The sequence below is a fragment of the Hemitrygon akajei genome, chromosome 11 (assembly GCF_048418815.1).
Source record: "Hemitrygon akajei chromosome 11, sHemAka1.3, whole genome shotgun sequence".
NCBI lineage: Eukaryota > Metazoa > Chordata > Chondrichthyes > Myliobatiformes > Dasyatidae > Hemitrygon > Hemitrygon akajei.
This window is the reverse complement of record NC_133134.1, coordinates 93177733-93466090: the sequence shown is the minus strand read 5'-3', so window position 1 is coordinate 93466090 and position 288358 is coordinate 93177733.

Sequence of the window (288358 nt, the reverse complement as noted above, 5' to 3'; positions counted from 1 at the left end):
GATATTTACTGTTCCACTCTAAATGTTATGAGGTAGCTTCCTGAATTCACCTTGCATTTGAGTATTCCATGGCTCTGAGTAGGATACATGCAATATTTATACCGTTCCACCTCACCCTGAGTAGTTACGTACACATCCATAACTCAAAATGCATAGAATAGAAAGTAATGCATTCAGTTCAATAGAGTGTAGAAATGAATTTTGCTGAAAACTACGATGTGATAACTTGATGTAAACATAATTATTTTACTTACCACATCACTTAGAGCAGAATGCAACCGATTTTATGTGTGTGCTACCAATGTTGGAGAAGTTACTTTTAGTAACTTCAACTTTTTTACACAATGGAACATTACCGTTTACAGAAGTAAACAAAGATATTTACTGTTCCACTCTAAATGTTATGAGGTAGCTTCCTGAATTCACCTTGCATTTGAGTATTCCATGGCTCTGAGTAGGATACATGCAATATTTATACCGTTCCACCTCACCCTGAGTAGTTATGTACACATCCATAACTCAAAATGCATAGAATAGAAAGTAATGCATTCAGTTCAATAGAGTGTAGAAATGAATTTTGCTGAAAACTACGATGTGATAACTTGATGTAAACATAATTATTTTACTTACCACATCACTTAGAGCAGTATGCAACCGATTTTATGTGTGTGCTACCAATGTTGGAGAAGTTACTTTTAGTAACTTCAACTTTTTTACACAATGGAACATTACCGTTTACAGAAGTAAACAAAGATATTTACTGTTCCACTCTAAATGTTATGAGGTAGCTTCCTGAATTCACCTTGCATTTGAGTATTCCATGGCTCTGAGTAGGATACATGCAATATTTATACCGTTCCACCTCACCCTGAGTAGTTATGTACACATCCATAACTCAAAATGCATAGAATAGAAAGTAATGCATTCAGCTCAATAGAGTGCAGAGATGAATTTTGCGGGAAACTACTATGTGATAACTTGATGTAAACCTTATTATTTTGCTTACCATATGATTTAGAGTAGTATGCAACCAATTTTATGAGGGTGCTACCAATGTTGGAGAAGTTACTTTTAGTAACTTCAACTTTTTTACACAATGGAACATTACCGTTTACAGAATTAAACAAAGATATTTACTGTTCCACTCTAAATGTTATGAGGTAGCTTCCTGAATTCACCTTGCATTTGAGTATTCCATGGCTCTGAGTAGGATACATGCAATATTTATACCGTTCCACCTCACCCTGAGTAGTTATGTACACATCCATAACTCAAAATGCATAGAATAGAAAGTAATGCATTCAGTTCAATAGAGTGTAGAAATTAATTTTGCTGAAAACTACGATGTGATAACTTGATGTAAACATAATTATTTTACTTACCACATCACTTAGAGCAGTATACAACCGATTTTATGTGTGTGCTACCAATGTTGGAGAAGTTACATTTAGTAACTTCAACTTTTTTACACAATGGAACATTACCGTTTACAGAAGTAAACAAAGATATTTACTGTTCCACTCTAAATGTTATGAGGTAGCTTCCTGAATTCACCTTGCATTTGAGTATTCCATGGCTCTGAGTACGATACATGCAATATTTATACCGTTCCACCTCACCCTGAGTAGTTATGTACACATCCATAACTCAAAATGCATAGAATAGAAAGTAATGCATTCAGTTCAATAGAGTGTAGAAATGAATTTTGCTGAAAACTACGATGTGATAACTTGATGTAAAAATAATTATTTTACTTACCACATCACTTAGAGCAGTATACAACCGATTTTATGTGTGTGCTACCAATGTTGGAGAAGTTACTTTTAGTAACTTCAACTTTTTTACACAATGGAACATTACCGTTTACAGAAGTAAACAAAGATATTTACTGTTCCACTCTAAATGTTATGAGGTAGCTTCCTGAATTCACCTTGCATTTGAGTATTCCATGGCTCTGAGTAGGATACATGCAATATTTATACCGTTCCACCTCACCCTGAGTAGTTATGTACACATCCATAACTCAAAATGCATAGAATAGAAAGTAATGCATTCAGCTCAATAGAGTGCAGAGATGAATTTTGCGGGAAACTACTATGTGATAACTTGATGTAAACCTTATTATTTTGCTTACCATATGATTTAGAGTAGTATGCAACCAATTTTATGAGGGTGCTACCAATGTTGGAGAAGTTACTTTTAGTAACTTCAACTTTTTTACACAATGGAACATTACCGTTTACAGAATTAAACAAAGATATTTACTGTTCCACTCTAAATGTTATGAGGTAGCTTCCTGAATTCACCTTGCATTTGAGTATTCCATGGCTCTGAGTAGGATACATGCAATATTTATACCGTTCCACCTCACCCTGAGTAGTTATGTACACATCCATAACTCAAAATGCATAGAATAGAAAGTAATGCATTCAGTTCAATAGAGTGTAGAAATGAATTTTGCTGAAAACTACGATGTGATAACTTGATGTAAACATAATTATTTTACTTACCACATCACTTAGAGCAGTATACAACCGATTTTATGTGTGTGCTACCAATGTTGGAGAAGTTACATTTAGTAACTTCAACTTTTTTACACAATGGAACATTACCGTTTACAGAAGTAAACAAAGATATTTACTGTTCCACTCTAAATGTTATGAGGTAGCTTCCTGAATTCACCTTGCATTTGAGTATTCCATGGCTCTGAGTAGGATACATGCAATATTTATACCGTTCCACCTCACCCTGAGTAGTTATGTACACATCCATAACTCAAAATGCATAGAATAGAAAGTAATGCATTCAGCTCAATAGAGTGCAGAGATGAATTTTGCGGGAAACTACTATGTGATAACTTGATGTAAACCTTATTATTTTGCTTACCATATGATTTAGAGTAGTATGCAACCAATTTTATGAGGGTGCTACCAATGTTGGAGAAGTTACTTTTAGTAACTTCAACTTTTTTACACAATGGAACATTACCGTTTACAGAATTAAACAAAGATATTTACTGTTCCACTCTAAATGTTATGAGGTAGCTTCCTGAATTCACCTTGCATTTGAGTATTCCATGGCTCTGAGTAGGATACATGCAATATTTATACCGTTCCACCTCACCCTGAGTAGTTATGTACACATCCATAACTCAAAATGCATAGAATAGAAAGTAATGCATTCAGTTCAATAGAGTGTAGAAATGAATTTTGCTGAAAACTACGATGTGATAACTTGATGTAAACATAATTATTTTACTTACCACATCACTTAGAGCAGTATACAACCGATTTTATGTGTGTGCTACCAATGTTGGAGAAGTTACATTTAGTAACTTCAACTTTTTTACACAATGGAACATTACCGTTTACAGAAGTAAACAAAGATATTTACTGTTCCACTCTAAATGTTATGAGGTAGCTTCCTGAATTCACCTTGCATTTGAGTATTCCATGGCTCTGAGTACGATACATGCAATATTTATACCGTTCCACCTCACCCTGAGTAGTTATGTACACATCCATAACTCAAAATGCATAGAATAGAAAGTAATGCATTCAGTTCAATAGAGTGTAGAAATTAATTTTGCTGAAAACTACGATGTGATAACTTGATGTAAACATAATTATTTTACTTACCACATCACTTAGAGCAGTATGCAACCGATTTTATGTGTGTGCTACCAATGTTGGAGAAGTTACTTTTAGTAACTTCAACTTTTTTACACAATGGAACATTACCGTTTACAGAAGTAAACAAAGATATTTACTGTTCCACTCTAAATGTTATGAGGTAGCTTCCTGAATTCACCTTGCATTTGAGTATTCCATGGCTCTGAGTAGGATACATGCAATATTTATACCGTTCCACCTCACCCTGAGTAGTTATGTACACATCCATAACTCAAAATGCATAGAATAGAAAGTAATGCATTCAGTTCAATAGAGTGTAGAAATGAATTTTGCTGAAAACTACGATGTGATAACTTGATGTAAAAATAATTATTTTACTTACCACATCACTTAGAGCAGTATACAACCGATTTTATGTGTGTGCTACCAATGTTGGAGAAGTTACTTTTAGTAACTTCAACTTTTTTACACAATGGAACATTACCGTTTACAGAAGTAAACAAAGATATTTACTGTTCCACTCTAAATGTTATGAGGTAGCTTCCTGAATTCACCTTGCATTTGAGTATTCCATGGCTCTGAGTAGGATACATGCAATATTTATACCGTTCCACCTCACCCTGAGTAGTTATGTACACATCCATAACTCAAAATGCATAGAATAGAAAGTAATGCATTCAGCTCAATAGAGTGCAGAGATGAATTTTGCGGGAAACTACTATGTGATAACTTGATGTAAACCTTATTATTTTGCTTACCATATGATTTAGAGTAGTATGCAACCAATTTTATGAGGGTGCTACCAATGTTGGAGAAGTTACTTTTAGTAACTTCAACTTTTTTACACAATGGAACATTACCGTTTACAGAATTAAACAAAGATATTTACTGTTCCACTCTAAATGTTATGAGGTAGCTTCCTGAATTCACCTTGCATTTGAGTATTCCATGGCTCTGAGTAGGATACATGCAATATTTATACCGTTCCACCTCACCCTGAGTAGTTATGTACACATCCATAACTCAAAATGCATAGAATAGAAAGTAATGCATTCAGTTCAATAGAGTGTAGAAATGAATTTTGCTGAAAACTACGATGTGATAACTTGATGTAAACATAATTATTTTACTTACCACATCACTTAGAGCAGTATACAACCGATTTTATGTGTGTGCTATCAATGTTGGAGAAGTTACTTTTAGTAACTTCAACTTTTTTACACAATGGAACATTACCGTTTACAGAAGTAAACAAAGATATTTACTGTTCCACTCTAAATGTTATGAGGTAGCTTCCTGAATTCACCTTGCATTTGAGTATTCCATGGCTCTGAGTACGATACATGCAATATTTATACCGTTCCACCTCACCCTGAGTAGTTACGTACACATCCATAACTCAAAATGCATAGAATAGAAAGTAATGCATTCAGTTCAATAGAGTGTAGAAATGAATTTTGCTGAAAACTACGATGTGATAACTTGATGTAAACATAATTATTTTACTTACCACATCACTTAGAGCAGTATGCAACCGATTTTATGTGTGTGCTACCAATGTTGGAGAAGTTACTTTTAGTAACTTCAACTTTTTTACACAATGGAACATTACCGTTTACAGAAGTAAACAAAGATATTTACTGTTCCACTCTAAATGTTATGAGGTAGCTTCCTGAATTCACCTTGCATTTGAGTATTCCATGGCTCTGAGTAGGATACATGCAATATTTATACCGTTCCACCTCACCCTGAGTAGTTATGTACACATCCATAACTCAAAATGCATAGAATAGAAAGTAATGCATTCAGTTCAATAGAGTGTAGAAATGAATTTTGCTGAAAACTACGATGTGATAACTTGATGTAAAAATAATTATTTTACTTACCACATCACTTAGAGCAGTATACAACCGATTTTATGTGTGTGCTACCAATGTTGGAGAAGTTACTTTTAGTAACTTCAACTTTTTTACACAATGGAACATTACCGTTTACAGAAGTAAACAAAGATATTTACTGTTCCACTCTAAATGTTATGAGGTAGCTTCCTGAATTCACCTTGCATTTGAGTATTCCATGGCTCTGAGTAGGATACATGCAATATTTATACCGTTCCACCTCACCCTGAGTAGTTATGTACACATCCATAACTCAAAATGCATAGAATAGAAAGTAATGCATTCAGCTCAATAGAGTGCAGAGATGAATTTTGCGGGAAACTACTATGTGATAACTTGATGTAAACCTTATTATTTTGCTTACCATATGATTTAGAGTAGTATGCAACCAATTTTATGAGGGTGCTACCAATGTTGGAGAAGTTACTTTTAGTAACTTCAACTTTTTTACACAATGGAACATTACCGTTTACAGAATTAAACAAAGATATTTACTGTTCCACTCTAAATGTTATGAGGTAGCTTCCTGAATTCACCTTGCATTTGAGTATTCCATGGCTCTGAGTAGGATACATGCAATATTTATACCGTTCCACCTCACCCTGAGTAGTTATGTACACATCCATAACTCAAAATGCATAGAATAGAAAGTAATGCATTCAGTTCAATAGAGTGTAGAAATGAATTTTGCTGAAAACTACGATGTGATAACTTGATGTAAACATAATTATTTTACTTACCACATCACTTAGAGCAGTATACAACCGATTTTATGTGTGTGCTACCAATGTTGGAGAAGTTACATTTAGTAACTTCAACTTTTTTACACAATGGAACATTACCGTTTACAGAAGTAAACAAAGATATTTACTGTTCCACTCTAAATGTTATGAGGTAGCTTCCTGAATTCACCTTGCATTTGAGTATTCCATGGCTCTGAGTAGGATACATGCAATATTTATACCGTTCCACCTCACCCTGAGTAGTTATGTACACATCCATAACTCAAAATGCATAGAATAGAAAGTAATGCATTCAGCTCAATAGAGTGCAGAGATGAATTTTGCGGGAAACTACTATGTGATAACTTGATGTAAACCTTATTATTTTGCTTACCATATGATTTAGAGTAGTATGCAACCAATTTTATGAGGGTGCTACCAATGTTGGAGAAGTTACTTTTAGTAACTTCAACTTTTTTACACAATGGAACATTACCGTTTACAGAATTAAACAAAGATATTTACTGTTCCACTCTAAATGTTATGAGGTAGCTTCCTGAATTCACCTTGCATTTGAGTATTCCATGGCTCTGAGTAGGATACATGCAATATTTATACCGTTCCACCTCACCCTGAGTAGTTATGTACACATCCATAACTCAAAATGCATAGAATAGAAAGTAATGCATTCAGCTCAATAGAGTGCAGAGATGAATTTTGCGGGAAACTACTATGTGATAACTTGATGTAAACATAATTATTTTACTTACCACATCACTTAGAGCAGTATGCAAACGATTTTATGTGTGTGCTACCAATGTTGGAGAAGTTACTTTTAGTAACTTCAACTTTTTTACACAATGGAACATTACCGTTTACAGAAGTAAACAAAGATATTTACTGTTCCACTCTAAATGTTATGAGGTAGCTTCCTGAATTCACCTTGCATTTGAGTATTCCATGGCTCTGAGTAGGATACATGCAATATTTATACCGTTCCACCTCACCCTGAGTAGTTATGTACACATCCATAACTCAAAATGCATAGAATAGAAAGTAATGCATTCAGTTCAATAGAGTGTAGAAATGAATTTTGCTGAAAACTACGATGTGATAACTTGATGTAAACATAATTATTTTACTTACCACATCACTTAGAGCAGTATGCAACCGATTTTATGTGTGTGCTACCAATGTTGGAGAAGTTACTTTTAGTAACTTCAACTTTTTTACACAATGGAACATTACCGTTTACAGAAGTAAACAAAGATATTTACTGTTCCACTCTAAATGTTATGAGGTAGCTTCCTGAATTCACCTTGCATTTGAGTATTCCATGGCTCTGAGTAGGATACATGCAATATTTATACCGTTCCACCTCACCCTGAGTAGTTATGTACACATCCATAACTCAAAATGCATAGAATAGAAAGTAATGCATTCAGTTCAATAGAGTGTAGAAATGAATTTTGCTGAAAACTACGATGTGATAACTTGATGTAAAAATAATTATTTTACTTACCACATCACTTAGAGCAGTATACAACCGATTTTATGTGTGTGCTACCAATGTTGGAGAAGTTACTTTTAGTAACTTCAACTTTTTTACACAATGGAACATTACCGTTTACAGAAGTAAACAAAGATATTTACTGTTCCACTCTAAATGTTATGAGGTAGCTTCCTGAATTCACCTTGCATTTGAGTATTCCATGGCTCTGAGTAGGATACATGCAATATTTATACCGTTCCACCTCACCCTGAGTAGTTATGTACACATCCATAACTCAAAATGCATAGAATAGAAAGTAATGCATTCAGCTCAATAGAGTGCAGAGATGAATTTTGCGGGAAACTACTATGTGATAACTTGATGTAAACCTTATTATTTTGCTTACCATATGATTTAGAGTAGTATGCAACCAATTTTATGAGGGTGCTACCAATGTTGGAGAAGTTACTTTTAGTAACTTCAACTTTTTTACACAATGGAACATTACCGTTTACAGAATTAAACAAAGATATTTACTGTTCCACTCTAAATGTTATGAGGTAGCTTCCTGAATTCACCTTGCATTTGAGTATTCCATGGCTCTGAGTAGGATACATGCAATATTTATACCGTTCCACCTCACCCTGAGTAGTTATGTACACATCCATAACTCAAAATGCATAGAATAGAAAGTAATGCATTCAGTTCAATAGAGTGTAGAAATGAATTTTGCTGAAAACTACGATGTGATAACTTGATGTAAACATAATTATTTTACTTACCACATATAACCATATAACCATATAACAATCACAGCACGGAAACAGGCCATTCCGGCCCTCCTAGTCCGTGCCGAACTCTTAATCTCACCTAGTCCCACCTACCCGCACTCAGCCCATAACCCTCCACTCCTTTCCTATCCATATACCTATCCAATTTTACCTTAAATGACACAACTGATCTGGCCTCTACTACTTCTACAGGAAGCTCATTCCACACAGCTATCACTCTCTGAGTAAAGAAATACCCCCTCGTGTTTCCCTTAAACTTTTGCCCCCTAACTCTCAAATCATGTCCTCTCGTTTGAATCTCCCCTACTCTCAATGGAAACAGCCTATTCACGTCAACTCTATCTATCCCTCTCAACATTTTAAATACCTCGATCAAATCCCCCCTCAACCTTCTACGCTCCAATGAATAGAGACCTAACTTGTTCAACCTTTCTCTGTAACTTAAGTGCTGAAACCCTGGTAACATCCTAGTAAATCGTCTCTGCACTCTCTCTAATTTATTGATATCTTTCCTATAATTCGGTGACCAGAACTGTACACAATATTCCAAATTTGGCCTTACCAATGCCTTGTACAATTTTAACATTACATCCCAACTTCTGTACTCAATGCTCTGATTTATAAAGGCCAGCGTTCCAAAAGCCTTCTTCACCACCCTATCTACATGAGACTCCACCTTCAGGGAACTATGCACTGTTATTCCTAGATCTCTCTGTTCCACTGCATTCCTCAATGCCCTACCATTTACCCTGTATGTTCTATTTGGATTATTCCTGCCAAAATGTAGAACCTCACACTTCTCAGCATTAAACTCCATCTGCCAACGTTCAGCCCATTCTTCTAACCGGCATAAATCTCCCTGCAAGCTTTGAAAACCCACCTCATTATCCACAACACCTCCTACCTTAGTATCATCAGCATACTTACTAATCCAATTTACCACCCCATCATCCAGATCATTTATGTATATTACAAACAACATTGGGCCCAAAACAGATCCCTGAGGCACCCCGCTAGTCACCGGCCTCCATCCCGATAAACAATTATCCACCACTACTCTCTGGCATCTCCCATCTAGCCACTGTTGAATCCATTTTATTACTCCAGCACTAATACCTAACGACTGAACCTTCTTAACTAACCTTCCATGTGGAACTTTGTCAAAGGCCTTGCTGAAGTCCATATAGACTACATCCACTGCCTTACCCTCGTCAACATTCCTCGTAACTACTTCAAAAAATTCAATAAGGTTTGTCAAACATGACCTTCCACGCACAAATCCATGCTGGCTACTCCTAATCAGATCCTGTCTATCCAGATAATTATAAATACTATCTCTAAGAATACTTTCCATTAATTTACCCACCACTGATGTCAAACTGACAGGTCTATAATTGCCAGGCTTACTTCTAGAACCCTTTTTAAACAATGGAACCACATGAGCAATACGCCAATCCTCCGGCACAATCCCTGTTTCTAATGACATCTGAAAGATCTCCGTCAGAGCTCCTGCTATCTCTACACAAACTTCCCTCAAGGTCCTGGGGAATATCCGGTCAGGACCCGGAGATTTATCCACTTTTAAATTTCTTAAAAGCGCCAGTACTTCCACCTCTTTAATTGTCATAGGTTCCATAACTTCCTTACTTGTTTCCCACACCTTACACCATTCGATATCCTTCTCCTTAGTGAATACCGAAGAGAAGAAATTGTTCAAAATCTCTCCCATCTCCCTCGGCTCCACACATAGCTGACCACCCTGATTCTCTAAGGGACCAATTTTATCCCTCACTATCCTCTTGCTTTTAATATAACTGTAGAAGCCTTTCGGATTTACTTCCACCTTATTTGCCAAACCAAACTCGTAACTTCTTTTAGCTTTTCTAATCTCTTTCTTAAGTTTCCTTTTACATTCTTTATATTCCTCGAGCAATTCCTTTACTCCATGCTGCCTATATCTATTGTAGACATCCCTCTTTTTTCGAACCAAGTTTCTAATATCCCTTGAAAACCATGGCGCTTTCAAACCTTTAATCTTTCCTTTCAACCGAACAGGAACATAAAGATTCTGTACCCTCATAATTTCACCCTTAAATGACCTCCATTTCTCTATTACATCCTTCCCATAAAACAACTTGACCCATTCCACTCTCTCTAAATCCCTGCGCATCTCCTCAAAGTTAGCCTTTCTCCAATCAAAAATCTCAACTCTAGGTCCAGTCCTGTCCTTCTCCATAATTATATTGAAGCTAATGCTATTGTGATCACTGGACCCGAAGTGCTCCCCAACACATACATCTGTCAGCTGACCTATCGCATTCCCTAACAGGAGATCCAACACTGCCCCATCTCTAGTCGGTACTTCTATGTATTGTTGCAAAAAGCTATCCTGCACACATTTCACAAACTCTAAACCATCCAGCCCTTTTACAGAATGATCTTCCCAATCTATGTGTGGAAAATTAAAATCTCCCACAATCACCACCTTGTGTTTACTACAAATATCTGCTATCTCCTTACACATTTGCTCTTCCAACTCACGCTCCCCATTAGGTGGCCTATAATACACTCCTATCAGTGTTACTACACCTTTCCCATTCCTCAATTCCACCCAAATAGCCTCCCTAGAGGAGCTCTGTAATCTATCCTTCCAAAGCACCGCCATAAGATTTTCTCGGACAAGCAATGCAACACCTCCTCCTCTGGCCCCTCCTACTCTATCACACCTGAAGCAACTAAATCCAGGAATATTTAGTTGCCAATCACACCCTTCCTGCAACCATGTTTCACTAATAGCTACAACATCATAATTCCATGTATCAATCCACACTTTAAGCTCATCCACCTTTCTTACAATGCTCCTAGCATTAAAATAGATACATTTAAGATACTCTCCACCTCCTCCTCTCTTTTCATCCCTAGCAATGCATTCAAATTTATTATCCTTTTCTTTCTTCTCCCCTACAACTTCGGGCTGAGCGCATCCCTCCTCCATCACCTGCCTGTCCTCCCTCACACACGGTCTACTTACTTGCTCTACTGGTGAACTAACCTCCTCTCCCATAGTTTCCTCAAATTGATTTCCGCCCCCCCATCTTACTAGTTTAAAGTCTGCCCCGTAGCCCTAGCAAACCTCCCCGCTAGGATATTGGTCCCCCCAGGATTCAAGTGTAACCCGTCCTTCTTGAACAGGTCACGCCTGCCCCAGAAGAGGTCCCAATGATCCAGAAACTTGAATCCCTGCCCCCTGCTCCAATCCCTCAACCACGCATTCATCCTCCACCTAATTCCATTCCTACTCTCACTGTCGCGTGGTACAGGCAGTAATCCCGAGATTACTACCTTTGCGGTCCTTCTTCTTAACTGCCTTCCTAACTCCCTATACTCTCGTTTCAGGACCTCTTCCCCTTTCCTACCTATGTCATTGGTACCTACATGTACCACGACCTCTGGCTCCTCACCCTCCCACTTCAGGATATCTTGGACGCGATCAGAAACGTCCCGGACCCTGGCACCAGGGAGGCAAACTACCATCCGGGACTCCCGATCACCTCCACAGAACCGCCTGTCTGAACCCCTGACTATCGAGTCCCCTATTACTATGGTCCTCTTTCTTCTATCCCTACCCTTCTGAGCTACAGGGCCGTCCTCTGTGCCGGAGGCCTGGCCACTGTCACTTCCTCCAGGTAGGCTGTCCCCCCCAACAGTACTCAAACATGAGTACTTATTGTCAAGGGGTACAGCCACTGGGGTACTCTCTAGTACCTGCCCCTTCCCCTTCCTGACCGTGACCCACCTATCTGCCTCCCGTGGCCCCGGAGTGACCACCTGCCTGTAACTCCTCTCTATCACCTCCTCACTCTCCCTGACCAGGCGAAGGTCATCGAGCTGCAGCTCCAGTTCCCTAATTCGGTCCCTCAGGAGCTGCAGTTCGGCGCACCTGGCGCAGATGTGGACGTCCGGGAGGCTCGGAGACTCCAGAATCTCCCACATCCGACACCGAGAACAACAAGCTGCCCTCACACTCATACTTCCCGAATAACTGAAAATAACAAGAACTAAAAGATAAGCCTACTGTGCCCTCTTCCGCCTAAGCCCTCTGAGCCCAAGCCCTACACTCTGCTCCCGACTCACTCCGCTGCCCGCAAACGAAGCTGCCCGCTGCTTAAGGCTGCGTTCTTTTTATATCTTCCCTCCTTCCCACTTAGAGCAGTATACAACCGATTTTATGTGTGTGCTATCAATGTTGGAGAAGTTACTTTTAGTAACTTCAACTTTTTTACACAATGGAACATTACCGTTTACAGAAGTAAACAAAGATATTTACTGTTCCACTCTAAATGTTATGAGGTAGCTTCCTGAATTCACCTTGCATTTGAGTATTCCATGGCTCTGAGTACGATACATGCAATATTTATACCGTTCCACCTCACCCTGAGTAGTTACGTACACATCCATAACTCAAAATGCATAGAATAGAAAGTAATGCATTCAGTTCAATAGAGTGTAGAAATGAATTTTGCTGAAAACTACGATGTGATAACTTGATGTAAACATAATTATTTTACTTACCACATCACTTAGAGCAGTATGCAACCGATTTTATGTGTGTGCTACCAATGTTGGAGAAGTTACTTTTAGTAACTTCAACTTTTTTACACAATGGAACATTACCGTTTACAGAAGTAAACAAAGATATTTACTGTTCCACTCTAAATGTTATGAGGTAGCTTCCTGAATTCACCTTGCATTTGAGTATTCCATGGCTCTGAGTAGGATACATGCAATATTTATACCGTTCCACCTCACCCTGAGTAGTTATGTACACATCCATAACTCAAAATGCATAGAATAGAAAGTAATGCATTCAGTTCAATAGAGTGTAGAAATGAATTTTGCTGAAAACTACGATGTGATAACTTGATGTAAACATAATTATTTTACTTACCACATCACTTAGAGCAGTATGCAACCGATTTTATGTGTGTGCTACCAATGTTGGAGAAGTTACTTTTAGTAACTTCAACTTTTTTACACAATGGAACATTACCGTTTACAGAAGTAAACAAAGATATTTACTGTTCCACTCTAAATGTTATTGGGTAGCTTCCTGAATTCACCTTGCATTTGAGTATTCCATGGCTCTGAGTAGGATACATGCAATATTTATACCGTTCCACCTCACCCTGAGTAGTTATGTACACATCCATAACTCAAAATTCATGGAATAGAAAGTAATGCATTCAGTTCAATAGAGTGTAGAAATGAATTTTGCTGAAAACTACGATGTGATAACTTGATGTAAACCTTATTATTTTGCTTACCATATGATTTAGAGTAGTATGCAACCTATTTTATGAGGGTGCTACCAATGTTGGAGAAGTTACTTTTAGTAACTTCAACTTTTTTACACAATGGAACATTACCGTTTACAGAAGTAAACAAAGATATTTACTGTTCCACTCTAAATGTTATGAGGTAGCTTCCTGAATTCACCTTGCATTTGAGTATTCCATGGCTCTGAGTAGGATACATGCAATATTTATACCGTTCCACCTCACCCTGAGTAGTTATGTACACATCCATAACTCAAAATGCATAGAATAGAAAGTAATGCATTCAGCTCAATAGAGTGCAGAGATGAATTTTGCGGGAAACTACTATGTGATAACTTGATGTAAACATAATTATTTTACTTACCACATCACTTAGAGCAGTATGCAAACGATTTTATGTGTGTGCTACCAATGTTGGAGAAGTTACTTTTAGTAACTTCAACTTTTTTACACAATGGAACATTACCGTTTACAGAAGTAAACAAAGATATTTACTGTTCCACTCTAAATGTTATGAGGTAGCTTCCTGAATTCACCTTGCATTTGAGTATTCCATGGCTCTGAGTAGGATACATGCAATATTTATACCGTTCCACCTCACCCTGAGTAGTTATGTACACATCCATAACTCAAAATGCATAGAATAGAAAGTAATGCATTCAGTTCAATAGAGTGTAGAAATGAATTTTGCTGAAAACTACGATGTGATAACTTGATGTAAACATAATTATTTTACTTACCACATCACTTAGAGCAGTATGCAACCGATTTTATGTGTGTGCTACCAATGTTGGAGAAGTTACTTTTAGTAACTTCAACTTTTTTACACAATGGAACATTACCGTTTACAGAATTAAACAAAGATATTTACTTCCACTCTAAATGTTATGAGGTAGCTTCCTGAATTCACCTTGCATTTGAGTATTCCATGGCTCTGAGTAGGATACATGCAATATTTATACCGTTCCACCTCACCCTGAGTAGTTATGTACACATCCATAACTCAAAATGCATAGAATAGAAAGTAATGCATTCAGTTCAATAGAGTGTAGAAATGAATTTTGCTGAAAACTACGATGTGATAACTTGATGTAAACATAATTATTTTACTTACCACATCACTTAGAGCAGTATGCAACCGATTTTATGTGTGTGCTACCAATGTTGGAGAAGTTACTTTTAGTAACTTCAACTTTTTTACACAATGGAACATTACCGTTTACAGAAGTAAACAAAGATATTTACTGTTCCACTCTAAATGTTATTGGGTAGCTTCCTGAATTCACCTTGCATTTGAGTATTCCATGGCTCTGAGTAGGATACATGCAATATTTATACCGTTCCACCTCACCCTGAGTAGTTATGTACACATCCATAACTCAAAATTCATGGAATAGAAAGTAATGCATTCAGTTCAATAGAGTGTAGAAATGAATTTTGCTGAAAACTACGATGTGATAACTTGATGTAAACCTTATTATTTTGCTTACCATATGATTTAGAGTAGTATGCAACCTATTTTATGAGGGTGCTACCAATGTTGGAGAAGTTACTTTTAGTAACTTCAACTTTTTTACACAATGGAACATTACCGTTTACAGAAGTAAACAAAGATATTTACTGTTCCACTCTAAATGTTATGAGGTAGCTTCCTGAATTCACCTTGCATTTGAGTATTCCATGGCTCTGAGTAGGATACATGCAATATTTATACCGTTCCACCTCACCCTGAGTAGTTATGTACACATCCATAACTCAAAATGCATAGAATAGAAAGTAATGCATTCAGCTCAATAGAGTGCAGAGATGAATTTTGCGGGAAACTACTATGTGATAACTTGATGTAAACATAATTATTTTACTTACCACATCACTTAGAGCAGTATGCAAACGATTTTATGTGTGTGCTACCAATGTTGGAGAAGTTACTTTTAGTAACTTCAACTTTTTTACACAATGGAACATTACCGTTTACAGAAGTAAACAAAGATATTTACTGTTCCACTCTAAATGTTATGAGGTAGCTTCCTGAATTCACCTTGCATTTGAGTATTCCATGGCTCTGAGTAGGATACATGCAATATTTATACCGTTCCACCTCACCCTGAGTAGTTATGTACACATCCATAACTCAAAATGCATAGAATAGAAAGTAATGCATTCAGTTCAATAGAGTGTAGAAATGAATTTTGCTGAAAACTACGATGTGATAACTTGATGTAAACATAATTATTTTACTTACCACATCACTTAGAGCAGTATGCAACCGATTTTATGTGTGTGCTACCAATGTTGGAGAAGTTACTTTTAGTAACTTCAACTTTTTTACACAATGGAACATTACCGTTTACAGAATTAAACAAAGATATTTACTTCCACTCTAAATGTTATGAGGTAGCTTCCTGAATTCACCTTGCATTTGAGTATTCCATGGCTCTGAGTAGGATACATGCAATATTTATACCGTTCCACCTCACCCTGAGTAGTTATGTACACATCCATAACTCAAAATGCATAGAATAGAAAGTAATGCATTCAGTTCAATAGAGTGTAGAAATGAATTTTGCTGAAAACTACGATGTGATAACTTGATGTAAACATAATTATTTTACTTACCACATCACTTAGAGCAGTATACAACCGATTTTATGTGTGTGCTATCAATGTTGGAGAAGTTACTTTTAGTAACTTCAACTTTTTTACACAATGGATCATTACCGTTTACAGAAGTAAACAAAGATATTTACTGTTCCACTCTAAATGTTATGAGGTAGCTTCCTGAATTCACCTTGCATTTGAGTATTCCATGGCTCTGAGTACGATACATGCAATATTTATACCGTTCCACCTCACCCTGAGTAGTTATGTACACATCCATAACTCAAAATGCATAGAATAGAAAGTAATGCATTCAGTTCAATAGAGTGTAGAAATGAATTTTGCTGAAAACTACGATGTGATAACTTGATGTAAACATAATTATTTTACTTACCACATCACTTAGAGCAGTATGCAACCGATTTTATGTGTGTGCTACCAATGTTGGAGAAGTTACTTTTAGTAACTTCAACTTTTTTACACAATGGAACATTACCGTTTACAGAAGTAAACAAAGATATTTACTGTTCCACTCTAAATGTTATTGGGTAGCTTCCTGAATTCCCCTTGCATTTGAGTATTCCATGGCTCTGAGTAGGATACATGCAATATTTATACCGTTTCACCTCACCCTGAGTAGTTATGTACACATCCATAACTCAAAATTCATGGAATAGAAAGTAATGCATTCAGTTCAATAGAGTGTAGAAATGAATATTGCTGAAAACTACGATGTGATAACTTGATGTAAACCTTATTATTTTGCTTACCATATGATTTTGAGTAGTATGCAACCAATTTTATGAGGGTGCTACCAATGTTGGAGAAGTTACTTTTAGTAACTTCAACTTTTTTACACAATGGAACATTACCGTTTACAGAAGTAAACAAAGATATTTACTGTTCCACTCTAAATGTTATGAGGTAGCTTCCTGAATTCACCTTGCATTTGAGTATTCCATGGCTCTGAGTAGGATACATGCAATATTTATACCGTTCCACCTCACCCTGAGTAGTTATGTACACATCCATAACTCAAAATGCATAGAATAGAAAGTAATGCATTCAGCTCAATAGAGTGCAGAGATGAATTTTGCGGGAAACTACTATGTGATAACTTGATGTAAACCTTATTATTTTGCTTACCATATGATTTAGAGTAGTATGCAACCAATTTTATGAGGGTGCTACCAATGTTGGAGAAGTTACTTTTAGTAACTTCAACTTTTTTACACAATGGAACATTACCGTTTACAGAATTAAACAAAGATATTTACTGTTCCACTCTAAATGTTATGAGGTAGCTTCCTGAATTCACCTTGCATTTGAGTATTCCATGGCTCTGAGTAGGATACATGCAATATTTATACCGTTCCACCTCACCCTGAGTAGTTATGTACACATCCATAACTCAAAATGCATAGAATAGAAAGTAATGCATTCAGCTCAATAGAGTGCAGAGATGAATTTTGCGGGAAACTACTATGTGATAACTTGATGTAAACATAATTATTTTACTTACCACATCACTTAGAGCAGTATGCAAACGATTTTATGTGTGTGCTACCAATGTTGGAGAAGTTACTTTTAGTAACTTCAACTTTTTTACACAATGGAACATTACCGTTTACAGAAGTAAACAAAGATATTTACTGTTCCACTCTAAATGTTATGAGGTAGCTTCCTGAATTCACCTTGCATTTGAGTATTCCATGGCTCTGAGTAGGATACATGCAATATTTATACCGTTCCACCTCACCCTGAGTAGTTATGTACACATCCATAACTCAAAATGCATAGAATAGAAAGTAATGCATTCAGTTCAATAGAGTGTAGAAATGAATTTTGCTGAAAACTACGATGTGATAACTTGATGTAAACATAATTATTTTACTTACCACATCACTTAGAGCAGTATGCAACCGATTTTATGTGTGTGCTACCAATGTTGGAGAAGTTACTTTTAGTAACTTCAACTTTTTTACACAATGGAACATTACCGTTTACAGAATTAAACAAAGATATTTACTTCCACTCTAAATGTTATGAGGTAGCTTCCTGAATTCACCTTGCATTTGAGTATTCCATGGCTCTGAGTAGGATACATGCAATATTTATACCGTTCCACCTCACCCTGAGTAGTTATGTACACATCCATAACTCAAAATGCATAGAATAGAAAGTAATGCATTCAGTTCAATAGAGTGTAGAAATGAATTTTGCTGAAAACTACGATGTGATAACTTGATGTAAACATAATTATTTTACTTACCACATCACTTAGAGCAGTATACAACCGATTTTATGTGTGTGCTATCAATGTTGGAGAAGTTACTTTTAGTAACTTCAACTTTTTTACACAATGGATCATTACCGTTTACAGAAGTAAACAAAGATATTTACTGTTCCACTCTAAATGTTATGAGGTAGCTTCCTGAATTCACCTTGCATTTGAGTATTCCATGGCTCTGAGTACGATACATGCAATATTTATACCGTTCCACCTCACCCTGAGTAGTTATGTACACATCCATAACTCAAAATGCATAGAATAGAAAGTAATGCATTCAGTTCAATAGAGTGTAGAAATGAATTTTGCTGAAAACTACGATGTGATAACTTGATGTAAACATAATTATTTTACTTACCACATCACTTAGAGCAGTATGCAACCGATTTTATGTGTGTGCTACCAATGTTGGAGAAGTTACTTTTAGTAACTTCAACTTTTTTACACAATGGAACATTACCGTTTACAGAAGTAAACAAAGATATTTACTGTTCCACTCTAAATGTTATTGGGTAGCTTCCTGAATTCCCCTTGCATTTGAGTATTCCATGGCTCTGAGTAGGATACATGCAATATTTATACCGTTTCACCTCACCCTGAGTAGTTATGTACACATCCATAACTCAAAATTCATGGAATAGAAAGTAATGCATTCAGTTCAATAGAGTGTAGAAATGAATTTTGCTGAAAACTACGATGTGATAACTTGATGTAAACCTTATTATTTTGCTTACCATATGATTTAGAGTAGTATGCAACCAATTTTATGAGGGTGCTACCAATGTTGGAGAAGTTACTTTTAGTAACTTCAACTTTTTTACACAATGGAACATTACCGTTTACAGAAGTAAACAAAGATATTTACTGTTCCACTCTAAATGTTATGAGGTAGCTTCCTGAATTCACCTTGCATTTGAGTATTCCATGGCTCTGAGTAGGATACATGCAATATTTATACCGTTCCACCTCACCCTGAGTAGTTATGTACACATCCATAACTCAAAATGCATAGAATAGAAAGTAATGCATTCAGCTCAATAGAGTGCAGAGATGAATTTTGCGGGAAACTACTATGTGATAACTTGATGTAAACCTTATTATTTTGCTTACCATATGATTTAGAGTAGTATGCAACCAATTTTATGAGGGTGCTACCAATGTTGGAGAAGTTACTTTTAGTAACTTCAACTTTTTTACACAATGGAACATTACCGTTTACAGAATTAAACAAAGATATTTACTGTTCCACTCTAAATGTTATGAGGTAGCTTCCTGAATTCACCTTGCATTTGAGTATTCCATGGCTCTGAGTAGGATACATGCAATATTTATACCGTTCCACCTCACCCTGAGTAGTTATGTACACATCCATAACTCAAAATGCATAGAATAGAAAGTAATGCATTCAGTTCAATAGAGTGTAGAAATGAATTTTGCTGAAAACTACGATGTGATAACTTGATGTAAACATAATTATTTTACTTACCACATCACTTAGAGCAGTATACAACCGATTTTATGTGTGTGCTACCAATGTTGGAGAAGTTACATTTAGTAACTTCAACTTTTTTACACAATGGAACATTACCGTTTACAGAAGTAAACAAAGATATTTACTGTTCCACTCTAAATGTTATGAGGTAGCTTCCTGAATTCACCTTGCATTTGAGTATTCCATGGCTCTGAGTAGGATACATGCAATATTTATACCGTTCCACCTCACCCTGAGTAGTTACGTACACATCCATAACTCAAAATGCATAGAATAGAAAGTAATGCATTCAGTTCAATAGAGTGTAGAAATGAATTTTGCTGAAACCTACGATGTGATAACTTGATGTAAACATAATTATTTTACTTACCACATCACTTAGAGCAGAATGCAACCGATTTTATGTGTGTGCTACCAATGTTGGAGAAGTTACTTTTAGTAACTTCAACTTTTTTACACAATGGAACATTACCGTTTACAGAAGTAAACAAAGATATTTACTGTTCCACTCTAAATGTTATGAGGTAGCTTCCTGAATTCACCTTGCATTTGAGTATTCCATGGCTCTGAGTAGGATACATGCAATATTTATACCGTTCCACCTCACCCTGAGTAGTTATGTACACATCCATAACTCAAAATGCATAGAATAGAAAGTAATGCATTCAGCTCAATAGAGTGCAGAGATGAATTTTGCGGGAAACTACTATGTGATAACTTGATGTAAACCTTATTATTTTGCTTACCATATGATTTAGAGTAGTATGCAACCAATTTTATGAGGGTGCTACCAATGTTGGAGAAGTTACTTTTAGTAACTTCAACTTTTTTACACAATGGAACATTACCGTTTACAGAATTAAACAAAGATATTTACTGTTCCACTCTAAATGTTATGAGGTAGCTTCCTGAATTCACCTTGCATTTGAGTATTCCATGGCTCTGAGTAGGATACATGCAATATTTATACCGTTCCACCTCACCCTGAGTAGTTATGTACACATCCATAACTCAAAATGCATAGAATAGAAAGTAATGCATTCAGTTCAATAGAGTGTAGAAATGAATTTTGCTGAAAACTACGATGTGATAACTTGATGTAAACATAATTATTTTACTTACCACATCACTTAGAGCAGTATACAACCGATTTTATGTGTGTGCTACCAATGTTGGAGAAGTTACATTTAGTAACTTCAACTTTTTTACACAATGGAACATTACCGTTTACAGAAGTAAACAAAGATATTTACTGTTCCACTCTAAATGTTATGAGGTAGCTTCCTGAATTCACCTTGCATTTGAGTATTCCATGGCTCTGAGTAGGATACATGCAATATTTATACTGTTCCACCTCACCCTGAGTAGTTACGTACACATCCATAACTCAAAATGCATAGAATAGAAAGTAATGCATTCAGTTCAATAGAGTGTAGAAATGAATTTTGCTGAAAACTACGATGTGATAACTTGACGTAAACATAATTATTTTACTTACCACATCACTTAGAGCAGTATGCAACCGATTTTATGTGTGTGCTACCAATGTTGGAGAAGTTACTTTTAGTAACTTCAACTTTTTTACACAATGGAAGATTACCGTTTACAGAAGTAAACAAAGATATTTACTGTTCCACTCTAAATGTTATGAGGTAGCTTCCTGAATTCACCTTGCATTTGAGTATTCCATGGCTCTGAGTAGGATACATGCAATATTTATACCGTTCCACCTCACCCTGAGTAGTTATGTACACATCCATAACTCAAAATGCATAGAATAGAAAGTAATGCATTCAGCTCAATAGAGTGCAGAGATGAATTTTGCGGGAAACTACTATGTGATAACTTGATGTAAACCTTATTATTTTGCTTACCATATGATTTAGAGTAGTATGCAACCAATTTTATGAGGGTGCTACCAATGTTGGAGAAGTTACTTTTAGTAACTTCAACTTTTTTACACAATGGAACATTACCGTTTACAGAATTAAACAAAGATATTTACTGTTCCACTCTAAATGTTATGAGGTAGCTTCCTGAATTCACCTTGCATTTGAGTATTCCATGGCTCTGAGTAGGATACATGCAATATTTATACCGTTCCACCTCACCCTGAGTAGTTATGTACACATCCATAACTCAAAATGCATAGAATAGAAAGTAATGCATTCAGTTCAATAGTGTAGAAATGAATTTTGCTGAAACCTACGATGTGATAACTTGATGTAAACATAATTATTTTACTTACCACATCACTTAGAGCAGTATACAACCGATTTTATGTGTGTGCTATCAATGTTGGAGAAGTTACTTTTAGTAACTTCAACTTTTTTACACAATGGAACATTACCGTTTACAGAAGTAAACAAAGATATTTACTGTTCCACTCTAAATGTTATGAGGTAGCTTCCTGAATTCACCTTGCATTTGAGTATTCCATGGCTCTGAGTACGATACATGCAATATTTATACCGTTCCACCTCACCCTGAGTAGTTACGTACACATCCATAACTCAAAATGCATAGAATAGAAAGTAATGCATTCAGTTCAATAGAGTGTAGAAATGAATTTTGCTGAAAACTACGATGTGATAACTTGATGTAAACATAATTATTTTACTTACCACATCACTTAGAGCAGTATGCAACCGATTTTATGTGTGTGCTACCAATGTTGGAGAAGTTACTTTTAGTAACTTCAACTTTTTTACACAATGGAACATTACCGTTTACAGAAGTAAACAAAGATAATTACTGTTCCACTCTAAATGTTATGAGGTAGCTTCCTGAATTCACCTTGCATTTGAGTATTCCATGGCTCTGAGTAGGATACATGCAATATTTATACCGTTCCACCTCACCCTGAGTAGTTACGTACACATCCATAACTCAAAATGCATAGAATAGAAAGTAATGCATTCAGTTCAATAGAGTGTAGAAATGAATTTTGCTGAAAACTACGATGTGATAACTTGATGTAAACATAATTATTTTACTTACCACATCACTTAGAGCAGAATGCAACCGATTTTATGTGTGTGCTACCAATGTTGGAGAAGTTACTTTTAGTAACTTCAACTTTTTTACACAATGGAACATTACCGTTTACAGAAGTAAACAAAGATATTTACTGTTCCACTCTAAATGTTATGAGGTAGCTTCCTGAATTCACCTTGCATTTGAGTATTCCATGGCTCTGAGTAGGATACATGCAATATTTATACCGTTCCACCTCACCCTGAGTAGTTATGTACACATCCATAACTCAAAATGCATAGAATAGAAAGTAATGCATTCAGCTCAATAGAGTGCAGAGATGAATTTTGCGGGAAACTACTATGTGATAACTTGATGTAAACCTTATTATTTTGCTTACCATATGATTTAGAGTAGTATGCAACCAATTTTATGAGGGTGCTACCAATGTTGGAGAAGTTACTTTTAGTAACTTCAACTTTTTTACACAATGGAACATTACCGTTTACAGAATTAAACAAAGATATTTACTGTTCCACTCTAAATGTTATGAGGTAGCTTCCTGAATTCACCTTGCATTTGAGTATTCCATGGCTCTGAGTAGGATACATGCAATATTTATACCGTTCCACCTCACCCTGAGTAGTTATGTACACATCCATAACTCAAAATGCATAGAATAGAAAGTAATGCATTCAGTTCAATAGAGTGTAGAAATGAATTTTGCTGAAAACTACGATGTGATAACTTGATGTAAACATAATTATTTTACTTACCACATCACTTAGAGCAGTATACAACCGATTTTATGTGTGTGCTACCAATGTTGGAGAAGTTACATTTAGTAACTTCAACTTTTTTACACAATGGAACATTACCGTTTACAGAAGTAAACAAAGATATTTACTGTTCCACTCTAAATGTTATGAGGTAGCTTCCTGAATTCACCTTGCATTTGAGTATTCCATGGCTCTGAGTAGGATACATGCAATATTTATACCGTTCCACCTCACCCTGAGTAGTTACGTACACATCCATAACTCAAAATGCATAGAATAGAAAGTAATGCATTCAGTTCAATAGAGTGTAGAAATGAATTTTGCTGAAAACTACGATGTGATAACTTGATGTAAACATAATTATTTTACTTACCACATCACTTAGAGCAGTATGCAACCGATTTTATGTGTGTGCTACCAATGTTGGAGAAGTTACTTTTAGTAACTTCAACTTTTTTACACAATGGAACATTACCGTTTACAGAAGTAAACAAAGATATTTACTGTTCCACTCTAAATGTTATGAGGTAGCTTCCTGAATTCACCTTGCATTTGAGTATTCCATGGCTCTGAGTAGGATACATGCAATATTTATACCGTTCCACCTCACCCTGAGTAGTTATGTACACATCCATAACTCAAAATGCATAGAATAGAAAGTAATGCATTCAGCTCAATAGAGTGCAGAGATGAATTTTGCGGGAAACTACTATGTGATAACTTGATGTAAACCTTATTATTTTGCTTACCATATGATTTAGAGTAGTATGCAACCAATTTTATGAGGGTGCTACCAATGTTGGAGAAGTTACTTTTAGTAACTTCAACTTTTTTACACAATGGAACATTACCGTTTACAGAATTAAACAAAGATATTTACTGTTCCACTCTAAATGTTATGAGGTAGCTTCCTGAATTCACCTTGCATTTGAGTATTCCATGGCTCTGAGTAGGATACATGCAATATTTATACCGTTCCACCTCACCCTGAGTAGTTATGTACACATCCATAACTCAAAATGCATAGAATAGAAAGTAATGCATTCAGTTCAATAGAGTGTAGAAATGAATTTTGCTGAAACCTACGATGTGATAACTTGATGTAAACATAATTATTTTACTTACCACATCACTTAGAGCAGTATACAACCGATTTTATGTGTGTGCTATCAATGTTGGAGAAGTTACTTTTAGTAACTTCAACTTTTTTACACAATGGAACATTACCGTTTACAGAAGTAAACAAAGATATTTACTGTTCCACTCTAAATGTTATGAGGTAGCTTCCTGAATTCACCTTGCATTTGAGTATTCCATGGCTCTGAGTACGATACATGCAATATTTATACCGTTCCACCTCACCCTGAGTAGTTACGTACACATCCATAACTCAAAATGCATAGAATAGAAAGTAATGCATTCAGTTCAATAGAGTGTAGAAATGAATTTTGCTGAAAACTACGATGTGATAACTTGATGTAAACATAATTATTTTACTTACCACATCACTTAGAGCAGTATGCAACCGATTTTATGTGTGTGCTACCAATGTTGGAGAAGTTACTTTTAGTAACTTCAACTTTTTTACACAATGGAACATTACCGTTTACAGAAGTAAACAAAGATATTTACTGTTCCACTCTAAATGTTATGAGGTAGCTTCCTGAATTCACCTTGCATTTGAGTATTCCATGGCTCTGAGTAGGATACATGCAATATTTATACCGTTCCACCTCACCCTGAGTAGTTATGTACACATCCATAACTCAAAATGCATAGAATAGAAAGTAATGCATTCAGTTCAATAGAGTGTAGAAATGAATTTTGCTGAAAACTACGATGTGATAACTTGATGTAAACATAATTATTTTACTTACCACATCACTTAGAGCAGTATGCAACCGATTTTATGTGTGTGCTACCAATGTTGGAGAAGTTACTTTTAGTAACTTCAACTTTTTTACACAATGGAACATTACCGTTTACAGAAGTAAACAAAGATATTTACTGTTCCACTCTAAATGTTATTGGGTAGCTTCCTGAATTCACCTTGCATTTGAGTATTCCATGGCTCTGAGTAGGATACATGCAATATTTATACCGTTCCACCTCACCCTGAGTAGTTATGTACACATCCATAACTCAAACTGCATAGAATAGAAAGTAATGCATTCAGCTCAATAGAGTGCAGAGATGAATTTTGCGGGAAACTACTATGTGATAACTTGATGTAAACATAATTATTTTACTTACCACATCACTTAGAGCAGTATGCAAACGATTTTATGTGTGTGCTACCAATGTTGGAGAAGTTACTTTTAGTAACTTCAACTTTTTTACACAATGGAACATTACCGTTTACAGAAGTAAACAAAGATATTTACTGTTCCACTCTAAATGTTATGAGGTAGCTTCCTGAATTCACCTTGCATTTGAGTATTCCATGGCTCTGAGTAGGATACATGCAATATTTATACCGTTCCACCTCACCCTGAGTAGTTATGTACACATCCATAACTCAAAATGCATAGAATAGAAAGTAATGCATTCAGTTCAATAGAGTGTAGAAATGAATTTTGCTGAAAACTACGATGTGATAACTTGATGTAAACATAATTATTTTACTTACCACATCACTTAGAGCAGTATACAACCGATTTTATGTGTGTGCTATCAATGTTGGAGAAGTTACTTTTAGTAACTTCAACTTTTTTACACAATGGAACATTACCGTTTACAGAAGTAAACAAAGATATTTACTGTTCCACTCTAAATGTTATGAGGTAGCTTCCTGAATTCACCTTGCATTTGAGTATTCCATGGCTCTGAGTACGATACATGCAATATTTATACCGTTCCACCTCACCCTGAGTAGTTATGTACACATCCATAACTCAAAATGCATAGAATAGAAAGTAATGCATTCAGTTCAATAGAGTGTAGAAATGAATTTTGCTGAAAACTACGATGTGATAACTTGATGTAAACATAATTATTTTACTTACCACATCACTTAGAGCAGTATGCAACCGATTTTATGTGTGTGCTACCAATGTTGGAGAAGTTACTTTTAGTAACTTCAACTTTTTTACACAATGGAACATTACCGTTTACAGAAGTAAACAAAGATATTTACTGTTCCACTCTAAATGTTATGAGGTAGCTTCCTGAATTCACCTTGCATTTGAGTATTCCATGGCTCTGAGTAGGATACATGCAATATTTATACCGTTCCACCTCACCCTGAGTAGTTACGTACACATCCATAACTCAAAATGCATAGAATAGAAAGTAATGCATTCAGTTCAATAGAGTGTAGAAATGAATTTTGCTGAAAACTACGATGTGATAACTTGATGTAAACATAATTATTTTACTTACCACATCACTTAGAGCAGAATGCAACCGATTTTATGTGTGTGCTACCAATGTTGGAGAAGTTACTTTTAGTAACTTCAACTTTTTTACACAATGGAACATTACCGTTTACAGAAGTAAACAAAGATATTTACTGTTCCACTCTAAATGTTATGAGGTAGCTTCCTGAATTCACCTTGCATTTGAGTATTCCATGGCTCTGAGTAGGATACATGCAATATTTATACCGTTCCACCTCACCCTGAGTAGTTATGTACACATCCATAACTCAAAATGCATAGAATAGAAAGTAATGCATTCAGCTCAATAGAGTGCAGAGATGAATTTTGCGGGAAACTACTATGTGATAACTTGATGTAAACCTTATTATTTTGCTTACCATATGATTTAGAGTAGTATGCAACCAATTTTATGAGGGTGCTACCAATGTTGGAGAAGTTACTTTTAGTAACTTCAACTTTTTTACACAATGGAACATTACCGTTTACAGAATTAAACAAAGATATTTACTGTTCCACTCTAAATGTTATGAGGTAGCTTCCTGAATTCACCTTGCATTTGAGTATTCCATGGCTCTGAGTAGGATACATGCAATATTTATACCGTTCCACCTCACCCTGAGTAGTTATGTACACATCCATAACTCAAAATGCATAGAATAGAAAGTAATGCATTCAGTTCAATAGAGTGTAGAAATGAATTTTGCTGAAAACTACGATGTGATAACTTGATGTAAACATAATTATTTTACTTACCACATCACTTAGAGCAGTATACAACCGATTTTATGTGTGTGCTATCAATGTTGGAGAAGTTACTTTTAGTAACTTCAACTTTTTTACACAATGGAACATTACCGTTTACAGAAGTAAACAAAGATATTTACTGTTCCACTCTAAATGTTATTGGGTAGCTTCCTGAATTCACCTTGCATTTGAGTATTCCATGGCTCTGAGTAGGATACATGCAATATTTATACCGTTCCACCTCACCCTGAGTAGTTATGTACACATCCATAACTCAAAATTCATGGAATAGAAAGTAATGCATTCAGTTCAATAGAGTGTAGAAATGAATTTTGCTGAAAACTACGATGTGATAACTTGATGTAAACCTTATTATTTTGCTTACCATATGATTTAGAGTAGTATGCAACCTATTTTATGAGGGTGCTACCAATGTTGGAGAAGTTACATTTAGTAACTTCAACTTTTTTACACAATGGAACATTACCGTTTACAGAAGTAAACAAAGATATTTACTGTTCCACTCTAAATGTTATGAGGTAGCTTCCTGAATTCACCTTGCATTTGAGTATTCCATGGCTCTGAGTAGGATACATGCAATATTTATACCGTTCCACCTCACCCTGAGTAGTTATGTACACATCCATAACTCAAAATGCATAGAATAGAAAATAATGCATTCAGCTCAATAGAGTGCAGAGATGAATTTTGCGGGAAACTACTATGTGATAACTTGATGTAAACATAATTATTTTACTTACCACATCACTTAGAGCAGTATGCAAACGATTTTATGTGTGTGCTACCAATGTTGGAGAAGTTACTTTTAGTAACTTCAACTTTTTTACACAATGGAACATTACCGTTTACAGAAGTAAACAAAGATATTTACTGTTCCACTCTAAATGTTATGAGGTAGCTTCCTGAATTCACCTTGCATTTGAGTATTCCATGGCTCTGAGTAGGATACATGCAATATTTATACCGTTCCACCTCACCCTGAGTAGTTATGTACACATCCATAACTCAAAATGCATAGAATAGAAAGTAATGCATTCAGTTCAATAGAGTGTAGAAATGAATTTTGCTGAAAACTACGATGTGATAACTTGATGTAAACATAATTATTTTACTTACCACATCACTTAGAGCAGTATGCAACCGATTTTATGTGTGTGCTACCAATGTTGGAGAAGTTACTTTTAGTAACTTCAACTTTTTTACACAATGGAACATTACCGTTTACAGAATTAAACAAAGATATTTACTTCCACTCTAAATGTTATGAGGTAGCTTCCTGAATTCACCTTGCATTTGAGTATTCCATGGCTCTGAGTAGGATACATGCAATATTTATACCGTTCCACCTCACCCTGAGTAGTTATGTACACATCCATAACTCAAAATGCATAGAATAGAAAGTAATGCATTCAGTTCAATAGAGTGTAGAAATGAATTTTGCTGAAAACTACGATGTGATAACTTGATGTAAACATAATTATTTTACTTACCACATCACTTAGAGCAGTATACAACCGATTTTATGTGTGTGCTATCAATGTTGGAGAAGTTACTTTTAGTAACTTCAACTTTTTTACACAATGGAACATTACCGTTTACAGAAGTAAACAAAGATATTTACTGTTCCACTCTAAATGTTATGAGGTAGCTTCCTGAATTCACCTTGCATTTGAGTATTCCATGGCTCTGAGTACGATACATGCAATATTTATACCGTTCCACCTCACCCTGAGTAGTTATGTACACATCCATAACTCAAAATGCATAGAATAGAAAGTAATGCATTCAGTTCAATAGAGTGTAGAAATGAATTTTGCTGAAAACTACGATGTGATAACTTGATGTAAACATAATTATTTTACTTACCACATCACTTAGAGCAGTATGCAACCGATTTTATGTGTGTGCTACCAATGTTGGAGAAGTTACTTTTAGTAACTTCAACTTTTTTACACAATGGAACATTACCGTTTACAGAAGTAAACAAAGATATTTACTGTTCCACTCTAAATGTTATGAGGTAGCTTCCTGAATTCACCTTGCATTTGAGTATTCCATGGCTCTGAGTAGGATACATGCAATATTTATACCGTTCCACCTCACCCTGAGTAGTTATGTACACATCCATAACTCAAAATGCATAGAATAGAAAGTAATGCATTCAGTTCAATAGAGTGTAGAAATGAATTTTGCTGAAAACTACGATGTGATAACTTGATGTAAACATAATTATTTTACTTACCACATCACTTAGAGCAGTATACAACCGATTTTATGTGTGTGCTACCAATGTTGGAGAAGTTACATTTAGTAACTTCAACTTTTTTACACAATGGAACATTACCGTTGTTATGATACCAGCCCCCTCCTTTGTGAGAATTGCAAGAGCCCTAGAAAAGGGGGGTCAATGACCCAAAAGAGAGAGAGAGAGACAGGCTGAATGGACACAGGAAATGGAAGGACATTCCACTGGGACAAAAGCTGGTGACTGTGGCATTGTTCTCAGGAGACACCTGGGAGCTGCAGACGTGCCAACTCGCAGGGACATTGTAAAGCCCTCGGGCAAAGTGGGCTGGTTGAGAGAGAGAGAGGTTGCATCACCTGCAACCTGATTGACACCTGAGATCCCGTGAGGCAGTATAAAGAAGGGTCTGAAAGAGGACGACCCTCAGACGCACCAAGGAGACACCAAGAAGCATGATACCGCTTCCCGTGGGAACGGGAAGCCATTTTGAAATAAGCCACGTGCGTTAAATTCCGAATGCGGGGTTTGTGGCTGGAACCAACGGAAGATCGCTTTTATTTAACACCAGGGAAGCCAAATCCTCTGAGGCTGAGGATTTGATTCATCAAGACAACGGCAAGTGTCTCTTTTCCTAACAATCTCTCTTCTCTCTCTCCAACACGTGAAACCAAAAGAGAAAAGCCTGCAGACTTCAGAGTGACTCTTTATATTTCCAATTGGACTCAGTATTATACCCTAGACAACGAAAGAGCTTATTTCTGAGTGATTATTAATGTACCTGCGTTTTAGATTGAGTATTGACGCATGTTATCTGAATGTTTGTATTAACCTTAATTTTTGTGCCCCTTTATTAATAAAACTTTTGAAAATAGTAGCATCCGACTCAGCTGACACATCTATCTTTGCTGGTAAGTGAAACCGGTTACTGGTTTCGTAACACCGTTTACAGAAGTAAACAAAGATATTTACTGTTCCACTCTAAATGTTATGAGGTAGCTTCCTGAATTCACCTTGCATTTGAGTATTCCATGGCTCTGAGTAGGATACATGCAATATTTATACCGTTCCACCTCACCCTGAGTAGTTACGTACACATCCATAACTCAAAATGCATAGAATAGAAAGTAATGCATTCAGTTCAATAGAGTGTAGAAATGAATTTTGCTGAAAACTACGATGTGATAACTTGATGTAAACATAATTATTTTACTTACCACATCACTTAGAGCAGAATGCAACCGATTTTATGTGTGTGCTACCAATGTTGGAGAAGTTACTTTTAGTAACTTCAACTTTTTTACACAATGGAACATTACCGTTTACAGAAGTAAACAAAGATATTTACTGTTCCACTCTAAATGTTATGAGGTAGCTTCCTGAATTCACCTTGCATTTGAGTATTCCATGGCTCTGAGTAGGATACATGCAATATTTATACCGTTCCACCTCACCCTGAGTAGTTATGTACACATCCATAACTCAAAATGCATAGAATAGAAAGTAATGCATTCAGCTCAATAGAGTGCAGAGATGAATTTTGCGGGAAACTACTATGTGATAACTTGATGTAAACCTTATTATTTTGCTTACCATTTGATTTAGAGTAGTATGCAACCAATTTTATGAGGGTGCTACCAATGTTGGAGAAGTTACTTTTAGTAACTTCAACTTTTTTACACAATGGAACATTACCGTTTACAGAATTAAACAAAGATATTTACTGTTCCACTCTAAATGTTATGAGGTAGCTTCCTGAATTCACCTTGCATTTGAGTATTCCATGGCTCTGAGTACGATACATGCAATATTTATACCGTTCCACCTCACCCTGAGTAGTTATGTACACATCCATAACTCAAAATGCATAGAATAGAAAGTAATGCATTCAGTTCAATAGAGTGTAGAAATGAATTTTGCTGAAAACTACGATGTGATAACTTGATGTAAACATAATTATTTTACTTACCACATCACTTAGAGCAGTATACAACCGATTTTATGTGTGTGCTATCAATGTTGGAGAAGTTACTTTTAGTAACTTCAACTTTTTTACACAATGGAACATTACCGTTTACAGAAGTAAACAAAGATATTTACTGTTCCACTCTAAATGTTATGAGGTAGCTTCCTGAATTCACCTTGCATTTGAGTATTCCATGGCTCTGAGTACGATACATGCAATATTTATACCGTTCCACCTCACCCTGAGTAGTTACGTACACATCCATAACTCAAAATGCATAGAATAGAAAGTAATGCATTCAGTTCAATAGAGTGTAGAAATGAATTTTGCTGAAAACTACGATGTGATAACTTGATGTAAACATAATTATTTTACTTACCACATCACTTAGAGCAGTATGCAACCGATTTTATGTGTGTGCTACCAATGTTGGAGAAGTTACTTTTAGTAACTTCAACTTTTTTACACAATGGAACATTACCGTTTACAGAAGTAAACAAAGATATTTACTGTTCCACTCTAAATGTTATGAGGTAGCTTCCTGAATTCACCTTGCATTTGAGTATTCCATGGCTCTGAGTAGGATACATGCAATATTTATACCGTTCCACCTCACCCTGAGTAGTTATGTACACATCCATAACTCAAAATGCATAGAATAGAAAGTAATGCATTCAGTTCAATAGAGTGTAGAAATGAATTTTGCTGAAAACTACGATGTGATAACTTGATGTAAACATAATTATTTTACTTACCACATCACTTAGAGCAGTATGCAACCGATTTTATGTGTGTGCTACCAATGTTGGAGAAGTTACTTTTAGTAACTTCAACTTTTTTACACAATGGAACATTACCGTTTACAGAAGTAAACAAAGATATTTACTGTTCCACTCTAAATGTTATTGGGTAGCTTCCTGAATTCACCTTGCATTTGAGTATTCCATGGCTCTGAGTAGGATACATGCAATATTTATACCGTTCCACCTCACCCTGAGTAGTTATGTACACATCCATAACTCAAAATTCATGGAATAGAAAGTAATGCATTCAGTTCAATAGAGTGTAGAAATGAATTTTGCTGAAAACTACGATGTGATAACTTGATGTAAACCTTATTATTTTGCTTACCATATGATTTAGAGTAGTATGCAACCTATTTTATGAGGGTGCTACCAATGTTGGAGAAGTTACTTTTAGTAACTTCAACTTTTTTACACAATGGAACATTACCGTTTACAGAAGTAAACAAAGATATTTACTGTTCCACTCTAAATGTTATGAGGTAGCTTCCTGAATTCACCTTGCATTTGAGTATTCCATGGCTCTGAGTAGGATACATGCAATATTTATACCGTTCCACCTCACCCTGAGTAGTTATGTACACATCCATAACTCAAAATGCATAGAATAGAAAGTAATGCATTCAGCTCAATAGAGTGCAGAGATGAATTTTGCGGGAAACTACTATGTGATAACTTGATGTAAACCTTATTATTTTGCTTACCATATGATTTAGAGTAGTATGCAACCAATTTTATGAGGGTGCTACCAATGTTGGAGAAGTTACTTTTAGTAACTTCAACTTTTTTACACAATGGAACATTACCGTTTACAGAATTAAACAAAGATATTTACTGTTCCACTCTAAATGTTATGAGGTAGCTTCCTGAATTCACCTTGCATTTGAGTATTCCATGGCTCTGAGTACGATACATGCAATATTTATACCGTTCCACCTCACCCTGAGTAGTTATGTACACATCCATAACTCAAAATGCATAGAATAGAAAGTAATGCATTCAGTTCAATAGAGTGTAGAAATGAATTTTGCTGAAAACTACGATGTGATAACTTGATGTAAACATAATTATTTTACTTACCACATCACTTAGAGCAGTATGCAACCGATTTTATGTGTGTGCTACCAATGTTGGAGAAGTTACTTTTAGTAACTTCAACTTTTTTACACAATGGAACATTACCGTTTACAGAAGTAAACAAAGATATTTACTGTTCCACTCTAAATGTTATGAGGTAGCTTCCTGAATTCACCTTGCATTTGAGTATTCCATGGCTCTGAGTAGGATACATGCAATATTTATACCGTTCCACCTCACCCTGAGTAGTTATGTACACATCCATAACTCAAAATGCATAGAATAGAAAGTAATGCATTCAGTTCAATAGAGTGTAGAAATGAATTTTGCTGAAAACTACGATGTGATAACTTGATGTAAACATAATTATTTTACTTACCACATCACTTAGAGCAGTATGCAACCGATTTTATGTGTGTGCTACCAATGTTGGAGAAGTTACTTTTAGTAACTTCAACTTTTTTACACAATGGAACATTACCGTTTACAGAATTAAACAAAGATATTTACTGTTCCACTCTAAATGTTAAGAGGTAGCTTCCTGAATTCACCTTGCATTTGAGTATTCCATGGCTCTGAGTACGATACATGCAATATTTATACCGTTCCACCTCACCCTGAGTAGTTACGTACACATCCATAACTCAAAATGCATAGAATAGAAAGTAATGCATTCAGTTCAATAGAGTGTAGAAATGAATTTTGCTGAAAACTACGATGTGATAACTTGATGTAAACATAATTATTTTACTTACCACATCACTTAGAGCAGTATGCAACCGATTTTATGTGTGTGCTACCAATGTTGGAGAAGTTACTTTTAGTAACTTCAACTTTTTTACACAATGGAACATTACCGTTTACAGAAGTAAACAAAGATATTTACTGTTCCACTCTAAATGTTATGAGGTAGCTTCCTGAATTCACCTTGCATTTGAGTATTCCATGGCTCTGAGTAGGATACATGCAATATTTATACCGTTCCACCTCACCCTGAGTAGTTATGTACACATCCATAACTCAAAATGCATAGAATAGAAAGTAATGCATTCAGTTCAATAGAGTGTAGAAATGAATTTTGCTGAAAACTACGATGTGATAACTTGATGTAAACATAATTATTTTACTTACCACATCACTTAGAGCAGTATGCAACCGATTTTATGTGTGTGCTACCAATGTTGGAGAAGTTACTTTTAGTAACTTCAACTTTTTTACACAATGGAACATTACCGTTTACAGAAGTAAACAAAGATATTTACTGTTCCACTCTAAATGTTATTGGGTAGCTTCCTGAATTCACCTTGCATTTGAGTATTCCATGGCTCTGAGTAGGATACATGCAATATTTATACCGTTCCACCTCACCCTGAGTAGTTATGTACACATCCATAACTCAAAATTCATGGAATAGAAAGTAATGCATTCAGTTCAATAGAGTGTAGAAATGAATTTTGCTGAAAACTACGATGTGATAACTTGATGTAAACCTTATTATTTTGCTTACCATATGATTTAGAGTAGTATGCAACCAATTTTATGAGGGTGCTACCAATGTTGGAGAAGTTACTTTTAGTAACTTCAACTTTTTTACACAATGGAACATTACCGTTTACAGAAGTAAACAAAGATATTTACTGTTCCACTCTAAATGTTATGAGGTAGCTTCCTGAATTCACCTTGCATTTGAGTATTCCATGGCTCTGAGTAGGATACATGCAATATTTATACCGTTCCACCTCACCCTGAGTAGTTATGTACACATCCATAACTCAAAATGCATAGAATAGAAAGTAATGCATTCAGCTCAATAGAGTGCAGAGATGAATTTTGCGGGAAACTACTATGTGATAACTTGATGTAAACCTTATTATTTTGCTTACCATATGATTTAGAGTAGTATGCAACCAATTTTATGAGGGTGCTACCAATGTTGGAGAAGTTACTTTTAGTAACTTCAACTTTTTTACACAATGGAACATTACCGTTTACAGAATTAAACAAAGATATTTACTGTTCCACTCTAAATGTTATGAGGTAGCTTCCTGAATTCACCTTGCATTTGAGTATTCCATGGCTCTGAGTACGATACATGCAATATTTATACCGTTCCACCTCACCCTGAGTAGTTATGTACACATCCATAACTCAAAATGCATAGAATAGAAAGTAATGCATTCAGTTTAATAGAGTGTAGAAATGAATTTTGCTGAAAACTACGATGTGATAACTTGATGTAAACATAATTATTTTACTTACCACATCACTTAGAGCAGTATGCAACCGATTTTATGTGTGTGCTACCAATGTTGGAGAAGTTACTTTTAGTAACTTCAACTTTTTTACACAATGGAACATTACCGTTTACAGAAGTAAACAAAGATATTTACTGTTCCACTCTAAATGTTATGAGGTAGCTTCCTGAATTCACCTTGCATTTGAGTATTCCATGGCTCTGAGTAGGATACATGCAATATTTATACCGTTCCACCTCACCCTGAGTAGTTATGTACACATCCATAACTCAAAATGCATAGAATAGAAAGTAATGCATTCAGTTCAATAGAGTGTAGAAATGAATTTTGCTGAAAACTACGATGTGATAACTTGATGTAAACATAATTATTTTACTTACCACATCACTTAGAGCAGTATGCAACCGATTTTATGTGTGTGCTACCAATGTTGGAGAAGTTACTTTTAGTAACTTCAACTTTTTTACACAATGGAACATTACCGTTTACAGAATTAAACAAAGATATTTACTGTTCCACTCTAAATGTTAAGAGGTAGCTTCCTGAATTCACCTTGCATTTGAGTATTCCATGGCTCTGAGTACGATACATGCAATATTTATACCGTTCCACCTCACCCTGAGTAGTTACGTACACATCCATAACTCAAAATGCATAGAATAGAAAGTAATGCATTCAGTTCAATAGAGTGTAGAAATGAATTTTGCTGAAAACTACGATGTGATAACTTGATGTAAACATAATTATTTTACTTACCACATCACTTAGAGCAGTATGCAACCGATTTTATGTGTGTGCTACCAATGTTGGAGAAGTTACTTTTAGTAACTTCAACTTTTTTACACAATGGAACATTACCGTTTACAGAAGTAAACAAAGATATTTACTGTTCCACTCTAAATGTTATGAGGTAGCTTCCTGAATTCACCTTGCATTTGAGTATTCCATGGCTCTGAGTAGGATACATGCAATATTTATACCGTTCCACCTCACCCTGAGTAGTTATGTACACATCCATAACTCAAAATGCATAGAATAGAAAGTAATGCATTCAGTTCAATAGAGTGTAGAAATGAATTTTGCTGAAAACTACGATGTGATAACTTGATGTAAACATAATTATTTTACTTACCACATCACTTAGAGCAGTATGCAACCGATTTTATGTGTGTGCTACCAATGTTGGAGAAGTTACTTTTAGTAACTTCAACTTTTTTACACAATGGAACATTACCGTTTACAGAAGTAAACAAAGATATTTACTGTTCCACTCTAAATGTTATTGGGTAGCTCCCTGAATTCACCTTGCATTTGAGTATTCCATGGCTCTGAGTAGGATACATGCAATATTTATACCGTTCCACCTCACCCTGAGTAGTTATGTACACATCCATAACTCAAAATGCATAGAATAGAAAGTAATGCATTCAGCTCAATAGAGTGCAGAGATGAATTTTGCGGGAAACTACTATGTGATAACTTGATGTAAACATAATTATTTTACTTACCACATCACTTAGAGCAGTATGCAAACGATTTTATGTGTGTGCTACCAATGTTGGAGAAGTTACTTTTAGTAACTTCAACTTTTTTACACAATGGAACATTACCGTTTACAGAAGTAAACAAAGATATTTACTGTTCCACTCTAAATGTTATGAGGTAGCTTCCTGAATTCACCTTGCATTTGAGTATTCCATGGCTCTGAGTAGGATACATGCAATATTTATACCGTTCCACCTCACCCTGAGTAGTTATGTACACATCCATAACTCAAAATGCATAGAATAGAAAGTAATGCATTCAGTTCAATAGAGTGTAGAAATGAATTTTGCTGAAAACTACGATGTGATAACTTGATGTAAACATAATTATTTTACTTACCACATCACTTAGAGCAGTATACAACCGATTTTATGTGTGTGCTATCAATGTTGGAGAAGTTACTTTTAGTAACTTCAACTTTTTTACACAATGGAACATTACCGTTTACAGAAGTAAACAAAGATATTTACTGTTCCACTCTAAATGTTATGAGGTAGCTTCCTGAATTCACCTTGCATTTGAGTATTCCATGGCTCTGAGTACGATACATGCAATATTTATACCGTTCCACCTCACCCTGAGTAGTTATGTACACATCCATAACTCAAAATGCATAGAATAGAAAGTAATGCATTCAGTTCAATAGAGTGTAGAAATGAATTTTGCTGAAAACTACGATGTGATAACTTGATGTAAACATAATTATTTTACTTACCACATCACTTAGAGCAGTATGCAACCGATTTTATGTGTGTGCTACCAATGTTGGAGAAGTTACTTTTAGTAACTTCAACTTTTTTACACAATGGAACATTACCGTTTACAGAAGTAAACAAAGATATTTACTGTTCCACTCTAAATGTTATGAGGTAGCTTCCTGAATTCACCTTGCATTTGAGTATTCCATGGCTCTGAGTAGGATACATGCAATATTTATACCGTTCCACCTCACCCTGAGTAGTTATGTACACATCCATAACTCAAAATGCATAGAATAGAAAGTAATGCATTCAGTTCAATAGAGTGTAGAAATGAATTTTGCTGAAAACTACGATGTGATAACTTGATGTAAACATAATTATTTTACTTACCACATCACTTAGAGCAGTATGCAACCGATTTTATGTGTGTGCTACCAATGTTGGAGAAGTTACTTTTAGTAACTTCAACTTTTTTACACAATGGAACATTACCGTTTACAGAAGTAAACAAAGATATTTACTGTTCCACTCTAAATGTTATGAGGTAGCTTCCTGAATTCACCTTGCATTTGAGTATTCCATGGCTCTGAGTAGGATACATGCAATATTTATACCGTTCCACCTCACCCTGAGTAGTTATGTACACATCCATAACTCAAAATGCATAGAATAGAAAGTAATGCATTCAGTTCAATAGAGTGTAGAAATGAATTTTGCTGAAAACTACGATGTGATAACTTGATGTAAACATAATTATTTTACTTACCACATCACTTAGAGCAGTATGCAACCGATTTTATGTGTGTGCTACCAATGTTGGAGAAGTTACTTTTAGTAACTTCAACTTTTTTACACAATGGAACATTACCGTTTACAGAATTAAACAAAGATATTTACTGTTCCACTCTAAATGTTATGAGGTAGCTTCCTGAATTCACCTTGCATTTGAGTATTCCATGGCTCTGAGTACGATACATGCAATATTTATACCGTTCCACCTCACCCTGAGTAGTTATGTACACATCCATAACTCAAAATGCATAGAATAGAAAGTAATGCATTCAGTTCAATAGAGTGTAGAAATGAATTTTGCTGAAAACTACGATGTGATAACTTGATGTAAACATAATTATTTTACTTACCACATCACTTAGAGCAGTATGCAACCGATTTTATGTGTGTGCTACCAATGTTGGAGAAGTTACTTTTAGTAACTTCAACTTTTTTACACAATGGAACATTACCGTTTACAGAAGTAAACAAAGATATTTACTGTTCCACTCTAAATGTTATGAGGTAGCTTCCTGAATTCACCTTGCATTTGAGTATTCCATGGCTCTGAGTACGATACATGCAATATTTATACCGTTCCACCTCACCCTGAGTAGTTATGTACACATCCATAACTCAAAATGCATAGAATAGAAAGTAATGCATTCAGTTCAATAGAGTGTAGAAATGAATTTTGCTGAAAACTACGATGTGATAACTTGATGTAAACATAATTATTTTACTTACCACATCACTTAGAGCAGTATGCAACCGATTTTATGTGTGTGCTACCAATGTTGGAGAAGTTACTTTTAGTAACTTCAACTTTTTTACACAATGGAACATTACCGTTTACAGAAGTAAACAAAGATATTTACTGTTCCACTCTAAATGTTATGAGGTAGCTTCCTGAATTCACCTTGCATTTGAGTATTCCATGGCTCTGAGTAGGATACATGCAATATTTATACCGTTCCACCTCACCCTGAGTAGTTATGTACACATCCATAACTCAAAATGCATAGAATAGAAAGTAATGCATTCAGTTCAATAGAGTGTAGAAATGAATTTTGCTGAAAACTACGATGTGATAACTTGATGTAAACATAATTATTTTACTTACCACATCACTTAGAGCAGTATGCAACCGATTTTATGTGTGTGCTACCAATGTTGGAGAAGTTACTTTTAGTAACTTCAACTTTTTTACACAATGGAACATTACCGTTTACAGAAGTAAACAAAGATATTTACTGTTCCACTCTAAATGTTATGAGGTAGCTTCCTGAATTCACCTTGCATTTGAGTATTCCATGGCTCTGAGTAGGATACATGCAATATTTATACCGTTCCACCTCACCCTGAGTAGTTATGTACACATCCATAACTCAAAATGCATAGAATAGAAAGTAATGCATTCAGTTCAATAGAGTGTAGAAATGAATTTTGCTGAAAACTACGATGTGATAACTTGATGTAAACATAATTATTTTACTTACCACATCACTTAGAGCAGTATGCAACCGATTTTATGTGTGTGCTACCAATGTTGGAGAAGTTACTTTTAGTAACTTCAACTTTTTTACACAATGGAACATTACCGTTTACAGAAGTAAACAAAGATATTTACTGTTCCACTCTAAATGTTATTGGGTAGCTCCCTGAATTCACCTTGCATTTGAGTATTCCATGGCTCTGAGTAGGATACATGCAATATTTATACCGTTCCACCTCACCCTGAGTAGTTATGTACACATCCATAACTCAAAATGCATAGAATAGAAAGTAATGCATTCAGCTCAATAGAGTGCAGAGATGAATTTTGCGGGAAACTACTATGTGATAACTTGATGTAAACATAATTATTTTACTTACCACATCACTTAGAGCAGTATGCAAACGATTTTATGTGTGTGCTACCAATGTTGGAGAAGTTACTTTTAGTAACTTCAACTTTTTTACACAATGGAACATTACCGTTTACAGAAGTAAACAAAGATATTTACTGTTCCACTCTAAATGTTATGAGGTAGCTTCCTGAATTCACCTTGCATTTGAGTATTCCATGGCTCTGAGTAGGATACATGCAATATTTATACCGTTCCACCTCACCCTGAGTAGTTATGTACACATCCATAACTCAAAATGCATAGAATAGAAAGTAATGCATTCAGTTCAATAGAGTGTAGAAATGAATTTTGCTGAAAACTACGATGTGATAACTTGATGTAAACATAATTATTTTACTTACCACATCACTTAGAGCAGTATGCAACCGATTTTATGTGTGTGCTACCAATGTTGGAGAAGTTACTTTTAGTAACTTCAACTTTTTTACACAATGGAACATTACCGTTTACAGAATTAAACAAAGATATTTACTGTTCCACTCTAAATGTTATGAGGTAGCTTCCTGAATTCACCTTGCATTTGAGTATTCCATGGCTCTGAGTACGATACATGCAATATTTATACCGTTCCACCTCACCCTGAGTAGTTATGTACACATCCATAACTCAAAATGCATAGAATAGAAAGTAATGCATTCAGTTCAATAGAGTGTAGAAATGAATTTTGCTGAAAACTACGATGTGATAACTTGATGTAAACATAATTATTTTACTTACCACATCACTTAGAGCAGTATGCAACCGATTTTATGTGTGTGCTACCAATGTTGGAGAAGTTACTTTTAGTAACTTCAACTTTTTTACACAATGGAACATTACCGTTTACAGAAGTAAACAAAGATATTTACTGTTCCACTCTAAATGTTATGAGGTAGCTTCCTGAATTCACCTTGCATTTGAGTATTCCATGGCTCTGAGTACGATACATGCAATATTTATACCGTTCCACCTCACCCTGAGTAGTTATGTACACATCCATAACTCAAAATGCATAGAATAGAAAGTAATGCATTCAGTTCAATAGAGTGTAGAAATGAATTTTGCTGAAAACTACGATGTGATAACTTGATGTAAACATAATTATTTTACTTACCACATCACTTAGAGCAGTATGCAACCGATTTTATGTGTGTGCTACCAATGTTGGAGAAGTTACTTTTAGTAACTTCAACTTTTTTACACAATGGAACATTACCGTTTACAGAAGTAAACAAAGATATTTACTGTTCCACTCTAAATGTTATGAGGTAGCTTCCTGAATTCACCTTGCATTTGAGTATTCCATGGCTCTGAGTAGGATACATGCAATATTTATACCGTTCCACCTCACCCTGAGTAGTTATGTACACATCCATAACTCAAAATGCATAGAATAGAAAGTAATGCATTCAGTTCAATAGAGTGTAGAAATGAATTTTGCTGAAAACTACGATGTGATAACTTGATGTAAACATAATTATTTTACTTACCACATCACTTAGAGCAGTATGCAACCGATTTTATGTGTGTGCTACCAATGTTGGAGAAGTTACTTTTAGTAACTTCAACTTTTTTACACAATGGAACATTACCGTTTACAGAAGTAAACAAAGATATTTACTGTTCCACTCTAAATGTTATGAGGTAGCTTCCTGAATTCACCTTGCATTTGAGTATTCCATGGCTCTGAGTAGGATACATGCAATATTTATACCGTTCCACCTCACCCTGAGTAGTTATGTACACATCCATAACTCAAAATGCATAGAATAGAAAGTAATGCATTCAGTTCAATAGAGTGTAGAAATGAATTTTGCTGAAAACTACGATGTGATAACTTGATGTAAACATAATTATTTTACTTACCACATCACTTAGAGCAGTATGCAACCGATTTTATGTGTGTGCTACCAATGTTGGAGAAGTTACTTTTAGTAACTTCAACTTTTTTACACAATGGAACATTACCGTTTACAGAATTAAACAAAGATATTTACTGTTCCACTCTAAATGTTATGAGGTAGCTTCCTGAATTCACCTTGCATTTGAGTATTCCATGGCTCTGAGTACGATACATGCAATATTTATACCGTTCCACCTCACCCTGAGTAGTTATGTACACATCCATAACTCAAAATGCATAGAATAGAAAGTAATGCATTCAGTTCAATAGAGTGTAGAAATGAATTTTGCTGAAAACTACGATGTGATAACTTGATGTAAACATAATTATTTTACTTACCACATCACTTAGAGCAGTATGCAACCGATTTTATGTGTGTGCTACCAATGTTGGAGAAGTTACTTTTAGTAACTTCAACTTTTTTACACAATGGAACATTACCGTTTACAGAAGTAAACAAAGATATTTACTGTTCCACTCTAAATGTTATTGGGTAGCTTCCTGAATTCCCCTTGCATTTGAGTATTCCATGGCTCTGAGTAGGATACATGCAATATTTATACCGTTTCACCTCACCCTGAGTAGTTATGTACACATCCATAACTCAAAATTCATGGAATAGAAAGTAATGCATTCAGTTCAATAGAGTGTAGAAATGAATTTTGCTGAAAACTACGATGTGATAACTTGATGTAAACCTTATTATTTTGCTTACCATATGATTTAGAGTAGTATGCAACCAATTTTATGAGGGTGCTACCAATGTTGGAGAAGTTACTTTTAGTAACTTCAACTTTTTTACACAATGGAACATTACCGTTTACAGAAGTAAACAAAGATATTTACTGTTCCACTCTAAATGTTATGAGGTAGCTTCCTGAATTCACCTTGCATTTGAGTATTCCATGGCTCTGAGTAGGATACATGCAATATTTATACCGTTCCACCTCACCCTGAGTAGTTATGTACACATCCATAACTCAAAATGCATAGAATAGAAAGTAATGCATTCAGCTCAATAGAGTGCAGAGATGAATTTTGCGGGAAACTACTATGTGATAACTTGATGTAAACATAATTATTTTACTTACCACATCACTTAGAGCAGTATGCAACCGATTTTATGTGTGTGCTACCAATGTTGGAGAAGTTACTTTTAGTAACTTCAACTTTTTTACACAATGGAACATTACCGTTTACAGAAGTAAACAAAGATATTTACTGTTCCACTCTAAATGTTATGAGGTAGCTTCCTGAATTCACCTTGCATTTGAGTATTCCATGGCTCTGAGTAGGATACATGCAATATTTATACCGTTCCACCTCACCCTGAGTAGTTATGTACACATCCATAACTCAAAATGCATAGAATAGAAAGTAATGCATTCAGTTCAATAGAGTGTAGAAATGAATTTTGCTGAAAACTACGATGTGATAACTTGATGTAAACATAATTATTTTACTTACCACATCACTTAGAGCAGTATGCAACCGATTTTATGTGTGTGCTACCAATGTTGGAGAAGTTACTTTTAGTAACTTCAACTTTTTTACACAATGGAACATTACCGTTTACAGAAGTAAACAAAGATATTTACTGTTCCACTCTAAATGTTATTGGGTAGCTTCCTGAATTCACCTTGCATTTGAGTATTCCATGGCTCTGAGTAGGATACATGCAATATTTATACCGTTCCACCTCACCCTGAGTAGTTATGTACACATCCATAACTCAAAATGCATAGAATAGAAAGTAATGCATTCAGCTCAATAGAGTGCAGAGATGAATTTTGCGGGAAACTACTATGTGATAACTTGATGTAAACATAATTATTTTACTTACCACATCACTTAGAGCAGTATGCAAACGATTTTATGTGTGTGCTACCAATGTTTGAGAAGTTACTTTTAGTAACTTCAACTTTTTTACACAATGGAACATTACCGTTTACAGAAGTAAACAAAGATATTTACTGTTCCACTCTAAATGTTATGAGGTAGCTTCCTGAATTCACCTTGCATTTGAGTATTCCATGGCTCTGAGTAGGATACATGCAATATTTATACCGTTCCACCTCACCCTGAGTAGTTATGTACACATCCATAACTCAAAATGCATAGAATAGAAAGTAATGCATTCAGTTCAATAGAGTGTAGAAATGAATTTTGCTGAAAACTACGATGTGATAACTTGATGTAAACATAATTATTTTACTTACCACATCACTTAGAGCAGTATACAACCGATTTTATGTGTGTGCTATCAATGTTGGAGAAGTTACTTTTAGTAACTTCAACTTTTTTACACAATGGAACATTACCGTTTACAGAAGTAAACAAAGATATTTACTGTTCCACTCTAAATGTTATGAGGTAGCTTCCTGAATTCACCTTGCATTTGAGTATTCCATGGCTCTGAGTACGATACATGCAATATTTATACCGTTCCACCTCACCCTGAGTAGTTATGTACACATCCATAACTCAAAATGCATAGAATAGAAAGTAATGCATTCAGTTCAATAGAGTGTAGAAATGAATTTTGCTGAAAACTACGATGTGATAACTTGATGTAAACATAATTATTTTACTTACCACATCACTTAGAGCAGTATGCAACCGATTTTATGTGTGTGCTACCAATGTTGGAGAAGTTACTTTTAGTAACTTCAACTTTTTTACACAATGGAACATTACCGTTTACAGAAGTAAACAAAGATATTTACTGTTCCACTCTAAATGTTATGAGGTAGCTTCCTGAATTCACCTTGCATTTGAGTATTCCATGGCTCTGAGTAGGATACATGCAATATTTATACCGTTCCACCTCACCCTGAGTAGTTATGTACACATCCATAACTCAAAATGCATAGAATAGAAAGTAATGCATTCAGTTCAATAGAGTGTAGAAATGAATTTTGCTGAAAACTACGATGTGATAACTTGATGTAAACATAATTATTTTACTTACCACATCACTTAGAGCAGTATGCAACCGATTTTATGTGTGTGCTACCAATGTTGGAGAAGTTACTTTTAGTAACTTCAACTTTTTTACACAATGGAACATTACCGTTTACAGAATTAAACAAAGATATTTACTGTTCCACTCTAAATGTTATGAGGTAGCTTCCTGAATTCACCTTGCATTTGAGTATTCCATGGCTCTGAGTACGATACATGCAATATTTATACCGTTCCACCTCACCCTGAGTAGTTATGTACACATCCATAACTCAAAATGCATAGAATAGAAAGTAATGCATTCAGTTCAATAGAGTGTAGAAATGAATTTTGCTGAAAACTACGATGTGATAACTTGATGTAAACATAATTATTTTACTTACCACATCACTTAGAGCAGTATGCAACCGATTTTATGTGTGTGCTACCAATGTTGGAGAAGTTACTTTTAGTAACTTCAACTTTTTTACACAATGGAACATTACCGTTTACAGAAGTAAACAAAGATATTTACTGTTCCACTCTAAATGTTATGAGGTAGCTTCCTGAATTCACCTTGCATTTGAGTATTCCATGGCTCTGAGTACGATACATGCAATATTTATACCGTTCCACCTCACCCTGAGTAGTTATGTACACATCCATAACTCAAAATGCATAGAATAGAAAGTAATGCATTCAGTTCAATAGAGTGTAGAAATGAATTTTGCTGAAAACTACGATGTGATAACTTGATGTAAACATAATTATTTTACTTACCACATCACTTAGAGCAGTATGCAACCGATTTTATGTGTGTGCTACCAATGTTGGAGAAGTTACTTTTAGTAACTTCAACTTTTTTACACAATGGAACATTACCGTTTACAGAAGTAAACAAAGATATTTACTGTTCCACTCTAAATGTTATGAGGTAGCTTCCTGAATTCACCTTGCATTTGAGTATTCCATGGCTCTGAGTAGGATACATGCAATATTTATACCGTTCCACCTCACCCTGAGTAGTTATGTACACATCCATAACTCAAAATGCATAGAATAGAAAGTAATGCATTCAGTTCAATAGAGTGTAGAAATGAATTTTGCTGAAAACTACGATGTGATAACTTGATGTAAACATAATTATTTTACTTACCACATCACTTAGAGCAGTATGCAACCGATTTTATGTGTGTGCTACCAATGTTGGAGAAGTTACTTTTAGTAACTTCAACTTTTTTACACAATGGAACATTACCGTTTACAGAAGTAAACAAAGATATTTACTGTTCCACTCTAAATGTTATGAGGTAGCTTCCTGAATTCACCTTGCATTTGAGTATTCCATGGCTCTGAGTAGGATACATGCAATATTTATACCGTTCCACCTCACCCTGAGTAGTTATGTACACATCCATAACTCAAAATGCATAGAATAGAAAGTAATGCATTCAGTTCAATAGAGTGTAGAAATGAATTTTGCTGAAAACTACGATGTGATAACTTGATGTAAACATAATTATTTTACTTACCACATCACTTAGAGCAGTATGCAACCGATTTTATGTGTGTGCTACCAATGTTGGAGAAGTTACTTTTAGTAACTTCAACTTTTTTACACAATGGAACATTACCGTTTACAGAATTAAACAAAGATATTTACTGTTCCACTCTAAATGTTATGAGGTAGCTTCCTGAATTCACCTTGCATTTGAGTATTCCATGGCTCTGAGTACGATACATGCAATATTTATACCGTTCCACCTCACCCTGAGTAGTTATGTACACATCCATAACTCAAAATGCATAGAATAGAAAGTAATGCATTCAGTTCAATAGAGTGTAGAAATGAATTTTGCTGAAAACTACGATGTGATAACTTGATGTAAACATAATTATTTTACTTACCACATCACTTAGAGCAGTATGCAACCGATTTTATGTGTGTGCTACCAATGTTGGAGAAGTTACTTTTAGTAACTTCAACTTTTTTACACAATGGAACATTACCGTTTACAGAAGTAAACAAAGATATTTACTGTTCCACTCTAAATGTTATTGGGTAGCTTCCTGAATTCCCCTTGCATTTGAGTATTCCATGGCTCTGAGTAGGATACATGCAATATTTATACCGTTTCACCTCACCCTGAGTAGTTATGTACACATCCATAACTCAAAATTCATGGAATAGAAAGTAATGCATTCAGTTCAATAGAGTGTAGAAATGAATTTTGCTGAAAACTACGATGTGATAACTTGATGTAAACCTTATTATTTTGCTTACCATATGATTTAGAGTAGTATGCAACCAATTTTATGAGGGTGCTACCAATGTTGGAGAAGTTACTTTTAGTAACTTCAACTTTTTTACACAATGGAACATTACCGTTTACAGAAGTAAACAAAGATATTTACTGTTCCACTCTAAATGTTATGAGGTAGCTTCCTGAATTCACCTTGCATTTGAGTATTCCATGGCTCTGAGTAGGATACATGCAATATTTATACCGTTCCACCTCACCCTGAGTAGTTATGTACACATCCATAACTCAAAATGCATAGAATAGAAAGTAATGCATTCAGCTCAATAGAGTGCAGAGATGAATTTTGCGGGAAACTACTATGTGATAACTTGATGTAAACATAATTATTTTACTTACCACATCACTTAGAGCAGTATGCAACCGATTTTATGTGTGTGCTACCAATGTTGGAGAAGTTACTTTTAGTAACTTCAACTTTTTTACACAATGGAACATTACCGTTTACAGAAGTAAACAAAGATATTTACTGTTCCACTCTAAATGTTATGAGGTAGCTTCCTGAATTCACCTTGCATTTGAGTATTCCATGGCTCTGAGTAGGATACATGCAATATTTATACCGTTCCACCTCACCCTGAGTAGTTATGTACACATCCATAACTCAAAATGCATAGAATAGAAAGTAATGCATTCAGTTCAATAGAGTGTAGAAATGAATTTTGCTGAAAACTACGATGTGATAACTTGATGTAAACATAATTATTTTACTTACCACATCACTTAGAGCAGTATGCAACCGATTTTATGTGTGTGCTACCAATGTTGGAGAAGTTACTTTTAGTAACTTCAACTTTTTTACACAATGGAACATTACCGTTTACAGAAGTAAACAAAGATATTTACTGTTCCACTCTAAATGTTATTGGGTAGCTTCCTGAATTCACCTTGCATTTGAGTATTCCATGGCTCTGAGTAGGATACATGCAATATTTATACCGTTCCACCTCACCCTGAGTAGTTATGTACACATCCATAACTCAAAATTCATGGAATAGAAAGTAATGCATTCAGTTCAATAGAGTGTAGAAATGAATTTTGCTGAAAACTACGATGTGATAACTTGATGTAAACCTTATTATTTTGCTTACCATATGATTTAGAGTAGTATGCAACCTATTTTATGAGGGTGCTACCAATGTTGGAGAAGTTACTTTTAGTAACTTCAACTTTTTTACACAATGGAACATTACCGTTTACAGAAGTAAACAAAGATATTTACTGTTCCACTCTAAATGTTATGAGGTAGCTTCCTGAATTCACCTTGCATTTGAGTATTCCATGGCTCTGAGTACGATACATGCAATATTTATACCGTTCCACCTCACCCTGAGTAGTTACGTACACATCCATAACTCAAAATGCATAGAATAGAAAGTAATGCATTCAGTTCAATAGAGTGTAGAAATGAATTTTGCTGAAAACTACGATGTGATAACTTGATGTAAACATAATTATTTTACTTACCACATCACTTAGAGCAGTATGCAACCGATTTTATGTGTGTGCTACCAATGTTGGAGAAGTTACTTTTAGTAACTTCAACTTTTTTACACAATGGAACATTACCGTTTACAGAAGAAAACAAAGATATTTACTGTTCCACTCTAAATGTTATGAGGTAGCTTCCTGAATTCACCTTGCATTTGAGTATTCCATGGCTCTGAGTAGGATACATGCAATATTTATACCGTTCCACCTCACCCTGAGTAGTTATGTACACATCCATAACTCAAAATGCATAGAATAGAAAGTAATGCATTCAGTTCAATAGAGTGTAGAAATGAATTTTGCTGAAAACTACGATGTGATAACTTGATGTAAACATAATTATTTTACTTACCACATCACTTAGAGCAGTATGCAACCGATTTTATGTGTGTGCTACCAATGTTGGAGAAGTTACTTTTAGTAACTTCAACTTTTTTACACAATGGAACATTACCGTTTACAGAAGTAAACAAAGATATTTACTGTTCCACTCTAAATGTTATTGGGTAGCTTCCTGAATTCACCTTGCATTTGAGTATTCCATGGCTCTGAGTAGGATACATGCAATATTTATACCGTTCCACCTCACCCTGAGTAGTTATGTACACATCCATAACTCAAAATTCATGGAATAGAAAGTAATGCATTCAGTTCAATAGAGTGTAGAAATGAATTTTGCTGAAAACTACGATGTGATAACTTGATGTAAACCTTATTATTTTGCTTACCATATGCTTTAGAGTAGTATGCAACCTATTTTATGAGGGTGCTACCAATGTTGGAGAAGTTACTTTTAGTAACTTCAACTTTTTTACACAATGGAACATTACCGTTTACAGAAGTAAACAAAGATATTTACTGTTCCACTCTAAATGTTATGAGGTAGCTTCCTGAATTCACCTTGCATTTGAGTATTCCATGGCTCTGAGTAGGATACATGCAATATTTATACCGTTCCACCTCACCCTGAGTAGTTATGTACACATCCATAACTCAAAATGCATAGAATAGAAAGTAATGCATTCAGCTCAATAGAGTGCAGAGATGAATTTTGCGGGAAACTACTATGTGATAACTTGATGTAAACATAATTATTTTACTTACCACATCACTTAGAGCAGTATGCAAACGATTTTATGTGTGTGCTACCAATGTTGGAGAAGTTACTTTTAGTAACTTCAACTTTTTTACACAATGGAACATTACCGTTTACAGAAGTAAACAAAGATATTTACTGTTCCACTCTAAATGTTATGAGGTAGCTTCCTGAATTCACCTTGCATTTGAGTATTCCATGGCTCTGAGTAGGATACATGCAATATTTATACCGTTCCACCTCACCCTGAGTAGTTATGTACACATCCATAACTCAAAATGCATAGAATAGAAAGTAATGCATTCAGTTCAATAGAGTGTAGAAATGAATTTTGCTGAAAACTACGATGTGATAACTTGATGTAAACCTTATTATTTTGCTTACCATATGATTTAGAGTAGTATGCAACCGATTTTATGTGTGTGCTACCAATGTTGGAGAAGTTACTTTTAGTAACTTCAACTTTTTTACACAATGGAACATTACCGTTTACAGAATTAAACAAAGATATTTACTTCCACTCTAAATGTTATGAGGTAGCTTCCTGAATTCACCTTGCATTTGAGTATTCCATGGCTCTGAGTAGGATACATGCAATATTTATACCGTTCCACCTCACCCTGAGTAGTTATGTACACATCCATAACTCAAAATGCATAGAATAGAAAGTAATGCATTCAGTTCAATAGAGTGTAGAAATGAATTTTGCTGAAAACTACGATGTGATAACTTGATGTAAACATAATTATTTTACTTACCACATCACTTAGAGCAGTATACAACCGATTTTATGTGTGTGCTATCAATGTTGGAGAAGTTACTTTTAGTAACTTCAACTTTTTTACACAATGGAACATTACCGTTTACAGAAGTAAACAAAGATATTTACTGTTCCACTCTAAATGTTATGAGGTAGCTTCCTGAATTCACCTTGCATTTGAGTATTCCATGGCTCTGAGTACGATACATGCAATATTTATACCGTTCCACCTCACCCTGAGTAGTTATGTACACATCCATAACTCAAAATGCATAGAATAGAAAGTAATGCATTCAGTTCAATAGAGTGTAGAAATGAATTTTGCTGAAAACTACGATGTGATAACTTGATGTAAACATAATTATTTTACTTACCACATCACTTAGAGCAGTATGCAACCGATTTTATGTGTGTGCTACCAATGTTGGAGAAGTTACTTTTAGTAACTTCAACTTTTTTACACAATGGAACATTACCGTTTACAGAAGTAAACAAAGATATTTACTGTTCCACTCTAAATGTTATTGGGTAGCTTCCTGAATTCCCCTTGCATTTGAGTATTCCATGGCTCTGAGTAGGATACATGCAATATTTATACCGTTCCACCTCACCCTGAGTAGTTATGTACACATCCATAACTCAAAATTCATGGAATAGAAAGTAATGCATTCAGTTCAATAGAGTGTAGAAATGAATTTTGCTGAAAACTACGATGTGATAACTTGATGTAAACCTTATTATTTTGCTTACCATATGATTTAGAGTAGTATGCAACCAATTTTATGAGGGTGCTACCAATGTTGGAGAAGTTACTTTTAGTAACTTCAACTTTTTTACACAATGGAACATTACCGTTTACAGAAGTAAACAAAGATATTTACTGTTCCACTCTAAATGTTATGAGGTAGCTTCCTGAATTCACCTTGCATTTGAGTATTCCATGGCTCTGAGTACGATACATGCAATATTTATACCGTTCCACCTCACCCTGAGTAGTTACGTACACATCCATAACTCAAAATGCATAGAATAGAAAGTAATGCATTCAGTTCAATAGAGTGTAGAAATGAATTTTGCTGAAAACTACGATGTGATAACTTGATGTAAACATAATTATTTTACTTACCACATCACTTAGAGCAGTATGCAACCGATTTTATGTGTGTGCTACCAATGTTGGAGAAGTTACTTTTAGTAACTTCAACTTTTTTACACAATGGAACATTACCGTTTACAGAATTAAACAAAGATATTTACTTCCACTCTAAATGTTATGAGGTAGCTTCCTGAATTCACCTTGCATTTGAGTATTCCATGGCTCTGAGTAGGATACATGCAATATTTATACCGTTCCACCTCACCCTGAGTAGTTATGTACACATCCATAACTCAAAATGCATAGAATAGAAAGTAATGCATTCAGTTCAATAGAGTGTAGAAATGAATTTTGCTGAAAACTACGATGTGATAACTTGATGTAAACATAATTATTTTACTTACCACATCACTTAGAGCAGTATACAACCGATTTTATGTGTGTGCTATCAATGTTGGAGAAGTTACTTTTAGTAACTTCAACTTTTTTACACAATGGAACATTACCGTTTACAGAAGTAAACAAAGATATTTACTGTTCCACTCTAAATGTTATGAGGTAGCTTCCTGAATTCACCTTGCATTTGAGTATTCCATGGCTCTGAGTACGATACATGCAATATTTATACCGTTCCACCTCACCCTGAGTAGTTATGTACACATCCATAACTCAAAATGCATAGAATAGAAAGTAATGCATTCAGTTCAATAGAGTGTAGAAATGAATTTTGCTGAAAACTACGATGTGATAACTTGATGTAAACATAATTATTTTACTTACCACATCACTTAGAGCAGTATGCAACCGATTTTATGTGTGTGCTACCAATGTTGGAGAAGTTACTTTTAGTAACTTCAACTTTTTTACACAATGGAACATTACCGTTTACAGAAGTAAACAAAGATATTTACTGTTCCACTCTAAATGTTATTGGGTAGCTTCCTGAATTCCCCTTGCATTTGAGTATTCCATGGCTCTGAGTAGGATACATGCAATATTTATACCGTTCCACCTCACCCTGAGTAGTTATGTACACATCCATAACTCAAAATTCATGGAATAGAAAGTAATGCATTCAGTTCAATAGAGTGTAGAAATGAATTTTGCTGAAAACTACGATGTGATAACTTGATGTAAACATAATTATTTTACTTACCACATCACTTAGAGCAGTATGCAACCGATTTTATGTGTGTGCTACCAATGTTGGAGAAGTTACTTTTAGTAACTTCAACTTTTTTACACAATGGAACATTACCGTTTACAGAAGTAAACAAAGATATTTACTGTTCCACTCTAAATGTTATGAGGTAGCTTCCTGAATTCACCTTGCATTTGAGTATTCCATGGCTCTGAGTACGATACATGCAATATTTATACCGTTCCACCTCACCCTGAGTAGTTACGTACACATCCATAACTCAAAATGCATAGAATAGAAAGTAATGCATTCAGTTCAATAGAGTGTAGAAATGAATTTTGCTGAAAACTACGATGTGATAACTTGATGTAAACATAATTATTTTACTTACCACATCACTTAGAGCAGTATGCAACCGATTTTATGTGTGTGCTACCAATGTTGGAGAAGTTACTTTTAGTAACTTCAACTTTTTTACACAATGGAACATTACCGTTTACAGAAGTAAACAAAGATATTTACTGTTCCACTCTAAATGTTATGAGGTAGCTTCCTGAATTCACCTTGCATTTGAGTATTCCATGGCTCTGAGTAGGATACATGCAATATTTATACCGTTCCACCTCACCCTGAGTAGTTATGTACACATCCATAACTCAAAATGCATAGAATAGAAAGTAATGCATTCAGTTCAATAGAGTGTAGAAATGAATTTTGCTGAAAACTACGATGTGATAACTTGATGTAAACATAATTATTTTACTTACCACATCACTTAGAGCAGTATGCAACCGATTTTATGTGTGTGCTACCAATGTTGGAGAAGTTACTTTTAGTAACTTCAACTTTTTTACACAATGGAACATTACCGTTTACAGAAGTAAACAAAGATATTTACTGTTCCACTCTAAATGTTATTGGGTAGCTTCCTGAATTCACCTTGCATTTGAGTATTCCATGGCTGTGAGTAGGATACATGCAATATTTATACCGTTCCACCTCACCCTGAGTAGTTATGTACACATCCATAACTCAAAATTCATGGAATAGAAAGTAATGCATTCAGTTCAATAGAGTGTAGAAATGAATTTTGCTGAAAACTACGATGTGATAACTTGATGTAAACCTTATTATTTTGCTTACCATATGATTTAGAGTAGTATGCAACCTATTTTATGAGGGTGCTACCAATGTTGGAGAAGTTACTTTTAGTAACTTCAACTTTTTTACACAATGGAACATTACCGTTTACAGAAGTAAACAAAGATATTTACTGTTCCACTCTAAATGTTATGAGGTAGCTTCCTGAATTCACCTTGCATTTGAGTATTCCATGGCTCTGAGTAGGATACATGCAATATTTATACCGTTCCACCTCACCCTGAGTAGTTATGTACACATCCATAACTCAAAATGCATAGAATAGAAAGTAATGCATTCAGCTCAATAGAGTGCAGAGATGAATTTTGCGGGAAACTACTATGTGATAACTTGATGTAAACATAATTATTTTACTTACCACATCACTTAGAGCAGTATGCAAACGATTTTATGTGTGTGCTACCAATGTTGGAGAAGTTACTTTTAGTAACTTCAACTTTTTTACACAATGGAACATTACCGTTTACAGAAGTAAACAAAGATATTTACTGTTCCACTCTAAATGTTATGAGGTAGCTTCCTGAATTCACCTTGCATTTGAGTATTCCATGGCTCTGAGTAGGATACATGCAATATTTATACCGTTCCACCTCACCCTGAGTAGTTATGTACACATCCATAACTCAAAATGCATAGAATAGAAAGTAATGCATTCAGTTCAATAGAGTGTAGAAATGAATTTTGCTGAAAACTACGATGTGATAACTTGATGTAAACATAATTATTTTACTTACCACATCACTTAGAGCAGTATGCAACCGATTTTATGTGTGTGCTACCAATGTTGGAGAAGTTACTTTTAGTAACTTCAACTTTTTTACACAATGGAACATTACCGTTTACAGAATTAAACAAAGATATTTACTTCCACTCTAAATGTTATGAGGTAGCTTCCTGAATTCACCTTGCATTTGAGTATTCCATGGCTCTGAGTAGGATACATGCAATATTTATACCGTTCCACCTCACCCTGAGTAGTTATGTACACATCCATAACTCAAAATGCATAGAATAGAAAGTAATGCATTCAGTTCAATAGAGTGTAGAAATGAATTTTGCTGAAAACTACGATGTGATAACTTGATGTAAACATAATTATTTTACTTACCACATCACTTAGAGCAGTATACAACCGATTTTATGTGTGTGCTATCAATGTTGGAGAAGTTACTTTTAGTAACTTCAACTTTTTTACACAATGGAACATTACCGTTTACAGAAGTAAACAAAGATATTTACTGTTCCACTCTAAATGTTATGAGGTAGCTTCCTGAATTCACCTTGCATTTGAGTATTCCATGGCTCTGAGTACGATACATGCAATATTTATACCGTTCCACCTCACCCTGAGTAGTTATGTACACATCCATAACTCAAAATGCATAGAATAGAAAGTAATGCATTCAGTTCAATAGAGTGTAGAAATGAATTTTGCTGAAAACTACGATGTGATAACTTGATGTAAACATAATTATTTTACTTACCACATCACTTAGAGCAGTATGCAACCGATTTTATGTGTGTGCTACCAATGTTGGAGAAGTTACTTTTAGTAACTTCAACTTTTTTACACAATGGAACATTACCGTTTACAGAAGTAAACAAAGATATTTACTGTTCCACTCTAAATGTTATTGGGTAGCTTCCTGAATTCCCCTTGCATTTGAGTATTCCATGGCTCTGAGTAGGATACATGCAATATTTATACCGTTCCACCTCACCCTGAGTAGTTATGTACACATCCATAACTCAAAATTCATGGAATAGAAAGTAATGCATTCAGTTCAATAGAGTGTAGAAATGAATTTTGCTGAAAACTACGATGTGATAACTTGATGTAAACCTTATTATTTTGCTTACCATATGATTTAGAGTAGTATGCAACCAATTTTATGAGGGTGCTACCAATGTTGGAGAAGTTACTTTTAGTAACTTCAACTTTTTTACACAATGGAACATTACCGTTTACAGAAGTAAACAAAGATATTTACTGTTCCACTCTAAATGTTATGAGGTAGCTTCCTGAATTCACCTTGCATTTGAGTATTCCATGGCTCTGAGTACGATACATGCAATATTTATACCGTTCCACCTCACCCTGAGTAGTTATGTACACATCCATAACTCAAAATGCATAGAATAGAAAGTAATGCATTCAGCTCAATAGAGTGCAGAGATGAATATTGCGGGAAACTACTATGTGATAACTTGATGTAAACATAATTATTTTACTTACCACATCACTTAGAGCAGTATGCAACCGATTTTATGTGTGTGCTACCAATGTTGGAGAAGTTACTTTTAGTAACTTCAACTTTTTTACACAATGGAACATTACCGTTTACAGAAGTAAACAAAGATATTTACTGTTCCACTCTAAATGTTATGAGGTAGCTTCCTGAATTCACCTTGCATTTGAGTATTCCATGGCTCTGAGTAGGATACATGCAATATTTATACCGTTCCACCTCACCCTGAGTAGTTATGTACACATCCATAACTCAAAATGCATAGAATAGAAAGTAATGCATTCAGTTCAATAGAGTGTAGAAATGAATTTTGCTGAAAACTACGATGTGATAACTTGATGTAAACATAATTATTTTACTTACCACATCACTTAGAGCAGTATGCAACCGATTTTATGTGTGTGCTACCAATGTTGGAGAAGTTACTTTTAGTAACTTCAACTTTTTTACACAATGGAACATTACCGTTTACAGAAGTAAACAAAGGTATTTACTGTTCCACTCTAAATGTTATTGGGTAGCTTCCTGAATTCACCTTGCATTTGAGTATTCCATGGCTCTGAGTAGGATACATGCAATATTTATACCGTTCCACCTCACCCTGAGTAGTTATGTACACATCCATAACTCAAAATTCATGGAATAGAAAGTAATGCATTCAGTTCAATAGAGTGTAGAAATGAATTTTGCTGAAAACTACGATGTGATAACTTGATGTAAACCTTATTATTTTGCTTACCATATGATTTAGAGTAGTATGCAACCTATTTTATGAGGGTGCTACCAATGTTGGAGAAGTTACTTTTAGTAACTTCAACTTTTTTACACAATGGAACATTACCGTTTACAGAAGTAAACAAAGATATTTACTGTTCCACTCTAAATGTTATGAGGTAGCTTCCTGAATTCACCTTGCATTTGAGTATTCCATGGCTCTGAGTAGGATACATGCAATATTTATACCGTTCCACCTCACCCTGAGTAGTTATGTACACATCCATAACTCAAAATGCATAGAATAGAAAGTAATGCATTCAGCTCAATAGAGTGCAGAGATGAATTTTGCGGGAAACTACTATGTGATAACTTGATGTAAACATAATTATTTTACTTACCACATCACTTAGAGCAGTATGCAAACGATTTTATGTGTGTGCTACCAATGTTGGAGAAGTTACTTTTAGTAACTTCAACTTTTTTACACAATGGAACATTACCGTTTACAGAAGTAAACAAAGATATTTACTGTTCCACTCTAAATGTTATGAGGAAGCTTCCTGAATTCACCTTGCATTTGAGTATTCCATGGCTCTGAGTAGGATACATGCAATATTTATACCGTTCCACCTCACCCTGAGTAGTTATGTACACATCCATAACTCAAAATGCATAGAATAGAAAGTAATGCATTCTGTTCAATAGAGTGTAGAAATGAATTTTGCTGAAAACTACGATGTGATAACTTGATGTAAACATAATTATTTTACTTACCACATCACTTAGAGCAGTATGCAACCGATTTTATGTGTGTGCTACCAATGTTGGAGAAGTTACTTTTAGTAACTTCAACTTTTTTACACAATGGAACATTACCGTTTACAGAATTAAACAAAGATATTTACTTCCACTCTAAATGTTATGAGGTAGCTTCCTGAATTCACCTTGCATTTGAGTATTCCATGGCTCTGAGTAGGATACATGCAATATTTATACCGTTCCACCTCACCCTGAGTAGTTATGTACACATCCATAACTCAAAATGCATAGAATAGAAAGTAATGCATTCAGTTCAATAGAGTGTAGAAATGAATTTTGCTGAAAACTACGATGTGATAACTTGATGTAAACATAATTATTTTACTTACCACATCACTTAGAGCAGTATACAACCGATTTTATGTGTGTGCTATCAATGTTGGAGAAGTTACTTTTAGTAACTTCAACTTTTTTACACAATGGAACATTACCGTTTACAGAAGTAAACAAAGATATTTACTGTTCCACTCTAAATGTTATGAGGTAGCTTCCTGAATTCACCTTGCATTTGAGTATTCCATGGCTCTGAGTACGATACATGCAATATTTATACCGTTCCACCTCACCCTGAGTAGTTATGTACACATCCATAACTCAAAATGCATAGAATAGAAAGTAATGCATTCAGTTCAATAGAGTGTAGAAATGAATTTTGCTGAAAACTACGATGTGATAACTTGATGTAAACATAATTATTTTACTTACCACATCACTTAGAGCAGTATGCAACCGATTTTATGTGTGTGCTACCAATGTTGGAGAAGTTACTTTTAGTAACTTCAACTTTTTTACACAATGGAACATTACCGTTTACAGAAGTAAACAAAGATATTTACTGTTCCACTCTAAATGTTATTGGGTAGCTTCCTGAATTCCCCTTGCATTTGAGTATTCCATGGCTCTGAGTAGGATACATGCAATATTTATACCGTTCCACCTCACCCTGAGTAGTTATGTACACATCCATAACTCAAAATTCATGGAATAGAAAGTAATGCATTCAGTTCAATAGAGTGTAGAAATGAATTTTGCTGAAAACTACGATGTGATAACTTGATGTAAACCTTATTATTTTGCTTACCATATGATTTAGAGTAGTATGCAACCAATTTTATGAGGGTGCTACCAATGTTGGAGAAGTTACTTTTAGTAACTTCAACTTTTTTACACAATGGAACATTACCGTTTACAGAAGTAAACAAAGATATTTACTGTTCCACTCTAAATGTTATGAGGTAGCTTCCTGAATTCACCTTGCATTTGAGTATTCCATGGCTCTGAGTACGATACATGCAATATTTATACCGTTCCACCTCACCCTGAGTAGTTATGTACACATCCATAACTCAAAATGCATAGAATAGAAAGTAATGCATTCAGCTCAATAGAGTGCAGAGATGAATATTGCGGGAAACTACTATGTGATAACTTGATGTAAACATAATTATTTTACTTACCACATCACTTAGAGCAGTATGCAACCGATTTTATGTGTGTGCTACCAATGTTGGAGAAGTTACTTTTAGTAACTTCAACTTTTTTACACAATGGAACATTACCGTTTACAGAAGTAAACAAAGATATTTACTGTTCCACTCTAAATGTTATGAGGTAGCTTCCTGAATTCACCTTGCATTTGAGTATTCCATGGCTCTGAGTAGGATACATGCAATATTTATACCGTTCCACCTCACCCTGAGTAGTTATGTACACATCCATAACTCAAAATGCATAGAATAGAAAGTAATGCATTCAGTTCAATAGAGTGTAGAAATGAATTTTGCTGAAAACTACGATGTGATAACTTGATGTAAACATAATTATTTTACTTACCACATCACTTAGAGCAGTATGCAACCGATTTTATGTGTGTGCTACCAATGTTGGAGAAGTTACTTTTAGTAACTTCAACTTTTTTACACAATGGAACATTACCGTTTACAGAAGTAAACAAAGGTATTTACTGTTCCACTCTAAATGTTATTGGATAGCTTCCTGAATTCACCTTGCATTTGAGTATTCCATGGCTCTGAGTAGGATACATGCAATATTTATACCGTTCCACCTCACCCTGAGTAGTTATGTACACATCCATAACTCAAAATTCATGGAATAGAAAGTAATGCATTCAGTTCAATAGAGTGTAGAAATGAATTTTGCTGAAAACTACGATGTGATAACTTGATGTAAACCTTATTATTTTGCTTACCATATGATTTAGAGTAGTATGCAACCTATTTTATGAGGGTGCTACCAATGTTGGAGAAGTTACTTTTAGTAACTTCAACTTTTTTACACAATGGAACATTACCGTTTACAGAAGTAAACAAAGATATTTACTGTTCCACTCTAAATGTTATGAGGTAGCTTCCTGAATTCACCTTGCATTTGAGTATTCCATGGCTCTGAGTAGGATACATGCAATATTTATACCGTTCCACCTCACCCTGAGTAGTTATGTACACATCCATAACTCAAAATGCATAGAATAGAAAGTAATGCATTCAGCTCAATAGAGTGCAGAGATGAATTTTGCGGGAAACTACTATGTGATAACTTGATGTAAACATAATTATTTTACTTACCACATCACTTAGAGCAGTATGCAAACGATTTTATGTGTGTGCTACCAATGTTGGAGAAGTTACTTTTAGTAACTTCAACTTTTTTACACAATGGAACATTACCGTTTACAGAAGTAAACAAAGATATTTACTGTTCCACTCTAAATGTTATGAGGAAGCTTCCTGAATTCACCTTGCATTTGAGTATTCCATGGCTCTGAGTAGGATACATGCAATATTTATACCGTTCCACCTCACCCTGAGTAGTTATGTACACATCCATAACTCAAAATGCATAGAATAGAAAGTAATGCATTCTGTTCAATAGAGTGTAGAAATGAATTTTGCTGAAAACTACGATGTGATAACTTGATGTAAACATAATTATTTTACTTACCACATCACTTAGAGCAGTATGCAACCGATTTTATGTGTGTGCTACCAATGTTGGAGAAGTTACTTTTAGTAACTTCAACTTTTTTACACAATGGAACATTACCGTTTACAGAATTAAACAAAGATATTTACTTCCACTCTAAATGTTATGAGGTAGCTTCCTGAATTCACCTTGCATTTGAGTATTCCATGGCTCTGAGTAGGATACATGCAATATTTATACCGTTCCACCTCACCCTGAGTAGTTATGTACACATCCATAACTCAAAATGCATAGAATAGAAAGTAATGCATTCAGTTCAATAGAGTGTAGAAATGAATTTTGCTGAAAACTACGATGTGATAACTTGATGTAAACATAATTATTTTACTTACCACATCACTTAGAGCAGTATACAACCGATTTTATGTGTGTGCTATCAATGTTGGAGAAGTTACTTTTAGTAACTTCAACTTTTTTACACAATGGAACATTACCGTTTACAGAAGTAAACAAAGATATTTACTGTTCCACTCTAAATGTTATGAGGTAGCTTCCTGAATTCACCTTGCATTTGAGTATTCCATGGCTCTGAGTACGATACATGCAATATTTATACCGTTCCACCTCACCCTGAGTAGTTATGTACACATCCATAACTCAAAATTCATGGAATAGAAAGTAATGCATTCAGTTCAATAGAGTGTAGAAATGAATTTTGCTGAAAACTACGATGTGATAACTTGATGTAAACCTTATTATTTTGCTTACCATATGATTTAGAGTAGTATGCAACCTATTTTATGAGGGTGCTACCAATGTTGGAGAAGTTACTTTTAGTAACTTCAACTTTTTTACACAATGGAACATTACCGTTTACAGAAGTAAACAAAGATATTTACTGTTCCACTCTAAATGTTATGAGGTAGCTTCCTGAATTCACCTTGCATTTGAGTATTCCATGGCTCTGAGTAGGATACATGCAATATTTATACCGTTCCACCTCACCCTGAGTAGTTATGTACACATCCATAACTCAAAATGCATAGAATAGAAAGTAATGCATTCAGCTCAATAGAGTGCAGAGATGAATTTTGCGGGAAACTACTATGTGATAACTTGATGTAAACATAATTATTTTACTTACCACATCACTTAGAGCAGTATGCAAACGATTTTATGTGTGTGCTACCAATGTTGGAGAAGTTACTTTTAGTAACTTCAACTTTTTTACACAATGGAACATTACCGTTTACAGAAGTAAACAAAGATATTTACTGTTCCACTCTAAATGTTATGAGGTAGCTTCCTGAATTCACCTTGCATTTGAGTATTCCATGGCTCTGAGTAGGATACATGCAATATTTATACCGTTCCACCTCACCCTGAGTAGTTATGTACACATCCATAACTCAAAATGCATAGAATAGAAAGTAATGCATTCAGTTCAATAGAGTGTAGAAATGAATTTTGCTGAAAACTACGATGTGATAACTTGATGTAAACATAATTATTTTACTTACCACATCACTTAGAGCAGTATGCAACCGATTTTATGTGTGTGCTACCAATGTTGGAGAAGTTACTTTTAGTAACTTCAACTTTTTTACACAATGGAACATTACCGTTTACAGAATTAAACAAAGATATTTACTTCCACTCTAAATGTTATGAGGTAGCTTCCTGAATTCACCTTGCATTTGAGTATTCCATGGCTCTGAGTAGGATACATGCAATATTTATACCGTTCCACCTCACCCTGAGTAGTTATGTACACATCCATAACTCAAAATGCATAGAATAGAAAGTAATGCATTCAGTTCAATAGAGTGTAGAAATGAATTTTGCTGAAAACTACGATGTGATAACTTGATGTAAACATAATTATTTTACTTACCACATCACTTAGAGCAGTATACAACCGATTTTATGTGTGTGCTATCAATGTTGGAGAAGTTACTTTTAGTAACTTCAACTTTTTTACACAATGGAACATTACCGTTTACAGAAGTAAACAAAGATATTTACTGTTCCACTCTAAATGTTATGAGGTAGCTTCCTGAATTCACCTTGCATTTGAGTATTCCATGGCTCTGAGTACGATACATGCAATATTTATACCGTTCCACCTCACCCTGAGTAGTTATGTACACATCCATAACTCAAAATGCATAGAATAGAAAGTAATGCATTCAGTTCAATAGAGTGTAGAAATGAATTTTGCTGAAAACTACGATGTGATAACTTGATGTAAACATAATTATTTTACTTACCACATCACTTAGAGCAGTATGCAACCGATTTTATGTGTGTGCTACCAATGTTGGAGAAGTTACTTTTAGTAACTTCAACTTTTTTACACAATGGAACATTACCGTTTACAGAAGTAAACAAAGATATTTACTGTTCCACTCTAAATGTTATTGGGTAGCTTCCTGAATTCCCCTTGCATTTGAGTATTCCATGGCTCTGAGTAGGATACATGCAATATTTATACCGTTCCACCTCACCCTGAGTAGTTATGTACACATCCATAACTCAAAATTCATGGAATAGAAAGTAATGCATTCAGTTCAATAGAGTGTAGAAATGAATTTTGCTGAAAACTACGATGTGATAACTTGATGTAAACCTTATTATTTTGCTTACCATATGATTTAGAGTAGTATGCAACCAATTTTATGAGGGTGCTACCAATGTTGGAGAAGTTACTTTTAGTAACTTCAACTTTTTTACACAATGGAACATTACCGTTTACAGAAGTAAACAAAGATATTTACTGTTCCACTCTAAATGTTATGAGGTAGCTTCCTGAATTCACCTTGCATTTGAGTATTCCATGGCTCTGAGTACGATACATGCAATATTTATACCGTTCCACCTCACCCTGAGTAGTTATGTACACATCCATAACTCAAAATGCATAGAATAGAAAGTAATGCATTCAGCTCAATAGAGTGCAGAGATGAATATTGCGGGAAACTACTATGTGATAACTTGATGTAAACATAATTATTTTACTTACCACATCACTTAGAGCAGTATGCAACCGATTTTATGTGTGTGCTACCAATGTTGGAGAAGTTACTTTTAGTAACTTCAACTTTTTTACACAATGGAACATTACCGTTTACAGAAGTAAACAAAGATATTTACTGTTCCACTCTAAATGTTATGAGGTAGCTTCCTGAATTCACCTTGCATTTGAGTATTCCATGGCTCTGAGTAGGATACATGCAATATTTATACCGTTCCACCTCACCCTGAGTAGTTATGTACACATCCATAACTCAAAATGCATAGAATAGAAAGTAATGCATTCAGTTCAATAGAGTGTAGAAATGAATTTTGCTGAAAACTACGATGTGATAACTTGATGTAAACATAATTATTTTACTTACCACATCACTTAGAGCAGTATGCAACCGATTTTATGTGTGTGCTACCAATGTTGGAGAAGTTACTTTTAGTAACTTCAACTTTTTTACACAATGGAACATTACCGTTTACAGAAGTAAACAAAGGTATTTACTGTTCCACTCTAAATGTTATTGGGTAGCTTCCTGAATTCACCTTGCATTTGAGTATTCCATGGCTCTGAGTAGGATACATGCAATATTTATACCGTTCCACCTCACCCTGAGTAGTTATGTACACATCCATAACTCAAAATTCATGGAATAGAAAGTAATGCATTCAGTTCAATAGAGTGTAGAAATGAATTTTGCTGAAAACTACGATGTGATAACTTGATGTAAACCTTATTATTTTGCTTACCATATGATTTAGAGTAGTATGCAACCTATTTTATGAGGGTGCTACCAATGTTGGAGAAGTTACTTTTAGTAACTTCAACTTTTTTACACAATGGAACATTACCGTTTACAGAAGTAAACAAAGATATTTACTGTTCCACTCTAAATGTTATGAGGTAGCTTCCTGAATTCACCTTGCATTTGAGTATTCCATGGCTCTGAATAGGATACATGCAATATTTATACCGTTCCACCTCACCCTGAGTAGTTATGTACACATCCATAACTCAAAATGCATAGAATAGAAAGTAATGCATTCAGCTCAATAGAGTGCAGAGATGAATTTTGCGGGAAACTACTATGTGATAACTTGATGTAAACATAATTATTTTACTTACCACATCACTTAGAGCAGTATGCAAACGATTTTATGTGTGTGCTACCAATGTTGGAGAAGTTACTTTTAGTAACTTCAACTTTTTTACACAATGGAACATTACCGTTTACAGAAGTAAACAAAGATATTTACTGTTCCACTCTAAATGTTATGAGGAAGCTTCCTGAATTCACCTTGCATTTGAGTATTCCATGGCTCTGAGTAGGATACATGCAATATTTATACCGTTCCACCTCACCCTGAGTAGTTATGTACACATCCATAACTCAAAATGCATAGAATAGAAAGTAATGCATTCTGTTCAATAGAGTGTAGAAATGAATTTTGCTGAAAACTACGATGTGATAACTTGATGTAAACATAATTATTTTACTTACCACATCACTTAGAGCAGTATGCAACCGATTTTATGTGTGTGCTACCAATGTTGGAGAAGTTACTTTTAGTAACTTCAACTTTTTTACACAATGGAACATTACCGTTTACAGAATTAAACAAAGATATTTACTTCCACTCTAAATGTTATGAGGTAGCTTCCTGAATTCACCTTGCATTTGAGTATTCCATGGCTCTGAGTAGGATACATGCAATATTTATACCGTTCCACCTCACCCTGAGTAGTTATGTACACATCCATAACTCAAAATGCATAGAATAGAAAGTAATGCATTCAGTTCAATAGAGTGTAGAAATGAATTTTGCTGAAAACTACGATGTGATAACTTGATGTAAACATAATTATTTTACTTACCACATCACTTAGAGCAGTATACAACCGATTTTATGTGTGTGCTATCAATGTTGGAGAAGTTACTTTTAGTAACTTCAACTTTTTTACACAATGGAACATTACCGTTTACAGAAGTAAACAAAGATATTTACTGTTCCACTCTAAATGTTATGAGGTAGCTTCCTGAATTCACCTTGCATTTGAGTATTCCATGGCTCTGAGTACGATACATGCAATATTTATACCGTTCCACCTCACCCTGAGTAGTTATGTACACATCCATAACTCAAAATGCATAGAATAGAAAGTAATGCATTCAGTTCAATAGAGTGTAGAAATGAATTTTGCTGAAAACTACGATGTGATAACTTGATGTAAACATAATTATTTTACTTACCACATCACTTAGAGCAGTATGCAACCGATTTTATGTGTGTGCTACCAATGTTGGAGAAGTTACTTTTAGTAACTTCAACTTTTTTACACAATGGAACATTACCGTTTACAGAAGTAAACAAAGATATTTACTGTTCCACTCTAAATGTTATTGGGTAGCTTCCTGAATTCCCCTTGCATTTGAGTATTCCATGGCTCTGAGTAGGATACATGCAATATTTATACCGTTCCACCTCACCCTGAGTAGTTATGTACACATCCATAACTCAAAATTCATGGAATAGAAAGTAATGCATTCAGTTCAATAGAGTGTAGAAATGAATTTTGCTGAAAACTACGATGTGATAACTTGATGTAAACCTTATTATTTTGCTTACCATATGATTTAGAGTAGTATGCAACCAATTTTATGAGGGTGCTACCAATGTTGGAGAAGTTACTTTTAGTAACTTCAACTTTTTTACACAATGGAACATTACCGTTTACAGAAGTAAACAAAGATATTTACTGTTCCACTCTAAATGTTATGAGGTAGCTTCCTGAATTCACCTTGCATTTGAGTATTCCATGGCTCTGAGTACGATACATGCAATATTTATACCGTTCCACCTCACCCTGAGTAGTTATGTACACATCCATAACTCAAAATGCATAGAATAGAAAGTAATGCATTCAGCTCAATAGAGTGCAGAGATGAATATTGCGGGAAACTACTATGTGATAACTTGATGTAAACATAATTATTTTACTTACCACATCACTTAGAGCAGTATGCAACCGATTTTATGTGTGTGCTACCAATGTTGGAGAAGTTACTTTTAGTAACTTCAACTTTTTTACACAATGGAACATTACCGTTTACAGAAGTAAACAAAGATATTTACTGTTCCACTCTAAATGTTATGAGGTAGCTTCCTGAATTCACCTTGCATTTGAGTATTCCATGGCTCTGAGTAGGATACATGCAATATTTATACCGTTCCACCTCACCCTGAGTAGTTATGTACACATCCATAACTCAAAATGCATAGAATAGAAAGTAATGCATTCAGTTCAATAGAGTGTAGAAATGAATTTTGCTGAAAACTACGATGTGATAACTTGATGTAAACATAATTATTTTACTTACCACATCACTTAGAGCAGTATGCAACCGATTTTATGTGTGTGCTACCAATGTTGGAGAAGTTACTTTTAGTAACTTCAACTTTTTTACACAATGGAACATTACCGTTTACAGAAGTAAACAAAGGTATTTACTGTTCCACTCTAAATGTTATTGGATAGCTTCCTGAATTCACCTTGCATTTGAGTATTCCATGGCTCTGAGTAGGATACATGCAATATTTATACCGTTCCACCTCACCCTGAGTAGTTATGTACACATCCATAACTCAAAATTCATGGAATAGAAAGTAATGCATTCAGTTCAATAGAGTGTAGAAATGAATTTTGCTGAAAACTACGATGTGATAACTTGATGTAAACCTTATTATTTTGCTTACCATATGATTTAGAGTAGTATGCAACCTATTTTATGAGGGTGCTACCAATGTTGGAGAAGTTACTTTTAGTAACTTCAACTTTTTTACACAATGGAACATTACCGTTTACAGAAGTAAACAAAGATATTTACTGTTCCACTCTAAATGTTATGAGGTAGCTTCCTGAATTCACCTTGCATTTGAGTATTCCATGGCTCTGAGTAGGATACATGCAATATTTATACCGTTCCACCTCACCCTGAGTAGTTATGTACACATCCATAACTCAAAATGCATAGAATAGAAAGTAATGCATTCAGCTCAATAGAGTGCAGAGATGAATTTTGCGGGAAACTACTATGTGATAACTTGATGTAAACATAATTATTTTACTTACCACATCACTTAGAGCAGTATGCAAACGATTTTATGTGTGTGCTACCAATGTTGGAGAAGTTACTTTTAGTAACTTCAACTTTTTTACACAATGGAACATTACCGTTTACAGAAGTAAACAAAGATATTTACTGTTCCACTCTAAATGTTATGAGGAAGCTTCCTGAATTCACCTTGCATTTGAGTATTCCATGGCTCTGAGTAGGATACATGCAATATTTATACCGTTCCACCTCACCCTGAGTAGTTATGTACACATCCATAACTCAAAATGCATAGAATAGAAAGTAATGCATTCTGTTCAATAGAGTGTAGAAATGAATTTTGCTGAAAACTACGATGTGATAACTTGATGTAAACATAATTATTTTACTTACCACATCACTTAGAGCAGTATGCAACCGATTTTATGTGTGTGCTACCAATGTTGGAGAAGTTACTTTTAGTAACTTCAACTTTTTTACACAATGGAACATTACCGTTTACAGAATTAAACAAAGATATTTACTTCCACTCTAAATGTTATGAGGTAGCTTCCTGAATTCACCTTGCATTTGAGTATTCCATGGCTCTGAGTAGGATACATGCAATATTTATACCGTTCCACCTCACCCTGAGTAGTTATGTACACATCCATAACTCAAAATGCATAGAATAGAAAGTAATGCATTCAGTTCAATAGAGTGTAGAAATGAATTTTGCTGAAAACTACGATGTGATAACTTGATGTAAACATAATTATTTTACTTACCACATCACTTAGAGCAGTATACAACCGATTTTATGTGTGTGCTATCAATGTTGGAGAAGTTACTTTTAGTAACTTCAACTTTTTTACACAATGGAACATTACCGTTTACAGAAGTAAACAAAGATATTTACTGTTCCACTCTAAATGTTATGAGGTAGCTTCCTGAATTCACCTTGCATTTGAGTATTCCATGGCTCTGAGTACGATACATGCAATATTTATACCGTTCCACCTCACCCTGAGTAGTTATGTACACATCCATAACTCAAAATGCATAGAATAGAAAGTAATGCATTCAGTTCAATAGAGTGTAGAAATGAATTTTGCTGAAAACTACGATGTGATAACTTGATGTAAACATAATTATTTTACTTACCACATCACTTAGAGCAGTATGCAACCGATTTTATGTGTGTGCTACCAATGTTGGAGAAGTTACTTTTAGTAACTTCAACTTTTTTACACAATGGAACATTACCGTTTACAGAAGTAAACAAAGATATTTACTGTTCCACTCTAAATGTTATTGGGTAGCTTCCTGAATTCCCCTTGCATTTGAGTATTCCATGGCTCTGAGTAGGATACATGCAATATTTATACCGTTCCACCTCACCCTGAGTAGTTATGTACACATCCATAACTCAAAATTCATGGAATAGAAAGTAATGCATTCAGTTCAATAGAGTGTAGAAATGAATTTTGCTGAAAACTACGATGTGATAACTTGATGTAAACCTTATTATTTTGCTTACCATATGATTTAGAGTAGTATGCAACCAATTTTATGAGGGTGCTACCAATGTTGGAGAAGTTACTTTTAGTAACTTCAACTTTTTTACACAATGGAACATTACCGTTTACAGAAGTAAACAAAGATATTTACTGTTCCACTCTAAATGTTATGAGGTAGCTTCCTGAATTCACCTTGCATTTGAGTATTCCATGGCTCTGAGTAGGATACATGCAATATTTATACCGTTCCACCTCACCCTGAGTAGTTATGTACACATCCATAACTCAAAATGCATAGAATAGAAAGTAATGCATTCAGCTCAATAGAGTGCAGAGATGAATTTTGCGGGAAACTACTATGTGATAACTTGATGTAAACCTTATTATTTTGCTTACCATATGATTTAGAGTAGTATGCAACCAATTTTATGAGGGTGCTACCAATGTTGGAGAAGTTACTTTTAGTAACTTCAACTTTTTTACACAATGGAACATTACCGTTTAAAGAATTAAACAAAGATATTTACTGTTCCACTCTAAATGTTATGAGGTAGCTTCCTGAATTCACCTTGCATTTGAGTATTCCATGGCTCTGAGTACGATACATGCAATATTTATACCGTTCCACCTCACCCTGAGTAGTTATGTACACATCCATAACTCAAAATGCATAGAATAGAAAGTAATGCATTCAGTTCAATAGAGTGTAGAAATGAATTTTGCTGAAAACTACGATGTGATAACTTGATGTAAACATAATTATTTTACTTACCACATCACTTAGAGCAGTATACAACCGATTTTATGTGTGTGCTACCAATGTTGGAGAAGTTACTTTTAGTAACTTCAACTTTTTTACACAATGGAACATTACCGTTTACAGAAGTAAACAAAGATATTTACTGTTCCACTCTAAATGTTATGAGGTAGCTTCCTGAATTCACCTTGCATTTGAGTATTCCATGGCTCTGAGTACGATACATGCAATATTTATACCGTTCCACCTCACCCTGAGTAGTTATGTACACATCCATAACTCAAAATGCATAGAATAGAAAGTAATGCATTCAGTTCAATAGAGTGTAGAAATGAATTTTGCTGAAAACTACGATGTGATAACTTGATGTAAACATAATTATTTTACTTACCACATCACTTAGAGCAGTATGCAAACGATTTTATGTGTGTGCTACCAATGTTGGAGAAGTTACTTTTAGTAACTTCAACTTTTTTACACAATGGAACATTACCGTTTACAGAAGTAAACAAAGATATTTACTGTTCCACTCTAAATGTTATGAGGTAGCTTCCTGAATTCACCTTGCATTTGAGTATTCCATGGCTCTGAGTAGGATACATGCAATATTTATACCGTTCCACCTCACCCTGAGTAGTTATGTACACATCCATAACTCAAAATGCATAGAATAGAAAGTAATGCATTCAGTTCAATAGAGTGTAGAAATGAATTTTGCTGAAAACTACGATGTGATAACTTGATGTAAACATAATTATTTTACTTACCACATCACTTAGAGCAGTATGCAACCGATTTTATGTGTGTGCTACCAATGTTGGAGAAGTTACTTTTAGTAACTTCAACTTTTTTACACAATGGAACATTACCGTTTACAGAATTAAACAAAGATATTTACTTCCACTCTAAATGTTATGAGGTAGCTTCCTGAATTCACCTTGCATTTGAGTATTCCATGGCTCTGAGTAGGATACATGCAATATTTATACCGTTCCACCTCACCCTGAGTAGTTATGTACACATCCATAACTCAAAATGCATAGAATAGAAAGTAATGCATTCAGTTCAATAGAGTGTAGAAATGAATTTTGCTGAAAACTACGATGTGATAACTTGATGTAAACATAATTATTTTACTTACCACATCACTTAGAGCAGTATACAACCGATTTTATGTGTGTGCTACCAATGTTGGTGAAGTTACTTTTAGTAACTTCAACTTTTTTACACAATGGAACATTACCGTTTACAGAAGTAAACAAAGATATTTACTGTTCCACTCTAAATGTTATGAGGTAGCTTCCTGAATTCACCTTGCATTTGAGTATTCCATGGCTCTGAGTACGATACATGCAATATTTATACCGTTCCACCTCACCCTGAGTAGTTATGTACACATCCATAACTCAAAATGCATAGAATAGAAAGTAATGCATTCAGTTCAATAGAGTGTAGAAATGAATTTTGCTGAAAACTACGATGTGATAACTTGATGTAAACATAATTATTTTACTTACCACATCACTTAGAGCAGTATGCAAACGATTTTATGTGTGTGCTACCAATGTTGGAGAAGTTACTTTTAGTAACTTCAACTTTTTTACACAATGGAACATTACCGTTTACAGAAGTAAACAAAGATATTTACTGTTCCACTCTAAATGTTATGAGGTAGCTTCCTGAATTCACCTTGCATTTGAGTATTCCATGGCTCTGAGTAGGATACATGCAATATTTATACCGTTCCACCTCACCCTGAGTAGTTATGTACACATCCATAACTCAAAATGCATAGAATAGAAAGTAATGCATTCAGTTCAATAGAGTGTAGAAATGAATTTTGCTGAAAACTACGATGTGATAACTTGATGTAAACATAATTATTTTACTTACCACATCACTTAGAGCAGTATGCAACCGATTTTATGTGTGTGCTACCAATGTTGGAGAAGTTACTTTTAGTAACTTCAACTTTTTTACACAATGGAACATTACCGTTTACAGAATTAAACAAAGATATTTACTTCCACTCTAAATGTTATGAGGTAGCTTCCTGAATTCACCTTGCATTTGAGTATTCCATGGCTCTGAGTAGGATACATGCAATATTTATACCGTTCCACCTCACCCTGAGTAGTTATGTACACATCCATAACTCAAAATGCATAGAATAGAAAGTAATGCATTCAGTTCAATAGAGTGTAGAAATGAATTTTGCTGAAAACTACGATGTGATAACTTGATGTAAACATAATTATTTTACTTACCACATCACTTAGAGCAGTATACAACCGATTTTATGTGTGTGCTATCAATGTTGGAGAAGTTACTTTTAGTAACTTCAACTTTTTTACACAATGGAACATTACCGTTTACAGAAGTAAACAAAGATATTTACTGTTCCACTCTAAATGTTATGAGGTAGCTTCCTGAATTCACCTTGCATTTGAGTATTCCATGGCTCTGAGTACGATACATGCAATATTTATACCGTTCCACCTCACCCTGAGTAGTTATGTACACATCCATAACTCAAAATGCATAGAATAGAAAGTAATGCATTCAGTTCAATAGAGTGTAGAAATGAATTTTGCTGAAAACTACGATGTGATAACTTGATGTAAACATAATTATTTTACTTACCACATCACTTAGAGCAGTATGCAACCGATTTTATGTGTGTGCTACCAATGTTGGAGAAGTTACTTTTAGTAACTTCAACTTTTTTACACAATGGAACATTACCGTTTACAGAAGTAAACAAAGATATTTACTGTTCCACTCTAAATGTTATGAGGTAGCTTCCTGAATTCACCTTGCATTTGAGTATTCCATGGCTCTGAGTAGGATACATGCAATATTTATACCGTTCCACCTCACCCTGAGTAGTTATGTACACATCCATAACTCAAAATGCATAGAATAGAAAGTAATGCATTCAGTTCAATAGAGTGTAGAAATGAATTTTGCTGAAAACTACGATGTGATAACTTGATGTAAACATAATTATTTTACTTACCACATCACTTAGAGCAGTATGCAACCGATTTTATGTGTGTGCTACCAATGTTGGAGAAGTTACTTTTAGTAACTTCAACTTTTTTACACAATGGAACATTACCGTTTACAGAAGTAAACAAAGATATTTACTGTTCCACTCTAAATGTTATTGGGTAGCTTCCTGAATTCACCTTGCATTTGAGTATTCCATGGCTCTGAGTAGGATACATGCAATATTTATACCGTTCCACCTCACCCTGAGTAGTTATGTACACATCCATAACTCAAAATTCATGGAATAGAAAGTAATGCATTCAGTTCAATAGAGTGTAGAAATGAATTTTGCTGAAAACTACGATGTGATAACTTGATGTAAACCTTATTATTTTGCTTACCATATGATTTAGAGTAGTATGCAACCTATTTTATGAGGGTGCTACCAATGTTGGAGAAGTTACTTTTAGTAACTTCAACTTTTTTACACAATGGAACATTACCGTTTACAGAAGTAAACAAAGATATTTACTGTTCCACTCTAAATGTTATGAGGTAGCTTCCTGAATTCACCTTGCATTTGAGTATTCCATGGCTCTGAGTAGGATACATGCAATATTTATACCGTTCCACCTCACCCTGAGTAGTTATGTACACATCCATAACTCAAAATGCATAGAATAGAAAGTAATGCATTCAGCTCAATAGAGTGCAGAGATGAATTTTGCGGGAAACTACTATGTGATAACTTGATGTAAACATAATTATTTTACTTACCACATCACTTAGAGCAGTATGCAAACGATTTTATGTGTGTGCTACCAATGTTGGAGAAGTTACTTTTAGTAACTTCAACTTTTTTACACAATGGAACATTACCGTTTACAGAAGTAAACAAAGATATTTACTGTTCCACTCTAAATGTTATGAGGTAGCTTCCTGAATTCACCTTGCATTTGAGTATTCCATGGCTCTGAGTAGGATACATGCAATATTTATACCGTTCCACCTCACCCTGAGTAGTTATGTACACATCCATAACTCAAAATGCATAGAATAGAAAGTAATGCATTCAGTTCAATAGAGTGTAGAAATGAATTTTGCTGAAAACTACGATGTGATAACTTGATGTAAACATAATTATTTTACTTACCACATCACTTAGAGCAGTATGCAACCGATTTTATGTGTGTGCTACCAATGTTGGAGAAGTTACTTTTAGTAACTTCAACTTTTTTACACAATGGAACATTACCGTTTACAGAATTAAACAAAGATATTTACTTCCACTCTAAATGTTATGAGGTAGCTTCCTGAATTCACCTTGCATTTGAGTATTCCATGGCTCTGAGTAGGATACATGCAATATTTTTTCCGTTCCACCTCACCCTGAGTAGTTATGTACACATCCATAACTCAAAATGCATAGAATAGAAAGTAATGCATTCAGTTCAATAGAGTGTAGAAATGAATTTTGCTGAAAACTACGATGTGATAACTTGATGTAAACATAATTATTTTACTTACCACATCACTTAGAGCAGTATACAACCGATTTTATGTGTGTGCTATCAATGTTGGAGAAGTTACTTTTAGTAACTTCAACTTTTTTACACAATGGAACATTACCGTTTACAGAATTAAACAAAGATATTTACTTCCACTCTAAATGTTATGAGGTAGCTTCCTGAATTCACCTTGCATTTGAGTATTCCATGGCTCTGAGTAGGATACATGCAATATTTATACCGTTCCACCTCACCCTGAGTAGTTATGTACACATCCATAACTCAAAATGCATAGAATAGAAAGTAATGCATTCAGTTCAATAGAGTGTAGAAATGAATTTTGCTGAAAACTACGATGTGATAACTTGATGTAAACATAATTATTTTACTTACCACATCACTTAGAGCAGTATACAACCGATTTTATGTGTGTGCTATCAATGTTGGAGAAGTTACTTTTAGTAACTTCAACTTTTTTACACAATGGAACATTACCGTTTACAGAAGTAAACAAAGATATTTACTGTTCCACTCTAAATGTTATGAGGTAGCTTCCTGAATTCACCTTGCATTTGAGTATTCCATGGCTCTGAGTACGATACATGCAATATTTATACCGTTCCACCTCACCCTGAGTAGTTATGTACACATCCATAACTCAAAATGCATAGAATAGAAAGTAATGCATTCAGTTCAATAGAGTGTAGAAATGAATTTTGCTGAAAACTACGATGTGATAACTTGATGTAAACATAATTATTTTACTTACCACATCACTTAGAGCAGTATACAACCGACTTTTATGTGTGTGCTATCAATGTTGGAGAAGTTACTTTTAGTAACTTCAACTTTTTTACACAATGGATCATTACCGTTTACAGAAGTAAACAAAGATATTTACTGTTCCACTCTAAATGTTATGAGGTAGCTTCCTGAATTCACCTTGCATTTGAGTATTCCATGGCTCTGAGTAGGATACATGCAATATTTATACCGTTCCACCTCACCCTGAGTAGTTATGTACACATCCATAACTCAAAATGCATAGAATAGAAAGTAATGCATTCAGTTCAATAGAGTGTAGAAATGAATTTTGCTGAAAACTACGATGTGATAACTTGATGTAAACCTTATTATTTTGCTTACCATATGATTTAGAGTAGTATGCAACCTATTTTATGAGGGTGCTACCAATGTTGGAGAAGTTACTTTTAGTAACTTCAACTTTTTTACACAATGGAACATTACCGTTTACAGAAGTAAACAAAGATATTTACTGTTCCACTCTAAATGTTATGAGGTAGCTTCCTGAATTCACCTTGCATTTGAGTATTCCATGGCTCTGAGTAGGATACATGCAATATTTATACCGTTCCACCTCACCCTGAGTAGTTATGTACACATCCATAACTCAAAATGCATAGAATAGAAAGTAATGCATTCAGCTCAATAGAGTGCAGAGATGAATTTTGCGGGAAACTACTATGTGATAACTTGATGTAAACATAATTATTTTACTTACCACATCACTTAGAGCAGTATGCAAACGATTTTATGTGTGTGCTACCAATGTTGGAGAAGTTACTTTTAGTAACTTCAACTTTTTTACACAATGGAACATTACCGTTTACAGAAGTAAACAAAGATATTTACTGTTCCACTCTAAATGTTATGAGGTAGCTTCCTGAATTCACCTTGCATTTGAGTATTCCATCGCTCTGAGTAGGATACATGCAATATTTATACCGTTCCACCTCACCCTGAGTAGTTATGTACACATCCATAACTCAAAATGCATAGAATAGAAAGTAATGCATTCAGTTCAATAGAGTGTAGAAATGAATTTTGCTGAAAACTACGATGTGATAACTTGATGTAAACATAATTATTTTACTTACCACATCACTTAGAGCAGTATGCAACCGATTTTATGTGTGTGCTACCAATGTTGGAGAAGTTACTTTTAGTAACTTCAACTTTTTTACACAATGGAACATTACCGTTTACAGAATTAAACAAAGATATTTACTTCCACTCTAAATGTTATGAGGTAGCTTCCTGAATTCACCTTGCATTTGAGTATTCCATGGCTCTGAGTAGGATACATGCAATATTTATACCGTTCCACCTCACCCTGAGTAGTTATGTACACATCCATAACTCAAAATGCATAGAATAGAAAGTAATGCATTCAGTTCAATAGAGTGTAGAAATGAATTTTGCTGAAAACTACGATGTGATAACTTGATGTAAACATAATTATTTTACTTACCACATCACTTAGAGCAGTATACAACCGATTTTATGTGTGTGCTATCAATGTTGGAGAAGTTACTTTTAGTAACTTCAACTTTTTTACACAATGGAACATTACCGTTTACAGAAGTAAACAAAGATATTTACTGTTCCACTCTAAATGTTATGAGGTAGCTTCCTGAATTCACCTTGCATTTGAGTATTCCATGGCTCTGAGTAGGATACATGCAATATTTATACCGTTCCACCTCACCCTGAGTAGTTATGTACACATCCATAACTCAAAATGCATAGAATAGAAAGTAATGCATTCAGTTCAATAGAGTGTAGAAATGAATTTTGCTGAAAACTACGATGTGATAACTTGATGTAAACATAATTATTTTACTTACCACATCACTTAGAGCAGTATGCAACCGATTTTATGTGTGTGCTACCAATGTTGGAGAAGTTACTTTTAGTAACTTCAACTTTTTTACACAATGGAACATTACCGTTTACAGAATTAAACAAAGATATTTACTTCCACTCTAAATGTTATGAGGTAGCTTCCTGAATTCACCTTGCATTTGAGTATTCCATGGCTCTGAGTAGGATACATGCAATATTTTTTCCGTTCCACCTCACCCTGAGTAGTTATGTACACATCCATAACTCAAAATGCATAGAATAGAAAGTAATGCATTCAGTTCAATAGAGTGTAGAAATGAATTTTGCTGAAAACTACGATGTGATAACTTGATGTAAACATAATTATTTTACTTACCACATCACTTAGAGCAGTATACAACCGATTTTATGTGTGTGCTATCAATGTTGGAGAAGTTACTTTTAGTAACTTCAACTTTTTTACACAATGGAACATTACCGTTTACAGAATTAAACAAAGATATTTACTTCCACTCTAAATGTTATGAGGTAGCTTCCTGAATTCACCTTGCATTTGAGTATTCCATGGCTCTGAGTAGGATACATGCAATATTTATACCGTTCCACCTCACCCTGAGTAGTTATGTACACATCCATAACTCAAAATGCATAGAATAGAAAGTAATGCATTCAGTTCAATAGAGTGTAGAAATGAATTTTGCTGAAAACTACGATGTGATAACTTGATGTAAACATAATTATTTTACTTACCACATCACTTAGAGCAGTATACAACCGATTTTATGTGTGTGCTATCAATGTTGGAGAAGTTACTTTTAGTAACTTCAACTTTTTTACACAATGGAACATTACCGTTTACAGAAGTAAACAAAGATATTTACTGTTCCACTCTAAATGTTATGAGGTAGCTTCCTGAATTCACCTTGCATTTGAGTATTCCATGGCTCTGAGTAGGATACATGCAATATTTATACCGTTCCACCTCACCCTGAGTAGTTATGTACACATCCATAACTCAAAATGCATAGAATAGAAAGTAATGCATTCAGTTCAATAGAGTGTAGAAATGAATTTTGCTGAAAACTACGATGTGATAACTTGATGTAAACATAATTATTTTACTTACCACATCACTTAGAGCAGTATACAACCGACTTTTATGTGTGTGCTATCAATGTTGGAGAAGTTACTTTTAGTAACTTCAACTTTTTTACACAATGGATCATTACCGTTTACAGAAGTAAACAAAGATATTTACTGTTCCACTCTAAATGTTATGAGGTAGCTTCCTGAATTCACCTTGCATTTGAGTATTCCATGGCTCTGAGTAGGATACATGCAATATTTATACCGTTCCACCTCACCCTGAGTAGTTATGTACACATCCATAACTCAAAATGCATAGAATAGAAAGTAATGCATTCAGTTCAATAGAGTGTAGAAATGAATTTTGCTGAAAACTACGATGTGATAACTTGATGTAAACCTTATTATTTTGCTTACCATATGATTTAGAGTAGTATGCAACCTATTTTATGAGGGTGCTACCAATGTTGGAGAAGTTACTTTTAGTAACTTCAACTTTTTTACACAATGGAACATTACCGTTTACAGAAGTAAACAAAGATATTTACTGTTCCACTCTAAATGTTATGAGGTAGCTTCCTGAATTCACCTTGCATTTGAGTATTCCATGGCTCTGAGTAGGATACATGCAATATTTATACCGTTCCACCTCACCCTGAGTAGTTATGTACACATCCATAACTCAAAATGCATAGAATAGAAAGTAATGCATTCAGCTCAATAGAGTGCAGAGATGAATTTTGCGGGAAACTACTATGTGATAACTTGATGTAAACATAATTATTTTACTTACCACATCACTTAGAGCAGTATGCAAACGATTTTATGTGTGTGCTACCAATGTTGGAGAAGTTACTTTTAGTAACTTCAACTTTTTTACACAATGGAACATTACCGTTTACAGAAGTAAACAAAGATATTTACTGTTCCACTCTAAATGTTATGAGGTAGCTTCCTGAATTCACCTTGCATTTGAGTATTCCATGGCTCTGAGTAGGATACATGCAATATTTATACCGTTCCACCTCACCCTGAGTAGTTATGTACACATCCATAACTCAAAATGCATAGAATAGAAAGTAATGCATTCAGTTCAATAGAGTGTAGAAATGAATTTTGCTGAAAACTACGATGTGATAACTTGATGTAAACATAATTATTTTACTTACCACATCACTTAGAGCAGTATGCAACCGATTTTATGTGTGTGCTACCAATGTTGGAGAAGTTACTTTTAGTAACTTCAACTTTTTTACACAATGGAACATTACCGTTTACAGAATTAAACAAAGATATTTACTTCCACTCTAAATGTTATGAGGTAGCTTCCTGAATTCACCTTGCATTTGAGTATTCCATGGCTCTGAGTAGGATACATGCAATATTTATACCGTTCCACCTCACCCTGAGTAGTTATGTACACATCCATAACTCAAAATGCATAGAATAGAAAGTAATGCATTCAGTTCAATAGAGTGTAGAAATGAATTTTGCTGAAAACTACGATGTGATAACTTGATGTAAACATAATTATTTTACTTACCACATCACTTAGAGCAGTATACAACCGATTTTATGTGTGTGCTATCAATGTTGGAGAAGTTACTTTTAGTAACTTCAACTTTTTTACACAATGGAACATTACCGTTTACAGAATTAAACAAAGATATTTACTTCCACTCTAAATGTTATGAGGTAGCTTCCTGAATTCACCTTGCATTTGAGTATTCCATGGCTCTGAGTAGGATACATGCAATATTTATACCGTTCCACCTCACCCTGAGTAGTTATGTACACATCCATAACTCAAAATGCATAGAATAGAAAGTAATGCATTCAGTTCAATAGAGTGTAGAAATGAATTTTGCTGAAAACTACGATGTGATAACTTGATGTAAACATAATTATTTTACTTACCACATCACTTAGAGCAGTATACAACCGATTTTATGTGTGTGCTATCAATGTTGGAGAAGTTACTTTTAGTAACTTCAACTTTTTTACACAATGGAACATTACCGTTTACAGAAGTAAACAAAGATATTTACTGTTCCACTCTAAATGTTATGAGGTAGCTTCCTGAATTCACCTTGCATTTGAGTATTCCATGGCTCTGAGTACGATACATGCAATATTTATACCGTTCCACCTCACCCTGAGTAGTTATGTACACATCCATAACTCAAAATGCATAGAATAGAAAGTAATGCATTCAGTTCAATAGAGTGTAGAAATGAATTTTGCTGAAAACTACGATGTGATAACTTGATGTAAACATAATTATTTTACTTACCACATCACTTAGAGCAGTATGCAACCGATTTTATGTGTGTGCTACCAATGTTGGAGAAGTTACTTTTAGTAACTTCAACTTTTTTACACAATGGAACATTACCGTTTACAGAAGTAAACAAAGATATTTACTGTTCCACTCTAAATGTTATGAGGTAGCTTCCTGAATTCACCTTGCATTTGAGTATTCCATGGCTCTGAGTAGGATACATGCAATATTTATACCGTTCCACCTCACCCTGAGTAGTTATGTACACATCCATAACTCAAAATGCATAGAATAGAAAGTAATGCATTCAGTTCAATAGAGTGTAGAAATGAATTTTGCTGAAAACTACGATGTGATAACTTGATGTAAACATAATTATTTTACTTACCACATCACTTAGAGCAGTATGCAACCGATTTTATGTGTGTGCTACCAATGTTGGAGAAGTTACTTTTAGTAACTTCAACTTTTTTACACAATGGAACATTACCGTTTACAGAAGTAAACAAAGATATTTACTGTTCCACTCTAAATGTTATTGGGTAGCTTCCTGAATTCACCTTGCATTTGAGTATTCCATGGCTCTGAGTAGGATACATGCAATATTTATACCGTTCCACCTCACCCTGAGTAGTTATGTACACATCCATAACTCAAAATTCATGGAATAGAAAGTAATGCATTCAGTTCAATAGAGTGTAGAAATGAATTTTGCTGAAAACTACGATGTGATAACTTGATGTAAACCTTATTATTTTGCTTACCATATGATTTAGAGTAGTATGCAACCTATTTTATGAGGGTGCTACCAATGTTGGAGAAGTTACTTTTAGTAACTTCAACTTTTTTACACAATGGAACATTACCGTTTACAGAAGTAAACAGAGATATTTACTGTTCCACTCTAAATGTTATGAGGTAGCTTCCTGAATTCACCTTGCATTTGAGTATTCCATGGCTCTGAGTAGGATACATGCAATATTTATACCGTTCCACCTCACCCTGAGTAGTTATGTACACATCCATAACTCAAAATGCATAGAATAGAAAGTAATGCATTCAGCTCAATAGAGTGCAGAGATGAATTTTGCGGGAAACTACTATGTGATAACTTGATGTAAACATAATTATTTTACTTACCACATCAGTTAGAGCAGTATGCAAACGATTTTATGTGTGTGCTACCAATGTTGGAGAAGTTACTTTTAGTAACTTCAACTTTTTTACACAATGGAACATTACCGTTTACAGAAGTAAACAAAGATATTTACTGTTCCACTCTAAATGTTATGAGGTAGCTTCCTGAATTCACCTTGCATTTGAGTATTCCATGGCTCTGAGTAGGATACATGCAATATTTATACCGTTCCACCTCACCCTGAGTAGTTATGTACACATCCATAACTCAAAATGCATAGAATAGAAAGTAATGCATTCAGTTCAATAGAGTGTAGAAATGAATTTTGCTGAAAACTACGATGTGATAACTTGATGTAAACATAATTATTTTACTTACCACATCACTTAGAGCAGTATGCAACCGATTTTATGTGTGTGCTACCAATGTTGGAGAAGTTACTTTTAGTAACTTCAACTTTTTTACACAATGGAACATTACCGTTTACAGAATTAAACAAAGATATTTACTTCCACTCTAAATGTTATGAGGTAGCTTCCTGAATTCACCTTGCATTTGAGTATTCCATGGCTCTGAGTAGGATACATGCAATATTTATACCGTTCCACCTCACCCTGAGTAGTTATGTACACATCCATAACTCAAAATGCATAGAATAGAAAGTAATGCATTCAGTTCAATAGAGTGTAGAAATGAATTTTGCTGAAAACTACGATGTGATAACTTGATGTAAACATAATTATTTTACTTACCACATCACTTAGAGCAGTATACAACCGATTTTATGTGTGTGTTATCAATGTTGGAGAAGTTACTTTTAGTAACTTCAACTTTTTTACACAATGGAACATTACCGTTTACAGAAGTAAACAAAGATATTTACTGTTCCACTCTAAATGTTATGAGGTAGCTTCCTGAATTCACCTTGCATTTGAGTATTCCATGGCTCTGAGTAGGATACATGCAATATTTATACCGTTCCACCTCACCCTGAGTAGTTATGTACACATCCATAACTCAAAATGCATAGAATAGAAAGTAATGCATTCAGTTCAATAGAGTGTAGAAATGAATTTTGCTGAAAACTACGATGTGATAACTTGATGTAAACATAATTATTTTACTTACCACATCACTTAGAGCAGTATACAACCGATTTTATGTGTGTGTTATCAATGTTGGAGAAGTTACTTTTAGTAACTTCAACTTTTTTACACAATGGAACATTACCGTTTACAGAAGTAAACAAAGATATTTACTGTTCCACTCTAAATGTTATGAGGTAGCTTCCTGAATTCACCTTGCATTTGAGTATTCCATGGCTCTGAGTACGATACATGCAATATTTATACCGTTCCACCTCACCCTGAGTAGTTATGTACACATCCATAACTCAAAATTCATGGAATAGAAAGTAATGCATTCAGTTCAATAGAGTGTAGAAATGAATTTTGCTGAAAACTACGATGTGATAACTTGATGTAAACCTTATTATTTTGCTTACCATATGATTTAGAGTAGTATGCAACCAATTTTATGAGGGTGCTACCAATGTTGGAGAAGTTACTTTTAGTAACTTCAACTTTTTTACACAATGGAACATTACCGTTTACAGAAGTAAACAAAGATATTTACTGTTCCACTCTAAATGTTATGAGGTAGCTTCCTGAATTCCCCTTGCATTTGAGTATTCCATGGCTCTGAGTAGGATACATGCAATATTTATACCGTTCCACCTCACCCTGAGTAGTTATGTACACATCCATAACTCAAAATGCATAGAATAGAAAGTAATGCATTCAGCTCAATAGAGTGCAGAGATGAATTTTGCGGGAAACTACTATGTGATAACTTGATGTAAACATAATTATTTTACTTACCACATCACTTAGAGCAGTATGCAACCGATTTTATGTGTGTGCTACCAATGTTGGAGAAGTTACTTTTAGTAACTTCAACTTTTTTACACAATGGAACATTACCGTTTACAGAAGTAAACAAAGATATTTACTGTTCCACTCTAAATGTTATGAGGTAGCTTCCTGAATTCACCTTGCATTTGAGTATTCCATGGCTCTGAGTAGGATACATGCAATATTTATACCGTTCCACCTCACCCTGAGTAGTTATGTACACATCCATAACTCAAAATGCATAGAATAGAAAGTAATGCATTCAGTTCAATAGAGTGTAGAAATGAATTTTGCTGAAAACTACGATGTGATAACTTGATGTAAACATAATTATTTTACTTACCACATCACTTAGAGCAGTATGCAACCGATTTTATGTGTGTGCTACCAATGTTGGAGAAGTTACTTTTAGTAACTTCAACTTTTTTACACAATGGAACATTACCGTTTACAGAAGTAAACAAAGATATTTACTGTTCCACTCTAAATGTTATTGGGTAGCTTCCTGAATTCCCCTTGCATTTGAGTATTCCATGGCTCTGAGTAGGATACATGCAATATTTATACCGTTCCACCTCACCCTGAGTAGTTATGTACACATCCATAACTCAAAATTCATGGAATAGAAAGTAATGCATTCAGTTCAATAGAGTGTAGAAATGAATTTTGCTGAAAACTACGATGTGATAACTTGATGTAAACATAATTATTTTACTTACCACATCACTTAGAGCAGTATGCAACCGATTTTATGTGTGTGCTACCAATGTTGGAGAAGTTACTTTTAGTAACTTCAACTTTTTTACACAATGGAACATTACCGTTTACAGAAGTAAACAAAGATATTTACTGTTCCACTCTAAATGTTATGAGGTAGCTTCCTGAATTCACCTTGCATTTGAGTATTCCATGGCTCTGAGTAGGATACATGCAATATTTATACCGTTCCACCTCACCCTGAGTAGTTATGTACACATCCATAACTCAAAATGCATAGAATAGAAAGTAATGCATTCAGTTCAATAGAGTGTAGAAATGAATTTTGCTGAAAACTACGATGTGATAACTTGATGTAAACATAATTATTTTACTTACCACATCACTTAGAGCAGTATGCAACCGATTTTATGTGTGTGCTACCAATGTTGGAGAAGTTACTTTTAGTAACTTCAACTTTTTTACACAATGGATCATTACCGTTTACAGAAGTAAACAAAGATATTTACTGTTCCACTCTAAATGTTATGAGGTAGCTTCCTGAATTCACCTTGCATTTGAGTATTCCATGGCTCTGAGTAGGATACATGCAATATTTATACCGTTCCACCTCACCCTGAGTAGTTATGTACACATCCATAACTCAAAATGCATAGAATAGAAAGTAATGCATTCAGTTCAATAGAGTGTAGAAATGAATTTTGCTGAAAACTACGATGTGATAACTTGATGTAAACCTTATTATTTTGCTTACCATATGATTTAGAGTAGTATGCAACCTATTTTATGAGGGTGCTACCAATGTTGGAGAAGTTACTTTTAGTAACTTCAACTTTTTTACACAATGGAACATTACCGTTTACAGAAGTAAACAAAGATATTTACTGTTCCACTCTAAATGTTATGAGGTAGCTTCCTGAATTCACCTTGCATTTGAGTATTCCATGGCTCTGAGTAGGATACATGCAATATTTATACCGTTCCACCTCACCCTGAGTAGTTATGTACACATCCATAACTCAAAATGCATAGAATAGAAAGTAATGCATTCAGCTCAATAGAGTGCAGAGATGAATTTTGCGGGAAACTACTATGTGATAACTTGATGTAAACATAATTATTTTACTTACCACATCACTTAGAGCAGTATGCAAACGATTTTATGTGTGTGCTACCAATGTTGGAGAAGTTACTTTTAGTAACTTCAACTTTTTTACACAATGGAACATTACCGTTTACAGAAGTAAACAAAGATATTTACTGTTCCACTCTAAATGTTATGAGGTAGCTTCCTGAATTCACCTTGCATTTGAGTATTCCATGGCTCTGAGTAGGATACATGCAATATTTATACCGTTCCACCTCACCCTGAGTAGTTATGTACACATCCATAACTCAAAATGCATAGAATAGAAAGTAATGCATTCAGTTCAATAGAGTGTAGAAATGAATTTTGCTGAAAACTACGATGTGATAACTTGATGTAAACATAATTATTTTACTTACCACATCACTTAGAGCAGTATGCAACCGATTTTATGTGTGTGCTACCAATGTTGGAGAAGTTACTTTTAGTAACTTCAACTTTTTTACACAATGGAACATTACCGTTTACAGAATTAAACAAAGATATTTACTTCCACTCTAAATGTTATGAGGTAGCTTCCTGAATTCACCTTGCATTTGAGTATTCCATGGCTCTGAGTAGGATACATGCAATATTTATACCGTTCCACCTCACCCTGAGTAGTTATGTACACATCCATAACTCAAAATGCATAGAATAGAAAGTAATGCATTCAGTTCAATAGAGTGTAGAAATGAATTTTGCTGAAAACTACGATGTGATAACTTGATGTAAACATAATTATTTTACTTACCACATCACTTAGAGCAGTATACAACCGATTTTATGTGTGTGCTATCAATGTTGGAGAAGTTACTTTTAGTAACTTCAACTTTTTTACACAATGGAACATTACCGTTTACAGAATTAAACAAAGATATTTACTTCCACTCTAAATGTTATGAGGTAGCTTCCTGAATTCACCTTGCATTTGAGTATTCCATGGCTCTGAGTAGGATACATGCAATATTTATACCGTTCCACCTCACCCTGAGTAGTTATGTACACATCCATAACTCAAAATGCATAGAATAGAAAGTAATGCATTCAGTTCAATAGAGTGTAGAAATGAATTTTGCTGAAAACTACGATGTGATAACTTGATGTAAACATAATTATTTTACTTACCACATCACTTAGAGCAGTATACAACCGATTTTATGTGTGTGCTATCAATGTTGGAGAAGTTACTTTTAGTAACTTCAACTTTTTTACACAATGGAACATTACCGTTTACAGAAGTAAACAAAGATATTTACTGTTCCACTCTAAATGTTATGAGGTAGCTTCCTGAATTCACCTTGCATTTGAGTATTCCATGGCTCTGAGTACGATACATGCAATATTTATACCGTTCCACCTCACCCTGAGTAGTTATGTACACATCCATAACTCAAAATGCATAGAATAGAAAGTAATGCATTCAGTTCAATAGAGTGTAGAAATGAATTTTGCTGAAAACTACGATGTGATAACTTGATGTAAACATAATTATTTTACTTACCACATCACTTAGAGCAGTATGCAACCGATTTTATGTGTGTGCTACCAATGTTGGAGAAGTTACTTTTAGTAACTTCAACTTTTTTACACAATGGAACATTACCGTTTACAGAAGTAAACAAAGATATTTACTGTTCCACTCTAAATGTTATGAGGTAGCTTCCTGAATTCACCTTGCATTTGAGTATTCCATGGCTCTGAGTAGGATACATGCAATATTTATACCGTTCCACCTCACCCTGAGTAGTTATGTACACATCCATAACTCAAAATGCATAGAATAGAAAGTAATGCATTCAGTTCAATAGAGTGTAGAAATGAATTTTGCTGAAAACTACGATGTGATAACTTGATGTAAACATAATTATTTTACTTACCACATCACTTAGAGCAGTATGCAACCGATTTTATGTGTGTGCTACCAATGTTGGAGAAGTTACTTTTAGTAACTTCAACTTTTTTACACAATGGAACATTACCGTTTACAGAAGTAAACAAAGATATTTACTGTTCCACTCTAAATGTTATTGGGTAGCTTCCTGAATTCACCTTGCATTTGAGTATTCCATGGCTCTGAGTAGGATACATGCAATATTTATACCGTTCCACCTCACCCTGAGTAGTTATGTACACATCCATAACTCAAAATTCATGGAATAGAAAGTAATGCATTCAGTTCAATAGAGTGTAGAAATGAATTTTGCTGAAAACTACGATGTGATAACTTGATGTAAACCTTATTATTTTGCTTACCATATGATTTAGAGTAGTATGCAACCTATTTTATGAGGGTGCTACCAATGTTGGAGAAGTTACTTTTAGTAACTTCAACTTTTTTACACAATGGAACATTACCGTTTACAGAAGTAAACAGAGATATTTACTGTTCCACTCTAAATGTTATGAGGTAGCTTCCTGAATTCACCTTGCATTTGAGTATTCCATGGCTCTGAGTAGGATACATGCAATATTTATACCGTTCCACCTCACCCTGAGTAGTTATGTACACATCCATAACTCAAAATGCATAGAATAGAAAGTAATGCATTCAGCTCAATAGAGTGCAGAGATGAATTTTGCGGGAAACTACTATGTGATAACTTGATGTAAACATAATTATTTTACTTACCACATCAGTTAGAGCAGTATGCAAACGATTTTATGTGTGTGCTACCAATGTTGGAGAAGTTACTTTTAGTAACTTCAACTTTTTTACACAATGGAACATTACCGTTTACAGAAGTAAACAAAGATATTTACTGTTCCACTCTAAATGTTATGAGGTAGCTTCCTGAATTCACCTTGCATTTGAGTATTCCATGGCTCTGAGTAGGATACATGCAATATTTATACCGTTCCACCTCACCCTGAGTAGTTATGTACACATCCATAACTCAAAATGCATAGAATAGAAAGTAATGCATTCAGTTCAATAGAGTGTAGAAATGAATTTTGCTGAAAACTACGATGTGATAACTTGATGTAAACATAATTATTTTACTTACCACATCACTTAGAGCAGTATGCAACCGATTTTATGTGTGTGCTACCAATGTTGGAGAAGTTACTTTTAGTAACTTCAACTTTTTTACACAATGGAACATTACCGTTTACAGAATTAAACAAAGATATTTACTTCCACTCTAAATGTTATGAGGTAGCTTCCTGAATTCACCTTGCATTTGAGTATTCCATGGCTCTGAGTAGGATACATGCAATATTTATACCGTTCCACCTCACCCTGAGTAGTTATGTACACATCCATAACTCAAAATGCATAGAATAGAAAGTAATGCATTCAGTTCAATAGAGTGTAGAAATGAATTTTGCTGAAAACTACGATGTGATAACTTGATGTAAACATAATTATTTTACTTACCACATCACTTAGAGCAGTATACAACCGATTTTATGTGTGTGTTATCAATGTTGGAGAAGTTACTTTTAGTAACTTCAACTTTTTTACACAATGGAACATTACCGTTTACAGAAGTAAACAAAGATATTTACTGTTCCACTCTAAATGTTATGAGGTAGCTTCCTGAATTCACCTTGCATTTGAGTATTCCATGGCTCTGAGTAGGATACATGCAATATTTATACCGTTCCACCTCACCCTGAGTAGTTATGTACACATCCATAACTCAAAATGCATAGAATAGAAAGTAATGCATTCAGTTCAATAGAGTGTAGAAATGAATTTTGCTGAAAACTACGATGTGATAACTTGATGTAAACATAATTATTTTACTTACCACATCACTTAGAGCAGTATACAACCGATTTTATGTGTGTGTTATCAATGTTGGAGAAGTTACTTTTAGTAACTTCAACTTTTTTACACAATGGAACATTACCGTTTACAGAAGTAAACAAAGATATTTACTGTTCCACTCTAAATGTTATGAGGTAGCTTCCTGAATTCACCTTGCATTTGAGTATTCCATGGCTCTGAGTACGATACATGCAATATTTATACCGTTCCACCTCACCCTGAGTAGTTATGTACACATCCATAACTCAAAATTCATGGAATAGAAAGTAATGCATTCAGTTCAATAGAGTGTAGAAATGAATTTTGCTGAAAACTACGATGTGATAACTTGATGTAAACCTTATTATTTTGCTTACCATATGATTTAGAGTAGTATGCAACCAATTTTATGAGGGTGCTACCAATGTTGGAGAAGTTACTTTTAGTAACTTCAACTTTTTTACACAATGGAACATTACCGTTTACAGAAGTAAACAAAGATATTTACTGTTCCACTCTAAATGTTATGAGGTAGCTTCCTGAATTCCCCTTGCATTTGAGTATTCCATGGCTCTGAGTAGGATACATGCAATATTTATACCGTTCCACCTCACCCTGAGTAGTTATGTACACATCCATAACTCAAAATGCATAGAATAGAAAGTAATGCATTCAGCTCAATAGAGTGCAGAGATGAATTTTGCGGGAAACTACTATGTGATAACTTGATGTAAACATAATTATTTTACTTACCACATCACTTAGAGCAGTATGCAACCGATTTTATGTGTGTGCTACCAATGTTGGAGAAGTTACTTTTAGTAACTTCAACTTTTTTACACAATGGAACATTACCGTTTACAGAAGTAAACAAAGATATTTACTGTTCCACTCTAAATGTTATGAGGTAGCTTCCTGAATTCACCTTGCATTTGAGTATTCCATGGCTCTGAGTAGGATACATGCAATATTTATACCGTTCCACCTCACCCTGAGTAGTTATGTACACATCCATAACTCAAAATGCATAGAATAGAAAGTAATGCATTCAGTTCAATAGAGTGTAGAAATGAATTTTGCTGAAAACTACGATGTGATAACTTGATGTAAACATAATTATTTTACTTACCACATCACTTAGAGCAGTATGCAACCGATTTTATGTGTGTGCTACCAATGTTGGAGAAGTTACTTTTAGTAACTTCAACTTTTTTACACAATGGAACATTACCGTTTACAGAAGTAAACAAAGATATTTACTGTTCCACTCTAAATGTTATTGGGTAGCTTCCTGAATTCCCCTTGCATTTGAGTATTCCATGGCTCTGAGTAGGATACATGCAATATTTATACCGTTCCACCTCACCCTGAGTAGTTATGTACACATCCATAACTCAAAATTCATGGAATAGAAAGTAATGCATTCAGTTCAATAGAGTGTAGAAATGAATTTTGCTGAAAACTACGATGTGATAACTTGATGTAAACATAATTATTTTACTTACCACATCACTTAGAGCAGTATGCAACCGATTTTATGTGTGTGCTACCAATGTTGGAGAAGTTACTTTTAGTAACTTCAACTTTTTTACACAATGGAACATTACCGTTTACAGAAGTAAACAAAGATATTTACTGTTCCACTCTAAATGTTATGAGGTAGCTTCCTGAATTCACCTTGCATTTGAGTATTCCATGGCTCTGAGTAGGATACATGCAATATTTATACCGTTCCACCTCACCCTGAGTAGTTATGTACACATCCATAACTCAAAATGCATAGAATAGAAAGTAATGCATTCAGTTCAATAGAGTGTAGAAATGAATTTTGCTGAAAACTACGATGTGATAACTTGATGTAAACATAATTATTTTACTTACCACATCACTTAGAGCAGTATGCAACCGATTTTATGTGTGTGCTACCAATGTTGGAGAAGTTACTTTTAGTAACTTCAACTTTTTTACACAATGGAACATTACCGTTTACAGAAGTAAACAAAGATATTTACTGTTCCACTCTAAATGTTATTGGGTAGCTTCCTGAATTCACCTTGCATTTGAGTATTCCATGGCTCTGAGTAGGATACATGCAATATTTATACCGTTCCACCTCACCCTGAGTAGTTATGTACACATCCATAACTCAAAATTCATGGAATAGAAAGTAATGCATTCAGTTCAATAGAGTGTAGAAATGAATTTTGCTGAAAACTACGATGTGATAACTTGATGTAAACCTTATTATTTTGCTTACCATATGATTTAGAGTAGTATGCAACCAATTTTATGAGGGTGCTACCAATGTTGGAGAAGTTACTTTTAGTAACTTCAACTTTTTTACACAATGGAACATTACCGTTTACAGAAGTAAACAAAGATATTTACTGTTCCACTCTAAATGTTATGAGGTAGCTTCCTGAATTCACCTTGCATTTGAGTATTCCATGGCTCTGAGTAGGATACATGCAATATTTATACCGTTCCACCTCACCCTGAGTAGTTATGTACACATCCATAACTCAAAATGCATAGAATAGAAAGTAATGCATTCAGCTCAATAGAGTGCAGAGATGAATTTTGCGGGAAACTACTATGTGATAACTTGATGTAAACATAATTATTTTACTTACCACATCACTTAGAGCAGTATGCAAACGATTTTATGTGTGTGCTACCAATGTTGGAGAAGTTACTTTTAGTAACTTCAACTTTTTTACACAATGGAACATTACCGTTTACAGAAGTAAACAAAGATATTTACTGTTCCACTCTAAATGTTATGAGGAAGCTTCCTGAATTCACCTTGCATTTGAGTATTCCATGGCTCTGAGTAGGATACATGCAATATTTATACCGTTCCACCTCACCCTGAGTAGTTATGTACACATCCATAACTCAAAATGCATAGAATAGAAAGTAATGCATTCAGTTCAATAGAGTGTAGAAATGAATTTTGCTGAAAACTACGATGTGATAACTTGATGTAAACATAATTATTTTACTTACCACATCACTTAGAGCAGTATACAACCGATTTTATGTGTGTGCTACCAATGTTGGAGAAGTTACTTTTAGTAACTTCAACTTTTTTACACAATGGAACATTACCGTTTACAGAAGTAAACAAAGATATTTACTGTTCCACTCTAAATGTTATGAGGTAGCTTCCTGAATTCACCTTGCATTTGAGTATTCCATGGCTCTGAGTACGATACATGCAATATTTATACCGTTCCACCTCACCCTGAGTAGTTATGTACACATCCATAACTCAAAATGCATAGAATAGAAAGTAATGCATTCAGTTCAATAGAGTGTAGAAATGAATTTTGCTGAAAACTACGATGTGATAACTTGATGTAAACATAATTATTTTACTTACCACATCACTTAGAGCAGTATGCAAACGATTTTATGTGTGTGCTACCAATGTTGGAGAAGTTACTTTTAGTAACTTCAACTTTTTTACACAATGGAACATTACCGTTTACAGAAGTAAACAAAGATATTTACTGTTCCACTCTAAATGTTATGAGGTAGCTTCCTGAATTCACCTTGCATTTGAGTATTCCATGGCTCTGAGTAGGATACATGCAATATTTATACCGTTCCACCTCACCCTGAGTAGTTATGTACACATCCATAACTCAAAATGCATAGAATAGAAAGTAATGCATTCAGTTCAATAGAGTGTAGAAATGAATTTTGCTGAAAACTACGATGTGATAACTTGATGTAAACATAATTATTTTACTTACCACATCACTTAGAGCAGTATGCAACCGATTTTATGTGTGTGCTACCAATGTTGGAGAAGTTACTTTTAGTAACTTCAACTTTTTTACACAATGGAACATTACCGTTTACAGAATTAAACAAAGATATTTACTTCCACTCTAAATGTTATGAGGTAGCTTCCTGAATTCACCTTGCATTTGAGTATTCCATGGCTCTGAGTAGGATACATGCAATATTTATACCGTTCCACCTCACCCTGAGTAGTTATGTACACATCCATAACTCAAAATGCATAGAATAGAAAGTAATGCATTCAGTTCAATAGAGTGTAGAAATGAATTTTGCTGAAAACTACGATGTGATAACTTGATGTAAACATAATTATTTTACTTACCACATCACTTAGAGCAGTATACAACCGATTTTATGTGTGTGCTATCAATGTTGGAGAAGTTACTTTTAGTAACTTCAACTTTTTTACACAATGGAACATTACCGTTTACAGAAGTAAACAAAGATATTTACTGTTCCACTCTAAATGTTATGAGGTAGCTTCCTGAATTCACCTTGCATTTGAGTATTCCATGGCTCTGAGTACGATACATGCAATATTTATACCGTTCCACCTCACCCTGAGTAGTTATGTACACATCCATAACTCAAAATGCATAGAATAGAAAGTAATGCATTCAGTTCAATAGAGTGTAGAAATGAATTTTGCTGAAAACTACGATGTGATAACTTGATGTAAACATAATTATTTTACTTACCACATCACTTAGAGCAGTATGCAACCGATTTTATGTGTGTGCTACCAATGTTGGAGAAGTTACTTTTAGTAACTTCAACTTTTTTACACAATGGAACATTACCGTTTACAGAAGTAAACAAAGATATTTACTGTTCCACTCTAAATGTTATTGGGTAGCTTCCTGAATTCCCCTTGCATTTGAGTATTCCATGGCTCTGAGTAGGATACATGCAATATTTATACCGTTCCACCTCACCCTGAGTAGTTATGTACACATCCATAACTCAAAATTCATGGAATAGAAAGTAATGCATTCAGTTCAATAGAGTGTAGAAATGAATTTTGCTGAAAACTACGATGTGATAACTTGATGTAAACCTTATTATTTTGCTTACCATATGATTTAGAGTAGTATGCAACCAATTTTATGAGGGTGCTACCAATGTTGGAGAAGTTACTTTTAGTAACTTCAACTTTTTTACACAATGGAACATTACCGTTTACAGAAGTAAACAAAGATATTTACTGTTCCACTCTAAATGTTATGAGGTAGCTTCCTGAATTCACCTTGCATTTGAGTATTCCATGGCTCTGAGTAGGATACATGCAATATTTATACCGTTCCACCTCACCCTGAGTAGTTATGTACACATCCATAACTCAAAATGCATAGAATAGAAAGTAATGCATTCAGCTCAATAGAGTGCAGAGATGAATTTTGCGGGAAACTACTATGTGATAACTTGATGTAAACCTTATTATTTTGCTTACCATATGATTTAGAGTAGTATGCAACCAATTTTATGAGGGTGCTACCAATGTTGAAGTTACTTTTAGTAACTTCAACTTTTTTACACAATGGAACATTACCGTTTACAGAATTAAACAAAGATATTTACTGTTCCACTCTAAATGTTATGAGGTAGCTTCCTGAATTCACCTTGCATTTGAGTATTCCATGGCTCTGAGTAGGATACATGCAATATTTATACCGTTCCACCTCACCCTGAGTAGTTATGTACACATCCATAACTCAAAATGCATAGAATAGAAAGTAATGCATTCAGTTCAATAGAGTGTAGAAATGAATTTTGCTGAAAACTACGATGTGATAACTTGATGTAAACATAATTATTTTACTTACCACATCACTTAGAGCAGTATACAACCGATTTTATGTGTCTGCTACCAATGTTGGAGAAGTTACTTTTAGTAACTTCAACTTTTTTACACAATGGAACATTACCGTTTACAGAAGTAAACAAAGATATTTACTGTTCCACTCTAAATGTTATTGGGTAGCTTCCTGAATTCCCCTTGCATTTGAGTATTCCATGGCTCTGAGTAGGATACATGCAATATTTATACCGTTCCACCTCACCCTGAGTAGTTATGTATACATCCATAACTCAAAATTCATGGAATAGAAAGTAATGCATTCAGTTCAATAGAGTGTAGAAATGAATTTTGCTGAAAACTACGATGTGATAACTTGATGTAAACCTTATTATTTTGCTTACCATATGATTTAGAGTAGTATGCAACCAATTTTATGAGGGTGCTACCAATGTTGGAGAAGTTACTTTTAGTAACTTCAACTTTTTTACACAATGGAACATTACCGTTTACAGAAGTAAACAAAGATATTTACTGTTCCACTCTAAATGTTATGAGGTAGCTTCCTGAATTCACCTTGCATTTGAGTATTCCATGGCTCTGAGTAGGATACATGCAATATTTATACCGTTCCACCTCACCCTGAGTAGTTATGTACACATCCATAACTCAAAATGCATAGAATAGAAAGTAATGCATTCAGCTCAATAGAGTGCAGAGATGAATTTTGCGGGAAACTACTATGTGATAACTTGATGTAAACATAATTATTTTACTTACCACATCACTTAGAGCAGTATACAACCGATTTTATGTGTGTGCTACCAATGTTGGAGAAGTTACTTTTAGTAACTTCAACTTTTTTACACAATGGAACATTACCGTTTACAGAAGTAAACAAAGATATTTACTGTTCCACTCTAAATGTTATGAGGTAGCTTCCTGAATTCACCTTGCATTTGAGTATTCCATGGCTCTGAGTACGATACATGCAATATTTATACCGTTCCACCTCACCCTGAGTAGTTATGTACACATCCATAACTCAAAATGCATAGAATAGAAAGTAATGCATTCAGTTCAATAGAGTGTAGAAATGAATTTTGCTGAAAACTACGATGTGATAACTTGATGTAAACATAATTATTTTACTTACCACATCACTTAGAGCAGTATGCAAACGATTTTATGTGTGTGCTACCAATGTTGGAGAAGTTACTTTTAGTAACTTCAACTTTTTTACACAATGGAACATTACCGTTTACAGAAGTAAACAAAGATATTTACTGTTCCACTCTAAATGTTATGAGGTAGCTTCCTGAATTCACCTTGCATTTGAGTATTCCATGGCTCTGAGTAGGATACATGCAATATTTATACCGTTCCACCTCACCCTGAGTAGTTATGTACACATCCATAACTCAAAATGCATAGAATAGAAAGTAATGCATTCAGTTCAATAGAGTGTAGAAATGAATTTTGCTGAAAACTACGATGTGATAACTTGATGTAAACATAATTATTTTACTTACCACATCACTTAGAGCAGTATACAACCGATTTTATGTGTGTGCTACCAATGTTGGAGAAGTTACTTTTAGTAACTTCAACTTTTTTACACAATGGAACATTACCGTTTACAGAAGTAAACAAAGATATTTACTGTTCCACTCTAAATGTTATGAGGTAGCTTCCTGAATTCACCTTGCATTTGAGTATTCCATGGCTCTGAGTAGGATACATAAAATATTTATACCGTTCCACCTCACCCTGAGTAGTTATGTACACATCCATAACTCAAAATGCATAGAATAGAAAGTAATGCATTCAGTTCAATAGAGTGTAGAAATGAATTTTGCTGAAAACTACGATGTGATAACTTGATGTAAACATAATTATTTTACTTACCACATCACTTAGAGCAGTATGCAACCGATTTTATGTGTGTGCTACCAATGTTGGAGAAGTTACTTTTAGTAACTTCAACTTTTTTACACAATGGAACATTACCGTTTACAGAAGTAAACAAAGATATTTACTGTTCCACTCTAAATGTTATTGGGTAGCTTCCTGAATTCCCCTTGCATTTGAGTATTCCATGGCTCTGAGTAGGATACATGCAATATTTATACCGTTCCACCTCACCCTGAGTAGTTATGTATACATCCATAACTCAAAATTCATGGAATAGAAAGTAATGCATTCAGTTCAATAGAGTGTAGAAATGAATTTTGCTGAAAACTACGATGTGATAACTTGATGTAAACCTTATTATTTTGCTTACCATATGATTTAGAGTAGTATGCAACCAATTTTATGAGGGTGCTACCAATGTTGGAGAAGTTACTTTTAGTAACTTCAACTTTTTTACACAATGGAACATTACCGTTTACAGAAGTAAACAAAGATATTTACTGTTCCACTCTAAATGTTATGAGGTAGCTTCCTGAATTCACCTTGCATTTGAGTATTCCATGGCTCTGAGTAGGATACATGCAATATTTATACCGTTCCACCTCACCCTGAGTAGTTATGTACACATCCATAACTCAAAATGCATAGAATAGAAAGTAATGCATTCAGCTCAATAGAGTGCAGAGATGAATTTTGCGGGAAACTACTATGTGATAACTTGATGTAAACCTTATTATTTTGCTTACCATATGATTTAGAGTAGTATGCAACCAATTTTATGAGGGTGCTACCAATGTTGGAGAAGTTACTTTTAGTAACTTCAACTTTTTTACACAATGGAACATTACCGTTTACAGAATTAAACAAAGATATTTACTGTTCCACTCTAAATGTTATGAGGTAGCTTCCTGAATTCACCTTGCATTTGAGTATTCCATGGCTCTGAGTAGGATACATGCAATATTTATACCGTTCCACCTCACCCTGAGTAGTTATGTACACATCCATAACTCAAAATGCATAGAATAGAAAGTAATGCATTCAGTTCAATAGAGTGTAGAAATGAATTTTGCTGAAAACTACGATGTGATAACTTGATGTAAACATAATTATTTTACTTACCACATCACTTAGAGCAGTATACAACCGATTTTATGTGTGTGCTACCAATGTTGGAGAAGTTACTTTTAGTAACTTCAACTTTTTTACACAATGGAACATTACCGTTTACAGAAGTAAACAAAGATATTTACTGTTCCACTCTAAATGTTATGAGGTAGCTTCCTGAATTCACCTTGCATTTGAGTATTCCATGGCTCTGAGTACGATACATGCAATATTTATACCGTTCCACCTCACCCTGAGTAGTTATGTACACATCCATAACTCAAAATGCATAGAATAGAAAGTAATGCATTCAGTTCAATAGAGTGTAGAAATGAATTTTGCTGAAAACTACGATGTGATAACTTGATGTAAACATAATTATTTTACTTACCACATCACTTAGAGCAGTATGCAAACGATTTTATGTGTGTGCTACCAATGTTGGAGAAGTTACTTTTAGTAACTTCAACTTTTTTACACAATGGAACATTACCGTTTACAGAAGTAAACAAAGATATTTACTGTTCCACTCTAAATGTTATGAGGTAGCTTCCTGAATTCACCTTGCATTTGAGTATTCCATGGCTCTGAGTAGGATACATGCAATATTTATACCGTTCCACCTCACCCTGAGTAGTTATGTACACATCCATAACTCAAAATGCATAGAATAGAAAGTAATGCATTCAGTTCAATAGAGTGTAGAAATGAATTTTGCTGAAAACTACGATGTGATAACTTGATGTAAACATAATTATTTTACTTACCACATCACTTAGAGCAGTATGCAACCGATTTTATGTGTGTGCTACCAATGTTGGAGAAGTTACTTTTAGTAACTTCAACTTTTTTACACAATGGAACATTACCGTTTACAGAATTAAACAAAGATATTTACTTCCACTCTAAATGTTATGAGGTAGCTTCCTGAATTCACCTTGCATTTGAGTATTCCATGGCTCTGAGTAGGATACATGCAATATTTATACCGTTCCACCTCACCCTGAGTAGTTATGTACACATCCATAACTCAAAATGCATAGAATAGAAAGTAATGCATTCAGTTCAATAGAGTGTAGAAATGAATTTTGCTGAAAACTACGATGTGATAACTTGATGTAAACATAATTATTTTACTTACCACATCACTTAGAGCAGTATACAACCGATTTTATGTGTGTGCTATCAATGTTGGAGAAGTTACTTTTAGTAACTTCAACTTTTTTACACAATGGAACATTACCGTTTACAGAAGTAAACAAAGATATTTACTGTTCCACTCTAAATGTTATGAGGTAGCTTCCTGAATTCACCTTGCATTTGAGTATTCCATGTCTCTGAGTACGATACATGCAATATTTATACCGTTCCACCTCACCCTGAGTAGTTATGTACACATCCATAACTCAAAATGCATAGAATAGAAAGTAATGCATTCAGTTCAATAGAGTGTAGAAATGAATTTTGCTGAAAACTACGATGTGATAACTTGATGTAAACATAATTATTTTACTTACCACATCACTTAGAGCAGTATGCAACCGATTTTATGTGTGTGCTACCAATGTTGGAGAAGTTACTTTTAGTAACTTCAACTTTTTTACACAATGGAACATTACCGTTTACAGAAGTAAACAAAGATATTTACTGTTCCACTCTAAATGTTATTGGGTAGCTTCCTGAATTCCCCTTGCATTTGAGTATTCCATGGCTCTGAGTAGGATACATGCAATATTTATACCGTTCCACCTCACCCTGAGTAGTTATGTACACATCCATAACTCAAAATTCATGGAATAGAAAGTAATGCATTCAGTTCAATAGAGTGTAGAAATGAATTTTGCTGAAAACTACGATGTGATAACTTGATGTAAACCTTATTATTTTGCTTACCATATGATTTAGAGTAGTATGCAACCAATTTTATGAGGGTGCTACCAATGTTGGAGAAGTTACTTTTAGTAACTTCAACTTTTTTACACAATGGAACATTACCGTTTACAGAAGTAAACAAAGATATTTACTGTTCCACTCTAAATGTTATGAGGTAGCTTCCTGAATTCACCTTGCATTTGAGTATTCCATGGCTCTGAGTAGGATACATGCAATATTTATACCGTTCCACCTCACCCTGAGTAGTTATGTACACATCCATAACTCAAAATGCATAGAATAGAAAGTAATGCATTCAGCTCAATAGAGTGCAGAGATGAATTTTGCGGGAAACTACTATGTGATAACTTGATGTAAACCTTATTATTTTGCTTACCATATGATTTAGAGTAGTATGCAACCAATTTTATGAGGGTGCTACCAATGTTGAAGTTACTTTTAGTAACTTCAACTTTTTTACACAATGGAACATTACCGTTTACAGAATTAAACAAAGATATTTACTGTTCCACTCTAAATGTTATGAGGTAGCTTCCTGAATTCACCTTGCATTTGAGTATTCCATGGCTCTGAGTAGGATACATGCAATATTTATACCGTTCCACCTCACCCTGAGTAGTTATGTACACATCCATAACTCAAAATGCATAGAATAGAAAGTAATGCATTCAGTTCAATAGAGTGTAGAAATGAATTTTGCTGAAAACTACGATGTGATAACTTGATGTAAACATAATTATTTTACTTACCACATCACTTAGAGCAGTATACAACCGATTTTATGTGTGTGCTACCAATGTTGGAGAAGTTACTTTTAGTAACTTCAACTTTTTTACACAATGGAACATTACCGTTTACAGAAGTAAACAAAGATATTTACTGTTCCACTCTAAATGTTATGAGGTAGCTTCCTGAATTCACCTTGCATTTGAGTATTCCATGGCTCTGAGTAGGATACATGCAATATTTATACCGTTCCACCTCACCCTGAGTAGTTATGTACACATCCATAACTCAAAATGCATAGAATAGAAAGTAATGCATTCAGCTCAATAGAGTGCAGAGATGAATTTTGCGGGAAACTACTATGTGATAACTTGATGTAAACCTTATTATTTTGCTTACCATATGATTTAGAGTAGTATGCAACCAATTTTATGAGGGTGCTACCAATGTTGGAGAAGTTACTTTTAGTAACTTCAACTTTTTTACACAATGGAACATTACCGTTTACAGAATTAAACAAAGATATTTACTGTTCCACTCTAAATGTTATGAGGTAGCTTCCTGAATTCACCTTGCATTTGAGTATTCCATGGCTCTGAGTAGGATACATGCAATATTTATACCGTTCCACCTCACCCTGAGTAGTTATGTACACATCCATAACTCAAAATGCATAGAATAGAAAGTAATGCATTCAGTTCAATAGAGTGTAGAAATGAATTTTGCTGAAAACTACGATGTGATAACTTGATGTAAACATAATTATTTTACTTACCACATCACTTAGAGCAGTATACAACCGATTTTATGTGTGTGCTACCAATGTTGGAGAAGTTACTTTTAGTAACTTCAACTTTTTTACACAATGGAACATTACCGTTTACAGAAGTAAACAAAGATATTTACTGTTCCACTCTAAATGTTATGAGGTAGCTTCCTGAATTCACCTTGCATTTGAGTATTCCATGGCTCTGAGTACGATACATGCAATATTTATACCGTTCCACCTCACCCTGAGTAGTTATGTACACATCCATAACTCAAAATGCATAGAATAGAAAGTAATGCATTCAGTTCAATAGAGTGTAGAAATGAATTTTGCTGAAAACTACGATGTGATAACTTGATGTAAACATAATTATTTTACTTACCACATCACTTAGAGCAGTATGCAAACGATTTTATGTGTGTGCTACCAATGTTGGAGAAGTTACTTTTAGTAACTTCAACTTTTTTACACAATGGAACATTACCGTTTACAGAAGTAAACAAAGATATTTACTGTTCCACTCTAAATGTTATGAGGTAGCTTCCTGAATTCACCTTGCATTTGAGTATTCCATGGCTCTGAGTAGGATACATGCAATATTTATACCGTTCCACCTCACCCTGAGTAGTTATGTACACATCCATAACTCAAAATGCATAGAATAGAAAGTAATGCATTCAGTTCAATAGAGTGTAGAAATGAATTTTGCTGAAAACTACGATGTGATAACTTGATGTAAACATAATTATTTTACTTACCACATCACTTAGAGCAGTATGCAACCGATTTTATGTGTGTGCTACCAATGTTGGAGAAGTTACTTTTAGTAACTTCAACTTTTTTACACAATGGAACATTACCGTTTACAGAATTAAACAAAGATATTTACTTCCACTCTAAATGTTATGAGGTAGCTTCCTGAATTCACCTTGCATTTGAGTATTCCATGGCTCTGAGTAGGATACATGCAATATTTATACCGTTCCACCTCACCCTGAGTAGTTATGTACACATCCATAACTCAAAATGCATAGAATAGAAAGTAATGCATTCAGTTCAATAGAGTGTAGAAATGAATTTTGCTGAAAACTACGATGTGATAACTTGATGTAAACATAATTATTTTACTTACCACATCACTTAGAGCAGTATACAACCGATTTTATGTGTGTGCTATCAATGTTGGAGAAGTTACTTTTAGTAACTTCAACTTTTTTACACAATGGAACATTACCGTTTACAGAAGTAAACAAAGATATTTACTGTTCCACTCTAAATGTTATGAGGTAGCTTCCTGAATTCACCTTGCATTTGAGTATTCCATGTCTCTGAGTACGATACATGCAATATTTATACCGTTCCACCTCACCCTGAGTAGTTATGTACACATCCATAACTCAAAATGCATAGAATAGAAAGTAATGCATTCAGTTCAATAGAGTGTAGAAATGAATTTTGCTGAAAACTACGATGTGATAACTTGATGTAAACATAATTATTTTACTTACCACATCACTTAGAGCAGTATGCAACCGATTTTATGTGTGTGCTACCAATGTTGGAGAAGTTACTTTTAGTAACTTCAACTTTTTTACACAATGGAACATTACCGTTTACAGAAGTAAACAAAGATATTTACTGTTCCACTCTAAATGTTATTGGGTAGCTTCCTGAATTCCCCTTGCATTTGAGTATTCCATGGCTCTGAGTAGGATACATGCAATATTTATACCGTTCCACCTCACCCTGAGTAGTTATGTACACATCCATAACTCAAAATTCATGGAATAGAAAGTAATGCATTCAGTTCAATAGAGTGTAGAAATGAATTTTGCTGAAAACTACGATGTGATAACTTGATGTAAACCTTATTATTTTGCTTACCATATGATTTAGAGTAGTATGCAACCAATTTTATGAGGGTGCTACCAATGTTGGAGAAGTTACTTTTAGTAACTTCAACTTTTTTACACAATGGAACATTACCGTTTACAGAAGTAAACAAAGATATTTACTGTTCCACTCTAAATGTTATGAGGTAGCTTCCTGAATTCACCTTGCATTTGAGTATTCCATGGCTCTGAGTAGGATACATGCAATATTTATACCGTTCCACCTCACCCTGAGTAGTTATGTACACATCCATAACTCAAAATGCATAGAATAGAAAGTAATGCATTCAGCTCAATAGAGTGCAGAGATGAATTTTGCGGGAAACTACTATGTGATAACTTGATGTAAACCTTATTATTTTGCTTACCATATGATTTAGAGTAGTATGCAACCAATTTTATGAGGGTGCTACCAATGTTGAAGTTACTTTTAGTAACTTCAACTTTTTTACACAATGGAACATTACCGTTTACAGAATTAAACAAAGATATTTACTGTTCCACTCTAAATGTTATGAGGTAGCTTCCTGAATTCACCTTGCATTTGAGTATTCCATGGCTCTGAGTAGGATACATGCAATATTTATACCGTTCCACCTCACCCTGAGTAGTTATGTACACATCCATAACTCAAAATGCATAGAATAGAAAGTAATGCATTCAGTTCAATAGAGTGTAGAAATGAATTTTGCTGAAAACTACGATGTGATAACTTGATGTAAACATAATTATTTTACTTACCACATCACTTAGAGCAGTATACAACCGATTTTATGTGTGTGCTACCAATGTTGGAGAAGTTACTTTTAGTAACTTCAACTTTTTTACACAATGGAACATTACCGTTTACAGAAGTAAACAAAGATATTTACTTCCACTCTAAATGTTATGAGGTAGCTTCCTGAATTCACCTTGCATTTGAGTATTCCATGGCTCTGAGTAGGATACATGCAATATTTATACCGTTCCACCTCACCCTGAGTAGTTATGTACACATCCATAACTCAAAATGCATAGAATAGAAAGTAATGCATTCAGTTCAATAGAGTGTAGAAATGAATTTTGCTGAAAACTACGATGTGATAACTTGATGTAAACATAATTATTTTACTTACCACATCACTTAGAGCAGTATACAACCGATTTTATGTGTGTGCTATCAATGTTGGAGAAGTTACTTTTAGTAACTTCAACTTTTTTACACAATGGAACATTACCGTTTACAGAAGTAAACAAAGATATTTACTGTTCCACTCTAAATGTTATGAGGTAGCTTCCTGAATTCCCCTTGCATTTGAGTATTCCATGGCTCTGAGTAGGATACATGCAATATTTATACCGTTCCACCTCACCCTGAGTAGTTATGTACACATCCATAACTCAAAATTCATGGAATAGAAAGTAATGCATTCAGTTCAATAGAGTGTAGAAATGAATTTTGCTGAAAACTACGATGTGATAACTTGATGTAAACCTTATTATTTTGCTTACCATATGATTTAGAGTAGTATGCAACCAATTTTATGAGGGTGCTACCAATGTTGGAGAAGTTACTTTTAGTAACTTCAACTTTTTTACACAATGGAACATTACCGTTTACAGAAGTAAACAAAGATATTTACTGTTCCACTCTAAATGTTATGAGGTAGCTTCCTGAATTCACCTTGCATTTGAGTATTCCATGGCTCTGAGTAGGATACATGCAATATTTATACCGTTCCACCTCACCCTGAGTAGTTATGTACACATCCATAACTCAAAATGCATAGAATAGAAAGTAATGCATTCAGCTCAATAGAGTGCAGAGATGAATTTTGCGGGAAACTACTATGTGATAACTTGATGTAAACCTTATTATTTTGCTTACCATATGATTTAGAGTAGTATGCAACCAATTTTATGAGGGTGCTACCAATGTTGAAGTTACTTTTAGTAACTTCAACTTTTTTACACAATGGAACATTACCGTTTACAGAATTAAACAAAGATATTTACTGTTCCACTCTAAATGTTATGAGGTAGCTTCCTGAATTCACCTTGCATTTGAGTATTCCATGGCTCTGAGTAGGATACATGCAATATTTATACCGTTCCACCTCACCCTGAGTAGTTATGTACACATCCATAACTCAAAATGCATAGAATAGAAAGTAATGCATTCAGTTCAATAGAGTGTAGAAATGAATTTTGCTGAAAACTACGATGTGATAACTTGATGTAAACATAATTATTTTACTTACCACATCACTTAGAGCAGTATACAACCGATTTTATGTGTGTGCTACCAATGTTGGAGAAGTTACTTTTAGTAACTTCAACTTTTTTACACAATGGAACATTACCGTTTACAGAAGTAAACAAAGATATTTACTGTTCCACTCTAAATGTTATTGGGTAGCTTCCTGAATTCACCTTGCATTTGAGTATTCCATGGCTCTGAGTAGGATACATGCAATATTTATACCGTTCCACCTCACCCTGAGTAGTTATGTACACATCCATAACTCAAAATTCATGGAATAGAAAGTAATGCATTCAGTTCAATAGAGTGTAGAAATGAATTTTGCTGAAAACTACGATGTGATAACTTGATGTAAACCTTATTATTTTGCTTACCATATGATTTAGAGTAGTATGCAACCTATTTTATGAGGGTGCTACCAATGTTGGAGAAGTTACTTTTAGTAACTTCAACTTTTTTACACAATGGAACATTACCGTTTACAGAAGTAAACAGAGATATTTACTGTTCCACTCTAAATGTTATGAGGTAGCTTCCTGAATTCACCTTGCATTTGAGTATTCCATGGCTCTGAGTAGGATACATGCAATATTTATACCGTTCCACCTCACCCTGAGTAGTTATGTACACATCCATAACTCAAAATGCATAGAATAGAAAGTAATGCATTCAGCTCAATAGAGTGCAGAGATGAATTTTGCGGGAAACTACTATGTGATAACTTGATGTAAACATAATTATTTTACTTACCACATCAGTTAGAGCAGTATGCAAACGATTTTATGTGTGTGCTACCAATGTTGGAGAAGTTACTTTTAGTAACTTCAACTTTTTTACACAATGGAACATTACCGTTTACAGAAGTAAACAAAGATATTTACTGTTCCACTCTAAATGTTATGAGGTAGCTTCCTGAATTCACCTTGCATTTGAGTATTCCATGGCTCTGAGTAGGATACATGCAATATTTATACCGTTCCACCTCACCCTGAGTAGTTATGTACACATCCATAACTCAAAATGCATAGAATAGAAAGTAATGCATTCAGTTCAATAGAGTGTAGAAATGAATTTTGCTGAAAACTACGATGTGATAACTTGATGTAAACATAATTATTTTACTTACCACATCACTTAGAGCAGTATGCAACCGATTTTATGTGTGTGCTACCAATGTTGGAGAAGTTACTTTTAGTAACTTCAACTTTTTTACACAATGGAACATTACCGTTTACAGAATTAAACAAAGATATTTACTTCCACTCTAAATGTTATGAGGTAGCTTCCTGAATTCACCTTGCATTTGAGTATTCCATGGCTCTGAGTAGGATACATGCAATATTTATACCGTTCCACCTCACCCTGAGTAGTTATGTACACATCCATAACTCAAAATGCATAGAATAGAAAGTAATGCATTCAGTTCAATAGAGTGTAGAAATGAATTTTGCTGAAAACTACGATGTGATAACTTGATGTAAACATAATTATTTTACTTACCACATCACTTAGAGCAGTATACAACCGATTTTATGTGTGTGCTATCAATGTTGGAGAAGTTACTTTTAGTAACTTCAACTTTTTTACACAATGGAACATTACCGTTTACAGAAGTAAACAAAGATATTTACTGTTCCACTCTAAATGTTATGAGGTAGCTTCCTGAATTCACCTTGCATTTGAGTATTCCATGGCTCTGAGTACGATACATGCAATATTTATACCGTTCCACCTCACCCTGAGTAGTTATGTACACATCCATAACTCAAAATGCATAGAATAGAAAGTAATGCATTCAGTTCAATAGAGTGTAGAAATGAATTTTGCTGAAAACTACGATGTGATAACTTGATGTAAACATAATTATTTTACTTACCACATCACTTAGAGCAGTATGCAACCGATTTTATGTGTGTGCTACCAATGTTGGAGAAGTTACTTTTAGTAACTTCAACTTTTTTACACAATGGAACATTACCGTTTACAGAAGTAAACAAAGATATTTACTGTTCCACTCTAAATGTTATTGGGTAGCTTCCTGAATTCCCCTTGCATTTGAGTATTCCATGGCTCTGAGTAGGATACATGCAATATTTATACCGTTCCACCTCACCCTGAGTAGTTATGTACACATCCATAACTCAAAATTCATGGAATAGAAAGTAATGCATTCAGTTCAATAGAGTGTAGAAATGAATTTTGCTGAAAACTACGATGTGATAACTTGATGTAAACCTTATTATTTTGCTTACCATATGATTTAGAGTAGTATGCAACCAATTTTATGAGGGTGCTACCAATGTTGGAGAAGTTACTTTTAGTAACTTCAACTTTTTTACACAATGGAACATTACCGTTTACAGAAGTAAACAAAGATATTTACTGTTCCACTCTAAATGTTATGAGGTAGCTTCCTGAATTCACCTTGCATTTGAGTATTCCATGGCTCTGAGTAGGATACATGCAATATTTATACCGTTCCACCTCACCCTGAGTAGTTATGTACACATCCATAACTCAAAATGCATAGAATAGAAAGTAATGCATTCAGCTCAATAGAGTGCAGAGATGAATTTTGCGGGAAACTACTATGTGATAACTTGATGTAAACATAATTATTTTACTTACCACATCACTTAGAGCAGTATGCAACCGATTTTATGTGTGTGCTACCAATGTTGGAGAAGTTACTTTTAGTAACTTCAACTTTTTTACACAATGGAACATTACCGTTTACAGAAGTAAACAAAGATATTTACTGTTCCACTCTAAATGTTATGAGGTAGCTTCCTGAATTCACCTTGCATTTGAGTATTCCATGGCTCTGAGTAGGATACATGCAATATTTATACCGTTCCACCTCACCCTGAGTAGTTATGTACACATCCATAACTCAAAATGCATAGAATAGAAAGTAATGCATTCAGTTCAATAGAGTGTAGAAATGAATTTTGCTGAAAACTACGATGTGATAACTTGATGTAAACATAATTATTTTACTTACCACATCACTTAGAGCAGTATGCAACCGATTTTATGTGTGTGCTACCAATGTTGGAGAAGTTACTTTTAGTAACTTCAACTTTTTTACACAATGGAACATTACCGTTTACAGAAGTAAACAAAGATATTTACTGTTCCACTCTAAATGTTATTGGGTAGCTTCCTGAATTCCCCTTGCATTTGAGTATTCCATGGCTCTGAGTAGGATACATGCAATATTTATACCGTTCCACCTCACCCTGAGTAGTTATGTACACATCCATAACTCAAAATTCATGGAATAGAAAGTAATGCATTCAGTTCAATAGAGTGTAGAAATGAATTTTGCTGAAAACTACGATGTGATAACTTGATGTAAACATAATTATTTTACTTACCACATCACTTAGAGCAGTATGCAACCGATTTTATGTGTGTGCTACCAATGTTGGAGAAGTTACTTTTAGTAACTTCAACTTTTTTACACAATGGAACATTACCGTTTACAGAAGTAAACAAAGATATTTACTGTTCCACTCTAAATGTTATGAGGTAGCTTCCTGAATTCACCTTGCATTTGAGTATTCCATGGCTCTGAGTAGGATACATGCAATATTTATACCGTTCCACCTCACCCTGAGTAGTTATGTACACATCCATAACTCAAAATGCATAGAATAGAAAGTAATGCATTCAGTTCAATAGAGTGTAGAAATGAATTTTGCTGAAAACTACGATGTGATAACTTGATGTAAACATAATTATTTTACTTACCACATCACTTAGAGCAGTATGCAACCGATTTTATGTGTGTGCTACCAATGTTGGAGAAGTTACTTTTAGTAACTTCAACTTTTTTACACAATGGAACATTACCGTTTACAGAAGTAAACAAAGATATTTACTGTTCCACTCTAAATGTTATTGGGTAGCTTCCTGAATTCACCTTGCATTTGAGTATTCCATGGCTCTGAGTAGGATACATGCAATATTTATACCGTTCCACCTCACCCTGAGTAGTTATGTACACATCCATAACTCAAAATTCATGGAATAGAAAGTAATGCATTCAGTTCAATAGAGTGTAGAAATGAATTTTGCTGAAAACTACGATGTGATAACTTGATGTAAACCTTATTATTTTGCTTACCATATGATTTAGAGTAGTATGCAACCAATTTTATGAGGGTGCTACCAATGTTGGAGAAGTTACTTTTAGTAACTTCAACTTTTTTACACAATGGAACATTACCGTTTACAGAAGTAAACAAAGATATTTACTGTTCCACTCTAAATGTTATGAGGTAGCTTCCTGAATTCACCTTGCATTTGAGTATTCCATGGCTCTGAGTAGGATACATGCAATATTTATACCGTTCCACCTCACCCTGAGTAGTTATGTACACATCCATAACTCAAAATGCATAGAATAGAAAGTAATGCATTCAGCTCAATAGAGTGCAGAGATGAATTTTGCGGGAAACTACTATGTGATAACTTGATGTAAACATAATTATTTTACTTACCACATCACTTAGAGCAGTATGCAAACGATTTTATGTGTGTGCTACCAATGTTGGAGAAGTTACTTTTAGTAACTTCAACTTTTTTACACAATGGAACATTACCGTTTACAGAAGTAAACAAAGATATTTACTGTTCCACTCTAAATGTTATGAGGAAGCTTCCTGAATTCACCTTGCATTTGAGTATTCCATGGCTCTGAGTAGGATACATGCAATATTTATACCGTTCCACCTCACCCTGAGTAGTTATGTACACATCCATAACTCAAAATGCATAGAATAGAAAGTAATGCATTCAGTTCAATAGAGTGTAGAAATGAATTTTGCTGAAAACTACGATGTGATAACTTGATGTAAACATAATTATTTTACTTACCACATCACTTAGAGCAGTATACAACCGATTTTATGTGTGTGCTACCAATGTTGGAGAAGTTACTTTTAGTAACTTCAACTTTTTTACACAATGGAACATTACCGTTTACAGAAGTAAACAAAGATATTTACTGTTCCACTCTAAATGTTATGAGGTAGCTTCCTGAATTCACCTTGCATTTGAGTATTCCATGGCTCTGAGTACGATACATGCAATATTTATACCGTTCCACCTCACCCTGAGTAGTTATGTACACATCCATAACTCAAAATGCATAGAATAGAAAGTAATGCATTCAGTTCAATAGAGTGTAGAAATGAATTTTGCTGAAAACTACGATGTGATAACTTGATGTAAACATAATTATTTTACTTACCACATCACTTAGAGCAGTATGCAAACGATTTTATGTGTGTGCTACCAATGTTGGAGAAGTTACTTTTAGTAACTTCAACTTTTTTACACAATGGAACATTACCGTTTACAGAAGTAAACAAAGATATTTACTGTTCCACTCTAAATGTTATGAGGTAGCTTCCTGAATTCACCTTGCATTTGAGTATTCCATGGCTCTGAGTAGGATACATGCAATATTTATACCGTTCCACCTCACCCTGAGTAGTTATGTACACATCCATAACTCAAAATGCATAGAATAGAAAGTAATGCATTCAGTTCAATAGAGTGTAGAAATGAATTTTGCTGAAAACTACGATGTGATAACTTGATGTAAACATAATTATTTTACTTACCACATCACTTAGAGCAGTATGCAACCGATTTTATGTGTGTGCTACCAATGTTGGAGAAGTTACTTTTAGTAACTTCAACTTTTTTACACAATGGAACATTACCGTTTACAGAATTAAACAAAGATATTTACTTCCACTCTAAATGTTATGAGGTAGCTTCCTGAATTCACCTTGCATTTGAGTATTCCATGGCTCTGAGTAGGATACATGCAATATTTATACCGTTCCACCTCACCCTGAGTAGTTATGTACACATCCATAACTCAAAATGCATAGAATAGAAAGTAATGCATTCAGTTCAATAGAGTGTAGAAATGAATTTTGCTGAAAACTACGATGTGATAACTTGATGTAAACATAATTATTTTACTTACCACATCACTTAGAGCAGTATACAACCGATTTTATGTGTGTGCTATCAATGTTGGAGAAGTTACTTTTAGTAACTTCAACTTTTTTACACAATGGAACATTACCGTTTACAGAAGTAAACAAAGATATTTACTGTTCCACTCTAAATGTTATGAGGTAGCTTCCTGAATTCACCTTGCATTTGAGTATTCCATGGCTCTGAGTACGATACATGCAATATTTATACCGTTCCACCTCACCCTGAGTAGTTATGTACACATCCATAACTCAAAATGCATAGAATAGAAAGTAATGCATTCAGTTCAATAGAGTGTAGAAATGAATTTTGCTGAAAACTACGATGTGATAACTTGATGTAAACATAATTATTTTACTTACCACATCACTTAGAGCAGTATGCAACCGATTTTATGTGTGTGCTACCAATGTTGGAGAAGTTACTTTTAGTAACTTCAACTTTTTTACACAATGGAACATTACCGTTTACAGAAGTAAACAAAGATATTTACTGTTCCACTCTAAATGTTATTGGGTAGCTTCCTGAATTCCCCTTGCATTTGAGTATTCCATGGCTCTGAGTAGGATACATGCAATATTTATACCGTTCCACCTCACCCTGAGTAGTTATGTACACATCCATAACTCAAAATTCATGGAATAGAAAGTAATGCATTCAGTTCAATAGAGTGTAGAAATGAATTTTGCTGAAAACTACGATGTGATAACTTGATGTAAACCTTATTATTTTGCTTACCATATGATTTAGAGTAGTATGCAACCAATTTTATGAGGGTGCTACCAATGTTGGAGAAGTTACTTTTAGTAACTTCAACTTTTTTACACAATGGAACATTACCGTTTACAGAAGTAAACAAAGATATTTACTGTTCCACTCTAAATGTTATGAGGTAGCTTCCTGAATTCACCTTGCATTTGAGTATTCCATGGCTCTGAGTAGGATACATGCAATATTTATACCGTTCCACCTCACCCTGAGTAGTTATGTACACATCCATAACTCAAAATGCATAGAATAGAAAGTAATGCATTCAGCTCAATAGAGTGCAGAGATGAATTTTGCGGGAAACTACTATGTGATAACTTGATGTAAACCTTATTATTTTGCTTACCATATGATTTAGAGTAGTATGCAACCAATTTTATGAGGGTGCTACCAATGTTGAAGTTACTTTTAGTAACTTCAACTTTTTTACACAATGGAACATTACCGTTTACAGAATTAAACAAAGATATTTACTGTTCCACTCTAAATGTTATGAGGTAGCTTCCTGAATTCACCTTGCATTTGAGTATTCCATGGCTCTGAGTAGGATACATGCAATATTTATACCGTTCCACCTCACCCTGAGTAGTTATGTACACATCCATAACTCAAAATGCATAGAATAGAAAGTAATGCATTCAGTTCAATAGAGTGTAGAAATGAATTTTGCTGAAAACTACGATGTGATAACTTGATGTAAACATAATTATTTTACTTACCACATCACTTAGAGCAGTATACAACCGATTTTATGTGTGTGCTACCAATGTTGGAGAAGTTACTTTTAGTAACTTCAACTTTTTTACACAATGGAACATTACCGTTTACAGAAGTAAACAAAGATATTTACTGTTCCACTCTAAATGTTATTGGGTAGCTTCCTGAATTCCCCTTGCATTTGAGTATTCCATGGCTCTGAGTAGGATACATGCAATATTTATACCGTTCCACCTCACCCTGAGTAGTTATGTATACATCCATAACTCAAAATTCATGGAATAGAAAGTAATGCATTCAGTTCAATAGAGTGTAGAAATGAATTTTGCTGAAAACTACGATGTGATAACTTGATGTAAACCTTATTATTTTGCTTACCATATGATTTAGAGTAGTATGCAACCAATTTTATGAGGGTGCTACCAATGTTGGAGAAGTTACTTTTAGTAACTTCAACTTTTTTACACAATGGAACATTACCGTTTACAGAAGTAAACAAAGATATTTACTGTTCCACTCTAAATGTTATGAGGTAGCTTCCTGAATTCACCTTGCATTTGAGTATTCCATGGCTCTGAGTAGGATACATGCAATATTTATACCGTTCCACCTCACCCTGAGTAGTTATGTACACATCCATAACTCAAAATGCATAGAATAGAAAGTAATGCATTCAGCTCAATAGAGTGCAGAGATGAATTTTGCGGGAAACTACTATGTGATAACTTGATGTAAACCTTATTATTTTGCTTACCATATGATTTAGAGTAGTATGCAACCAATTTTATGAGGGTGCTACCAATGTTGGAGAAGTTACTTTTAGTAACTTCAACTTTTTTACACAATGGAACATTACCGTTTACAGAATTAAACAAAGATATTTACTGTTCCACTCTAAATGTTATGAGGTAGCTTCCTGAATTCACCTTGCATTTGAGTATTCCATGGCTCTGAGTAGGATACATGCAATATTTATACCGTTCCACCTCACCCTGAGTAGTTATGTACACATCCATAACTCAAAATGCATAGAATAGAAAGTAATGCATTCAGTTCAATAGAGTGTAGAAATGAATTTTGCTGAAAACTACGATGTGATAACTTGATGTAAACATAATTATTTTACTTACCACATCACTTAGAGCAGTATACAACCGATTTTATGTGTGTGCTACCAATGTTGGAGAAGTTACTTTTAGTAACTTCAACTTTTTTACACAATGGAACATTACCGTTTACAGAAGTAAACAAAGATATTTACTGTTCCACTCTAAATGTTATGAGGTAGCTTCCTGAATTCACCTTGCATTTGAGTATTCCATGGCTCTGAGTACGATACATGCAATATTTATACCGTTCCACCTCACCCTGAGTAGTTATGTACACATCCATAACTCAAAATGCATAGAATAGAAAGTAATGCATTCAGTTCAATAGAGTGTAGAAATGAATTTTGCTGAAAACTACGATGTGATAACTTGATGTAAACATAATTATTTTACTTACCACATCACTTAGAGCAGTATGAAAAACGATTTTATGTGTGTGCTACCAATGTTGGAGAAGTTACTTTTAGTAACTTCAACTTTTTTACACAATGGAACATTACCGTTTACAGAAGTAAACAAAGATATTTACTGTTCCACTCTAAATGTTATGAGGTAGCTTCCTGAATTCACCTTGCATTTGAGTATTCCATGGCTCTGAGTAGGATACATGCAATATTTATACCGTTCCACCTCACCCTGAGTAGTTATGTACACATCCATAACTCAAAATGCATAGAATAGAAAGTAATGCATTCAGTTCAATAGAGTGTAGAAATGAATTTTGCTGAAAACTACGATGTGATAACTTGATGTAAACATAATTATTTTACTTACCACATCACTTAGAGCAGTATACAACCGATTTTATGTGTGTGCTACCAATGTTGGAGAAGTTACTTTTAGTAACTTCAACTTTTTTACACAATGGAACATTACCGTTTACAGAAGTAAACAAAGATATTTACTGTTCCACTCTAAATGTTATGAGGTAGCTTCCTGAATTCACCTTGCATTTGAGTATTCCATGGCTCTGAGTAGGATACATAAAATATTTATACCGTTCCACCTCACCCTGAGTAGTTATGTACACATCCATAACTCAAAATGCATAGAATAGAAAGTAATGCATTCAGTTCAATAGAGTGTAGAAATGAATTTTGCTGAAAACTACGATGTGATAACTTGATGTAAACATAATTATTTTACTTACCACATCACTTAGAGCAGTATGCAACCGATTTTATGTGTGTGCTACCAATGTTGGAGAAGTTACTTTTAGTAACTTCAACTTTTTTACACAATGGAACATTACCGTTTACAGAAGTAAACAAAGATATTTACTGTTCCACTCTAAATGTTATTGGGTAGCTTCCTGAATTCCCCTTGCATTTGAGTATTCCATGGCTCTGAGTAGGATACATGCAATATTTATACCGTTCCACCTCACCCTGAGTAGTTATGTATACATCCATAACTCAAAATTCATGGAATAGAAAGTAATGCATTCAGTTCAATAGAGTGTAGAAATGAATTTTGCTGAAAACTACGATGTGATAACTTGATGTAAACCTTATTATTTTGCTTACCATATGATTTAGAGTAGTATGCAACCAATTTTATGAGGGTGCTACCAATGTTGGAGAAGTTACTTTTAGTAACTTCAACTTTTTTACACAATGGAACATTACCGTTTACAGAAGTAAACAAAGATATTTACTGTTCCACTCTAAATGTTATGAGGTAGCTTCCTGAATTCACCTTGCATTTGAGTATTCCATGGCTCTGAGTAGGATACATGCAATATTTATACCGTTCCACCTCACCCTGAGTAGTTATGTACACATCCATAACTCAAAATGCATAGAATAGAAAGTAATGCATTCAGCTCAATAGAGTGCAGAGATGAATTTTGCGGGAAACTACTATGTGATAACTTGATGTAAACCTTATTATTTTGCTTACCATATGATTTAGAGTAGTATGCAACCAATTTTATGAGGGTGCTACCAATGTTGGAGAAGTTACTTTTAGTAACTTCAACTTTTTTACACAATGGAACATTACCGTTTACAGAATTAAACAAAGATATTTACTGTTCCACTCTAAATGTTATGAGGTAGCTTCCTGAATTCACCTTGCATTTGAGTATTCCATGGCTCTGAGTAGGATACATGCAATATTTATACCGTTCCACCTCACCCTGAGTAGTTATGTACACATCCATAACTCAAAATGCATAGAATAGAAAGTAATGCATTCAGTTCAATAGAGTGTAGAAATGAATTTTGCTGAAAACTACGATGTGATAACTTGATGTAAACATAATTATTTTACTTACCACATCACTTAGAGCAGTATACAACCGATTTTATGTGTGTGCTACCAATGTTGGAGAAGTTACTTTTAGTAACTTCAACTTTTTTACACAATGGAACATTACCGTTTACAGAAGTAAACAAAGATATTTACTGTTCCACTCTAAATGTTATGAGGTAGCTTCCTGAATTCACCTTGCATTTGAGTATTCCATGGCTCTGAGTACGATACATGCAATATTTATACCGTTCCACCTCACCCTGAGTAGTTATGTACACATCCATAACTCAAAATGCATAGAATAGAAAGTAATGCATTCAGTTCAATAGAGTGTAGAAATGAATTTTGCTGAAAACTACGATGTGATAACTTGATGTAAACATAATTATTTTACTTACCACATCACTTAGAGCAGTATGCAAACGATTTTATGTGTGTGCTACCAATGTTGGAGAAGTTACTTTTAGTAACTTCAACTTTTTTACACAATGGAACATTACCGTTTACAGAAGTAAACAAAGATATTTACTGTTCCACTCTAAATGTTATGAGGTAGCTTCCTGAATTCACCTTGCATTTGAGTATTCCATGGCTCTGAGTAGGATACATGCAATATTTATACCGTTCCACCTCACCCTGAGTAGTTATGTACACATCCATAACTCAAAATGCATAGAATAGAAAGTAATGCATTCAGTTCAATAGAGTGTAGAAATGAATTTTGCTGAAAACTACGATGTGATAACTTGATGTAAACATAATTATTTTACTTACCACATCACTTAGAGCAGTATACAACCGATTTTATGTGTGTGCTACCAATGTTGGAGAAGTTACTTTTAGTAACTTCAACTTTTTTACACAATGGAACATTACCGTTTACAGAAGTAAACAAAGATATTTACTGTTCCACTCTAAATGTTATGAGGTAGCTTCCTGAATTCACCTTGCATTTGAGTATTCCATGGCTCTGAGTAGGATACATAAAATATTTATACCGTTCCACCTCACCCTGAGTAGTTATGTACACATCCATAACTCAAAATGCATAGAATAGAAAGTAATGCATTCAGTTCAATAGAGTGTAGAAATGAATTTTGCTGAAAACTACGATGTGATAACTTGATGTAAACATAATTATTTTACTTACCACATCACTTAGAGCAGTATGCAACCGATTTTATGTGTGTGCTACCAATGTTGGAGAAGTTACTTTTAGTAACTTCAACTTTTTTACACAATGGAACATTACCGTTTACAGAAGTAAACAAAGATATTTACTGTTCCACTCTAAATGTTATTGGGTAGCTTCCTGAATTCCCCTTGCATTTGAGTATTCCATGGCTCTGAGTAGGATACATGCAATATTTATACCGTTCCACCTCACCCTGAGTAGTTATGTATACATCCATAACTCAAAATTCATGGAATAGAAAGTAATGCATTCAGTTCAATAGAGTGTAGAAATGAATTTTGCTGAAAACTACGATGTGATAACTTGATGTAAACCTTATTATTTTGCTTACCATATGATTTAGAGTAGTATGCAACCAATTTTATGAGGGTGCTACCAATGTTGGAGAAGTTACTTTTAGTAACTTCAACTTTTTTACACAATGGAACATTACCGTTTACAGAAGTAAACAAAGATATTTACTGTTCCACTCTAAATGTTATGAGGTAGCTTCCTGAATTCACCTTGCATTTGAGTATTCCATGGCTCTGAGTAGGATACATGCAATATTTATACCGTTCCACCTCACCCTGAGTAGTTATGTACACATCCATAACTCAAAATGCATAGAATAGAAAGTAATGCATTCAGCTCAATAGAGTGCAGAGATGAATTTTGCGGGAAACTACTATGTGATAACTTGATGTAAACCTTATTATTTTGCTTACCATATGATTTAGAGTAGTATGCAACCAATTTTATGAGGGTGCTACCAATGTTGGAGAAGTTACTTTTAGTAACTTCAACTTTTTTACACAATGGAACATTACCGTTTACAGAATTAAACAAAGATATTTACTGTTCCACTCTAAATGTTATGAGGTAGCTTCCTGAATTCACCTTGCATTTGAGTATTCCATGGCTCTGAGTAGGATACATGCAATATTTATACCGTTCCACCTCACCCTGAGTAGTTATGTACACATCCATAACTCAAAATGCATAGAATAGAAAGTAATGCATTCAGTTCAATAGAGTGTAGAAATGAATTTTGCTGAAAACTACGATGTGATAACTTGATGTAAACATAATTATTTTACTTACCACATCACTTAGAGCAGTATACAACCGATTTTATGTGTGTGCTACCAATGTTGGAGAAGTTACTTTTAGTAACTTCAACTTTTTTACACAATGGAACATTACCGTTTACAGAAGTAAACAAAGATATTTACTGTTCCACTCTAAATGTTATGAGGTAGCTTCCTGAATTCACCTTGCATTTGAGTATTCCATGGCTCTGAGTACGATACATGCAATATTTATACCGTTCCACCTCACCCTGAGTAGTTATGTACACATCCATAACTCAAAATGCATAGAATAGAAAGTAATGCATTCAGTTCAATAGAGTGTAGAAATGAATTTTGCTGAAAACTACGATGTGATAACTTGATGTAAACATAATTATTTTACTTACCACATCACTTAGAGCAGTATGCAAACGATTTTATGTGTGTGCTACCAATGTTGGAGAAGTTACTTTTAGTAACTTCAACTTTTTTACACAATGGAACATTACCGTTTACAGAAGTAAACAAAGATATTTACTGTTCCACTCTAAATGTTATGAGGTAGCTTCCTGAATTCACCTTGCATTTGAGTATTCCATGGCTCTGAGTAGGATACATGCAATATTTATACCGTTCCACCTCACCCTGAGTAGTTATGTACACATCCATAACTCAAAATGCATAGAATAGAAAGTAATGCATTCAGTTCAATAGAGTGTAGAAATGAATTTTGCTGAAAACTACGATGTGATAACTTGATGTAAACATAATTATTTTACTTACCACATCACTTAGAGCAGTATGCAACCGATTTTATGTGTGTGCTACCAATGTTGGAGAAGTTACTTTTAGTAACTTCAACTTTTTTACACAATGGAACATTACCGTTTACAGAATTAAACAAAGATATTTACTTCCACTCTAAATGTTATGAGGTAGCTTCCTGAATTCACCTTGCATTTGAGTATTCCATGGCTCTGAGTAGGATACATGCAATATTTATACCGTTCCACCTCACCCTGAGTAGTTATGTACACATCCATAACTCAAAATGCATAGAATAGAAAGTAATGCATTCAGTTCAATAGAGTGTAGAAATGAATTTTGCTGAAAACTACGATGTGATAACTTGATGTAAACATAATTATTTTACTTACCACATCACTTAGAGCAGTATACAACCGATTTTATGTGTGTGCTATCAATGTTGGAGAAGTTACTTTTAGTAACTTCAACTTTTTTACACAATGGAACATTACCGTTTACAGAAGTAAACAAAGATATTTACTGTTCCACTCTAAATGTTATGAGGTAGCTTCCTGAATTCACCTTGCATTTGAGTATTCCATGTCTCTGAGTACGATACATGCAATATTTATACCGTTCCACCTCACCCTGAGTAGTTATGTACACATCCATAACTCAAAATGCATAGAATAGAAAGTAATGCATTCAGTTCAATAGAGTGTAGAAATGAATTTTGCTGAAAACTACGATGTGATAACTTGATGTAAACATAATTATTTTACTTACCACATCACTTAGAGCAGTATGCAACCGATTTTATGTGTGTGCTACCAATGTTGGAGAAGTTACTTTTAGTAACTTCAACTTTTTTACACAATGGAACATTACCGTTTACAGAAGTAAACAAAGATATTTACTGTTCCACTCTAAATGTTATTGGGTAGCTTCCTGAATTCCCCTTGCATTTGAGTATTCCATGGCTCTGAGTAGGATACATGCAATATTTATACCGTTCCACCTCACCCTGAGTAGTTATGTACACATCCATAACTCAAAATTCATGGAATAGAAAGTAATGCATTCAGTTCAATAGAGTGTAGAAATGAATTTTGCTGAAAACTACGATGTGATAACTTGATGTAAACCTTATTATTTTGCTTACCATATGATTTAGAGTAGTATGCAACCAATTTTATGAGGGTGCTACCAATGTTGGAGAAGTTACTTTTAGTAACTTCAACTTTTTTACACAATGGAACATTACCGTTTACAGAAGTAAACAAAGATATTTACTGTTCCACTCTAAATGTTATGAGGTAGCTTCCTGAATTCACCTTGCATTTGAGTATTCCATGGCTCTGAGTAGGATACATGCAATATTTATACCGTTCCACCTCACCCTGAGTAGTTATGTACACATCCATAACTCAAAATGCATAGAATAGAAAGTAATGCATTCAGCTCAATAGAGTGCAGAGATGAATTTTGCGGGAAACTACTATGTGATAACTTGATGTAAACCTTATTATTTTGCTTACCATATGATTTAGAGTAGTATGCAACCAATTTTATGAGGGTGCTACCAATGTTGAAGTTACTTTTAGTAACTTCAACTTTTTTACACAATGGAACATTACCGTTTACAGAATTAAACAAAGATATTTACTGTTCCACTCTAAATGTTATGAGGTAGCTTCCTGAATTCACCTTGCATTTGAGTATTCCATGGCTCTGAGTAGGATACATGCAATATTTATACCGTTCCACCTCACCCTGAGTAGTTATGTACACATCCATAACTCAAAATGCATAGAATAGAAAGTAATGCATTCAGTTCAATAGAGTGTAGAAATGAATTTTGCTGAAAACTACGATGTGATAACTTGATGTAAACATAATTATTTTACTTACCACATCACTTAGAGCAGTATACAACCGATTTTATGTGTGTGCTACCAATGTTGGAGAAGTTACTTTTAGTAACTTCAACTTTTTTACACAATGGAACATTACCGTTTACAGAAGTAAACAAAGATATTTACTTCCACTCTAAATGTTATGAGGTAGCTTCCTGAATTCACCTTGCATTTGAGTATTCCATGGCTCTGAGTAGGATACATGCAATATTTATACCGTTCCACCTCACCCTGAGTAGTTATGTACACATCCATAACTCAAAATGCATAGAATAGAAAGTAATGCATTCAGTTCAATAGAGTGTAGAAATGAATTTTGCTGAAAACTACGATGTGATAACTTGATGTAAACATAATTATTTTACTTACCACATCACTTAGAGCAGTATACAACCGATTTTATGTGTGTGCTATCAATGTTGGAGAAGTTACTTTTAGTAACTTCAACTTTTTTACACAATGGAACATTACCGTTTACAGAAGTAAACAAAGATATTTACTGTTCCACTCTAAATGTTATGAGGTAGCTTCCTGAATTCACCTTGCATTTGAGTATTCCATGTCTCTGAGTACGATACATGCAATATTTATACCGTTCCACCTCACCCTGAGTAGTTATGTACACATCCATAACTCAAAATGCATAGAATAGAAAGTAATGCATTCAGTTCAATAGAGTGTAGAAATGAATTTTGCTGAAAACTACGATGTGATAACTTGATGTAAACATAATTATTTTACTTACCACATCACTTAGAGCAGTATGCAACCGATTTTATGTGTGTGCTACCAATGTTGGAGAAGTTACTTTTAGTAACTTCAACTTTTTTACACAATGGAACATTACCGTTTACAGAAGTAAACAAAGATATTTACTGTTCCACTCTAAATGTTATTGGGTAGCTTCCTGAATTCCCCTTGCATTTGAGTATTCCATGGCTCTGAGTAGGATACATGCAATATTTATACCGTTCCACCTCACCCTGAGTAGTTATGTACACATCCATAACTCAAAATTCATGGAATAGAAAGTAATGCATTCAGTTCAATAGAGTGTAGAAATGAATTTTGCTGAAAACTACGATGTGATAACTTGATGTAAACCTTATTATTTTGCTTACCATATGATTTAGAGTAGTATGCAACCAATTTTATGAGGGTGCTACCAATGTTGGAGAAGTTACTTTTAGTAACTTCAACTTTTTTACACAATGGAACATTACCGTTTACAGAAGTAAACAAAGATATTTACTGTTCCACTCTAAATGTTATGAGGTAGCTTCCTGAATTCACCTTGCATTTGAGTATTCCATGGCTCTGAGTAGGATACATGCAATATTTATACCGTTCCACCTCACCCTGAGTAGTTATGTACACATCCATAACTCAAAATGCATAGAATAGAAAGTAATGCATTCAGCTCAATAGAGTGCAGAGATGAATTTTGCGGGAAACTACTATGTGATAACTTGATGTAAACCTTATTATTTTGCTTACCATATGATTTAGAGTAGTATGCAACCAATTTTATGAGGGTGCTACCAATGTTGAAGTTACTTTTAGTAACTTCAACTTTTTTACACAATGGAACATTACCGTTTACAGAATTAAACAAAGATATTTACTGTTCCACTCTAAATGTTATGAGGTAGCTTCCTGAATTCACCTTGCATTTGAGTATTCCATGGCTCTGAGTAGGATACATGCAATATTTATACCGTTCCACCTCACCCTGAGTAGTTATGTACACATCCATAACTCAAAATGCATAGAATAGAAAGTAATGCATTCAGTTCAATAGAGTGTAGAAATGAATTTTGCTGAAAACTACGATGTGATAACTTGATGTAAACATAATTATTTTACTTACCACATCACTTAGAGCAGTATACAACCGATTTTATGTGTGTGCTACCAATGTTGGAGAAGTTACTTTTAGTAACTTCAACTTTTTTACACAATGGAACATTACCGTTTACAGAAGTAAACAAAGATATTTACTGTTCCACTCTAAATGTTATGAGGTAGCTTCCTGAATTCACCTTGCATTTGAGTATTCCATGGCTCTGAGTAGGATACATAAAATATTTATACCGTTCCACCTCACCCTGAGTAGTTATGTACACATCCATAACTCAAAATGCATAGAATAGAAAGTAATGCATTCAGTTCAATAGAGTGTAGAAATGAATTTTGCTGAAAACTACGATGTGATAACTTGATGTAAACATAATTATTTTACTTACCACATCACTTAGAGCAGTATGCAACCGATTTTATGTGTGTGCTACCAATGTTGGAGAAGTTACTTTTAGTAACTTCAACTTTTTTACACAATGGAACATTACCGTTTACAGAATTAAACAAAGATATTTACTTCCACTCTAAATGTTATGAGGTAGCTTCCTGAATTCACCTTGCATTTGAGTATTCCATGGCTCTGAGTAGGATACATGCAATATTTATACCGTTCCACCTCACCCTGAGTAGTTATGTACACATCCATAACTCAAAATGCATAGAATAGAAAGTAATGCATTCAGTTCAATAGAGTGTAGAAATGAATTTTGCTGAAAACTACGATGTGATAACTTGATGTAAACATAATTATTTTACTTACCACATCACTTAGAGCAGTATACAACCGATTTTATGTGTGTGCTATCAATGTTGGAGAAGTTACTTTTAGTAACTTCAACTTTTTTACACAATGGAACATTACCGTTTACAGAAGTAAACAAAGATATTTACTGTTCCACTCTAAATGTTATGAGGTAGCTTCCTGAATTCACCTTGCATTTGAGTATTCCATGGCTCTGAGTACGATACATGCAATATTTATACCGTTCCACCTCACCCTGAGTAGTTATGTACACATCCATAACTCAAAATGCATAGAATAGAAAGTAATGCATTCAGTTCAATAGAGTGTAGAAATGAATTTTGCTGAAAACTACGATGTGATAACTTGATGTAAACATAATTATTTTACTTACCACATCACTTAGAGCAGTATGCAACCGATTTTATGTGTGTGCTACCAATGTTGGAGAAGTTACTTTTAGTAACTTCAACTTTTTTACACAATGGAACATTACCGTTTACAGAAGTAAACAAAGATATTCACTGTTCCACTCTAAATGTTATTGGGTAGCTTCCTGAATTCCCCTTGCATTTGAGTATTCCATGGCTCTGAGTAGGATACATGCAATATTTATACCGTTCCACCTCACCCTGAGTAGTTATGTACACATCCATAACTCAAAATTCATGGAATAGAAAGTAATGCATTCAGTTCAATAGAGTGTAGAAATGAATTTTGCTGAAAACTACGATGTGATAACTTGATGTAAACCTTATTATTTTGCTTACCATATGATTTAGAGTAGTATGCAACCAATTTTATGAGGGTGCTACCAATGTTGGAGAAGTTACTTTTAGTAACTTCAACTTTTTTACACAATGGAACATTACCGTTTACAGAAGTAAACAAAGATATTTACTGTTCCACTCTAAATGTTATGAGGTAGCTTCCTGAATTCACCTTGCATTTGAGTATTCCATGGCTCTGAGTAGGATACATGCAATATTTATACCGTTCCACCTCACCCTGAGTAGTTATGTACACATCCATAACTCAAAATGCATAGAATAGAAAGTAATGCATTCAGCTCAATAGAGTGCAGAGATGAATTTTGCGGGAAACTACTATGTGATAACTTGATGTAAACCTTATTATTTTGCTTACCATATGATTTAGAGTAGTATGCAACCAATTTTATGAGGGTGCTACCAATGTTGAAGTTACTTTTAGTAACTTCAACTTTTTTACACAATGGAACATTACCGTTTACAGAATTAAACAAAGATATTTACTGTTCCACTCTAAATGTTATGAGGTAGCTTCCTGAATTCACCTTGCATTTGAGTATTCCATGGCTCTGAGTAGGATACATGCAATATTTATACCGTTCCACCTCACCCTGAGTAGTTATGTACACATCCATGTTATGATACCAGCCCCCTCCTTTGTGAGAATTGCAAGAGCCCTAGAAAAGGGGGGGTCAATGACCCAAAAGAGAGAGAGAGAGACAGGCTGAATGGACACAGGAAATGGAAAGACATTCCACTGGGACAAAAGCTGGTGACTGTGGCATTGTTCTCAGGAGACACCTGGGAACTGCAGACGTGCCAACTCGCAGGGACATTGTAAAGCCCTCGGGCAAAGTGGGCTGGTTGAGAGAGAGATTGCACCACCTGCAACCTGATTGACACCTGAGATCCCGTGAGGCAGTATAAAGAAGGGTCTGAAAGAGGACGACCCTCAGACGCACCAAGGAGACACCAAGAAGCACGATAACGCTTCCCGTGGGAACGGGAAGCCATTTTGAAATAAGCCACGTGCGTTAAATTCCGAATGCGGGGTTTGTGGCTGGAACCAACGGAAGATCGCTTTTAACTAACAACGGGAAAGATCGCTCCCCTGATTACACGGATGTAAACGGCAAGTTTTTCCGTTTTATCTCTCTCTCTCTCCAACACGTGAAACCGAAAGCCTGCAGACTTCAGAGTGACTCTTTATATTTCCAATTGGACTCAGTATTATATACCCTAGACAACGAAAGAGCCTATTTCTGATTGATTATGGTTACACCGGTGTTTTAGATTGAGTTTTGACGATTTGAATGTTTTGTATTAACCATACGTTTGTGCCCTTATTGAATAAAACGTTTGAAAATAGTAGCATCCGACTCAGCTGATCCATCTATCTTTGCTGGTAAGTTACCTGGTTACGGGGTTTTCGTAACAAGTGGGGTTCTCGTCTCGGGATTTGACACCAAAAAGGGGGGAGGTCAGTGAATCGGGCTGTAAGTCCAAACTTAAATCTGGTTACGCAGGTAGTCAGACGGGAAACCAGCAAAGATGGATGTGGGTGAATTCATGAGAAACCCGACGGTAGAGGCGCTAGGGAAGGCTACAAAATCAGACCTAGTAAGTTTGGCGCAGGCCTTAGACCTCACAGCGGTGAAGCCAGCAATGAAAAAGCAGGAAGTGCTAAGGGTCATACAACAGCACTACGTTGGGAAGAAGGTGTTTACAGCTGAGGATTTGGAAAATATTCCCGAAAGGAGATTAGTGAGTGGGACAAATCAGGCAGAGTTGGAGAAAGCAAGGCTGGAACATGAGTTTAAAATAAAGCAGCTAGAAATAGACGCAGCTCAGAAGGCTGCAGAGAGAGAAGCCGAGAGAGCCGAGAGGGCAAGAGAAGCCGAGAGAGCCGAGAGGGCAAGAGAAGCCGAGAGGGCAAGAGAAGCCGAGAGGGCAAGAGAAGCCGAGAGGGCAAGAGAAGCCGAGAGGGAAAGAGAGCAGGTGTTCAAACTAAAGCAGCTAGAAGCAGAAGAGAGAGAGAAACAGAGGAACTATGAATTGGAGCTGGACAGGCGAAAACAAGAGCGAAGAACTCAAGGGGGAGAGAAAGAGGGGTTTGATATTAGTCGGGCGTTGAGGTTGGTCCCCCCGTTCGAGGAGACGGATGTTGATAGTTATTTCTTGCTCTTTGAAAAGGTGGCAGAGAATCAGCAGTGGCCCAGAGAGCAATGGGTGGCGTTGTTACAAAGTGTGTTACGGGGAAAAGCACAGCGGGTATATGCCGCGCTGCCCACAGAAAGGGACGGGAATTATGATCAAGTAAAGGAGGCCATTCTCCGAGGTTACGAGTTAGTACCTGAGGCGTATAGACAAAGGTTCCGAAATTTAAAAAGAGGGTGGAATCAAACGTATACCGAGCTAGCCCATGAGAAGGGTGTGCTCTTGAATCGTTGGTGCACAGCTGAAAAGGTGGCCGAGGACTATGGGCGTCTCAGGGAGCTAGTTTTGATTGAGGAATTTAAAAGTTGCGTTCCGGAAGAGATCCGAATGTATTTAAATGAGAGGACGAATCAGTCCATCTCAGAGATGGCTAGGCTCGCAGATGAATATGCCCTAACCCACAAGACAAAGTTTTCCTCGCCAAAAAGTTACCCGAGAGACCGTCGGAATGGTAGGGACAGTCCGCCGGCTAAGGGAGAGACTCCACCGGGAGCTAGCACAAAAAGTGAGGATAACAGACAGGAAACCTGGAGATCTCCTGGTTTAAACTGTTTTAATTGTGGAAAGGTGGGACATATTGCATCAATGTGCTTTGCTCTGAGAAAGGAGCCAGAGAGGGAGAGAGCAGCGATCCCTATCGGGCGTTCAGTGGTAATCAGGACGTTGACAAGAGGGCCCCAGGTAGATGGAGTACCGGAGGGGCGGGAGACATTTAGTTCCGAAGGAACCGTGTCTTTGAGGGAAGGGGACCCCCCCATCCCTGTACGAATTTGGAGAGACACGGGGGCGGAACTATCGTTAATTAGCCGTAATGTGTTAAATTTCGGCCCTCGGACGGGGGAGGTTGCCCTGAGAGGAATCGGGAACCAGATCACGGTCGTGCCTTTGCATAGGGTCTTTCTCGATTGCGAGTTGGTGTCGGGACCTGTGGAGCTAGGAGTCCTGCCGGAGTTACCGGGGGAGGGCGTGGACCTCCTGTTGGGTAATGACCTCGCGGGTGGGAAGATGGGAACCGCCCTGATAGTTGAGGCCCCGCCCATGGAGTCCCCGAGCTATCGCGCATGCGCGGTCACTCGCAGCCTGTCGAGAGCGGCGACTGGGACCGCGCGCAGTTTGAAATTGGCCCAGACGTTTTTACCGACCCTACACCACGAGGGTTCAGAGGGTGGTAAAACGGAAGGTAGTAAAGTAAAATGGGGTAAGGGTAAGGAGATAGCCCTCCCCTTAGTGAAGAGAAAGGTCCTAGAGGTAGGAAATAAAGATGAGAAACGGATAAAGCTGTTAAAACGTCCAGAGTTGGACGTGGTTGATCTGTCTGGTTTGGCAGAATTGTTTGGAGAAGTTGAGAGTCCTAAAGATGTTCTCGATGGTCCCGAGAGTGAAATGAGGGCAGTCTTAGAGGAGAAGGGTACCCTTGCCGAGGAGGTTGTTTCAGCTCGCAGGGTTGCGCCTTCCCCAACGGGGGGCTGCCTAGAGAGTAACTGGAAGGATCGGGGGACGTTAGAATTTGAAAAAGGTACGGGTATTGAAAGCCTGGAAGGGGCCAATGTCCCGTTTGAGTGTGTCCAAGATGGGGGCGCACGTGGTGCTGAACCTGGTAACAGAGCTCAGGGGAAGTCTGAGGTGTTTGATTCAGGGGGACGGGGCGGCCGTCCTCGTGAGTCAGATAGACCTGGTTCGGGGAAAAAGGGGTTAACCTTGGGAAGTGTGAGTTCCCAGAGGGTTGTACAGAAGGGGGTCTTCAGAGTTAATGTGGAGTTTACGAATGGGGAGATAACTGTTGTTGTGGAGGGAGACGGGAAATCTGTAATTCCCAAATCAAAGGAAGAAAATTTAAGGTCTGGATTGATGTCAGAAGCAGCAACCAGGCTGCAGAGACAATGGCTTGGTAACACGGTGCCTGCGAATCAATTACAGGTTGATTTGGAATGTAAAGGTGCCCCACACGCTATTGTTATTCAAGAGGGTGCTGTGAAAAGGCAGAATTTGAAATGCTGTCTGAACAAAGCGAGATCGCTTGCGGATCTTAAATTGGAAACTAATAGCATGACGGGTCCTGAAGAGGAAAACGACAAATGGCCTAAAATTAAGGAATTGGGTGGTCTAAGTTTGGAACACGCTGACAAAATAACTCCTATGAAAGGAGCGGGCGAAAGCTTATTTCGCCAGGGTGCCCAAGATCGCCACGAGGGAATTAACCGGAAAAAAGGCGAGGGTTAATGGGGGCGCGATTTTTAAAATAGCAGAAGCCGGTTTTAAGGGATTTTGACAAAGTATGTGAATAATAAAGACAACACCCATGGAAGCTTGACTGTTAAGTTTGAAAGTAGCATAAAAATTTGTCTTTTGCATGAACCTTTGTAGATGTATGTAAGCTAAGATCACACCTCCTTAGTTATGTTGCCGAAGAAAGCAAATAAATAAGGTGGTTATTGAGCTGAAGTTTGATGCTACCAGGCGTTAGTAGGGCACACGAGGTTAAGGTATTAAAGGAAAGGGGCACTGTACTTGTTAACTGTTTAGATGCTGACTTGAATGTATAACTGTATTACTCTGTATTAGATTCAAAATTTCTGTAAGACTGTACCACTCTGGGTTTTAACCGCTGGTAAAAACCTTTTTAAGAGGGGAGGTGTTATGATACCAGCCCCCTCCTTTGTGAGAATTGCAAGAGCCCTAGAAAAGGGGGGGTCAATGACCCAAAAGAGAGAGAGAGAGACAGGCTGAATGGACACAGGAAATGGAAAGACATTCCACTGGGACAAAAGCTGGTGACTGTGGCATTGTTCTCAGGAGACACCTGGGAACTGCAGACGTGCCAACTCGCAGGGACATTGTAAAGCCCTCGGGCAAAGTGGGCTGGTTGAGAGAGAGATTGCACCACCTGCAACCTGATTGACACCTGAGATCCCGTGAGGCAGTATAAAGAAGGGTCTGAAAGAGGACGACCCTCAGACGCACCAAGGAGACACCAAGAAGCACGATAACGCTTCCCGTGGGAACGGGAAGCCATTTTGAAATAAGCCACGTGCGTTAAATTCCGAATGCGGGGTTTGTGGCTGGAACCAACGGAAGATCGCTTTTAACTAACAACGGGAAAGATCGCTCCCCTGATTACACGGATGTAAACGGCAAGTTTTTCCGTTTTATCTCTCTCTCTCTCCAACACGTGAAACCGAAAGCCTGCAGACTTCAGAGTGACTCTTTATATTTCCAATTGGACTCAGTATTATATACCCTAGACAACGAAAGAGCCTATTTCTGATTGATTATGGTTACACCGGTGTTTTAGATTGAGTTTTGACGATTTGAATGTTTTGTATTAACCATACGTTTGTGCCCTTATTGAATAAAACGTTTGAAAATAGTAGCATCCGACTCAGCTGATCCATCTATCTTTGCTGGTAAGTTACCTGGTTACGGGGTTTTCGTAACATCCATAACTCAAAATGCATAGAATAGAAAGTAATGCATTCAGTTCAATAGAGTGTAGAAATGAATTTTGCTGAAAACTACGATGTGATAACTTGATGTAAACATAATTATTTTACTTACCACATCACTTAGAGCAGTATGCAACCGATTTTATGTGTGTGCTACCAATGTTGGAGAAGTTACTTTTAGTAACTTCAACTTTTTTACACAATGGAACATTACCGTTTACAGAATTAAACAAAGATATTTACTTCCACTCTAAATGTTATGAGGTAGCTTCCTGAATTCACCTTGCATTTGAGTATTCCATGGCTCTGAGTAGGATACATGCAATATTTATACCGTTCCACCTCACCCTGAGTAGTTATGTACACATCCATAACTCAAAATGCATAGAATAGAAAGTAATGCATTCAGTTCAATAGAGTGTAGAAATGAATTTTGCTGAAAACTACGATGTGATAACTTGATGTAAACATAATTATTTTACTTACCACATCACTTAGAGCAGTATACAACCGATTTTATGTGTGTGCTATCAATGTTGGAGAAGTTACTTTTAGTAACTTCAACTTTTTTACACAATGGAACATTACCGTTTACAGAAGTAAACAAAGATATTTACTGTTCCACTCTAAATGTTATGAGGTAGCTTCCTGAATTCACCTTGCATTTGAGTATTCCATGGCTCTGAGTACGATACATGCAATATTTATACCGTTCCACCTCACCCTGAGTAGTTATGTACACATCCATAACTCAAAATGCATAGAATAGAAAGTAATGCATTCAGTTCAATAGAGTGTAGAAATGAATTATGCTGAAAACTACGATGTGATAACTTGATGTAAACATAATTATTTTACTTACCACATCACTTAGAGCAGTATGCAACCGATTTTATGTGTGTGCTACCAATGTTGGAGAAGTTACTTTTAGTAACTTCAACTTTTTTACACAATGGAACATTACCGTTTACAGAAGTAAACAAAGATATTTACTGTTCCACTCTAAATGTTATTGGGTAGCTTCCTGAATTCCCCTTGCATTTGAGTATTCCATGGCTCTGAGTAGGATACATGCAATATTTATACCGTTCCACCTCACCCTGAGTAGTTATGTACACATCCATAACTCAAAATTCATGGAATAGAAAGCAATGCATTCAGTTCAATAGAGTGTAGAAATGAATTTTGCTGAAAACTACGATGTGATAACTTGATGTAAACCTTATTATTTTGCTTACCATATGATTTAGAGTAGTATGCAACCAATTTTATGAGGGTGCTACCAATGTTGGAGAAGTTACTTTTAGTAACTTCAACTTTTTTACACAATGGAACATTACCGTTTACAGAAGTAAACAAAGATATTTACTGTTCCACTCTAAATGTTATGAGGTAGCTTCCTGAATTCACCTTGCATTTGAGTATTCCATGGCTCTGAGTAGGATACATGCAATATTTATACCGTTCCACCTCACCCTGAGTAGTTATGTACACATCCATAACTCAAAATGCATAGAATAGAAAGTAATGCATTCAGTTCAATAGAGTGTAGAAATGAATTTTGCTGAAAACTACGATGTGATAACTTGATGTAAACATAATTATTTTACTTACCACATCACTTAGAGCAGTATACAACCGATTTTATGTGTGTGCTACCAATGTTGGAGAAGTTACTTTTAGTAACTTCAACTTTTTTACACAATGGAACATTACCGTTTACAGAAGTAAACAAAGATATTTACTGTTCCACTCTAAATGTTATGAGGTAGCTTCCTGAATTCACCTTGCATTTGAGTATTCCATGGCTCTGAGTACGATACATGCAATATTTATACCGTTCCACCTCACCCTGAGTAGTTATGTACACATCCATAACTCAAAATGCATAGAATAGAAAGTAATGCATTCAGTTCAATAGAGTGTAGAAATGAATTTTGCTGAAAACTACGATGTGATAACTTGATGTAAACATAATTATTTTACTTACCACATCACTTAGAGCAGTATGCAAACGATTTTATGTGTGTGCTACCAATGTTGGAGAAGTTACTTTTAGTAACTTCAACTTTTTTACACAATGGAACATTACCGTTTACAGAAGTAAACAAAGATATTTACTGTTCCACTCTAAATGTTATGAGGTAGCTTCCTGAATTCACCTTGCATTTGAGTATTCCATGGCTCTGAGTAGGATACATGCAATATTTATACCGTTCCACCTCACCCTGAGTAGTTATGTACACATCCATAACTCAAAATGCATAGAATAGAAAGTAATGCATTCAGTTCAATAGAGTGTAGAAATGAATTTTGCTGAAAACTACGATGTGATAACTTGATGTAAACATAATTATTTTACTTACCACATCACTTAGAGCAGTATGCAACCGATTTTATGTGTGTGCTACCAATGTTGGAGAAGTTACTTTTAGTAACTTCAACTTTTTTACACAATGGAACATTACCGTTTACAGAAGTAAACAAAGATATTCACTGTTCCACTCTAAATGTTATTGGGTAGCTTCCTGAATTCCCCTTGCATTTGAGTATTCCATGGCTCTGAGTAGGATACATGCAATATTTATACCGTTCCACCTCACCCTGAGTAGTTATGTACACATCCATAACTCAAAATTCATGGAATAGAAAGTAATGCATTCAGTTCAATAGAGTGTAGAAATGAATTTTGCTGAAAACTACGATGTGATAACTTGATGTAAACCTTATTATTTTGCTTACCATATGATTTAGAGTAGTATGCAACCAATTTTATGAGGGTGCTACCAATGTTGGAGAAGTTACTTTTAGTAACTTCAACTTTTTTACACAATGGAACATTACCGTTTACAGAAGTAAACAAAGATATTTACTGTTCCACTCTAAATGTTATGAGGTAGCTTCCTGAATTCACCTTGCATTTGAGTATTCCATGGCTCTGAGTAGGATACATGCAATATTTATACCGTTCCACCTCACCCTGAGTAGTTATGTACACATCCATAACTCAAAATGCATAGAATAGAAAGTAATGCATTCAGCTCAATAGAGTGCAGAGATGAATTTTGCGGGAAACTACTATGTGATAACTTGATGTAAACCTTATTATTTTGCTTACCATATGATTTAGAGTAGTATGCAACCAATTTTATGAGGGTGCTACCAATGTTGAAGTTACTTTTAGTAACTTCAACTTTTTTACACAATGGAACATTACCGTTTACAGAATTAAACAAAGATATTTACTGTTCCACTCTAAATGTTATGAGGTAGCTTCCTGAATTCACCTTGCATTTGAGTATTCCATGGCTCTGAGTAGGATACATGCAATATTTATACCGTTCCACCTCACCCTGAGTAGTTATGTACACATCCATGTTATGATACCAGCCCCCTCCTTTGTGAGAATTGCAAGAGCCCTAGAAAAGGGGGGGTCAATGACCCAAAAGAGAGAGAGAGAGACAGGCTGAATGGACACAGGAAATGGAAAGACATTCCACTGGGACAAAAGCTGGTGACTGTGGCATTGTTCTCAGGAGACACCTGGGAACTGCAGACGTGCCAACTCGCAGGGACATTGTAAAGCCCTCGGGCAAAGTGGGCTGGTTGAGAGAGAGATTGCACCACCTGCAACCTGATTGACACCTGAGATCCCGTGAGGCAGTATAAAGAAGGGTCTGAAAGAGGACGACCCTCAGACGCACCAAGGAGACACCAAGAAGCACGATAACGCTTCCCGTGGGAACGGGAAGCCATTTTGAAATAAGCCACGTGCGTTAAATTCCGAATGCGGGGTTTGTGGCTGGAACCAACGGAAGATCGCTTTTAACTAACAACGGGAAAGATCGCTCCCCTGATTACACGGATGTAAACGGCAAGTTTTTCCGTTTTATCTCTCTCTCTCTCCAACACGTGAAACCGAAAGCCTGCAGACTTCAGAGTGACTCTTTATATTTCCAATTGGACTCAGTATTATATACCCTAGACAACGAAAGAGCCTATTTCTGATTGATTATGGTTACACCGGTGTTTTAGATTGAGTTTTGACGATTTGAATGTTTTGTATTAACCATACGTTTGTGCCCTTATTGAATAAAACGTTTGAAAATAGTAGCATCCGACTCAGCTGATCCATCTATCTTTGCTGGTAAGTTACCTGGTTACGGGGTTTTCGTAACAAGTGGGGTTCTCGTCTCGGGATTTGACACCAAAAAGGGGGGAGGTCAGTGAATCGGGCTGTAAGTCCAAACTTAAATCTGGTTACGCAGGTAGTCAGACGGGAAACCAGCAAAGATGGATGTGGGTGAATTCATGAGAAACCCGACGGTAGAGGCGCTAGGGAAGGCTACAAAATCAGACCTAGTAAGTTTGGCGCAGGCCTTAGACCTCACAGCGGTGAAGCCAGCAATGAAAAAGCAGGAAGTGCTAAGGGTCATACAACAGCACTACGTTGGGAAGAAGGTGTTTACAGCTGAGGATTTGGAAAATATTCCCGAAAGGAGATTAGTGAGTGGGACAAATCAGGCAGAGTTGGAGAAAGCAAGGCTGGAACATGAGTTTAAAATAAAGCAGCTAGAAATAGACGCAGCTCAGAAGGCTGCAGAGAGAGAAGCCGAGAGAGCCGAGAGGGCAAGAGAAGCCGAGAGAGCCGAGAGGGCAAGAGAAGCCGAGAGGGCAAGAGAAGCCGAGAGGGCAAGAGAAGCCGAGAGGGCAAGAGAAGCCGAGAGGGAAAGAGAGCAGGTGTTCAAACTAAAGCAGCTAGAAGCAGAAGAGAGAGAGAAACAGAGGAACTATGAATTGGAGCTGGACAGGCGAAAACAAGAGCGAAGAACTCAAGGGGGAGAGAAAGAGGGGTTTGATATTAGTCGGGCGTTGAGGTTGGTCCCCCCGTTCGAGGAGACGGATGTTGATAGTTATTTCTTGCTCTTTGAAAAGGTGGCAGAGAATCAGCAGTGGCCCAGAGAGCAATGGGTGGCGTTGTTACAAAGTGTGTTACGGGGAAAAGCACAGCGGGTATATGCCGCGCTGCCCACAGAAAGGGACGGGAATTATGATCAAGTAAAGGAGGCCATTCTCCGAGGTTACGAGTTAGTACCTGAGGCGTATAGACAAAGGTTCCGAAATTTAAAAAGAGGGTGGAATCAAACGTATACCGAGCTAGCCCATGAGAAGGGTGTGCTCTTGAATCGTTGGTGCACAGCTGAAAAGGTGGCCGAGGACTATGGGCGTCTCAGGGAGCTAGTTTTGATTGAGGAATTTAAAAGTTGCGTTCCGGAAGAGATCCGAATGTATTTAAATGAGAGGACGAATCAGTCCATCTCAGAGATGGCTAGGCTCGCAGATGAATATGCCCTAACCCACAAGACAAAGTTTTCCTCGCCAAAAAGTTACCCGAGAGACCGTCGGAATGGTAGGGACAGTCCGCCGGCTAAGGGAGAGACTCCACCGGGAGCTAGCACAAAAAGTGAGGATAACAGACAGGAAACCTGGAGATCTCCTGGTTTAAACTGTTTTAATTGTGGAAAGGTGGGACATATTGCATCAATGTGCTTTGCTCTGAGAAAGGAGCCAGAGAGGGAGAGAGCAGCGATCCCTATCGGGCGTTCAGTGGTAATCAGGACGTTGACAAGAGGGCCCCAGGTAGATGGAGTACCGGAGGGGCGGGAGACATTTAGTTCCGAAGGAACCGTGTCTTTGAGGGAAGGGGACCCCCCCATCCCTGTACGAATTTGGAGAGACACGGGGGCGGAACTATCGTTAATTAGCCGTAATGTGTTAAATTTCGGCCCTCGGACGGGGGAGGTTGCCCTGAGAGGAATCGGGAACCAGATCACGGTCGTGCCTTTGCATAGGGTCTTTCTCGATTGCGAGTTGGTGTCGGGACCTGTGGAGCTAGGAGTCCTGCCGGAGTTACCGGGGGAGGGCGTGGACCTCCTGTTGGGTAATGACCTCGCGGGTGGGAAGATGGGAACCGCCCTGATAGTTGAGGCCCCGCCCATGGAGTCCCCGAGCTATCGCGCATGCGCGGTCACTCGCAGCCTGTCGAGAGCGGCGACTGGGACCGCGCGCAGTTTGAAATTGGCCCAGACGTTTTTACCGACCCTACACCACGAGGGTTCAGAGGGTGGTAAAACGGAAGGTAGTAAAGTAAAATGGGGTAAGGGTAAGGAGATAGCCCTCCCCTTAGTGAAGAGAAAGGTCCTAGAGGTAGGAAATAAAGATGAGAAACGGATAAAGCTGTTAAAACGTCCAGAGTTGGACGTGGTTGATCTGTCTGGTTTGGCAGAATTGTTTGGAGAAGTTGAGAGTCCTAAAGATGTTCTCGATGGTCCCGAGAGTGAAATGAGGGCAGTCTTAGAGGAGAAGGGTACCCTTGCCGAGGAGGTTGTTTCAGCTCGCAGGGTTGCGCCTTCCCCAACGGGGGGCTGCCTAGAGAGTAACTGGAAGGATCGGGGGACGTTAGAATTTGAAAAAGGTACGGGTATTGAAAGCCTGGAAGGGGCCAATGTCCCGTTTGAGTGTGTCCAAGATGGGGGCGCACGTGGTGCTGAACCTGGTAACAGAGCTCAGGGGAAGTCTGAGGTGTTTGATTCAGGGGGACGGGGCGGCCGTCCTCGTGAGTCAGATAGACCTGGTTCGGGGAAAAAGGGGTTAACCTTGGGAAGTGTGAGTTCCCAGAGGGTTGTACAGAAGGGGGTCTTCAGAGTTAATGTGGAGTTTACGAATGGGGAGATAACTGTTGTTGTGGAGGGAGACGGGAAATCTGTAATTCCCAAATCAAAGGAAGAAAATTTAAGGTCTGGATTGATGTCAGAAGCAGCAACCAGGCTGCAGAGACAATGGCTTGGTAACACGGTGCCTGCGAATCAATTACAGGTTGATTTGGAATGTAAAGGTGCCCCACACGCTATTGTTATTCAAGAGGGTGCTGTGAAAAGGCAGAATTTGAAATGCTGTCTGAACAAAGCGAGATCGCTTGCGGATCTTAAATTGGAAACTAATAGCATGACGGGTCCTGAAGAGGAAAACGACAAATGGCCTAAAATTAAGGAATTGGGTGGTCTAAGTTTGGAACACGCTGACAAAATAACTCCTATGAAAGGAGCGGGCGAAAGCTTATTTCGCCAGGGTGCCCAAGATCGCCACGAGGGAATTAACCGGAAAAAAGGCGAGGGTTAATGGGGGCGCGATTTTTAAAATAGCAGAAGCCGGTTTTAAGGGATTTTGACAAAGTATGTGAATAATAAAGACAACACCCATGGAAGCTTGACTGTTAAGTTTGAAAGTAGCATAAAAATTTGTCTTTTGCATGAACCTTTGTAGATGTATGTAAGCTAAGATCACACCTCCTTAGTTATGTTGCCGAAGAAAGCAAATAAATAAGGTGGTTATTGAGCTGAAGTTTGATGCTACCAGGCGTTAGTAGGGCACACGAGGTTAAGGTATTAAAGGAAAGGGGCACTGTACTTGTTAACTGTTTAGATGCTGACTTGAATGTATAACTGTATTACTCTGTATTAGATTCAAAATTTCTGTAAGACTGTACCACTCTGGGTTTTAACCGCTGGTAAAAACCTTTTTAAGAGGGGAGGTGTTATGATACCAGCCCCCTCCTTTGTGAGAATTGCAAGAGCCCTAGAAAAGGGGGGGTCAATGACCCAAAAGAGAGAGAGAGAGACAGGCTGAATGGACACAGGAAATGGAAAGACATTCCACTGGGACAAAAGCTGGTGACTGTGGCATTGTTCTCAGGAGACACCTGGGAACTGCAGACGTGCCAACTCGCAGGGACATTGTAAAGCCCTCGGGCAAAGTGGGCTGGTTGAGAGAGAGATTGCACCACCTGCAACCTGATTGACACCTGAGATCCCGTGAGGCAGTATAAAGAAGGGTCTGAAAGAGGACGACCCTCAGACGCACCAAGGAGACACCAAGAAGCACGATAACGCTTCCCGTGGGAACGGGAAGCCATTTTGAAATAAGCCACGTGCGTTAAATTCCGAATGCGGGGTTTGTGGCTGGAACCAACGGAAGATCGCTTTTAACTAACAACGGGAAAGATCGCTCCCCTGATTACACGGATGTAAACGGCAAGTTTTTCCGTTTTATCTCTCTCTCTCTCCAACACGTGAAACCGAAAGCCTGCAGACTTCAGAGTGACTCTTTATATTTCCAATTGGACTCAGTATTATATACCCTAGACAACGAAAGAGCCTATTTCTGATTGATTATGGTTACACCGGTGTTTTAGATTGAGTTTTGACGATTTGAATGTTTTGTATTAACCATACGTTTGTGCCCTTATTGAATAAAACGTTTGAAAATAGTAGCATCCGACTCAGCTGATCCATCTATCTTTGCTGGTAAGTTACCTGGTTACGGGGTTTTCGTAACATCCATAACTCAAAATGCATAGAATAGAAAGTAATGCATTCAGTTCAATAGAGTGTAGAAATGAATTTTGCTGAAAACTACGATGTGATAACTTGATGTAAACATAATTATTTTACTTACCACATCACTTAGAGCAGTATGCAACCGATTTTATGTGTGTGCTACCAATGTTGGAGAAGTTACTTTTAGTAACTTCAACTTTTTTACACAATGGAACATTACCGTTTACAGAATTAAACAAAGATATTTACTTCCACTCTAAATGTTATGAGGTAGCTTCCTGAATTCACCTTGCATTTGAGTATTCCATGGCTCTGAGTAGGATACATGCAATATTTATACCGTTCCACCTCACCCTGAGTAGTTATGTACACATCCATAACTCAAAATGCATAGAATAGAAAGTAATGCATTCAGTTCAATAGAGTGTAGAAATGAATTTTGCTGAAAACTACGATGTGATAACTTGATGTAAACATAATTATTTTACTTACCACATCACTTAGAGCAGTATACAACCGATTTTATGTGTGTGCTATCAATGTTGGAGAAGTTACTTTTAGTAACTTCAACTTTTTTACACAATGGAACATTACCGTTTACAGAAGTAAACAAAGATATTTACTGTTCCACTCTAAATGTTATGAGGTAGCTTCCTGAATTCACCTTGCATTTGAGTATTCCATGGCTCTGAGTACGATACATGCAATATTTATACCGTTCCACCTCACCCTGAGTAGTTATGTACACATCCATAACTCAAAATGCATAGAATAGAAAGTAATGCATTCAGTTCAATAGAGTGTAGAAATGAATTATGCTGAAAACTACGATGTGATAACTTGATGTAAACATAATTATTTTACTTACCACATCACTTAGAGCAGTATGCAACCGATTTTATGTGTGTGCTACCAATGTTGGAGAAGTTACTTTTAGTAACTTCAACTTTTTTACACAATGGAACATTACCGTTTACAGAAGTAAACAAAGATATTTACTGTTCCACTCTAAATGTTATTGGGTAGCTTCCTGAATTCCCCTTGCATTTGAGTATTCCATGGCTCTGAGTAGGATACATGCAATATTTATACCGTTCCACCTCACCCTGAGTAGTTATGTACACATCCATAACTCAAAATTCATGGAATAGAAAGCAATGCATTCAGTTCAATAGAGTGTAGAAATGAATTTTGCTGAAAACTACGATGTGATAACTTGATGTAAACCTTATTATTTTGCTTACCATATGATTTAGAGTAGTATGCAACCAATTTTATGAGGGTGCTACCAATGTTGGAGAAGTTACTTTTAGTAACTTCAACTTTTTTACACAATGGAACATTACCGTTTACAGAAGTAAACAAAGATATTTACTGTTCCACTCTAAATGTTATGAGGTAGCTTCCTGAATTCACCTTGCATTTGAGTATTCCATGGCTCTGAGTAGGATACATGCAATATTTATACCGTTCCACCTCACCCTGAGTAGTTATGTACACATCCATAACTCAAAATGCATAGAATAGAAAGTAATGCATTCAGTTCAATAGAGTGTAGAAATGAATTTTGCTGAAAACTACGATGTGATAACTTGATGTAAACATAATTATTTTACTTACCACATCACTTAGAGCAGTATACAACCGATTTTATGTGTGTGCTACCAATGTTGGAGAAGTTACTTTTAGTAACTTCAACTTTTTTACACAATGGAACATTACCGTTTACAGAAGTAAACAAAGATATTTACTGTTCCACTCTAAATGTTATGAGGTAGCTTCCTGAATTCACCTTGCATTTGAGTATTCCATGGCTCTGAGTACGATACATGCAATATTTATACCGTTCCACCTCACCCTGAGTAGTTATGTACACATCCATAACTCAAAATGCATAGAATAGAAAGTAATGCATTCAGTTCAATAGAGTGTAGAAATGAATTTTGCTGAAAACTACGATGTGATAACTTGATGTAAACATAATTATTTTACTTACCACATCACTTAGAGCAGTATGCAAACGATTTTATGTGTGTGCTACCAATGTTGGAGAAGTTACTTTTAGTAACTTCAACTTTTTTACACAATGGAACATTACCGTTTACAGAAGTAAACAAAGATATTTACTGTTCCACTCTAAATGTTATGAGGTAGCTTCCTGAATTCACCTTGCATTTGAGTATTCCATGGCTCTGAGTAGGATACATGCAATATTTATACCGTTCCACCTCACCCTGAGTAGTTATGTACACATCCATAACTCAAAATGCATAGAATAGAAAGTAATGCATTCAGTTCAATAGAGTGTAGAAATGAATTTTGCTGAAAACTACGATGTGATAACTTGATGTAAACATAATTATTTTACTTACCACATCACTTAGAGCAGTATACAACCGATTTTATGTGTGTGCTATCAATGTTGGAGAAGTTACTTTTAGTAACTTCAACTTTTTTACACAATGGAACATTACCGTTTACAGAAGTAAACAAAGATATTTACTGTTCCACTCTAAATGTTATGAGGTAGCTTCCTGAATTCACCTTGCATTTGAGTATTCCATGGCTCTGAGTACGATACATGCAATATTTATACCGTTCCACCTCACCCTGAGTAGTTATGTACACATCCATAACTCAAAATGCATAGAATAGAAAGTAATGCATTCAGTTCAATAGAGTGTAGAAATGAATTATGCTGAAAACTACGATGTGATAACTTGATGTAAACATAATTATTTTACTTACCACATCACTTAGAGCAGTATGCAACCGATTTTATGTGTGTGCTACCAATGTTGGAGAAGTTACTTTTAGTAACTTCAACTTTTTTACACAATGGAACATTACCGTTTACAGAAGTAAACAAAGATATTTACTGTTCCACTCTAAATGTTATTGGGTAGCTTCCTGAATTCCCCTTGCATTTGAGTATTCCATGGCTCTGAGTAGGATACATGCAATATTTATACCGTTCCACCTCACCCTGAGTAGTTATGTACACATCCATAACTCAAAATTCATGGAATAGAAAGCAATGCATTCAGTTCAATAGAGTGTAGAAATGAATTTTGCTGAAAACTACGATGTGATAACTTGATGTAAACCTTATTATTTTGCTTACCATATGATTTAGAGTAGTATGCAACCAATTTTATGAGGGTGCTACCAATGTTGGAGAAGTTACTTTTAGTAACTTCAACTTTTTTACACAATGGAACATTACCGTTTACAGAAGTAAACAAAGATATTTACTGTTCCACTCTAAATGTTATGAGGTAGCTTCCTGAATTCACCTTGCATTTGAGTATTCCATGGCTCTGAGTAGGATACATGCAATATTTATACCGTTCCACCTCACCCTGAGTAGTTATGTACACATCCATAACTCAAAATGCATAGAATAGAAAGTAATGCATTCAGTTCAATAGAGTGTAGAAATGAATTTTGCTGAAAACTACGATGTGATAACTTGATGTAAACATAATTATTTTACTTACCACATCACTTAGAGCAGTATACAACCGATTTTATGTGTGTGCTACCAATGTTGGAGAAGTTACTTTTAGTAACTTCAACTTTTTTACACAATGGAACATTACCGTTTACAGAAGTAAACAAAGATATTTACTGTTCCACTCTAAATGTTATGAGGTAGCTTCCTGAATTCACCTTGCATTTGAGTATTCCATGGCTCTGAGTACGATACATGCAATATTTATACCGTTCCACCTCACCCTGAGTAGTTATGTACACATCCATAACTCAAAATGCATAGAATAGAAAGTAATGCATTCAGTTCAATAGAGTGTAGAAATGAATTTTGCTGAAAACTACGATGTGATAACTTGATGTAAACATAATTATTTTACTTACCACATCACTTAGAGCAGTATGCAAACGATTTTATGTGTGTGCTACCAATGTTGGAGAAGTTACTTTTAGTAACTTCAACTTTTTTACACAATGGAACATTACCGTTTACAGAAGTAAACAAAGATATTTACTGTTCCACTCTAAATGTTATGAGGTAGCTTCCTGAATTCACCTTGCATTTGAGTATTCCATGGCTCTGAGTAGGATACATGCAATATTTATACCGTTCCACCTCACCCTGAGTAGTTATGTACACATCCATAACTCAAAATGCATAGAATAGAAAGTAATGCATTCAGTTCAATAGAGTGTAGAAATGAATTTTGCTGAAAACTACGATGTGATAACTTGATGTAAACATAATTATTTTACTTACCACATCACTTAGAGCAGTATGCAACCGATTTTATGTGTGTGCTACCAATGTTGGAGAAGTTACTTTTAGTAACTTCAACTTTTTTACACAATGGAACATTACCGTTTACAGAATTAAACAAAGATATTTACTTCCACTCTAAATGTTATGAGGTAGCTTCCTGAATTCACCTTGCATTTGAGTATTCCATGGCTCTGAGTAGGATACATGCAATATTTATACCGTTCCACCTCACCCTGAGTAGTTATGTACACATCCATAACTCAAAATGCATAGAATAGAAAGTAATGCATTCAGTTCAATAGAGTGTAGAAATGAATTTTGCTGAAAACTACGATGTGATAACTTGATGTAAACATAATTATTTTACTTACCACATCACTTAGAGCAGTATACAACCGATTTTATGTGTGTGCTATCAATGTTGGAGAAGTTACTTTTAGTAACTTCAACTTTTTTACACAATGGAACATTACCGTTTACAGAAGTAAACAAAGATATTTACTGTTCCACTCTAAATGTTATGAGGTAGCTTCCTGAATTCACCTTGCATTTGAGTATTCCATGTCTCTGAGTACGATACATGCAATATTTATACCGTTCCACCTCACCCTGAGTAGTTATGTACACATCCATAACTCAAAATGCATAGAATAGAAAGTAATGCATTCAGTTCAATAGAGTGTAGAAATGAATTTTGCTGAAAACTACGATGTGATAACTTGATGTAAACATAATTATTTTACTTACCACATCACTTAGAGCAGTATGCAACCGATTTTATGTGTGTGCTACCAATGTTGGAGAAGTTACTTTTAGTAACTTCAACTTTTTTACACAATGGAACATTACCGTTTACAGAAGTAAACAAAGATATTTACTGTTCCACTCTAAATGTTATTGGGTAGCTTCCTGAATTCCCCTTGCATTTGAGTATTCCATGGCTCTGAGTAGGATACATGCAATATTTATACCGTTCCACCTCACCCTGAGTAGTTATGTACACATCCATAACTCAAAATTCATGGAATAGAAAGTAATGCATTCAGTTCAATAGAGTGTAGAAATGAATTTTGCTGAAAACTACGATGTGATAACTTGATGTAAACCTTATTATTTTGCTTACCATATGATTTAGAGTAGTATGCAACCAATTTTATGAGGGTGCTACCAATGTTGGAGAAGTTACTTTTAGTAACTTCAACTTTTTTACACAATGGAACATTACCGTTTACAGAAGTAAACAAAGATATTTACTGTTCCACTCTAAATGTTATGAGGTAGCTTCCTGAATTCACCTTGCATTTGAGTATTCCATGGCTCTGAGTAGGATACATGCAATATTTATACCGTTCCACCTCACCCTGAGTAGTTATGTACACATCCATAACTCAAAATGCATAGAATAGAAAGTAATGCATTCAGCTCAATAGAGTGCAGAGATGAATTTTGCGGGAAACTACTATGTGATAACTTGATGTAAACCTTATTATTTTGCTTACCATATGATTTAGAGTAGTATGCAACCAATTTTATGAGGGTGCTACCAATGTTGAAGTTACTTTTAGTAACTTCAACTTTTTTACACAATGGAACATTACCGTTTACAGAATTAAACAAAGATATTTACTGTTCCACTCTAAATGTTATGAGGTAGCTTCCTGAATTCACCTTGCATTTGAGTATTCCATGGCTCTGAGTAGGATACATGCAATATTTATACCGTTCCACCTCACCCTGAGTAGTTATGTACACATCCATAACTCAAAATGCATAGAATAGAAAGTAATGCATTCAGTTCAATAGAGTGTAGAAATGAATTTTGCTGAAAACTACGATGTGATAACTTGATGTAAACATAATTATTTTACTTACCACATCACTTAGAGCAGTATACAACCGATTTTATGTGTGTGCTACCAATGTTGGAGAAGTTACTTTTAGTAACTTCAACTTTTTTACACAATGGAACATTACCGTTTACAGAAGTAAACAAAGATATTTACTGTTCCACTCTAAATGTTATGAGGTAGCTTCCTGAATTCACCTTGCATTTGAGTATTCCATGGCTCTGAGTAGGATACATAAAATATTTATACCGTTCCACCTCACCCTGAGTAGTTATGTACACATCCATAACTCAAAATGCATAGAATAGAAAGTAATGCATTCAGTTCAATAGAGTGTAGAAATGAATTTTGCTGAAAACTACGATGTGATAACTTGATGTAAACATAATTATTTTACTTACCACATCACTTAGAGCAGTATGCAACCGATTTTATGTGTGTGCTACCAATGTTGGAGAAGTTACTTTTAGTAACTTCAACTTTTTTACACAATGGAACATTACCGTTTACAGAATTAAACAAAGATATTTACTGTTCCACTCTAAATGTTATGAGGTAGCTTCCTGAATTCACCTTGCATTTGAGTATTCCATGGCTCTGAGTACGATACATGCAATATTTATACCGTTCCACCTCACCCTGAGTAGTTATGTACACATCCATAACTCAAAATGCATAGAATAGAAAGTAATGCATTCAGTTCAATAGAGTGTAGAAATGAATTTTGCTGAAAACTACGATGTGATAACTTGATGTAAACATAATTATTTTACTTACCACATCACTTAGAGCAGTATGCAACCGATTTTATGTGTGTGCTACCAATGTTGGAGAAGTTACTTTTAGTAACTTCAACTTTTTTACACAATGGAACATTACCGTTTACAGAAGTAAACAAAGATATTCACTGTTCCACTCTAAATGTTATTGGGTAGCTTCCTGAATTCCCCTTGCATTTGAGTATTCCATGGCTCTGAGTAGGATACATGCAATATTTATACCGTTCCACCTCACCCTGAGTAGTTATGTACACATCCATAACTCAAAATTCATGGAATAGAAAGTAATGCATTCAGTTCAATAGAGTGTAGAAATGAATTTTGCTGAAAACTACGATGTGATAACTTGATGTAAACCTTATTATTTTGCTTACCATATGATTTAGAGTAGTATGCAACCAATTTTATGAGGGTGCTACCAATGTTGGAGAAGTTACTTTTAGTAACTTCAACTTTTTTACACAATGGAACATTACCGTTTACAGAAGTAAACAAAGATATTTACTGTTCCACTCTAAATGTTATGAGGTAGCTTCCTGAATTCACCTTGCATTTGAGTATTCCATGGCTCTGAGTAGGATACATGCAATATTTATACCGTTCCACCTCACCCTGAGTAGTTATGTACACATCCATAACTCAAAATGCATAGAATAGAAAGTAATGCATTCAGCTCAATAGAGTGCAGAGATGAATTTTGCGGGAAACTACTATGTGATAACTTGATGTAAACCTTATTATTTTGCTTACCATATGATTTAGAGTAGTATGCAACCAATTTTATGAGGGTGCTACCAATGTTGAAGTTACTTTTAGTAACTTCAACTTTTTTACACAATGGAACATTACCGTTTACAGAATTAAACAAAGATATTTACTGTTCCACTCTAAATGTTATGAGGTAGCTTCCTGAATTCACCTTGCATTTGAGTATTCCATGGCTCTGAGTAGGATACATGCAATATTTATACCGTTCCACCTCACCCTGAGTAGTTATGTACACATCCATGTTATGATACCAGCCCCCTCCTTTGTGAGAATTGCAAGAGCCCTAGAAAAGGGGGGGTCAATGACCCAAAAGAGAGAGAGAGAGACAGGCTGAATGGACACAGGAAATGGAAAGACATTCCACTGGGACAAAAGCTGGTGACTGTGGCATTGTTCTCAGGAGACACCTGGGAACTGCAGACGTGCCAACTCGCAGGGACATTGTAAAGCCCTCGGGCAAAGTGGGCTGGTTGAGAGAGAGATTGCACCACCTGCAACCTGATTGACACCTGAGATCCCGTGAGGCAGTATAAAGAAGGGTCTGAAAGAGGACGACCCTCAGACGCACCAAGGAGACACCAAGAAGCACGATAACGCTTCCCGTGGGAACGGGAAGCCATTTTGAAATAAGCCACGTGCGTTAAATTCCGAATGCGGGGTTTGTGGCTGGAACCAACGGAAGATCGCTTTTAACTAACAACGGGAAAGATCGCTCCCCTGATTACACGGATGTAAACGGCAAGTTTTTCCGTTTTATCTCTCTCTCTCTCCAACACGTGAAACCGAAAGCCTGCAGACTTCAGAGTGACTCTTTATATTTCCAATTGGACTCAGTATTATATACCCTAGACAACGAAAGAGCCTATTTCTGATTGATTATGGTTACACCGGTGTTTTAGATTGAGTTTTGACGATTTGAATGTTTTGTATTAACCATACGTTTGTGCCCTTATTGAATAAAACGTTTGAAAATAGTAGCATCCGACTCAGCTGATCCATCTATCTTTGCTGGTAAGTTACCTGGTTACGGGGTTTTCGTAACAAGTGGGGTTCTCGTCTCGGGATTTGACACCAAAAAGGGGGGAGGTCAGTGAATCGGGCTGTAAGTCCAAACTTAAATCTGGTTACGCAGGTAGTCAGACGGGAAACCAGCAAAGATGGATGTGGGTGAATTCATGAGAAACCCGACGGTAGAGGCGCTAGGGAAGGCTACAAAATCAGACCTAGTAAGTTTGGCGCAGGCCTTAGACCTCACAGCGGTGAAGCCAGCAATGAAAAAGCAGGAAGTGCTAAGGGTCATACAACAGCACTACGTTGGGAAGAAGGTGTTTACAGCTGAGGATTTGGAAAATATTCCCGAAAGGAGATTAGTGAGTGGGACAAATCAGGCAGAGTTGGAGAAAGCAAGGCTGGAACATGAGTTTAAAATAAAGCAGCTAGAAATAGACGCAGCTCAGAAGGCTGCAGAGAGAGAAGCCGAGAGAGCCGAGAGGGCAAGAGAAGCCGAGAGAGCCGAGAGGGCAAGAGAAGCCGAGAGGGCAAGAGAAGCCGAGAGGGCAAGAGAAGCCGAGAGGGCAAGAGAAGCCGAGAGGGAAAGAGAGCAGGTGTTCAAACTAAAGCAGCTAGAAGCAGAAGAGAGAGAGAAACAGAGGAACTATGAATTGGAGCTGGACAGGCGAAAACAAGAGCGAAGAACTCAAGGGGGAGAGAAAGAGGGGTTTGATATTAGTCGGGCGTTGAGGTTGGTCCCCCCGTTCGAGGAGACGGATGTTGATAGTTATTTCTTGCTCTTTGAAAAGGTGGCAGAGAATCAGCAGTGGCCCAGAGAGCAATGGGTGGCGTTGTTACAAAGTGTGTTACGGGGAAAAGCACAGCGGGTATATGCCGCGCTGCCCACAGAAAGGGACGGGAATTATGATCAAGTAAAGGAGGCCATTCTCCGAGGTTACGAGTTAGTACCTGAGGCGTATAGACAAAGGTTCCGAAATTTAAAAAGAGGGTGGAATCAAACGTATACCGAGCTAGCCCATGAGAAGGGTGTGCTCTTGAATCGTTGGTGCACAGCTGAAAAGGTGGCCGAGGACTATGGGCGTCTCAGGGAGCTAGTTTTGATTGAGGAATTTAAAAGTTGCGTTCCGGAAGAGATCCGAATGTATTTAAATGAGAGGACGAATCAGTCCATCTCAGAGATGGCTAGGCTCGCAGATGAATATGCCCTAACCCACAAGACAAAGTTTTCCTCGCCAAAAAGTTACCCGAGAGACCGTCGGAATGGTAGGGACAGTCCGCCGGCTAAGGGAGAGACTCCACCGGGAGCTAGCACAAAAAGTGAGGATAACAGACAGGAAACCTGGAGATCTCCTGGTTTAAACTGTTTTAATTGTGGAAAGGTGGGACATATTGCATCAATGTGCTTTGCTCTGAGAAAGGAGCCAGAGAGGGAGAGAGCAGCGATCCCTATCGGGCGTTCAGTGGTAATCAGGACGTTGACAAGAGGGCCCCAGGTAGATGGAGTACCGGAGGGGCGGGAGACATTTAGTTCCGAAGGAACCGTGTCTTTGAGGGAAGGGGACCCCCCCATCCCTGTACGAATTTGGAGAGACACGGGGGCGGAACTATCGTTAATTAGCCGTAATGTGTTAAATTTCGGCCCTCGGACGGGGGAGGTTGCCCTGAGAGGAATCGGGAACCAGATCACGGTCGTGCCTTTGCATAGGGTCTTTCTCGATTGCGAGTTGGTGTCGGGACCTGTGGAGCTAGGAGTCCTGCCGGAGTTACCGGGGGAGGGCGTGGACCTCCTGTTGGGTAATGACCTCGCGGGTGGGAAGATGGGAACCGCCCTGATAGTTGAGGCCCCGCCCATGGAGTCCCCGAGCTATCGCGCATGCGCGGTCACTCGCAGCCTGTCGAGAGCGGCGACTGGGACCGCGCGCAGTTTGAAATTGGCCCAGACGTTTTTACCGACCCTACACCACGAGGGTTCAGAGGGTGGTAAAACGGAAGGTAGTAAAGTAAAATGGGGTAAGGGTAAGGAGATAGCCCTCCCCTTAGTGAAGAGAAAGGTCCTAGAGGTAGGAAATAAAGATGAGAAACGGATAAAGCTGTTAAAACGTCCAGAGTTGGACGTGGTTGATCTGTCTGGTTTGGCAGAATTGTTTGGAGAAGTTGAGAGTCCTAAAGATGTTCTCGATGGTCCCGAGAGTGAAATGAGGGCAGTCTTAGAGGAGAAGGGTACCCTTGCCGAGGAGGTTGTTTCAGCTCGCAGGGTTGCGCCTTCCCCAACGGGGGGCTGCCTAGAGAGTAACTGGAAGGATCGGGGGACGTTAGAATTTGAAAAAGGTACGGGTATTGAAAGCCTGGAAGGGGCCAATGTCCCGTTTGAGTGTGTCCAAGATGGGGGCGCACGTGGTGCTGAACCTGGTAACAGAGCTCAGGGGAAGTCTGAGGTGTTTGATTCAGGGGGACGGGGCGGCCGTCCTCGTGAGTCAGATAGACCTGGTTCGGGGAAAAAGGGGTTAACCTTGGGAAGTGTGAGTTCCCAGAGGGTTGTACAGAAGGGGGTCTTCAGAGTTAATGTGGAGTTTACGAATGGGGAGATAACTGTTGTTGTGGAGGGAGACGGGAAATCTGTAATTCCCAAATCAAAGGAAGAAAATTTAAGGTCTGGATTGATGTCAGAAGCAGCAACCAGGCTGCAGAGACAATGGCTTGGTAACACGGTGCCTGCGAATCAATTACAGGTTGATTTGGAATGTAAAGGTGCCCCACACGCTATTGTTATTCAAGAGGGTGCTGTGAAAAGGCAGAATTTGAAATGCTGTCTGAACAAAGCGAGATCGCTTGCGGATCTTAAATTGGAAACTAATAGCATGACGGGTCCTGAAGAGGAAAACGACAAATGGCCTAAAATTAAGGAATTGGGTGGTCTAAGTTTGGAACACGCTGACAAAATAACTCCTATGAAAGGAGCGGGCGAAAGCTTATTTCGCCAGGGTGCCCAAGATCGCCACGAGGGAATTAACCGGAAAAAAGGCGAGGGTTAATGGGGGCGCGATTTTTAAAATAGCAGAAGCCGGTTTTAAGGGATTTTGACAAAGTATGTGAATAATAAAGACAACACCCATGGAAGCTTGACTGTTAAGTTTGAAAGTAGCATAAAAATTTGTCTTTTGCATGAACCTTTGTAGATGTATGTAAGCTAAGATCACACCTCCTTAGTTATGTTGCCGAAGAAAGCAAATAAATAAGGTGGTTATTGAGCTGAAGTTTGATGCTACCAGGCGTTAGTAGGGCACACGAGGTTAAGGTATTAAAGGAAAGGGGCACTGTACTTGTTAACTGTTTAGATGCTGACTTGAATGTATAACTGTATTACTCTGTATTAGATTCAAAATTTCTGTAAGACTGTACCACTCTGGGTTTTAACCGCTGGTAAAAACCTTTTTAAGAGGGGAGGTGTTATGATACCAGCCCCCTCCTTTGTGAGAATTGCAAGAGCCCTAGAAAAGGGGGGGTCAATGACCCAAAAGAGAGAGAGAGAGACAGGCTGAATGGACACAGGAAATGGAAAGACATTCCACTGGGACAAAAGCTGGTGACTGTGGCATTGTTCTCAGGAGACACCTGGGAACTGCAGACGTGCCAACTCGCAGGGACATTGTAAAGCCCTCGGGCAAAGTGGGCTGGTTGAGAGAGAGATTGCACCACCTGCAACCTGATTGACACCTGAGATCCCGTGAGGCAGTATAAAGAAGGGTCTGAAAGAGGACGACCCTCAGACGCACCAAGGAGACACCAAGAAGCACGATAACGCTTCCCGTGGGAACGGGAAGCCATTTTGAAATAAGCCACGTGCGTTAAATTCCGAATGCGGGGTTTGTGGCTGGAACCAACGGAAGATCGCTTTTAACTAACAACGGGAAAGATCGCTCCCCTGATTACACGGATGTAAACGGCAAGTTTTTCCGTTTTATCTCTCTCTCTCTCCAACACGTGAAACCGAAAGCCTGCAGACTTCAGAGTGACTCTTTATATTTCCAATTGGACTCAGTATTATATACCCTAGACAACGAAAGAGCCTATTTCTGATTGATTATGGTTACACCGGTGTTTTAGATTGAGTTTTGACGATTTGAATGTTTTGTATTAACCATACGTTTGTGCCCTTATTGAATAAAACGTTTGAAAATAGTAGCATCCGACTCAGCTGATCCATCTATCTTTGCTGGTAAGTTACCTGGTTACGGGGTTTTCGTAACATCCATAACTCAAAATGCATAGAATAGAAAGTAATGCATTCAGTTCAATAGAGTGTAGAAATGAATTTTGCTGAAAACTACGATGTGATAACTTGATGTAAACATAATTATTTTACTTACCACATCACTTAGAGCAGTATGCAACCGATTTTATGTGTGTGCTACCAATGTTGGAGAAGTTACTTTTAGTAACTTCAACTTTTTTACACAATGGAACATTACCGTTTACAGAATTAAACAAAGATATTTACTTCCACTCTAAATGTTATGAGGTAGCTTCCTGAATTCACCTTGCATTTGAGTATTCCATGGCTCTGAGTAGGATACATGCAATATTTATACCGTTCCACCTCACCCTGAGTAGTTATGTACACATCCATAACTCAAAATGCATAGAATAGAAAGTAATGCATTCAGTTCAATAGAGTGTAGAAATGAATTTTGCTGAAAACTACGATGTGATAACTTGATGTAAACATAATTATTTTACTTACCACATCACTTAGAGCAGTATACAACCGATTTTATGTGTGTGCTATCAATGTTGGAGAAGTTACTTTTAGTAACTTCAACTTTTTTACACAATGGAACATTACCGTTTACAGAAGTAAACAAAGATATTTACTGTTCCACTCTAAATGTTATGAGGTAGCTTCCTGAATTCACCTTGCATTTGAGTATTCCATGGCTCTGAGTACGATACATGCAATATTTATACCGTTCCACCTCACCCTGAGTAGTTATGTACACATCCATAACTCAAAATGCATAGAATAGAAAGTAATGCATTCAGTTCAATAGAGTGTAGAAATGAATTATGCTGAAAACTACGATGTGATAACTTGATGTAAACATAATTATTTTACTTACCACATCACTTAGAGCAGTATGCAACCGATTTTATGTGTGTGCTACCAATGTTGGAGAAGTTACTTTTAGTAACTTCAACTTTTTTACACAATGGAACATTACCGTTTACAGAAGTAAACAAAGATATTTACTGTTCCACTCTAAATGTTATTGGGTAGCTTCCTGAATTCCCCTTGCATTTGAGTATTCCATGGCTCTGAGTAGGATACATGCAATATTTATACCGTTCCACCTCACCCTGAGTAGTTATGTACACATCCATAACTCAAAATTCATGGAATAGAAAGCAATGCATTCAGTTCAATAGAGTGTAGAAATGAATTTTGCTGAAAACTACGATGTGATAACTTGATGTAAACCTTATTATTTTGCTTACCATATGATTTAGAGTAGTATGCAACCAATTTTATGAGGGTGCTACCAATGTTGGAGAAGTTACTTTTAGTAACTTCAACTTTTTTACACAATGGAACATTACCGTTTACAGAAGTAAACAAAGATATTTACTGTTCCACTCTAAATGTTATGAGGTAGCTTCCTGAATTCACCTTGCATTTGAGTATTCCATGGCTCTGAGTAGGATACATGCAATATTTATACCGTTCCACCTCACCCTGAGTAGTTATGTACACATCCATAACTCAAAATGCATAGAATAGAAAGTAATGCATTCAGCTCAATAGAGTGCAGAGATGAATTTTGCGGAAAACTACTATGTGATAACTTGATGTAAACCTTATTATTTTGCTTACCATATGATTTAGAGTAGTATGCAACCAATTTTATGAGGGTGCTACCAATGTTGGAGAAGTTACTTTTAGTAACTTCAACTTTTTTACACAATGGAACATTACCGTTTACAGAATTAAACAAAGATATTTACTGTTCCACTCTAAATGTTATGAGGTAGCTTCCTGAATTCACCTTGCATTTGAGTATTCCATGGCTCTGAGTAGGATACATGCAATATTTATACCGTTCCACCTCACCCTGAGTAGTTATGTACACATCCATAACTCAAAATGCATAGAATAGAAAGTAATGCATTCAGTTCAATAGAGTGTAGAAATGAATTTTGCTGAAAACTACGATGTGATAACTTGATGTAAACATAATTATTTTACTTACCACATCACTTAGAGCAGTATACAACCGATTTTATGTGTGTGCTACCAATGTTGGAGAAGTTACTTTTAGTAACTTCAACTTTTTTACACAATGGAACATTACCGTTTACAGAAGTAAACAAAGATATTTACTGTTCCACTCTAAATGTTATGAGGTAGCTTCCTGAATTCACCTTGCATTTGAGTATTCCATGGCTCTGAGTACGATACATGCAATATTTATACCGTTCCACCTCACCCTGAGTAGTTATGTACACATCCATAACTCAAAATGCATAGAATAGAAAGTAATGCATTCAGTTCAATAGAGTGTAGAAATGAATTTTGCTGAAAACTACGATGTGATAACTTGATGTAAACATAATTATTTTACTTACCACATCACTTAGAGCAGTATGCAAACGATTTTATGTGTGTGCTACCAATGTTGGAGAAGTTACTTTTAGTAACTTCAACTTTTTTACACAATGGAACATTACCGTTTACAGAAGTAAACAAAGATATTTACTGTTCCACTCTAAATGTTATGAGGTAGCTTCCTGAATTCACCTTGCATTTGAGTATTCCATGGCTCTGAGTAGGATACATGCAATATTTATACCGTTCCACCTCACCCTGAGTAGTTATGTACACATCCATAACTCAAAATGCATAGAATAGAAAGTAATGCATTCAGTTCAATAGAGTGTAGAAATGAATTTTGCTGAAAACTACGATGTGATAACTTGATGTAAACATAATTATTTTACTTACCACATCACTTAGAGCAGTATGCAACCGATTTTATGTGTGTGCTACCAATGTTGGAGAAGTTACTTTTAGTAACTTCAACTTTTTTACACAATGGAACATTACCGTTTACAGAATTAAACAAAGATATTTACTTCCACTCTAAATGTTATGAGGTAGCTTCCTGAATTCACCTTGCATTTGAGTATTCCATGGCTCTGAGTAGGATACATGCAATATTTATACCGTTCCACCTCACCCTGAGTAGTTATGTACACATCCATAACTCAAAATGCATAGAATAGAAAGTAATGCATTCAGTTCAATAGAGTGTAGAAATGAATTTTGCTGAAAACTACGATGTGATAACTTGATGTAAACATAATTATTTTACTTACCACATCACTTAGAGCAGTATGCAACCGATTTTATGTGTGTGCTACCAATGTTGGAGAAGTTACTTTTAGTAACTTCAACTTTTTTACACAATGGAACATTACCGTTTACAGAAGTAAACAAAGATATTTACTGTTCCACTCTAAATGTTATTGGGTAGCTTCCTGAATTCCCCTTGCATTTGAGTATTCCATGGCTCTGAGTAGGATACATGCAATATTTATACCGTTCCACCTCACCCTGAGTAGTTATGTACACATCCATAACTCAAAATTCATGGAATAGAAAGTAATGCATTCAGTTCAATAGAGTGTAGAAATGAATTTTGCTGAAAACTACGATGTGATAACTTGATGTAAACCTTATTATTTTGCTTACCATATGATTTAGAGTAGTATGCAACCAATTTTATGAGGGTGCTACCAATGTTGGAGAAGTTACTTTTAGTAACTTCAACTTTTTTACACAATGGAACATTACCGTTTACAGAAGTAAACAAAGATATTTACTGTTCCACTCTAAATGTTATGAGGTAGCTTCCTGAATTCACCTTGCATTTGAGTATTCCATGGCTCTGAGTAGGATACATGCAATATTTATACCGTTCCACCTCACCCTGAGTAGTTATGTACACATCCATAACTCAAAATGCATAGAATAGAAAGTAATGCATTCAGCTCAATAGAGTGCAGAGATGAATTTTGCGGGAAACTACTATGTGATAACTTGATGTAAACCTTATTATTTTGCTTACCATATGATTTAGAGTAGTATGCAACCAATTTTATGAGGGTGCTACCAATGTTGAAGTTACTTTTAGTAACTTCAACTTTTTTACACAATGGAACATTACCGTTTACAGAATTAAACAAAGATATTTACTGTTCCACTCTAAATGTTATGAGGTAGCTTCCTGAATTCACCTTGCATTTGAGTATTCCATGGCTCTGAGTAGGATACATGCAATATTTATACCGTTCCACCTCACCCTGAGTAGTTATGTACACATCCATAACTCAAAATGCATAGAATAGAAAGTAATGCATTCAGTTCAATAGAGTGTAGAAATGAATTTTGCTGAAAACTACGATGTGATAACTTGATGTAAACATAATTATTTTACTTACCACATCACTTAGAGCAGTATACAACCGATTTTATGTGTGTGCTACCAATGTTGGAGAAGTTACTTTTAGTAACTTCAACTTTTTTACACAATGGATCATTACCGTTTACAGAAGTAAACAAAGATATTTACTGTTCCACTCTAAATGTTATGAGGTAGCTTCCTGAATTCACCTTGCATTTGAGTATTCCATGGCTCTGAGTAGGATACATGCAATATTTATACCGTTCCACCTCACCCTGAGTAGTTATGTACACATCCATAACTCAAAATGCATAGAATAGAAAGTAATGCATTCAGCTCAATAGAGTGCAGAGATGAATTTTGCGGGAAACTACTATGTGATAACTTGATGTAAACCTTATTATTTTGCTTACCATATGATTTAGAGTACTATGCAACAAATTTTATGAGGGTGCTACCAGTGTTGGAGAAGTTACTTTTAGTAACTTCAACTTTTTTACACAATGGAACATTACCGTTTACAGAAGTAAACAAAGATATTTACTGTTCCACTCTAAATGTTATGAGGTAGCTTCCTGAATTCACCTTGCATTTGAGTATTCCATGGCTCTGAGTAGGATACATGCAATATTTATACCGTTCCACCTCACCCTGAGTAGTTATGTACACATCCATAACTCAAAATGCATAGAATAGAAAGTAATGCATTCAGCTCAATAGAGTGCAGAGATGAATTTTGCGGGAAACTACTATGTGATAACTTGATGTAAACCTTATTATTTTGCTTACCATATGATTTAGAGTAGTATGCAACCAATTTTATGAGGGTGCTACCAATGTTGGAGAAGTTACTTTTAGTAACTTCAACTTTTTTACACAATGGAACATTACCGTTTACAGAACTAAACAAAGATATTTACTGTTCCACTCTAAATGTTATGAGGTAGCTTCCTGAATTCACCTTGCATTTGAGTATTCCATGGCTCTGAGTAGGATACATGCAATATTTATACCGTTCCACCTCACCCTGAGTAGTTATGTACACATCCATAACTCAAAATGCATAGAATAGAAAGTAATGCATTCAGCTCAATAGAGTGCAGAGATGAATTTTGCGGGAAACTACTATGTGATAACTTGATGTAAACCTTATTATTTTGCTTACCATATGATTTAGAGTACTATGCAACAAATTTTATGAGGGTGCTACCAGTGTTGGAGAAGTTACTTTTAGTAACTTCAACTTTTTTACACAATGGAACATTACCGTTTACAGAAGTAAACAAAGATATTTACTGTTCCACTCTAAATGTTATGAGGTAGCTTCCTGAATTCACCTTGCATTTGAGTATTCCATGGCTCTGAGTAGGATACATGCAATATTTATACCGTTCCACCTCACCCTGAGTAGTTATGTACACATCCATAACTCAAAATGCATAGAATAGAAAGTAATGCATTCAGCTCAATAGAGTGCAGAGATGAATTTTGCGGGAAACTACTATGTGATAACTTGATGTAAACCTTATTATTTTGCTTACCATATGATTTAGAGTAGTATGCAACCAATTTTATGAGGGTGCTACCAATGTTGGAGAAGTTACTTTTAGTAACTTCAACTTTTTTACACAATGGAACATTACCGTTTACAGAACTAAACAAAGATATTTACTGTTCCACTCTAAATGTTATGAGGTAGCTTCCTGAATTCACCTTGCATTTGAGTATTCCATGGCTCTGAGTAGGATACATGCAATATTTATACCGTTCCACCTCACCCTGAGTAGTTATGTACACATCCATAACTCAAAATGCATTGAATAGAAAGTAATGCATTCAGCTCAATAGAGTGCAGAGATGAATTTTGCGGGAAACTACTATGTGATAACTTGATGTAATCCTTATTATTTTGCTTACCATATGATTTAGAGTAGTATGCAACCGATTTTATGTGTGTGCTACCAATGTTGGAGAAGTTACTTTTAGTAACTTCAACTTTTTTACACAATGGAACATTACCGTTTACAGAAGTAAACAAAGATATTTACTGTTCCACTCTAAATGTTATGAGGTAGCTTCCTGAATTCACCTTGCATTTGAGTATTCCATGGCTCTGAGTAGGATACATGCAATATTTATACCGTTCCACCTCACCCTGAGTAGTTATGTACACATCCATAACTCAAAATGCATAGAATAGAAAGTAATGCATTCAGTTCAATAGAGTGTAGAAATGAATTTTGCTGAAAACTACGATGTGATAACTTGATGTAAACATAATTATTTTACTTACCACATCACTTAGAGCAGTATGCAACCGATTTTATGTGTGTGCTACCAATGTTGGAGAAGTTACTTTTAGTAACTTCAACTTTTTTACACAATGGAACATTACCGTTTACAGAAGTAAACAAAGATATTTACTGTTCCACTCTAAATGTTATGAGGTAGCTTCCTGAATTCACCTTGCATTTGAGTATTCCATGGCTCTGAGTAGGATACATGCAATATTTATACCGTTCCACCTCACCTTGAGTAGTTATGTACACATCCATAACTCAAAATGCATAGAATAGAAAGTAATGCATTCAGCTCAATAGAGTGCAGAGATGAATTTTGCGGGAAACTACTATGTGATAACTTGATGTAAACCTTATTATTTTGCTTACCATATGATTTAGAGTAGTATGCAACCAATTTTATGAGGGTGCTACCAATGTTGAAGTTACTTTTAGTAACTTCAACTTTTTTACACAATGGAACATTACCGTTTACAGAATTAAACAAAGATATTTACTGTTCCACTCTAAATGTTATGAGGTAGCTTCCTGAATTCACCTTGCATTTGAGTATTCCATGGCTCTGAGTAGGATACATGCAATATTTATACCGTTCCACCTCACCCTGAGTAGTTATGTACACATCCATAACTCAAAATGCATAGAATAGAAAGTAATGCATTCAGTTCAATAGAGTGTAGAAATGAATTTTGCTGAAAACTACGATGTGATAACTTGATGTAAACATAATTATTTTACTTACCACATCACTTAGAGCAGTATGCAACCGATTTTATGTGTGTGCTACCAATGTTGGAGAAGTTACTTTTAGTAACTTCAACTTTTTTACACAATGGAACATTACCGTTTACAGAATTAAACAAAGATATTTACTTCCACTCTAAATGTTATGAGGTAGCTTCCTGAATTCACCTTGCATTTGAGTATTCCATGGCTCTGAGTAGGATACATGCAATATTTATACCGTTCCACCTCACCCTGAGTAGTTATGTACACATCCATAACTCAAAATGCATAGAATAGAAAGTAATGCATTCAGTTCAATAGAGTGTAGAAATGAATTTTGCTGAAAACTACGATGTGATAACTTGATGTAAACATAATTATTTTACTTACCACATCACTTAGAGCAGTATACAACCGATTTTATGTGTGTGCTATCAATGTTGGAGAAGTTACTTTTAGTAACTTCAACTTTTTTACACAATGGAACATTACCGTTTACAGAAGTAAACAAAGATATTTACTGTTCCACTCTAAATGTTATGAGGTAGCTTCCTGAATTCACCTTGCATTTGAGTATTCCATGGCTCTGAGTACGATACATGCAATATTTATACCGTTCCACCTCACCCTGAGTAGTTATGTACACATCCATAACTCAAAATGCATAGAATAGAAAGTAATGCATTCAGTTCAATAGAGTGTAGAAATGAATTATGCTGAAAACTACGATGTGATAACTTGATGTAAACATAATTATTTTACTTACCACATCACTTAGAGCAGTATGCAACCGATTTTATGTGTGTGCTACCAATGTTGGAGAAGTTACTTTTAGTAACTTCAACTTTTTTACACAATGGAACATTACCGTTTACAGAAGTAAACAAAGATATTTACTGTTCCACTCTAAATGTTATTGGGTAGCTTCCTGAATTCCCCTTGCATTTGAGTATTCCATGGCTCTGAGTAGGATACATGCAATATTTATACCGTTCCACCTCACCCTGAGTAGTTATGTACACATCCATAACTCAACATTCATGGAATAGAAAGCAATGCATTCAGTTCAATAGAGTGTAGAAATGAATTTTGCTGAAAACTACGATGTGATAACTTGATGTAAACCTTATTATTTTGCTTACCATATGATTTAGAGTAGTATGCAACCAATTTTATGAGGGTGCTACCAATGTTGGAGAAGTTACTTTTAGTAACTTCAACTTTTTTACACAATGGAACATTACCGTTTACAGAAGTAAACAAAGATATTTACTGTTCCACTCTAAATGTTATGAGGTAGCTTCCTGAATTCACCTTGCATTTGAGTATTCCATGGCTCTGAGTAGGATACATGCAATATTTATACCGTTCCACCTCACCCTGAGTAGTTATGTACACATCCATAACTCAAAATGCATAGAATAGAAAGTAATGCATTCAGCTCAATAGAGTGCAGAGATGAATTTTGCGGAAAACTACTATGTGATAACTTGATGTAAACCTTATTATTTTGCTTACCATATGATTTAGAGTAGTATGCAACCAATTTTATGAGGGTGCTACCAATGTTGGAGAAGTTACTTTTAGTAACTTCAACTTTTTTACACAATGGAACATTACCGTTTACAGAATTAAACAAAGATATTTACTGTTCCACTCTAAATGTTATGAGGTAGCTTCCTGAATTCACCTTGCATTTGAGTATTCCATGGCTCTGAGTAGGATACATGCAATATTTATACCGTTCCACCTCACCCTGAGTAGTTATGTACACATCCATAACTCAAAATGCATAGAATAGAAAGTAATGCATTCAGTTCAATAGAGTGTAGAAATGAATTTTGCTGAAAACTACGATGTGATAACTTGATGTAAACATAATTATTTTACTTCCCACATCACTTAGAGCAGTATACAACCGATTTTATGTGTGTGCTACCAATGTTGGAGAAGTTACTTTTAGTAACTTCAACTTTTTTACACAATGGAACATTACCGTTTACAGAAGTAAACAAAGATATTTACTGTTCCACTCTAAATGTTATGAGGTAGCTTCCTGAATTCACCTTGCATTTGAGTATTCCATGGCTCTGAGTACGATACATGCAATATTTATACCGTTCCACCTCACCCTGAGTAGTTATGTACACATCCATAACTCAAAATGCATAGAATAGAAAGTAATGCATTCAGTTCAATAGAGTGTAGAAATGAATTTTGCTGAAAACTACGATGTGATAACTTGATGTAAACATAATTATTTTACTTACCACATCACTTAGAGCAGTATACAACCGATTTTATGTGTGTGCTATCAATGTTGGAGAAGTTACTTTTAGTAACTTCAACTTTTTTACACAATGGAACATTACCGTTTACAGAAGTAAACAAAGATATTTACTGTTCCACTCTAAATGTTATGAGGTAGCTTCCTGAATTCACCTTGCATTTGAGTATTCCATGGCTCTGAGTACGATACATGCAATATTTATACCGTTCCACCTCACCCTGAGTAGTTATGTACACATCCATAACTCAAAATGCATAGAATAGAAAGTAATGCATTCAGTTCAATAGAGTGTAGAAATGAATTATGCTGAAAACTACGATGTGATAACTTGATGTAAACATAATTATTTTACTTACCACATCACTTAGAGCAGTATGCAACCGATTTTATGTGTGTGCTACCAATGTTGGAGAAGTTACTTTTAGTAACTTCAACTTTTTTACACAATGGAACATTACCGTTTACAGAAGTAAACAAAGATATTTACTGTTCCACTCTAAATGTTATTGGGTAGCTTCCTGAATTCCCCTTGCATTTGAGTATTCCATGGCTCTGAGTAGGATACATGCAATATTTATACCGTTCCACCTCACCCTGAGTAGTTATGTACACATCCATAACTCAAAATTCATGGAATAGAAAGCAATGCATTCAGTTCAATAGAGTGTAGAAATGAATTTTGCTGAAAACTACGATGTGATAACTTGATGTAAACCTTATTATTTTGCTTACCATATGATTTAGAGTAGTATGCAACCAATTTTATGAGGGTGCTACCAATGTTGGAGAAGTTACTTTTAGTAACTTCAACTTTTTTACACAATGGAACATTACCGTTTACAGAAGTAAACAAAGATATTTACTGTTCCACTCTAAATGTTATGAGGTAGCTTCCTGAATTCACCTTGCATTTGAGTATTCCATGGCTCTGAGTAGGATACATGCAATATTTATACCGTTCCACCTCACCCTGAGTAGTTATGTACACATCCATAACTCAAAATGCATAGAATAGAAAGTAATGCATTCAGCTCAATAGAGTGCAGAGATGAATTTTGCGGAAAACTACTATGTGATAACTTGATGTAAACCTTATTATTTTGCTTACCATATGATTTAGAGTAGTATGCAACCAATTTTATGAGGGTGCTACCAATGTTGGAGAAGTTACTTTTAGTAACTTCAACTTTTTTACACAATGGAACATTACCGTTTACAGAATTAAACAAAGATATTTACTGTTCCACTCTAAATGTTATGAGGTAGCTTCCTGAATTCACCTTGCATTTGAGTATTCCATGGCTCTGAGTAGGATACATGCAATATTTATACCGTTCCACCTCACCCTGAGTAGTTATGTACACATCCATAACTCAAAATGCATAGAATAGAAAGTAATGCATTCAGTTCAATAGAGTGTAGAAATGAATTTTGCTGAAAACTACGATGTGATAACTTGATGTAAACATAATTATTTTACTTACCACATCACTTAGAGCAGTATACAACCGATTTTATGTGTGTGCTACCAATGTTGGAGAAGTTACTTTTAGTAACTTCAACTTTTTTACACAATGGAACATTACCGTTTACAGAAGTAAACAAAGATATTTACTGTTCCACTCTAAATGTTATGAGGTAGCTTCCTGAATTCACCTTGCATTTGAGTATTCCATGGCTCTGAGTACGATACATGCAATATTTATACCGTTCCACCTCACCCTGAGTAGTTATGTACACATCCATAACTCAAAATGCATAGAATAGAAAGTAATGCATTCAGTTCAATAGAGTGTAGAAATGAATTTTGCTGAAAACTACGATGTGATAACTTGATGTAAACATAATTATTTTACTTACCACATCACTTAGAGCAGTATGCAAACGATTTTATGTGTGTGCTACCAATGTTGGAGAAGTTACTTTTAGTAACTTCAACTTTTTTACACAATGGAACATTACCGTTTACAGAAGTAAACAAAGATATTTACTGTTCCACTCTAAATGTTATGAGGTAGCTTCCTGAATTCACCTTGCATTTGAGTATTCCATGGCTCTGAGTAGGATACATGCAATATTTATACCGTTCCACCTCACCCTGAGTAGTTATGTACACATCCATAACTCAAAATGCATAGAATAGAAAGTAATGCATTCAGTTCAATAGAGTGTAGAAATGAATTTTGCTGAAAACTACGATGTGATAACTTGATGTAAACATAATTATTTTACTTACCACATCACTTAGAGCAGTATGCAACCGATTTTATGTGTGTGCTACCAATGTTGGAGAAGTTACTTTTAGTAACTTCAACTTTTTTACACAATGGAACATTACCGTTTACAGAATTAAACAAAGATATTTACTTCCACTCTAAATGTTATGAGGTAGCTTCCTGAATTCACCTTGCATTTGAGTATTCCATGGCTCTGAGTAGGATACATGCAATATTTATACCGTTCCACCTCACCCTGAGTAGTTATGTACACATCCATAACTCAAAATGCATAGAATAGAAAGTAATGCATTCAGTTCAATAGAGTGTAGAAATGAATTTTGCTGAAAACTACGATGTGATAACTTGATGTAAACATAATTATTTTACTTACCACATCACTTAGAGCAGTATACAACCGATTTTATGTGTGTGCTATCAATGTTGGAGAAGTTACTTTTAGTAACTTCAACTTTTTTACACAATGGAACATTACCGTTTACAGAAGTAAACAAAGATATTTACTGTTCCACTCTAAATGTTATGAGGTAGCTTCCTGAATTCACCTTGCATTTGAGTATTCCATGGCTCTGAGTACGATACATGCAATATTTATACCGTTCCACCTCACCCTGAGTAGTTATGTACACATCCATAACTCAAAATGCATAGAATAGAAAGTAATGCATTCAGTTCAATAGAGTGTAGAAATGAATTTTGCTGAAAACTACGATGTGATAACTTGATGTAAACATAATTATTTTACTTACCACATCACTTAGAGCAGTATGCAACCGATTTTATGTGTGTGCTACCAATGTTGGAGAAGTTACTTTTAGTAACTTCAACTTTTTTACACAATGGAACATTACCGTTTACAGAAGTAAACAAAGATATTTACTGTTCCACTCTAAATGTTATTGGGTAGCTTCCTGAATTCCCCTTGCATTTGAGTATTCCATGGCTCTGAGTAGGATACATGCAATATTTATACCGTTCCACCTCACCCTGAGTAGTTATGTACACATCCATAACTCAAAATTCATGGAATAGAAAGTAATGCATTCAGTTCAATAGAGTGTAGAAATGAATTTTGCTGAAAACTACGATGTGATAACTTGATGTAAACCTTATTATTTTGCTTACCATATGATTTAGAGTAGTATGCAACCAATTTTATGAGGGTGCTACCAATGTTGGAGAAGTTACTTTTAGTAACTTCAACTTTTTTACACAATGGAACATTACCGTTTACAGAAGTAAACAAAGATATTTACTGTTCCACTCTAAATGTTATGAGGTAGCTTCCTGAATTCACCTTGCATTTGAGTATTCCATGGCTCTGAGTAGGATACATGCAATATTTATACCGTTCCACCTCACCCTGAGTAGTTATGTACACATCCATAACTCAAAATGCATAGAATAGAAAGTAATGCATTCAGCTCAATAGAGTGCAGAGATGAATTTTGCGGGAAACTACTATGTGATAACTTGATGTAAACCTTATTATTTTGCTTACCATATGATTTAGAGTAGTATGCAACCAATTTTATGAGGGTGCTACCAATGTTGAAGTTACTTTTAGTAACTTCAACTTTTTTACACAATGGAACATTACCGTTTACAGAATTAAACAAAGATATTTACTGTTCCACTCTAAATGTTATGAGGTAGCTTCCTGAATTCACCTTGCATTTGAGTATTCCATGGCTCTGAGTAGGATACATGCAATATTTATACCGTTCCACCTCACCCTGAGTAGTTATGTACACATCCATAACTCAAAATGCATAGAATAGAAAGTAATGCATTCAGTTCAATAGAGTGTAGAAATGAATTTTGCTGAAAACTACGATGTGATAACTTGATGTAAACATAATTATTTTACTTACCACATCACTTAGAGCAGTATACAACCGATTTTATGTGTGTGCTACCAATGTTGGAGAAGTTACTTTTAGTAACTTCAACTTTTTTACACAATGGAACATTACCGTTTACAGAAGTAAACAAAGATATTTACTGTTCCACTCTAAATGTTATGAGGTAGCTTCCTGAATTCACCTTGCATTTGAGTATTCCATGGCTCTGAGTAGGATACATGCAATATTTATACCGTTCCACCTCACCCTGAGTAGTTATGTACACATCCATAACTCAAAATGCATAGAATAGAAAGTAATGCATTCAGCTCAATAGAGTGCAGAGATGAATTTTGCGGGAAACTACTATGTGATAACTTGATGTAAACCTTATTATTTTGCTTACCATATGATTTAGAGTACTATGCAACAAATTTTATGAGGGTGCTACCAGTGTTGGAGAAGTTACTTTTAGTAACTTCAACTTTTTTACACAATGGAACATTACCGTTTACAGAAGTAAACAAAGATATTTACTGTTCCACTCTAAATGTTATGAGGTAGCTTCCTGAATTCACCTTGCATTTGAGTATTCCATGGCTCTGAGTAGGATACATGCAATATTTATACCGTTCCACCTCACCCTGAGTAGTTATGTACACATCCATAACTCAAAATGCATAGAATAGAAAGTAATGCATTCAGCTCAATAGAGTGCAGAGATGAATTTTGCGGGAAACTACTATGTGATAACTTGATGTAAACCTTATTATTTTGCTTACCATATGATTTAGAGTAGTATGCAACCAATTTTATGAGGGTGCTACCAATGTTGGAGAAGTTACTTTTAGTAACTTCAACTTTTTTACACAATGGAACATTACCGTTTACAGAACTAAACAAAGATATTTACTGTTCCACTCTAAATGTTATGAGGTAGCTTCCTGAATTCACCTTGCATTTGAGTATTCCATGGCTCTGAGTAGGATACATGCAATATTTATACCGTTCCACCTCACCCTGAGTAGTTATGTACACATCCATAACTCAAAATGCATTGAATAGAAAGTAATGCATTCAGCTCAATAGAGTGCAGAGATGAATTTTGCGGGAAACTACTATGTGATAACTTGATGTAATCCTTATTATTTTGCTTACCATATGATTTAGAGTAGTATGCAACCGATTTTATGTGTGTGCTACCAATGTTGGAGAAGTTACTTTTAGTAACTTCAACTTTTTTACACAATGGAACATTACCGTTTACAGAAGTAAACAAAGATATTTACTGTTCCACTCTAAATGTTATGAGGTAGCTTCCTGAATTCACCTTGCATTTGAGTATTCCATGGCTCTGAGTAGGATACATGCAATATTTATACCGTTCCACCTCACCCTGAGTAGTTATGTACACATCCATAACTCAAAATGCATAGAATAGAAAGTAATGCATTCAGTTCAATAGAGTGTAGAAATGAATTTTGCTGAAAACTACGATGTGATAACTTGATGTAAACATAATTATTTTACTTACCACATCACTTAGAGCAGTATGCAACCGATTTTATGTGTGTGCTACCAATGTTGGAGAAGTTACTTTTAGTAACTTCAACTTTTTTACACAATGGAACATTACCGTTTACAGAAGTAAACAAAGATATTTACTGTTCCACTCTAAATGTTATGAGGTAGCTTCCTGAATTCACCTTGCATTTGAGTATTCCATGGCTCTGAGTAGGATACATGCAATATTTATACCGTTCCACCTCACCTTGAGTAGTTATGTACACATCCATAACTCAAAATGCATAGAATAGAAAGTAATGCATTCAGCTCAATAGAGTGCAGAGATGAATTTTGCGGGAAACTACTATGTGATAACTTGATGTAAACCTTATTATTTTGCTTACCATATGATTTAGAGTAGTATGCAACCAATTTTATGAGGGTGCTACCAATGTTGGAGAAGTTACTTTTAGTAACTTCAACTTTTTTACACAATGGAACATTACCGTTTACAGAAGTAAACTAAGATATTTACTGTTCCACTCTAAATGTTATGAGGTAGCTTCCTGAATTCACCTTGCATTTGAGTATTCCATGGCTCTGAGTAGGATACATGCAATATTTATACCGTTCCACCTCACCCTGAGTAGTTATGTACACATCCATAACTCAAAATGCATAGAATAGAAAGTAATGCATTCAGCTCAATAGAGTGCAGAGATGAATTTTGCGGGAAACTACTATGTGATAACTTGATGTAAACCTTATTATTTTGCTTACCATATGATTTAGAGTAGTATGCAACCAATTTTATGAGGGTGCTACCAATGTTGAAGTTACTTTTAGTAACTTCAACTTTTTTACACAATGGAACATTACCGTTTACAGAATTAAACAAAGATATTTACTGTTCCACTCTAAATGTTATGAGGTAGCTTCCTGAATTCACCTTGCATTTGAGTATTCCATGGCTCTGAGTAGGATACATGCAATATTTATACCGTTCCACCTCACCCTGAGTAGTTATGTACACATCCATAACTCAAAATGCATAGAATAGAAAGTAATGCATTCAGTTCAATAGAGTGTAGAAATGAATTTTGCTGAAAACTACGATGTGATAACTTGATGTAAACATAATTATTTTACTTACCACATCACTTAGAGCAGTATACAACCGATTTTATGTGTGTGCTACCAATGTTGGAGAAGTTACTTTTAGTAACTTCAACTTTTTTACACAATGGAACATTACCGTTTACAGAAGTAAACAAAGATATTTACTGTTCCACTCTAAATGTTATGAGGTAGCTTCCTGAATTCACCTTGCATTTGAGTATTCCATGGCTCTGAGTAGGATACATGCAATATTTATACCGTTCCACCTCACCCTGAGTAGTTATGTACACATCCATAACTCAAAATGCATAGAATAGAAAGTAATGCATTCAGCTCAATAGAGTGCAGAGATGAATTTTGCGGGAAACTACTATGTGATAACTTGATGTAAACCTTATTATTTTGCTTACCATATGATTTAGAGTACTATGCAACAAATTTTATGAGGGTGCTACCAGTGTTGGAGAAGTTACTTTTAGTAACTTCAACTTTTTTACACAATGGAACATTACCGTTTACAGAAGTAAACAAAGATATTTACTGTTCCACTCTAAATGTTATGAGGTAGCTTCCTGAATTCACCTTGCATTTGAGTATTCCATGGCTCTGAGTAGGATACATGCAATATTTATACCGTTCCACCTCACCCTGAGTAGTTATGTACACATCCATAACTCAAAATGCATAGAATAGAAAGTAATGCATTCAGCTCAATAGAGTGCAGAGATGAATTTTGCGGGAAACTACTATGTGATAACTTGATGTAAACCTTATTATTTTGCTTACCATATGATTTAGAGTAGTATGCAACCAATTTTATGAGGGTGCTACCAATGTTGGAGAAGTTACTTTTAGTAACTTCAACTTTTTTACACAATGGAACATTACCGTTTACAGAACTAAACAAAGATATTTACTGTTCCACTCTAAATGTTATGAGGTAGCTTCCTGAATTCACCTTGCATTTGAGTATTCCATGGCTCTGAGTAGGATACATGCAATATTTATACCGTTCCACCTCACCCTGAGTAGTTATGTACACATCCATAACTCAAAATGCATTGAATAGAAAGTAATGCATTCAGCTCAATAGAGTGCAGAGATGAATTTTGCGGGAAACTACTATGTGATAACTTGATGTAATCCTTATTATTTTGCTTACCATATGATTTAGAGTAGTATGCAACCGATTTTATGTGTGTGCTACCAATGTTGGAGAAGTTACTTTTAGTAACTTCAACTTTTTTACACAATGGAACATTACCGTTTACAGAAGTAAACAAAGATATTTACTGTTCCACTCTAAATGTTATGAGGTAGCTTCCTGAATTCACCTTGCATTTGAGTATTCCATGGCTCTGAGTAGGATACATGCAATATTTATACCGTTCCACCTCACCCTGAGTAGTTATGTACACATCCATAACTCAAAATGCATAGAATAGAAAGTAATGCATTCAGTTCAATAGAGTGTAGAAATGAATTTTGCTGAAAACTACGATGTGATAACTTGATGTAAACATAATTATTTTACTTACCACATCACTTAGAGCAGTATGCAACCGATTTTATGTGTGTGCTACCAATGTTGGAGAAGTTACTTTTAGTAACTTCAACTTTTTTACACAATGGAACATTACCGTTTACAGAAGTAAACAAAGATATTTACTGTTCCACTCTAAATGTTATGAGGTAGCTTCCTGAATTCACCTTGCATTTGAGTATTCCATGGCTCTGAGTAGGATACATGCAATATTTATACCGTTCCACCTCACCTTGAGTAGTTATGTACACATCCATAACTCAAAATGCATAGAATAGAAAGTAATGCATTCAGCTCAATAGAGTGCAGAGATGAATTTTGCGGGAAACTACTATGTGATAACTTGATGTAAACCTTATTATTTTGCTTACCATATGATTTAGAGTAGTATGCAACCAATTTTATGAGGGTGCTACCAATGTTGGAGAAGTTACTTTTAGTAACTTCAACTTTTTTACACAATGGAACATTACCGTTTACAGAAGTAAACTAAGATATTTACTGTTCCACTCTAAATGTTATGAGGTAGCTTCCTGAATTCACCTTGCATTTGAGTATTCCATGGCTCTGAGTAGGATACATGCAATATTTATACCGTTCCACCTCACCCTGAGTAGTTATGTACACATCCATAACTCAAAATGCATAGAATAGAAAGTAATGCATTCAGCTCAATAGAGTGCAGAGATGAATTTTGCGGGAAACTACTATGTGATAACTTGATGTAATCCTTATTATTTTGCTTACCATATGATTTAGAGTAGTATGCAACCGATTTTATGTGTGTGCTACCAATGTTGGAGAAGTTACTTTTAGTAACTTCAACTTTTTTACACAATGGAACATTACCGTTTACAGAAGTAAACAAAGATATTTACTGTTCCACTCTAAATGTTATGAGGTAGCTTCCTGAATTCACCTTGCATTTGAGTATTCCATGGCTCTGAGTAGGATACATGCAATATTTATACCGTTCCACCTCACCCTGAGTAGTTATGTACACATCCATAACTCAAAATGCATAGAATAGAAAGTAATGCATTCAGTTCAATAGAGTGTAGAAATGAATTTTGCTGAAAACTACGATGTGATAACTTGATGTAAACATAATTATTTTACTTACCACATCACTTAGAGCAGTATGCAACCGATTTTATGTGTGTGCTACCAATGTTGGAGAAGTTACTTTTAGTAACTTCAACTTTTTTACACAATGGAACATTACCGTTTACAGAAGTAAACAAAGATATTTACTGTTCCACTCTAAATGTTATGAGGTAGCTTCCTGAATTCACCTTGCATTTGAGTATTCCATGGCTCTGAGTAGGATACATGCAATATTTATACCGTTCCACCTCACCCTGAGTAGTTATGTACACATCCATAACTCAAAATGCATAGAATAGAAAGTAATGCATTCAGCTCAATAGAGTGCAGAGATGAATTTTGCGGGAAACTACTATGTGATAACTTGATGTAAACCTTATTATTTTGCTTACCATATGATTTAGAGTAGTATGCAACCAATTTTATGAGGGTGCTACCAATGTTGGAGAAGTTACTTTTAGTAACTTCAACTTTTTTACACAATGGAACATTACCGTTTACAGAATTAAACAAAGATATTTACTGTTCCACTCTAAATGTTATGAGGTAGCTTCCTGAATTCACCTTGCATTTGAGTATTCCATGGCTCTGAGTAGGATACATGCAATATTTATACCGTTCCACCTCACCCTGAGTAGTTATGTACACATCCATAACTCAAAATGCATTGAATAGAAAGTAATGCATTCAGTTCAATAGAGTGTAGAAATGAATTTTGCTGAAAACTACGATGTGATAACTTGATGTAAACATAATTATTTTACTTACCACATCACTTAGAGCAGTATACAACCGATTTTATGTGTGTGCTACCAATGTTGGAGAAGTTACTTTTAGTAACTTCAACTTTTTTACACAATGGAACATTACCGTTTACAGAAGTAAACAAAGATATTTACTGTTCCACTCTAAATGTTATGAGGTAGCTTCCTGAATTCACCTTGCATTTGAGTATTCCATGGCTCTGAGTACGATACATGCAATATTTATACCGTTCCACCTCACCCTGAGTAGTTATGTACACATCCATAACTCAAAATGCATAGAATAGAAAGTAATGCATTCAGCTCAATAGAGTGCAGAGATGAATTTTGCGGGAAACTACTATGTGATAACTTGATGTAAACCTTATTATTTTGCTTACCATATGATTTAGAGTAGTATGCAACCGATTTTATGTGTGTGCTACCAATGTTGGAGAAGTTACTTTTAGTAACTTCAACTTTTTTACACAATGGAACATTACCGTTTACAGAAGTAAACAAAGATATTTACTGTTCCACTCTAAATGTTATGAGGTAGCTTCCTGAATTCACCTTGCATTTGAGTATTCCATGGCTCTGAGTAGGATACATGCAATATTTATACCGTTCCACCTCACCCTGAGTAGTTATGTACACATCCATAACTCAAAATGCATAGAATAGAAAGTAATGCATTCAGTTCAATAGAGTGTAGAAATGAATTTTGCTGAAAACTACGATGTGATAACTTGATGTAAACATAATTATTTTACTTACCACATCACTTAGAGCAGTATGCAACCGATTTTATGTGTGTGCTACCAATGTTGGAGAAGTTACTTTTAGTAACTTCAACTTTTTTACACAATGGAACATTACCGTTTACAGAAGTAAACAAAGATATTTACTGTTCCACTCTAAATGTTATGAGGTAGCTTCCTGAATTCACCTTGCATTTGAGTATTCCATGGCTCTGAGTAGGATACATGCAATATTTATACCGTTCCACCTCACCCTGAGTAGTTACGTACACATCCATAACTCAAAATGCATAGAATAGAAAGTAATGCATTCAGTTCAATAGAGTGTAGAAATGAATTTTGCTGAAAACTACGATGTGATAACTTGATGTAAACATAATTATTTTACTTACCACATCACTTAGAGCAGTATGCAACCGATTTTATGTGTGTGCTACCAATGTTGGAGGATACTTTTAGTAACTTCAACTTTTTTACACAATGGAACATTACCGTTTACAGAAGTATACAAAGATATTTACTGTTCCACTCTAAATGTTATGAGGTAGCTTCCTGAATTCACCTTGCATTTGAGTATTCCATGGCTCTGAGTAGGATACATGCAATATTTATACCGTTCCACCTCACCCTGAGTAGTTATGTACACATCCATAACTCAAAATGCATAGAATAGAAAGTAATGCATTCAGCTCAATAGAGTGCAGAGATGAATTTTGCGGGAAACTACTATGTGATAACTTGATGTAAACCTTATTATTTTGCTTACCATATGATTTAGAGTAGTATGCAACCAATTTTATGTGTGTGCTACCAATGTTGGAGAAGTTACTTTTAGTAACTTCAACTTTTTTACACAATGGAACATTACCGTTTACAGAAGTAAACAAAGATATTTACTGTTCCACTCTAAATGTTATGAGGTAGCTTCCTGAATTCACCTTGCATTTGAGTATTCCATGGCTCTGAGTAGGATACATGCAATATTTATACCGTTCCACCTCACCCTGAGTAGTTATGTACACATCCATAACTCAAAATGCATAGAATAGAAAGTAATGCATTCAGTTCAATAGAGTGTAGAAATGAATTTTGCTGAAAACTACGATGTGATAACTTGATGTAAACATAATTATTTTACTTACCACATCACTTAGAGCAGTATGCAACCGATTTTATGTGTGTGCTACCAATGTTGGAGAAGTTACTTTTAGTAACTTCAACTTTTTTACACAATGGAACATTACCGTTTACAGAAGTAAACAAAGATATTTACTGTTCCACTCTAAATGTTATGAGGTAGCTTCCTGAATTCACCTTGCATTTGAGTATTCCATGGCTCTGAGTAGGATACATGCAATATTTATACCGTTCCACCTCACCCTGAGTAGTTATGTACACATCCATAACTCAAAATGCATAGAATAGAAAGTAATGCATTCAGCTCAATAGAGTGCAGAGATGAATTTTGCGGGAAACTACTATGTGATAACTTGATGTAAACCTTATTATTTTGCTTACCATATGATTTAGAGTAGTATGCAACCAATTTTATGAGGGTGCTACCAATGTTGGAGAAGTTACTTTTAGTAACTTCAACTTTTTTACACAATGGAACATTACCGTTTACAGAATTAAACAAAGATATTTACTGTTCCACTCTAAATGTTATGAGGTAGCTTCCTGAATTCACCTTGCATTTGAGTATTCCATGGCTCTGAGTAGGATACATGCAATATTTATACCGTTCCACCTCACCCTGAGTAGTTATGTACACATCCATAACTCAAAATGCATTGAATAGAAAGTAATGCATTCAGTTCAATAGAGTGTAGAAATGAATTTTGCTGAAAACTACGATGTGATAACTTGATGTAAACATAATTATTTTACTTACCACATCACTTAGAGCAGTATACAACCGATTTTATGTGTGTGCTACCAATGTTGGAGAAGTTACTTTTAGTAACTTCAACTTTTTTACACAATGGAACATTACCGTTTACAGAAGTAAACAAAGATATTTACTGTTCCACTCTAAATGTTATGAGGTAGCTTCCTGAATTCACCTTGCATTTGAGTATTCCATGGCTCTGAGTACGATACATGCAATATTTATACCGTTCCACCTCACCCTGAGTAGTTATGTACACATCCATAACTCAAAATGCATAGAATAGAAAGTAATGCATTCAGCTCAATAGAGTGCAGAGATGAATTTTGCGGGAAACTACTATGTGATAACTTGATGTAAACCTTATTATTTTGCTTACCATATGATTTAGAGTAGTATGCAACCGATTTTATGTGTGTGCTACCAATGTTGGAGAAGTTACTTTTAGTAACTTCAACTTTTTTACACAATGGAACATTACCGTTTACAGAAGTAAACAAAGATATTTACTGTTCCACTCTAAATGTTATGAGGTAGCTTCCTGAATTCACCTTGCATTTGAGTATTCCATGGCTCTGAGTAGGATACATGCAATATTTATACCGTTCCACCTCACCCTGAGTAGTTATGTACACATCCATAACTCAAAATGCATAGAATAGAAAGTAATGCATTCAGTTCAATAGAGTGTAGAAATGAATTTTGCTGAAAACTACGATGTGATAACTTGATGTAAACATAATTATTTTACTTACCACATCACTTAGAGCAGTATACAACCGATTTTATGTGTGTGCTACCAATGTTGGAGAAGTTACTTTTAGTAACTTCAACTTTTTTACACAATGGAACATTACCGTTTACAGAAGTAAACAAAGATATTTACTGTTCCACTCTAAATGTTATGAGGTAGCTTCCTGAATTCACCTTGCATTTGAGTATTCCATGGCTCTGAGTACGATACATGCAATATTTATACCGTTCCACCTCACCCTGAGTAGTTATGTACACATCCATAACTCAAAATGCATAGAATAGAAAGTAATGCATTCAGCTCAATAGAGTGCAGAGATGAATTTTGCGGGAAACTACTATGTGATAACTTGATGTAAACCTTATTATTTTGCTTACCATATGATTTAGAGTAGTATGCAACCGATTTTATGTGTGTGCTACCAATGTTGGAGAAGTTACTTTTAGTAACTTCAACTTTTTTACACAATGGAACATTACCGTTTACAGAAGTAAACAAAGATATTTACTGTTCCACTCTAAATGTTATGAGGTAGCTTCCTGAATTCACCTTGCATTTGAGTATTCCATGGCTCTGAGTAGGATACATGCAATATTTATACCGTTCCACCTCACCCTGAGTAGTTATGTACACATCCATAACTCAAAATGCATAGAATAGAAAGTAATGCATTCAGTTCAATAGAGTGTAGAAATGAATTTTGCTGAAAACTACGATGTGATAACTTGATGTAAACATAATTATTTTACTTACCACATCACTTAGAGCAGTATGCAACCGATTTTATGTGTGTGCTACCAATGTTGGAGAAGTTACTTTTAGTAACTTCAACTTTTTTACACAATGGAACATTACCGTTTACAGAAGTAAACAAAGATATTTACTGTTCCACTCTAAATGTTATGAGGTAGCTTCCTGAATTCACCTTGCATTTGAGTATTCCATGGCTCTGAGTAGGATACATGCAATATTTATACCGTTCCACCTCACCCTGAGTAGTTACGTACACATCCATAACTCAAAATGCATAGAATAGAAAGTAATGCATTCAGTTCAATAGAGTGTAGAAATGAATTTTGCTGAAAACTACGATGTGATAACTTGATGTAAACATAATTATTTTACTTACCACATCACTTAGAGCAGTATGCAACCGATTTTATGTGTGTGCTACCAATGTTGGAGGATACTTTTAGTAACTTCAACTTTTTTACACAATGGAACATTACCGTTTACAGAAGTATACAAAGATATTTACTGTTCCACTCTAAATGTTATGAGGTAGCTTCCTGAATTCACCTTGCATTTGAGTATTCCATGGCTCTGAGTAGGATACATGCAATATTTATACCGTTCCACCTCACCCTGAGTAGTTATGTACACATCCATAACTCAAAATGCATAGAATAGAAAGTAATGCATTCAGCTCAATAGAGTGCAGAGATGAATTTTGCGGGAAACTACTATGTGATAACTTGATGTAAACCTTATTATTTTGCTTACCATATGATTTAGAGTAGTATGCAACCAATTTTATGTGTGTGCTACCAATGTTGGAGAAGTTACTTTTAGTAACTTCAACTTTTTTACACAATGGAACATTACCGTTTACAGAAGTAAACAAAGATATTTACTGTTCCACTCTAAATGTTATGAGGTAGCTTCCTGAATTCACCTTGCATTTGAGTATTCCATGGCTCTGAGTAGGATACATGCAATATTTATACCGTTCCACCTCACCCTGAGTAGTTATGTACACATCCATAACTCAAAATGCATAGAATAGAAAGTAATGCATTCAGTTCAATAGAGTGTAGAAATGAATTTTGCTGAAAACTACGATGTGATAACTTGATGTAAACATAATTATTTTACTTACCACATCACTTAGAGCAGTATGCAACCGATTTTATGTGTGTGCTACCAATGTTGGAGAAGTTACTTTTAGTAACTTCAACTTTTTTACACAATGGAACATTACCGTTTACAGAAGTAAACAAAGATATTTACTGTTCCACTCTAAATGTTATGAGGTAGCTTCCTGAATTCACCTTGCATTTGAGTATTCCATGGCTCTGAGTAGGATACATGCAATATTTATACCGTTCCACCTCACCCTGAGTAGTTATGTACACATCCATAACTCAAAATGCATAGAATAGAAAGTAATGCATTCAGCTCAATAGAGTGCAGAGATGAATTTTGCGGGAAACTACTATGTGATAACTTGATGTAAACCTTATTATTTTGCTTACCATATGATTTAGAGTAGTATGCAACCAATTTTATGAGGGTGCTACCAATGTTGGAGAAGTTACTTTTAGTAACTTCAACTTTTTTACACAATGGAACATTACCGTTTACAGAATTAAACAAAGATATTTACTGTTCCACTCTAAATGTTATGAGGTAGCTTCCTGAATTCACCTTGCATTTGAGTATTCCATGGCTCTGAGTAGGATACATGCAATATTTATACCGTTCCACCTCACCCTGAGTAGTTATGTACACATCCATAACTCAAAATGCATTGAATAGAAAGTAATGCATTCAGTTCAATAGAGTGTAGAAATGAATTTTGCTGAAAACTACGATGTGATAACTTGATGTAAACATAATTATTTTACTTACCACATCACTTAGAGCAGTATACAACCGATTTTATGTGTGTGCTACCAATGTTGGAGAAGTTACTTTTAGTAACTTCAACTTTTTTACACAATGGAACATTACCGTTTACAGAAGTAAACAAAGATATTTACTGTTCCACTCTAAATGTTATGAGGTAGCTTCCTGAATTCACCTTGCATTTGAGTATTCCATGGCTCTGAGTACGATACATGCAATATTTATACCGTTCCACCTCACCCTGAGTAGTTATGTACACATCCATAACTCAAAATGCATAGAATAGAAAGTAATGCATTCAGCTCAATAGAGTGCAGAGATGAATTTTGCGGGAAACTACTATGTGATAACTTGATGTAAACCTTATTATTTTGCTTACCATATGATTTAGAGTAGTATGCAACCGATTTTATGTGTGTGCTACCAATGTTGGAGAAGTTACTTTTAGTAACTTCAACTTTTTTACACAATGGAACATTACCGTTTACAGAAGTAAACAAAGATATTTACTGTTCCACTCTAAATGTTATGAGGTAGCTTCCTGAATTCACCTTGCATTTGAGTATTCCATGGCTCTGAGTAGGATACATGCAATATTTATACCGTTCCACCTCACCCTGAGTAGTTATGTACACATCCATAACTCAAAATGCATAGAATAGAAAGTAATGCATTCAGTTCAATAGAGTGTAGAAATGAATTTTGCTGAAAACTACGATGTGATAACTTGATGTAAACATAATTATTTTACTTACCACATCACTTAGAGCAGTATGCAACCGATTTTATGTGTGTGCTACCAATGTTGGAGAAGTTACTTTTAGTAACTTCAACTTTTTTACACAATGGAACATTACCGTTTACAGAAGTAAACAAAGATATTTACTGTTCCACTCTAAATGTTATGAGGTACCTTCCTGAATTCACCTTGCATTTGAGTATTCCATGGCTCTGAGTACGATACATGCAATATTTATACCGTTCCACCTCACCCTGAGTAGTTATGTACACATCCATAACTCAAAATGCATAGAATAGAAAGTAATGCATTCAGCTCAATAGAGTGCAGAGATGAATTTTGCGGGAAACTACTATGTGATAACTTGATGTAAACCTTATTATTTTGCTTACCATATGATTTAGAGTAGTATGCAACCGATTTTATGTGTGTGCTACCAATGTTGGAGAAGTTACTTTTAGTAACTTCAACTTTTTTACACAATGGAACATTACCGTTTACAGAAGTAAACAAAGATATTTACTGTTCCACTCTAAATGTTATGAGGTAGCTTCCTGAATTCACCTTGCATTTGAGTATTCCATGGCTCTGAGTAGGATACATGCAATATTTATACCGTTCCACCTCACCCTGAGTAGTTATGTACACATCCATAACTCAAAATGCATAGAATAGAAAGTAATGCATTCAGTTCAATAGAGTGTAGAAATTAATTTTGCTGAAAACTACGATGTGATAACTTGATGTAAACATAATTATTTTACTTACCACATCACTTAGAGCAGTATGCAACCGATTTTATGTGTGTGCTACCAATGTTGGAGAAGTTACTTTTAGTAACTTCAACTTTTTTACACAATGGAACATTACCGTTTACAGAAGTAAACAAAGATATTTACTGTTCCACTCTAAATGTTATGAGGTAGCTTCCTGAATTCACCTTGCATTTGAGTATTCCATGGCTCTGAGTAGGATACATGCAATATTTATACCGTTCCACCTCACCCTGAGTAGTTACGTACACATCCATAACTCAAAATGCATAGAATAGAAAGTAATGCATTCAGTTCAATAGAGTGTAGAAATGAATTTTGCTGAAAACTACGATGTGATAACTTGATGTAAACATAATTATTTTACTTACCACATCACTTAGAGCAGTATGCAACCGATTTTATGTGTGTGCTACCAATGTTGGAGGATACTTTTAGTAACTTCAACTTTTTTACACAATGGAACATTACCGTTTACAGAAGTATACAAAGATATTTACTGTTCCACTCTAAATGTTATGAGGTAGCTTCCTGAATTCACCTTGCATTTGAGTATTCCATGGCTCTGAGTAGGATACATGCAATATTTATACCGTTCCACCTCACCCTGAGTAGTTATGTACACATCCATAACTCAAAATGCATAGAATAGAAAGTAATGCATTCAGCTCAATAGAGTGCAGAGATGAATTTTGCGGGAAACTACTATGTGATAACTTGATGTAAACCTTATTATTTTGCTTACCATATGATTTAGAGTAGTATGCAACCAATTTTATGTGTGTGCTACCAATGTTGGAGAAGTTACTTTTAGTAACTTCAACTTTTTTACACAATGGAACATTACCGTTTACAGAAGTAAACAAAGATATTTACTGTTCCACTCTAAATGTTATGAGGTAGCTTCCTGAATTCACCTTGCATTTGAGTATTCCATGGCTCTGAGTAGGATACATGCAATATTTATACCGTTCCACCTCACCCTGAGTAGTTATGTACACATCCATAACTCAAAATGCATAGAATAGAAAGTAATGCATTCAGCTCAATAGAGTGCAGAGATGAATTTTGCGGGAAACTACTATGTGATAACTTGATGTAAACCTTATTATTTTGCTTACCATATGATTTAGAGTAGTATGCAACCAATTTTATGAGGGTGCTACCAATGTTGGAGAAGTTACTTTTAGTAACTTCAACTTTTTTACACAATGGAACATTACCGTTTACAGAAGTAAACAAAGATATTTACTGTTCCACTCTAAATGTTATGAGGTAGCTTCCTGAATTCACCTTGCATTTGAGTATTCCATGGCTCTGAGTAGGATACATGCAATATTTATACCGTTCCACCTCACCCTGAGTAGTTATGTACACATCCATAACTCAAAATGCATAGAATAGAAAGTAATGCATTCAGTTCAATAGAGTGTAGAAATGAATTTTGCTGAAAACTACGATGTGATAACTTGATGTAAACATAATTATTTTACTTACCACATCACTTAGAGCAGTATGCAACCGATTTTATGTGTGTGCTACCAATGTTGGAGAAGTTACTTTTAGTAACTTCAACTTTTTTACACAATGGAACATTACCGTTTACAGAAGTAAACAAAGATATTTACTGTTCCACTCTAAATGTTATGAGGTAGCTTCCTGAATTCACCTTGCATTTGAGTATTCCATGGCTCTGAGTAGGATACATGCAATATTTATACCGTTCCACCTCACCCTGAGTAGTTACGTACACATCCATAACTCAAAATGCATAGAATAGAAAGTAATGCATTCAGTTCAATAGAGTGTAGAAATGAATTTTGCTGAAAACTACGATGTGATAACTTGATGTAAACATAATTATTTTACTTACCACATCACTTAGAGCAGTATGCAACCGATTTTATGTGTGTGCTACCAATGTTGGAGGATACTTTTAGTAACTTCAACTTTTTTACACAATGGAACATTACCGTTTACAGAAGTATACAAAGATATTTACTGTTCCACTCTAAATGTTATGAGGTAGCTTCCTGAATTCACCTTGCATTTGAGTATTCCATGGCTCTGAGTAGGATACATGCAATATTTATACCGTTCCACCTCACCCTGAGTAGTTATGTACACATCCATAACTCAAAATGCATAGAATAGAAAGTAATGCATTCAGCTCAATAGAGTGCAGAGATGAATTTTGCGGGAAACTACTATGTGATAACTTGATGTAAACCTTATTATTTTGCTTACCATATGATTTAGAGTAGTATGCAACCAATTTTATGTGTGTGCTACCAATGTTGGAGAAGTTACTTTTAGTAACTTCAACTTTTTTACACAATGGAACATTACCGTTTACAGAAGTAAACAAAGATATTTACTGTTCCACTCTAAATGTTATGAGGTAGCTTCCTGAATTCACCTTGCATTTGAGTATTCCATGGCTCTGAGTAGGATACATGCAATATTTATACCGTTCCACCTCACCCTGAGTAGTTATGTACACATCCATAACTCAAAATGCATAGAATAGAAAGTAATGCATTCAGTTCAATAGAGTGTAGAAATGAATTTTGCTGAAAACTACGATGTGATAACTTGATGTAAACATAATTATTTTACTTACCACATCACTTAGAGCAGTATGCAACCGATTTTATGTGTGTGCTACCAATGTTGGAGAAGTTACTTTTAGTAACTTCAACTTTTTTACACAATGGAACATTACCGTTTACAGAAGTAAACAAAGATATTTACTGTTCCACTCTAAATGTTATGAGGTAGCTTCCTGAATTCACCTTGCATTTGAGTATTCCATGGCTCTGAGTAGGATACATGCAATATTTATACCGTTCCACCTCACCCTGAGTAGTTATGTACACATCCATAACTCAAAATGCATAGAATAGAAAGTAATGCATTCAGCTCAATAGAGTGCAGAGATGAATTTTGCGGGAAACTACTATGTGATAACTTGATGTAAACCTTATTATTTTGCTTACCATATGATTTAGAGTAGTATGCAACCAATTTTATGAGGGTGCTACCAATGTTGGAGAAGTTACTTTTAGTAACTTCAACTTTTTTACACAATGGAACATTACCGTTTACAGAAGTAAACAAAGATATTTACTGTTCCACTCTAAATGTTATGAGGTAGCTTCCTGAATTCACCTTGCATTTGAGTATTCCATGGCTCTGAGTGGATACATGCAATATTTATACCGTTCCACCTCACCCTGAGTAGTTATGTACACATCCATAACTCAAAATGCATAGAATAGAAAGTAATGCATTCAGCTCTATAGAGTGCAGAGATGAATTTTGCGGGAAACTACTATGTGATAACTTGATGTAAACCTTATTATTTTGCTTACCATATGATTTAGAGTAGTATGCAACCAATTTTATGAGGGTGCTACCAATGTTGGAGAAGTTACTTTTAGTAACTTCAACTTTTTTACACAATGGAACATTACCGTTTACAGAATTAAACAAAGATATTTACTGTTCCACTCTAAATGTTATGAGGTAGCTTCCTGAATTCACCTTGCATTTGAGTATTCCATGGCTCTGAGTAGGATACATGCAATATTTATACAGTTCCACCTCACCCTGAGTAGTTATGTACACATCCATAACTCAAAATGCATTGAATAGAAAGTAATGCATTCAGTTCAATAGAGTGTAGAAATGAATTTTGCTGAAAACTACGATGTGATAACTTGATGTAAACATAATTATTTTACTTACCACATCACTTAGAGCAGTATGCAACCGATTTTATGTGTGTGCTACCAATGTTGGAGAAGTTACTTTTAGTAACTTCAACTTTTTTACACAATGGAACATTACCGTTTACAGAAGTAAACAAAGATATTTACTGTTCCACTCTAAATGTTATGAGGTAGCTTCCTGAATTCACCTTGCATTTGAGTATTCCATGGCTCTGAGTACGATACATGCAATATTTATACCGTTCCACCTCACCCTGAGTAGTTATGTACACATCCATAACTCAAAATGCATAGAATAGAAAGTAATGCATTCAGCTCAATAGAGTGCAGAGATGAATTTTGCGGGAAACTACTATGTGATAACTTGATGTAAACCTTATTATTTTGCTTACCATATGATTTAGAGTAGTATGCAACCGATTTTATGTGTGTGCTACCAATGTTGGAGAAGTTACTTTTAGTAACTTCAACTTTTTTACACAATGGAACATTACCGTTTACAGAAGTAAACAAAGATATTTACTGTTCCACTCTAAATGTTATGAGGTAGCTTCCTGAATTCACCTTGCATTTGAGTATTCCATGGCTCTGAGTAGGATACATGCAATATTTATACCGTTCCACCTCACCCTGAGTAGTTACGTACACATCCATAACTCAAAATGCATAGAATAGAAAGTAATGCATTCAGTTCAATAGAGTGTAGAAATGAATTTTGCTGAAAACTACGATGTGATAACTTGATGTAAACCTTATTATTTTGCTTACCATATGATTTACAGTAGTATGCAACCGATTTTATGTGTGTGCTACCAATGTTGGAGAAGTTACTTTTAGTAACTTCAACTTTTTTACACAATGGAACATTACCGTTTACAGAAGTAAACAAAGATATTTACTGTTCCACTCTAAATGTTATGAGGTAGCTTCCTGAATTCACCTTGCATTTGAGTATTCCATGGCTCTGAGTAGGATACATGCAATATTTATACCGTTCCACCTCACCCTGAGTAGTTACGTACACATCCATAACTCAAAATGCATAGAATAGAAAGTAATGCATTCAGTTCAATAGAGTGTAGAAATGAATTTTGCTGAAAACTACGATGTGATAACTTGATGTAAACCTTATTATTTTGCTTACCATATGATTTAGAGTAGTATGCAACCAATTTTATGAGGGTGCTACCAATGTTGGAGAAGTTACTTTTAGTAACTTCAACTTTTTTACACAATGGAACATTACCGTTTACAGAAGTAAACAAAGATATTTACTGTTCCACTCTAAATGTTATGAGGTAGCTTCCTGAATTCACCTTGCATTTGAGTATTCCATGGCTCTGAGTAGGATACATGCAATATTTATACCGTTCCACCTCACCCTGAGTAGTTATGTACACATCCATAACTCAAAATGCATAGAATAGAAAGTAATGCATTCAGCTCTATAGAGTGCAGAGATGAATTTTGCGGGAAACTACTATGTGATAACTTGATGTAAACCTTATTATTTTGCTTACCATATGATTTAGAGTAGTATGCAACCAATTTTATGAGGGTGCTACCAATGTTGGAGAAGTTACTTTTAGTAACTTCAACTTTTTTACACAATGGAACATTACCGTTTACAGAATTAAACAAAGATATTTACTGTTCCACTCTAAATGTTATGAGGTAGCTTCCTGAATTCACCTTGCATTTGAGTATTCCATGGCTCTGAGTAGGATACATGCAATATTTATACAGTTCCACCTCACCCTGAGTAGTTATGTACACATCCATAACTCAAAATGCATTGAATAGAAAGTAATGCATTCAGTTCAATAGAGTGTAGAAATGAATTTTGCTGAAAACTACGATGTGATAACTTGATGTAAACATAATTATTTTACTTACCACATCACTTAGAGCAGTATACAACCGATTTTATGTGTGTGCTACCAATGTTGGAGAAGTTACTTTTAGTAACTTCAACTTTTTTACACAATGGAACATTACCGTTTACAGAAGTAAACAAAGATATTTACTGTTCCACTCTAAATGTTATGAGGTAGCTTCCTGAATTCACCTTGCATTTGAGTATTCCATGGCTCTGAGTAGGATACATGCAATATTTATACCGTTCCACCTCACCCTGAGTAGTTATGTACACATCCATAACTCAAAATGCATAGAATAGAAAGTAATGCATTCAGCTCAATAGAGTGCAGAGATGAATTTTGCGGGAAACTACTATGTGATAACTTGATGTAAACCTTATTATTTTGCTTACCATATGATTTAGAGTAGTATGCAACCGATTTTATGTGTGTGCTACCAATGTTGGAGAAGTTACTTTTAGTAACTTCAACTTTTTTACACAATGGAACATTACCGTTTACAGAAGTAAACAAAGATATTTACTGTTCCACTCTAAATGTTATGAGGTAGCTTCCTGAATTCACCTTGCATTTGAGTATTCCATGGCTCTGAGTAGGATACATGCAATATTTATACCGTTCCACCTCACCCTGAGTAGTTACGTACACATCCATAACTCAAAATGCATAGAATAGAAAGTAATGCATTCAGTTCAATAGAGTGTAGAAATGAATTTTGCTGAAAACTACGATGTGATAACTTGATGTAAACATAATTATTTTACTTACCACATCACTTAGAGCAGTATGCAACCGATTTTATGTGTGTGCTACCAATGTTGGAGGTTACTTTTAGTAACTTCAACTTTTTTACACAATGGAACATTACCGTTTACAGAAGTATACAAAGATATTTACTGTTCCACTCTAAATGTTATGAGGTAGCTTCCTGAATTCACCTTGCATTTGAGTATTCCATGGCTCTGAGTAGGATACATGCAATATTTATACCGTTCCACCTCACCCTGAGTAGTTATGTACACATCCATAACTCAAAATGCATAGAATAGAAAGTAATGCATTCAGCTCAATAGAGTGCAGAGATGAATTTTGCGGGAAACTACTATGTGATAACCTGATGTAAACCTTATTATTTTACTTACCACATCACTTAGAGCAGTATGCAACCGATTTTATGTGTGTGCTACCAATGTTGGAGAAGTTACTTTTAGTAACTTCAACTTTTTTACACAATGGAACATTACCGTTTACAGAAGTAAACAAAGATATTTACTGTTCCACTCTAAATGTTATGAGGTAGCTTCCTGAATTCACCTTGCATTTGAGTATTCCATGGCTCTGAGTAGGATACATGCAATATTTATACCGTTCCACCTCACCCTGAGTAGTTATGTACACATCCATAACTCAAAATGCATAGAATAGAAAGTAATGCATTCAGCTCAATAGAGTGCAGAGATGAATTTTGCGGGAAACTACTATGTGATAACTTGATGTAAACCTTATTATTTTGCTTACCATATGATTTAGAGTAGTATGCAACCAATTTTATGAGGGTGCTACCAATGTTGGAGAAGTTACTTTTAGTAACTTCAACTTTTTTACACAATGGAACATTACCGTTTACAGAAGTAAACAAAGATATTTACTGTTCCACTCTAAATGTTATGAGGTAGCTTCCTGAATTCACCTTGCATTTGAGTATTCCATGGCTCTGAGTAGGATACATGCAATATTTATACCGTTCCACCTCACCCTGAGTAGTTATGTACACATCCATAACTCAAAATGCATAGAATAGAAAGTAATGCATTCAGCTCTATAGAGTGCAGAGATGAATTTTGCGGGAAACTACTATGTGATAACTTGATGTAAACCTTATTATTTTGCTTACCATATGATTTAGAGTAGTATGCAACCAATTTTATGAGGGTGCTACCAATGTTGGAGAAGTTACTTTTAGTAACTTCAACTTTTTTACACAATGGAACATTACCGTTTACAGAATTAAACAAAGATATTTACTGTTCCACTCTAAATGTTATGAGGTAGCTTCCTGAATTCACCTTGCATTTGAGTATTCCATGGCTCTGAGTAGGATACATGCAATATTTATACAGTTCCACCTCACCCTGAGTAGTTATGTACACATCCATAACTCAAAATGCATTGAATAGAAAGTAATGCATTCAGTTCAATAGAGTGTAGAAATGAATTTTGCTGAAAACTACGATGTGATAACTTGATGTAAACATAATTATTTTACTTACCACATCACTTAGAGCAGTATACAACCGATTTTATGTGTGTGCTACCAATGTTGGAGAAGTTACTTTTAGTAACTTCAACTTTTTTACACAATGGAACATTACCGTTTACAGAAGTAAACAAAGATATTTACTGTTCCACTCTAAATGTTATGAGGTAGCTTCCTGAATTCACCTTGCATTTGAGTATTCCATGGCTCTGAGTACGATACATGCAATATTTATACCGTTCCACCTCACCCTGAGTAGTTATGTACACATCCATAACTCAAAATGCATAGAATAGAAAGTAATGCATTCAGCTCAATAGAGTGCAGAGATGAATTTTGCGGGAAACTACTATCTGATAACTTGATGTAAACCTTATTATTTTGCTTACCATATGATTTAGAGTAGTATGCAACCGATTTTATGTGTGTGCTACCAATGTTGGAGAAGTTACTTTTAGTAACTTCAACTTTTTTACACAATGGAACATTACCGTTTACAGAAGTAAACAAAGATATTTACTGTTCCACTCTAAATGTTATGAGGTAGCTTCCTGAATTCACCTTGCATTTGAGTATTCCATGGCTCTGAGTAGGATACATGCAATATTTATACCGTTCCACCTCACCCTGAGTAGTTACGTACACATCCATAACTCAAAATGCATAGAATAGAAAGTAATGCATTCAGTTCAATAGAGTGTAGAAATGAATTTTGCTGAAAACTACGATGTGATAACTTGATGTAAACATAATTATTTTACTTACCACATCACTTAGAGCAGTATGCAACCGATTTTATGTGTGTGCTACCAATGTTGGAGAAGTTACTTTTAGTAACTTCAACTTTTTTACACAATGGAACATTACCGTTTACAGAAGTAAACAAAGATATTTACTGTTCCACTCTAAATGTTATGAGGTAGCTTCCTGAATTCACCTTGCATTTGAGTATTCCATGGCTCTGAGTAGGATACATGCAATATTTATACCGTTCCACCTCACCCTGAGTAGTTATGTACACATCCATAACTCAAAATGCATAGAATAGAAAGTAATGCATTCAGCTCAATAGAGTGCAGAGATGAATTTTGCGGGAAACTACTATGTGATAACTTGATGTAAACCTTATTATTTTGCTTACCATATGATTTAGAGTAGTATGCAACCAATTTTATGTGTGTGCTACCAATGTTGGAGAAGTTACTTTTAGTAACTTCAACTTTTTTACACAATGGAACATTACCGTTTACAGAAGTAAACAAAGATATTTACTGTTCCACTCTAAATGTTATGAGGTAGCTTCCTGAATTCACCTTGCATTTGAGTATTCCATGGCTCTGAGTAGGATACATGCAATATTTATACCGTTCCACCTCACCCTGAGTAGTTATGTACACATCCATAACTCAAAATGCATAGAATAGAAAGTAATGCATTCAGCTCTATAGAGTGCAGAGATGAATTTTGCGGGAAACTACTATGTGATAACTTGATGTAAACCTTATTATTTTGCTTACCATATGATTTAGAGTAGTATGCAACCAATTTTATGAGGGTGCTACCAATGTTGGAGAAGTTACTTTTAGTAACTTCAACTTTTTTACACAATGGAACATTACCGTTTACAGAATTAAACAAAGATATTTACTGTTCCACTCTAAATGTTATGAGGTAGCTTCCTGAATTCACCTTGCATTTGAGTATTCCATGGCTCTGAGTAGGATACATGCAATATTTATACAGTTCCACCTCACCCTGAGTAGTTATGTACACATCCATAACTCAAAATGCATTGAATAGAAAGTAATGCATTCAGTTCAATAGAGTGTAGAAATGAATTTTGCTGAAAACTACGATGTGATAACTTGATGTAAACATAATTATTTTACTTACCACATCACTTAGAGCAGTATACAACCGATTTTATGTGTGTGCTACCAATGTTGGAGAAGTTACTTTTAGTAACTTCAACTTTTTTACACAATGGAACATTACCGTTTACAGAAGTAAACAAAGATATTTACTGTTCCACTCTAAATGTTATGAGGTAGCTTCCTGAATTCACCTTGCATTTGAGTATTCCATGGCTCTGAGTACGATACATGCAATATTTATACCGTTCCACCTCACCCTGAGTAGTTATGTACACATCCATAACTCAAAATGCATAGAATAGAAAGTAATGCATTCAGCTCAATAGAGTGCAGAGATGAATTTTGCGGGAAACTACTATGTGATAACTTGATGTAAACCTTATTATTTTGCTTACCATATGATTTAGAGTAGTATGCAACCGATTTTATGTGTGTGCTACCAATGTTGGAGAAGTTACTTTTAGTAACTTCAACTTTTTTACACAATGGAACATTACCGTTTACAGAAGTAAACAAAGATATTTACTGTTCCACTCTAAATGTTATGAGGTAGCTTCCTGAATTCACCTTGCATTTGAGTATTCCATGGCTCTGAGTAGGATACATGCAATATTTATACCGTTCCACCTCACCCTGAGTAGTTACGTACACATCCATAACTCAAAATGCATAGAATAGAAAGTAATGCATTCAGTTCAATAGAGTGTAGAAATGAATTTTGCTGAAAACTACGATGTGATAACTTGATGTAAACATAATTATTTTACTTACCACATCACTTAGAGCAGTATGCAACCGATTTTATGTGTGTGCTACCAATGTTGGAGAAGTTACTTTTAGTAACTTCAACTTTTTTACACAATGGAACATTACCGTTTACAGAAGTAAACAAAGATATTTACTGTTCCACTCTAAATGTTATGAGGTAGCTTCCTGAATTCACCTTGCATTTGAGTATTCCATGGCTCTGAGTAGGATACATGCAATATTTATACCGTTCCACCTCACCCTGAGTAGTTATGTACACATCCATAACTCAAAATGCATAGAATAGAAAGTAATGCATTCAGCTCAATAGAGTGCAGAGATGAATTTTGCGGGAAACTACTATGTGATAACTTGATGTAAACCTTATTATTTTGCTTACCATATGATTTAGAGTAGTATGCAACCAATTTTATGTGTGTGCTACCAATGTTGGAGAAGTTACTTTTAGTAACTTCAACTTTTTTACACAATGGAACATTACCGTTTACAGAAGTAAACAAAGATATTTACTGTTCCACTCTAAATGTTATGAGGTAGCTTCCTGAATTCACCTTGCATTTGAGTATTCCATGGCTCTGAGTAGGATACATGCAATATTTATACCGTTCCACCTCACCCTGAGTAGTTATGTACACATCCATAACTCAAAATGCATAGAATAGAAAGTAATGCATTCAGTTCAATAGAGTGTAGAAATGAATTTTGCTGAAAACTACGATGTGATAACTTGATGTAAACATAATTATTTTACTTACCACATCACTTAGAGCAGTATGCAACCGATTTTATGTGTGTGCTACCAATGTTGGAGAAGTTACTTTTAGTAACTTCAACTTTTTTACACAATGGAACATTACCGTTTACAGAAGTAAACAAAGATATTTACTGTTCCACTCTAAATGTTATGAGGTAGCTTCCTGAATTCACCTTGCATTTGAGTATTCCATGGCTCTGAGTAGGATACATGCAATATTTATACCGTTCCACCTCACCCTGAGTAGTTATGTACACATCCATAACTCAAAATGCATAGAATAGAAAGTAATGCATTCAGCTCAATAGAGTGCAGAGATGAATTTTGCGGGAAACTACTATGTGATAACTTGATGTAAACCTTATTATTTTGCTTACCATATGATTTAGAGTAGTATGCAACCAATTTTATGAGGGTGCTACCAATGTTGGAGAAGTTACTTTTAGTAACTTCAACTTTTTTACACAATGGAACATTACCGTTTACAGAATTAAACAAAGATATTTACTGTTCCACTCTAAATGTTATGAGGTAGCTTCCTGAATTCACCTTGCATTTGAGTATTCCATGGCTCTGAGTAGGATACATGCAATATTTATACAGTTCCACCTCACCCTGAGTAGTTATGTACACATCCATAACTCAAAATGCATTGAATAGAAAGTAATGCATTCAGTTCAATAGAGTGTAGAAATGAATTTTGCTGAAAACTACGATGTGATAACTTGATGTAAACATAATTATTTTACTTACCACATCACGTAGAGCAGTATACAACCGATTTTATGTGTGTGCTACCAATGTTGGAGAAGTTACTTTTAGTAACTTCAACTTTTTTACACAATGGAACATTACCGTTTACAGAAGTAAACAAAGATATTTACTGTTCCACTCTAAATGTTATGAGGTAGCTTCCTGAATTCACCTTGCATTTGAGTATTCCATGGCTCTGAGTACGATACATGCAATATTTATACCGTTCCACCTCACCCTGAGTAGTTATGTACACATCCATAACTCAAAATGCATAGAATAGAAAGTAATGCATTCAGCTCAATAGAGTGCAGAGATGAATTTTGCGGGAAACTACTATGTGATAACTTGATGTAAACCTTATTATTTTGCTTACCATATGATTTAGAGTAGTATGCAACCGATTTTATGTGTGTGCTACCAATGTTGGAGAAGTTACTTTTAGTAACTTCAACTTTTTTACACAATGGAACATTACCGTTTACAGAAGTAAACAAAGATATTTACTGTTCCACTCTAAATGTTATGAGGTAGCTTCCTGAATTCACCTTGCATTTGAGTATTCCATGGCTCTGAGTAGGATACATGCAATATTTATACCGTTCCACCTCACCCTGAGTAGTTATGTACACATCCATAACTCAAAATGCATAGATTAGAAAGTAATGCATTCAGTTCAATAGAGTGTAGAAATGAATTTTGCTGAAAACTACGATGTGATAACTTGATGTAAACATAATTATTTTACTTACCACATCACTTAGAGCAGTATACAACCGATTTTATGTGTGTGCTACCAATGTTGGAGAATTTACTTTTAGTAACTTCAACTTTTTTACACAATGGAACATTACCGTTTACAGAAGAAAACAAAGATATTTACTGTTCCACTCTAAATGTTATGAGGTAGCTTCCTGAATTCACCTTGCATTTGAGTATTCCATGGCTCTGAGTAGGATACATGCAATATTTATACCGTTCCACCTCACCCTGAGTAGTTACGTACACATCCATAACTCAAAATGCATAGAATAGAAAGTAATGCATTCAGCTCAATAGAGTGCAGAGATGAATTTTGCGGGAAACTACTATGTGATAACTTGATGTAAACCTTATTATTTTGCTTACCATATGATTTAGAGTAGTATGCAACCAATTTTATGTGTGTGCTACCAATGTTGGAGAAGTTACTTTTAGTAACTTCAACTTTTTTACACAATGGAACATTACCGTTTACAGAAGTAAAGAAAGATATTTACTGTTCCACTCTAAATGTTATGAGGTAGCTTCCTGAATTCACCTTGCATTTGAGTATTCCATGGCTCTGAGTACGATACATGCAATATTTATACCGTTCCACCTCACCCTGAGTAGTTATGTACACATCCATAACTCAAAATGCATAGAATAGAAAGTAATGCATTCAGTTCAATAGAGTGTAGAAATTAATTTTGCTGAAAACTACGATGTGATAACTTGATGTAAACATAATTATTTTACTTACCACATCACTTAGAGCAGTATGCAACCGATTTTATGTGTGTGCTACCAATGTTGGAGAAGTTACTTTTAGTAACTTCAACTTTTTTACACAATGGAACATTACCGTTTACAGAAGTAAACAAAGATATTTACTGTTCCACTCTAAATGTTATGAGGTAGCTTCCTGAATTCACCTTGCATTTGAGTATTCCATGGCTCTGAGTAGGATACATGCAATATTTATACCGTTCCACCTCACCCTGAGTAGTTATGTACACATCCATAACTCAAAATGCATAGAATAGAAAGTAATGCATTCAGCTCAATAGAGTGCAGAGATGAATTTTGCGGGAAACTACTATGTGATAACTTGATGTAAACCTTATTATTTTGCTTACCATATGATTTAGAGTAGTATGCAACCAATTTTATGAGGGTGCTACCAATGTTGGAGAAGTTACTTTTAGTATCTTCAACTTTTTTACACAATGGAACATTACCGTTTACAGAAGTAAACAAAGATATTTACTGTTCCACTCTAAATGTTATGAGGTAGCTTCCTGAATTCACCTTGCATTTGAGTATTCCATGGCTCTGAGTAGGATACATGCAATATTTATACCGTTCCACCTCACTCTGAGTAGTTATGTACACATCCATAACTCAAAATGCATAGAATAGAAAGTAATGCATTCAGCTCAATAGAGTGCAGAGATGAATTTTGCGGGAAACTACTATGTGATAACTTGATGTAAACCTTATTATTTTGCTTACCATATGATTTAGAGTAGTATGCAACCAATTTTATGTGTGTGCTACCAATGTTGGAGAAGTTACTTTTAGTAACTTCAACTTTTTTACACAATGGAACATTACCGTTTACAGAAGTAAACAAAGATATTTACTGTTCCACTCTAAATGTTATGAGGTAGCTTCCTGAATTCACCTTGCATTTGAGTATTCCATGGCTCTGAGTAGGATACATGCAATATTTATACCGTTCCACCTCACTCTGAGTAGTTATGTACACATCCATAACTCAAAATGCATAGAATAGAAAGTAATGCATTCAGCTCAATAGAGTGCAGAGATGAATTTTGCGGGAAACTACTATGTGATAACTTGATGTAATCCTTATTATTTTGCTTACCATATGATTTAGAGTAGTATGCAACCGATTTTATGTGTGTGCTACCAATGTTGGAGAAGTTACTTTTAGTAACTTCAACTTTTTTACACAATGGAACATTACCGTTTACAGAAGTAAACAAAGATATTTACTGTTCCACTCTAAATGTTATGAGGTAGCTTCCTGAATTCACCTTGCATTTGAGTATTCCATGGCTCTGAGTAGGATACATGCAATATTTATACCGTTCCACCTCACCCTGAGTAGTTATGTACACATCCATAACTCAAAATGCATAGAATAGAAAGTAATGCATTCAGTTCAATAGAGTGTAGAAATGAATTTTGCTGAAAACTACGATGTGATAACTTGATGTAAACATAATTATTTTACTTACCACATCACTTAGAGCAGTATACAACCGATTTTATGTGTGTGCTACCAATGTTGGAGAAGTTACTTTTAGTAACTTCAACTTTTTTACACAATGGAACATTACCGTTTACAGAAGTAAACAAAGATATTTACTGTTCCACTCTAAATGTTATGAGGTAGCTTCCTGAATTCACCTTGCATATGAGTATTCCATGGCTCTGAGTAGGATACATGCAATATTTATACCGTTCCACCTCACCCTGAGTAGTTACGTACACATCCATAACTCAAAATGCATAGAATAGAAAGTAATGCATTCAGCTCAATAGAGTGCAGAGATGAATTTTGCGGGAAACTACTATGTGATAACTTGATGTAAACCTTATTATTTTGCTTACCATATGATTTAGAGTAGTATGCAACCAATTTTATGTGTGTGCTACCAATGTTGGAGAAGTTACTTTTAGTAACTTCAACTTTTTTACACAATGGAACATTACCGTTTACAGAAGTAAAGAAAGATATTTACTGTTCCACTCTAAATGTTATGAGGTAGCTTCCTGAATTCACCTTGCATTTGAGTATTCCATGGCTCTGAGTAGGATACATGCAATATTTATACCGTTCCACCTCACCCTGAGTAGTTATGTACACATCCATAACTCAAAATGCATAGAATAGAAAGTAATGCATTCAGTTCAATAGAGTGTAGAAATTAATTTTGCTGAAAACTACGATGTGATAAATTGATGTAAACATAATTATTTTACTTACCACATCACTTAGAGCAGTATGCAACCGATTTTATGTGTGTGCTACCAATGTTGGAGAAGTTACTTTTAGTAACTTCAACTTTTTTACACAATGGAACATTACCGTTTACAGAAGTAAACAAAGATATTTACTGTTCCACTCTAAATGTTATGAGGTAGCTTCCTGAATTCACCTTGCATTTGAGTATTCCATGGCTCTGAGTAGGATACATGCAATATTTATACCGTTCCACCTCACCCTGAGTAGTTATGTACACATCCATAACTCAAAATGCATAGAATAGAAAGTAATGCATTCAGCTCAATAGAGTGCAGAGATGAATTTTGCGGGAAACTACTATGTGATAACTTGATGTAAACCTTATTATTTTGCTTACCATATGATTTAGAGTAGTATGCAACCAATTTTATGTGTGTGCTACCAATGTTGGAGAAGTTACTTTTAGTAACTTCAACTTTTTTACACAATGGAACATTACCGTTTACAGAAGTAAAGAAAGATATTTACTGTTCCACTCTAAATGTTATGAGGTAGCTTCCTGAATTCACCTTGCATTTGAGTATTCCATGGCTCTGAGTACGATACATGCAATATTTATACCGTTCCACCTCACCCTGAGTAGTTATGTACACATCCATAACTCAAAATGCATAGAATAGAAAGTAATGCATTCAGTTCAATAGAGTGTAGAAATTAATTTTGCTGAAAACTACGATGTGATAACTTGATGTAAACATAATTATTTTACTTACCACATCACTTAGAGCAGTATGCAACCGATTTTATGTGTGTGCTACCAATGTTGGAGAAGTTACTTTTAGTAACTTCAACTTTTTTACACAATGGAACATTACCGTTTACAGAAGTAAACAAAGATATTTACTGTTCCACTCTAAATGTTATGAGGTAGCTTCCTGAATTCACCTTGCATTTGAGTATTCCATGGCTCTGAGTAGGATACATGCAATATTTATACCGTTCCACCTCACCCTGAGTAGTTATGTACACATCCATAACTCAAAATGCATAGAATAGAAAGTAATGCATTCAGCTCAATAGAGTGCAGAGATGAATTTTGCGGGAAACTACTATGTGATAACTTGATGTAAACCTTATTATTTTGCTTACCATATGATTTAGAGTAGTATGCAACCAATTTTATGAGGGTGCTACCAATGTTGGAGAAGTTACTTTTAGTATCTTCAACTTTTTTACACAATGGAACATTACCGTTTACAGAAGTAAACAAAGATATTTACTGTTCCACTCTAAATGTTATGAGGTAGCTTCCTGAATTCACCTTGCATTTGAGTATTCCATGGCTCTGAGTAGGATACATGCAATATTTATACCGTTCCACCTCACTCTGAGTAGTTATGTACACATCCATAACTCAAAATGCATAGAATAGAAAGTAATGCATTCAGCTCAATAGAGTGCAGAGATGAATTTTGCGGGAAACTACTATGTGATAACTTGATGTAAACCTTATTATTTTGCTTACCATATGATTTAGAGTAGTATGCAACCAATTTTATGTGTGTGCTACCAATGTTGGAGAAGTTACTTTTAGTAACTTCAACTTTTTTACACAATGGAACATTACCGTTTACAGAAGTAAACAAAGATATTTACTGTTCCACTCTAAATGTTATGAGGTAGCTTCCTGAATTCACCTTGCATTTGAGTATTCCATGGCTCTGAGTAGGATACATGCAATATTTATACCGTTCCACCTCACTCTGAGTAGTTATGTACACATCCATAACTCAAAATGCATAGAATAGAAAGTAATGCATTCAGCTCAATAGAGTGCAGAGATGAATTTTGCGGGAAACTACTATGTGATAACTTGATGTAATCCTTATTATTTTGCTTACCATATGATTTAGAGTAGTATGCAACCGATTTTATGTGTGTGCTACCAATGTTGGAGAAGTTACTTTTAGTAACTTCAACTTTTTTACACAATGGAACATTACCGTTTACAGAAGTAAACAAAGATATTTACTGTTCCACTCTAAATGTTATGAGGTAGCTTCCTGAATTCACCTTGCATTTGAGTATTCCATGGCTCTGAGTAGGATACATGCAATATTTATACCGTTCCACCTCACCCTGAGTAGTTATGTACACATCCATAACTCAAAATGCATAGAATAGAAAGTAATGCATTCAGTTCAATAGAGTGTAGAAATGAATTTTGCTGAAAACTACGATGTGATAACTTGATGTAAACATAATTATTTTACTTACCACATCACTTAGAGCAGTATACAACCGATTTTATGTGTGTGCTACCAATGTTGGAGAAGTTACTTTTAGTAACTTCAACTTTTTTACACAATGGAACATTACCGTTTACAGAAGTAAACAAAGATATTTACTGTTCCACTCTAAATGTAATGAGGTAGCTTCCTGAATTCACCTTGCATTTGAGTATTCCATGGCTCTGAGTAGGATACATGCAATATTTATACCGTTCCACCTCACCCTGAGTAGTTACGTACACATCCATAACTCAAAATGCATAGAATAGAAAGTAATGCATTCAGCTCAATAGAGTGCAGAGATGAATTTTGCGGGAAACTACTATGTGATAACTTGATGTAAACCTTATTATTTTGCTTACCATATGATTTAGAGTAGTATGCAACCAATTTTATGTGTGTGCTACCAATGTTGGAGAAGTTACTTTTAGTAACTTCAACTTTTTTACACAATGGAACATTACCGTTTACAGAAGTAAAGAAAGATATTTACTGTTCCACTCTAAATGTTATGAGGTAGCTTCCTGAATTCACCTTGCATTTGAGTATTCCATGGCTCTGAGTAGGATACATGCAATATTTATACCGTTCCACCTCACCCTGAGTAGTTATGTACACATCCATAACTCAAAATGCATAGAATAGAAAGTAATGCATTCAGCTCAATAGAGTGCAGAGATGAATTTTGCGGGAAACTACTATGTGATAACTTGATGTAAACCTTATTATTTTGCTTACCATATGATTTAGAGTAGTATGCAACCAATTTTATGAGGGTGCTACCAATGTTGGAGAAGTTACTTTTAGTATCTTCAACTTTTTTACACAATGGAACATTACCGTTTACAGAAGTAAACAAAGATATTTACTGTTCCACTCTAAATGTTATGAGGTAGCTTCCTGAATTCACCTTGCATTTGAGTATTCCATGGCTCTGAGTAGGATACATGCAATATTTATACCGTTCCACCTCACTCTGAGTAGTTATGTACACATCCATAACTCAAAATGCATAGAATAGAAAGTAATGCATTCAGCTCAATAGAGTGCAGAGATGAATTTTGCGGGAAACTACTATGTGATAACTTGATGTAAACCTTATTATTTTGCTTACCATATGATTTAGAGTAGTATGCAACCAATTTTATGAGGGTGCTACCAATGTTGGAGAAGTTACTTTTAGTAACTTCAACTTTTTTACACAATGGAACATTACCGTTTACAGAAGTAAACAAAGATATTTACTGTTCCACTCTAAATGTTATGAGGTAGCTTCCTGAATTCACCTTGCATTTGAGTATTCCATGGCTCTGAGTAGGATACATGCAATATTTATACCGTTCCACCTCACTCTGAGTAGTTATGTACACATCCATAACTCAAAATGCATAGAATAGAAAGTAATGCATTCAGCTCAATAGAGTGCAGAGATGAATTTTGCGGGAAACTACTATGTGATAACTTGATGTAATCCTTATTATTTTGCTTACCATATGATTTAGAGTAGTATGCAACCGATTTTATGTGTGTGCTACCAATGTTGGAGAAGTTACTTTTAGTAACTTCAACTTTTTTACACAATGGAACATTACCGTTTACAGAAGTAAACAAAGATATTTACTGTTCCACTCTAAATGTTATGAGGTAGCTTCCTGAATTCACCTTGCATTTGAGTATTCCATGGCTCTGAGTAGGATACATGCAATATGTATACCGTTCCACCTCACCCTGAGTAGTGATGTACACATCCATAACTCAAAATGCATAGAATAGAAAGTAATGCATTCAGTTCAATAGAGTGTAGAAATGAATTTGCTGAAAACTACGATGTGATAACTTGATGTAAACATAATTATTTTACTTACCACATCACTTAGAGCAGTATGCAACCGATTTTATGTGTGTGCTACCAATGTTGGAGAAGTTACTTTTAGTAGCTTCAACTTTTTTACACAATGGAACATTACCGTTTACAGAAGTAAACAAAGATATTTACTGTTCCACTCTAAATGTTATGAGGTAGCTTCCTGAATTCACCTTGCATTTGAGTATTCCATGGCTCTGAGTAGGATACATGCAATATTTATACCGTTCCACCTCACCCTGAGTAGTTATGTACACATCCATAACTCAAAATGCATAGAATAGAAAGTAATGCATTCAGCTCAATAGAGTGCAGAGATGAATTTTGCGGGAAACTACTATGTGATAACTTGATGTAAACCTTATTATTTTGCTTACCATATGATTTAGAGTAGTATGCAACCAATTTTATGAGGGTGCTACCAATGTTGGAGAAGTTACTTTTAGTAACTTCAACTTTTTTACACAATGGAACATTACCGTTTACAGAAGTAAACAAAGATATTTACTGTTCCACTCTAAATGTTATGAGGTAGCTTCCTGAATTCACCTTGCATTTGAGTATTCCATGGCTCTGAGTAGGATACATGCAATATTTATACCGTTCCACCTCACCCTGAGTAGTTATGTACACATCCATAACTCAAAATGCATAGAATAGAAAGTAATGCATTCAGCTCTATAGAGTGCAGAGATGAATTTTGCGGGAAACTACTATGTGATAACTTGATGTAAACCTTATTATTTTGCTTACCATATGATTTAGAGTAGTATGCAACCAATTTTATGAGGGTGCTACCAATGTTGGAGAAGTTACTTTTAGTAACTTCAACTTTTTTACACAATGGAACATTACCGTTTACAGAATTAAACAAAGATATTTACTGTTCCACTCTAAATGTTATGAGGTAGCTTCCTGAATTCACCTTGCATTTGAGTATTCCATGGCTCTGAGTAGGATACATGCAATATTTATACAGTTCCACCTCACCCTGAGTAGTTATGTACACATCCATAACTCAAAATGCATTGAATAGAAAGTAATGCATTCAGTTCAATAGAGTGTAGAAATGAATTTTGCTGAAAACTACGATGTGATAACTTGATGTAAACATAATTATTTTACTTACCACATCACTTAGAGCAGTATACAACCGATTTTATGTGTGTGCTACCAATGTTGGAGAAGTTACTTTTAGTAACTTCAACTTTTTTACACAATGGAACATTACCGTTTACAGAAGTAAACAAAGATATTTACTGTTCCACTCTAAATGTTATGAGGTAGCTTCCTGAATTCACCTTGCATTTGAGTATTCCATGGCTCTGAGTAGGATACATGCAATATTTATACCGTTCCACCTCACCCTGAGTAGTTATGTACACATCCATAACTCAAAATGCATAGAATAGAAAGTAATGCATTCAGCTCAATAGAGTGCAGAGATGAATTTTGCGGGAAACTACTATGTGATAACTTGATGTAAACCTTATTATTTTGCTTACCATATGATTTAGAGTAGTATGCAACCAATTTTATGAGGGTGCTACCAATGTTGGAGAAGTTACTTTTAGTATCTTCAACTTTTTTACACAATGGAACATTACCGTTTACAGAAGTAAACAAAGATATTTACTGTTCCACTCTAAATGTTATGAGGTAGCTTCCTGAATTCACCTTGCATTTGAGTATTCCATGGCTCTGAGTAGGATACATGCAATATTTATACCGTTCCACCTCACTCTGAGTAGTTATGTACACATCCATAACTCAAAATGCATAGAATAGAAAGTAATGCATTCAGCTCAATAGAGTGCAGAGATGAATTTTGCGGGAAACTACTATGTGATAACTTGATGTAAACCTTATTATTTTGCTTACCATATGATTTAGAGTAGTATGCAACCAATTTTATGTGTGTGCTACCAATGTTGGAGAAGTTACTTTTAGTAACTTCAACTTTTTTACACAATGGAACATTACCGTTTACAGAAGTAAACAAAGATATTTACTGTTCCACTCTAAATGTTATGAGGTAGCTTCCTGAATTCACCTTGCATTTGAGTATTCCATGGCTCTGAGTAGGATACATGCAATATTTATACCGTTCCACCTCACTCTGAGTAGTTATGTACACATCCATAACTCAAAATGCATAGAATAGAAAGTAATGCATTCAGCTCAATAGAGTGCAGAGATGAATTTTGCGGGAAACTACTATGTGATAACTTGATGTAATCCTTATTATTTTGCTTACCATATGATTTAGAGTAGTATGCAACCGATTTTATGTGTGTGCTACCAATGTTGGAGAAGTTACTTTTAGTAACTTCAACTTTTTTACACAATGGAACATTACCGTTTACAGAAGTAAACAAAGATATTTACTGTTCCACTCTAAATGTTATGAGGTAGCTTCCTGAATTCACCTTGCATTTGAGTATTCCATGGCTCTGAGTAGGATACATGCAATATTTATACCGTTCCACCTCACCCTGAGTAGTTATGTACACATCCATAACTCAAAATGCATAGAATAGAAAGTAATGCATTCAGTTCAATAGAGTGTAGAAATGAATTTTGCTGAAAACTACGATGTGATAACTTGATGTAAACATAATTATTTTACTTACCACATCACTTAGAGCAGTATACAACCGATTTTATGTGTGTGCTACCAATGTTGGAGAAGTTACTTTTAGTAACTTCAACTTTTTTACACAATGGAACATTACCGTTTACAGAAGTAAACAAAGATATTTACTGTTCCACTCTAAATGTTATGAGGTAGCTTCCTGAATTCACCTTGCATATGAGTATTCCATGGCTCTGAGTAGGATACATGCAATATTTATACCGTTCCACCTCACCCTGAGTAGTTACGTACACATCCATAACTCAAAATGCATAGAATAGAAAGTAATGCATTCAGCTCAATAGAGTGCAGAGATGAATTTTGCGGGAAACTACTATGTGATAACTTGATGTAAACCTTATTATTTTGCTTACCATATGATTTAGAGTAGTATGCAACCAATTTTATGTGTGTGCTACCAATGTTGGAGAAGTTACTTTTAGTAACTTCAACTTTTTTACACAATGGAACATTACCGTTTACAGAAGTAAAGAAAGATATTTACTGTTCCACTCTAAATGTTATGAGGTAGCTTCCTGAATTCACCTTGCATTTGAGTATTCCATGGCTCTGAGTAGGATACATGCAATATTTATACCGTTCCACCTCACCCTGAGTAGTTATGTACACATCCATAACTCAAAATGCATAGAATAGAAAGTAATGCATTCAGTTCAATAGAGTGTAGAAATTAATTTTGCTGAAAACTACGATGTGATAAATTGATGTAAACATAATTATTTTACTTACCACATCACTTAGAGCAGTATGCAACCGATTTTATGTGTGTGCTACCAATGTTGGAGAAGTTACTTTTAGTAACTTCAACTTTTTTACACAATGGAACATTACCGTTTACAGAAGTAAACAAAGATATTTACTGTTCCACTCTAAATGTTATGAGGTAGCTTCCTGAATTCACCTTGCATTTGAGTATTCCATGGCTCTGAGTAGGATACATGCAATATTTATACCGTTCCACCTCACCCTGAGTAGTTATGTACACATCCATAACTCAAAATGCATAGAATAGAAAGTAATGCATTCAGCTCAATAGAGTGCAGAGATGAATTTTGCGGGAAACTACTATGTGATAACTTGATGTAAACCTTATTATTTTGCTTACCATATGATTTAGAGTAGTATGCAACCAATTTTATGTGTGTGCTACCAATGTTGGAGAAGTTACTTTTAGTAACTTCAACTTTTTTACACAATGGAACATTACCGTTTACAGAAGTAAAGAAAGATATTTACTGTTCCACTCTAAATGTTATGAGGTAGCTTCCTGAATTCACCTTGCATTTGAGTATTCCATGGCTCTGAGTACGATACATGCAATATTTATACCGTTCCACCTCACCCTGAGTAGTTATGTACACATCCATAACTCAAAATGCATAGAATAGAAAGTAATGCATTCAGTTCAATAGAGTGTAGAAATTAATTTTGCTGAAAACTACGATGTGATAACTTGATGTAAACATAATTATTTTACTTACCACATCACTTAGAGCAGTATGCAACCGATTTTATGTGTGTGCTACCAATGTTGGAGAAGTTACTTTTAGTAACTTCAACTTTTTTACACAATGGAACATTACCGTTTACAGAAGTAAACAAAGATATTTACTGTTCCACTCTAAATGTTATGAGGTAGCTTCCTGAATTCACCTTGCATTTGAGTATTCCATGGCTCTGAGTAGGATACATGCAATATTTATACCGTTCCACCTCACCCTGAGTAGTTATGTACACATCCATAACTCAAAATGCATAGAATAGAAAGTAATGCATTCAGCTCAATAGAGTGCAGAGATGAATTTTGCGGGAAACTACTATGTGATAACTTGATGTAAACCTTATTATTTTGCTTACCATATGATTTAGAGTAGTATGCAACCAATTTTATGAGGGTGCTACCAATGTTGGAGAAGTTACTTTTAGTATCTTCAACTTTTTTACACAATGGAACATTACCGTTTACAGAAGTAAACAAAGATATTTACTGTTCCACTCTAAATGTTATGAGGTAGCTTCCTGAATTCACCTTGCATTTGAGTATTCCATGGCTCTGAGTAGGATACATGCAATATTTATACCGTTCCACCTCACTCTGAGTAGTTATGTACACATCCATAACTCAAAATGCATAGAATAGAAAGTAATGCATTCAGCTCAATAGAGTGCAGAGATGAATTTTGCGGGAAACTACTATGTGATAACTTGATGTAAACCTTATTATTTTGCTTACCATATGATTTAGAGTAGTATGCAACCAATTTTATGTGTGTGCTACCAATGTTGGAGAAGTTACTTTTAGTAACTTCAACTTTTTTACACAATGGAACATTACCGTTTACAGAAGTAAACAAAGATATTTACTGTTCCACTCTAAATGTTATGAGGTAGCTTCCTGAATTCACCTTGCATTTGAGTATTCCATGGCTCTGAGTAGGATACATGCAATATTTATACCGTTCCACCTCACTCTGAGTAGTTATGTACACATCCATAACTCAAAATGCATAGAATAGAAAGTAATGCATTCAGCTCAATAGAGTGCAGAGATGAATTTTGCGGGAAACTACTATGTGATAACTTGATGTAATCCTTATTATTTTGCTTACCATATGATTTAGAGTAGTATGCAACCGATTTTATGTGTGTGCTACCAATGTTGGAGAAGTTACTTTTAGTAACTTCAACTTTTTTACACAATGGAACATTACCGTTTACAGAAGTAAACAAAGATATTTACTGTTCCACTCTAAATGTTATGAGGTAGCTTCCTGAATTCACCTTGCATTTGAGTATTCCATGGCTCTGAGTAGGATACATGCAATATTTATACCGTTCCACCTCACCCTGAGTAGTTATGTACACATCCATAACTCAAAATGCATAGAATAGAAAGTAATGCATTCAGTTCAATAGAGTGTAGAAATGAATTTTGCTGAAAACTACGATGTGATAACTTGATGTAAACATAATTATTTTACTTACCACATCACTTAGAGCAGTATACAACCGATTTTATGTGTGTGCTACCAATGTTGGAGAAGTTACTTTTAGTAACTTCAACTTTTTTACACAATGGAACATTACCGTTTACAGAAGTAAACAAAGATATTTACTGTTCCACTCTAAATGTAATGAGGTAGCTTCCTGAATTCACCTTGCATTTGAGTATTCCATGGCTCTGAGTAGGATACATGCAATATTTATACCGTTCCACCTCACCCTGAGTAGTTACGTACACATCCATAACTCAAAATGCATAGAATAGAAAGTAATGCATTCAGCTCAATAGAGTGCAGAGATGAATTTTGCGGGAAACTACTATGTGATAACTTGATGTAAACCTTATTATTTTGCTTACCATATGATTTAGAGTAGTATGCAACCAATTTTATGTGTGTGCTACCAATGTTGGAGAAGTTACTTTTAGTAACTTCAACTTTTTTACACAATGGAACATTACCGTTTACAGAAGTAAAGAAAGATATTTACTGTTCCACTCTAAATGTTATGAGGTAGCTTCCTGAATTCACCTTGCATTTGAGTATTCCATGGCTCTGAGTAGGATACATGCAATATTTATACCGTTCCACCTCACCCTGAGTAGTTATGTACACATCCATAACTCAAAATGCATAGAATAGAAAGTAATGCATTCAGCTCAATAGAGTGCAGAGATGAATTTTGCGGGAAACTACTATGTGATAACTTGATGTAAACCTTATTATTTTGCTTACCATATGATTTAGAGTAGTATGCAACCAATTTTATGAGGGTGCTACCAATGTTGGAGAAGTTACTTTTAGTATCTTCAACTTTTTTACACAATGGAACATTACCGTTTACAGAAGTAAACAAAGATATTTACTGTTCCACTCTAAATGTTATGAGGTAGCTTCCTGAATTCACCTTGCATTTGAGTATTCCATGGCTCTGAGTAGGATACATGCAATATTTATACCGTTCCACCTCACTCTGAGTAGTTATGTACACATCCATAACTCAAAATGCATAGAATAGAAAGTAATGCATTCAGCTCAATAGAGTGCAGAGATGAATTTTGCGGGAAACTACTATGTGATAACTTGATGTAAACCTTATTATTTTGCTTACCATATGATTTAGAGTAGTATGCAACCAATTTTATGAGGGTGCTACCAATGTTGGAGAAGTTACTTTTAGTAACTTCAACTTTTTTACACAATGGAACATTACCGTTTACAGAAGTAAACAAAGATATTTACTGTTCCACTCTAAATGTTATGAGGTAGCTTCCTGAATTCACCTTGCATTTGAGTATTCCATGGCTCTGAGTAGGATACATGCAATATTTATACCGTTCCACCTCACTCTGAGTAGTTATGTACACATCCATAACTCAAAATGCATAGAATAGAAAGTAATGCATTCAGCTCAATAGAGTGCAGAGATGAATTTTGCGGGAAACTACTATGTGATAACTTGATGTAATCCTTATTATTTTGCTTACCATATGATTTAGAGTAGTATGCAACCGATTTTATGTGTGTGCTACCAATGTTGGAGAAGTTACTTTTAGTAACTTCAACTTTTTTACACAATGGAACATTACCGTTTACAGAAGTAAACAAAGATATTTACTGTTCCACTCTAAATGTTATGAGGTAGCTTCCTGAATTCACCTTGCATTTGAGTATTCCATGGCTCTGAGTAGGATACATGCAATATGTATACCGTTCCACCTCACCCTGAGTAGTGATGTACACATCCATAACTCAAAATGCATAGAATAGAAAGTAATGCATTCAGTTCAATAGAGTGTAGAAATGAATTTGCTGAAAACTACGATGTGATAACTTGATGTAAACATAATTATTTTACTTACCACATCACTTAGAGCAGTATGCAACCGATTTTATGTGTGTGCTACCAATGTTGGAGAAGTTACTTTTAGTAGCTTCAACTTTTTTACACAATGGAACATTACCGTTTACAGAAGTAAACAAAGATATTTACTGTTCCACTCTAAATGTTATGAGGTAGCTTCCTGAATTCACCTTGCATTTGAGTATTCCATGGCTCTGAGTAGGATACATGCAATATTTATACCGTTCCACCTCACCCTGAGTAGTTATGTACACATCCATAACTCAAAATGCATAGAATAGAAAGTAATGCATTCAGCTCAATAGAGTGCAGAGATGAATTTTGCGGGAAACTACTATGTGATAACTTGATGTAAACCTTATTATTTTGCTTACCATATGATTTAGAGTAGTATGCAACCAATTTTATGAGGGTGCTACCAATGTTGGAGAAGTTACTTTTAGTAACTTCAACTTTTTTACACAATGGAACATTACCGTTTACAGAAGTAAACAAAGATATTTACTGTTCCACTCTAAATGTTATGAGGTAGCTTCCTGAATTCACCTTGCATTTGAGTATTCCATGGCTCTGAGTAGGATACATGCAATATTTATACCGTTCCACCTCACCCTGAGTAGTTATGTACACATCCATAACTCAAAATGCATAGAATAGAAAGTAATGCATTCAGCTCTATAGAGTGCAGAGATGAATTTTGCGGGAAACTACTATGTGATAACTTGATGTAAACCTTATTATTTTGCTTACCATATGATTTAGAGTAGTATGCAACCAATTTTATGAGGGTGCTACCAATGTTGGAGAAGTTACTTTTAGTAACTTCAACTTTTTTACACAATGGAACATTACCGTTTACAGAATTAAACAAAGATATTTACTGTTCCACTCTAAATGTTATGAGGTAGCTTCCTGAATTCACCTTGCATTTGAGTATTCCATGGCTCTGAGTAGGATACATGCAATATTTATACAGTTCCACCTCACCCTGAGTAGTTATGTACACATCCATAACTCAAAATGCATTGAATAGAAAGTAATGCATTCAGTTCAATAGAGTGTAGAAATGAATTTTGCTGAAAACTACGATGTGATAACTTGATGTAAACATAATTATTTTACTTACCACATCACTTAGAGCAGTATACAACCGATTTTATGTGTGTGCTACCAATGTTGGAGAAGTTACTTTTAGTAACTTCAACTTTTTTACACAATGGAACATTACCGTTTACAGAAGTAAACAAAGATATTTACTGTTCCACTCTAAATGTTATGAGGTAGCTTCCTGAATTCACCTTGCATTTGAGTATTCCATGGCTCTGAGTACGATACATGCAATATTTATACCGTTCCACCTCACCCTGAGTAGTTATGTACACATCCATAACTCAAAATGCATAGAATAGAAAGTAATGCATTCAGCTCAATAGAGAGCAGAGATGAATTTTGCGGGAAACTACTATGTGATAACTTGATGTAAACCTTATTATTTTGCTTACCATATGGTTTAGAGTAGTATGCAACCGATTTTATGTGTGTGCTACCAATGTTGGAGAAGTTACTTTTAGTAACTTCAACTTTTTTACACAATGGAACATTACCGTTTACAGAAGTAAACAAAGATATTTACTGTTCCACTCTAAATGTTATGAGGTAGCTTCCTGAATTCACCTTGCATTTGAGTATTCCATGGCTCTGAGTAGGATACATGCAATATTTATACCGTTCCACCTCACCCTGAGTAGTTATGTACACATCCATAACTCAAAATGCATAGAATAGAAAGTAATGCATTCAGTTCAATAGAGTGTAGAAATGAATTTTGCTGAAAACTACGATGTGATAACTTGATGTAAACATAATTATTTTACTTACCACATCACTTAGAGCAGTATACAACCGATTTTATGTGTGTGCTACCAATGTTGGAGAAGTTACTTTTAGTAACTTCAACTTTTTTACACAATGGAACATTACCGTTTACAGAAGTAAACAAAGATATTTACTGTTCCACTCTAAATGTTATGAGGTAGCTTCCTGAATTCACCTTGCATTTGAGTATTCCATGGCTCTGAGTAGGATACATGCAATATTTATACCGTTCCACCTCACCCTGAGTAGTTACGTACACATCCATAACTCAAAATGCATAGAATAGAAAGTAATGCATTCAGCTCAATAGAGTGCAGAGATGAATTTTGCTGAAAACTACGATGTGATAACTTGATGTAAACATAATTATTTTACTTACCACATCACTTAGAGCAGTATGCAACCGATTTTATGTGTGTGCTACCAATGTTGGAGAAGTTACTTTTAGTAACTTCAACTTTTTTACACAATGGAACATTACCGTTTACAGAAGTAAACAAAGATATTTACTGTTCCACTCTAAATGTTATGAGGTAGCTTCCTGAATTCACCTTGCATTTGAGTATTCCATGGCTCTGAGTAGGATACATGCAATATTTATACCGTTCCACCTCACCCTGAGTAGTTATGTACACATCCATAACTCAAAATGCATAGAATAGAAAGTAATGCATTCAGCTCAATAGAGTGCAGAGATGAATTTTGCGGGAAACTACTATGTGATAACTTGATGTAAACCTTATTATTTTGCTTACCATATGATTTAGAGTAGTATGCAACCAATTTTATGAGGGTGCTACCAATGTTGGAGAAGTTACTTTTAGTAACTTCAACTTTTTTACACAATGGAACATTACCGTTTACAGAAGTAAACAAAGATATTTACTGTTCCACTCTAAATGTTATGAGGTAGCTTCCTGAATTCACCTTGCATTTGAGTATTCCATGGCTCTGAGTAGGATACATGCAATATTTATACCGTTCCACCTCACTCTGAGTAGTTATGTACACATCCATAACTCAAAATGCATAGAATAGAAAGTAATGCATTCAGCTCAATAGAGTGCAGAGATGAATTTTGCGGGAAACTACTATGTGATAACTTGATGTAATCCTTATTATTTTGCTTACCATATGATTTAGAGTAGTATGCAACCGATTTTATGTGTGTGCTACCAATGTTGGAGAAGTTACTTTTAGTAACTTCAACTTTTTTACACAATGGAACATTACCGTTTACAGAAGTAAACAAAGATATTTACTGTTCCACTCTAAATGTTATGAGGTAGCTTCCTGAATTCACCTTGCATTTGAGTATTCCATGGCTCTGAGTAGGATACATGCAATATGTATACCGTTCCACCTCACCCTGAGTAGTGATGTACACATCCATAACTCAAAATGCATAGAATAGAAAGTAATGCATTCAGTTCAATAGAGTGTAGAAATGAATTTGCTGAAAACTACGATGTGATAACTTGATGTAAACATAATTATTTTACTTACCACATCACTTAGTGCAGTATGCAACCGATTTTATGTGTGTGCTACCAATGTTGGAGAAGTTACTTTTAGTAGCTTCAACTTTTTTACACAATGGAACATTACCGTTTACAGAAGTAAACAAAGATATTTACTGTTCCACTCTAAATGTTATGAGGTAGCTTCCTGAATTCACCTTGCATTTGAGTATTCCATGGCTCTGAGTAGGATACATGCAATATTTATACCGTTCCACCTCACCCTGAGTAGTTATGTACACATCCATAACTCAAAATGCATAGAATAGAAAGTAATGCATTCAGCTCAATAGAGAGCAGAGATGAATTTTGCGGGAAACTACTATGTGATAACTTGATGTAAACCTTATTATTTTGCTTACCATATGATTTAGAGTAGTATGCAACCAATTTTATGAGGGTGCTACCAATGTTGGAGAAGTTACTTTTAGTAACTTCAACTTTTTTACACAATGGAACATTACCGTTTACAGAAGTAAACAAAGATATTTACTGTTCCACTCTAAATGTTATGAGGTAGCTTCCTGAATTCACCTTGCATTTGAGTATTCCATGGCTCTGAGTAGGATACATGCAATATTTATACCGTTCCACCTCACCCTGAGTAGTTATGTACACATCCATAACTCAAAATGCATAGAATAGAAAGTAATGCATTCAGCTCTATAGAGTGCAGAGATGAATTTTGCGGGAAACTACTATGTGATAACTTGATGTAAACCTTATTATTTTGCTTACCATATGATTTAGAGTAGTATGCAACCAATTTTATGAGGGTGCTACCAATGTTGGAGAAGTTACTTTTAGTAACTTCAACTTTTTTACACAATGGAACATTACCGTTTACAGAATTAAACAAAGATATTTACTGTTCCACTCTAAATGTTATGAGGTAGCTTCCTGAATTCACCTTGCATTTGAGTATTCCATGGCTCTGAGTAGGATACATGCAATATTTATACAGTTCCACCTCACCCTGAGTAGTTATGTACACATCCATAACTCAAAATGCATTGAATAGAAAGTAATGCATTCAGTTCAATAGAGTGTAGAAATGAATTTTGCTGAAAACTACGATGTGATAACTTGATGTAAACATAATTATTTTACTTACCACATCACTTAGAGCAGTATACAACCGATTTTATGTGTGTGCTACCAATGTTGGAGAAGTTACTTTTAGTAACTTCAACTTTTTTACACAATGGAACATTACCGTTTACAGAAGTAAACAAAGATATTTACTGTTCCACTCTAAATGTTATGAGGTAGCTTCCTGAATTCACCTTGCATTTGAGTATTCCATGGCTCTGAGTACGATACATGCAATATTTATACCGTTCCACCTCACCCTGAGTAGTTATGTACACATCCATAACTCAAAATGCATAGAATAGAAAGTAATGCATTCAGCTCAATAGAGTGCAGAGATGAATTTTGCGGGAAACTACTATGTGATAACTTGATGTAAACCTTATTATTTTGCTTACCATATGATTTAGAGTAGTATGCAACCGATTTTATGTGTGTGCTACCAATGTTGGAGAAGTTACTTTTAGTAACTTCAACTTTTTTACACAATGGAACATTACCGTTTACAGAAGTAAACAAAGATATTTACTGTTCCACTCTAAATGTTATGAGGTAGCTTCCTGAATTCACCTTGCATTTGAGTATTCCATGGCTCTGAGTAGGATACATGCAATATTTATACCGTTCCACCTCACCCTGAGTAGTTATGTACACATCCATAACTCAAAATGCATAGAATAGAAAGTAATGCATTCAGTTCAATAGAGTGTAGAAATGAATTTTGCTGAAAACTACGATGTGATAACTTGATGTAAACATAATTATTTTACTTACCACATCACTTAGAGCAGTATACAACCGATTTTATGTGTGTGCTACCAATGTTGGAGAAGTTACTTTTAGTAACTTCAACTTTTTTACACAATGGAACATTACCGTTTACAGAAGTAAACAAAGATATTTACTGTTCCACTCTAAATGTTATGAGGTAGCTTCCTGAATTCACCTTGCATTTGAGTATTCCATGGCTCTGAGTAGGATACATGCAATATTTATACCGTTCCACCTCACCCTGAGTAGTTACGTACACATCCATAACTCAAAATGCATAGAATAGAAAGTAATGCATTCAGCTCAATAGAGTGCAGAGATGAATTTTGCGGGAAACTACTATGTGATAACTTGATGTAAACCTTATTATTTTGCTTACCATATGATTTAGAGTAGTATGCAACCAATTTTATGTGTGTGCTACCAATGTTGGAGAAGTTACTTTTAGTAACTTCAACTTTTTTACACAATGGAACATTACCGTTTACAGAAGTAAAGAAAGATATTTACTGTTCCACTCTAAATGTTATGAGGTAGCTTCCTGAATTCACCTTGCATTTGAGTATTCCATGGCTCTGAGTACGATACATGCAATATTTATACCGTTCCACCTCACCCTGAGTAGTTATGTACACATCCATAACTCAAAATGCATAGAATAGAAAGTAATGCATTCAGTTCAATAGAGTGTAGAAATTAATTTTGCTGAAAACTACGATGTGATAACTTGATGTAAACATAATTATTTTACTTACCACATCACTTAGAGCAGTATGCAACCGATTTTATGTGTGTGCTACCAATGTTGGAGAAGTTACTTTTAGTAACTTCAACTTTTTTACACAATGGAACATTACCGTTTACAGAAGTAAACAAAGATATTTACTGTTCCACTCTAAATGTTATGAGGTAGCTTCCTGAATTCACCTTGCATTTGAGTATTCCATGGCTCTGAGTAGGATACATGCAATATTTATACCGTTCCACCTCACCCTGAGTAGTTATGTACACATCCATAACTCAAAATGCATAGAATAGAAAGTAATGCATTCAGCTCAATAGAGTGCAGAGATGAATTTTGCGGGAAACTACTATGTGATAACTTGATGTAAACCTTATTATTTTGCTTACCATATGATTTAGAGTAGTATGCAACCAATTTTATGAGGGTGCTACCAATGTTGGAGAAGTTACTTTTAGTATCTTCAACTTTTTTACACAATGGAACATTACCGTTTACAGAAGTAAACAAAGATATTTACTGTTCCACTCTAAATGTTATGAGGTAGCTTCCTGAATTCACCTTGCATTTGAGTATTCCATGGCTCTGAGTAGGATACATGCAATATTTATACCGTTCCACCTCACTCTGAGTAGTTATGTACACATCCATAACTCAAAATGCATAGAATAGAAAGTAATGCATTCAGCTCAATAGAGTGCAGAGATGAATTTTGCGGGAAACTACTATGTGATAACTTGATGTAAACCTTATTATTTTGCTTACCATATGATTTAGAGTAGTATGTAACCAATTTTATGAGGGTGCTACCAATGTTGGAGAAGTTACTTTTAGTAACTTCAACTTTTTTACACAATGGAACATTACCGTTTACAGAAGTAAACAAAGATATTTACTGTTCCACTCTAAATGTTATGAGGTAGCTTCCTGAATTCACCTTGCATTTGAGTATTCCATGGCTCTGAGTACGATACATGCAATATTTATACCGTTCCACCTCACCCTGAGTAGTTATGTACACATCCATAACTCAAAATGCATAGAATAGAAAGTAATGCATTCAGCTCAATAGAGAGCAGAGATGAATTTTGCGGGAAACTACTATGTGATAACTTGATGTAAACCTTATTATTTTGCTTACCATATGGTTTAGAGTAGTATGCAACCGATTTTATGTGTGTGCTACCAATGTTGGAGAAGTTACTTTTAGTAACTTCAACTTTTTTACACAATGGAACATTACCGTTTACAGAAGTAAACAAAGATATTTACTGTTCCACTCTAAATGTTATGAGGTAGCTTCCTGAATTCACCTTGCATTTGAGTATTCCATGGCTCTGAGTAGGATACATGCAATATTTATACCGTTCCACCTCACCCTGAGTAGTTATGTACACATCCATAACTCAAAATGCATAGAATAGAAAGTAATGCATTCAGTTCAATAGAGTGTAGAAATGAATTTTGCTGAAAACTACGATGTGATAACTTGATGTAAACATAATTATTTTACTTACCACATCACTTAGAGCAGTATACAACCGATTTTATGTGTGTGCTACCAATGTTGGAGAAGTTACTTTTAGTAACTTCAACTTTTTTACACAATGGAACATTACCGTTTACAGAAGTAAACAAAGATATTTACTGTTCCACTCTAAATGTTATGAGGTAGCTTCCTGAATTCACCTTGCATTTGAGTATTCCATGGCTCTGAGTAGGATACATGCAATATTTATACCGTTCCACCTCACCCTGAGTAGTTACGTACACATCCATAACTCAAAATGCATAGAATAGAAAGTAATGCATTCAGCTCAATAGAGTGCAGAGATGAATTTTGCTGAAAACTACGATGTGATAACTTGATGTAAACATAATTATTTTACTTTCCACATCACTTAGAGCAGTATACAATCGATTTTATGTGTGTGCTACCAATGTTGGAGAAGTTACTTTTAGTAACTTCAACTTTTTTACACAATGGAACATTACCGTTTACAGAAGTAAACAAAGATATTTACTGTTCCACTCTAAATGTTATGAGGTAGCTTCCTGAATTCACCTTGCATTTGAGTATTCCATGGCTCTGAGTAGGATACATGCAATATTTATACCGTTCCACCTCACCCTGAGTAGTTATGTACACATCCATAACTCAAAATGCATAGAATAGAAAGTAATGCATTCAGCTCAATAGAGTGCAGAGATGAATTTTGCGGGAAACTACTATGTGATAACTTGATGTAAACCTTATTATTTTGCTTACCATATGATTTAGAGTAGTATGCAACCAATTTTATGAGGGTGCTACCAATGTTGGAGAAGTTACATTTAGTATCTTCAACTTTTTTACACAATGGAACATTACCGTTTACAGAAGTAAACAAAGATATTTACTGTTCCACTCTAAATGTTATGAGGTAGCTTCCTGAATTCACCTTGCATTTGAGTATTCCATGGCTCTGAGTAGGATACATGCAATATTTATACCGTTCCACCTCACTCTGAGTAGTTATGTACACATCCATAACTCAAAATGCATAGAATAGAAAGTAATGCATTCAGCTCAATAGAGTGCAGAGATGAATTTTGCGGGAAACTACTATGTGATAACTTGATGTAATCCTTATTATTTTGCTTACCATATGATTTAGAGTAGTATGCAACCGATTTTATGTGTGTGCTACCAATGTTGGAGAAGTTACTTTTAGTAACTTCAACTTTTTTACACAATGGAACATTACCGTTTACAGAAGTAAACAAAGATATTTACTGTTCCACTCTAAATGTTATGAGGTAGCTTCCTGAATTCACCTTGCATTTGAGTATTCCATGGCTCTGAGTAGGATACATGCAATATGTATACCGTTCCACCTCACCCTGAGTAGTGATGTACACATCCATAACTCAAAATGCATAGAATAGAAAGTAATGCATTCAGTTCAATAGAGTGTAGAAATGAATTTGCTGAAAACTACGATGTGATAACTTGATGTAAACATAATTATTTTACTTACCACATCACTTAGAGCAGTATGCAACCGATTTTATGTGTGTGCTACCAATGTTGGAGAAGTTACTTTTAGTAGCTTCAACTTTTTTACACAATGGAACATTACCGTTTACAGAAGTAAACAAAGATATTTACTGTTCCACTCTAAATGTTATGAGGTAGCTTCCTGAATTCACCTTGCATTTGAGTATTCCATGGCTCTGAGTAGGATACATGCAATATTTATACCGTTCCACCTCACCCTGAGTAGTTATGTACACATCCATAACTCAAAATGCATAGAATAGAAAGTAATGCATTCAGCTCAATAGAGTGCAGAGATGAATTTTGCGGGAAACTACTATGTGATAACTTGATGTAAACCTTATTATTTTGCTTACCATATGATTTAGAGTAGTATGCAACCAATTTTATGAGGGTGCTACCAATGTTGGAGAAGTTACTTTTAGTAACTTCAACTTTTTTACACAATGGAACATTACCGTTTACAGAAGTAAACAAAGATATTTACTGTTCCACTCTAAATGTTATGAGGTAGCTTCCTGAATTCACCTTGCATTTGAGTATTCCATGGCTCTGAGTAGGATACATGCAATATTTATACCGTTCCACCTCACCCTGAGTAGTTATGTACACATCCATAACTCAAAATGCATAGAATAGAAAGTAATGCATTCAGCTCTATAGAGTGCAGAGATGACTTTTGCGGGAAACTACTATGTGATAACTTGATGTAAACCTTATTATTTTGCTTACCATATGATTTAGAGTAGTATGCAACCAATTTTATGAGGGTGCTACCAATGTTGGAGAAGTTACTTTTAGTAACTTCAACTTTTTTACACAATGGAACATTACCGTTTACAGAATTAAACAAAGATATTTACTGTTCCACTCTAAATGTTATGAGGTAGCTTCCTGAATTCACCTTGCATTTGAGTATTCCATGGCTCTGAGTAGGATACATGCAATATTTATACAGTTCCACCTCACCCTGAGTAGTTATGTACACATCCATAACTCAAAATGCATTGAATAGAAAGTAATGCATTCAGTTCAATAGAGTGTAGAAATGAATTTTGCTGAAAACTACGATGTGATAACTTGATGTAAACATAATTATTTTACTTACCACATCACTTAGAGCAGTATACAACCGATTTTATGTGTGTGCTACCAATGTTGGAGAAGTTACTTTTAGTAACTTCAACTTTTTTACACAATGGAACATTACCGTTTACAGAAGTAAACAAAGATATTTACTGTTCCACTCTAAATGTTATGAGGTAGCTTCCTGAATTCACCTTGCATTTGAGTATTCCATGGCTCTGAGTACGATACATGCAATATTTATACCGTTCCACCTCACCCTGAGTAGTTATGTACACATCCATAACTCAAAATGCATAGAATAGAAAGTAATGCATTCAGCTCAATAGAGTGCAGAGATGAATTTTGCGGGAAACTACTATGTGATAACTTGATGTAAACCTTATTATTTTGCTTACCATATGATTTAGAGTAGTATGCAACCGATTTTATGTGTGTGCTACCAATGTTGGAGAAGTTACTTTTAGTAACTTCAACTTTTTTACACAATGGAACATTACCGTTTACAGAAGTAAACAAAGATATTTACTGTTCCACTCTAAATGTTATGAGGTAGCTTCCTGAATTCACCTTGCATTTGAGTATTCCATGGCTCTGAGTAGGATACATGCAATATTTATACCGTTCCACCTCACCCTGAGTAGTTATGTACACATCCATAACTCAAAATGCATAGAATAGAAAGTAATGCATTCAGTTCAATAGAGTGTAGAAATGAATTTTGCTGAAAACTACGATGTGATAACTTGATGTAAACATAATTATTTTACTTACCACATCACTTAGAGCAGTATACAACCGATTTTATGTGTGTGCTACCAATGTTGGAGAAGTTACTTTTAGTAACTTCAACTTTTTTACACAATGGAACATTACCGTTTACAGAAGTAAACAAAGATATTTACTGTTCCACTCTAAATGTTATGAGGTAGCTTCCTGAATTCACCTTGCATTTGAGTATTCCATGGCTCTGAGTAGGATACATGCAATATTTATACCGTTCCACCTCACCCTGAGTAGTTACGTACACATCCATAACTCAAAATGCATAGAATAGAAAGTAATGCATTCAGCTCAATAGAGTGCAGAGATGAATTTTGCGGGAAACTACTATGTGATAACTTGATGTAAACCTTATTATTTTGCTTACCATATGATTTAGAGTAGTATGCAACCAATTTTATGTGTGTGCTACCAATGTTGGAGAAGTTACTTTTAGTAACTTCAACTTTTTTACACAATGGAACATTACCGTTTACAGAAGTAAAGAAAGATATTTACTGTTCCACTCTAAATGTTATGAGGTAGCTTCCTGAATTCACCTTGCATTTGAGTATTCCATGGCTCTGAGTACGATACATGCAATATTTATACCGTTCCACCTCACCCTGAGTAGTTATGTACACATCCATAACTCAAAATGCATAGAATAGAAAGTAATGCATTCAGTTCAATAGAGTGTAGAAATTAATTTTGCTGAAAACTACGATGTGATAACTTGATGTAAACATAATTATTTTACTTACCACATCACTTAGAGCAGTATGCAACCGATTTTATGTGTGTGCTACCAATGTTGGAGAAGTTACTTTTAGTAACTTCAACTTTTTTACACAATGGAACATTACCGTTTACAGAAGTAAACAAAGATATTTACTGTTCCACTCTAAATGTTATGAGGTAGCTTCCTGAATTCACCTTGCATTTGAGTATTCCATGGCTCTGAGTAGGATACATGCAATATTTATACCGTTCCACCTCACCCTGAGTAGTTATGTACACATCCATAACTCAAAATGCATAGAATAGAAAGTAATGCATTCAGCTCAATAGAGTGCAGAGATGAATTTTGCCGGAAACTACTATGTGATAACTTGATGTAAACCTTATTATTTTGCTTACCATATGATTTAGAGTAGTATGCAACCAATTTTATGAGGGTGCTACCAATGTTGGAGAAGTTACTTTTAGTATCTTCAACTTTTTTACACAATGGAACATTACCGTTTACAGAAGTAAACAAAGATATTTACTGTTCCACTCTAAATGTTATGAGGTAGCTTCCTGAATTCACCTTGCATTTGAGTATTCCATGGCTCTTAGTAGGATACATGCAATATTTATACCGTTCCACCTCACTCTGAGTAGTTATGTACACATCCATAACTCAAAATGCATAGAATAGAAAGTAATGCATTCAGCTCAATAGAGTGCAGAGATGAATTTTGCGGGAAACTACTATGTGATAACTTGATGTAAACCTTATTATTTTGCTTACCATATGATTTAGAGTAGTATGCAACCAATTTTATGAGGGTGCTACCAATGTTGGAGAAGTTACTTTTAGTAACTTCAACTTTTTTACACAATGGAACATTACCGTTTACAGAAGTAAACAAAGATATTTACTGTTCCACTCTAAATGTTATGAGGTAGCTTCCTGAATTCACCTTGCATTTGAGTATTCCATGGCTCTGAGTAGGATACATGCAATATTTATACCGTTCCACCTCACCCTGAGTAGTTATGTACACATCCATAACTCAAAATGCATAGAATAGAAAGTAATGCATTCAGCTCAATAGAGTGCAGAGATGAATTTTGCCGGAAACTACTATGTGATAACTTGATGTAAACCTTATTATTTTGCTTACCATATGATTTAGAGTAGTATGCAACCAATTTTATGAGGGTGCTACCAATGTTGGAGAAGTTACTTTTAGTATCTTCAACTTTTTTACACAATGGAACATTACCGTTTACAGAAGTAAACAAAGATATTTACTGTTCCACTCTAAATGTTATGAGGTAGCTTCCTGAATTCACCTTGCATTTGAGTATTCCATGGCTCTGAGTAGGATACATGCAATATTTATACCGTTCCACCTCACTCTGAGTAGTTATGTACACATCCATAACTCAAAATGCATAGAATAGAAAGTAATGCATTCAGCTCAATAGAGTGCAGAGATGAATTTTGCGGGAAACTACTATGTGATAACTTGATGTAATCCTTATTATTTTGCTTACCATATGATTTAGAGTAGTATGCAACCGATTTTATGTGTGTGCTACCAATGTTGGAGAAGTTACTTTTAGTAACTTCAACTTTTTTACACAATGGAACATTACCGTTTACAGAAGTAAAGAAAGATATTTACTGTTCCACTCTAAATGTTATGAGGTAGCTTCCTGAATTCACCTTGCATTTGAGTATTCCATGGCTCTGAGTAGGATACATGCAATATGTATACCGTTCCACCTCACCCTGAGTAGTGATGTACACATCCATAACTCAAAATGCATAGAATAGAAAGTAATGCATTCAGTTCAATAGAGTGTAGAAATGAATGTGCTGAAAACTACGATGTGATAACTTGATGTAAACATAATTATTTTACTTACCACATCACTTAGAGCAGTATGCAACCGATTTTATGTGTGTGCTACCAATGTTGGAGAAGTTACTTTTAGTAACTTCAACTTTTTTACACAATGGAACATTACCGTTTACAGAAGTAAACAAAGATATTTACTGTTCCACTCTAAATGTTATGAGGTAGCTTCCTGAATTCACCTTGCATTTGAGTATTCCATGGCTCTGAGTAGGATACATGCAATATTTATACCGTTCCACCTCACCCTGAGTAGTTACGTACACATCCATAACTCAAAATGCATAGAATAGAAAGTAATGCATTCAGTTCAATAGAGTGTAGAAATGAATTTTGCTGAAAACTACGATGTGATAACGATGTAAACATAATTATTTTACTTACCACATCACTTAGAGCAGTATGCAACCGATTTTATGTGTGTGCTACCAATGTTGGAGAAGTTACTTTTAGTAACATCAACTTTTTTACACAATGGAACATTACCGTTTACAGAAGTAAACAAAGATATTTACTGTTCCACTCTAAATGTTATGAGGTAGCTTCCTGAATTCACCTTGCATTTGAGTATTCCATGGCTCTGAGTAGGATACATGCAATATTTATACCGTTCCACCTCACCCTGAGTAGTTACGTACACATCCATAACTCAAAATGCATTGAATAGAAAGTAATGCATTCAGTTCAATAGAGTGTAGAAATGAATTTTGCTGAAAACTACGATGTGATAACTTGATGTAAACATAATTATTTTACTTACCACATCGCTTAGAGCAGTATACAATCGATTTTATGTGTGTGCTACCAATGTTGGAGAAGTTACTTTTAGTAACTTCAACTTTTTTACACAATGGAACATTACCGTTTACAGAAGTAAACAAAGATATTTACTGTTCCACTCTAAATGTTATGAGGTAGCTTCCTGAATTCACCTTGCATTTGAGTATTCCATGGCTCTGAGTAGGATACATGCAATATTTATACCGTTCCACCTCACCCTGAGTAGTTATGTACACATCCATAACTCAAAATGCATAGAATAGAAAGTAATGCATTCAGCTCAATAGAGTGCAGAGATGAATTTTGCGGGAAACTACTATGTGATAACTTGATGTAAACCTTATTATTTTGCTTACCATATGATTTAGAGTAGTATGCAACCGATTTTATGTGTGTGCTACCAATGTTGGAGAAGTTACTTTTAGTAACTTCAACTTTTTTACACAATGGAACATTACCGTTTACAGAAGTAAACAAAGATATTTACTGTTCCACTCTAAATGTTATGAGGTAGCTTCCTGAATTCACCTTGCATTTGAGTATTCCATGGCTCTGAGTAGGATACATGCAATATTTATACCGTTCCACCTCACCCTGAGTAGTTACGTACACATCCATAACTCAAAATGCATAGAATAGAAAGTAATGCATTCAGTTCAATAGAGTGTAGAAATGAATTTTGCTGAAAACTACGATCTGATAACTTGATGTAAACATAATTATTTTACTTACCACATCACTTAGAGCAGTATGCAACCGATTTTATGTGTGTGCTACCAATGTTGGAGAAGTTACTTTTAGTAACTTCAACTTTTTTACACAATGGAACATTACCGTTTACAGAAGTAAACAAAGATATTTACTGTTCCACTCTAAATGTTATGAGGTAGCTTCCTGAATTCACCTTGCATTTGAGTATTCCATGGCTCTGAGTAGGATACATGCAATATTTATACCGTTCCACCTCACCCTGAGTAGTTATGTACACATCCATAACTCAAAATGCATAGAATAGAAAGTAATGCATTCAGCTCAATAGAGTGCAGAGATGAATTTTGCGGGAAACTACTATGTGATAACTTGATGTAAACCTTATTATTTTGCTTACCATATGATTTAGAGTAGTATGCAACCAATTTTATGTGTGTGCTACCAATGTTGGAGAAGTTACTTTTAGTAACTTCAACTTTTTTACACAATGGAACATTACCGTTTACAGAAGTAAACAAAGATATTTACTGTTCCACTCTAAATGTTATGAGGTAGCTTCCTGAATTCACCTTGCATTTGAGTATTCCATGGCTCTGAGTAGGATACATGCAATATTTATACCGTTCCACCTCACCCTGAGTAGTTATGTACACATCCATAACTCAAAATGCATAGAATAGAAAGTAATGCATTCAGTTCAATAGAGTGTAGAAATGAATGTGCTGAAAACTACGATGTGATAACTTGATGTAAACATAATTATTTTACTTACCACATCACTTAGAGCAGTATGCAACCGATTTTATGTGTGTGCTACCAATGTTGGAGAAGTTACTTTTAGTAACTTCAACTTTTTTACACAATGGAACATTACCGTTTACAGAAGTAAACAAAGATATTTACTGTTCCACTCTAAATGTTATGAGGTAGCTTCCTGAATTCACCTTGCATTTGAGTATTCCATGGCTCTGAGTAGGATACATGCAATATTTATACCGTTCCACCTCACCCTGAGTAGTTACGTACACATCCATAACTCAAAATGCATAGAATAGAAAGTAATGCATTCAGTTCAATAGAGTGTAGAAATGAATTTTGCTGAAAACTACGATGTGATAACGATGTAAACATAATTATTTTACTTACCACATCACCTAGAGCAGTATGCAACCGATTTTATGTGTGTGCTACCAATGTTGGAGAAGTTACTTTTAGTAACATCAACTTTTTTACACAATGGAACATTACCGTTTACAGAAGTAAACAAAGATATTTACTGTTCCACTCTAAATGTTATGAGGTAGCTTCCTGAATTCACCTTGCATTTGAGTATTCCATGGCTCTGAGTAGGATACATGCAATATTTATACCGTTCCACCTCACCCTGAGTAGTTATGTACACATCCATAACTCAAAATGCATTGAATAGAAAGTAATGCATTCAGTTCAATAGAGTGTAGAAATGAATTTTGCTGAAAACTACGATGTGATAACTTGATGTAAACATAATTATTTTACTTACCACATCACTTAGAGCAGTATACAATCGATTTTATGTGTGTGCTACCAATGTTGGAGAAGTTACTTTTAGTAACTTCAACTTTTTTACACAATGGAACATTACCGTTTACAGAAGTAAACAAAGATATTTACTGTTCCACTCTAAATGTTATGAGGTAGCTTCCTGAATTCACCTTGCATTTGAGTATTCCATGGCTCTGAGTAGGATACATGCAATATTTATACCGTTCCACCTCACCCTGAGTAGTTATGTACACATCCATAACTCAAAATGCATAGAATAGAAAGTAATGCATTCAGCTCAATAGAGTGCAGAGATGAATTTTGCGGGAAACTACTATGTGATAACTTGATGTAAACCTTATTATTTTGCTTACCATATGATTTAGAGTAGTATGCAACCGATTTTATGTGTGTGCTACCAATGTTGGAGAAGTTACTTTTAGTAACTTCAACTTTTTTACACAATGGAACATTACCGTTTACAGAAGTAAACAAAGATATTTACTGTTCCACTCTAAATGTTATGAGGTAGCTTCCTGAATTCACCTTGCATTTGAGTATTCCATGGCTCTGAGTAGGATACATGCAATATTTATACCGTTCCACCTCACCCTGAGTAGTTACGTACACATCCATAACTCAAAATGCATAAAATAGAAAGTAATGCATTCAGTTCAATAGAGTGTAGAAATGAATTTTGCTGAAAACTACGATCTGATAACTTGATGTAAACATAATTATTTTACTTACCACATCACTTAGAGCAGTATGCAACCGATTTTATGTGTGTGCTACCAATGTTGGAGAAGTTACTTTTAGTAACTTCAACTTTTTTACACAATGGAACATTACCGTTTACAGAAGTAAACAAAGATATTTACTGTTCCACTCTAAATGTTATGAGGTAGCTTCCTGAATTCACCTTGCATTTGAGTATTCCATGGCTCTGAGTAGGATACATGCAATATTTATACCGTTCCACCTCACCCTGAGTAGTTATGTACACATCCATAACTCAAAATGCATAGAATAGAAAGTAATGCATTCAGCTCAATAGAGTGCAGAGATGAATTTTGCGGGAAACTACTATGTGATAACTTGATGTAAACCTTATTATTTTGCTTACCATATGATTTAGAGTAGTATGCAACCAATTTTATGAGGGTGCTACCAATGTTGGAGAAGTTACTTTTAGTAACTTCAACTTTTTTACACAATGGAACATTACCGTTTACAGAAGTAAACAAAGATATTTACTGTTCCACTCTAAATGTTATGAGGTAGCTTCCTGAATTCACCTTGCATTTGAGTATTCCATGGCTCTGAGTAGGATACATGCAATATTTATACCGTTCCACCTCACCCTGAGTAGTTATGTACACATCCATAACTCAAAATGCATAGAATAGAAAGTAATGCATTCAGTTCAATAGAGTGTAGAAATGAATTTGCTGAAAACTACGATGTGATAACTTGATGTAAACATAATTATTTTACTTACCACATCACTTAGAGCAGTATGCAACCGATTTTATGTGTGTGCTACCAATGTTGGAGAAGTTACTTTTAGTAACTTCAACTTTTTTACACAATGGAACATTACCGTTTACAGAAGTAAACAAAGATATTTACTGTTCCACTCTAAATGTTATGAGGTAGCTTCCTGAATTCACCTTGCATTAGAGTATTCCATGGCTCTGAGTAGGATACATGCAATATTTATACCGTTCCACCTCACCCTGAGTAGTTATGTACACATCCATAACTCAAAATGCATAGAATAGAAAGTAATGCATTCAGCTCAATAGAGTGCAGAGATGAATTTTGCGGGAAACTACTATGTGATAACTTGATGTAAACCTTATTATTTTGCTTACCATATGATTTAGAGTAGTATGCAACCGATTTTATGTGTGTGCTACCAATGTTGGAGAAGTTACTTTTAGTAACTTCAACTTTTTTACACAATGGAACATTACCGTTTACAGAAGTAAACAAAGATATTTACTGTTCCACTCTAAATGTTATGAGGTAGCTTCCTGAATTCACCTTGCATTTGAGTATTCCATGGCTCTGAGTAGGATACATGCAATATTTATACCGTTCCACCTCACCCTGAGTAGTTACGTACACATCCATAACTCAAAATGCATAGAATAGAAAGTAATGCATTCAGTTCAATAGAGTGTAGAAATGAATTTTGCTGAAAACTACGATCTGATAACTTGATGTAAACATAATTATTTTACTTACCACATCACTTAGAGCAGTATGCAACCGATTTTATGTGTGTGCTACCAATGTTGGAGAAGTTACTTTTAGTAACTTCAACTTTTTTACACAATGGAACATTACCGTTTACAGAAGTAAACAAAGATATTTACTGTTCCACTCTAAATGTTATGAGGTAGCTTCCTGAATTCACCTTGCATTTGAGTATTCCATGGCTCTGAGTAGGATACATGCAATATTTATACCGTTCCACCTCACCCTGAGTAGTTATGTACACATCCATAACTCAAAATGCATAGAATAGAAAGTAATGCATTCAGCTCAATAGAGTGCAGAGATGAATTTTGCGGGAAACTACTATGTGATAACTTGATGTAAACCTTATTATTTTGCTTACCATATGATTTAGAGTAGTATGCAACCAATTTTATGTGTGTGCTACCAATGTTGGAGAAGTTACTTTTAGTAACTTCAACTTTTTTACACAATGGAACATTACCGTTTACAGAAGTAAACAAAGATATTTACTGTTCCACTCTAAATGTTATGAGGTAGCTTCCTGAATTCACCTTGCATTTGAGTATTCCATGGCTCTGAGTAGGATACATGCAATATTTATACCGTTCCACCTCACCCTGAGTAGTTATGTACACATCCATAACTCAAAATGCATAGAATAGAAAGTAATGCATTCAGTTCAATAGAGTGTAGAAATGAATGTGCTGAAAACTACGATGTGATAACTTGATGTAAACATAATTATTTTACTTACCACATCACTTAGAGCAGTATGCAACCGATTTTATGTGTGTGCTACCAATGTTGGAGAAGTTACTTTTAGTAACTTCAACTTTTTTACACAATGGAACATTACCGTTTACAGAAGTAAACAAAGATATTTACTGTTCCACTCTAAATGTTATGAGGTAGCTTCCTGAATTCACCTTGCATTTGAGTATTCCATGGCTCTGAGTAGGATACATGCAATATTTATACCGTTCCACCTCACCCTGAGTAGTTACGTACACATCCATAACTCAAAATGCATAGAATAGAAAGTAATGCATTCAGTTCAATAGAGTGTAGAAATGAATTTTGCTGAAAACTACGATGTGATAACGATGTAAACATAATTATTTTACTTACCACATCACCTAGAGCAGTATGCAACCGATTTTATGTGTGTGCTACCAATGTTGGAGAAGTTACTTTTAGTAACATCAACTTTTTTACACAATGGAACATTACCGTTTACAGAAGTAAACAAAGATATTTACTGTTCCACTCTAAATGTTATGAGGTAGCTTCCTGAATTCACCTTGCATTTGAGTATTCCATGGCTCTGAGTAGGATACATGCAATATTTATACCGTTCCACCTCACCCTGAGTAGTTATGTACACATCCATAACTCAAAATGCATTGAATAGAAAGTAATGCATTCAGTTCAATAGAGTGTAGAAATGAATTTTGCTGAAAACTACGATGTGATAACTTGATGTAAACATAATTATTTTACTTACCACATCACTTAGAGCAGTATACAATCGATTTTATGTGTGTGCTACCAATGTTGGAGAAGTTACTTTTAGTAACTTCAACTTTTTTACACAATGGAACATTACCGTTTACAGAAGTAAACAAAGATATTTACTGTTCCACTCTAAATGTTATGAGGTAGCTTCCTGAATTCACCTTGCATTTGAGTATTCCATGGCTCTGAGTAGGATACATGCAATATTTATACCGTTCCACCTCACCCTGAGTAGTTATGTACACATCCATAACTCAAAATGCATAGAATAGAAAGTAATGCATTCAGCTCAATAGAGTGCAGAGATGAATTTTGCGGGAAACTACTATGTGATAACTTGATGTAAACCTTATTATTTTGCTTACCATATGATTTAGAGTAGTATGCAACCGATTTTATGTGTGTGCTACCAATGTTGGAGAAGTTACTTTTAGTAACTTCAACTTTTTTACACAATGGAACATTACCGTTTACAGAAGTAAACAAAGATATTTACTGTTCCACTCTAAATGTTATGAGGTAGCTTCCTGAATTCACCTTGCATTTGAGTATTCCATGGCTCTGAGTAGGATACATGCAATATTTATACCGTTCCACCTCACCCTGAGTAGTTACGTACACATCCATAACTCAAAATGCATAAAATAGAAAGTAATGCATTCAGTTCAATAGAGTGTAGAAATGAATTTTGCTGAAAACTACGATCTGATAACTTGATGTAAACATAATTATTTTACTTACCACATCACTTAGAGCAGTATGCAACCGATTTTATGTGTGTGCTACCAATGTTGGAGAAGTTACTTTTAGTAACTTCAACTTTTTTACACAATGGAACATTACCGTTTACAGAAGTAAACAAAGATATTTACTGTTCCACTCTAAATGTTATGAGGTAGCTTCCTGAATTCACCTTGCATTTGAGTATTCCATGGCTCTGAGTAGGATACATGCAATATTTATACCGTTCCACCTCACCCTGAGTAGTTATGTACACATCCATAACTCAAAATGCATAGAATAGAAAGTAATGCATTCAGCTCAATAGAGTGCAGAGATGAATTTTGCGGGAAACTACTATGTGATAACTTGATGTAAACCTTATTATTTTGCTTACCATATGATTTAGAGTAGTATGCAACCAATTTTATGTGTGTGCTACCAATGTTGGAGAAGTTACTTTTAGTAACTTCAACTTTTTTACACAATGGAACATTACCGTTTACAGAAGTAAACAAAGATATTTACTGTTCCACTCTAAATGTTATGAGGTAGCTTCCTGAATTCACCTTGCATTTGAGTATTCCATGGCTCTGAGTACGATACATGCAATATTTATACCGTTCCACCTCACCCTGAGTAGTTATGTACACATCCATAACTCAAAATGCATAGAATAGAAAGTAATGCATTCAGTTCAATAGAGTGTAGAAATTAATTTTGCTGAAAACTACGATGTGATAACTTGATGTAAACATAATTATTTTACTTACCACATCACTTAGAGCAGTATGCAACCGATTTTATGTGTGTGCTACCAATGTTGGAGAAGTTACTTTTAGTAACTTCAACTTTTTTACACAATGGAACATTACCGTTTACAGAAGTAAACAAAGATATTTACTGTTCCACTCTAAATGTTATGAGGTAGCTTCCTGAATTCACCTTGCATTTGAGTATTCCATGGCTCTGAGTAGGATACATGCAATATTTATACCGTTCCACCTCACCCTGAGTAGTTATGTACACATCCATAACTCAAAATGCATAGAATAGAAAGTAATGCATTCAGCTCAATAGAGTGCAGAGATGAATTTTGCGGGAAACTACTATGTGATAACTTGATGTAAACCTTATTATTTTGCTTACCATATGATTTAGAGTAGTATGCAACCAATTTTATGAGGGTGCTACCAATGTTGGAGAAGTTACTTTTAGTAACTTCAACTTTTTTACACAATGGAACATTACCGTTTACAGAAGTAAACAAAGATATTTACTGTTCCACTCTAAATGTTATGAGGTAGCTTCCTGAATTCACCTTGCATTTGAGTATTCCATGGCTCTGAGTAGGATACATGCAATATTTATACCGTTCCACCTCACCCTGAGTAGTTATGTACAGATCCATAACTCAAAATGCATAGAATAGAAAGTAATGCATTCAGTTCAATAGAGTGTAGAAATGAATTTGCTGAAAACTACGATGTGATAACTTGATGTAAACATAATTATTTTACTTACCACATCACTTAGAGCAGTATGCAACCGATTTTATGTGTGTGCTACCAATGTTGGAGAAGTTACTTTTAGTAACTTCAACTTTTTTACACAATGGAACATTACCGTTTACAGAAGTAAACAAAGATATTTACTGTTCCACTCTAAATGTTATGAGGTAGCTTCCTGAATTCACCTTGCATTTGAGTATTCCATGGCTCTGAGTAGGATACATGCAATATTTATACCGTTCCACCTCACCCTGAGTAGTTATGTACACATCCATAACTCAAAATGCATAGAATAGAAAGTAATGCATTCAGCTCAATAGAGTGCAGAGATGAATTTTGCGGAAACTACTATGTGATAACTTGATGTAAACCTTATTATTTTGCTTACCATATGATTTAGAGTAGTATGCAACCGATTTTATGTGTGTGCTACCAATGTTGGAGAAGTTACTTTTAGTAACTTCAACTTTTTTACACAATGGAACATTACCGTTTACATAAGTAAACAAAGATATTTACTGTTCCACTCTAAATGTTATGAGGTAGCTTCCTGAATTCACCTTGCATTTGAGTATTCCATGGCTCTGAGTAGGATACATGCAATATTTATACCGTTCCACCTCACCCTGAGTAGTTATGTACACATCCATAACTCAAAATGCATTGAATAGAAAGTAATGCATTCAGTTCAATAGAGTGTAGAAATGAATTTTGCTGAAAACTACGATGTGATAACTTGATGTAAACATAATTATTTTACTTACCACATCACTTAGAGCAGTATGCAACCGATTTTATGTGTGTGCTACCAATGTTGGAGAAGTTACTTTTAGTAACTTCAACTTTTTTACACAATGGAACATTACCGTTTACAGAAGTAAACAAAGATATTTACTGTTCCACTCTAAATGTTATGAGGTAGCTTCCTGAATTCACCTTGCATTTGAGTATTCCATGGCTCTGAGTAGGATACATGCAATATTTATACCGTTCCACCTCACCCTGAGTAGTTACGTACACATCCATAACTCAAAATGCATAGAATAGAAAGTAATGCATTCAGTTCAATAGAGTGTAGAAATGAATTTTGCTGAAAACTACGATGTGATAACTTGATGTAAACATAATTATTTTACTTACCACATCACTTAGAGCAGTATGCAACCGATTTTATGTGTGTGCTACCAATGTTGGAGAAGTTACTTTTAGTAACTTCAACTTTTTTACACAATGGAACATTACCGTTTACAGAAGTAAACAAAGATATTTACTGTTCCACTCTAAATGTTATGAGGTAGCTTCCTGAATTCACCTTGCATTTGAGTATTCCATGGCTCTGAGTAGGATACATGCAATATTTATACCGTTCCACCTCACCCTGAGTAGTTATGTACACATCCATAACTCAAAATGCATTGAATAGAAAGTAATGCATTCAGTTCAATAGAGTGTAGAAATGAATTTTGCTGAAAACTACGATGTGATAACTTGATGTAAACATAATTATTTTACTTACCACATCACTTAGAGCAGTATGCAACCGATTTTATGTGTGTGCTACCAATGTTGGAGAAGTTACTTTTAGTAACTTCAACTTTTTTACACAATGGAACATTACCGTTTACAGAAGTAAACAAAGATATTTACTGTTCCACTCTAAATGTTATGAGGTAGCTTCCTGAATTCACCTTGCATTTGAGTATTCCATGGCTCTGAGTAGGATACATGCAATATTTATACCGTTCCACCTCACCCTGAGTAGTTACGTACACATCCATAACTCAAAATGCATAGAATAGAAAGTAATGCATTCAGTTCAATAGAGTGTAGAAATGAATTTTGCTGAAAACTACGATGTGATAACTTGATGTAAACATAATTATTTTACTTACCACATCACTTAGAGCAGTATGCAACCGATTTTATGTGTGTGCTACCAATGTTGGAGAAGTTACTTTTAGTAACTTCAACTTTTTTACACAATGGAACATTACCGTTTACAGAAGTAAACAAAGATATTTACTGTTCCACTCTAAATGTTATGAGGTAGCTTCCTGAATTCACCTTGCATTTGAGTATTCCATGGCTCTGAGTAGGATACATGCAATATTTATACCGTTCCACCTCACCCTGAGTAGTTATGTACACATCCATAACTCAAAATGCATAGAATAGAAAGTAATGCATTCAGCTCAATAGAGTGCAGAGATGAATTTTGCGGGAAACTACTATGTGATAACTTGATGTAAACCTTATTATTTTGCTTACCATATGATTTAGAGTAGTATGCAACCAATTTTATGTGTGTGCTACCAATGTTGGAGAAGTTACTTTTAGTAACTTCAACTTTTTTACACAATGGAACATTACCGTTTACAGAAGTAAACAAAGATATTTACTGTTCCACTCTAAATGTTATGAGGTAGCTTCCTGAATTCACCTTGCATTTGAGTATTCCATGGCTCTGAGTAGGATACATGCAATATTTATACCGTTCCACCTCACCCTGAGTAGTTACGTACACATCCATAACTCAAAATGCATAGAATAGAAAGTAATGCATTCAGTTCAATAGAGTGTAGAAATGAATTTTGCTGAAAACTACGATGTGATAACGATGTAAACATAATTATTTTACTTACCACATCACTTAGAGCAGTATGCAACCGATTTTATGTGTGTGCTACCAATATTGGAGAAGTTACTATTAGTAACTTCAACTTTTTTACACAATGGAACATTACCGTTTACAGAAGTAAACAAAGATATTTACTGTTCCACTCTAAATGTTATGAGGTAGCTTCCTGAATTCACCTTGCATTTGAGTATTCCATGGCTCTGAGTAGGATACATGCAATATTTATACCGTTCCACCTCACCCTGAGTAGTTATGTACACATCCATAACTCAAAATGCATTGAATAGAAAGTAATGCATTCAGTTCAATAGAGTGTAGAAATGAATTTTGCTGAAAACTACGATGTGATAACTTGATGTAAACATAATTATTTTACTTACCACATCACTTAGAGCAGTATACAATCGATTTTATGTGTGTGCTACCAATGTTGGAGAAGTTACTTTTAGTAACTTCAACTTTTTTACACAATGGAACATTACCGTTTACAGAAGTAAACAAAGATATTTACTGTTCCACTCTAAATGTTATGAGGTAGCTTCCTGAATTCACCTTGCATTTGAGTATTCCATGGCTCTGAGTATGATACATGCAATATTTATACCGTTCCACCTCACCCTGAGTAGTTATGTACACATCCATAACTCAAAATGCATAGAATAGAAAGTAATGCATTCAGTTCAATAGAGTGTAGAAATGAATTTTGCTGAAAACTACGATGTGATAACTTGATGTAAACATAATTATTTTACTTACCACATCACTTAGAGCAGTATGCAACCGATTTTATGTGTGTGCTACCAATGTTGGAGAAGTTACTTTTAGTAACTTCAACTTTTTTACACAATGGAACATTACCGTTTACAGAAGTAAACAAAGATATTTACTGTTCCACTCTAAATGTTATGAGGTAGCTTCCTGAATTCACCTTGCATTTGAGTATTCCATGGCTCTGAGTAGGATACATGCAATATTTATACCGTTCCACCTCACCCTGAGTAGTTATGTACACATCCATAACTCAAAATGCATAGAATAGAAAGTAATGCATTCAGCTCAATAGAGTGCAGAGATGAATTTTGCGGGAAACTACTATGTGATAACTTGATGTAAACCTTATTATTTTGCTTACCATATGATTTAGAGTAGTATGCAACCAATTTTATGTGTGTGCTACCAATGTTGGAGAAGTTACTTTTAGTAACTTCAACTTTTTTACACAATGGAACATTACCGTTTACAGAAGTAAACAAAGATATTTACTGTTCCACTCTAAATGTTATGAGGTAGCTTCCTGAATTCACCTTGCATTTGAGTATTCCATGGCTCTGAGTAGGATACATGCAATATTTATACCGTTCCACCTCACCCTGAGTAGTTACGTACACATCCATAACTCAAAATGCATAGAATAGAAAGTAATGCATTCAGTTCAATAGAGTGTAGAAATGAATTTTGCTGAAAACTACGATGTGATAACGATGTAAACATAATTATTTTACTTACCACATCACTTAGAGCAGTATGCAACCGATTTTATGTGTGTGCTACCAATGTTGGAGAAGTTACTTTTAGTAACTTCAACTTTTTTACACAATGGAACATTACCGTTTACAGAAGTAAACAAAGATATTTACTGTTCCACTCTAAATGTTATGAGGTAGCTTCCTGAATTCACCTTGCATTTGAGTATTCCATGGCTCTGAGTAGGATACATGCAATATTTATACCGTTCCACCTCACCCTGAGTAGTTATGTACACATCCATAACTCAAAATGCATTGAATAGAAAGTAATGCATTCAGTTCAATAGAGTGTAGAAATGAATTTTGCTGAAAACTACGATGTGATAACTTGATGTAAACATAATTATTTTACTTACCACATCACTTAGAGCAGTATGCAACCGATTTTATGTGTGTGCTACCAATGTTGGAGAAGTTACTTTTAGTAACTTCAACTTTTTTACACAATGGAACATTACCGTTTACAGAAGTAAACAAAGATATTTACTGTTCCACTCTAAATGTTATGAGGTAGCTTCCTGAATTCACCTTGCATTTGAGTATTCCATGGCTCTGAGTAGGATACATGCAATATTTATACCGTTCCACCTCACCCTGAGTAGTTATGTACACATCCATAACTCAAAATGCATAGAATAGAAAGTAATGCATTCAGCTCAATAGAGTGCAGAGATGAATTTTGCGGGAAACTACTATGTGATAACTTGATGTAAACCTTATTATTTTGCTTACCATATGATTTAGAGTAGTATGCAACCAATTTTATGTGTGTGCTACCAATGTTGGAGAAGTTACTTTTAGTAACTTCAACTTTTTTACACAATGGAACATTACCGTTTACAGAAGTAAACAAAGATATTTACTGTTCCACTCTAAATGTTATGAGGTAGCTTCCTGAATTCACCTTGCATTTGAGTATTCCATGGCTCTGAGTAGGATACATGCAATATTTATACCGTTCCACCTCACCCTGAGTAGTTATGTACACATCCATAACTCAAAATGCATAGAATAGAAAGTAATGCATTCAGCTCAATAGAGTGCAGAGATGAATTTTGCGGGAAACTACTATGTGATAACTTGATGTAAACCTTATTATTTTGCTTACCATATGATTTAGAGTAGTATGCAACCAATTTTATGTGTGTGCTACCAATGTTGGAGAAGTTACTTTTAGTAACTTCAACTTTTTTACACAATGGAACATTACCGTTTACAGAAGTAAACAAAGATATTTACTGTTCCACTCTAAATGTTATGAGGTAGCTTCCTGAATTCACCTTGCATTTGAGTATTCCATGGCTCTGAGTAGGATACATGCAATATTTATACCGTTCCACCTCACCCTGAGTAGTTACGTACACATCCATAACTCAAAATGCATAGAATAGAAAGTAATGCATTCAGTTCAATAGAGTGTAGAAATGAATTTTGCTGAAAACTACGATGTGATAACGATGTAAACATAATTATTTTACTTACCACATCACTTAGAGCAGTATGCAACCGATTTTATGTGTGTGCTACCAATGTTGGAGAAGTTACTTTTAGTAACTTCAACTTTTTTACACAATGGAACATTACCGTTTACAGAAGTAAACAAAGATATTTACTGTTCCACTCTAAATGTTATGAGGTAGCTTCCTGAATTCACCTTGCATTTGAGTATTCCATGGCTCTGAGTAGGATACATGCAATATTTATACCGTTCCACCTCACCCTGAGTAGTTATGTACACATCCATAACTCAAAATGCATTGAATAGAAAGTAATGCATTCAGTTCAATAGAGTGTAGAAATGAATTTTGCTGAAAACTACGATGTGATAACTTGATGTAAACATAATTATTTTACTTACCACATCACTTAGAGCAGTATACAATCGATTTTATGTGTGTGCTACCAATGTTGGAGAAGTTACTTTTAGTAACTTCAACTTTTTTACACAATGGAACATTACCGTTTACAGAAGTAAACAAAGATATTTACTGTTCCACTCTAAATGTTATGAGGTAGCTTCCTGAATTCACCTTGCATTTGAGTATTCCATGGCTCTGAGTATGATACATGCAATATTTATACCGTTCCACCTCACCCTGAGTAGTTATGTACACATCCATAACTCAAAATGCATAGAATAGAAAGTAATGCATTCAGTTCAATAGAGTGTAGAAATGAATTTTGCTGAAAACTACGATGTGATAACTTGATGTAAACATAATTATTTTACTTACCACATCACTTAGAGCAGTATGCAACCGATTTTATGTGTGTGCTACCAATGTTGGAGAAGTTACTTTTAGTAACTTCAACTTTTTTACACAATGGAACATTACCGTTTACAGAAGTAAACAAAGATATTTACTGTTCCACTCTAAATGTTATGAGGTAGCTTCCTGAATTCACCTTGCATTTGAGTATTCCATGGCTCTGAGTAGGATACATGCAATATTTATACCGTTCCACCTCACCCTGAGTAGTTATGTACACATCCATAACTCAAAATGCATAGAATAGAAAGTAATGCATTCAGCTCAATAGAGTGCAGAGATGAATTTTGCGGGAAACTACTATGTGATAACTTGATGTAAACCTTATTATTTTGCTTACCATATGATTTAGAGTAGTATGCAACCAATTTTATGTGTGTGCTACCAATGTTGGAGAAGTTACTTTTAGTAACTTCAACTTTTTTACACAATGGAACATTACCGTTTACAGAAGTAAACAAAGATATTTACTGTTCCACTCTAAATGTTATGAGGTAGCTTCCTGAATTCACCTTGCATTTGAGTATTCCATGGCTCTGAGTACGATACATGCAATATTTATACCGTTCCACCTCACCCTGAGTAGTTATGTACACATCCATAACTCAAAATGCATAGAATAGAAAGTAATGCATTCAGTTCAATAGAGTGTAGAAATTAATTTTGCTGAAAACTACGATGTGATAACTTGATGTAAACATAATTATTTTACTTACCACATCACTTAGAGCAGTATGCAACCGATTTTATGTGTGTGCTACCAATGTTGGAGAAGTTACTTTTAGTAACTTCAACTTTTTTACACAATGGAACATTACCGTTTACAGAAGTAAACAAAGATATTTACTGTTCCACTCTAAATGTTATGAGGTAGCTTCCTGAATTCACCTTGCATTTGAGTATTCCATGGCTCTGAGTAGGATACATGCAATATTTATACCGTTCCACCTCACCCTGAGTAGTTATGTACACATCCATAACTCAAAATGCATAGAATAGAAAGTAATGCATTCAGCTCAATAGAGTGCAGAGATGAATTTTGCGGGAAACCACTATGTGATAACTTGATGTAAACCTTATTATTTTGCTTACCATATGATTTAGAGTAGTATGCAACCAATTTTATGAGGGTGCTACCAATGTTGGAGAAGTTACTTTTAGTAACTTCAACTTTTTTACACAATGGAACATTACCGTTTACAGAAGTAAACAAAGATATTTACTGTTCCACTCTAAATGTTATGAGGTAGCTTCCTGAATTCACCTTGCATTTGAGTATTCCATGGCTCTGAGTAGGATACATGCAATATTTATACCGTTCCACCTCACCCTGAGTAGTTATGTACACATCCATAACTCAAAATGCATAGAATAGAAAGTAATGCATTCAGCTCAATAGAGTGCAGAGATGAATTTTGCGGGAAACTACTATGTGATAACTTGATGTAAACCTTATTATTTTGCTTACCATATGATTTAGAGTAGTATGCAACCGATTTTATGTGTGTGCTACCAATGTTGGAGAAGTTACTTTTAGTAACTTCAACTTTTTTACACAATGGAACATTACCGTTTACAGAAGTAAACAAAGATATTTACTGTTCCACTCTAAATGTTATGAGGTAGCTTCCTGAATTCACCTTGCATTTGAGTATTCCATGGCTCTGAGTAGGATACATGCAATATTTATACCGTTCCACCTCACCCTGAGTAGTTATGTACACATCCATAACTCAAAATGCATAGAATAGAAAGTAATGCATTCAGTTCAATAGAGTGTAGAAATGAATTTGCTGAAAACTACGATGTGATAACTTGATGTAAACATAATTATTTTACTTACCACATCACTTAGAGCAGTATGCAACCGATTTTATGTGTGTGCTACCAATGTTGGAGAAGTTACTTTTAGTAACTTCAACTTTTTTACACAATGGAACATTACCGTTTACAGAAGTAAACAAAGATATTTACTGTTCCACTCTAAATGTTATGAGGTAGCTTCCTGAATTCACCTTGCATTTGAGTATTCCATGGCTCTGAGTAGGATACATGCAATATTTATACCGTTCCACCTCACCCTGAGTAGTTATGTACACATCCATAACTCAAAATGCATTGAATAGAAAGTAATGCATTCAGTTCAATAGAGTGTAGAAATGAATTTTGCTGAAAACTACGATGTGATAACTTGATGTAAACATAATTATTTTACTTACCACATCACTTAGAGCAGTATACAATCGATTTTATGTGTGTGCTACCAATGTTGGAGAAGTTACTTTTAGTAACTTCAACTTTTTTACACAATGGAACATTACCGTTTACAGAAGTAAACAAAGATATTTACTGTTCCACTCTAAATGTTATGAGGTAGCTTCCTGAATTCACCTTGCATTTGAGTATTCCATGGCTCTGAGTATGATACATGCAATATTTATACCGTTCCACCTCACCCTGAGTAGTTATGTACACATCCATAACTCAAAATGCATAGAATAGAAAGTAATGCATTCAGTTCAATAGAGTGTAGAAATGAATTTTGCTGAAAACTACGATGTGATAACTTGATGTAAACATAATTATTTTACTTACCACATCACTTAGAGCAGTATGCAACCGATTTTATGTGTGTGCTACCAATGTTGGAGAAGTTACTTTTAGTAACTTCAACTTTTTTACACAATGGAACATTACCGTTTACAGAAGTAAACAAAGATATTTACTGTTCCACTCTAAATGTTATGAGGTAGCTTCCTGAATTCACCTTGCATTTGAGTATTCCATGGCTCTGAGTAGGATACATGCAATATTTATACCGTTCCACCTCACCCTGAGTAGTTATGTACACATCCATAACTCAAAATGCATAGAATAGAAAGTAATGCATTCAGCTCAATAGAGTGCAGAGATGAATTTTGCGGGAAACTACTATGTGATAACTTGATGTAAACCTTATTATTTTGCTTACCATATGATTTAGAGTAGTATGCAACCAATTTTATGTGTGTGCTACCAATGTTGGAGAAGTTACTTTTAGTAACTTCAACTTTTTTACACAATGGAACATTACCGTTTACAGAAGTAAACAAAGATATTTACTGTTCCACTCTAAATGTTATGAGGTAGCTTCCTGAATTCACCTTGCATTTGAGTATTCCATGGCTCTGAGTAGGATACATGCAATATTTATACCGTTCCACCTCACCCTGAGTAGTTATGTACACATCCATAACTCAAAATGCATTGAATAGAAAGTAATGCATTCAGTTCAATAGAGTGTAGAAATGAATTTTGCTGAAAACTACGATGTGATAACTTGATGTAAACATAATTATTTTACTTACCACATCACTTAGAGCAGTATGCAACCGATTTTATGTGTGTGCTACCAATGTTGGAGAAGTTACTTTTAGTAACTTCAACTTTTTTACACAATGGAACATTACCGTTTACAGAAGTAAACAAAGATATTTACTGTTCCACTCTAAATGTTATGAGGTAGCTTCCTGAATTCACCTTGCATTTGAGTATTCCATGGCTCTGAGTAGGATACATGCAATATTTATACCGTTCCACCTCACCCTGAGTAGTTATGTACACATCCATAACTCAAAATGCATAGAATAGAAAGTAATGCATTCAGCTCAATAGAGTGCAGAGATGAATTTTGCGGGAAACTACTATGTGATAACTTGATGTAAACCTTATTATTTTGCTTACCATATGATTTAGAGTAGTATGCAACCAATTTTATGTGTGTGCTACCAATGTTGGAGAAGTTACTTTTAGTAACTTCAACTTTTTTACACAATGGAACATTAACGTTTACAGAAGTAAACAAAGATATTTACTGTTCCACTCTAAATGTTATGAGGTAGCTTCCTGAATTCACCTTGCATTTGAGTATTCCATGGCTCTGAGTACGATACATGCAATATTTATACCGTTCCACCTCACCCTGAGTAGTTATGTACACATCCATAACTCAAAATGCATAGAATAGAAAGTAATGCATTCAGTTCAATAGAGTGTAGAAATTAATTTTGCTGAAAACTACGATGTGATAACTTGATGTAAACATAATTATTTTACTTACCACATCACTTAGAGCAGTATGCAACCGATTTTATGTGTGTGCTACCAATGTTGGAGAAGTTACTTTTAGTAACTTCAACTTTTTTACACAATGGAACATTACCGTTTACAGAAGTAAACAAAGATATTTACTGTTCCACTCTAAATGTTATGAGGTAGCTTCCTGAATTCACCTTGCATTTGAGTATTCCATGGCTCTGAGTAGGATACATGCAATATTTATACCGTTCCACCTCACCCTGAGTAGTTATGTACACATCCATAACTCAAAATGCATAGAATAGAAAGTAATGCATTCAGTTCAATAGAGTGTAGAAATGAATTTGCTGAAAACTACGATGTGATAACTTGATGTAAACATAATTATTTTACTTACCACATCACTTAGAGCAGTATGCAACCGATTTTATGTGTGTGCTACCAATGTTGGAGAAGTTACTTTTAGTAACTTCAACTTTTTTACACAATGGAACATTACCGTTTACAGAAGTAAACAAAGATATTTACTGTTCCACTCTAAATGTTATGAGGTAGCTTCCTGAATTCACCTTGCATTTGAGTATTCCATGGCTCTGAGTAGGATACATGCAATATTTATACCGTTCCACCTCACCCTGAGTAGTTACGTACACATCCATAACTCAAAATGCATAAAATAGAAAGTAATGCATTCAGTTCAATAGAGTGTAGAAATGAATTTTGCTGAAAACTACGATCTGATAACTTGATGTAAACATAATTATTTTACTTACCACATCACTTAGAGCAGTATGCAACCGATTTTATGTGTGTGCTACCAATGTTGGAGAAGTTGCTTTTAGTAACTTCAACTTTTTTACACAATGGAACATTACCGTTTACAGAAGTAAACAAAGATATTTACTGTTCCACTCTAAATGTTATGAGGTAGCTTCCTGAATTCACCTTGCATTTGAGTATTCCATGGCTCTGAGTAGGATACATGCAATATTTATACCGTTCCACCTCACCCTGAGTAGTTATGTACACATCCATAACTCAAAATGCATAGAATAGAAAGTAATGCATTCAGCTCAATAGAGTGCAGAGATGAATTTTGCGGGAAACTACTATGTGATAACTTGATGTAAACCTTATTATTTTGCTTACCATATGATTTAGAGTAGTATGCAACCGATTTTATGTGTGTGCTACCAATGTTGGAGAAGTTACTTTTAGTAACTTCAACTTTTTTACACAATGGAACATTACCGTTTACAGAAGTAAACAAAGATATTTACTGTTCCACTCTAAATGTTATGAGGTAGCTTCCTGAATTCACCTTGCATTTGAGTATTCCATGGCTCTGAGTAGGATACATGCAATATTTATACCGTTCCACCTCACCCTGAGTAGTTATGTACACATCCATAACTCAAAATGCATAGAATAGAAAGTAATGCATTCAGTTCAATAGAGTGTAGAAATGAATTTGCTGAAAACTACGATGTGATAACTTGATGTAAACATAATTATTTTACTTACCACATCACTTAGAGCAGTATGCAACCGATTTTATGTGTGTGCTACCAATGTTGGAGAAGTTACTTTTAGTAACTTCAACTTTTTTACACAATGGAACATTACCGTTTACAGAAGTAAACAAAGATATTTACTGTTCCACTCTAAATGTTATGAGGTAGCTTCCTGAATTCACCTTGCATTTGAGTATTCCATGGCTCTGAGTAGGATACATGCAATATTTATACCGTTCCACCTCACCCTGAGTAGTTACGTACACATCCATAACTCAAAATGCATAAAATAGAAAGTAATGCATTCAGTTCAATAGAGTGTAGAAATGAATTTTGCTGAAAACTACGATCTGATAACTTGATGTAAACATAATTATTTTACTTACCACATCACTTAGAGCAGTATGCAACCGATTTTATGTGTGTGCTACCAATGTTGGAGAAGTTGCTTTTAGTAACTTCAACTTTTTTACACAATGGAACATTACCGTTTACAGAAGTAAACAAAGATATTTACTGTTCCACTCTAAATGTTATGAGGTAGCTTCCTGAATTCACCTTGCATTTGAGTATTCCATGGCTCTGAGTAGGATACATGCAATATTTATACCGTTCCACCTCACCCTGAGTAGTTATGTACACATCCATAACTCAAAATGCATTGAATAGAAAGTAATGCATTCAGTTCAATAGAGTGTAGAAATGAATTTTGCTGAAAACTACGATGTGATAACTTGATGTAAACATAATTATTTTACTTACCACATCACTTAGAGCAGTATACAATCGATTTTATGTGTGTGCTACCAATGTTGGAGAAGTTACTTTTAGTAACTTCAACTTTTTTACACAATGGAACATTACCGTTTACAGAAGTAAACAAAGATATTTACTGTTCCACTCTAAATGTTATGAGGTAGCTTCCTGAATTCACCTTGCATTTGAGTATTCCATGGCTCTGAGTATGATACATGCAATATTTATACCGTTCCACCTCACCCTGAGTAGTTATGTACACATCCATAACTCAAAATGCATAGAATAGAAAGTAATGCATTCAGTTCAATAGAGTGTAGAAATGAATTTTGCTGAAAACTACGATGTGATAACTTGATGTAAACATAATTATTTTACTTACCACATCACTTAGAGCAGTATGCAACCGATTTTATGTGTGTGCTACCAATGTTGGAGAAGTTACTTTTAGTAACTTCAACTTTTTTACACAATGGAACATTACCGTTTACAGAAGTAAACAAAGATATTTACTGTTCCACTCTAAATGTTATGAGGTAGCTTCCTGAATTCACCTTGCATTTGAGTATTCCATGGCTCTGAGTAGGATACATGCAATATTTATACCGTTCCACCTCACCCTGAGTAGTTATGTACACATCCATAACTCAAAATGCATAGAATAGAAAGTAATGCATTCAGCTCAATAGAGTGCAGAGATGAATTTTGCGGGAAACTACTATGTGATAACTTGATGTAAACCTTATTATTTTGCTTACCATATGATTTAGAGTAGTATGCAACCAATTTTATGTGTGTGCTACCAATGTTGGAGAAGTTACTTTTAGTAACTTCAACTTTTTTACACAATGGAACATTACCGTTTACAGAAGTAAACAAAGATATTTACTGTTCCACTCTAAATGTTATGAGGTAGCTTCCTGAATTCACCTTGCATTTGAGTATTCCATGGCTCTGAGTAGGATACATGCAATATTTATACCGTTCCACCTCACCCTGAGTAGTTATGTACACATCCATAACTCAAAATGCATTGAATAGAAAGTAATGCATTCAGTTCAATAGAGTGTAGAAATGAATTTTGCTGAAAACTACGATGTGATAACTTGATGTAAACATAATTATTTTACTTACCACATCACTTAGAGCAGTATGCAACCGATTTTATGTGTGTGCTACCAATGTTGGAGAAGTTACTTTTAGTAACTTCAACTTTTTTACACAATGGAACATTACCGTTTACAGAAGTAAACAAAGATATTTACTGTTCCACTCTAAATGTTATGAGGTAGCTTCCTGAATTCACCTTGCATTTGAGTATTCCATGGCTCTGAGTAGGATACATGCAATATTTATACCGTTCCACCTCACCCTGAGTAGTTATGTACACATCCATAACTCAAAATGCATAGAATAGAAAGTAATGCATTCAGCTCAATAGAGTGCAGAGATGAATTTTGCGGGAAACTACTATGTGATAACTTGATGTAAACCTTATTATTTTGCTTACCATATGATTTAGAGTAGTATGCAACCAATTTTATGTGTGTGCTACCAATGTTGGAGAAGTTACTTTTAGTAACTTCAACTTTTTTACACAATGGAACATTAACGTTTACAGAAGTAAACAAAGATATTTACTGTTCCACTCTAAATGTTATGAGGTAGCTTCCTGAATTCACCTTGCATTTGAGTATTCCATGGCTCTGAGTACGATACATGCAATATTTATACCGTTCCACCTCACCCTGAGTAGTTATGTACACATCCATAACTCAAAATGCATAGAATAGAAAGTAATGCATTCAGTTCAATAGAGTGTAGAAATTAATTTTGCTGAAAACTACGATGTGATAACTTGATGTAAACATAATTATTTTACTTACCACATCACTTAGAGCAGTATGCAACCGATTTTATGTGTGTGCTACCAATGTTGGAGAAGTTACTTTTAGTAACTTCAACTTTTTTACACAATGGAACATTACCGTTTACAGAAGTAAACAAAGATATTTACTGTTCCACTCTAAATGTTATGAGGTAGCTTCCTGAATTCACCTTGCATTTGAGTATTCCATGGCTCTGAGTAGGATACATGCAATATTTATACCGTTCCACCTCACCCTGAGTAGTTATGTACACATCCATAACTCAAAATGCATAGAATAGAAAGTAATGCATTCAGTTCAATAGAGTGTAGAAATGAATTTGCTGAAAACTACGATGTGATAACTTGATGTAAACATAATTATTTTACTTACCACATCACTTAGAGCAGTATACAACCGATTTTATGTGTGTGCTATCAATGTTGGAGAAGTTACTTTTAGTAACTTCAACTTTTTTACACAATGGAACATTACCGTTTACAGAAGTAAACAAAGATATTTACTGTTCCACTCTAAATGTTATGAGGTAGCTTCCTGAATTCACCTTGCATTTGAGTATTCCATGGCTCTGAGTAGGATACATGCAATATTTATACCGTTCCACCTCACCCTGAGTAGTTATGTACACATCCATAACTCAAAATGCATAGAATAGAAAGTAATGCATTCAGTTCAATAGAGTGTAGAAATGAATTTGCTGAAAACTACGATGTGATAACTTGATGTAAACATAATTATTTTACTTACCACATCACTTAGAGCAGTATGCAACCGATTTTATGTGTGTGCTACCAATGTTGGAGAAGTTACTTTTAGTAACTTCAACTTTTTTACACAATGGAACATTACCGTTTACAGAAGTAAACAAAGATATTTACTGTTCCACTCTAAATGTTATGAGGTAGCTTCCTGAATTCACCTTGCATTTGAGTATTCCATGGCTCTGAGTAGGATACATGCAATATTTATACCGTTCCACCTCACCCTGAGTAGTTACGTACACATCCATAACTCAAAATGCATAAAATAGAAAGTAATGCATTCAGTTCAATAGAGTGTAGAAATGAATTTTGCTGAAAACTACGATCTGATAACTTGATGTAAACATAATTATTTTACTTACCACATCACTTAGAGCAGTATGCAACCGATTTTATGTGTGTGCTACCAATGTTGGAGAAGTTGCTTTTAGTAACTTCAACTTTTTTACACAATGGAACATTACCGTTTACAGAAGTAAACAAAGACATTTACTGTTCCACTCTAAATGTTATGAGGTAGCTTCCTGAATTCACCTTGCATTTGAGTATTCCATGGCTCTGAGTAGGATACATGCAATATTTATACCGTTCCACCTCACCCTGAGTAGTTATGTACACATCCATAACTCAAAATGCATAGAATAGAAAGTAATGCATTCAGCTCAATAGAGTGCAGAGATGAATTTTGCGGGAAACTACTATGTGATAACTTGATGTAAACCTTATTATTTTGCTTACCATATGATTTAGAGTAGTATGCAACCGATTTTATGTGTGTGCTACCAATGTTGGAGAAGTTACTTTTAGTAACTTCAACTTTTTTACACAATGGAACATTACCGTTTACAGAAGTAAACAAAGATATTTACTGTTCCACTCTAAATGTTATGAGGTAGCTTCCTGAATTCACCTTGCATTTGAGTATTCCATGGCTCTGAGTAGGATACATGCAATATTTATACCGTTCCACCTCACCCTGAGTAGTTATGTACACATCCATAACTCAAAATGCATAGAATAGAAAGTAATGCATTCAGTTCAATAGAGTGTAGAAATGAATTTGCTGAAAACTACGATGTGATAACTTGATGTAAACATAATTATTTTACTTACCACATCACTTAGAGCAGTATGCAACCGATTTTATGTGTGTGCTACCAATGTTGGAGAAGTTACTTTTAGTAACTTCAACTTTTTTACACAATGGAACATTACCGTTTACAGAAGTAAACAAAGATATTTACTGTTCCACTCTAAATGTTATGAGGTAGCTTCCTGAATTCACCTTGCATTTGAGTATTCCATGGCTCTGAGTAGGATACATGCAATATTTATACCGTTCCACCTCACCCTGAGTAGTTACGTACACATCCATAACTCAAAATGCATAAAATAGAAAGTAATGCATTCAGTTCAATAGAGTGTAGAAATGAATTTTGCTGAAAACTACGATCTGATAACTTGATGTAAACATAATTATTTTACTTACCACATCACTTAGAGCAGTATGCAACCGATTTTATGTGTGTGCTACCAATGTTGGAGAAGTTGCTTTTAGTAACTTCAACTTTTTTACACAATGGAACATTACCGTTTACAGAAGTAAACAAAGATATTTACTGTTCCACTCTAAATGTTATGAGGTAGCTTCCTGAATTCACCTTGCATTTGAGTATTCCATGGCTCTGAGTAGGATACATGCAATATTTATACCGTTCCACCTCACCCTGAGTAGTTATGTACACATCCATAACTCAAAATGCATTGAATAGAAAGTAATGCATTCAGTTCAATAGAGTGTAGAAATGAATTTTGCTGAAAACTACGATGTGATAACTTGATGTAAACATAATTATTTTACTTACCACATCACTTAGAGCAGTATACAATCGATTTTATGTGTGTGCTACCAATGTTGGAGAAGTTACTTTTAGTAACTTCAACTTTTTTACACAATGGAACATTACCGTTTACAGAAGTAAACAAAGATATTTACTGTTCCACTCTAAATGTTATGAGGTAGCTTCCTGAATTCACCTTGCATTTGAGTATTCCATGGCTCTGAGTATGATACATGCAATATTTATACCGTTCCACCTCACCCTGAGTAGTTATGTACACATCCATAACTCAAAATGCATAGAATAGAAAGTAATGCATTCAGTTCAATAGAGTGTAGAAATGAATTTTGCTGAAAACTACGATGTGATAACTTGATGTAAACATAATTATTTTACTTACCACATCACTTAGAGCAGTATGCAACCGATTTTATGTGTGTGCTACCAATGTTGGAGAAGTTACTTTTAGTAACTTCAACTTTTTTACACAATGGAACATTACCGTTTACAGAAGTAAACAAAGATATTTACTGTTCCACTCTAAATGTTATGAGGTAGCTTCCTGAATTCACCTTGCATTTGAGTATTCCATGGCTCTGAGTAGGATACATGCAATATTTATACCGTTCCACCTCACCCTGAGTAGTTATGTACACATCCATAACTCAAAATGCATTGAATAGAAAGTAATGCATTCAGTTCAATAGAGTGTAGAAATGAATTTTGCTGAAAACTACGATGTGATAACTTGATGTAAACATAATTATTTTACTTACCACATCACTTAGAGCAGTATGCAACCGATTTTATGTGTGTGCTACCAATGTTGGAGAAGTTACTTTTAGTAACTTCAACTTTTTTACACAATGGAACATTACCGTTTACAGAAGTAAACAAAGATATTTACTGTTCCACTCTAAATGTTATGAGGTAGCTTCCTGAATTCACCTTGCATTTGAGTATTCCATGGCTCTGAGTAGGATACATGCAATATTTATACCGTTCCACCTCACCCTGAGTAGTTATGTACACATCCATAACTCAAAATGCATAGAATAGAAAGTAATGCATTCAGCTCAATAGAGTGCAGAGATGAATTTTGCGGGAAACTACTATGTGATAACTTGATGTAAACCTTATTATTTTGCTTACCATATGATTTAGAGTAGTATGCAACCAATTTTATGTGTGTGCTACCAATGTTGGAGAAGTTACTTTTAGTAACTTCAACTTTTTTACACAATGGAACATTACCGTTTACAGAAGTAAACAAAGATATTTACTGTTCCACTCTAAATGTTATGAGGTAGCTTCCTGAATTCACCTTGCATTTGAGTATTCCATGGCTCTGAGTAGGATACATGCAATATTTATACCGTTCCACCTCACCCTGAGTAGTTATGTACACATCCATAACTCAAAATGCATTGAATAGAAAGTAATGCATTCAGTTCAATAGAGTGTAGAAATGAATTTTGCTGAAAACTACGATGTGATAACTTGATGTAAACATAATTATTTTACTTACCACATCACTTAGAGCAGTATGCAACCGATTTTATGTGTGTGCTACCAATGTTGGAGAAGTTACTTTTAGTAACTTCAACTTTTTTACACAATGGAACATTACCGTTTACAGAAGTAAACAAAGATATTTACTGTTCCACTCTAAATGTTATGAGGTAGCTTCCTGAATTCACCTTGCATTTGAGTATTCCATGGCTCTGAGTAGGATACATGCAATATTTATACCGTTCCACCTCACCCTGAGTAGTTATGTACACATCCATAACTCAAAATGCATAGAATAGAAAGTAATGCATTCAGCTCAATAGAGTGCAGAGATGAATTTTGCGGGAAACTACTATGTGATAACTTGATGTAAACCTTATTATTTTGCTTACCATATGATTTAGAGTAGTATGCAACCAATTTTATGTGTGTGCTACCAATGTTGGAGAAGTTACTTTTAGTAACTTCAACTTTTTTACACAATGGAACATTAACGTTTACAGAAGTAAACAAAGATATTTACTGTTCCACTCTAAATGTTATGAGGTAGCTTCCTGAATTCACCTTGCATTTGAGTATTCCATGGCTCTGAGTACGATACATGCAATATTTATACCGTTCCACCTCACCCTGAGTAGTTATGTACACATCCATAACTCAAAATGCATAGAATAGAAAGTAATGCATTCAGTTCAATAGAGTGTAGAAATTAATTTTGCTGAAAACTACGATGTGATAACTTGATGTAAACATAATTATTTTACTTACCACATCACTTAGAGCAGTATGCAACCGATTTTATGTGTGTGCTACCAATGTTGGAGAAGTTACTTTTAGTAACTTCAACTTTTTTACACAATGGAACATTACCGTTTACAGAAGTAAACAAAGATATTTACTGTTCCACTCTAAATGTTATGAGGTAGCTTCCTGAATTCACCTTGCATTTGAGTATTCCATGGCTCTGAGTAGGATACATGCAATATTTATACCGTTCCACCTCACCCTGAGTAGTTATGTACACATCCATAACTCAAAATGCATAGAATAGAAAGTAATGCATTCAGTTCAATAGAGTGTAGAAATGAATTTGCTGAAAACTACGATGTGATAACTTGATGTAAACATAATTATTTTACTTACCACATCACTTAGAGCAGTATGCAACCGATTTTATGTGTGTGCTACCAATGTTGGAGAAGTTACTTTTAGTAACTTCAACTTTTTTACACAATGGAACATTACCGTTTACAGAAGTAAACAAAGATATTTACTGTTCCACTCTAAATGTTATGAGGTAGCTTCCTGAATTCACCTTGCATTTGAGTATTCCATGGCTCTGAGTAGGATACATGCAATATTTATACCGTTCCACCTCACCCTGAGTAGTTACGTACACATCCATAACTCAAAATGCATAAAATAGAAAGTAATGCATTCAGTTCAATAGAGTGTAGAAATGAATTTTGCTGAAAACTACGATCTGATAACTTGATGTAAACATAATTATTTTACTTACCACATCACTTAGAGCAGTATGCAACCGATTTTATGTGTGTGCTACCAATGTTGGAGAAGTTGCTTTTAGTAACTTCAACTTTTTTACACAATGGAACATTACCGTTTACAGAAGTAAACAAAGATATTTACTGTTCCACTCTAAATGTTATGAGGTAGCTTCCTGAATTCACCTTGCATTTGAGTATTCCATGGCTCTGAGTAGGATACATGCAATATTTATACCGTTCCACCTCACCCTGAGTAGTTATGTACACATCCATAACTCAAAATGCATTGAATAGAAAGTAATGCATTCAGTTCAATAGAGTGTAGAAATGAATTTTGCTGAAAACTACGATGTGATAACTTGATGTAAACATAATTATTTTACTTACCACATCACTTAGAGCAGTATACAATCGATTTTATGTGTGTGCTACCAATGTTGGAGAAGTTACTTTTAGTAACTTCAACTTTTTTACACAATGGAACATTACCGTTTACAGAAGTAAACAAAGATATTTACTGTTCCACTCTAAATGTTATGAGGTAGCTTCCTGAATTCACCTTGCATTTGAGTATTCCATGGCTCTGAGTATGATACATGCAATATTTATACCGTTCCACCTCACCCTGAGTAGTTATGTACACATCCATAACTCAAAATGCATAGAATAGAAAGTAATGCATTCAGTTCAATAGAGTGTAGAAATGAATTTTGCTGAAAACTACGATGTGATAACTTGATGTAAACATAATTATTTTACTTACCACATCACTTAGAGCAGTATGCAACCGATTTTATGTGTGTGCTACCAATGTTGGAGAAGTTACTTTTAGTAACTTCAACTTTTTTACACAATGGAACATTACCGTTTACAGAAGTAAACAAAGATATTTACTGTTCCACTCTAAATGTTATGAGGTAGCTTCCTGAATTCACCTTGCATTTGAGTATTCCATGGCTCTGAGTAGGATACATGCAATATTTATACCGTTCCACCTCACCCTGAGTAGTTATGTACACATCCATAACTCAAAATGCATAGAATAGAAAGTAATGCATTCAGCTCAATAGAGTGCAGAGATGAATTTTGCGGGAAACTACTATGTGATAACTTGATGTAAACCTTATTATTTTGCTTACCATATGATTTAGAGTAGTATGCAACCAATTTTATGTGTGTGCTACCAATGTTGGAGAAGTTACTTTTAGTAACTTCAACTTTTTTACACAATGGAACATTACCGTTTACAGAAGTAAACAAAGATATTTACTGTTCCACTCTAAATGTTATGAGGTAGCTTCCTGAATTCACCTTGCATTTGAGTATTCCATGGCTCTGAGTAGGATACATGCAATATTTATACCGTTCCACCTCACCCTGAGTAGTTATGTACACATCCATAACTCAAAATGCATTGAATAGAAAGTAATGCATTCAGTTCAATAGAGTGTAGAAATGAATTTTGCTGAAAACTACGATGTGATAACTTGATGTAAACATAATTATTTTACTTACCACATCACTTAGAGCAGTATGCAACCGATTTTATGTGTGTGCTACCAATGTTGGAGAAGTTACTTTTAGTAACTTCAACTTTTTTACACAATGGAACATTACCGTTTACAGAAGTAAACAAAGATATTTACTGTTCCACTCTAAATGTTATGAGGTAGCTTCCTGAATTCACCTTGCATTTGAGTATTCCATGGCTCTGAGTAGGATACATGCAATATTTATACCGTTCCACCTCACCCTGAGTAGTTATGTACACATCCATAACTCAAAATGCATAGAATAGAAAGTAATGCATTCAGCTCAATAGAGTGCAGAGATGAATTTTGCGGGAAACCACTATGTGATAACTTGATGTAAACCTTATTATTTTGCTTACCATATGATTTAGAGTAGTATGCAACCAATTTTATGAGGGTGCTACCAATGTTGGAGAAGTTACTTTTAGTAACTTCAACTTTTTTACACAATGGAACATTACCGTTTACAGAAGTAAACAAAGATATTTACTGTTCCACTCTAAATGTTATGAGGTAGCTTCCTGAATTCACCTTGCATTTGAGTATTCCATGGCTCTGAGTAGGATACATGCAATATTTATACCGTTCCACCTCACCCTGAGTAGTTATGTACACATCCATAACTCAAAATGCATAGAATAGAAAGTAATGCATTCAGCTCAATAGAGTGCAGAGATGAATTTTGCGGGAAACTACTATGTGATAACTTGATGTAAACCTTATTATTTTGCTTACCATATGATTTAGAGTAGTATGCAACCGATTTTATGTGTGTGCTACCAATGTTGGAGAAGTTACTTTTAGTAACTTCAACTTTTTTACACAATGGAACATTACCGTTTACAGAAGTAAACAAAGATATTTACTGTTCCACTCTAAATGTTATGAGGTAGCTTCCTGAATTCACCTTGCATTTGAGTATTCCATGGCTCTGAGTAGGATACATGCAATATTTATACCGTTCCACCTCACCCTGAGTAGTTATGTACACATCCATAACTCAAAATGCATAGAATAGAAAGTAATGCATTCAGTTCAATAGAGTGTAGAAATGAATTTGCTGAAAACTACGATGTGATAACTTGATGTAAACATAATTATTTTACTTACCACATCACTTAGAGCAGTATGCAACCGATTTTATGTGTGTGCTACCAATGTTGGAGAAGTTACTTTTAGTAACTTCAACTTTTTTACACAATGGAACATTACCGTTTACAGAAGTAAACAAAGATATTTACTGTTCCACTCTAAATGTTATGAGGTAGCTTCCTGAATTCACCTTGCATTTGAGTATTCCATGGCTCTGAGTAGGATACATGCAATATTTATACCGTTCCACCTCACCCTGAGTAGTTACGTACACATCCATAACTCAAAATGCATAAAATAGAAAGTAATGCATTCAGTTCAATAGAGTGTAGAAATGAATTTTGCTGAAAACTACGATCTGATAACTTGATGTAAACATAATTATTTTACTTACCACATCACTTAGAGCAGTATGCAACCGATTTTATGTGTGTGCTACCAATGTTGGAGAAGTTACTTTTAGTAACTTCAACTTTTTTACACAATGGAACATTACCGTTTACAGAAGTAAACAAAGATATTTACTGTTCCACTCTAAATGTTATGAGGTAGCTTCCTGAATTCACCTTGCATTTGAGTATTCCATGGCTCTGAGTAGGATACATGCAATATTTATACCGTTCCACCTCACCCTGAGTAGTTATGTACACATCCATAACTCAAAATGCATAGAATAGAAAGTAATGCATTCAGCTCAATAGAGTGCAGAGATGAATTTTGCGGGAAACTACTATGTGATAACTTGATGTAAACCTTATTATTTTGCTTACCATATGATTTAGAGTAGTATGCAACCAATTTTATGTGTGTGCTACCAATGTTGGAGAAGTTACTTTTAGTAACTTCAACTTTTTTACACAATGGAACATTACCGTTTACAGAAGTAAACAAAGATATTTACTGTTCCACTCTAAATGTTATGAGGTAGCTTCCTGAATTCACCTTGCATTTGAGTATTCCATGGCTCTGAGTAGGATACATGCAATATTTATACCGTTCCACCTCACCCTGAGTAGTTATGTACACATCCATAACTCAAAATGCATAGAATAGAAAGTAATGCATTCAGCTCAATAGAGTGCAGAGATGAATTTTGCGGGAAACTACTATGTGATAACTTGATGTAAACCTTATTATTTTGCTTACCATATGATTTAGAGTAGTATGCAACCGATTTTATGTGTGTGCTACCAATGTTGGAGAAGTTACTTTTAGTAACTTCAACTTTTTTACACAATGGAACATTACCGTTTACAGAAGTAAACAAAGATATTTACTGTTCCACTCTAAATGTTATGAGGTAGCTTCCTGAATTCACCTTGCATTTGAGTATTCCATGGCTCTGAGTAGGATACATGCAATATTTATACCGTTCCACCTCACCCTGAGTAGTTATGTACACATCCATAACTCAAAATGCATAGAATAGAAAGTAATGCATTCAGTTCAATAGAGTGTAGAAATGAATTTGCTGAAAACTACGATGTGATAACTTGATGTAAACATAATTATTTTACTTACCACATCACTTAGAGCAGTATGCAACCGATTTTATGTGTGTGCTACCAATGTTGGAGAAGTTACTTTTAGTAACTTCAACTTTTTTACACAATGGAACATTACCGTTTACAGAAGTAAACAAAGATATTTACTGTTCCACTCTAAATGTTATGAGGTAGCTTCCTGAATTCACCTTGCATTTGAGTATTCCATGGCTCTGAGTAGGATACATGCAATATTTATACCGTTCCACCTCACCCTGAGTAGTTACGTACACATCCATAACTCAAAATGCATAAAATAGAAAGTAATGCATTCAGTTCAATAGAGTGTAGAAATGAATTTTGCTGAAAACTACGATCTGATAACTTGATGTAAACATAATTATTTTACTTACCACATCACTTAGAGCAGTATGCAACCGATTTTATGTGTGTGCTACCAATGTTGGAGAAGTTACTTTTAGTAACTTCAACTTTTTTACACAATGGAACATTACCGTTTACAGAAGTAAACAAAGATATTTACTGTTCCACTCTAAATGTTATGAGGTAGCTTCCTGAATTCACCTTGCATTTGAGTATTCCATGGCTCTGAGTAGGATACATGCAATATTTATACCGTTCCACCTCACCCTGAGTAGTTATGTACACATCCATAACTCAAAATGCATAGAATAGAAAGTAATGCATTCAGCTCAATAGAGTGCAGAGATGAATTTTGCGGGAAACTACTATGTGATAACTTGATGTAAACCTTATTATTTTGCTTACCATATGATTTAGAGTAGTATGCAACCAATTTTATGTGTGTGCTACCAATGTTGGAGAAGTTACTTTTAGTAACTTCAACTTTTTTACACAATGGAACATTACCGTTTACAGAAGTAAACAAAGATATTTACTGTTCCACTCTAAATGTTATGAGGTAGCTTCCTGAATTCACCTTGCATTTGAGTATTCCATGGCTCTGAGTACGATACATGCAATATTTATACCGTTCCACCTCACCCTGAGTAGTTATGTACACATCCATAACTCAAAATGCATAGAATAGAAAGTAATGCATTCAGTTCAATAGAGTGTAGAAATTAATTTTGCTGAAAACTACGATGTGATAACTTGATGTAAACATAATTATTTTACTTACCACATCACTTAGAGCAGTATGCAACCGATTTTATGTGTGTGCTACCAATGTTGGAGAAGTTACTTTTAGTAACTTCAACTTTTTTACACAATGGAACATTACCGTTTACAGAAGTAAACAAAGATATTTACTGTTCCACTCTAAATGTTATGAGGTAGCTTCCTGAATTCACCTTGCATTTGAGTATTCCATGGCTCTGAGTAGGATACATGCAATATTTATACCGTTCCACCTCACCCTGAGTAGTTATGTACACATCCATAACTCAAAATGCATAGAATAGAAAGTAATGCATTCAGCTCAATAGAGTGCAGAGATGAATTTTGCGGGAAACTACTATGTGATAACTTGATGTAAACCTTATTATTTTGCTTACCATATGATTTAGAGTAGTATGCAACCGATTTTATGTGTGTGCTACCAATGTTGGAGAAGTTACTTTTAGTAACTTCAACTTTTTTACACAATGGAACATTACCGTTTACAGAAGTAAACAAAGATATTTACTGTTCCACTCTAAATGTTATGAGGTAGCTTCCTGAATTCACCTTGCATTTGAGTATTCCATGGCTCTGAGTAGGATACATGCAATATTTATACCGTTCCACCTCACCCTGAGTAGTTATGTACACATCCATAACTCAAAATGCATAGAATAGAAAGTAATGCATTCAGTTCAATAGAGTGTAGAAATGAATTTGCTGAAAACTACGATGTGATAACTTGATGTAAACATAATTATTTTACTTACCACATCACTTAGAGCAGTATGCAACCGATTTTATGTGTGTGCTACCAATGTTGGAGAAGTTACTTTTAGTAACTTCAACTTTTTTACACAATGGAACATTACCGTTTACAGAAGTAAACAAAGATATTTACTGTTCCACTCTAAATGTTATGAGGTAGCTTCCTGAATTCACCTTGCATTTGAGTATTCCATGGCTCTGAGTAGGATACATGCAATATTTATACCGTTCCACCTCACCCTGAGTAGTTATGTACACATCCATAACTCAAAATGCATAGAATAGAAAGTAATGCATTCAGCTCAATAGAGTGCAGAGATGAATTTTGCGGAAACTACTATGTGATAACTTGATGTAAACCTTATTATTTTGCTTACCATATGATTTAGAGTAGTATGCAACCGATTTTATGTGTGTGCTACCAATGTTGGAGAAGTTACTTTTAGTAACTTCAACTTTTTTACACAATGGAACATTACCGTTTACATAAGTAAACAAAGATATTTACTGTTCCACTCTAAATGTTATGAGGTAGCTTCCTGAATTCACCTTGCATTTGAGTATTCCATGGCTCTGAGTAGGATACATGCAATATTTATACCGTTCCACCTCACCCTGAGTAGTTATGTACACATCCATAACTCAAAATGCATTGAATAGAAAGTAATGCATTCAGTTCAATAGAGTGTAGAAATGAATTTTGCTGAAAACTACGATGTGATAACTTGATGTAAACATAATTATTTTACTTACCACATCACTTAGAGCAGTATGCAACCGATTTTATGTGTGTGCTACCAATGTTGGAGAAGTTACTTTTAGTAACTTCAACTTTTTTACACAATGGAACATTACCGTTTACAGAAGTAAACAAAGATATTTACTGTTCCACTCTAAATGTTATGAGGTAGCTTCCTGAATTCACCTTGCATTTGAGTATTCCATGGCTCTGAGTAGGATACATGCAATATTTATACCGTTCCACCTCACCCTGAGTAGTTACGTACACATCCATAACTCAAAATGCATAGAATAGAAAGTAATGCATTCAGTTCAATAGAGTGTAGAAATGAATTTTGCTGAAAACTACGATGTGATAACTTGATGTAAACATAATTATTTTACTTACCACATCACTTAGAGCAGTATGCAACCGATTTTATGTGTGTGCTACCAATGTTGGAGAAGTTACTTTTAGTAACTTCAACTTTTTTACACAATGGAACATTACCGTTTACAGAAGTAAACAAAGATATTTACTGTTCCACTCTAAATGTTATGAGGTAGCTTCCTGAATTCACCTTGCATTTGAGTATTCCATGGCTCTGAGTAGGATACATGCAATATTTATACCGTTCCACCTCACCCTGAGTAGTTATGTACACATCCATAACTCAAAATGCATAGAATAGAAAGTAATGCATTCAGCTCAATAGAGTGCAGAGATGAATTTTGCGGGAAACTACTATGTGATAACTTGATGTAAACCTTATTATTTTGCTTACCATATGATTTAGAGTAGTATGCAACCAATTTTATGTGTGTGCTACCAATGTTGGAGAAGTTACTTTTAGTAACTTCAACTTTTTTACACAATGGAACATTACCGTTTACAGAAGTAAACAAAGATATTTACTGTTCCACTCTAAATGTTATGAGGTAGCTTCCTGAATTCACCTTGCATTTGAGTATTCCATGGCTCTGAGTAGGATACATGCAATATTTATACCGTTCCACCTCACCCTGAGTAGTTACGTACACATCCATAACTCAAAATGCATAGAATAGAAAGTAATGCATTCAGTTCAATAGAGTGTAGAAATGAATTTTGCTGAAAACTACGATGTGATAACGATGTAAACATAATTATTTTACTTACCACATCACTTAGAGCAGTATGCAACCGATTTTATGTGTGTGCTACCAATGTTGGAGAAGTTACTTTTAGTAACTTCAACTTTTTTACACAATGGAACATTACCGTTTACAGAAGTAAACAAAGATATTTACTGTTCCACTCTAAATGTTATGAGGTAGCTTCCTGAATTCACCTTGCATTTGAGTATTCCATGGCTCTGAGTAGGATACATGCAATATTTATACCGTTCCACCTCACCCTGAGTAGTTATGTACACATCCATAACTCAAAATGCATAGAATAGAAAGTAATGCATTCAGCTCAATAGAGTGCAGAGATGAATTTTGCGGGAAACTACTATGTGATAACTTGATGTAAACCTTATTATTTTGCTTACCATATGATTTAGAGTAGTATGCAACCAATTTTATGAGGGTGCTACCAATGTTGGAGAAGTTACTTTTAGTAACTTCAACTTTTTTACACAATGGAACATTACCGTTTACAGAAGTAAACAAAGATATTTACTGTTCCACTCTAAATGTTATGAGGTAGCTTCCTGAATTCACCTTGCATTTGAGTATTCCATGGCTCTGAGTAGGATACATGCAATATTTATACCGTTCCACCTCACCCTGAGTAGTTATGTACACATCCATAACTCAAAATGCATAGAATAGAAAGTAATGCATTCAGCTCAATAGAGTGCAGAGATGAATTTTGCGGGAAACTACTATGTGATAACTTGATGTAAACCTTATTATTTTGCTTACCATATGATTTAGAGTAGTATGCAACCGATTTTATGTGTGTGCTACCAATGTTGGAGAAGTTACTTTTAGTAACTTCAACTTTTTTACACAATGGAACATTACCGTTTACAGAAGTAAACAAAGATATTTACTGTTCCACTCTAAATGTTATGAGGTAGCTTCCTGAATTCACCTTGCATTTGAGTATTCCATGGCTCTGAGTAGGATACATGCAATATTTATACCGTTCCACCTCACCCTGAGTAGTTATGTACACATCCATAACTCAAAATGCATAGAATAGAAAGTAATGCATTCAGTTCAATAGAGTGTAGAAATGAATTTGCTGAAAACTACGATGTGATAACTTGATGTAAACATAATTATTTTACTTACCACATCACTTAGAGCAGTATGCAACCGATTTTATGTGTGTGCTACCAATGTTGGAGAAGTTACTTTTAGTAACTTCAACTTTTTTACACAATGGAACATTACCGTTTACAGAAGTAAACAAAGATATTTACTGTTCCACTCTAAATGTTATGAGGTAGCTTCCTGAATTCACCTTGCATTTGAGTATTCCATGGCTCTGAGTAGGATACATGCAATATTTATACCGTTCCACCTCACCCTGAGTAGTTATGTACACATCCATAACTCAAAATGCATAGAATAGAAAGTAATGCATTCAGCTCAATAGAGTGCAGAGATGAATTTTGCGGAAACTACTATGTGATAACTTGATGTAAACCTTATTATTTTGCTTACCATATGATTTAGAGTAGTATGCAACCGATTTTATGTGTGTGCTACCAATGTTGGAGAAGTTACTTTTAGTAACTTCAACTTTTTTACACAATGGAACATTACCGTTTACATAAGTAAACAAAGATATTTACTGTTCCACTCTAAATGTTATGAGGTAGCTTCCTGAATTCACCTTGCATTTGAGTATTCCATGGCTCTGAGTAGGATACATGCAATATTTATACCGTTCCACCTCACCCTGAGTAGTTATGTACACATCCATAACTCAAAATGCATTGAATAGAAAGTAATGCATTCAGTTCAATAGAGTGTAGAAATGAATTTTGCTGAAAACTACGATGTGATAACTTGATGTAAACATAATTATTTTACTTACCACATCACTTAGAGCAGTATGCAACCGATTTTATGTGTGTGCTACCAATGTTGGAGAAGTTACTTTTAGTAACTTCAACTTTTTTACACAATGGAACATTACCGTTTACAGAAGTAAACAAAGATATTTACTGTTCCACTCTAAATGTTATGAGGTAGCTTCCTGAATTCACCTTGCATTTGAGTATTCCATGGCTCTGAGTAGGATACATGCAATATTTATACCGTTCCACCTCACCCTGAGTAGTTACGTACACATCCATAACTCAAAATGCATAGAATAGAAAGTAATGCATTCAGTTCAATAGAGTGTAGAAATGAATTTTGCTGAAAACTACGATGTGATAACTTGATGTAAACATAATTATTTTACTTACCACATCACTTAGAGCAGTATGCAACCGATTTTATGTGTGTGCTACCAATGTTGGAGAAGTTACTTTTAGTAACTTCAACTTTTTTACACAATGGAACATTACCGTTTACAGAAGTAAACAAAGATATTTACTGTTCCACTCTAAATGTTATGAGGTAGCTTCCTGAATTCACCTTGCATTTGAGTATTCCATGGCTCTGAGTAGGATACATGCAATATTTATACCGTTCCACCTCACCCTGAGTAGTTATGTACACATCCATAACTCAAAATGCATAGAATAGAAAGTAATGCATTCAGCTCAATAGAGTGCAGAGATGAATTTTGCGGGAAACTACTATGTGATAACTTGATGTAAACCTTATTATTTTGCTTACCATATGATTTAGAGTAGTATGCAACCAATTTTATGTGTGTGCTACCAATGTTGGAGAAGTTACTTTTAGTAACTTCAACTTTTTTACACAATGGAACATTACCGTTTACAGAAGTAAACAAAGATATTTACTGTTCCACTCTAAATGTTATGAGGTAGCTTCCTGAATTCACCTTGCATTTGAGTATTCCATGGCTCTGAGTAGGATACATGCAATATTTATACCGTTCCACCTCACCCTGAGTAGTTACGTACACATCCATAACTCAAAATGCATAGAATAGAAAGTAATGCATTCAGTTCAATAGAGTGTAGAAATGAATTTTGCTGAAAACTACGATGTGATAACGATGTAAACATAATTATTTTACTTACCACATCACTTAGAGCAGTATGCAACCGATTTTATGTGTGTGCTACCAATGTTGGAGAAGTTACTTTTAGTAACTTCAACTTTTTTCCACAATGGAACATTACCGTTTACAGAAGTAAACAAAGATATTTACTGTTCCACTCTAAATGTTATGAGGTAGCTTCCTGAATTCACCTTGCATTTGAGTATTCCATGGCTCTGAGTAGGATACATGCAATATTTATACCGTTCCACCTCACCCTGAGTAGTTATGTACACATCCATAACTCAAAATGCATTGAATAGAAAGTAATGCATTCAGTTCAATAGAGTGTAGAAATGAATTTTGCTGAAAACTACGATGTGATAACTTGATGTAAACATAATTATTTTACTTACCACATCACTTAGAGCAGTATACAATCGATTTTATGTGTGTGCTACCAATGTTGGAGAAGTTACTTTTAGTAACTTCAACTTTTTTACACAATGGAACATTACCGTTTACAGAAGTATACAAAGATATTTACTGTTCCACTCTAAATGTTATGAGGTAGCTTCCTGAATTCACCTTGCATTTGAGTATTCCATGGCTCTGAGTACGATACATGCAATATTTATACCGTTCCACCTCACCCTGAGTAGTTATGTACACATCCATAACTCAAAATGCATAGAATAGAAAGTAATGCATTCAGTTCAATAGAGTGTAGAAATGAATTTTGCTGAAAACTACGATGTGATAACTTGATGTAAACATAATTATTTTACTTACCACATCACTTAGAGCAGTATGCAACCGATTTTATGTGTGTGCTACCAATGTTGGAGAAGTTACTTTTAGTAACTTCAACTTTTTTACACAATGGAACATTACCGTTTACAGAAGTAAACAAAGATATTTACTGTTCCACTCTAAATGTTATGAGGTAGCTTCCTGAATTCACCTTGCATTTGAGTATTCCATGGCTCTGAGTAGGATACATGCAATATTTATACCGTTCCACCTCACCCTGAGTAGTTATGTACACATCCATAACTCAAAATGCATAGAATAGAAAGTAATGCATTCAGCTCAATAGAGTGCAGAGATGAATTTTGCGGGAAACTACTATGTGATAACTTGATGTAAACCTTATTATTTTGCTTACCATATGATTTAGAGTAGTATGCAACCAATTTTATGTGTGTGCTACCAATGTTGGAGAAGTTACTTTTAGTAACTTCAACTTTTTTACACAATGGAACATTACCGTTTACAGAAGTAAACAAAGATATTTACTGTTCCACTCTAAATGTTATGAGGTAGCTTCCTGAATTCACCTTGCATTTGAGTATTCCATGGCTCTGAGTAGGATACATGCAATATTTATACCGTTCCACCTCACCCTGAGTAGTTATGTACACATCCATAACTCAAAATGCATAGAATAGAAAGTAATGCATTCAGCTCAATAGAGTGCAGAGATGAATTTTGCGGGAAACTACTATGTGATAACTTGATGTAAACCTTATTATTTTGCTTACCATATGATTTAGAGTAGTATGCAACCAATTTTATGAGGGTGCTACCAATGTTGGAGAAGTTACTTTTAGTAACTTCAACTTTTTTACACAATGGAACATTACCGTTTACAGAAGTAAACAAAGATATTTACTGTTCCACTCTAAATGTTATGAGGTAGCTTCCTGAATTCACCTTGCATTTGAGTATTCCATGGCTCTGAGTAGGATACATGCAATATTTATACCGTTCCACCTCACCCTGAGTAGTTATGTACACATCCATAACTCAAAATGCATAGAATAGAAAGTAATGCATTCAGCTCAATAGAGTGCAGAGATGAATTTTGCGGGAAACTACTATGTGATAACTTGATGTAAACCTTATTATTTTGCTTACCATATGATTTAGAGTAGTATGCAACCGATTTTATGTGTGTGCTACCAATGTTGGAGAAGTTACTTTTAGTAACTTCAACTTTTTTACACAATGGAACATTACCGTTTACAGAAGTAAACAAAGATATTTACTGTTCCACTCTAAATGTTATGAGGTAGCTTCCTGAATTCACCTTGCATTTGAGTATTCCATGGCTCTGAGTAGGATACATGCAATATTTATACCGTTCCACCTCACCCTGAGTAGTTATGTACACATCCATAACTCAAAATGCATAGAATAGAAAGTAATGCATTCAGTTCAATAGAGTGTAGAAATGAATTTGCTGAAAACTACGATGTGATAACTTGATGTAAACATAATTATTTTACTTACCACATCACTTAGAGCAGTATGCAACCGATTTTATGTGTGTGCTACCAATGTTGGAGAAGTTACTTTTAGTAACTTCAACTTTTTTACACAATGGAACATTACCGTTTACAGAAGTAAACAAAGATATTTACTGTTCCACTCTAAATGTTATGAGGTAGCTTCCTGAATTCACCTTGCATTTGAGTATTCCATGGCTCTGAGTAGGATACATGCAATATTTATACCGTTCCACCTCACCCTGAGTAGTTATGTACACATCCATAACTCAAAATGCATAGAATAGAAAGTAATGCATTCAGCTCAATAGAGTGCAGAGATGAATTTTGCGGAAACTACTATGTGATAACTTGATGTAAACCTTATTATTTTGCTTACCATATGATTTAGAGTAGTATGCAACCGATTTTATGTGTGTGCTACCAATGTTGGAGAAGTTACTTTTAGTAACTTCAACTTTTTTACACAATGGAACATTACCGTTTACATAAGTAAACAAAGATATTTACTGTTCCACTCTAAATGTTATGAGGTAGCTTCCTGAATTCACCTTGCATTTGAGTATTCCATGGCTCTGAGTAGGATACATGCAATATTTATACCGTTCCACCTCACCCTGAGTAGTTATGTACACATCCATAACTCAAAATGCATTGAATAGAAAGTAATGCATTCAGTTCAATAGAGTGTAGAAATGAATTTTGCTGAAAACTACGATGTGATAACTTGATGTAAACATAATTATTTTACTTACCACATCACTTAGAGCAGTATGCAACCGATTTTATGTGTGTGCTACCAATGTTGGAGAAGTTACTTTTAGTAACTTCAACTTTTTTACACAATGGAACATTACCGTTTACAGAAGTAAACAAAGATATTTACTGTTCCACTCTAAATGTTATGAGGTAGCTTCCTGAATTCACCTTGCATTTGAGTATTCCATGGCTCTGAGTAGGATACATGCAATATTTATACCGTTCCACCTCACCCTGAGTAGTTACGTACACATCCATAACTCAAAATGCATAGAATAGAAAGTAATGCATTCAGTTCAATAGAGTGTAGAAATGAATTTTGCTGAAAACTACGATGTGATAACTTGATGTAAACATAATTATTTTACTTACCACATCACTTAGAGCAGTATGCAACCGATTTTATGTGTGTGCTACCAATGTTGGAGAAGTTACTTTTAGTAACTTCAACTTTTTTACACAATGGAACATTACCGTTTACAGAAGTAAACAAAGATATTTACTGTTCCACTCTAAATGTTATGAGGTAGCTTCCTGAATTCACCTTGCATTTGAGTATTCCATGGCTCTGAGTAGGATACATGCAATATTTATACCGTTCCACCTCACCCTGAGTAGTTATGTACACATCCATAACTCAAAATGCATAGAATAGAAAGTAATGCATTCAGCTCAATAGAGTGCAGAGATGAATTTTGCGGGAAACTACTATGTGATAACTTGATGTAAACCTTATTATTTTGCTTACCATATGATTTAGAGTAGTATGCAACCAATTTTATGTGTGTGCTACCAATGTTGGAGAAGTTACTTTTAGTAACTTCAACTTTTTTACACAATGGAACATTACCGTTTACAGAAGTAAACAAAGATATTTACTGTTCCACTCTAAATGTTATGAGGTAGCTTCCTGAATTCACCTTGCATTTGAGTATTCCATGGCTCTGAGTAGGATACATGCAATATTTATACCGTTCCACCTCACCCTGAGTAGTTACGTACACATCCATAACTCAAAATGCATAGAATAGAAAGTAATGCATTCAGTTCAATAGAGTGTAGAAATGAATTTTGCTGAAAACTACGATGTGATAACGATGTAAACATAATTATTTTACTTACCACATCACTTAGAGCAGTATGCAACCGATTTTATGTGTGTGCTACCAATGTTGGAGAAGTTACTTTTAGTAACTTCAACTTTTTTCCACAATGGAACATTACCGTTTACAGAAGTAAACAAAGATATTTACTGTTCCACTCTAAATGTTATGAGGTAGCTTCCTGAATTCACCTTGCATTTGAGTATTCCATGGCTCTGAGTAGGATACATGCAATATTTATACCGTTCCACCTCACCCTGAGTAGTTATGTACACATCCATAACTCAAAATGCATTGAATAGAAAGTAATGCATTCAGTTCAATAGAGTGTAGAAATGAATTTTGCTGAAAACTACGATGTGATAACTTGATGTAAACATAATTATTTTACTTACCACATCACTTAGAGCAGTATACAATCGATTTTATGTGTGTGCTACCAATGTTGGAGAAGTTACTTTTAGTAACTTCAACTTTTTTACACAATGGAACATTACCGTTTACAGAAGTATACAAAGATATTTACTGTTCCACTCTAAATGTTATGAGGTAGCTTCCTGAATTCACCTTGCATTTGAGTATTCCATGGCTCTGAGTACGATACATGCAATATTTATACCGTTCCACCTCACCCTGAGTAGTTATGTACACATCCATAACTCAAAATGCATAGAATAGAAAGTAATGCATTCAGTTCAATAGAGTGTAGAAATGAATTTTGCTGAAAACTACGATGTGATAACTTGATGTAAACATAATTATTTTACTTACCACATCACTTAGAGCAGTATGCAACCGATTTTATGTGTGTGCTACCAATGTTGGAGAAGTTACTTTTAGTAACTTCAACTTTTTTACACAATGGAACATTACCGTTTACAGAAGTAAACAAAGATATTTACTGTTCCACTCTAAATGTTATGAGGTAGCTTCCTGAATTCACCTTGCATTTGAGTATTCCATGGCTCTGAGTAGGATACATGCAATATTTATACCGTTCCACCTCACCCTGAGTAGTTATGTACACATCCATAACTCAAAATGCATAGAATAGAAAGTAATGCATTCAGCTCAATAGAGTGCAGAGATGAATTTTGCGGGAAACTACTATGTGATAACTTGATGTAAACCTTATTATTTTGCTTACCATATGATTTAGAGTAGTATGCAACCAATTTTATGTGTGTGCTACCAATGTTGGAGAAGTTACTTTTAGTAACTTCAACTTTTTTACACAATGGAACATTACCGTTTACAGAAGTAAACAAAGATATTTACTGTTCCACTCTAAATGTTATGAGGTAGCTTCCTGAATTCACCTTGCATTTGAGTATTCCATGGCTCTGAGTAGGATACATGCAATATTTATACCGTTCCACCTCACCCTGAGTAGTTACGTACACATCCATAACTCAAAATGCATAGAATAGAAAGTAATGCATTCAGTTCAATAGAGTGTAGAAATGAATTTTGCTGAAAACTACGATGTGATAACGATGTAAACATAATTATTTTACTTACCACATCACTTAGAGCAGTATGCAACCGATTTTATGTGTGTGCTACCAATGTTGGAGAAGTTACTTTTAGTAACTTCAACTTTTTTACACAATGGAACATTACCGTTTACAGAAGTAAACAAAGATATTTACTGTTCCACTCTAAATGTTATGAGGTAGCTTCCTGAATTCACCTTGCATTTGAGTATTCCATGGCTCTGAGTAGGATACATGCAATATTTATACCGTTCCACCTCACCCTGAGTAGTTATGTACACATCCATAACTCAAAATGCATTGAATAGAAAGTAATGCATTCAGTTCAATAGAGTGTAGAAATGAATTTTGCTGAAAACTACGATGTGATAACTTGATGTAAACATAATTATTTTACTTACCACATCACTTAGAGCAGTATACAATCGATTTTATGTGTGTGCTACCAATGTTGGAGAAGTTACTTTTAGTAACTTCAACTTTTTTACACAATGGAACATTACCGTTTACAGAAGTAAACAAAGATATTTACTGTTCCACTCTAAATGTTATGAGGTAGCTTCCTGAATTCACCTTGCATTTGAGTATTCCATGGCTCTGAGTACGATACATGCAATATTTATACCGTTCCACCTCACCCTGAGTAGTTATGTACACATCCATAACTCAAAATGCATAGAATAGAAAGTAATGCATTCAGCTCAATAGAGTGCAGAGATGAATTTTGCGGGAAACTACTATGTGATAACTTGATGTAAACCTTATTATTTTGCTTACCATATGATTTAGAGTAGTATGCAACCGATTTTATGTGTGTGCTACCAATGTTGGAGAAGTTACTTTTAGTAACTTCAACTTTTTTACACAATGGAACATTACCGTTTACAGAACTAAACAAAGATATTTACTGTTCCACTCTAAATGTTATGAGGTAGCTTCCTGAATTCACCTTGCATTTGAGTATTCCATGGCTCTGAGTAGGATACATGCAATATTTATACCGTTCCACCTCACCCTGAGTAGTTATGTACACATCCATAACTCAAAATGCATAGAATAGAAAGTAATGCATTCAGTTCAATAGAGTGTAGAAATGAATTTTGCTGAAAACTACGATGTGATAACTTGATGTAAACATAATTATTTTACTTACCACATCACTTAGAGCAGTATGCAACCGATTTTATGTGTGTGCTACCAATGTTGGAGAAGTTACTTTTAGTAACTTCAACTTTTTTACACAATGGAACATTACCGTTTACAGAAGTAAACAAAGATATTTACTGTTCCACTCTAAATGTTATGAGGTAGCTTCCTGAATTCACCTTGCATTTGAGTATTCCATGGCTCTGAGTAGGATACATGCAATATTTATACCATTCCACCTCACCCTGAGTAGTTACGTACACATCCATAACTCAAAATGCATAGAATAGAAAGTAATGCATTCAGTTCAATAGAGTGTAGAAATGAATTTTGCTGAAAACTACGATGTGATAACTTGATGTAAACATAATTATTTTACTTACCACATCACTTAGAGCAGTATGCAACCGATTTTATGTGTGTGCTACCAATGTTGGAGAAGTTACTTTTAGTAACTTCAACTTTTTTACTCAATGGAACATTACCGTTTACAGAAGTAAACAAAGATATTTACTGTTCCACTCTAAATGTTATGAGGTAGCTTCCTGAATTCACCTTGCATTTGAGTATTCCATGGCTCTGAGTAGGATACATGCAATATTTATACCGTTCCACCTCACCCTGAGTAGTTATGTACACATCCATAACTCAAAATGCATAGAATAGAAAGTAATGCATTCAGTTCAATAGAGTGTAGAAATGAATTTTGCTCAAAACTACGATGTGATAACTTGATGTAAACATAATTATTTTACTTACCACATCACTTACAGCAGTATGCAACCGATTTTATGTGTGTGCTACCAATGTTGGAGAAGTTACTTTTAGTAACTTCAACTTTTTTACACAATGGAACATTACCGTTTACAGATGTAAACAAAGATATTTACTGTTCCACTCTAAATGTTATGAGGTAGCTTCCTGAATTCACCTTGCATTTGAGTATTCCATGGCTCTGAGTAGGATACATGCAATATTTATACCGTTCCACCTCACCCTGAGTAGTTATGTACACATCCATAACTCAAAATGCATAGAATAGAAAGTAATGCATTCAGCTCAATAGAGTGCAGAGATGAATTTTGCGGGAAACTACTATGTGATAACTTGATGTAAACCTTATTATTTTGCTTACCATATGATTTAGAGTAGTATGCAACCGATTTTATGAGGGTGCTACCAATGTTGGAGAAGTTACTTTTAGTAACTTCAACTTTTTTACACAATGGAACATTACCGTTTACAGAAGTAAACAAAGATATTTACTGTTCCACTCTAAATGTTATGAGGTAGCTTCCTGAATTCACCTTGCATTTGAGTATTCCATGGCTCTGAGTAGGATACATGCAATATTTATACCGTTCCACCTCACCCTGAGTAGTTATGTACACATCCATAACTCAAAATGCATAGAATAGAAAGTAATGCATTCAGTTCAATAGAGTGTAGAAATGAATTTTGCTGAAAACTACGATGTGATAACTTGATGTAAACCTTATTATTTTGCTTACCATATGATTTAGAGTAGTATGCAACCAATTTGATGAGGGTGCTACCAATGTTGGAGAAGTTACTTTTAGTAACTTCAACTTTTTTACACAATGGAACATTACCGTTTACAGAAGTAAACAAAGATATTTACTGTTCCACTCTAAATGTTATGAGGTAGCTTCCTGAATTCACCTTGCATTTGAGTATTCCATGGCTCTGAGTAGGATACATGCAATATTTATACCATTCCACCTCACCCTGAGTAGTTACGTACACATCCATAACTCAAAATGCATAGAATAGAAAGTAATGCATTCAGCTCAATAGAGTGCAGAGATGAATTTTGCGGGAAACTACTATGTGATAACTTGATGTAAACCTTATTATTTTGCTTACCATATGATTTAGAGTAGTATGCAACCGATTTTATGTGTGTGCTACCAATGTTGGAGAAGTTACTTTTAGTAACTTCAACTTTTTTACACAATGGAACATTACCGTTTACAGAAGTAAACAAAGATATTTACTGTTCCACTCTAAATGTTATGAGGTAGCTTCCTGAATTCACCTTGCATTTGAGTATTCCATGGCTCTGAGTAGGATACATGCAATATTTATACCGTTCCACCTCACCCTGAGTAGTTATGTACACATCCATAACTCAAAATGCATAGAATAGAAAGTAATGCATTCAGTTCAATAGAGTGTAGAAATGAATTTTGCTGAAAACTACGATGTGATAACTTGATGTAAACCTTATTATTTTGCTTACCATATGATTTAGAGTAGTATGCAACCAATTTGATGAGGGTGCTACCAATGTTGGAGAAGTTACTTTTAGTAACTTCAACTTTTTTACACAATGGAACATTACCGTTTACAGAAGTAAACAAAGATATTTACTGTTCCACTCTAAATGTTATGAGGTAGCTTCCTGAATTCACCTTGCATTTGAGTATTCCATGGCTCTGAGTAGGATACATGCAATATTTATACCGTTCCACCTCACCCTGAGTAGTTATGTACACATCCATAACTCAAAATGCATAGAATAGAAAGTAATGCATTCAGCTCAATAGAGTGCAGAGATGAATTTTGCGGGAAACTACTATGTGATAACTTGATGTAAACCTTATTATTTTGCTTACCATATGATTTAGAGTAGTATGCAACCAATTTTATGTGTGTGCTACCAATGTTGGAGAAGTTACTTTTAGTAACTTCAACTTTTTTACACAATGGAACATTACCGTTTACAGAAGTAAAGAAAGATATTTACTGTTCCACTCTAAATGTTATGAGGTAGCTTCCTGAATTCACCTTGCATTTGAGTATTCCATGGCTCTGAGTACGATACATGCAATATTTATACCGTTCCACCTCACCCTGAGTAGTTATGTACACATCCATAACTCAAAATGCATAGAATAGAAAGTAATGCATTCAGTTCAATAGAGTGTAGAAATGAATTTTGCTGAAAACTACGATGTGATAACTTGATGTAAACATAATTATTTTACTTACCACATCACTTACAGCAGTATGCAACCGATTTTATGTGTGTGCTACCAATGTTGGAGAAGTTACTTTTAGTAACTTCAACTTTTTTACACAATGGAACATTACCGTTTACAGAAGTAAACAAAGATATTTACTGTTCCACTCTAAATGTTATGAGGTAGCTTCCTGAATTCACCTTGCATTTGAGTATTCCATGGCTCTGAGTAGGATACATGCAATATTTATACCGTTCCACCTCACCCTGAGTAGTTATGTACACATCCATAACTCAAAATGCATAGAATAGAAAGTAATGCATTCAGTTCAATAGAGTGTAGAAATGAATTTTGCTGAAAACTACGATGTGATAACTTGATGTAAACATAATTATTTTACTTACCACATCACTTAGAGCAGTATGCAACCGATTTTATGTGTGTGCTACCAATGTTGGAGAAGTTACTTTTAGTAACTTCAACTTTTTTACACAATGGAACATTACCGTTTACAGAAGTAAACAAAGATATTTACTGTTCCACTCTAAATGTTATGAGGTAGCTTCCTGAATTCACCTTGCATTTGAGTATTCCATGGCTCTGAGTAGGATACATGCAATATTTATACCGTTCCACCTCACCCTGAGTAGTTATGTACACATCCATAACTCAAAATGCATAGAATAGAAAGTAATGCATTCAGCTCAATAGAGTGCAGAGATGAATTTTGCGGGAAACTACTATGTGATAACTTGATGTAAACCTTATTATTTTGCTTACCATATGATTTAGAGTAGTATGCAACCAATTTTATGTGTGTGCTACCAATGTTGGAGAAGTTACTTTTAGTAACTTCAACTTTTTTACACAATGGAACATTACCGTTTACAGAAGTAAACAAAGATATTTACTGTTCCACTCTAAATGTTATGAGGTAGCTTCCTGAATTCACCTTGCATTTGAGTATTCCATGGCTCTGAGTAGGATACATGCAATATTTATACCGTTCCACCTCACCCTGAGTAGTTATGTACACATCCATAACTCAAAATGCATAGAATAGAAAGTAATGCATTCAGTTCAATAGAGTGTAGAAATGAATTTTGCTGAAAACTACGATGTGATAACTTGATGTAAACATAATTATTTTACTTACCACATCACTTACAGCAGTATGCAACCGATTTTATGTGTGTGCTACCAATGTTGGAGAAGTTACTTTTAGTAACTTCAACTTTTTTACACAATGGAACATTACCGTTTACAGAAGTAAACAAAGATATTTACTGTTCCACTCTAAATGTTATGAGGTAGCTTCCTGAATTCACCTTGCATTTGAGTATTCCATGGCTCTGAGTAGGATACATGCAATATTTATACCGTTCCACCTCACCCTGAGTAGTTATGTACACATCCATAACTCAAAATGCATAGAATAGAAAGTAATGCATTCAGCTCAATAGAGTGCAGAGATGAATTTTGCGGGAAACTACTATGTGATAACTTGATGTAAACCTTATTATTTTGCTTACCATATGATTTAGAGTAGTATGCAACCGATTTTATGAGGGTGCTACCAATGTTGGAGAAGTTACTTTTAGTAACTTCAACTTTTTTACACAATGGAACATTACCGTTTACAGAAGTAAACAAAGATATTTACTGTTCCACTCTAAATGTTATGAGGTAGCTTCCTGAATTCACCTTGCATTTGAGTATTCCATGGCTCTGAGTAGGATACATGCAATATTTATACCGTTCCACCTCACCCTGAGTAGTTATGTACACATCCATAACTCAAAATGCATAGAATAGAAAGTAATGCATTCAGTTCAATAGAGTGTAGAAATGAATTTTGCTGAAAACTACGATGTGATAACTTGATGTAAACCTTATTATTTTGCTTACCATATGATTTAGAGTAGTATGCAACCAATTTGATGAGGGTGCTACCAATGTTGGAGAAGTTACTTTTAGTAACTTCAACTTTTTTACACAATGGAACATTACCGTTTACAGAAGTAAACAAAGATATTTACTGTTCCACTCTAAATGTTATGAGGTAGCTTCCTGAATTCACCTTGCATTTGAGTATTCCATGGCTCTGAGTAGGATACATGCAATATTTATACCATTCCACCTCACCCTGAGTAGTTACGTACACATCCATAACTCAAAATGCATAGAATAGAAAGTAATGCATTCAGCTCAATAGAGTGCAGAGATGAATTTTGCGGGAAACTACTATGTGATAACTTGATGTAAACCTTATTATTTTGCTTACCATATAATTTAGAGTAGTATGCAACCGATTTTATGAGGGTGCTACCAATGTTGGAGAAGTTACTTTTAGTAACTTCAACTTTTTTACACAATGGAACATTACCGTTTACAGAAGTAAACAAAGATATTTACTGTTCCACTCTAAATGTTATGAGGTAGCTTCCTGAATTCACCTTGCATTTGAGTATTCCATGGCTCTGAGTAGGATACATGCAATATTTATACCGTTCCACCTCACCCTGAGTAGTTATGTACACATCCATAACTCAAAATGTATAGAATAGAAAGTAATGCATTCAGTTCAATAGAGTGTAGAAATGAATTTTGCTGAAAACTACGATGTGATAACTTGATGTAAACCTTATTATTTTGCTTACCATATGATTTAGAGTAGTATGCAACCAATTTGATGAGGGTGCTACCAATGTTGGAGAAGTTACTTTTAGTAACTTCAACTTTTTTACACAATGGAACATTACCGTTTACAGAAGTAAACAAAGATATTTACTGTTCCACTCTAAATGTTATGAGGTAGCTTCCTGAATTCACCTTGCATTTGAGTATTCCATGGCTCTGAGTAGGATACATGCAATATTTATACCATTCCACCTCACCCTGAGTAGTTACGTACACATCCATAACTCAAAATGCATAGAATAGAAAGTAATGCATTCAGCTCAATAGAGTGCAGAGATGAATTTTGCGGGAAGCTACTATGTGATAACTTGATGTAAACCTTATTATTTTGCTTACCATATGATTTAGAGTAGTATGCAACCGATTTTATGTGTGTGCTACCAATGTTGGAGAAGTTACTTTTAGTAACTTCAACTTTTTTACACAATGGAACATTACCGTTTACAGAAGTAAACAAAGATATTTACTGTTCCACTCTAAATGTTATGAGGTAGCTTCCTGAATTCACCTTGCATTTGAGTATTCCATGGCTCTGAGTAGGATACATGCAATATTTATACCGTTCCACCTCACCCTGAGTAGTTATGTACACATCCATAACTCAAAATGCATAGAATAGAAAGTAATGCATTCAGTTCAATAGAGTGTAGAAATGAATTTTGCTGAAAACTACGATGTGATAACTTGATGTAAACCTTATTATTTTTCTTACCATATGATTTAGAGTAGTATGCAACCAATTTGATGAGGGTGCTACCAATGTTGGAGAAGTTACTTTTAGTAACTTCAACTTTTTTACACAATGGAACATTACCGTTTACAGAAGTAAACAAAGATATTTACTGTTCCACTCTAAATGTTATGAGGTAGCTTCCTGAATTCACCTTGCATTTGAGTATTCCATGGCTCTGAGTAGGGTACATGCAATATTTATACCGTTCCACCTCACCCTGAGTAGTTATGTACACATCCATAACTCAAAATGCATAGAATAGAAAGTAATGCATTCAGCTCAATAGAGTGCAGAGATGAATTTTGCGGGAAACTACTATGTGATAACTTGATGTAAACCTTATTATTTTGCTTACCATATGATTTAGAGTAGTATGCAACCAATTTTATGTGTGTGCTACCAATGTTGGAGAAGTTACTTTTAGTAACTTCAACTTATTTACACAATGGAACATTACCGTTTACAGAAGTAAACAAAGATATTTACTGTTCCACTCTAAATGTTATGAGGTAGATTCCTGAATTCACCTTGCATTTGAGTATTCCATGGCTCGGAGTAGGATACATGCAATATTTATACCGTTCCACCTCACCCTGAGTAGTTATGTACACATCCATAACTCAAAATGCATAGAATAGAAAGTAATGCATTCAGTTCAATAGAGTGTAGAAATGAATTTTGCTGAAAACTACGATGTGATAACTTGATGTAAACATAATTATTTTACTTACCACATCACTTACAGCAGTATGCAACCGATTTTATGTGTGGGCTACCAATGTTGGAGAAGTTACTTTTAGTAACTTCAACTTTTTTACACAATGGAACATTACCGTTTACAGAAGTAAACAAAGATATTTACTGTTCCACTCTAAATGTTATGAGGTAGCTTCCTGAATTCACCTTGCATTTGAGTATTCCATGGCTCTGAGTAGGATACATGCAATATTTATACCGTTCCACCTCACCCTGAGTAGTTATGTACACATCCATAACTCAAAATGCATAGAATAGAAAGTAATGCATTCAGCTCAATAGAGTGCAGAGATGAATTTTGCGGGAAACTACTATGTGATAACTTGATGTAAACCTTATTATTTTGCTTACCATATGATTTAGAGTAGTATGCAACCGATTTTATGAGGGTGCTACCAATGTTGGAGAAGTTACTTTTAGTAACTTCAACTTTTTTACACAATGGAACATTACCGTTTACAGAAGTAAACAAAGATATTTACTGTTCCACTCTAAATGTTATGAGGTAGCTTCCTGAATTCACCTTGCATTTGAGTATTCCATGGCTCTGAGTAGGATACATGCAATATTTATACCGTTCCACCTCACCCTGAGTAGTTATGTACTGTTACGAAAACCCCGTAACCAGGTAACTTACCAGCAAAGATAGATGGATCAGCTGAGTCGGATGCTACTATTTTCAAACGTTTTATTCAATAAGGGCACAAACGTATGGTTAATACAAAACATTCAAATCGTCAAAACTCAATCTAAAACACCGGTGTAACCATAATCAATCAGAAATAGGCTCTTTCGTTGTCTAGGGTATATAATACTGAGTCCAATTGGAAATATAAAGAGTCACTCTGAAGTCTGCAGGCTTTCGGTTTCACGTGTTGGAGAGAGAGAGAGATAAAACGGAAAAACTTGCCGTTTACATCCGTGTAATCAGGGGAGCGATCTTCCCCGTTGTTAGTTAAAAGCGATCTTCCGTTGGTTCCAGCCACAAACCCCGCATTCGGAATTTAACGCACGTGGCTTATTTCAAAATGGCTTCCCGTTCCCACGGGAAGCGTTATCGTGCTTCTTGGTGTCTCCTTGGTGCGTCTGAGGGTCGTCCTCTTTCAGACCCTTCTTTATACCGCCTCACGGGATCTCAGGTGTCAATCAGGTTGCAGGTGGTGCAATCTCTCTCTCAACCAGCCCACTTTGCCCGAGGGCTTTACAATGTCCCTGCGAGTTGGCACGTCTGCAGTTCCCAGGTGTCTCCTGAGAACAATGCCACAGTCACCAGCTTTTGTCCCAGTGGAATGTCTTTCCATTTCCTGTGTCCATTCAGCCTGTCTCTCTCTCTCTCTTTTGGGTCATTGACCCCCCCTTTTCTAGGGCTCTTGCAATTCTCACAAAGGAGGGGGCTGGTATCATAACACCTCCCCTCTTAAAAAGGTTTTTACCAGCGGTTAAAACCCAGAGTGGTACAGTCTTACAGAAATTTTGAATCTAATACAGAGTAATACAGTTATACATTCAAGTCAGCATCTAAACAGTTAACAAGTACAGTGCCCCTTTCCTTTAATACCTTAACCTCGTGTGCCCTACTAACGCCTGGTAGCATCAAACTTCAGCTCAATAACCACCTTATTTATTTGCTTTCTTCGGCAACATAACTAAGGAGGTGTGATCTTAGCTTACATACATCTACAAAGGTTCATGCAAAAGACAAATTTTTATGCTACTTTCAAACTTAACAGTCAAGCTTCCATGGGTGTTGTCTTTATTATTCACATACTTTGTCAAAATCCCTTAAAACCGGCTTCTGCTATTTTAAAAATCGCGCCCCCATTAACCCTCGCCTTTTTTCCGGTTAATTCCCTCGTGGCGATCTTGGGCACCCTGGCGAAATAAGCTTTCGCCCGCTCCTTTCATAGGAGTTATTTTGTCAGCGTGTTCCAAACTTAGACCACCCAATTCCTTAATTTTAGGCCATTTGTCGTTTTCCTCTTCAGGACCCGTCATGCTATTAGTTTCCAATTTAAGATCCGCAAGCGATCTCGCTTTGTTCAGACAGCATTTCAAATTCTGCCTTTTCACAGCACCCTCTTGAATAACAATAGCGTGTGGGGCACCTTTACATTCCAAATCAACCTGTAATTGATTCGCAGGCACCGTGTTACCAAGCCATTGTCTCTGCAGCCTGGTTGCTGCTTCTGACATCAATCCAGACCTTAAATTTTCTTCCTTTGATTTGGGAATTACAGATTTCCCGTCTCCCTCCACAACAACAGTTATCTCCCCATTCGTAAACTCCACATTAACTCTGAAGACCCCCTTCTGTACAACCCTCTGGGAACTCACACTTCCCAAGGTTAACCCCTTTTTCCCCGAACCAGGTCTATCTGACTCACGAGGACGGCCGCCCCGTCCCCCTGAATCAAACACCTCAGACTTCCCCTGAGCTCTGTTACCAGGTTCAGCACCACGTGCGCCCCCATCTTGGACACACTCAAACGGGACATTGGCCCCTTCCAGGCTTTCAATACCCGTACCTTTTTCAAATTCTAACGTCCCCCGATCCTTCCAGTTACTCTCTAGGCAGCCCCCCGTTGGGGAAGGCGCAACCCTGCGAGCTGAAACAACCTCCTCGGCCATTTCAGCTGACTTCTCCACGGCAAGGGTACCCTTCTCCTCTAAGACTGCCCTCATTTCACTCTCGGGACCATCGAGAACATCTTCAGGACTCTCAACTTCTCCAAACAATTCTGCCAAACCAGACAGATCAACCACGTCCAACTCTGGACGTTTTAACAGCTTTATCCGTTTCTCATCTTTATTTCCTACCTCTAGGACCTTTCTCTTCACTAAGGGGAGGGCTATCTCCTTACCCTTACCCCATTTTACTTTACTACCTTCCGTTTTACCACCCTCTGAACCCTCGTGGTGTAGGGTCGGTAAAAACGTCTGGGCCAATTTCAAACTGCGCGCGGTCCCAGTCGCCGCTCTCGACAGGCTGCGAGTGACCGCGCATGCGCGATAGCTCGGGGACTCCATGGGCGGGGCCTCAACTATCAGGGCGGTTCCCATCTTCCCACCCGCGAGGTCATTACCCAACAGGAGGTCCACGCCCTCCCCCGGTAACTCCGGCAGGACTCCTAGCTCCACAGGTCCCGACACCAACTCGCAATCGAGAAAGACCCTATGCAAAGGCACGACCGTGATCTGGTTCCCGATTCCTCTCAGGGCAACCTCCCCCGTCCGAGGGCCGAAATTTAACACATTACGGCTAATTAACGATAGTTCCGCCCCCGTGTCTCTCCAAATTCGTACAGGGATGGGGGGGTCCCCTTCCCTCAAAGACACGGTTCCTTCGGAACTAAATGTCTCCCGCCCCTCCGGTACTCCATCTACCTGGGGCCCTCTTGTCAACGTCCTGATTACCACTGAACGCCCGATAGGGATCGCTGCTCTCTCCCTCTCTGGCTCCTTTCTCAGAGCAAAGCACATTGATGCAATATGTCCCACCTTTCCACAATTAAAACAGTTTAAACCAGGAGATCTCCAGGTTTCCTGTCTGTTATCCTCACTTTTTGTGCTAGCTCCCGGTGGAGTCTCTCCCTTAGCCGGCGGACTGTCCCTACCATTCCGACGGTCTCTCGGGTAACTTTTTGGCGAGGAAAACTTTGTCTTGTGGGTTAGGGCATATTCATCTGCGAGCCTAGCCATCTCTGAGATGGACTGATTCGTCCTCTCATTTAAATACATTCGGATCTCTTCCGGAACGCAACTTTTAAATTCCTCAATCAAAACTAGCTCCCTGAGACGCCCATAGTCCTCGGCCACCTTTTCAGCTGTGCACCAACGATTCAAGAGCACACCCTTCTCATGGGCTAGCTCGGTATACGTTTGATTCCACCCTCTTTTTAAATTTCGGAACCTTTGTCTATACGCCTCAGGTACTAACTCGTAACCTCGGAGAATGGCCTCCTTTACTTGATCATAATTCCCGTCCCTTTCTGTGGGCAGCGCGGCATATACCCGCTGTGCTTTTCCCCGTAACACACTTTGTAACAACGCCACCCATTGCTCTCTGGGCCACTGCTGATTCTCTGCCACCTTTTCAAAGAGCAAGAAATAACTATCAACATCCGTCTCCTCGAACGGGGGGACCAACCTCAACGCCCGACTAATATCAAACCCCTCTTTCTCTCCCCCTTGAGTTCTTCGCTCTTGTTTTCGCCTGTCCAGCTCCAATTCATAGTTCCTCTGTTTCTCTCTCTCTTCTGCTTCTAGCTGCTTTAGTTTGAACACCTGCTCTCTTTCCCTCTCGGCTTCTCTTGCCCTCTCGGCTTCTCTTGCCCTCTCGGCTTCTCTTGCCCTCTCGGCTCTCTCGGCTTCTCTTGCCCTCTCGGCTCTCTCGGCTTCTCTCTCTGCAGCCTTCTGAGCTGCGTCTATTTCTAGCTGCTTTATTTTAAACTCATGTTCCAGCCTTGCTTTCTCCAACTCTGCCTGATTTGTCCCACTCACTAATCTCCTTTCGGGAATATTTTCCAAATCCTCAGCTGTAAACACCTTCTTCCCAACGTAGTGCTGTTGTATGACCCTTAGCACTTCCTGCTTTTTCATTGCTGGCTTCACCGCTGTGAGGTCTAAGGCCTGCGCCAAACTTACTAAGTCTGATTTTGTAGCCTTCCCTAGCGCCTCTACCGTCGGGTTTCTCATGAATTCACCCACATCCATCTTTGCTGGTTTCCCGTCTGACTACCTGCGTAACCAGATTTAAGTTTGGACTTACAGCCCGATTCACTGACCTCCCCCCTTTTTGGTGTCAAATCCCGAGACGAGAACCCCACTTGTTACGAAAACCCCGTAACCAGGTAACTTACCAGCAAAGATAGATGGATCAGCTGAGTCGGATGCTACTATTTTCAAACGTTTTATTCAATAAGGGCACAAACGTATGGTTAATACAAAACATTCAAATCGTCAAAACTCAATCTAAAACACCGGTGTAACCATAATCAATCAGAAATAGGCTCTTTCGTTGTCTAGGGTATATAATACTGAGTCCAATTGGAAATATAAAGAGTCACTCTGAAGTCTGCAGGCTTTCGGTTTCACGTGTTGGAGAGAGAGAGAGATAAAACGGAAAAACTTGCCGTTTACATCCGTGTAATCAGGGGAGCGATCTTCCCCGTTGTTAGTTAAAAGCGATCTTCCGTTGGTTCCAGCCACAAACCCCGCATTCGGAATTTAACGCACGTGGCTTATTTCAAAATGGCTTCCCGTTCCCACGGGAAGCGTTATCGTGCTTCTTGGTGTCTCCTTGGTGCGTCTGAGGGTCGTCCTCTTTCAGACCCTTCTTTATACCGCCTCACGGGATCTCAGGTGTCAATCAGGTTGCAGGTGGTGCAATCTCTCTCTCAACCAGCCCACTTTGCCCGAGGGCTTTACAATGTCCCTGCGAGTTGGCACGTCTGCAGTTCCCAGGTGTCTCCTGAGAACAATGCCACAGTCACCAGCTTTTGTCCCAGTGGAATGTCTTTCCATTTCCTGTGTCCATTCAGCCTGTCTCTCTCTCTCTCTTTTGGGTCATTGACCCCCCCTTTTCTAGGGCTCTTGCAATTCTCACAAAGGAGGGGGCTGGTATCATAACAGTACACATCCATAACTCAAAATGCATAGAATAGAAAGTAATGCATTCAGTTCAATAGAGTGTAGAAATGAATTTTGCTGAAAACTACGATGTGATAACTTGATGTAAACCTTATTATTTTGCTTACCCTATGATTTAGAGTAGTATGCAACCAATTTGATGAGGGTGCTACCAATGTTGGAGAAGTTACTTTTAGTAACTTCAACTTTTTTACACAATGGAACATTACCGTTTACAGAAGTAAACAAAGATATTTACTGTTCCACTCTAAATGTTATGAGGTAGCTTCCTGAATTCACCTTGCATTTGAGTATTCCATGGCTCTGAGTAGGATACATGCAATATTTATACCATTCCACCTCACCCTGAGTAGTTACGTACACATCCATAACTCAAAATGCATAGAATAGAAAGTAATGCATTCAGCTCAATAGAGTGCAGAGATGAATTTTGCGGGAAACTACTATGTGATAACTTGATGTAAACCTTATTATTTTGCTTACCATATGATTTAGAGTAGTATGCAACCGATTTTATGTGTGTGCTACCAATGTTGGAGAAGTTACTTTTAGTAACTTCAACTTTTTTACACAATGGAACATTACCGTTTACAGAAGTAAACAAAGATATTTACTGTTCCACTCTAAATGTTATGAGGTAGCTTCCTGAATTCACCTTGCATTTGAGTATTCCATGGCTCTGAGTAGGATACATGCAATATTTATACCGTTCCACCTCACCCTGAGTAGTTATGTACACATCCATAACTCAAAATGCATAGAATAGAAAGTAATGCATTCAGTTCAATAGAGTGTAGAAATGAATTTTGCTGAAAACTACGATGTGATAACTTGATGTAAACCTTATTATTTTGCTTACCATATGATTTAGAGTAGTATGCAACCAATTTGATGAGGGTGCTACCAATGTTGGAGAAGTTACTTTTAGTAACTTCAACTTTTTTACACAATGGAACATTACCGTTTACAGAAGTAAACAAAGATATTTACTGTTCCACTCTAAATGTTATGAGGTAGCTTCCTGAATTCACCTTGCATTTGAGTATTCCATGGCTCTGAGTAGGATACATGCAATATTTATACCGTTCCACCTCACCCTGAGTAGTTATGTACACATCCATAACTCAAAATGCATAGAATAGAAAGTAATGCATTCAGCTCAATAGAGTGCAGAGATGAATTTTGCGGGAAACTACTATGTGATAACTTGATGTAAACCTTATTATTTTGCTTACCATATGATTTAGAGTAGTATGCAACCAATTTTATGTGTGTGCTACCAATGTTGGAGAAGTTACTTTTAGTAACTTCAACTTTTTTACACAATGGAACATTACCGTTTACAGAAGTAAACAAAGATATTTACTGTTCCACTCTAAATGTTATGAGGTAGCTTCCTGAATTCACCTTGCATTTGAGTATTCCATGGCTCTGAGTAGGATACATGCAATATTTATACCGTTCCACCTCACCCTGAGTAGTTATGTACACATCCATAACTCAAAATGCATAGAATAGAAAGTAATGCATTCAGTTCAATAGAGTGTAGAAATGAATTTTGCTGAAAACTACGATGTGATAACTTGATGTAAACATAATTATTTTACTTACCACATCACTTACAGCAGTATGCAACCGATTTTATGTGTGTGCTACCAATGTTGGAGAAGTTACTTTTAGTAACTTCAACTTTTTTACACAATGGAACATTACCGTTTACAGAAGTAAACAAAGATATTTACTGTTCCACTCTAAATGTTATGAGGTAGCTTCCTGAATTCACCTTGCATTTGAGTATTCCATGGCTCTGAGTAGGATACATGCAATATTTATACCGTTCCACCTCACCCTGAGTAGTTATGTACACATCCATAACTCAAAATGCATAGAATAGAAAGTAATGCATTCAGTTCAATAGAGTGTAGAAATGAATTTTGCTGAAAACTACGATGTGATAACTTGATGTAAACATAATTATTTTACTTACCACATCACTTAGAGCAGTATGCAACCGATTTTATGTGTGTGCTACCAATGTTGGAGAAGTTACTTTTAGTAACTTCAACTTTTTTACACAATGGAACATTACCGTTTACAGAAGTAAACAAAGATATTTACTGTTCCACTCTAAATGTTATGAGGTAGCTTCCTGAATTCACCTTGCATTTGAGTATTCCATGGCTCTGAGTAGGATACATGCAATATTTATACCATTCCACCTCACCCTGAGTAGTTACGTACACATCCATAACTCAAAATGCATAGAATAGAAAGTAATGCATTCAGTTCAATAGAGTGTAGAAATGAATTTTGCTGAAAACTACGATGTGATAACTTGATGTAAACATAATTATTTTACTTACCACATCACAGAGCAGTATGCAACCGATTTTATGTGTGTGCTACCAATGTTGGAGAAGTTACTTTTAGTAACTTCAACTTTTTTACACAATGGAACATTACCGTTTACAGAAGTAAACAAAGATATTTACTGTTCCACTCTAAATGTTATGAGGTAGCTTCCTGAATTCACCTTGCATTTGAGTATTCCATGGCTCTGAGTAGGATACATGCAATATTTATACCGTTCCACCTCACCCTGAGTAGTTATGTACACATCCATAACTCAAAATGCATAGAATAGAAAGTAATGCATTCAGTTCAATAGAGTGTAGAAATGAATTTTGCTGAAAACTACGATGTGATAACTTGATGTAAACCTTATTATTTTGCTTACCATATGATTTAGAGTAGTATGCAACCAATTTGATGAGGGTGCTACCAATGTTGGAGAAGTTACTTTTAGTAACTTCAACTTTTTTACACAATGGAACATTACCGTTTACAGAAGTAAACAAAGATATTTACTGTTCCACTCTAAATGTTATGAGGTAGCTTCCTGAATTCACCTTGCATTTGAGTATTCCATGGCTCTGAGTAGGATACATGCAATATTTATACCATTCCACCTCACCCTGAGTAGTTACGTACACATCCATAACTCAAAATGCATAGAATAGAAAGTAATGCATTCAGCTCAATAGAGTGCAGAGATGAATTTTGCGGGAAACTACTATGTGATAACTTGATGTAAACCTTATTATTTTGCTTACCATATGATTTAGAGTAGTATGCAACCGATTTTATGAGGGTGCTACCAATGTTGGAGAAGTTACTTTTAGTAACTTCAACTTTTTTACACAATGGAACATTACCGTTTACAGAAGTAAACAAAGATATTTACTGTTCCACTCTAAATGTTATGAGGTAGCTTCCTGAATTCACCTTGCATTTGAGTATTCCATGGCTCTGAGTAGGATACATGCAATATTTATACCGTTCCACCTCACCCTGAGTAGTTATGTACACATCCATAACTCAAAATGTATAGAATAGAAAGTAATGCATTCAGTTCAATAGAGTGTAGAAATGAATTTTGCTGAAAACTACGATGTGATAACTTGATGTAAACCTTATTATTTTGCTTACCATATGATTTAGAGTAGTATGCAACCAATTTGATGAGGGTGCTACCAATGTTGGAGAAGTTACTTTTAGTAACTTCAACTTTTTTACACAATGGAACATTACCGTTTACAGAAGTAAACAAAGATATTTACTGTTCCACTCTAAATGTTATGAGGTAGCTTCCTGAATTCACCTTGCATTTGAGTATTCCATGGCTCTGAGTAGGATACATGCAATATTTATACCATTCCACCTCACCCTGAGTAGTTACGTACACATCCATAACTCAAAATGCATAGAATAGAAAGTAATGCATTCAGCTCAATAGAGTGCAGAGATGAATTTTGCGGGAAGCTACTATGTGATAACTTGATGTAAACCTTATTATTTTGCTTACCATATGATTTAGAGTAGTATGCAACCGATTTTATGTGTGTGCTACCAATGTTGGAGAAGTTACTTTTAGTAACTTCAACTTTTTTACACAATGGAACATTACCGTTTACAGAAGTAAACAAAGATATTTACTGTTCCACTCTAAATGTTATGAGGTAGCTTCCTGAATTCACCTTGCATTTGAGTATTCCATGGCTCTGAGTAGGATACATGCAATATTTATACCGTTCCACCTCACCCTGAGTAGTTATGTACACATCCATAACTCAAAATGCATAGAATAGAAAGTAATGCATTCAGTTCAATAGAGTGTAGAAATGAATTTTGCTGAAAACTACGATGTGATAACTTGATGTAAACCTTATTATTTTTCTTACCATATGATTTAGAGTAGTATGCAACCAATTTGATGAGGGTGCTACCAATGTTGGAGAAGTTACTTTTAGTAACTTCAACTTTTTTACACAATGGAACATTACCGTTTACAGAAGTAAACAAAGATATTTACTGTTCCACTCTAAATGTTATGAGGTAGCTTCCTGAATTCACCTTGCATTTGAGTATTCCATGGCTCTGAGTAGGGTACATGCAATATTTATACCGTTCCACCTCACCCTGAGTAGTTATGTACACATCCATAACTCAAAATGCATAGAATAGAAAGTAATGCATTCAGCTCAATAGAGTGCAGAGATGAATTTTGCGGGAAACTACTATGTGATAACTTGATGTAAACCTTATTATTTTGCTTACCATATGATTTAGAGTAGTATGCAACCAATTTTATGTGTGTGCTACCAATGTTGGAGAAGTTACTTTTAGTAACTTCAACTTATTTACACAATGGAACATTACCGTTTACAGAAGTAAACAAAGATATTTACTGTTCCACTCTAAATGTTATGAGGTAGCTTCCTGAATTCACCTTGCATTTGAGTATTCCATGGCTCTGAGTAGGATACATGCAATATTTATACCGTTCCACCTCACCCTGAGTAGTTATGTACACATCCATAACTCAAAATGCATAGAATAGAAAGTAATGCATTCAGTTCAATAGAGTGTAGAAATGAATTTTGCTGAAAACTACGATGTGATAACTTGATGTAAACATAATTATTTTACTTACCACATCACTTACAGCAGTATGCAACCGATTTTATGTGTGTGCTACCAATGTTGGAGAAGTTACTTTTAGTAACTTCAACTTTTTTACACAATGGAACATTACCGTTTACAGAAGTAAACAAAGATATTTACTGTTCCACTCTAAATGTTATGAGGTAGCTTCCTGAATTCACCTTGCATTTGAGTATTCCATGGCTCTGAGTAGGATACATGCAATATTTATACCGTTCCACCTCACCCTGAGTAGTTATGTACACATCCATAACTCAAAATGCATAGAATAGAAAGTAATGCATTCAGCTCAATAGAGTGCAGAGATGAATTTTGCGGGAAACTACTATGTGATAACTTGATGTAAACCTTATTATTTTGCTTACCATATGATTTAGAGTAGTATGCAACCGATTTTATGAGGGTGCTACCAATGTTGGAGAAGTTACTTTTAGTAACTTCAACTTTTTTACACAATGGAACATTACCGTTTACAGAAGTAAACAAAGATATTTACTGTTCCACTCTAAATGTTATGAGGTAGCTTCCTGAATTCACCTTGCATTTGAGTATTCCATGGCTCTGAGTAGGATACATGCAATATTTATACCGTTCCACCTCACCCTGAGTAGTTATGTACACATCCATAACTCAAAATGCATAGAATAGAAAGTAATGCATTCAGTTCAATAGAGTGTAGAAATGAATTTTGCTGAAAACTACGATGTGATAACTTGATGTAAACCTTATTATTTTGCTTACCATATGATTTAGAGTAGTATGCAACCAATTTGATGAGGGTGCTACCAATGTTGGAGAAGTTACTTTTAGTAACTTCAACTTTTTTACACAATGGAACATTACCGTTTACAGAAGTAAACAAAGATATTTACTGTTCCACTCTAAATGTTATGAGGTAGCTTCCTGAATTCACCTTGCATTTGAGTATTCCATGGCTCTGAGTAGGATACATGCAATATTTATACCATTCCACCTCACCCTGAGTAGTTACGTACACATCCATAACTCAAAATGCATAGAATAGAAAGTAATGCATTCAGCTCAATAGAGTGCAGAGATGAATTTTGCGGGAAACTACTATGTGATAACTTGATGTAAACCTTATTATTTTGCTTACCATATGATTTAGAGTAGTATGCAACCGATTTTATGTGTGTGCTACCAATGTTGGAGAAGTTACTTTTAGTAACTTCAACTTTTTTACACAATGGAACATTATCGTTTACAGAAGTAAACAAAGATATTTACTGTTCCACTCTAAATGTTATGAGGTAGCTTCCTGAATTCACCTTGCATTTGAGTATTCCATGGCTCTGAGTAGGATACATGCAATATTTATACCGTTCCACCTCACCCTGAGTAGTTATGTACACATCCATAACTCAAAATGCATAGAATAGAAAGTAATGCATTCAGTTCAATAGAGTGTAGAAATGAATTTTGCTGAAAACTACGATGTGATAACTTGATGTAAACCTTATTATTTTGCTTACCATATGATTTAGAGTAGTATGCAACCAATTTGATGAGGGTGCTACCAATGTTGGAGAAGTTACTTTTAGTAACTTCAACTTTTTTACACAATGGAACATTACCGTTTACAGAAGTAAACAAAGATATTTACTGTTCCACTCTAAATGTTATGAGGTAGCTTCCTGAATTCACCTTGCATTTGAGTATTCCATGGCTCTGAGTAGGATACATGCAATATTTATACCGTTCCACCTCACCCTGAGTAGTTATGTACACATCCATAACTCAAAATGCATAGAATAGAAAGTAATGCATTCAGCTCAATAGAGTGCAGAGATGAATTTTGCGGGAAACTACTATGTGATAACTTGATGTAAACCTTATTATTTTGCTTACCATATGATTTAGAGTAGTATGCAACCAATTTTATGTGTGTGCTACCAATGTTGGAGAAGTTACTTTTAGTAACTTCAACTTTTTTACACAATGGAACATTACCGTTTACAGAAGTAAACAAAGATATTTACTGTTCCACTCTAAATGTTATGAGGTAGCTTCCTGAATTCACCTTGCATTTGAGTATTCCATGGCTCTGAGTAGGATACATGCAATATTTATACCGTTCCACCTCACCCTGAGTAGTTATGTACACATCCATAACTCAAAATGCATAGAATAGAAAGTAATGCATTCAGTTCAATAGAGTGTAGAAATGAATTTTGCTGAAAACTACGATGTGATAACTTGATGTAAACCTTATTATTTTGCTTACCATATGATTTAGAGTAGTATGCAACCAATTTGATGAGGGTGCTACCAATGTTGGAGAAGTTACTTTTAGTAACTTCAACTTTTTTACACAATGGAACATTACCGTTTACAGAAGTAAACAAAGATATTTACTGTTCCACTCTAAATGTTATGAGGTAGCTTCCTGAATTCACCTTGCATTTGAGTATTCCATGGCTCTGAGTAGGATACATGCAATATTTATACCATTCCACCTCACCCTGAGTAGTTACGTACACATCCATAACTCAAAATGCATAGAATAGAAAGTAATGCATTCAGCTCAATAGAGTGCAGAGATGA